At 40.0% G+C, this 258,257-nt stretch overlaps 3 long non-coding RNA genes across 8 annotated transcripts; 1 reads left to right on the top strand and 2 right to left on the bottom strand.

Annotated features, from left to right (window-relative positions):
* The first annotated feature begins 15,393 nt into the window (after positions 1-15,393).
* LOC118921548 (uncharacterized) lies at positions 15,394-47,447 on the top strand. Its single transcript, XR_005028379.2, has 9 exons — positions 15,394-16,117; positions 16,719-16,829; positions 21,652-22,237; positions 24,597-24,709; positions 33,271-33,418; positions 36,483-36,674; positions 40,183-40,443; positions 43,394-44,752; positions 47,343-47,447. It is a non-coding gene; the product is annotated as an uncharacterized LOC118921548 (long non-coding RNA).
* LOC118921549 (uncharacterized) lies at positions 47,311-112,736 on the bottom strand. Of its 6 annotated transcripts, none has more exons than XR_008997862.1 (5): positions 112,518-112,736; positions 111,607-111,713; positions 58,583-58,631; positions 49,143-49,225; positions 47,311-48,490 (listed from the first exon to the last, which is right to left on the bottom strand). It is a non-coding gene; the product is annotated as an uncharacterized LOC118921549 (long non-coding RNA). The 6 variants fall into 6 exon arrangements; XR_008997860.1 differs by lacking the exon at positions 112,518-112,736 and adding an exon at positions 112,283-112,407; XR_008997863.1 differs by lacking the exons at positions 111,607-111,713; positions 112,518-112,736 and adding exons at positions 89,585-89,692; positions 111,349-111,573.
* Positions 112,737-125,180: 12,444 nt separating this feature from the next.
* On the bottom strand, positions 125,181-136,111 carry LOC130683844 (uncharacterized). Its single transcript, XR_008997865.1, has 3 exons — positions 135,838-136,111; positions 129,158-129,353; positions 125,181-125,336 (listed from the first exon to the last, which is right to left on the bottom strand). It is a non-coding gene; the product is annotated as an uncharacterized LOC130683844 (long non-coding RNA).
* Positions 136,112-258,257: the final 122,146 nt, after the last annotated feature.

Here is a 258,257-nt window from a genome sequence, read left to right as displayed (position 1 = left end):
CTTGCACTTTAGCAACGCTTTGCCTGTCCCACTGGAAACAGGCATTTTGGAACATCTGTGCAGGTAATGTCTGAGCCACCCAGAAATGACCTTCCAGCTGGCCCCATGGGTGCAAACATGCTGAGGCATAGGCAGCTCACTGAACACATACTTGAGGTTGGTGGAGAAAGGAAGGTGACATAGCAATGAACAGGCTCATTTCAATACTTTCTTAAGAAAGAAACAGTCAAAAATAAAAAATAAGGAGCTGCAGTAGACAGAGCCAGGGAAACTATTAATAGCAGAAGAAAGGAAAACCATATTTACAAGTGCTTCTCACATGCCAGGTACTGTAGGATGCTTTATTTTCATAAATATTACTTCTTAATCACCAGGAAACCCCATATACTAAATATTTTCTTCTTTCTCCAAGAAGATACAGAATCTAAGCCCAAAAGAGAGTATGTCAACTCTTCAAGGTCACATGGCTAGGAAGTGGTAGGCTCAGCCCCAAAATATTTAATTCTTCATGACCAGCCTTTTCGATTCTCACCCACTGACACTGCCTGTTCCTGGATCTGACATAGGACATCCGGGTTGGATGGCATGGCAGAGACTACTGGTTGCCTTCCAATACTCATTCTCAGCTTCTTTTTTTAAAAGCAGAGCTGATTTTAGCTTAGTTCATGGCCTGCTCAGCTAAAAGATATGCTTCCCAGCCACCCTTGCACATGGGTCACATGACTGTATTCTGGCCTATGTAATGTAAGTAAAAATGCCAAGTGGAACTTCCTGAAGGCCATGCATGTCTTCCTCTCCTTTTTCCTTAGCGCTACCTAGAACATGGATATAATCTTGAGCCATGATGTTACTTTGAGAATAGGAGTTAAAAATGCCAGAACGAAAAGGTAGAAGCAGCCTGGGTCTCTGACATTAACCATCCACCTCTAGACTTCCCTTTTCATGAGTGAGAAATAAATTTTACTCACTATTTGGGGGTCTTTCTTACTAGCACACAAACCTAATCCTAACTGATGTAATGTAGGACCTGCCACCTTGTGTATGCACAGCACTGACTTCTTCTCTCTCTTCTACCCCAGTACACTCTGGTTCCACCTTTGTACACCTCAAGCCAATTTTATACCAGATATGCTATTGCTTTTATCTAATGCCAAGCCTCAGTTATAACCCTCTGGTCCATATTAATAGGTTTCTCTGATTTGTAATTTTAATTAAGAGATGTCAGTCCCTTCCCTAGGGAAATTCCCTAAGGATAAGTTCCTTAAACTAATCAGCAAAAAACTCTGCTTACCGAGGGGTAAAACCTGCCTTTGATAGGTTCCCCACATTTTCTCCATGTCCTTCCCCCAGAAGTGAGTAAGCATTCACCCTAACGTACATAACTAAGGGACTTCAGTCACCTGCATGCTCCCTGATGAAAGCCCATCTATTCCTAGATGACTTGTTCTTCCACCCAGTTAGATTACCAGGGGGTTACCCTTGGTTCCCAGATATGCAACATTGTGAACAAGAATGTCACATACATTTGGGTAGGTTGTGCACTGCATAAGGGCATTTGCCCTGAGGAAAGGGCACTGTCTTCAAGTAAGCACAAAAGAGCTATCTGATTGCCAGGCTATTGTCTGCAAGGCTATACCTGCTCAGATGCCATATGGGATCTCTGTGTACGTGTCTGTGACAACAAGACTTTAACCTCTGCTAGTTTTCTTACACAGAAATATAAATTCCAAAGACCTATGTTTTCTCCCCTTTAAGGTAAGGTGGAATAGATAAGTTTTACAGTTCTCCAAAAAGTCTAAGAAATTCTACCCTATTTTCTCTTTAGAAAGGCTCTTGGGATTTCTCAATCTAAAAGAATCACAGTTAAGAATCATTCTCTATTACATCATTTTGTTTTATTGTCTCTATTAACTGAAAATATTCTGTTCATTTATTTTTCACTCATCTATCTTCTTCCCATCCCCCACTGGTCTAGAATATGAGATAGCAAATCTACCAAATAACCAAGAGATTGCTGCCTTGCTCTGAACCTAGGATGGAAACACACAGGTTGATTGGTGAACCTTTATTGGCTTCGTGTGAGGAATAAGCGCATTCCTCATTTGGAAAACAGTCAGGTTTTTGCATTCCCTATAACCTCTTTTAATAGTCAGGCCAATCAGCAACTCTTCTCTCCCCACAGAGCTAGGTACTTTTCCCGGGCGTCACATCCAGGATTCATACTAGCTGGCTACTTGTGGAGCAGTCAGAGTATGGGTTTGTTTCATTTGAAAGTTATGATCATCCTTTTTTAAAAATCAGCTTTCTTTCAATTTTATATAGTTGCCCTGTGAATCAGGCTTAAGAAAAATTAAGAGGAAGAAGTAGAAAGAAAAAAAGGAAAATAAGGAGGAGAATGTCTGGTCATGACTGTTGCTGTGAAATATTAAAATGGCAATGACATTACACTACTCATAAACAGAATAGAGATATGCAAGCAGCATTTTCAGGGTGTGATAAATGTCCTTAAAAAGTAGGAAGGTGTAAAAATGAAATGGGATCAAAAACAGACCAAGAGGAAAAAACCATAGATGAAAATAAGCAGCAAAAGAGAATCCCTTATGATCACTCATAGAACTTGCTAAATAACATTCAAATAAGAAAATAGTTCAATACAACTTCATCTCTTCATATGTTGAATCTTTAGTTTAAAATGAAAGAGATGTACTAAAAATATTAAAGTTTTTTTCTTTTAATTGAAGATGCTAGAAATTTCTATTATATTAACTGTTTAGTGTATTTTTAAAAAATAATGTTTTGCCATTTAACCATTTTATGAAATGAAATGGTACAAATTATAATTTCAAGGCCAGAGAAGTAACTTTTTGATAAGATAAATAACATATAATATGTCTACAAGTGTAATATTTAAAAATATATTAAGACAGATATGTTTATATCAGAAAAAGAGAATAATATTTTCAAATAGAGAAGACAAATTAGCAAACTCAAATTAAAGTTTGGTTCATAGTTGCACCTCAGGATAACAATTTGTTTGCTGGATCTTGATTCTGGATCTTGATTAGCATGTCAGTATATAAAGATATTACTTGAGCTTGGTTTCCTGCTTTGAAAAAACCCTTATATAGCCTTTTAAAATGATATCATTCACTAATGCTTATTAATGATAGAACTGGAAGAAAGACAACTTAAAAATGGCTAGAACAATGTTTGTGAAACTGTAGTAAGGTAAAAATGAGATCAGGCTTTGAATTCAGGTAGACCTAGGTTACACCCTGACTCAAACACTTACTCCCAAGATCTTTGATGATCTATTTAATTCTAAGCTTTGGCTCACCAGCTTTAAAATAAGGAGATTATTACCCAAATTCACATTGTTCTCAAATCAACATAATATATTTGAAAGCATCTTAGTCTCTGCTGGGCACACAAGTACTCAGGAAATCTTAGTCTCTCTCTGCTTACCTGCTTAGGAAATGAGGCTATGCTGAACTCTGAATGCAAAACACTTTCATTAAAAATAGTAACAAGTTCTGGATTTACTGAAATAAACCTAAAATAAAAGGTATCCAATGGAAACATAAAAGGCATCTGACAGAAAAAATTAAGATTCAATTTCCATGGGGTGCATACTTAAAGGAAGATAGCAAGTCTAGCAGTCAACAAAAGACAGAGACTGGAATTAAATATTTCCTTTGGAAACCTAAAAAGTTTTAGAAAACATAGAGGTCATGGTATCCTGATATTATGATTATCATGATATTCTCATGATCACTATGTTGATTGTAACTTTCTTGGTTTATAAACATAGTAGAATAGACTAGGTTCAGCAGGGCTCAGATTGAGCTGTCAGACTGGCTTCTGACTCACCAAGCTCCTCTCTCTAAACTGACTGCTAGTTCATGAATTTAAATAAGTGCTACAAGTACTCATTTCCATGTGTGACATTTTTGATAAACTTCCAGGTTTCAAACTGATCAAGAGAGAAAGATTACAAGCCACATTTTGCTTAGTGTGTTCAGTGAACTAATTCTGCTATATCCCCTCTCAACATTCTCAGTTAAATACTCAAATATTAGCCAATTACTTCAATAGGAACTCAACTCGCTAATCACTTTCCAACATACAATGGAAATACAATGCATAGTAAAGAGAGCGCTTTGTGACAGAAAGATCTCTGGAGGTACCCAGGACTGAATAGAACCCTCTAGAATATCCAAGCAATAAAACAACTATGCTGTACCATCTCATATATAATTCAAAATGAAAACTATTCCAAATCATATAATAAGGAGCTCCAAAAAATATCTGACTTTAAAAATGATGATAACTCTAGAGGTCTTTTTTTTTCTTTCTTAAGGTATCATTGATATACCCTTATGAAGGTTTCACATGGAAAACATTGTGGTTACTAAATTCACCCATGTTATCAAGTCTCCCCCACAACCCATTTCAGTCACTATCCATCACTAAGATGCCACAGAGTCACTACTTGTCTTCTCTGTGCTACATGGTCTTCCCTGTCACCACCGCCACAGACCATGTGTACTAATCATAATACCCCTCAATCCACTTCTCCCTCCCTCCTCATTCGCCCTGCCCCACTCCTCCCCTTTGGTAACTGACAGCCCCTTCTTGGAGTCTGTGAGTCTGCTGCTGTTTTGCTCCTTCAGTTTTGCTTTGGTATTATACTCCACAAATGAGGGAAACCATTTGGTACATGTTTTTCTCTGCCTGAGTTATTTCACTGAACATAATCCCCTCTAGTTCCATCCATGTTGTTGCAAATGGTAGGATTTGTTTTCTTCTTTTGGCTGAGTAGTTTTCCATTGTGTATATGCACCACATCTTCTTTATTCATTCGTCTACTGATGGACACTTAAGTTGCTTCCATATCTTACCTATTCTAAATAGTGCTGCAATAAACATAGGGGTGCATATATCTTTTTGACTCTGGGATCTCGTTTTTTTTTGGGTAAATTCCTAGGAGTGGAATTCCTGGGTCAAATGGTATTTCTATTTTTAGTTTTTTGAGGAAATTCCATATTGCTTTCCACAATGGTTGAACTAATTTACATACATTCCCACCAGCAGTGTAGGAGGGTTCCTCTTTCTCCACATCCTCGCCAGCAATTGTTGTTTCTTGTCTTTTGGATGTTGGCCATCCTAACTGGTGTGTGGTGATATGTCATTGTGGTTTAAATTTGCATTTCTCTGATAATTAGCGGTGTGGAGCATCTTTTCATGTGCCTGATGACCATGTGAATTTCTTCTTTGGAGAAGTGCCTGTTCATATCCTCTGCCCATTTCTTAATTGGGTTATTTGCCTTTTTGGTGTTAAGATGTAAGAGTTTTTTATATATTTTGAATATTAACCCCTTGTCAGATATGTCATTTACAAATATATTCTCCTATACTGTAAGAGGCCTTTTTGTTCTACTGATAGTGTCCTTTGCTATACGGAAGCTTTTAAGTTAGATGTAGTCCCATTTGTTCATTTTTGCTTTTGTTTTCCATGCCCAAGGAGATGTGTTCAGGAAAATGTTGCCCATGTTTATATTCAAGAAATTTTTGCCTATGTTTTCTTCTAAGAGTTTTATGGTTTCATGACTTACCTCCAAGTCTTTGATCCATTTCAAGCTTACTTTTGTGCATGGAGTTAGACAATAATCCAGTTTCATTCTCTTACATGTAGCTGTCCAGTTTTGCTAACACCAGTTGTTGAAGAGGCTGTCATTTCCCCATTGTATGTCCATGGCTCCTTTATCATATATTAATTGACCATATATGCTTGGGTTTATATCTGGGCTTTATATTCTGTTCCATTAATGTATGGGTCTGTTCGTATGTCAGTACCAAATTGTCTTGATTAATGTGGCTTTGTAGTAGAGCTTGAAGTCAGGGAACATACTCCCCCCAGGATTGCTTTGGCTATTTGGGGTCTTTTATTGTTCCATATGAATTTTAGAACTATTTGTTCTAGTTTGTTGTAGAATGCTGTTGGTATTTTGATGGGGATTGCATTGAATCTGTAGATTGCATTAGGCAGGATGGCCATTTGACAATATTAATTCTTCCTATTCATGAGCACGGGATGTATTTCCATTTATTGGTGTCTCCATTAATTTCTCTCATGAGTGTCTTGTCATTTTCAGGGTACAGATCTTTCACTTCCTTGGTTAGGCTTATTCCTAGGTATTTTATTCTTTTTGATGCAACTGTGAATGGAATTGTTTTCTGATTTCTCTTTCTGCTAGTTCATCATTAGTATATACTAATGTGACAGATTTCTTCATATTGATTTTGTATCCTGCAACTTTGCTGAATTCAGATATTAGTTCTAGTAGTTTTGGGGTGGATTCTTTAGTGTTTTTTATGTATAATATCATGTCATCTGCAAACAGGGACAGTTTAACATCTTCCTTACCTATCTGGATGCCTATTATTTCTTTGAGTTGTCTGATTGCCATGGCTAGGACCTCTAGAACTATGTTGAATAAAAGTTGGGAGAGTGGGTATTCTTGTCTTATTACCAATCTTAAAGGAAAAGCTTTCAGCTTTTCACTGTTAAGTATGATGTTGGCTGTGGGTTTGTCATATATGGCCTTTATTATGTTGAGGTACTTGTCCTCTATACCCATTTTGTTGAGAGTTTTTATCATGAATGGATGTTGAATTTTGTCAAATCCTTTTTTGGCATCTATAGAGATGATCACGTGATTTTCATCCTTCTTTTTGTTGATGTGGTTTATGATGTTGATGGATTTTTGAATATTGTACCATCCTTGCATCCCTGGGATAAATCCTACTTGAGCAAGATGAATGATCTTTTTGATGTACTTTTTGTTTGGTTTGCTAATATTTTGTTGAACATATTTTCATCTATGTTCATCAGGAAATGTTTGGTAAATTCAGCAGTGAAGCCATCTGGTCTGGGAGTTTTGTTCTTATATAGTGTTTTGATTACCAGTTCAATTTTGTTGCTGGTAACTGGTTTGTTCATATTTTGTTTCTTCCTGGGTCAGCCTTGAAAGGTTGTATTTTTCTAGAAAGTAGTTCCATTTCTTCTAGGTTATCTAATTTGTTAGCATATAATTTTTCAAAGTATTCTCTCATAATTCTTTGTATTTCTGTGGTGTCCATTGTGATTTTTCCTTTCTTATTTCCGATTTTGTTTTATGTGTGTAGACTCTTTTCTTGATACGTCTGGCTAGGGATTTATCTATTTTGTTAATTTTCTCAAAGAACCAGCATCTGCTTTCATATTCTATTGTTTTATTCTTTTCAATTTTATTTATTTCTGCTCTGCTCTTTATTATGTCCCTCCTTCTACTGACATTGGGCCTCATTTTTTCTTTTTCTACTTTCGTTAATTGTGACTTTAGACTGTTCATATGGGATTGTTCTTCTTTCTTGAGGTAAGCCTGTATTGCAATATTTCCCTCTTAGCACAGCCTTCCCTGCATCCCACAGATTTTGCGGTGTTGAATTATTGTTGTCATTTGTCTGCATATATTGCTTGATCTCTGTTTTTATTTGGTCATTGATCCATTGATTATTTAGGAGCATGTTGTTAAGCCTCCATGTGTTTGTGAGCCTTTTTGTTTTCTTTGTGTAGTTTATTTCTAGTTTTATACCTTTGTGATCTGAGAAGTTGGTTGGTAGAACTTCAATCTTTTTGAATTTACTGAGCCTCTTTTTGTGGCCTAGTATGTGGTCTATTCTGGAAAATGTTCCATGTGCACTTGAGAAGAATGTGTATCTGGCTGCTTTTAGGTGTAGAATTCTGTAGATGTCTATTAGGTCCATCTGTTCTAGTGTGTTGTTCAGTGCCTCTGTGTCCTTATTTTCTGTCTGGTTGACTTTGGAGTGAGTGGTGTGTTGAAGTCTCCTAAAATGAATGCATTGCATTCTATTTCCCCCCTTTAAATCTGTTAGTATTTTTTTCACATATGTAGGTGCTCCTATGTTGGGTGCATAGATATTTGTAATGGTTATGTCCTCTTGTTGGACTGGCCCCTTTATCCTTTTGTAATGTCCTTCTTTGTCTCATTACTTTCTTTGTTTTGAAGTCTATTTTGTCTGATACAAGTACTGCAACTCCTGCTTTTTTTCTCCCTATTAGTTTCATGAAATATCTCTTTCTATCCCTTCACTTTTAGTCTGTGTATGTTTTTGGGTTTAAAGTGAGAGTCTTGTAGGCAACATATAGACAGGTCTTGTTTTTTTTATCCATTCAGTGACTATGTCTTTTGATTGGTGCATTCAGACCATTTACATTTAGGGTGATTATCAATAGGTATGTACTTATTACCATTGCAGGCTTTAAATTCATGGTTACCAAAGGTTCAAGGGCAGCTTCTTTACTATCTAACAGTGTAACTTAACTTACTTATTATGCTATTACAAACACAATCTAAAGGTTCCTTTTTTCCCCTCTTTTTTCTTCCTTCTCCATATTTGATATCATATTTTGTAGTCTTTGTGTATCCCTTGACTGACTTTTTGGGTAGTTGATTTAATTTTTCATTTGCTTAGTAATTAATCAGTCTACTTCCTTTACTGGGGTTTTATTTTCTCTGGTGACAGCTATTTAGCCTTAGGAACACTTCTATCTAGAGCAGTCCCTCCAAAATACACTGTAGAGATGGTTTGTGAGAGGTAGATTCTCTCAAATTTTGCTTATCTGGAAATCATTTAATCCCTGCCTCAAATTTAAATTATAATCTTGCTGGGTAGAATATTCTTGGTTCAAGGCCCTTCTGTTTCATTACATTAAAGATATCCTGCCACTCCCTTCTGGCCTGTAAGGTTTCTGTTGAGAAGTCTGATAGTCTGATGGGTTTTCCTTTGTATGTGATCTTTTTCTAGATGTCTTTTTTAAAGAAATAGCAGGTGTTAAATTTTTAAGAAAATTTCCTGTTTCTCTTGCTCTGCTGGTTAATGCACCAAGTTGTCAACTGTGAGCTCCCCAAGAAACCACCAGAATAATCTTGTCAATCACATGGATAGTTTGTTAGACCTACTGCAATGAGGGAGTGTACGACTTCAACACGGTCTTAGGAATATCTCAGAATGGGAGGTCAGAGGCAGATATTTGGGGCTATGGTATTTTAAAGTGAGGATCAGGATAAGATTAGGATAAATTCATTAAATAGTAGTTTGGGATTGATAGACATTAAAATGAGAGGGTCTTGAAGCTAGTCTTGATAAGTAAACATTGTTTGAAAAGAGAATATTTGCCTAGGTCACCAATCTGTTGTCTTGAGAAGAGGTCTATTTGCCCACATGAGCAATTTACTGTTCAAATACATTGGTTTGGGGACTCTGCTGTTGTAGGCAATGCAATTATTTATTGGTCTACCAGTTCATCTTCCTGGGAAAGAAATTCTTGGAATAAATAGTAAGTCGTGTTGTTACATGTGATCTCAGTTCTCAGTTCTGACAGTTAAGCTTTGTGGATGCAGGCGGAATCAGTTCTCCTGTCCTAATATGGGATCCAACACTGGCAGAACCTCAAAATTAAATTAAGAAATAAAGACAGGGAAGTGTTCACAGTCAACAAAGGGATGTGTAAAATAGTAACAAGAAGACTTGGATAAATTTTTGCTGCTTTCTCCTGAAGAGAAAGGGGTTTCAGAGTTCAACTTTTGCCCCAAATGGTCCAGATATTTCTGAACTCCCAGGAGCAGAGATCAGAGACAGAATATTCAGCTACAGTTTATATAAACCTGATTAACCTATTTGATCTGAGATGTTCAGACCTGACGTTGTGTTCCTTGAGGGCTGGCCATTCAGCTTTGGCTCCGTAACATGGAGTAATTAAGTGATCCATACATGACTCTGAAATAAGTGAGGCTCTCCTAAATGTTGTAGATTGGTCTCTGAATGTGGAACTAGATAAAGCATGTGTAGAAACAGGACTGCCTCTTGGTAACAAGCCCAAGTTTAAGAAACTGGGCCTTAACCACACTGAGAATCTTGGACTAAGACAAGACCATGTAGATGCTTAAAGAACAGAGAAACAAACAAGGTAAAGGAAAGAGCAGAGAAGAGGAGACACTTGGTAATTAATAATAGCTTGTGTTTACATAGCACCTTTTAATATACAAAGTGCATTTATGTTATTTCATTTGATCTTCACAACATTCTTGTAAGGAAAGTAGAACAGGCATTATTATCACCATTTTATGGATGAGAAAGTTGCAGCTCAGAGGTGATCAAACGTCTTGCCCAAGGTCACAACATTGTAAAACTGCAGATAGGGCTCTGGGGACTAGATATTCTAAAGAATTTTGCAACTGCTAAGAATTGGAGGCAGAACTAAAACTGTGAGAAGAGTATGAGAATTGTTTCTCTTTACCTCTCCTACCATAAGGACCAAGGTTTGCTGAGTTGTAAGCTCTGTCAATAGACAAGTGTATGCCGTGAACTGTGCCTGAATAGGAATCGGCAGCTGCGTTGTCAGACTCTGCACCCTGCACTGGGGACACTGAACGCAGCCTCTGAACCACCAGAAACCAACGGTGCCATCATTTAAACACAAATTGCTGTTTTTATGCCAGAGGGCTGCCTGGCCACGTGTTTCCACAGGCAGCAAAATTTCAGTATCCCTGCCTGGCTAGGCTTAAGTTTTTGGCAAGAATCTGTTCTTCTCTTGTGAACATTTTGGAAAGCTTTTAACTGAGCACAAAGATGTTTATTTTGAGAAGCAAAAGGGACCAACTAAATAAGTCCAAAAACAATCTCCACCTCTCCTACCAGATGATGCTTATTTTAAAATATAAGGTATTTTTCTACCACACTATCCAAAAGGCAGAGCCCATAGGTGACACTCCCCAGGACAACTGAAGAAACTGGCTATTCTCTCTGTGACTTCAAGCCCTAGAGAATGATTAGGAATCAGGTGGGGAAGCATTGAGGGAAGTAGAAATAGAAAAAAGTGATAGGTCTAGGAGGGGAAGAGTGGTGGTGTTACGAAGCTAGAAAACCAAGAGTTATCCAGTTGCCCCCAGCTGCCCAATTACCTCAAGCACCTTTCAGAACAGTTTTCACACTGGTTTTAGAAGGGTTCATGCCCAGCACAGAACATAATTTGTTCGGCCTTAAGATAGGCATAAATATGGTCAGTGAATTCTGAGGCATGTCGATACACAATCATGTTATTTTAGAATTATAATATATCTTAGAGTACTTGCTTCAAGTTTCTCATTTGAGAGATAAGGAAACTAAGACCCAGAAAATTAAGTGACTGTTCCAAGGTCATATATGATTTATCAGTGAATCTAGGAGTGTAAGGCAAAATGTTTGATTTTTTGTCATTATTTCATCACACTACGCAACGGTTATTCTGAAAGCTAACATTTCTTCTTATTGTTTTAAAATTTTCTCTTCTTTCCACACTGGATTTCTTACTCCTTTAAAATACTGTCAAACTTCCCTTCCAGTGTGAAGGGACCTAAGAAAGGAAAGGCTAACTTACCTGAAGTTAGCAGAGGAAAAATAGGTTTCCTGAAAGTTTTGCTCAGAAGCTCAGAATTTAAGCTTTTTCTTTGTCTCCAATAGAAATATGGTACTAGGGGCAGGAATGTGATGAAAAAGGGAGAGAACTGACGTTCTTGAAAGTGAGAGGGCAGCTCCCCAAGGGCTTGGGGACAAAGAGAAGGACATTAGTTTATATCAAATAAAAACTTCAATTTCTTCATAGTGGAAACTGCCAAAAATTCATGACTAGGTTCCTGAAGTTATTGTTTGCCTCTGATGTATATAAAACCCTTTATGAGCTGTTAATTAGTAAAGGAGAGAATCACACCACCAACATCAACAGATGGTGCAAAGTTATAAATCAGTCTGGTTTGTGGAGGTGGAAGATTGATTTGACTTGGATCTATACTATCTTTATTCTTCTAGAATAAACTCAGGTATAGAGGCCCAGTGGGAGAGGATGCTTCTGGGATCCCCTAACACTCATAAGCTCTTAAATTCTTAGCAGTCAGTTTTCTGTTGCTTGCCCTTCTACAAGTGTGCACCGAACACCACAGTGCCTTTGCTGTGAAGAGTCATGATTTACAAGTAGACATTCAGTTTCTGCCAATGCTGGATGATCTTGATTGCCTTTCAATCTTTCTAAATTCAGTTCATTCTTCCTTTTAAGTTCCCAGACACCAAATTCCTGAGCCACCCCCTCCCCCTTAATCATAGTACACAGTTTCCTTTCTCTTTAGAGAGCAATAGTCATTGGATTTTAGGTTTCTCCTTTACTCTCGAAGAAAGTAAGTGACACTGGTTTCAGGGGGTCCTTGTTAATAGTTCTGCTATTGGCCGAGTATTATTTTGCTCTTTATCTACACACGCTTGACTTCCTGCGCTTTGTTATCTAAAATTAACCCCTGATTTCAGCTCAGGTGCAAAGAAATTCTGACAAGTCAAGAATCAAACCAAGAGGCAGAAGACGAGCGTTACTTATCTCTTAGGTCTTATAGCTACGAACGCGGCAGAAAGAGCAAAGTCAAGGCTCCGGGTCTGGCTGCGGCCTCTGTGAGGATGGAAAGGGCACTGCTCTTTGCTTCTTCTCCCAGACAGTATTCCCAAAATCTTGAGCATTCTTTCTTTTTTCCACTTCAATAAATTGCAGTGGACTGAATGTTTATGCCTCCCCCACATTCATATGTTGAAATCCCAAGCCCCACAGCCACCGCCTTAGGAGGTGGGGCCTTTGGGAGGCATTTCGGTCTCCTAATCACAGCCTTCATGAATGGGATTAGTTCCCTTATAAAAGGCACCCCAGGCTTCTCTGGGGTCACCCTTTCCACCATGTGATGCTATGGAAAAAGACAGCTGTCACCGGACATAGAACCTGCTGACACTTTAATCTTAGATTTGCTGGCCTCCAGGACTAAGAGAGGTAAATGTTCATTGTTTATAAACCAGTCAGTTGATGATCTTTTGTTGTAGTGGCCCACACAGACTAAGACATAAATGTGGAAATATTTCTTGTTTTGGCTAATAATGATGTTTCAGTTTTTCAAGTAGGGTGAGCCTTTCTAGCGAGTAGCAACTTGTAATTCCTTCACGTATAGCCAGATAACAGCTCCCAGAAACTAGTCAGGGTTTTTCCCGTCCTCTGATATGGAAGCTTGAATTTCAAACATTGTCCTTTCTGCAGAAATTCAAGGAAAATAATCCCAGTGATGAAACTACTGCAGCTCAGACTTTCAAGGCTTTTTTCTTCTTTGGATTACAAAGTTATACTTCTCTCATCTGTGATGAGTCAACACATGTCAGAGCAAACCAACAAGCTAGTGTTGACCACTATCAATCCCCAGGTCACTTGCTTTTGTGAATCTGCTCAGTAAATTGGAAATTTTATTTGGAGCACAAAATACCAAAGCCTATTTTAAGTTAAAGTGTGGTGTTTTTAAACTATGTTCACAAAATCTTTAACACATGTCCTTTCAAAGGGTGGAACCTAATTCTCCTCCACTTGAATGTGGGCTGGACTTAGTGAACTGCTTCTGAAAAATAGAATGTGGTAGAAGAGATGCTACATGGTATCCAAGTGTAGGTCATGAAAAAGGATTGCTTCCACCCGGCTCTCATTCTCTTGGTCACCTGCTGGTGGGGATGAGAGAAACCAGCTCCCATATTATGAAAACATGGAAACAGGCCTGCAAGAGGTTTATGTGGGCAAGATCTGTGCCCTCCCTGTAACTCAAGTCACATGTGGAGCCATTGTGGAAGGGGATCCACCAGCCCCATCAAGCTTTCAGATGACTGCTGCCTCAGTTAGCAACTTGACTCCAGCCTCATGGGAGACCCCCAGCCAAAGCCACCACCTAAACTGCTCCAGAATTCCTGACCCACAGGAACTGCCAGAGATAATAAATGTTTATTGTTGTTTCAAGCTACTAAGTTTTAGGTAAATTTGTTATGCAATAATAGATAACTAATATAGGAAGCAATTAGCAGAGGATACTGTTCTGTTCTTAAAACCCTTGAAATGAAAATAACAATTATTGTACAATCAGAGAATTCTTTATTCCCAACTATTTACATTTTATTCTCGTTCATTTGAATCACATAAATCCCACCCAGAACGCTCTGAATCTCTACTTTGCTTTCCATCTGTTCACATTTGAAAGGTTGATACGCGTTATTTGCATGTGAATGCATGGATGTGAATGGAGCAGGAATGCCAAAAAGGGTTAAGAAAACTGAAAGCTAGATACAATTCTCCTATTACTCATTAAATATTTCACACAATTTATTGCCTTTGAAATCCTTCTCTTTCTTGGAGAAAATGCTTCAGCTTTGGACTGCTGCTTGCTCCAGGGTACTAGCTCAGTTTAGGGCCTCGTTACTTCTTGAATGAATTACTGGTGATTCCTCATTGTCCTCTGGCAAGATTCTCTTCTAAGGCACAGATCTGACTATACCATCTTTTCATTCAACTTTAGTTTTTAAGATTCCTCATCATATTCTGGATGAAGGTCAGTCATCCACTCTCCCACTCTATGCATGATCATACACTGGGCTCAAAGCAAGACAGTGTCTGGGAGAATGTTTTATAAATTGTATGGCAACAAGTGTGATATATCCTCTTCCTTAATGTTGCATAATACATCATAAGGTCTTCCATTTCCGAAGGGATCAGAATCTACTGGCAACCTGGGTGGAGTAGTACCTGTTTTCCTTGGGTGATGAAGTTTACTAGAATCTCTGAGATTTATTGTTATTTTCTGCATAACAAAACTGCCTATTCTTTCTTATCACTCTGTCAATCTTCATGAGGGCTTGGAGATCCTAACTCTTGGTTTTTCAAGAAGGGAATTACAAAGGCCAAGGCAAAGCCACATGTAGTCAGGTTGGTGTTACATAGTCTACCTGAAGTGGTCCACGGAGTTGGTGACCAGCAGCTCTCTGTAAAACAATGTAGGGAGGAACAACATATTTTTCCTTCTTGAATGGGGCTCTGTCACAAAAGACAGATTCATAAGAAAAAAGCAAATGAATGTATGTAATGTAAGTTTTACATGACACGGGAGCTACCTACGGAGATGAAGACCTGAAGAAGCTGTTCAGCTGAATGTTTTGATACTACGTTTGATGTGGAATGAAAAGTCATAGAAAATTGTAATAGGACAAAAGTATGAGGGAAGGGTAGTAAACTGGGGGACACTAAGCAAAGCCTGTTCATTCAGATTCCTCCCAGCACCCCTCTATCTTCAGAGATAAGGGTGCTCCGTTCCTCTGTGTATGGGGAGGGCGCCTCCCCATGTGAGGTTTTAATGACCTGCTTTAGGGGAGAAAGTCTGAGAGGCCTTCCAACACCTACTGTTTTTCAAGTTCCTTCAGCTTAAAATATCCAATAAGCCACGGTGCCATATATTGGGGTAGTATGTTCTGAACTCCACTATCATTAAACCATCAAATTTGTAAGTCTGGGATCATGTTGAAATCATGGGGGGCTGATAGCCAATCATTTCTCATTCCTCATTACATTAACTGGGTGTGATCTTTGGAAGTCTTCTGTATCTACGCCAGGTATTAAGTTTTCACTTTCGGTTCCCAGAGCAGCCTTTGGCGCTCTCCTCTGCACGTCTGTTTTGCCAGCAGCTCCCTGTTAGGCTCTGTCAATAGGGGGTGCTGAGTGAGACTGCAAGGACGGAAGAGGGAGTGATTTGCTTCTTCCTCCTGGTTTTCTCTTTGCTTCCTGTTGGCCTCCTGTCTGCTTGTGGCTCCTGTGATGTCACTCCAGCCACACTTCTTCATCCCAAATATGGGCGGAAGCTGCAGTTTCTTCTCAGAGAAGCGCTTGAATCCACTTTATAGTTTTCCAACACCTATAGAACCAGCTTCATCCTCTAGCACCACCTGATGGGGACCTTTTCCTTAACTGTCTGAGTCTTAGCTTCTTTAACACCTTCTCCTAAGTCTTGAAGTTTTAATAACTCCAACCTCTTACCTTTTATATTGTAGCCCTAAGAGTGTGTGGCAGCCGTGAAAATGTCCCTCACAGACCTTTGGCTACAGAGATCATAATTAGGGTTGCTAGATTTCACAAATAAAAGTACAGGATGGATGCCAATTAAACTTGAACAACAAATAACTTTTTAATGTAAGTATATCCTATGAAATATTTGGGTTATAGTTATGCTAAAATTTTATTCATTGTTTATCTGAACTTCTAAGTTAACTGGATGTCTTCTACTTCATTTTGCAAACCTAAGCTTAATTGACCGAGGGCCCCAACTACTGCTCTTTGAAATCCGTACATTGCCGTGTTTGCTCTGAGGCCAAGCCTCCATTGCCGCCTGCTCCCCACAGTGACTGAGCACGCCAGAGCACTGAGGCAGGGTCCTGGGATCCTGGGATTCCTCAGATCAGCAAGTTTGGCTCACTGACTTTCCTGTGGTTTAGCAGAAACTTCCCTAGACTTTATGGTCCCTCTCTGCTTCATCCAGTTTAGACATCTAAGTCTGACAGCTTTCCGAGCTCCCTTTAGGTTTCCCTTCACACAAGAATTTCCCCTAATGAAATCCTTGCAGGTTTAATCCTGTGTTAATATCTAACACAAGCTAGGCTAGCACAGGAGAGTAGCTGCTTCTTACAGTTAGTAAGCTGTGGTGCTTTAATATTCCTCTTCACCCTCTCAGTCACCAAATAAGCAATTTACTACCTTGCTAACAGTTCTTTGTATTAAATCTTCTCTCTTCCAGTAATTGGTGTGGTTTCCATCTCTTGACTGGACCCAGACTGGATGCCCCTAAGCTTGGTGAGAATGCTAAATTGCTCCAGGAAGTCTAAGCGACTAAGTCATGCCCTTAAAGGTATGTGGGATGTTTTTTTTTTAACTTCCCTTATTATTTAACACAGAGTTGGCAAAACAGGTTGAGCAAGATGACTTTTATAAATGTCACACCAGACATCGGTCACATCGTGTTTGATAGTTGGAGTGACACTTGGACACTGGCAAACAGAAGGCCTTTTCAGGAAGGTAATTATGAAAATGACTAATCTTGAAGCCATTCCCACTGAGGGGCATGTGCTTATTTAATCTGAGAAAAGAAGATGACAGGAGGATGGGATAACTGTTCTCAAGTATTTGAAGGTCAGACATATGGAAACTGGATTAAACTGATTTTGCATGGTTCCAGATGTTAGAACTGGAACCAATCGGCAGAGCTAGAATGAGACATGTGGGCTCATAGTTTGACAATAATGCAAACCTATATTCTTTGAGTGTTTGCTAAACATGTTATCTGGCATGAATGGGAAAAACCATTTTTTCTGCTAATAAAATGTATAGTTCTTCATGCTCAAAATTATGGCCTTACAAAGGGTTTGTGATTTAGCTAATAAAATAAACCACCCATGCCTAGTAAAACCAATGACATTATTCAGTTTTTGAATTTCAGATGACCATGTCTTCAGACTCTAGTAGGCAAGTGTTGAATTTGGGGGACTAACTCTTGGTTGCTTTGTGCTGCTTAAAAATGTACCTCCCAGGAATTCTCAACAAAAATAGCTTAGTATAGGTGAAGAATATGTTTTTTAAATTGCTCCTTGAAATCACTAACTACTTCCATGTAGCAGGACCAGTTTACATGACCTCAGTTATGTGAGGACCTTTTACAACCTTGTATGGGTATATTTTAGCACCCCTTTTTGATTACTGCTTAGGAGATGACTGGTTTGTCAACCCTTAATCCAAAATCTCCAGTGAGTAAAAATTACAGGAGAGTATGTTTCTGCCAGTACCTAAGAACTAGTTTCTAAGAGTGAATTGAGGTACTTTGCAAAGTAGGAAATTTCTCAACATTGAATGTCACTTACCATGGGCATTATAGAAAAGAATCCTGCATTGGGAGGGAACATAAACCAAAATAAACAGAAATAACTTCATAAATAAATGTAAATGTATTTTGTTATACTTTAACATATTGTTAAGAGACTGGAAAAGCAGTCTTGTTAACAAATATTCTGTGATGCTTGAAGATAAAGCAAAAGACAGGGCTGTATGTCCTTTCAGTGTCATACTGAGACATTGTTCAAGAGGCCCACTTTAGGAACTTTTAGCTTTCTAAGAGAGTGTGTCTTGTTTAGTTTTATTTATTATTGACTAGAGCCCACACACTGTTGAAGGTACATGTTAACTTGTAGGTTTTTACCTGATAGAAATACAAATGATTTCTCTTTGGTGGGAAAATGATCTCAAAAGTCATGCTTCATTGCTCTATAGGATATTAACCAGATTTTTTTCTAACTTAAAAAAACTTATTGCAATGTGCCTTTCTTCATGGACTATGTAAGTTTCAGTTCTTCAAGTGTTTTATAAACAAGCTTTATTATCTTAGTGGTGCCTTCATTAATTATATGAGTTGAATACATTTTTGACCTGTGTTCTTTCTGTGTCTTTCATGACAATCATGTTTTTACCTTTGAAAATTATATTTGATAAAGACATGAGTTAAAAGGTAAAGTGGTTGTCCAGATGGTTAATAAAATATTAATAAATCCAGACTTCAAAACACACACTGCTCTAATCAGCTGACACCCATGGCATTTGATTCTGTGTACCTCACTTTTAGCATGGCATTGTCCAAACAGAGACCTACAAGAAGAGGGCAGCTAAGATGAGATGTTTTGAAATATTTTAGATGAAATACTGATATAGCTAAGGAACAAAGACTCAAGAGAGATGTGTTGTGACAGTTTTTAAGTTTCATCTTTGATTCCATCAAATATGATAAATTACAGTGCTGCATGAATTGAGGAAAGTCATTAATCTTTCTGGGTTTCTGTTTCTTTACCTGTGCTATGAACTGGGGTAGCTCTAAAATCCTAAGATAATTGTACTCAATATTGAATTAAAAAGGAAGAATAAGATTTGTTTTGTGCATTTCCAAAGAGCATGACCCTCTGGTTAGAAGTTATAGGAAATAGATTTTTGGCTGAGTATAAGGAAAGCTTTCTGACTATGAGAAATATTGACAACTACAAGCTGTCTTCTGCAGTACTGAGTACTGAGACCATTTTGGGAGATCCACTGAGATACTCAAGTGAACTTACCTGCTGGTGTCATTAAGCTGCATGGCCTGAGAAGTGTATCTCATGGTCTGATTAAACCCAGGCATATCTTTCTGTCTCCCAGAATGAATTCCAAATGACTAACTCGACATTTCTAAAGGCTTTTTTCTTTTTTCTGATTTTGTGGTTTTGTTTTTGTTTCTGTTTCTTGGCCAACTCCGTTAAGGCTGTCTGTGTTTGGATTAACTCATGGTTAAGCACACTTGTATCCTGGAGAAGATCACAACGGTATGCGAGAACCAAATACATGCATTTCCTCCCAGTTCTGCACTGTGGCATTGTGTGGGTAGCTTGAAAACAGCCCTTATGGGAAATTCACACCACAGAAATAGGCAAATGCCACACATTAGGCCATGGTTTTGGAAGAGCTGGTGTATCTAAACCAATGTGCCTCTTTTCACATCTGGGTTCAGGCACTGGTTAAGTTCATGTCTTGCCTATAACCACTAGACTGGTCTCAACTGCATAGTCTAGAAAGCATCCTTGTGAAACGAGGTTTGGACCGTATCCCATTGTACAGCCAGACCCAGGACTGCTGAGCAGGTCTTGATTCCATGGTTAAGAGATGACCCTGTGTATAAATAATTCTAATATGCAAACAGCTGATTATTATAGGGAATTTGGCTTTATGATCTGACCACTTGATGATTTCTGTCAGGTGGATAATGGAGAACTATTTTTCTATCAGGCGAGAGATGATAGCTAATCTAGTTTGATAGTCATTTTTTTGGGTCTATTCTGTCTATTTGTGAGCTAAAATTATTTCAGAAAATATCTTGTGTCAACTAAAAAGGAAAACAGCTCTTTGAGAAATAGACTGGTGAGTTTTTTGTTTCTATGTTCATTCATGACCTGTAGCTGAGGTTATAGAGCTGAAGGCAGCCAGTTCTCTATAGTTGAGAAAAGCTTTTATCTCTCTTTGTGTGTGTAAAACATTTTCTTACCTCTGGAGGATATTAATAAATTTGATTATGAAGTCTTCTAATTTAAAGGAACTCTCTTTTAATTGACTCATAGAGTAAGTCAATTATTTATACTATTAACCTGCTTATATAAATCTAATATTTTCAGAATTCCAAAAAAATAAATTTCTAATAGTTTAAATATTCTAGTCGCTTAACAAAAATTCTTTCAGAAAGTGCTAACCAGAAGAATATGATTATCTAAATGTATACATATACTATATAAAATAACACCTAAAAATCTAAATCCACATAAGATGAATCTTTGGATAAATCAGACTGCTTATATTGGTTTAATGAAAAAATTCTGTATCTTTTTCCTCTGATTTTAGTAGAGTTAGGTATAATTGTGCAGTTTATTCTTTAAAAGATCTAAATTTGTTTTCTGAATTTCCTCAACTTCTTACACTAGTTTTTTGATGAAATAAATTAACATGACTACTTATTAATGGTAAGGATTATGAAAAATGTAAAATTATGTGCCTAACCAAATTGAATTATAATTTTGGTAATCTTTTTGATATCAACAATCATTATGTTCAATAGTATGTTAGCTGAAATATAATTTCTGATATCCTTAAGTTAGCTTTAAAGTATTGAACTAATATTAAAATCAAGTTGATTAATGGATAATTTGGGATACCAAGATTATTTCTAAGATAAAATGGTAAAACATTGATCACTGAAGTTTTTAAATATATATACATGTGTGTTTCACATTATACTATGCTAGAGAGTGCAAACCTTGGATCATGCTAATGATAATGTTTATTTTTGCTTGTATATAACACTCAATTATCAATTACCCATCTCTCAGTTTTCTGTGTGACCTATGTTTGTTTAAAAGTTATTAGTTAACATGGGTGATTAAGACTATATTAGGAGCTATGGTGACAGTAGTGCAGGCAATAATGAAGAGAAGAACAATGATCAAAGTAAAGGAATCTTTTGTTTTTTCAAAGAAAAAGTGGATAGTTTTGTTCTAAAAGAACATGTGTGCTCAGAATATGAAACGGGATAGGGAAAGACAAAACTTGAATGGATACAGAAAATTGTAGGTTTACTGAATGTAAACCCTATTTGTCATGATTGTCTGAAGAGAAGTGATAGAATATAGTAAAATTTGGAAAAGTTCTCTCAGTTTGATGGGCTTTTCCAAAAGATAATTTTTTTAAAAAGAACTTGGGATCTTTTATTGCCAAATACTGAGTTAATTAAAACTAGAATTTGGCTTTCTCTCTATTAATATTAGAGTTGGTCTTAGAGCTCTTAACAAGGGGTAATGAGCAGTGATTTTACCTTCTGTGTAATCAATTCAGGTAGTGGAGATTTATATTCACCATAATAATTTTCTGTACTTTGTGTTGATTTTATCATTTCTATTAACATTCATATCATTAAGAACAAAGAACAAAGTTTCCTCACATCTGAAAGAGCCAAGATTTCTTAAAATCATTTTACATACTTCTATGTCTATTTAAAAATATGTTGTTATTGCTTTAATGAATAGGTAACTAAACTTTTTTCCCAAGCACCTATGAACCTATCTTACTTATGGACCAAATCTCTTCTGTTAAATCTGTTGCTTTTCCTTTTTCAGATTGGACCCTACATTCTAAAAACATGAAGTTCTCAGAGTATCTTTACATCTAAAATTATCTTGGAGATTTCCAAAGAAATTCTGGAAAATCACAAAGATGTGTTCTTTTACCTTATAAAAAATGTTAGAAATAATCAGGTTTGTTGGGTAGCTCAATATTGTTAAATAAGCTCAATACTACTGCAAGGGCAGAATGGGAAGGGTTATCCAATCAGAAGGGAGGTGCAGCCTTCCCTTAGTTAAGTTTGTAGAGGTAAAATATTATTAATATAAATATTTCAGAGACTGTACACTTTGTAGGAAGGGCCTTAAGATTTGGCACTTCCAGTGCTGTCCATAATATGTTCTTATCCTCCGGCAAACATTGATCGAACCATTATGAAACAAGCATGCATCAGACAACTTTGTTCTCCACTCTGATATTGCTGTTGGCTGTAATAAATTAACCACAGCCATTCAGTCTTAGAGGTCCTTTCTGCTTTTCTCTCATGTTTGCCTGGAGGCTCTGCTATAAGTTACAAGCCGGAGATAGGATCTTCAACAAAACAGTTTTAGAGCCTTGAGCAAAGGACTCTACTGGGTACTTGTAAGTATTGATACTTCAAAGAACAGACTCCTAAACACCGGCTTCTGTGCTGACAGCCCTCGGATGACTCTCAGACTGTACCAGGGTTCTGAGTCAGGATTTTCAGGATTCATTTTTTTGGTCTGGAAACTGATAATTTTGTGAAGCCAGATTGCTGACCCAAGATTCAGTGAAGCAAGAATTAATGATACAGGACCAAAAGACTGATGAGAGAAATGTAATAATTGTGGTTGTTTGGAATACTGTTGATATTCTTTAATGTTCTATTTTATGATGTGTATATTATTATTATTTTTTTAGGTGGCAGGTTTTCTTAAGGAATTCTTTTCTCTTAGGGGTAAACACTGAAATATTTCATATGAAATGATGCAATGTCTGAGATTGGTCAAATAAACTGGGTAGGACAGTAAATGGGGTAGATGAAATGAATTTGATCTGTGTTGATAATTGTTCAGCAAGATGATGGGTACATGAGGGTTCATCATGCCAATCTCTCTACTCTTTTATCTGTGTGATATTTTTCCAGAGTAAATGCTGTTTAAAAAACCCATTATCACAAATTTTCCTGTGTTTTTAAGCTCTTCATAACCATTATTTAAGTACCTACATCTTAGTCAACATACACACAACTTTTATGTTGAGTTTAGGTTGCTTTTAATTTCTTGCTATTATAAATAATACTGGAATACATCTTCTTGTGGATACTTTTCACAATATTTGAATTATCACCAGAAGAAGACTTGGCGGGTCCAGAGGCATGACATTCTACGGCTCTTGATCATGCAGCCATTTAATGTCCCAAGTGTCTCTACCAATATACACACCCACCAGCCTCATTGCCATTGGGTATTTTATTTTGCTTTAATATTTTACAGTTTTGTGAGGAGGATAGTATCTCATTGTACTTACACTTGAGAATTATTTCCAATAGGCTATTCCTTTGCTACTATTGAAGTTTCACTCTCTTGTACTCATTTTTGTTTGGATAATCATCCTTACTGGGCAGGGACTTTGATATCTGGCTGCTGTTGGTCATGATCCCTTGCCTCTGAGCCAAGGACATTCCTGGAGGTTCTAATGCAGTGATCCTGAAAATTTCTGGCTCTTAGTATGAGAATAAAATCTGGGTTAGTGGGAGGGAACAGGTATTGATTGGCACAATTGAAGCTCTGAGCCAGCTGGATAGAACGTTGCCCCAACTGGTGTCTGTCTAGAGCCTGGAGCCTGAGAAGAGATACTAGGGTTAACATGGGAAACTTACTTGAGGGATTACATGTTACACACCAATATGGCTTTCATTAAAACAGGGAGGAAAAGAAAGTGAGCTCTCTAGACTGATAAACCATCCACTGGCCAATATTTCTATTTTACAACTGGATATAGCAAATATCAGTACAAATTAGTACATGATATGCTGAGAAACTGCCCTTAGTTTGACTGATTTTGAGACTACATTGCAGGCAACAGGGTGGAGGGATGGGGGTGAAGTAGCAACTTTCTGTAGGTGGTTTGAAAGTGTCAAGAGTCAACCACCTGCCAACAGGGATAGGATAAACAATGACTCACTTTTCTTAAGTCAAATTTTGTTGGATGCAATATTAAAGTTTTCTGCATTAGTCCAGTATCAAATCTTCCTTAATGACAGCTTGAAAGAAAGAGACAATTTACAGGAAAAGAGAGGTAAGGGCAAGAGAGTGGTAACTGGCTAACAGAGATCCTCTGTGAACATCATTACTATTTTAAGGAATCTTTTCAAGATACTACCTCACCTGGTTGCTGTACTTGATAAATAAGTTTTTATTTATGAATCTGTCAGGAAAACCTGTGAAAGATTTTTGGAATGGGAAAAAGATGACCAGGTGTCTTTTCAGTAGAAAACTAGGCATTCATTGTCTAGAAGACCTTAGGGGCTTATCTGGTTTTATAAGGATCTGTGCCTCACTGCCTTTGACTAGGCTAATTTACAGCTCCGCAAATTATGGAAAACTGACAGTAATGCCAATGATTCTTGTCCACAGAGATGCAAATGAAACTTGTCTTATAGAGATACATTTGATTTTCCCTTGCAGAAGAGAAGATTCCAACCTCTACATTTTATTGGACTATGAAGTTTTGTATCTATTAGCAATTTCATTTTCTCATTCCCAATTGTCTTTTTTTAAGTGTCTGTTCTTCAGCTTTTTCCTTTAAACTGGTTGTAACATCTTACTGGTTTTCTCATTAATGAAAGAGTTCTATCAAATCCTTGGCACTTACTCATTTCATATTTGTACAAGAGTCTTAATTTTTAATAACCCCAACCTCAATTAAATATGTATTAATTCTTTCCAGCAGCCATTAATAATTTTTTTTTCCCTAGGAGGCCCCAGATTCTTTCTGGCATCGGTAAAAGGAAACCAGGTCCCAGGATCAAACTAAAGACCCACCTCCAAAGCGGATAGGTCTCTCTCTCTCTCTCAACTCCGCTCTCAGGTAAAGCAATGTCTGAGGTTTGCCTGGAATAAGCTTGACTTTGTAGAGCTTCTAAGGACACGCATGCAGCCATTACCTACCCACAGAAGTCCATATAAGTACTCAAAATGCACAGAAAAATGGAAAGAAAAGATGGAAGAAAGAAAATGCAGTGTATGGGACAGTGATGACATTCTGAGGTGAGCTGGAGAAATAGTGCTAACCCTTATACAGTCTTGTAGCTGAAGAGTGACATCATTTCTAAATGTCTTGAACTGATATTTAGAATGGAAATAAGAAGAGAATAGTATCGAGAATGTTGGCATGGTTTTTAAAGTTTCCCTCAAGTATCTGAACAGTGAAGTGTCCACGGAAGGAAGAGACCAAATACAAAGGTGAACCGAGAGAACAAAGGGTGGGACACAGACTTCAGCCTCCCCCACCCCCGTCCAGGGGCCTTCTGCCTTAGGGCTTGGGGACAGAAGTATAGGTTGTACTCCTGAGTTGTCCATCAGGGAGCTGATTTTCCACTGAACCTTCTCATATCCATCCCAACTGGCAGAGGGGAAGTTTTTAAGGTGTTTTCTAAAGATAACTGTCCCTGTAATCCAAGGAAAAGCTCTAAAATTAAACTTCCTATGGGGTCTCTTCAGACATTCTCCAGGTACTAACTTTAGTTTTCTAGCTCTCTGAGAGTATACCACTTACAAGGAAAGCAATGTACTTTAGTGTTTAAGAGCCCAGCTTGTGGCAGGAAACCACCCGAGTTCAAATCCCAGCTCTATTATTGTCAGTGGTGTACTCACAGGGCTGGGGGTGCTGCTGCTTGAACTCTCTGTGTCGTGGTAACATGAGTCCCATGATCCTATCGGCTTCACAAGGATGCTATGAGGTTTAAATTAGTTAAAGTAAAGCACTTAGAATAGTGCCTGATACTAATAAGCACTTAGAAAAGTGCTGGATAAATGTTAGCTGTTAAAAAACAGTGTGTGATTAAGAGCTGGACTGAAATGCTTACTCACTTACAAGCTATGTGTCCTATGGCAAGTTACTAAACTTCTCTGTGAGCCAGTTTCTCGCCTACTAAATTGGGAAATAGTTCCTAACTCACAGAGTTGTTATGATGATCAAATGAGTTAATATGTGTAACGTACTTCATACAGCATGGATACAAAGTGTATGTTGTGTTGAATAATAATTATTATTATACCCATAGTTATTAGATATTATTTTTCTGTCTACCTTCTTAATGCAAACCTTTGCCTTCCTTTAAGAAAACTCTACTTCAATGGTGGACAAAAAAATGGGAGGATACTCAATAAATTAAGAGAATTGTAAGAAATACCAACCATTCACTTTGAACAAACCTTATTTGGATCCTGATTCAAACACACAAATGCTAAGAAAAAACAAAATGACAGTCATAAGACAATTGAAAATGTGGACACTGTAAACACTGAATAGATATTTGAAGGTATGAGGAATTATTAATCGTTTTAAGTAAGATAAGATACGGGTATGTAAAGAAGTTCACCATTTTTTAGTTTGAGATTAAAATCATACATGCCTAGGATTTGCTACAAAGTTTTGTGTGTGTGTGTGTGTGTGTGTGTGTGCGTGGTAGGAAAATGGGATAAGGTTAGCCAAATGTTGCAAATGGATGTTGGGAACATAGACATTTATTACTCTATTCTGCTTTCTTTGGGGCGTGCCTTGATTAAAAAACAAGAAAAAGGAGAAGGAGAAAGAAAACAACTTACAACCACAGGTTCTGGTCTTACCCTCAGATTCATCTGTCTTCACCTGGCCTCCAGACAATCAGTAAGACCCAGCAAAGTAGGAGTTATTCCACCAAGAGAGATGTCATGGCGCCTTCAGCAGGACAGTTGAAGGGCTTTGGCCTGTCAAACTGGACCACCTCAAGTTTTCCCTCCAAGGTGAGGTCTGAGGTGAAGATACATTTTCACGTCCCATTGGGTAGTCTAGTGGGTGTCTGTTGCATACTTAACACACACACACACACACACATGCAAAGTGCATGCACACACAAGATTTTCCAAGAACAGAAACTCATTTTCAGAAATAGAGGAGTCAAAATCCATTTTCCATATGCAACATAATCAGAGCTGCTTCTTCCCAGGAAGGAGATGGCTTTCAATGGCATTTTTATGCAGAGCAATGTCACTCCTCTTTGTTTATCCTCAGACTGTATCCTGAGACTTACCATTGCATAAGAAATGGGATCCTCTCCACAGCAATCTACCTCTCCATGGACACCCTCAGAACTCACAAAGACCAGGAAAAAGCTTTAGTATTTATGGGTTTGTTTTCCCCTTTACCACTTGGTCCAAATCCTCACAACTTTCTGGGGTAAATATTATAGAAATGATGAAAGATCTGCAGGTTTAAGCTCTTCTCCAAGCAAACTCCTGAGGATTGGGCAAGAGAGAACTGTGGGAGGTGAAAGGGGAAGACTGTATTTTCTTACATTCACAAAAGTGTAATAGATATCACAGATTGTTGGAGCTGAAAGGGCCTTAAAGATAATTCTAGACCAACCCCTTCAATTTACCCTGAGAATGTTGCTTCAGGGGTCAAAGCAATTGCTACAGGGCATTTATAGTACATATTTAAATGATTCTTCTCGCAAAAATTTGGCTAATAACTAAAATCTTAAGAGTTGAGAAAATAATATATTTCTGATCTTTTATTGCTGTCCCAAATCTTTAACCCAAAGTTTTATGTACACTTAATTATTTATTACAGTTAACTTCAAAATCATCTGTGGTTTGGAGCTGCAGCCTCCTTGTCGCAGAAATCTGCAAGCGCTCTTTACCAGCAGCTTGCCAAGGGCAGAGCCACGGAGTGGCCTGGCCCCAGGGCAGGCAGTTAGGGGAGCCTTGCCTAGAGAACGTTGAACTATAATAAAACTGACTAAGAGTTGGTCTGCTTTTTATTATCACCATTCTCTGCAATTTTAAACAATATCAGTGATAAAATCGTCCTTTCTGAAAAAAAGGGAGGCCTTTTTCTGGTCTAAATTCTAAATAATTGCTGCAAGTACTGTTGAATTTTAATATATTAGTAAGCTTCAAATCAGCTTCAAAAGTTTTGTTACATTTTCTTTAATAACCATTGCATTCTATATAGAAATGAATTTAGTGAGCTCCTAATTATCCAACTAACCTTGATAGACACGGACTCCGCCCCACACATTTGTTTTGTTAGTAAGTCCTCCAACCCCTGCGGTACTTTGTATGTCTGAATTTAAAATTTTGATGTGTAATAAATAATGATAACACAATGACTTTAAAGATGAAGAAATAGAACTTACGTTACTTCAATTCTGCCATTCTGTGTGACCACTTGTTTTTATTTGTGCTGCACAACTTTAAGTTGACATGTGAAATATTTTATTGACTTTGAATGCTATCTTTAAGATAGAAATTTATTTTTGGTTTCAAATGATTTAAATGATTTTTTAAGCCAAAAATAAATCAATAAAATAAAATATTATATCAGTAATATAATTTAGTAGTTTCCTAAGTAAATACCTTTTACTCAAGTTTAGGTTTTATTAAAATGGGCTCATTAGTTATTAGTAATTTTTCATGTAAAATATTATTAGACTATAATCAACAGGTGAAATTTCAAGCTGTTAGGTAGATATAAACAATTGAAATATCTAAGATGCTGCTGTTACAGTGCCAGAAGATATCAGAAGGGTGATGTTTGAATGCCTCAGTCATTTTCACCAAGGACTAGACACCCTAAAGCAATGGATCTGATAATGCTAATATTAACTACCATGTAGTCATTTTCTTTCACATTTGCCAAGAAGAAAACCTTCAGAAAGTTATACCAAATAGAAATAAAATTTATGATAATTTTCCTAGAGAAGATATTTTAGAGAGAAATATGTGACTGGGAGACATCTGAATTAATCTCAAAGAAACTTTTAAAAATTAGTTTTTAAAAGAATTATTATTGCAATTTCTGGAATTTATTGCAGAATGACATTTTCATAAATTTCTGCTAAACTTCTTATGTTTAAGACTTTCCTATTTATATACCTGTTACTTCATGTGAAATTACAATAAATCAAGTGTTCTGTGATTAACTATGAATAACAATAGATTGATAAATCTGTTAAAATGTTTGTTAAACCTAAGCATGCAAAGAAGATCAATTTTCACAGAATCATTGACACATTGGTGACTTAACAACAAATACCACCATTGGGAACCAGAGCTGGAGAGGAATAAATGAGAAAAGCTAGGAGGGATTCTTCAAGACTTCTTAGAAGAAACGTTTTAAAGACACCTGGCTAATCTAAGAATTTGAGCGAGGATGGGGTTGGGCGAGGATGGGTTTACTACAGAGTGCTAAGAACTGGGATCAAAGAAGTACTGTTTGTTAATGTTCTGATTTCTCTATTTTTATCCCAGGATGGTGTGCTTGGGTCAATTACAGATATAAAAGTCCCTTCTCCTGCTAAAAAAGAGAGAAGGTCCTTCTAGAAAGCAGAAAGCATCTTTTCCCTATGTTCCTTCAACTCCTCCCTGCTTCCCACTATCACAAAAATTTGTGGAGGGGAGTGTGCACACCTTCAGCATGTCAGCTCAACCCTTTCTGTGTGGGCAGAGAACCTGCAACAGGGCAGTTGGTTTGCTCTTCAAAGGCCAGAACTACTTAAGTCTGACTCTGGGCTCTCACAGTATATCCATCACATATATTTTGCTCGTGTCTTTGCAAACATTTTCAGCATCTCATGATTTTATGAAAGTATAACCCATATAAAGTCCATCCACCTTGTAGCCCAGTCTTAGGAAGGAAACTTTAGTCCAGTCCCCCAAAATAACTGAACATGAGTGAATATCTGTTTGTAGATTTTCTTAGGAAAATGACTCTGGAATTGGGATTTTATTAAAAATACTTGGTAAATGTCTTAAAATTTTCTTTCTATAATTATCTCTCTTAGATCTTTCTATCTTTTCTCTGCAAACTCTTCCAATTTGTTCTGAGATCCAGGGAATGCTAACTTTGGTCTTGCCTTGCCTTCCTCTGTCATATTCCAGAGCTATTCATTTCCATGTGGCTATAAATCTGGCTTTCCCAGTCAAGCAGCTATGGTTCTCTCCTTATCTAATACCTCAAATCTATACAAGATTATGGGGAATATTTGGCCACAAAAAGAATTCTGCTTTACAGACGTAAGGGAAAATGTGATGTGAGTTCCTACATGTTAACGTCTTTATCTGTTCGAGAGCATCCCCAAAGATTTTCTCTGTCAAGTGTGAACCTGTTGGTGGCCAAGTGGTTGATTCAAATTTTGGTGTTTCTGAAGAGAGGATCTTCCATATTTGAAGACAAGGAAAGCCAATAATGGTGATTTATATTTGGCACTTGAAGACTACCAAGAAGGGAGACTTTTGCTTTTCCATTTTTGGTGTGTTGCAATGTGTTCTCACTAATACTTTCTGAATATGGGGGAGAAATAAGGAAGAATGAAAAATGAAAATACGGTGTGATAGAAGTTTTCTTATTAGTTCTGTATGTCATCCTCTGGCATGCCACATAGCCTGATGAAAGAGCACAGTCTTTGGAGCTAGATATTTATTCTTAAGCTTGAATCCCTGCTCAGTCACTTTCTTTGTGAGTATTAATTATAACATGTCTATTATCAGTAAAGGAAGGGAAAAAAAGAAAGAAACCATTGTCTTCTATAAATGGAGATAACAGCTGCTTTGCAAGATTATTGTGAGGACTAAATGAAATAATTTTTGTAAAATGTATAGTATAGTACCTGTCATATAATAGATATTCAACCATAGTAATCTATAGCAATAATAATGATAATAATAATAATGATTGGTATTATTGTTATTATGATTTTTTTAATGGAATTGGAGGGCCTCTGTCTAAACTTCTGTTTCTAATGTTTTAAAGTTACTTTTACTACTGTTTGATGCCAGTTTTACTTTTTAAAAATCTAGAATAAAAGCAATGCTCAACAAATATTAGTGATATGCAAATATCTGAGTGTAACAAAACTTTCCATATTTCAACGATTGGTTGCAATAACAGAAAATTTGAATAACCCCTTTAGGTGACTGTAAGTGACCTCCTCCATTCTCCCTCTAATTTGTATATTTCCACAAGCTCCCCCCAGTCTCCTCTTCATGACCATGAAGAAGACCTAGAGGACCTTAGAGGGGGCTCAGAATAGTACTGCCTTGATTTTGGCAACATGCGTATTGTTTCTGCAGCTAACTCAGCATGCTTGAAATCATTTTAACAGCATAGTGTTATCATGTGGTTTCAGCAGAAAAAGTCCCTATGTAAAAATAGCACCTTCTTCCTCAGCAAGTCTGCTCCCTTTAATGAAAATAAGACTTTAGCTCAGACTGAGCCAATGCAACTATCAAGGAGTGAGCTAGAATCTCATCTGCTTCCAACACTGTTAGCCAGATTCACTGACAATGGCACTGATAACCACTGACAATACGAAAGACAATGGAGTAAAAGGCATGAACAATACAAGATAATTCATATCCAATACACAATAATTAAACAACAGGTTCCTAGAATGAGCCCTCAGAGAATATGGTCAATGAGAAGAGTCAAAATTGCTCTACAGAATATTTACAGCAATATAAACAAACAAAAAAGGAGGAAAAAAGAATCAGTAACACTCACAAAATCTTACCCAATCCCAAAAGAGGAGGAGATAAACTAATCTAGTTCAAGCCATATGGCAACTTAGTCTTCTTGGAGAATGATGTTTCATTCATTCTTACCATCCTGCATTCAATCACACCATGTTCCATTTTGGCACTGGGAAACTTCTAGTGCATTATTGATATGAATATAAAACAGAGCAAAGGTAGTTTTATTTTATAGTCTTAAGGAGAGACACAATTACGCTTTTAAAAATTATCCTGGAAAACACAGTTTCAGAAACTATTATTAGGCCATCAGCATCCTCTCACCTTATCTTCAGAACTTCTACATCAAGCCTCATGATTTGATTAATTATGCTTATCACAGTTCCCTCAGAAGAGCAATGCCAAAGTAGTACATATGGCTACAAACATATACAGTTGTGCAACTAGCCTATCACTAAGAGCTCCGTCAAGGACCCTGGCACAGGAAATAGCCAGAAGAATGCCCATCTTATGACCACCAGAAATTTCACTTCCATTGGGTGAAATCTACACACAGAACAGAAGAAACGTTAGGAGGAGCTAAGTTTGGTCTCTAGGGGTCTCTGAGATCTTTTATCAGGAGGAATAAAGGAGAATTGCTATTTTATTTTATTTTATAATCAATTTCCCTGAGAAACCAGACCTTTCTTATGGAAAGAATGGTTTGTTTTTTGTGTGTTTTTTTTGGCAAACTCCGAGATACCTTGAGCAGAAACCCTTTGAAAGTTGTCTGCTGGATACCTCTGATTTATTACAACAAACAGATCTCTACAGACTCATTCTCTTTGGTGTGACTGCAGTTTTCAGTGGGGCACCAGTGCTGTTTGCAATGCTACCTGTGCAGGTTCCTTATGTGCATCTGACCAGCCCCTGTAACTACTATAGGAAAGCAATCCTAGAAGGTATTCACCTCTGGCAATTAAGAGACACCACAAGGCCTTGCACACAGTAGGCATCCAGCAGATGTTAGTTAGCCCCGTGCTCCCTCCCTTTATCACCACTAGTCTCTTTCATCTAGAATCAACGATCTAGAAGCTGCAAGCATTATACAGCTCCCAGCACTATCTGCTTAGTTTGCAGCCAAAATAGATTTCAGAGGAACTACAGATAAAATATTTGGTTGCAAATATTCAATTGGCCATTTGAAAAAGGGAGACAACTTCAAGAAATAAATTTAGTCACTGGGAAAATCATCTGCCCAGAGGTTTACAATGAAGCTGTAGAAGTGAATGAGTTTACTAAGAGGACATAAGAAAAAGAAGGTAGAACACAGCTCCGAAAATTGAAAAAGCAGTCCATGGACTGGGAAGGAAATGAATACTAATTGTAATGCTACAGGAGGTGAGTTTAAAAAAGGAGATTAACTGTGTTAAAAACTATAAAACATCAAGGAAGACAGGGACTGAGAAGACATCATTGATGATTAGGAAGTAGCTGTTTAAACTTGTTACTAGAATAGTTGCTGCAGAAACTAGCTGGCAAGAATTAAGAAGTAAATCCAGGAGAAAGAAATGGAAGTGATGAGAAAAGCTATTTTTCTAAGAGGTCTGATGGTAGTAGGAAGAAGAGCACTAGCTCAGTCCATCAAAGGAGTAGCAGACCATGAGGTGCACATGCTGAGCCATGGTAAGAACTATGCATGTGGTGAACTGTAAAATAAGCACAGGATCCTTCTATCCTTGTATGCCTGCTGCTTTGTGCTGTGGCTTTGTAGCCCCTCCCATCAAGATATGGAGTCTATTTTTTCCCTGCTATCTGGATTTGGCCACATAACTTAATTTGGCCTTTGAAACATTAGCACAACATGTTTCAACATGACACAAACAGAGCTTAAAAAGTGCTTGCATAATAGATTCACTTTTTCCTGTTCCCCAGATGAACAAGACTGGGCTTGTTGGCTAGAAGATGAAGTGACTTGGAAAGAGGCCGCAACTATTTGAGCTAGGGCCCCACCCATGTGAATGGGTCTAGCTCAAGTAGAACCTGCTCAGACTAGGAAAATTTTCCAGTGAGCCACAGAATGGTAAGAGACAAGAAATGCTGTTATAAGCCCCTATTTGGGGATGGTTGTTACAAGGCAAGAGCTACCCAATACAATGAGATTCCTTCCTTTTGTGCTTATTCTCTGGACTGACTTAATTCTGAAGTAATAGTATGAAACGAGAGCATTGGGTGATGTCATCTTAGAAAACAAAGGACAATAAGACTTGCAATACCAATAATGTCCTAGCTATCTGGTGGTCAGACTCCAAAATTCAGAAGCATTCTGAATACAGCTGTGAATTTACATAAGTGCCAATGTAAAAGATGCCCAAACATCAAGGAAATTCCTGGCCACAAGTCAATATGATTTGTTTATGGAAGAAATACAGGTTATTTCCAAACCTTTATATCATAACCTATTGATAGAAAATTCTAAATAAATATGGTGACAGTTTAAAAAAGATTGGTGACTTGATTTTTACAACAGCTATCATTTCATACAAAGTTAAAGATGATATATTACGAGATTATTGCTTAAAGCAGAAGGACTAGAAACCAGTACATATGTGGAACTTGGGGATAAGAGCAGAAGCCAATAGTGGTCACAGGCAGGGAGGACTATCATCTCCTCTGGATGCCAGAAAGATTGCAGTGGGACCCTGTATATGTCACCAATCCCTGAGGACACCTTGTATCACTGCCCAGTGATACAGTTGATGTTCACAGCAAGGACTCCAAGCCATTAAGAACATGTTAAATGATGTTCCATATACTTTACTTAATGAGGCCAAGAAGAATGGAATCCACTTTATTAGAATTTCCATAAAAATAGCTAAATTTTTTTTTAAACTTGGTGTTTAAAAGGGCTAAGCTTCTGTTCATTGGAAAATTCACTTATTTGTGACATTTGATTTTCTGATATTACAGATTGGCAAGGTATTAATTTAGACATATTCATTAAATTAGACATATTTTCACATATAATAGATCCTAAGACTATAAATGGCAATTACTTCCAGAGACAGAAAGGAAGCCTTGTCCAGCAAATGGAGAGTAGAACAATGCTTTGTTCAAATTAGGAAATAGACATGAATTCAATTTCTCCATGGTTTTTTTTTTAAACATCTGTCAGCATTCTATGGCTTCCACTGTTTTTAGTTCACATTTCCCTGGGGCCAGATACTGTCATTAACCACTTTGCCCCTTTACTCAGCAAGTACTGGAGTGGCCGTTGGTCTTGGTTCAGCAATTTCAGGCTTTAGATCTGCCTCCATAAAGAGCCCTCTTTTGTAAGCCTACTTCTTGAACTTCTAATTCTCCTCTATCATTACTGTTGTTTCCTGGATGTGGCATAATTATTGTCATTTCAGCTCTCATCACTAAAACATTCATTGAGGGCCAACATGCCAGTTTCCATGTAGAACACAATTAGTGATTCCTCAGTCCTTTGTCCCACCTTGTCTATTACATTATCCAGTAGGTCTAATTTTGGAGCCAAAGTCCCACACACTAGGTTAAAGGTACCCATCCCCTTGTTTTCCCTCCAAAGGTCATTGGACAGAACTATAAGCTTATGTTTGGTGCTTTATTAAGTTCCCAAACTTTTCAATTAATTTTCTTACTTAGTCTAATATTCTCCAAATACCAGCTCTTCTGTCTGGGATTTTGCCTTGGATAAGAGCACTTCTCAAAGCAATGTGGAATATTTATTAAAAGCACAGACTTTAGTGTAAGACTTGAGCTCTACTCCTAATTCTTACCCATGCTAGTTATATGACCTTTGAAATTTGCTTTACTTCCCTGAGCCTCAGTATATTTATCTCTATAAGGAAGTCATTGCAACAGTTTCATTAGATAATTTATATATGTAAGTCACCAATATGCTTCCTGACACACAGGAGATACTTAGTAAATATTAATCCCTTTCATTTTCTCCTTTCTTCATTATAAATCTATGTTTGATTCAGGCCATTGTCCTTTGGATTTTGCTCCTTTAACTAAGGCCATGTATACTAAAATGTTTCCAATCGTTTTTATGAACTTTCAGCTTTTCACCAAGTATACAGCAATATGGGGAGGGCTGGCTTAGCAAATGCTAAAAAAATCCCTGCTCTTTAATTATGAAGAGGCTGGTATTTGAGATCACAAATCCCCAACTTCCTTTCTGTATACATGCTCCCCACCTGTCATGTTACTCTTCTCCTTTAAACACCCCCAAATTCAAGAATGGTAGAAGCACTTGTAGGAAAAACCACTTTCTCTCTCTCCCGACATTCAGAAGTTGTCTTCCAAACTGGAATTTCTGCTCTCTACAATGAATTGTACATGGTCTTTTACTCCTGCAATTTCCTCCTCCATTTTCCCCCAAGGGATAAGAGATTGATTGGTGATATTAGGAGAGTACTGAATTAGCTCAGCTCCTCTGGGCTTTCTCTTTAGAGACGCCTGCCTACAAGACAAGCTGACGTGCCACCCCCGCTTCGACGCAGCATCCTGCATAGTCTGGAGGACCACAGAGTGAGAAGCAGACCACCATCGTCCATTCAGCTGCCTGGATGTGTGCTCTGCAGATCTAATACACTCCTTCCATGGGCCCCAAGGTGGAGACTTGAGGCAAAGGAGTAGAAGGCCTGATTTCAGCCATAGTTCTTTTCTCCAGTCCAGCTTTTTTCAGCAAGAAAGGTGTTATTTAGATCTTCATGGATTCTTGTGACTATTTCTCATTTGGCATGTCAGCAATCTCTATGGCAACCTACTAGTGTGTATGGGATTCAGTCTGACCTCATGTCTTCGATTTTTTCTCACTAGTGAATAATTATTGTGGGCATATTGTCAGAGGAGACCCTTAGACCATGAACTACCTCCAGTCCCACCTGCCTCATTTTATAGACAAGGACCATGAGGCTCAGGGAGAACAAGTCACCCAAGCTCACTAGAGTAGACAGTGACAGTACTGGGGCTTGGGACCTAGGTGTTCTGACTCCTGGCTCAGTGCTTCTGCCAGAGCACCAAGTTACCTCTTCTTAGCAAAGTATTATTCAGAGCAGGTCTGTGCTAGTGGACAAAATTCTCTGGTCTGTCACATTCTGACTCTCCCCTCCTAGGCTTCCATCCTGTGTTTCAGCCTGGTTCCACTTAGGACTACGTCTGGTCCCTTTATTCACCGGAGTACAAGGGCTGCATGTACTGAAAGTCTGGATATTCTCAACACATCTCCAGGTCCCCAGAAGAACTGAAGAATCACAGGATATTATTTCTGAGTCTTCTAAATCAAAACCACCTAGTTTGGAAATAAGGTTGGTTGGCTTTTCTGTAAGGCATGTAAGGGCAGTGCTTACATTCCAGGAACTTTATAGCATCAACCCCTTTTCCACGGCTAAACTCTGCGGAATTGTCTTTTTTAAAATTTAAATTTATTTTATTTTGATATCATTAATGTACAATTACTCGAACAACATTACGTTTACTAGACTCCCCCTATTATCAAGTCCCCCACATACCCCATTACGGTCACTGTCCATCAGTGTAGTAAGATGCTATAGAATCATTACTTGTCTCCTCTGTATATACTGCCTTTCCCATGTCCCCCTCTGCTACATTATGTGTGCTAACGGTAATGCCTCTTTTTCTCCTTTACCCCTCCCTTCCCACCCAACTTCCCAGCACCTTTCCCTTTGGTAACAGTTAGTCCATTCTTGGGTTCTGTGAGTCTGCTGTTGTTTTGTTCCTTCAGTTTTTGCTTTGTTCTTATACTCCACAGATGAATGAAATCATTTGGTACTTGTCTTACTCTGCCTGGCTTATTTCACTGAGCATAATACCCTCTAGCTCCATCCATGTTGTTGTAAATGGTAGGATTTGTTTTCTTCTTATGACTGAATAATATTCCATTGTGTATATGGACAACATCTTCTTTATGCATTCATCTACTGATGGACACTTAAGTTGCTTCCATTTCTTGGCTATTGTAAATAGTGCTGCAATAAACATAGGGGTGCATATGTCTTTTTCAAACTGGGCTGCTGAATTCTTAGGGTAAATTCCTAGGAGTGGAATTCCTGGGTCAAATGGTATTTTTAATTTTTAGTTTTTTGAGGAACCTCCATACTGCTTTCCACAATGCTTGAACTAGTTTACATTCCTACCAGCAATGTAGGAGGGTTCCGTTTTCTCCACATCCTTGCCAACATTTGTTATTTGTCTTTTGGATGTTGGCCATCCTAACTGGTGTGAGGTGATGTCTCATTGTGGTTTTAATTTGCATTTCTCTGATGATTAGCAATGTGGAGCATCTTTTCATGCACCTGTTGGCCATCTGAATTTCTTCTTTGGAGAAGTGTCTGTTCAGCTCCTCTGCCCATTTTTTAATTGGCTTATTTGCTTTTTGTTTGTTGAGGTGTGTGAGCTCTTTATATAATTTGGATGTCAACCCCTTATCAGATATGTCATTTACAAATATATTCTCCCATAGGGAATTGTCTTATTCTTCCTTTTTTTCTCAACAGTAAGGTCATAAGTTTAGAGCCCCCTAGAATGATGAAAGTGCTGTTGCAATGATATTCCACATCAGTATACAATTTTGTCTAATGACAAAATGAGGCAGGAGTCTCATAAGAAATACATACAATGTATATATGCAGGGCAAGGGATGTAACTGTAGCTGACTTTCCTAGCTATACACTGCAACTATTTTCCATGATGCATGTCCATCATGTATTTTTCAACCACCCCAGCAAAGGCAGAGCATGCGGACTCTTTTGGAAGTACGCTGCCTGTGCAACATGGATAGGATGCATCTCCACTTTCAGCTCCTGACAACCTGTGTTTGGTGTCAGCTTATTGGGCAGCACTAACAGCAGCTGGGACTCTGTCTGAAGGGCAGGGAGATCTATGGACTGAGCAGGATGGATGACTGGTCTCTGGAAGACCCAGGCGATGCAAACTCTCAGAGTGTGTGTATGGGCATGTTTTTGTCTGCGTGTGGGAGGAAAGTGATTGTGGCACAGGAAAGGGTGCTTTGCACTTCCTAGATGCTCTTAACTGGCAGTGGACACCTTCCAAAGAGAAATGGCTGCTGTAGTTACAGTGCAGGGATATTCCAGGGCAGAGCCTTTGTCCACCAACCTGAATAACTCATGCTTTAAATCTTTTAATTAGAGATGAATTTCTTAGAGGGGTAATGGTATTTTTAAAAATATTCATCCATTTTATTTGTAATCTCTCTCCTTATCATCCCCAGCAGCTTAAATAGTGGACCAGACAAATGCTACCCTTTATAAAGGAGTTCTTAAGTTTTATAAAGATGTTCTGAAGCTACTAATGAGCAGCAAGGGGAAAGAGGAAAGTCTTTTTGTCCTGGAAACAATGAGAACCAAGCAGGTAGCCAGGTATGCTCCGATTCGGTCTTCTGGAACAAAATCTTAGAGGAAGGAGCAATAAGACAGGTTTCAGGAGAAATCAAAAAGCAGAGAGAATTGGTACCCCACTCCTCGGACTGGGAAATGCATCTCTTGTATAACTCACCAGCAGGCAAGCTGTACCTCCAATTCTAACTGCTAAAGCACCCTACAATGCAAGGTGTTCCACTGTGGCCAAGAAGCCTCAGAGGAGTAAAAATGGTGGCACAACACAGCTCACTGCGGAGGCCTAAGTTAGCATTGCCAAACTTCCTTCGTTAGCCTGTAGCACCAAAACACCCAGGAGCTCTCACTAGCCCTGGAGCTGCAAACTGTAGACAGTGGGGCCAACTGGAGCATTTGCCAGAAGATGACCATGTAGAAGCTCAGTGACCCTGGGACAAAGGCTGCAGGGCATACCACCCAGGTGGGTCATAAATGTACAGCCATACAATGATGACAGTGTTCCCTGACTGAGATTTAGAGCCGGACTCAGGAGTCACAGAGCCAGTGCCTCAGGCCCTGGTCAAGCTAAGAGAACAGATAATGTGGCAATTTTCCTGAAAATATAGCTGCTATCATTCCCTCTCATACCTGTATTAACGAAGACAAGGAGTCTGTTTTCCTTCCCTTTGAATCTGGCTGATGCCGCACTTTGTCTTGACCAACTGATTGTGGCTGAAGGGACACTGTGCCAGTAGGAGGCCCCAGTCCAGCAGCTTTTGCTTTTGTTCTCCTAAAAGCCAGTTGCCTTGCTGTAAAGAAACTCAGGCCACACTCCTGAATAATAAGAGGACGTGAGGAAAAAGACTGTGGAGGATAAAGGTCATCTTAGATGTTCCAATCCCGGCCAAGCTCTCAGCTGAATACAGCCACATGAGTACCTCAGATAAACCAAAAGATCAGAAAAATTGCCCAGCTGCACCCAGTCAATCCCCAGAATCAGGAGAAATAATTGTTGTTTTATGGTTAAAATATTGTTGGTTCAAGCCACTAACTTTTGAGGTGGTTTGTAATCTATCATGAGATAAATTCACAAATCACAGATTTAATTAGTGGGATCCAGCCCAGACAGAAATGAGCCTAGTCCAGCACTTTGTGGTGGAAACCAGCAAGAATCCAGAGGGAAATAACCTTTGGGTCTGAGTCCCTCTCTCCCCATCTCCAGGGATTCATGTGCCATTTTAGGAAGGAACAGTAAATAAGCGAGAGAAAACAAGTTGGAAAGAGTAGTGTGTCAGGTAGAGCAATGCCTCCTCCCCATCACACAGACAAAGATGTCCAAATTCTAATCCCTGGAACCTGTGAAAATCTATTTACATAGCAAGGGAGTATTAGGATTGCAGATGTAATTAAGGTTGCTGATCAACTGACCTTAAATCCAGGATTACCTGGATTGTCTTTGCAGGCTCACTGTGATCCTGAGCAACCTTAATGTCAAAGAAAGAGACAGAAGAGTCAGATCAGAGGGGAGAGATGTGAGAAGAACTGAACCCATTATTGCTGGCTTTAAAGATGGAAGAAAAGGGCCATACTCCAAGGTACTTCTGGAAGATGGAAAGCCAAGTGAAGAGAGTCCTCCCTAGAGCCTCCAGGAAGGAACACAGTCCTGCTGATACCTTGATTTTAGCCTACGGAGACCCACTCTGGACTTTGGAACTTTAGAATTGTAAGATAATAAATTCATGCTGTGTTAGGCCATTAAATTTGTGTTGTTTTTTATGGTAGTAACAGAAAACTGACACAGGGGTTAAATTGTAAGTGATTAAATAATTGCTCAAAATAAGACTATCTGAAATTGAGATAGACTGAGATGGCTTTAAATGGAAATTTTAACATTTTTTCCCCTATTATCATCCAGTGTGGAGAAGGCTGGAGAAGGAAAATCATTTATGGAAAACAAAAAGCTGCCTTTCAGCTTCTCATACTCCTGAGCATTAGTGAGTTAAATTTGGGACCTTGGTGCCCCTTTGTTCCGAGGCTTAATGTTCCTGTTAAAACCAGGCTCCCCTTGGAAGAGTCATACATTAAACTTTCCAGAATGAGTGAGTTTATCTGATTGCTTCTAACCTGGAGTTGGGTGCAGGGAGAATGGAGGAAACAGAACCAAAGCCTGAGCATCCAGATTCCTGGGATGGGGGAAGAGAAAGGAGGCCGGGCTGGTCCTGACCCAGGGGTGCGGCAGACACCCCATCCCCACCCCTGGAAGTACTGCTGTCCCTGAACAGGGCTGTTACCAGCCCCACCCACCACCGCTCTTGGCCAACAGTCTCGGGGGGGCCGTCGAGGGGCCATCATCTCTGCCTCACGTGGCACTGAGGGCAGGAGGAGTTCATCATGCCCAGCAGCGAGATCTGTGGTTTCCAGTTACCAAGGGCTTCTTGCTTTCACTGCTGCAAGTCACTGTATTTAGGTTCCTGAGGTTCAGCTCTGTAACTAGAATCCCCCATTTCATCACTGGTCCCTGACCCTCCAAAGTCAAGGCTTTTTTAATCAAAAGTTATTTTTAGTTTTTAAAATAGACTTTCTGCCACTATCATCATCAATTACTATCTTGGCTCTCAAAATGATTCTTAACACTATCATGTTAGAAACAACACTAAGTTAGAATGAAACACCACATTCTAAGCATGTCCCACACCACCGTAATGATTGCCAGGGACTTAGTGTTAGGCTGGAGGAAGGAAAAACAAGGACATGCAAATAGAACAGAGAGATACCATAGGGGGAGAACAGACCAGACCCCAAGGTTTGTGCCTTATATGGAAAGGGGATAGCTCTTCCTGAATTCCATCCTTCTGATGTGCCAACTAAGACCCGGCTGTCAGCCTCCTCCCTCTTGGAAGGAAAAAAAGTTTCTAGTTGTCTATTATGTCACCTTTAGCCAATCATACCTCTCCACGCCCCCTAGGATAGCTTGCCCACTCCTCCCCCTCCTAACCCCTTATAAGCCCCCACCTCCCTGACCGGGTGTGACTTCCCCGGCCTGTAATACCCAGACCATGGAACATCACCCGGGAGTTGCACTCAAATAAACTACCTGGCCCTTTGTTGCCTCTCTTCGCCTGCTTATTTCGGCTAAAATTTATCTTATACTAGGTATTTCAAAGACACACAAATACAGGGGGCACTTTAAGGGCAACTACACAGGTACCTCCAGTGCTCTGGAGTTCACCCTTAATTACCAGTACTTCCTACTCAGAACAGGGAGTGGGAAATAAGCAGCACTGGAGGAGGGAGGGAAAAAGAACAGTCTGGTGATTGCTGAAGTCACTGGGAGACAAGACAGCAGGGATCAGACATCAGACTAACTGCATTCAAAGTCCCCCTAACATCCTGTGACTTTTGGAGGTTACCTGCCCTCACTGTGCCTCTATGTCTATATGAGAAAGAAAAGTGGGAGTGGAAACAATAGTGCCTGCGTCATGGGGTCAATCTGATGATTAAGTAAGTTAATTCATATAAGACATTTTGTTCTAGATAGAAAGTAAAGGCTTGATGAAAACTTGTTATTTTTATACAAAAGCCCCAAATTGAGAAATGCAACATTTTTTGCCAGGCCACAAATATTTTCTTCACTTATTGTCCATTTTTACCGCACATGAAGATAAATGTTGAGCTGATTTTGACAGCCCTCTCAGGTGAAGTCTGTGTCCAGTGCTTATATAACTGGAGTCCCTAGAAACACCAGAGAAGACTGATGCTCTGTCCAGGTTCCCTTATCAAGGCAAGCTCCATTTGGTTCCTGGTCCCTGCCTTTCCCCATGTGGTTCCAATATCAAAATATTTAGTCCATCTCTCCCAGCGGGGTTTGGACTTTCTCTTCATTTGTGCTTCTTGAAATAATATGCTCCTGAGGTACAGACTGTGCCTTCATCACTGAAAAAGGTCAAGCATTCATTAGTCTGTGTACAAACAGGACAACAAAGGAGCCCTTGTAAAAATGGAATGTTCAGCTTGGAGAGAACACAGAGGAGTTCCTCTTCAATCTGGCAGATTCCCTTGGATTTCATCCCCTTTAAATATACCAGGCTAATGTCACTGTGTCTTTCTGGATTCTCAAGCCTTACTTACTAATCTGCATGAACTGTTTCAAGTACAAGTTTTTTCCTATATGCAGTCTGTGAGTGCAATTTCTTTTCAAATTCAAACACATTAAGAGTTTCTTCAGATACACCAACCCTAGCACTATGAATAGAAGGTGTACTTTCCAGTGTCAGCCAACCACTTATCACAAAAAGGGAAATGCCTTTTTGCCTACCAGCAGCCATTTCATGTAAACATTACCTCCATTATTTTGGGCAGCAGCCCATGGAAGCCTAGCCTCTCACTCATTTTCCTTTTTTGATGTGAGATGACCTTAACCCAACGCAGAACCTTCACCACCTGGTTTTCACATCCATCATGACGGTCAACCGCCTTGCACCTTAGCCGGCTCCCTTTCTTGAACCTTGATCCTTTCAGACACGATATATTCTCTCTCTTTGTAAAACATAGCCTCTGATTCACAGATACACGTGGTCTGGGTTTTTTAAGTTTACAGATTTCCATATTGTCTCTTTATAAGCTGTTGTTGGTACCGCTCTTTACAGAAAATTGTCTTGCTTTCCTCACCTGAGGAATGAAGAAGAGATGCATGCCACAGCGAGGCACTTTCCAGCCAGCCAGTCTCAGGTACATCCTACCCTGGAAAACATGTTCCATGTCCCTTCAAGGCCGGCAGAGTTAAAAAAAAAAAATCCACCTCTGATTGGAGAGCCCAGATTTTATTTCTGGTGAAGCTTGCAGGTGGTAAAGCTTGTTAAAGCAGTTTGATCCATCAGCCTCCCCTCTCTTGAGGCTGTCTCAGTATGAGAGAATCGTACGTGAACAATAGTTGTTGGTTTTCTCCTTCTTTTTCCTCTTCCCCTCCTTCTCCTCTTCTCTTCCTCCCCCACCACTCCTCCCTGCTTTTCCTCTCCCTCCTTTTTCTTCTTAACCTGACTTGCATTATTGTCCAGAGCTGACCAGGGAAGCAGTGAGGTTTGGAAAAGGATCTACAACACATTGGTTCACTAAATACTTATTTTGCTGCTATGAAATTCTCCAGTGTATGGCAGGAAGTCACATCATAATACTTTTTCAACTTACTGTCAACTTGTATTATTTTGTAACTACAGAAGTGAATGCCAGCCCTGAAATTTAGCCATCTACCCTTCCAACAGGAAGTACAAAGTACATTTCATTCAAGTAAATAAAACAAACATCTGCTTTCATGGGCTGGCCCCAACTTACTTTTCTAGTTTCTTCCTCTACCACATTCCTAATTTGCCAACACACACACACACACACACACACACACACACACACACACACACACACACACAATGCTATTAGCACATTCTTTTCCTCCAAGCATAGAACAATTTTGGAGCTCTAACTAGTTGAATATATGAATGAAATAAGCTGTGCAATTACACTATGTGCATTTGCTCATACTTTCCCAGTTTTGGAATACCACCCTTCCCACTATCCCAATTTTAATTTCTATTCATCCTTAAGGTCCAGCTTGCTGCTCTTTTTGAAGTCCTCATTGAGTATCACTCTTTTTCTCCTCTGTATATTCATAATGTCTTACTTGTTAATGTCACCTCACTTCGCCTTTGTGTTTGCTTGGCTTCCTCTCCCTCTGAGTGCAGGTTCTTCGTGGTAGGAAACATCTTTCTCATCTCTGTACCTACCACCTAGCATACTGGCTGCCATAAGGTAAGCACTGAAATGTTTAATGGGTTGGTTGACTCTTTGATAAGCTCTGGGAGAGTGACATTCCTGGCATGGGGGGCAGGCAGTGTCCATCAACCAAGATAAAGGAGCAGAGCAGGAGCTGAAGGTGACTGTGTACCCTGACACAGATATCTGTCAGTCACCTGAATCTACAGGTCTAGAGCTGAGGAGAGATCAAGACTAGATATACAGAGATGGGAGTTCCTGGTGTGGAGGTGAGAATTAAAAGCATGGGAGTGGGTGGGCACACTGAAGGAGAGGGTACAGAGTGAGCACTGAGGAAGCCTGAGGACAAGCTGTGAGGAAAGTCAATATTGAAGAGTGGGTAATGGTCAGGATCCAGCAGCGGACTCTGAGAAGGAATGGTTTGAGAAATAGGTGGAGAACAAGAAGGCAGTGAGTCATGGGAGCTAAGGGAGAAGTCAAGCTCAAGAAAATGGAGTGGTAACTGGGGTCAAATGCTGTAGAACTAGGGCAACAACTAGAGAGGAGTGTAAGATCAACAAAGGATTTTCAAAGGAAGAAAGTAATTCTTTCCTTTGAAAGGTTCTCATTTTCTAGGATGAACCTAGTAGTTGATCATTAAAACCTAACAGGTCTAGGGGCTATGGGAACCAACCTCTCATTAAAACAATTACAAACCTCATGAAATTTTACCAAGAACACCAATATATCCAATCTAAATTCACCTGCTCCTCCCTATAAAAGGGATTATAGGAATATGATAAAACCTTTTGTTACTACATTAGAGTAACTGAGGAACTACAATCCATATGCCTTCCCTAAGACAAAGCACAAACACATCAGTTATCCATGCTATCATGCTACTCTACCAGAATCCCCTTTGCTCTTCTTGAAAGGTTCTGGTGCCTCCAGTGTTGTAGTAGGCACTAGGGTTAATGAAGCCTTATCTTATTGTGGGGTCACTGTGGAAGGGTTCTCAAGGAAAACCTTTGAGGGCATGAAGAAAATTTTCTATCACCATGGGCCTCCAGGAGTAATAGAAGAGGAGCATTTGAAAGCAAAAGATACCTTAGGATAAGCATTCTGATTTATTACTATGATAATAATGGTTATAACAACTTAATTTATAATAATTTGTATTTATTGTATCTGTATTAAAAGCAAATATGGCCTTCTCTCAGAAATATATTATATTAACATCAACCAAGAAACAATATTTTTTTCCTTATATTATCTTTATTTATTTATAGCAGTTTAGGGGGCTGTGATCCCAGGTATCTCTTCTTCCACTCATTCTTCAATCTACCCCCCCCATCCACTTATCTCCATCCATCTGTTCACCCAAATCCTTTTCAAGACCCTCTAAATCATTTACGTTATGCAAGTTCCTGAGCCTACAAAGGTGAGTAGGACAAGACCCCAGACCTCAATCACCATCCAGTATATAGGAATTTGATCTAAAACATCATTAAAGTTGGGCCAGGGGTTGGGATATATATAAAATTCTTTTAAAACAAAACCCAAGGATATGCTTTAGGCAGCATCTCTGTACTTCTTCTGTATACTAATGCTCCCTGACATTACTGCTATCACTGATAAACATCAAAAGGAGAGCCATATTCTTGGAGCTGGTTTTTCCTACCCTATTATAAAAATAAATTATAAAAACATACACATATGTCATAGAAAGAACTTAAGGCTAATATTTCTATACAGGGACAAATGTTAGCATATTTTTAAAGTTCACAGTTACATTCCTGTTGGCAGTGATAATCATCTGTTGGTTTGGACTCCTTATTTTATGATAGCTATCAAAGTCTCTTGGTATGATGTAATCTGCTTAAATTTTACAAGAGTATGAGAATTTTCTAGGCAAAGAGTTCCTGAAGGAGGCTGTGTGATTCAATGTTTTCATATAACTGTCTTTATAAAGGCATAGCATTAACTTAAATCAACAAATAATGGGCTCCAGGAACAACAAAAAGCTATACTTGAACTCAAACTCATGAATGTTTTATGTTTTGGCAGTTGTTCCCTGAAGGACATTGGTCTAAGTCAGTATTTAGTTATGATTCACACCAGGCATATGCTTTGAAGAAGGACCATGGACACTCAGACAAAGTGTGAATGAGTTGAAGTCGCCCATGTGGTTGTAAGCAGGCCTACCAGGGGCCCCTGTGCTCCCCTTGGGAGGTTTTGATGCCTCCAGGGTTGGAACGGGCACTAGGGTTAACCCTGATGGCTGCTCAGAGAAGTGAAAGATACAATGACTTTCATGAGGGTCTCTGGAGAAAGCTAAGTTTTCTCTCGCCTTGGAGGTACAGCCTCATAGACAAGTCCCTTTCTTGATCTGTTGACAGTTGGGATGTCATATACAGCATATTATGCTTCATTTAGTTCAAGGAGACTATTGGACACGGTATCAGAACAGCAGGTACCAGGCCTGCAGGAGCTTTTATTCCTCCCATATTGGCAGTCCAAAGGTAAAGACCAGTACTGGTAGAACACTCAAGCCACAAACTTCATTTTCCTCCTTCACTCACCCAGTGCGAATTAGTCAGCTCACCGGCTAACAACCCCAATTATCTCGGCTACGACTATGAAGGCTTTTTCTGGGATTTGGAATGAAGAGAACATGTGCATCAAAACTGACTTGTGTCTTCTTCATTCCAGATCCAGGCTGAAAGAGCAGTCCACTTTTGGACATGCCATTCGCAATGTCCAAAGAGGAAATAGCAAGAGAGCTGATGGGAACATACAATGGCTGTTTACCAGGTTAGGGGGCTATAATCAAAATATCATACAGTGGTAACTTAAACTACAAACATTTATTTCTCCCAGGTCTGGAGGTTGGGAAGTCCAAGATCAAGGTACCAGCAGATACAGTGTCTGGTGAGGGTCCACTTCCTGGCTTGCAGACAGCCACCTTCTCACTGTGTCCTCACATGGCCGGAAAGAGACTGTCTCTCTTGCATCTCTTCTGAAAAGGACACTAATCCCATCCTCCTGACCTGATCAGCTCCCAAAGGCCGTACCTCCAAATACCATCACACTGACGGGGTAGGGCTTCAGTACGTGAATTCTGGGGAAAAACAACCATTCAGTCCATTGCAGACTCTTAAAGCTTTTGCTCAGATGAGACATAGTCAAGGTCTCCCACACGCCAGTGGCCAGAGTACTCACATGCCCAAGCCTGACGTCCGAGGTACAGTGTGCACTCCCCCACAGGAGACACCGCAAGCTGTGTAATCCTCTCTCAGGAAGGGCGTGAGTTGCTGGGAATGATAACACCACCACCATACCCTGCTCCTTGCTGCAGCCCTCACCTAATTCTCCAGCCCACCCTTTCAGCCCCGCCTTTTCCTGCCAGCCCAAGGAAGTTTCTGCGGACAGCTCGTCAGAGGAAGCTCGACAAGAAGTGAGGCTGCGGCAGCTGTTGTTTCTACTCTTCCCTGTTTGTTCTCATCAGCCTCTGAGTGCAGAAGGCAGAGTGCGTTGGGAAGGAGGCCTGCAGATGAGGTGGAAGACAAATGTGAGAACTGAGACCTTTCCCATCAACCAGCGGGGTCACTCGGGTGGTGCTTAGGGCAAGAGACAGGGGACCTTTCTGTGCATGGCTAGAGGGCTTGTGCCTGACAGAATGTAATTAAGCCCACTCCTCAAAACCGTCACCCTCTTCAATTAATATTTACTGAGCACCCACGGAGACACTGGACCTCTACTCAGAACTACAGACTCTCTTGGGCTGAGAAAGGCTCTAATTTGCACATTAAAAAGCACAGAGACAGAGCAAACCTACCTTTTTTTTTTTTCGCCTTCTCAGTCACCCTGGGAGAGAACCTCTTCTGTTCTTCATTCAAGTGTGGAATCCCAATTAAACTTAAGTAAACAAAGGAAACTTCTTGCATTGTGATTTTCCTCCCTCTTGCCTTGCTTTATTTGCAGTCTGGATTTATTGCACAAGAATTGCCTCCTTTAGGCAGCATCCCCTATTAACCAGAGAGATAAAAGCCATAAAGGGAAGGGAACTCCTTCAGTTCTCTTTGCCAGTTGTGAGACAGAGCAGCGCCTTTACAAGAGAGGTTGACATCTGTTGCTGGAGACTGCCTGTCCTGCACCAGGGCTGCACTCATGCTCAGAATGCAAACCGCAGCCATCAGAGACAGAACCCGTTTAATATCTGCTTGAGCCCATAGCAAATCGGCTTGGGCACTAGAAAAGAAATTACATAGTTTTAAAGCAGATCTATGTCCTTAACATAAGCAGTAAAACATGCGTTCTTCCTCCCTTAGCCTATCATAACTGTTAAATAGTGTAACTTAAGACAGGATGATTCTATCACAATTTCATGTAATATTTAGTCCATATAAAAGGATGAAACTTAAATTAGCATCACATATAGAAGGCATTTCATTTTCTCAAGCACGGTACGATATTAGGAGCAAACAACATATGTCTCCATGGTTATAAACAAAGGTGTCATGTTTGCAAAACAGATCCTATATGTAGAACAACTAAAAATGGGAGGAAATATGGGTTTTTGTTGGTTGAAATGGCATTAAATATTTCAATCTGCATGATCTTTACCATCAGAAATGTTTTCCCCTTCCCTGTGAATACCAAGAATTGTCTTTGCAATACCTTTCTTCAGACCTGAGTCCTTGGCTCAGTTCTTCCTCTGTGACCTTGAGAAAAGCAACTAATCCAGGCTTCTTTTTCTTCACCTGTAAAATAAAGATATTGAGTTGGAAGGGGGTTTTCTCTAGGTCTACTCTTCAGAACACTGTTTCTGAGGAAATTAAAGTGGGTAACATTTTTTAAAAAGGATTCCATGGTCAAATAAGTTTAGGAATTGTGACATTAAACAAAATTAAACACATTTCTTTACTAAGAACTTTTGTATGCATAATAGCATTAATTGTGATTCTGCAAGTGGGAGATCGAGTATGTGTTGTTTCCCTAATTTTTTTAACCAAAACCCTGGCCATCATTTCACAGAAGCAATCTAAAATTAGACTTTAAAAACCCTTCAATTTATGATATTCTATGATCCTACTGCCTATTTCATCTGCCTAACTTTCTAATTTATCTCCCCTATTTCAGGAAAAGAACTACCTGGGCTTTCTGATTCATTCATAAGTTGAAAGTCAGTTTGTTCTTTTTTCCCCTGCAATTTATTTTGAAAATTTTCAAACCCACAAAAATGTGGAAAGGATAGCACAGTAAAATGTGGAAAGAATAGCCCAGTAAGCATATACTCTTTACTTAGATTCAACAATTGCTAACATTTTGCTCCAATTATTTTCTCTCTCTCCACACACACACACATTGTATGTACTATATATATTATATATATCTGTACTGCTGAGCCATTTGAAAATAAGTTGCAGACATCATGAAACTTTATACCTAGATTTTTCAAGATGTATTTCTGAGACAAGAACATTCTCCTACATAACCTCAGAATCATTACTATTACTACGCTTATACTCTGTATTTAAATTCCCTAATTGACCCCAAAATGTCCTCTGTAATAATTTTTTTAAATTCAGGATCCATTCAAGATTCACACATTGGATTTGGTTATATATTCTTGGCTTCTTTAATCTAGAACCATATCCTGACTTATTTATCCTTCATGAAATTAACTGTTTTTTGAGAAGTCCAGGTCATTTATTTTGTAGCATGTCTAAGATTTTAAACTTGTGTGATTGTTTCCTCATAACTAGATTGTTTACATATTTTTGACAAAATATTAATAGGTGATGTTGTATACTTCAGACTGCAGTCACATCAGGAGGGATGTACCATCCTCTGTCCCATTATTGGTGGTGTTTTGAGTAACAGCCTGGTTAAGATATTTTTTGTTGTATTTCTCTATTATGATAAGGTATCCTTTCCCCTTGGCAATTAATACATGATCTGGTAGTTGACATTTTGAGACCTGTGAATAACTTCTTTCCCAACAACAATTCACCCAATGGCGTTAGCCTTTATTGATGATCCTTACCTGGACCAAATATTACATTGGGATTACAAAATAGTGATTTTTTAAATCCTGTCTTCCTTTCTACTTTATTAGCTGTATTCCTCTGTATAGAAGAATTTCCCCTCTTCTCTCTTTCATTTCTATCTCCATTGCTATCTCTTATCTCTCATTGAGTATTATGTTTCATAGATCCTTTTTTTACTCAGTATTTTATAATATATTATTGCAATTCATCCTTTTAATATTTATTCAGAGACTACTTTGTGCCAGGTACTAATGTGAAATTAACCTAACATTAATCTTAGTCTCCTTTCCCTTTCCCTGCAGTACTTAAGCAAGCTATCTGCGGAGCACAGACAGGTCCTTGAACCAGCCACCACTTTGCCATAGAGTTTTGTCATGTGGGAGAGGGAACTGAAGATGGAGATGAGGGTGGACAACGATCTCCAAACTGTAAATATTATTCCCTTTTTGTAAAATTTGTCCAGGGTACTCTAATTCCAGCAACCATCAGTGGCCACCTGAACCATCACATAGGAGAAAAACCTAGCTACCACCTCTGTGGAGCAACGCCAGACCTGCCGCAGAAGGCAGGCAATTCCAGCACAGAGAGCTCGGCCCCAGCACTTGGGCTCAGGATCCATGGAAGGAGAATCCTAATTTCTCTTTTAACTCTGAGCACAATATAGGTGATTTAATGGTCATCCAAGTCACTAAGAAGATGAGGAAATATTTCCATATCTTAAACAACTAACAGATTTTTTATCAAAGATCAAGGTTATCAAAGGTGCTGGGCAAGACGGGAGCCCGGGAGATCTTCCCTGGCCAAACACAGGCAGCTGGCCCCATGGGGGCAGCGTCCTCACTTCTCCAGCAGGACCCAAATGATGGATTCCAAATATTTAATCATCAAACGAATAAGAAAACAGCCTTCACTGGCAGGATAAAGGACCCTCTCTTCCTGGGAAAGAACAGACTGATCCTCTTCATTCAATTTTCCAGTGGAAGGAGGTTCTGAGCGTCATACAAGGGGAGACCATATACAGCACAACAAGCCTCGGTGCCGTAGGGCCCTGCTGACTGTCAGAGGTCAGAAAACATATCCAATCCTTTGGACTTGATTTTGTTTCTCATTTGCAATTTATTTCACTTTGAGAATAGAAGCCTCTTAGAGGTGAAATTGTGCCCCCTCTGAAGAGAAAGCAAAGGAATTCATTCAGTTTGGCCACTGAAAATTAAACTAAGAGAAGACTTGCTACAGAAATTTAGCTGGCTTTTCCTACAACTGCAGACCACATTCTCAAGTACAGCAATTGTGCATAAAGCCAATATTCCCTCCCTCCCTCCTTTCCTTTTTCTTTCCCTTTTTCTTTCCCTTTTTTTTTTTTCTTTCTCTCAGGTAGTAAATGTTTACCAAGCTGAGCATTGTGATATTGACTGAGGTACAAAGGCAGGCACTCAAGATGTTGTACACATTCACCTTTTTTACTGGGATAGCAGAGGGTCCAGGATTGGATTTCAGGAGCAAGGCTGGGCATTAGAGTAGAGAAGACTGGCCCCTGACTATAGGAAGCACATCAAGGTGACACTGGGCAAAGGCAGCCCAGGGATTGAGGAAGGGCAAAGCATGCAGACCCAGAGTGGATAGAAAACATGAATCTGGACCAAGGGGTGACAACACTGAGTGAGCAAGGCCAAGCTAGCTGGCTGAGGCAGGGACTGGAAAGACCCGGAGGCTACAGACTCCCAAGGCAGGAACTCCCGTGGGACGTGCACAGGCCTTGGCCACGGAGGGACCTCTGAAGGCACCTGGGCCTTTGGGACTTAGCAGGAACAAAAACGACTTCTCTTAAGGGAGAACTGTTTCCCACACCAAATCTTTCCCCAGTAGTTTAAGTCAGACTATACAAATCTTTTTTACTAATTGTATTTTCTGCCCTCCCTGAACACAACTTGCAATATTGTAATGAAAGAAACATATTTCTCTAAATTCACTGTTAAGACTGAAATGCTCACAGGAGGTTAGGCCAAACATCAGTTGTTATTTCCTTAAGAAACAACAATGTACATGTGATCACTTAAGCACAAATTTGTTTACATCACCACTGAGAACAAGTTTGGTCTGGGTGGTAAAATATATTAAACAAGTTTCAGGGTTTATCTAGATTAGTAATTTAAATCTGAGGCAGCATTTTATCTTCTTCTATTGGCATTTCCCCCCCACTATGTTTCTCAACCAATTGGAAACCCCTGAATCACTGGGAAATATTTAATGGGTAATAAGAATCACTTGAGTGACAAGTCCTATTTGACTAAATAGCCCAGCTATGTCTTTGCTATTGATATAAATGCTTCCATACTACATTTATATCATTTATATCCATTGTAAAAAAAAGGTATTTCAACAGTGCAAAAATAATGTGGCAGGAAGGCAACCCTGGGGTGTTATAAATATCAAGTAAGTCATAACTGTAATGATAATATTGGAATTTATCTTCAGAAGATAAAGGTTGAACTTATCAAGAGGCCACAAGTGAGCAATAAAGACTTCCATATTGAGTGCAGATAAATTTCAGATTTTTGATAATCTTGTTAAACAGCCTATAGTTCCTTGTTCTTAAGGCCATCCTTTAGTTTTACAACTGCTCACTGCTTTTATAGTTCCTGCTTTGTTGCTTTTTGTTATCTGGTGATTTCTGATAAAACACTAGCATGGTGGTATGAGATCATCTCTTTCTTTCCTCTGCCTCCAGGTCTCCTTTTCCCTAATTCCTTTCCCATCTCCCTTCTCCCCACAGTCTCTTAACCCCCTTTACCTAGTAATAGAACCAAGGATGTACACAAGGAAAATAAAATGTAATGAGAATTAGATATTTAAAAGAATAAGAGAGAGAAGCATAGCACCCATTTGCCCCCTTTTGTCTTCTTAAAATGCTTCGCTCTTCCTTCAAGGCCATTGCACTAGTCTACTTGGGCTCCATAACAAAGTGCCACAGCCTGGGTGGCTTACACAGCAGAAATTCATTTTCTCACAATTCTGGTAACTTGAAAGTCTGAGGTTACTGTGTCAGCAGGGTCGGTCTCTTGGGAGGCCTCTCTCCTGGGCTTGTAGGCGGCCGTCTTCTCCCTGTGTCCTCGCGTGCTCTTCCCTCTGTGTGTGTGTGTGTGTGTGTCCCATTCCCCTCTTCTTAGAAGGACCCCACTCATTGGATTAGGGTGCACCCTAATGACCTTATTTAAAATTAATCATCCATTTTAAGACCCTATTTACAAATACAGTCACATTTTGAGGTACCAGAGGTTAGAATTTCAACATATGAATTTGGGGGTGAACACAATTCAGCTCATACCAGCCACTCTCACCTACCTTTACTAAATACCACTTCTCTGCCACACTGTCCTACCCTGATGTCCACTGTCCGTAGTCATGGTGATCTCTGCTGTTATTTAGTGGTTGATTACATGTAATTGGGCACTTACGGACACTGTCTTGAGTGGTCTTTAGATGAAAGTCATTTCTTCTCCACCAAGACCCACGAGCACAGGTATAGTACAGCTTTTATCCCCTCTCAAAGCTTAGAACATGGTCAGCATATTACTAGATAGGCTTACAATAAAACAAAAAACACCCAAAACAAATCTCAAATGAACTGAAAGAGAAAGTGTCATTCTTCTAGTTGCTCTGTTTGTACATTTTAGCCCTTTGAGAATAGAAGCCCTTAGAGGTGAAATTGTGCCCCCTCTGAAGAGAAAGCAAAGTAATTCATTCAGTTTGGCCACTGAAACTTGGACAATTTTCAAAACTCTCTGTCTCTTTGATATGATTTTTAAGTATAGTGATGTGAAAATTTGGTAAAGGGGTCAGTTTCAGTATTTTCATATATTTGGCTGAGCAAATTTTGTTCCTAGGGACGTTAACTTTGGGCGATGATCACTAAGAGTTGCAGTAGTAACAATGTTCCCTCTTTCTGGAATAAGTTTAGGCAGCTGTTGCACAGATACTGAAAGCAAATCTTGACAATGGATACTAGTGGGGCACACCTACATTTCATTTTGCACAGTTTGATTTTTCCATTTACAGCAATTTCATATGCCCTTCTTAACTTCATAGACACAGTGGGTTAATGTTTTTGCAGCGACCATAACTTTTAGGAAGTTACTTGGCTCTTCACTTCTCCATAACTACATCTCACTTTGTTCATGCCTGAGGGGATGCCCCTCAAAAGGTTATCCAGCTATATTCTCTCATTCAGCTGAAAAATTCAGTCCCAAACAAGAGCTAAAATTTATGTTGTTTTCCTGACTCTTTAGGAATGTAAGCAAATATCTACCTTATTGAAAAAATCATAATCCTCAGCATAAGAAATACAAGCCAGATGGAGGGAATTTCCAAATGGCCAAAATAATGGTTTATGTTATCTTCCAAGACAGTTGCAAAGTGAAATTAACCCCCATTATCATGTAGTTGGTGATAAAGAGGGAAATGACAGGTAATGGAAATGCTGGCGTAATGCTTTCTGAGCATCTGGACGCTCCAGATACCTGGACGGTTGTGAGGGAGACTACAATGCTATGAGGCTGGTGCGAGGCTATGCACAGGAATGCTGCCTGCTTGCCTCCCATTGTGATGAGCATGGTTTCATTTATTACCATGGGCCAAATGCTTTGCTCACATTACCTAACATAATCCTCACAATGCCGTACTTTATGACGTGTGTACTAGTCTCATGGTTTTACAGATGAGGAAACTGGGGAGTCAGAGTTTATGTAACTTTCCCCAAATCGTGCAGCATAAGCAGTGGGGAGAGAGGAATGCCAGTAATGTATACTCCTGGAGAGTGTCAGACCCAATTTGCCCAAGACTGTACCAAGTTAAAGGCATGAAATCTGGGTGGGAGAAATGTTTGCCTAAGTGACAGCACAGGGATTTCTGTCCTCTAAATTGTATTTCCCTAATGCAACTCCTTCAAGAGCTGTCCCTGTTCTCGCTTCCATCTTCTATGGGGAAATCGAATTGGCAGAATGATTGAGGACTTCACCCAAGAGGTTCTGCACTGCATTAGATACGATAGTCTCCAAACTGCCTGAAAGACAATTATTTATGTCATAAATAATCATGGTGCATTTCAGTATAAGAAAATTGCTCCCCTCAAAATCTGTAGGAACAGCTACCACTTACAGTTGAAACCATTAGGGAGGGTGAGGGGGTGGCTTTTGCTTTCAAAAGACTGCAAGCATCTTTCCCAGCATCTCCGGTCCCCAAATTACAGTTCTCATTTGAAGTTCCTTTGGGCCTCTCCCTAAGCCTGCTTTTCCTGTGACCCTGGCTTCCGCAGGGGTTGTTCTAGGCTAGGGAGGAGCACATTACCCTCGCTGTCCCCAGCTCAGGCACGGAAGAGGGGAGGAAGAAAAGTACAGTTGCTCCCATGGTGAAAAATTCCTGGTGAGGCCCTAGCTTTCACATCCCTGGTTTCAGGAGATACCCGAGCCAGACCTGGCAGGGCCACTAGTTGTCAGAGCCTCCTGTTGGTTCCCACCCTCAGCAAAAATCCTTTACGGCAGCCAGCACAGCAGGAAACCTGTCATTAACAGCCACCATAGTGTCACATCAGCAATTCTCAAGAGTGTCGGCTCCACTATTTAATTCGGCTATTTACCTCATAGGGGAGAGCTTTGTTTGATTGTCAGAAAATAGAACGTGTACATTTGTCTGTCATAAACATGCACAGTTCTCCTGAGCACAAATAAAACAATCCTGCACATTGGTAAATGTGTTTGCATTATTTAACCAAACCAGAAGAAGCATGTGAATAACCCTGCATATCAAGTACCATCGAGTAACTGGCTTGTAATCTGTCCTATACAATACAGCCATTGCCACTCATGCCACTCACCCAATTCAGACCCTGGAAATGTACTATTTTTAGACCAGCTTTGTACACCACTATTTACAAAGCGCACTGTTAAATCCTTTGACCAGCAGCCAAGAAGTTGGGTGAGAACCTAGAAACCTGCCACGCAGATCAGCATCCTAATCAACCCCTGAACAGCCAGTGCTAAAGATCTGACTTTCTTTCCTTTACTTCTTTCCCTTTGTCTCCCTTCACAGGAATATCAATTTAAAAAGGCAAGGGGACAGAGAGGTGGGCCTTATCTGTTCCTGTCATTCAAATGGGTTGCGTTACTCACTCTCCTAGATTAACAACCCATTTGTCAACATCTTTGGGGGTTTAAACTGTTCTTTGTCAAAACCACTTTTGGAAAAGATTGGACCGTTTGTTTACTTGGTGCCAAGTGACCGCAGCAGGTGCGTCACGGAAAACCCAGGAGTGGCTTCACAGCCCCTGGGGTTGGGTCACAGGACGGCCGCTTTCCCGGCCAGCCCACTGCTGGCAAGCCCGCCAAGTGGCCACATGGGAAGGAGGGACGGAGAAGAAAAGAGTAGGCAAGGCATTGGCAAGAGGCAGGTGGTGGCTGAGGCAATCGCGAAGAGGAAGGATGACGACACCAGGGAGGAGATGAAGGGCCTCACATCATTTTGCAGCCAACAAGAAACCTGAAGGAACTAAGTTTGGCACTGTTCCTACAGCTCGAGAAAAGCTGAGAATGGAAGCAATGACTGGGCTAAGTCTGGACAAAATTTTTTTTAAATGATTTTTGAGAGGAATCCAGATTTTTGCCTCAATTCTTAGCTTCTGTGTAAATGGCTCATTTTCCAAAATTCTTTACTTTTTTTCGGGTGACTTGATTTGTATTTTGTATAATGGGTGCAATCATTTGAGACGTCCCTGGTGGCCTAAGATTTTGAAGAGTTCATTCCTTGTTTCATTTGTCCACCTTCCTCGTGGTGACATTTTGTCCCTTCACCTAGCCCGGACCTGCCAGTGACGGCAGCAGGGCCAGACTGCGGCCTGGCGATGATGGCCCGCCCCACCCCTGCTCCTCTATGGGGGTGCCCTCATGTTGCCCATGACAGGAGTCCTTTCCCTTTACAGAACCAGTCTGAGGAGTAGAAATGGGGTTTGAATACATTAGAACAAAAGTGATCTCTGAATTTAAGGCGTTTTATGCTTTTATTTATTATTTCAAATTCAATAGGGTCTTTATATTCATTATAATTTTAGAGGTATTTGATGGAAAAGAAGTGTACCAGATCATTAATAACAATAACAAAAGCAACTTCTGAGTCTCTGTGCCAGGCACTGTTTCATACATTTTGCACAGTATCTCTAACTTAGTATCATTTTCCCCTCTGTGTGGAACAATTGAGAATCAGAAGGGTACTTGACCAAGGTCAGTCAATGGCAGATCTGAAATTCAAACCTACATTTGTTTTGCCTTTTCTGCTACATCAGGCAACACCATTTGCAAATGTGAACCCATTCTAAGCATCACAGGACAACTGGCTTTACTTTGATGAATCTCAATTTCATTTACTGGGTTCAATTAAAATATGCAACTTGTTTATCTCAGAACTCTTACAGAAGAGTAATAGATTGTTATTTGGCTTTTCACTGGTAGAATTAGGTTTGTCTACTGCTACTTTTAATTTTTAGTATCTTCTAAGTATTCCATTTGACCAGATTCTTTTCTTGAATATGGAATGGAGAACATGGCCTCTAGTAATAGTGCATAAGGATGTCCTGGATTTCTTTACAGGTGCCTAAATAAATGAGGAGAGGATTTATCCTCAACCCTGAGCATTAGGCAGCACCACTAAATGGAAGGCTTGCATGCACGCCAAGTTTGGGAGAAACCAACCACTGGACAAAGCTTGGGCAAGGGTTGGTGCTAAACAGGAAAGGAAACAAAGTTCATGAAGATGTGCAAAGAAAACAGGGAGCAAGTACTGGAAAATTTAGCATGAACAATAGTATTACTGTCATAGTGAATGTCTGCTCAATAGATTATTGTCACTTTTGTCCTATATATCCATTTATTGGTTAGCTACCATTACCTGGTAAGGGTAATGAGGGGAAATAAGGAGGAATATTGGTCTTAATATAGATTCTAGATAGCAAAAACTGCCTTTTATAGCTCTAAAACTTCTGGCCTCAACATAGATTGTAGTTATTTCTATACTTATTATTACCTGGGTTTTTTTCATCTGCTTGTATCACCATGTTCTGTTTCTGTTTTGTCTGAAAAGAAAATGAAATAGAATTACCTCCTACACTTGTACTGCTATTGACATTAAATTTCATCTTCCTTTATTATGATCAGCAAAGTTACTCATAACACTGAAATTTGTTTTTTGCTTTCAAAGTTATAGCTCCTGCTATTGTTGGAATAATTAGTATTCCCTTGGCACTGTGTTCCACCTAAACTCACGGCATTTGTATACTATTTACCTTTCAGAAAAGCTGTTTTTCAAGAAGAAAAAGAAAATGGGGAGTACAGACCTCCAACAGCATACGTTTTTTCTGCTCTCTCCTTGGCTCCCGAAGAGACTGTGTGAAGCAGAATTTCTGGCTGTAATTAATGCAGCTCTTCATGAGATAAGAGGTTCTTTTATCTATAGAAAAATTGCTGCACTAATTCTCAATGAGAATCAGAATGCTCTAGTTAATGCTCTTTTTACCAACGGAATTCACCTTTTCTAGTTTCTACATATTTACAGTACAATTTTAATATTTTGTTATAGGAACCTGAAAGTGGGTAAACATGCAATGTTTTATAGGGCTGAGACTAGAAACCTGAAATATTAGCATTATGTTTAGGTAAATGCTGAATAGGGATTATATAAAGAATTTCCAAATAATATCGACTCTACAGGAATGTACTTGTAAGCACAGACCTTAACTGGACACAACTGAGACCCAGCCCTTTCTGATGGGGAGGTTGAACAAATTGGGAAATCATCCTCATTTGACATCGTGAGGAAAAAGAGCTGCAGTTTTTGGTTATGTCCTAAAGTGCTGTCCAAACAAGGACAAAACCTCTGCTATTTCTATCTTGATTTAAATATCTCCTTGTGGAATGCACATTGCAACTCCAAAACAATGCTTTCCTTATGCACGGTTCATGTGTGGGTGGAATGACTGGTAATGCACTGGCACTGGGCTCTATCTAAACCCATAGCATTTGTATACTATTTAACTTTTTCTCAAAACAGATTTTCCATGAAGAAAAGCAGAATGGGAGTACAGCAAATGACTAGAACTTAGAGCCCACGTGATTCTTCTCTGAGGTCCTGTCAAAGGAGACCCCACTGTAAGATAGTAAGGCCCCCTTCACACTGCTGATTCACTGGTCCAAGGTATGGTCCTCATTTTATGCAACTATAGCTTATAATTTTGCTTCCCAACAAAACACTTGGCAAATACTCCTTATCTTGAGTACACACTATGCAACATTCCTAGGGTGGTATCTGAATCTATTCATCTTAGGTAAGGGTGTTGATTATTCTAGATTTGAATTTCTACACTCAAAAAATTCACCTAATGCCATTCTAAGGTGCTGTGCTTCACAGAAAGACTTTTAAATCAATATAAGTATATACATACACCCAATACAGGTCCTTGCAATGTACACCAGGAGACATGTACAAAAATATTCATGGTAGCACTATTCCAAATAGACTAAACTATTTGGAAATGACATAAATGATCACTGACAGGAAAATAAAGTGTGGCATAGTCACATATGGGATGTTATAAAGCAGTAAAAACGGACCCCAGCTACATACAATAATATGAATGAATCTTAACACAATGTTGAGTGAAAAAGCAAATTCCAAAGATTACTTACAGCATAAAAGCCCCTTTAATGTAAAAAGTAGATAAACAATTTATTTAGTAGATATACGTATACATCTAAACTTTTGTTAATTCCTTAAACCAAAATGTTTTCCTCCTTCTTTTTTAACCAAAGATGCCCATTTTTCAAGGACCAACTAAAGTTTCACCTAGTTACAGCTTTCTCCAACATCTCAAAACTCTGGTGAATATACATTTCTTTTCTTTTCTTTTCGTTTATGGAGGGTATATCCTTCAGTGATCCTGGCTTGAAATTCAAGAGTCTCAGTTCTCACTCACTACTTACCTGGCACTCCAGGCCTAATTTCCTGCATACATGTGGGGTTTCATAGATCATATTAAGACCAGAAAACTTGCCTGACATTTGCTAGAATATCAGTTCATGCCTAGCTTTTTGTTTTTTCTTTCCTCTTAATTTTTAGTTCTTGGGGATTTACTTTCCATTATTGTAAGCTCAACTATGCATTTAATGCTATTTTTCAGAAGGATCTTCATGTTATCTGATCTGTTTTATGCTACAATGTGAAATTCAAGGCCACAGTTTTAGATCTGGGTGTTGTATCTCCATTAAGTCTCATGCACTTGGCATTCTAGACTGTTCTAGAAGTAACTACCCAGGACTCAGACTTGGGATCCCTTTCCTTCCTTTCCTATGCCTGTGTCCTTGCCTTCCCAGAAGGGAATATTAGCCAATAGCAGCCTCCTAGACCATTGGCTGTAGCAATAGTATCTCGCCTTCAGTCCATCCTTAACATTGCTTCTAGAATAACTTTTTCTAAAACCTAGATCTGGTTATGTCACCCCTTATATAAAATACTACTCTATTAAAAAGGTGGAGGACTATATTTATCAAAGAATATCAATGTCATAAAAGCCAAAGAAAGGCTGTAGAAATGTTCTAGACTAAAAGAGTAAAAGGACACAACTAAATCAAATACTTTATCTTAGCATTCTAAGCTTATTATTTATCTTATCTTAGCAACCTGTTCTGGAAGGAGGAAAATGCTATAAAAGATGTTCCTGCTCAGTCAACAAAATTGGCATATGAATTCCAGGTTAGACTAAAAGTACTATATCAGGGTGAAATTTAAAGTTGGTAACTGTTCTACAGTTATGAAGAGAATATCCCTATTTTTAGGAAAATACCCAGAGGTATTTTGGAGAAGAAGGTCATAATTGAACTTACTCTCAAATGGTACAGAAAAATATATTATATGTGCACACATATAGGCATGCATAATGAAAAGGAGAGTGAGAGATCAACTGAAAAAGCAAATGGGACCAAATATTAGTAAGTAAACTGGGTAAAGGATACATATACACCGGTGTTTCTTATGCTGTTTATACTTGCAACTTTTCTGTAAATTAGAAATTATTTACAAATAAAAATTTTAAAAAGAAAAGAAAACAAAAACCCTCTGCTGTTTCCCCACTGCCTGAGGATATTTGTTAGACCCTAAACAGCTCCGCTCTGGCTCCAAACAAGCAGACCAGTGCTTTCCAGGCCCATCCCAACAGACCACACCTCCCTGCCTTTGCACATGCAGGTCCCTATGATTGCAGTTTCTTCTGCCTCTTTTCTGCTCAGAAAATCCTCATTTCCTCAAAGCCCAGATGAAAATTCTCTCTTCCCTGCTCTCTGAAAAATCTTCTAGAAGGCTTTTAGATTATCTAAAATTCAGATGATCAGAAAGCTAGAAAGAAACAATATAGTTTGTTTAAGCAAGAAATGTGAAAAATAAAATATTTCGAGTTGGCTGATTTCATTTAACAATTTTTTTTTAACTTTTAAAATTTTCTGCATGATTTAGTAGTATACGTAGTTTCCAAGAGTTCATTTGACATGGAACTTGAATTTGAAGCATTCTACTATGCTATGGTATGTTGTATTATGTTACATTCTGGACATTCCATAAGACAGCATGATATATCATAATTATTTCTTTGAGTATTGGTTTCACCAATCACAATGTGGAATGGGAACTATCTTACTCATCTTTATTTCCTTTCTGAAATAAGGAAATATTGCCTAAGATGTACTGGAGTCTAAATAAATTGAATGGTCATTGTGTGAAACAACCTAATTACCAAATTTAATTTTAACATGCATATGCACACATCTCCTAAGTTTAACATCACTATTATCCTAGCAAATAAACAGCAAATACTTAGCAAAAACATTTTTACTGGACCTACTCCTTCCCATGGGCAATCTAATAAATAGACTACTTTTCTCCAGTTCTCAACAGGCAGAATGACATGTAATGGGTGGATGAGTAAATGTCTATAGGCTTATACATAGTGAAGCCTTTTAACAGTAAATTTACACAGAACCAAATCTAGTTATCGTCAGAATTTGAAAATCCCACCAGACTCAAAGCAATTTGTGAGTAACAAAATTCCATTTTAGAGCTATTTGTCTCTGGCTCTTAAACTGTGTTTTAAAAATACTTCTGTCTGTAGGTAAATCAATCTTTGAACAAACATCAACATCTGGGTAACTAGATCTGTTAGATGAATGTGTATATTCATCTGCCTCTTAATTTAGAAAGTAATTTTATACTCTTTTTTTTAATTTATGAAGACAATTATATTAGTGGTTATTTAAATAAGCACTGTGGAGGTGGAAAATTTTTCCTTCTTCCTTTGTAGGACCTTTGGCTGGTCTAATCATTAAATTGACATAAGACAGATTAACAGGAGAAAAACAAAATTACATACTCATGGGAGCCCCAAAAAGGTAGGAAGACTCAAAAGGCAGCCAGATATATAATAACATCCTGGGCTGAGGAGAGGGATACGGAGGTCTAGGGATACAAAGAGGAGGAGGGCCATTCATAGGAAGGCAGAGTAGATAGTTAGAAACAAATGCTGCTGTGGTAAGCAGATACATTCCTTAGGAAAAAGGCATCTCTGATAATACCTGTCTTCCTAACACAGGCCCCCTTTCCAATGTAAATTTAGGTACTTGAAGGAAAAGTAAAGAGCTTTTCCTGAATGTGCTGGTTTTGATTGTCTTTCACTCAAAATATTCCTCATGCCCAAGCGGTATATTTTGGGGTGACAAATTCTGCTCCCCTTCAGCATCATCCATGTACTAGGTTTTCTAGAGAATAAAGAAAATACTGCTTTCTAGGATTTAAATTAAAGTTAAAAATCAAAGTAAGTTAATTTTTTATGGCCAAAAATCCATTGAAAATGACACATGGACAGCTTTTAAATTTGAGCTAAGAATGTCCTAGCATATCAGTTTTTTCCTGGAATTTTAACTAATATTTGAAGAGGTGGGAAGAGATTCTTTTTTTAAAGAAAGAGTTAAATAACTGTTAAGAATTCTTTATTTCCTAACTTAACTGTAATATTTTGAGTATTGTTGTGTTTTAGCACATTAAGTCTACAGAATCTGATATTAACTTAGATGTCTCAGATCACAGGCCTTCCAAATAAAGTCTTGCTTCTTATTTCATTGGATCTCCCATTACAATTCATAGCATTTGACTTATTTTCAGTATAGCTAGTATTTTCACAAGTTAAAAATTGAAGATGGACCGCAACCAGAATTCTTGAATTACAAAGCTCGATGAAGATGTTTGAGATAAGATACTCTGATCTACAATTAGGGACTAATGAGGACACAGTGTTGATGTAGAAAGGTTGAAAAGCTTGTATTTGATTACCCCTAGTAAATCCTGACTCTGTGAGTTCTAATAATAAGCCACAGCACACTATTTTCTCTCTCTTTTCACCTTTGCCCCATATATGACATGTAACTGGGAACCAGCAATGTCTTTCCTAGAAAAGAAGAGAACTAGAACAAGCCTAACTGCTGCTGGCAAACATTTCCAGGTCTCGGCTCCAGAAGGAGGAACCCATAGGTGGAATTCATGGGGATAACACCAACTCAATGTAAAGACTTTCCAACATTAACAGGTAACTGCATAATAGAATGGGTTGCTCTGGGAGAATCCAACTTCCCATCAGGGGAAGTGTTCAAGATGTAGCAGATGACCATCTATCTGCAAGGCTGCTGTCAACACTGGGTTCCAACACTCGGCCAGACACTGACATAGTAATCCATAATCTAAGACTCTATAATTCCGTGATATTGGAGACTGAATGCTTACAATGTTATTGTCATTCAGTCTGGTTCCTGTTACTATAAAAGTCTTGCATGCCATTTTGTCAGGATAGGTTAAAGTTACTGGAAATGGTCACTGCACCTGGTCTAAAGGTCAGTTTCCTGATTTAGAAAGTGGAAGAAATGATGAGATAATCTCTAGAATCCTGTCTACATCTAACCCGATTCTGACCCATAAAATAGGGCCACTGTGTATTTACCTCTCTAACCCTTTTTGGATAATTTGTAAGAAATTGAACAAATGCATGACATTTTTCACCAACACTTATAACCTTTGGAATCCATTCATTTTTCACTGATTCCATTTTAGTCATTTTGATTGCTTTAGTCAGTGGGGAAAGATAATGTCACATAATTAAAATAATAAATAACCTCCCCAATAATTTGTTTGTTAATCTTGTGACAGAACCTCAAGCTATATTTTGTTAGAACTAAATTAAAAATAGCACATAACTTACAGTTTCTGCAAGTTTTTACAATTAAAAAAAATGAGGGTGTGCTGCAACCAGAATTATAAGTAGAATTATAGGATTCTGTGATTATATTTGATATCAGATGCTCCAATCTACAATCAGTGACTAATGAGGACATGTTGTTGACTCAGAAAGGTTGAGAAGCTTGTATCTGATGACCCTGAGTGAATCCTAATTAATTCCTTTAGTTCTAATAATAAACCACATACATAGCATATATAGCATATATATGGCATCTATCACTTGCAGATTGCTGGGACCAGCATACCCCAAGCTGTTTAGGTATAGACACACCTCTTCTAGAATTACTACCATCCCATTCTCTGGAACTGGAATATAGCTCAACCTCTGAAGATCCGAACACCACAAGCAGGATCCTTCAACCTCATTCTGTGGAATTCTTAACACCTCACCTGTGAGATAGCCAACACTACAGTAGGTGTTGAAGTCAAAGCCTCTGGGACCAGCAAAATGCTAAGCTGTACAGGGGTTGAAACTGGTACTTTTGACTTAGGAACATACCAAGCAGTGACATGTGCGGAACACTCCAACCTCAGGCCAGGTGACCAAGCCCTTTGACCACTAGGGCCCATGATCACTCCTATGACAGTCAACTTATTTCTTATTGTTGAATGCCAAAGTGTAAGTCCATCCCAGTCATCAGTCCTCTATCTCTATTTGCCTGCTGCTCTTTGGACGTACCCTCTGTTCCTCCTCATGTGCCCAAACTTCCACCATGCCCTCCATAGGCTCTATATTCAGCAAACTCTCCTATATCATCAACCTCTTCTCTGAACAGGTCCTTCACTTTCTTGCTCCAACTAAAACCTGGCTTTTTCCAGGAAATCCCACCTCTGTGGACCTCTCAAGTAGTGGTTGCTTATTCCCTCACACAGCAAGTGGAGGGGCAGGTGGTGTTTGCTGTTCTGCATGGTCATTCCCAGACCCTTACCACACTGCACTCTTGTTGCTAGGCAGTGTCACACCCTCTGATGGCACCCATTTTCCCTCCTAGTAGCTCTCCTCTCTGAGCCTCCGACTCACTCTGATTTCCTAGCAGTGCTCCTCTCAGCCCCAGTGATTTCAACACCCAGAGTTGACCCATGTGATAATCTGGCCTCCAGATCTCCGTCTCCCCATCTCTGATTTCTCTCCGCTCAGATAGTCACTCTTGGGCTCATACCCTGGATCTTAGCATCACCTGCAACTGCTCTATTGCCAAAGGCTGATTCAACTATCCTGCTCTCTGGCCACATCTGCCTTTCCTTCAGTTTGTCCTCCCACTATGCCTATTCTGTCTGACTTTGGACTTTCAGGCCATTGACCCCCTCCACTTGGTATGAATCCATCAGCCCTCTTCTTTCATGCCTTACTTCCTTACCCAGCTAAAACCCCACAGCCTGTCATTTCAAGAATACCCTGACCAGTACCCTGAACTCCCTAGTACTTCCCGCCCTTCTGGCAGAATCCAAGCTCTGCATTTATCTTCCTTTCTTTCTCTATTTCTGCACCCAACCTGCCTTTTTAGAGAAAGTTATACAACAAGAAGGATTGTTGTCATTATAAATTCATGAGCACCAAACTCAGAGAGCAATTCAACATTGCCTAGCAAGCATCCTACAGTTCCCTGATCTTGCTGTCTACTACTATCTGAAATTCTTCTCTCTTCAACCTGCAACACTCAGCTTTCCCCGCCCTTCATTTCTCATCACTCTCTGGAAAAAGACCAGAATCCTTAACAACGGCTCCAAGATTTTGCAAGCTTTCAGCCCTACTTACCTTTATAGCTTCATCTTGTACTGCTCTCACCTTTTCTCCATCCACAATGGTCTTCTTTCAGTTTATGAACTGTTTCCCCCACCAACAGAGCCTTTGCAGTGCATTCTCTCTACCTGTAATGGTCCTGCGCACCACTTTGCTGGTTAATTCCTACTCATCATTCAGGAATGACTAGTGCCATCAAATTGAACTCTCTGCCATGATGCAAATGCCCTATACCTGCTCTGCTCGAAAAGGCAGGCACTGGGCACATATGGCTATGGAGTGCCTGAATGTGGCTAGTGTGATGGGGAAACTGAATTTTAAATTTTATTTAATTTAAATTGATTTAAATTTATTTCACACAGAGTTAGTGGTTACCAGTTTTTTCAGTGCAGTTTTAGATCTTCCTCAAGCCAGCCTTCCTTAGGACAGCCCCCCTCTGGGTTCAGGGCCCTGTCTCCTATGGTCCTTAGCCTTTCCTACAGCACTATTTCAGTTTGTAATTATATATTCACTGTGTTGCTATTTGATTGTGTCTGTATTTACTCATGACTGTATCCCCAAAATATAGCATAGCTCCTGGCACACCATATACACTTCTCAGTGTAGGAATGAATGAATGAACATTGTGAGAGGATGCAGGTTAACACCAATAATTTTTAGTGCAAAATCCTCATGGTTCAGAGAAAGAAAACTATGCTACTGGAGTTAGTGGTGCCATTAAGAGTCAATTGGACAACCCGTCTCTTAGATCAACTGACCAGTGCTGGTGCCAATGGATGTAAGGATGGACAATACTGACTCACAGGCAAAGGCAAGCTCCTTGTCCTCAAAATGTAGGTATCATCTCATGATCCACATCCTATCAGGTTGCCACCTGCCAAATTTCAACTGTCAAAACAATATCCTCCTCCAGCAAAGGTACGAGCCTGGGAATTTATTCTGATATACTCCGACTGCTACTGATTTTCTGTAATTTTAAAAATACTGGGGTGATATATTTAAAAGTAAAACAGTATTTCAGCACCTGATTTACTCAATTTAACATATGGCTTATATCTAAATGTGTTTTAAAAGATTATATATTCTCAAATAGAATTACAATTTCCCCTCTTTAAGGGTTACATAATTAAATGTAGGCATGTAATTTTTGTGGAAACAGACATAATATCATCTAGAACATCCCAAAATAGTCCTGCTGCATCTCCTACTGATATTCCCCTTGGGAAAAAATTGAAAATAATTAACCTCAAGGAGGTCCTTCCACATCTGACACCTCAATTCTTCTAGTAACAAGTTTGAAAATTCCTTTCAAAGTCAAAAATTTTTGAGGACTCTCCCTTTAAGTGCAAATATATTTCTAGTGTTCAGTTGAGTAAGAACACATATCATAATAAAAATTTCTATAAACTCAGTGATGTTCTGAAATTAATAATTGCCACAGTACTTACATATATTTAAAAAATGAGAGCACAGATATATACATCATATTATTTATTTGCTATGCAAAAAAAGTTTGTAGTGGAAACACACACATGCTTCCCTATGCCTGTATCTCTCCCACAGTCTAGAGCCCTTAGGTGGTGAACAACTAGGAAAGTGTTTCATGCATATTTTGTTTCTGTTATATACATGATGGCTCAATATCCCAGAAACTGATCACTATTTAAAGCAGAAAGTAGAATCACTGAATGGAGAGTCTTAGGTAAAAAAAAAAATTACACCTAGTCTTATGTTGTACTTATTATATGTACTTTTGACAAGGGAATCACAGAACTTGGACATATTCCAAGAGTTTACCTGAGCTGTTTCCTACAGTGCAAAAAAATTGTATCTAAATTATTCATAATAGTAATAGCTGGATGTGAAGTTGCATTCAGCAATGGAACAATGCTACTATTTTACATTGTATTCAACATATTCAGGAAAAAAAGTGTTCTCTCTCCAGTTATGACTATTGCCATTGAAAATTCTCAACTTCCAAATTCTTTGGTTTTAGCTCCTCTTTTTGTAGGTGTGTTGAGAGGTACAAAAATCAGTGTACATTTCACAACAGACCAGTCTATCAGATCATATCGTAATAGCAGCACCTGCTTTTTATTGATTCAAATTGTATTTTAACCACTAGGCATTCACTCATGATATTTCTTCCACTCTTTTTATGATAATGCTTTATATAAATTTTGTTTTTGCATGTAAATGTCACCATTCTTAGAATAACTCCAGATCCACCTTACCTCATTATGATACGTATAACATCAGTGATTCATGAGAACAATACCCTGAAAACATTCCCACTTAAGGAGCTTTTTTGGTTTTGCAGAATGTGGTACATTATATTCCTATTCATATAAACATACTTAAATGAGAACCAAAAAGCAAACTTTCTGTAGGCAGCACTTATTAGGACCCAGCCATTCAACATTGCTCCCTTTGAAGTTAATTTTTCTCTATCTTCAAGCTCCAGGTCTGGAGCTTCTGGTTTTGCAAGGCATCTTAAATGAGTCATAGAGAAACAACTGCTCTTTTAAGACCAGGTTTATTCAGGTTGTACTGACTCTGAATTTCTGAATCATAAGCCCACTTCCTTCTTGATCAAGTAAACTCACGACACTCTGGTCCCTATCTTGTGGTCATTCCTGAGTCAGAACCTCCACAAACAAATCCATTTTTGCCTATATTCCAAAAGGAAAACACCCTAGTTCTGAAGTCTTGTACTTTGCTGACAGACTTCTTTGTCTACTCACCTTCGAGGACACACAGTGGCAATTTGACTACTGAACCTGCCCAAATATCAAGGTGCATGTCCACTTTAATTACTGCACATCCAGATTACATGGCATGACAGGGAGAGCGCCGAAGTTCTCCTGAGCTCTTCATATCCATTGGTAAGTAATTCAGATTTCTCTGTTAATTCAAAATTAATACTAATCTTCTACATATCACAACTCATAAAAGAATTATTTCATAGACTATCATAACATAATGGGTCCTCAAATATTTGTTGAGGAAATGAATGAATCAATTTATAGGCTTGGGTGGGAAAAATAAAGACCAGATCTCTTTTTTGTAACTACAGCATTTACAGGTGTGGGGATGGCTGCCTCCTCCATAATTGTGTCACCCCCTCTCCCAGCACCTATATGTGAAGTCACCATGTCCCAGGAATGGTGTTAAGTGCTTTGCACACACTACATTGTGAAATAGAGAAGTTGTCAATCGATTTTTCTGAAGCAGTGAAAACTTTTCTTTAAGATACAAACTAAAATCAAAGATAACCTTTGAGTGTCGTCCCATGAAGCAGTGGGCCACAGCAGTATTACCTGATGGCTTCTACCAATGCCACCATGTTGCCATCCTATTCTTCTCTCTTCTACCTCCTCTGACAAAAATCTAAGGTAACTCAGGAATTCTCTAGTTCTTGGTATTTTTTTCAATGCTAGCTTTAAAAAAAAAACATGGAACATATCAAGTAATTCCTTCTCACTCTATGAATAGCAATTCAAAGAATGATTTCTAAAGAATTATTAAAGTACCACAAGAATTTACATAATACTCCAGTAGGTAGTAATGGATTGAAAAGATTATCAATGCTTCATGGTGTGGGAAAAAACCTGATTTATAGCTAATAAGGTTTTATTTGTAACTAATAAGACTATAAACAAAATCTTGGGTAGTGTAAAGGAATAACCCAGGTTCTACAACTTGAATTGCTGACTTTTCTGTTTAGCTGATCAGCATTTCTTCATCTCATTTGAATTTACAAATGTATGATTTTCTTAAGCTAAATTCTGCATTCACTTGGCATAAAATGTCAACATAGCTAGGGAATAATTTTTCATTTTACATGAGAATACCTTTATCTTTGCATAAAGTATGTGTCTTTGAAAATTATTTGAATAATTTGGTACCTTATGATTAATATACCAGACTGAGATATATCTACATCTTATTATAGTCCACCAAAGGTTATACTGAGAAATATCTCAGTATAACAAACATATGTATAAGTCCCAGCTAATGATCTATTTCTAAGGAATGTTAGTTAAACCAAATTCCTTCTTAGCCAAATAACTTAGTCCCCTGAAGCTTTCTGCTACCTCTGTTATAACTGAATGTAAAATTTTCTATCTGGAATTTCAGGGGCAATTAAAACTCCTAATAACTCTTTTCCCCCTTGGCTATACAATTATTGGTTGACAATTAATAACTTGGCTTTTAACCAACATAGGAAAAAAGTACTTCTTTCTCTTGTGATGACAGATGTCATTTTCCAGCTCTCAGATCCCAGTGGGAATTGGACCTGATAGTCACAAGCAACGAAGTTTAATACAGATAAAATCCTACAGACTGTTTTACATTAGGAAATTCCTTCCAATAAGAAATAACTAGGAACAACTTACTGTTCTATTTAACAGGGAAACAGCTCTGTGACTGGCCCTCATTCCAGACCCCATCATGACCACATTACTTTAATACCAGCAACTTCTCAAGGTGGTGACGGAGCCCTGGGATGGAGCTGTGGAGGTGACTGAGCCCCAGATGTCTCCCAGGGTCCAAGGCTGCTCCACAGCCATACGGCAGCTTTAGTGAGTCTCACGGGGAGGTGTGTCTAGCCTGATCACCATGGAGTAAGACAGGGTTTTGTAGAACATTCTTTTTCAGTCTCTTTAAAGAGCATAAGTAAGGATACATGAAAACTAGTAACTGGCTTCTAGGAAATTTAACTTCTGAAAATGTAGGCATTATCTGACAATACAGTCCTTCACCAGCTGCTGCTATATAAATACAGTAATATATACAAAAGTTGAAGGACAACTTTGAGTAACACTCAGGACTGACAATATGATTATAAAGTTACACATCATCCTACACAAAGAAGTAATTTTCTTCTAAAGAATAGTTGATTAGTGCTACTGTCCAGTGAGGCATTTATTTTCAAACTGAGCCCAGTTAAGAATCTGGGCCGCTGGCTGTAACATCTACAGAAACCAACATATATTTCTTCCATGCTGCCGACAGCCCAGCCCCGTGCTGAGGGCACAGCAATAGCTGAATTGTATTTCATAGGGTTTGTACTAACATGGCACCAAGCTGCAGAACTAACTACAGGTCTGCAAAGTGGAAGTCAGACCCACCCTGCCCATGTGGCTGGGGATGTCCTTGTTTTGAGGACCTGCCCGAGGTCTCATCAGCGTCACCTCTGACTCATGCTTAGCATTCAAGAGCAAGATGGAGTCACCAACCATGAGGACCTGGCAGAAGGCCAGCCTGTTGGTACTAGAGCAATGCCTGCCGCAGAACGGCTCTCTGGGCCAGACAGTTGTGGGAAATAGCCGACAGCTAGGTAAACAAGCAGCTCCTTTTTTGGTGAGCTGCAGAGGAAGTAGGGTGGACAGCGTAAAGGCTTCAGATGCATGTTCAGATGACTCTGTGTTGCTGTGGGCTGCCAGAAAAGCGTCAGAGACCCAGTATGGCACCCTTGAAGATGGGATGGCTCTCCCTCAACAAAGGCATTGGCAGGGAGAAAGAGGCAAAATGGCAAATTGTGTCCTCCCACAGAGTGAACCAGAGGACAGGCTCCATGCAGACACATCAAGTGTGAGAAGCCACTGGTCTGGGGCCTTCAGTTCCCCACAGTCCCGCTCAGAGATTGTAGGGGGCACTGTGGTGGCTCCCACTACACTGAATTCTGAACCCAGTGGAGAAGCAGAGAGACTTGCATCAGTCAGGAACTGAAAGACTCAAGACAGAAGCTGAAGGTGGCAGTCACGTGGTAGAGCTACCCCGACAGAGCTGTACGGTTGGGTGGAAGTGTCCAGGCCCTGCAAGCCTCCAGTTGAGCCATTTGTTGGGCTTGGTTTAGGTTCTCAGGCAGTTTGGGAGTCTGAGACATATTTAGCACAGATAAGTTTAATGTAGCATCAGGAAGAATTAGCAACTCTTTCCTTTATACCTTTTCAGAACAACAAAGTGACCTGGGTATGGGCAAATAGCAGTCAGTTGAGGTAAGCGCCTGTTTTGGGCACACATGCCCTTGTGCCAGGAAAACAAGAACAAGCATGAGCAGGAAAATGAAATCCACAACACAATTCTTGATTTACAGCTGTGAGACAATGCTTCCTTTTCTTGGACCCCAGGCCCTTTAAGCTGTGACTCACAGGAGGTGGGTGTGCAGCGGCCCCACAGAGAGGGCCGTCAGCGACAGGAGTACAATTACATCCTGCTTTGCCTGCTCCTGGCACCCCTGGGTTGCTCCCAGTTCTGTCCTAACCCTGTAACATGTGGGAAACCAGTGTATTCCGATAGAATAGCATGGGATTAGACCCAAAGAGATTACTAGCAAAACACTTTCTGGAAAAAAGAAAACCTACTTTTTATACACAAAGTGGTAAAGGAAAAGTTTCTTTGTTGGTAGCTGGAAAGCTTTGCAGGTACTGACTTTTAAGGAAAATCTGGACAGTCTGGCACACAGCTTTGACTGCATGGAAGTCATCTCTGTCCCTTTCCACGAAGGCCTATCACTCTAAATTGAAGGCCCCAGGGTCCGTTCTTAAATAAAAACTCTTGTTTGGGGGTCTTGTCTGAGCAGGGCCCACATAGGATCAAGAGAGGTGAACAATGTAGGCTCAACCCCAGTTGTCAGATTATGGCTCAGAGAGAGTGAGTCCACAGAAAGCCTTTGAGTAACGGCAGATGAAAGGTTTGGTCTAAATACAGGCTTCCAAAAGTAGAAATATGATTCAGGAAGTGGAGAGTTGAAGAAAACATACTAGCCAAAATGAAAAGAGTGGAGAGTGAAGTAGAATGACTCTGGGGAAGAGGTTCTCTGAGGAAAGCCATGAGACAGGGCCCCCTGCGGCTTCTCGGCTTCATTTTAAATGAGGGCCCCACATGATTCCCTTAGCACAGGTTGGGGCAAGGCTCCCATGGGTCCCGGCCTGCTCCCCGAATTACGTGGAGAGAAGCAGACTATACCCAGACTTCTCTCACCTCAGTGTCAGATACATGTGAGATGGGGGTGGAGGTGGAGCATTTATAAAGGAGCCGTGTAATTAATTCTTGGGAACTCTAGCCAATGGAACAGACTGGCTGTAAGGGATTATGTAGTCGAGTGTGACAATCAGTACCGACTGTGTCAGACCCTGAACTAGGCACTGGGGATGCTAGATGAGTAAGACGTGGTTCCTGCAACTGAGAAGTCATCACCGAAGAAGGAGACAGATGAATGAACTGAAAATTATTATTCAGTACATCTTGGGATACAGGTAAGACCCAGGGCTGCAGGGCCAAAGAAAAGGGATACTTCAGCCAGATGAGAAGGTCCTGGCCTCAGTCCCACAGAACAGAACAGCTCACAAGATTCCTGTGCAGCTTGGGACTTGGGCTTGTTCCAAGGGTATCACCACCTCCAGCTGTCTCTGTCTTCTCCCTCTTTCTCACGGGCTCCCACGTTAGGTCTCTCCAATCCTGTACACGTTCCTTTCCAACTCTACTATGCCCTAAGGCTGCTGACCTAGATTTTTTTCTTTTCCTGCCAAAGCATAGCCTACATTTTCCTACATTTCCTCCCTACCCTCTCATTCTTTACCTACACTTGATACCAAGTTCTCACCCATACCACTTTGCAGTACCCTCTGTCCTTGAGGAGAATCGCCAGTGGTTTCCTTATCTCCAGACCCAGTGACGCTCGGTGACCCTGCAAGAGCTGACTCTGGTAGCTGCCACCCTGCCAGCTGAGACTTTCTCCTCCTTCAACTTCTTTGCTGACAGCCGCTCTGCTCATCCCATGCTTCTCCTTCTCTGCTTCACTGGCACCGAGAGCTTATTCCTGGCCTATTGCTGTCTTCCAAGAAGCAGGCAATTTAGGGTCACAGAGGGGTCCCACATAAAAGCCTGCTCATGAATCTGATGATGGTCCCTTTCCCGTGCCCCATGTGGGCATGTTCCCCAGTGAACAGTCACGGGGAGCCCACCTATGTCAAGTTCCAACTCTTCTCCATGCTGACAACACCCGTAACCTTAACTCTAGTTCTGATCCTTCAGTTTTATTTCTCGTCCAGCAGTTCCCACTGTGTTATCAGTCAGGCTCACATCTGTGTTCATCTGTGCCTCTGAGCAGCACAGCCCCATGCAGTGCACAGGCCGGACACAGTCGGATCGGCTAGACAGTGAAGGGAGCAACGAACTATCCCAGCCCTTCGCAGAGAGCCCTACCTTGTCACTTCTGCCTTTCCTTCCTGATTCTGGTTCTGGCACATTGTTCTTTTCCAAGAAGCGGATAATTTAGAGTCACAGAGAAGTCTCAAGTGCAAAGCTTGCTAAGAGATCCTTGTATCACCTCTCTAGAGAGTGGTATTGTTGTCTAATGCCCCACCCCCACCCCATTCTCTTCTCAAGGCCTCTCTGCATTCTTGGTGACATAGAACAAAAGTGATCAGCTCTCGTGGCAAGAACTATTACTCATTGTCCTGTCTTGTAGTTGAATGGCACTTGGACTGACATGCATAGTGATTTATATATACTTCAGCTTCACCATGCCCTTTCCCATGATCTTTAACCCCAAAACAATCAGTAACCGCAATAATAATAGCACTGTGATAGGCCGGGCACTCTGCTGTGCTGCCCACTATATATATGCCCACTACCTTTCTGAATCTTCTCTAAAACCCTATAAGGCAGAGAACATTCTACAGAGGATGACATGGAGGTTTAAGGAGGTTGGAGCTGGCTCAAGGCAACTGACTCTAGGACAGAAAAGTGAACATCCACCTCACTGCATTTCACCACACTGTGTCTTGTGTCCACTAGATTCAGTAAGGGGGCTGGAGTTGATTCACTTCTACAAATAACGGAGTGCCTGCTGTATACTGAGCATTCAAAGATTTAAAAAGACTAAGTCCGTGATCTCAAGGAGCTCACAGTCTGGAGGAAAGGCACCAAGATGAGACTGACTCCTGGGAAGTAAACTGAGACTTTCAGTCGAAAGGGCTGTATTTACCCAAAGTACACATGGTTCAGTCTTATAGGTCCCTGCCCTTGAAGAAGATCCCAGCTGCTGGAATTTTGCCTAAGCCATGTTCAGATTTAGCTTCCCCTCCTCTGTCTTTCTAAAGCTCATACTATACATATAATTTCCATTCAAATTCAAAATCTTTCCGATTATTGTAGTGAATGCAATGTTATTCAAGGAATTTTTTCCTGAAAGAACACCTATCTGACATGCATTTTTAATTTTATGTGCAATATGCAAATGTCATCACTGTAGTTGTTAACTGCAGTGCAGGATTGCAATTAACTATGGAGCTGTGCATTTTAGTTATATGCTAATGGTAATGAGATTTTCATAAAGCAAGTCCAATTACCAGCCCTATTTTTTAACTGCAAGAGCTAGTGCAAAGCAAAGGTGTTGACTTCCTTTGGAATAAATTACCCTTTGTCCTTGGCTCCTTCATCATATTCAATCATCCTAAAAAGTAACTCCTGCTCCTTTGAATATTTCATCCTGCCTTCCTCTACAGTATAATATTAATGGAGACCATGGGCAAGATTGTTTAGAAACCAATTTATACTGTGCAGACAGTGGGAAAATGTCCTCCCAGTATAAACTGCTCCAGCAGAGGAGCAGAGCTGTGAATAGTCAAAGTAAACAGGACCTGGAGGAGGCTGGAGGCTTAGACAGAGAGTTAGCAAAGATAAACCACCAGAGAACACATACAGTGTTACCTTGGAGTGAGGAAGCTGCACACTGCGAATGGGCATTTAAACCCAGATTCATGATCAGATGTGTTACTGGTTGAGAAGAACAACCTTGGAAGGATAGTCGTTCATTCATGCCAAACACCACTCTAAAGGTTTCTGTGTGCCAGACGCTGAACTAGGCACTGTGGGCTCAAATACAAAATAAACTGGCGGGGGTGCGGGGGTTGAGGTGGGCACGTGAAGACTTACGGGTTAGAAGTGAAGGAAGGTTTTCATGCTAATTTCTGTACTGATTGTTTTATAAAAAGAAAGTGTTTGTTAATTACTTGGACAATGAAACAATGAATAAGCACAGTGCCTGCCTTCAGTGAGCTCAGAGTCGAATAGAATGATACAAGCATGGCAAATAATTGTGTAATGAAGTGTGACACATGTTATGTACTGGTTTACAGGGGATAAAATGAAGGAAAAGGTCAGTGTGAGGGCAGTGAAGCAGCACAGGAAGTTCACAAAAGATGGGGAGGTTCTTGAGCTGAGCCTTGAAGGTGAATGGGTGTTTGTTAGAAGGATGAGGTGGAAGGTCAGTCCAGAACAGAGCAGCAGAAAGAAAGCACAAAGATGTGAAACAGCCCAGGTTACTGCAAGCTGTTCAGAGCAACTGGAGCAATATGGTGTGAGATGGAGCAGAGGTGAAGGATGAGGCTGCACAAGGGGAGCCGCTCAAAGGTGATGGCAGGAGAGCAAACAATCAGGCTTGCTTCTCAGAATTACCAGTGGGGCAGCCAAGTGGAAGTTGTTGTCAGGGTGGGTAAATCACCCGTGCGTACTTCCTTTTTGGCTGCCTTTGCAAGAAACTTTTCTCTGTTCAGCTCAGAATCTGAGACAAATGATCAGATCACATTTTCTCTCAAGAGGGTGTTTTCTGTGCCCTCGTTTCCAAGGCTATTAATTAATAAGTCCTGTTCTTATTTTTAATATTTTATTTTTTAAGAAAATATTTTCGATGAAAGTAGAAAGAGAATACAGGTGATAGGATGAAAGCTTGATGATGGGGATGTACAGTCTGAGTATCTTTCCTGCTCTGGGTCCACTTCTAGACAAGGTAATGTCCTCCCAGTATAGAGCATAGAGACAAAAGCACAAGAGGAGAGAGAGAGTGAGGAAAACAAGGGAAGAAAGGATGGCGCACATTCTGCCCCACGCCCACTATCATTATGTGTGGGCAGTGAGCCTAGCTTTCCTTCGTCTGTGCCTAACCCTACCCACAGCCCCTGTCACCTCCACCAGGGAAAGGAAAGCCAGGAGTTGGAAAAGGACAATGGGACATGGAATCTTCCAGAGTTAAGTTAATGGAAGCAGACTGTAAATATACAGCAAGGTTAGGAAGAAGATAGTTATTTCAGCATAAAAATGAAGTAAGTTTAGCATAGCAACATTTTAAGAACATCCTAAGAATGTGGGTTTTAGAATCTGAGAGAAGAGATGTACCTGTTTGGGTTAGTAATGAGAATGATTTAAAGAAGATAAATATGGTTCTATTTTACTCCTCTTCCACCCATGAGCCTCATTCTTATATTACTGTGAAAGCTCCAGTGATCACATCCTTATTCCAGGTATCTGAATACAGGAAGGGACTCAAAGAATGGGGCAAAAGGCATCTGCCCATTGTCTTTTCTTTTTTTTTTAATTAAAGTATCATTGATATACAATCTTATGAGGGTTTCACAAGAACGCCATTGTGGTTTCAACATTCACCCACATTATCAAGTCCTCCCCAGACTCCATTACAGTCACTGTCCATCAGTGTAGTGAGATGCCATAGAGGAATTACCTGTCTTCTCCATTCTGTATTACCTTCTTAGTGACCTATCTATATTGTGAGTTCTAATTATAATGCCCCTTAATCCCCTTCTCCCTCCCCACCCACCTACCCTCCCGAACCCCTTCTGCTTGATAACCACTAGTTCCTTCTTGGAGTCTGTGTGTCTGCTGCTGTTTTGTTCCTTCAGTTTTGTTTTGTTGTTATACTCCACAAATGAGTGAAATGATTTGGTACTTGTCTTTCTCCACCTGGCTTGTTTCACTGAGCATAATACTCTCTAGCTCCATCCATGTTGTTACAAATGGTAGGATTTGTTATCTTCTTATGGCTGAATAATATTCCATTGTGTAAATGTCCCACCTCTTCTTTATCCATCATCTACTAATGGACACTTAGGTTGTTTCCATATCTTTGCTATTGTAAATAGTGCTGCATATATATATATAAACATAGGGGAGCATATGTGTTTTCAAATCAGGGATTTTGTTTTCTTTGGGTAAATTCCTAGGAGTGGAATTTCTGCATCAAGTGGTATTTCTATTTTTAGATTTTTGAGGAACCTCCACATTGCTTTCCACAATGGTTGAACTAGTTTATGTTCCCACCAGCGGTGTAGGAGGGTTCCCCTTTCTCTGCATCCTCACCAGCATTTGTTGTTTCTTGTCTTTTGGATGTTGGTCATCCTAACTGGCGTGAGGTGATTTCTCATTGTGGTTTTAAAATCATTTCCCTGATGATTAGTGATGTGGAGCATCTTTTCATGTGCCTGTTGGCCATCTGAATTTCTTCTTTGGAAAAGTGTGTGTTCAGATCCTCTGCTCATTTTTTAACCAGGTTATTTGCTTTTTGGGTGTTGAGGCATGTGAGTTCTTTATATATTTTGGATGTTAACTCCTTACTGGATAAGTCATTTAAGAATATACTCTCCCATACTGTAGGATGCCTTTTTGTTCTGTTGATGGTGTCCTTTGCTGTACTGAAGATTTTTAGCTTGATGTAGTCCCATTTGTTCATTTTTGCTTTTGTTTCCCTTGCCTGAGGAGATGTGTTCAGGAAAAAGTTGCTCATGTATATATTCAAGAGTTATTTGCCTATGTTTTGTTCTAAGAGTTTTATGGTTTCATGACTTACATTCAAGTCTTTGATTCATTTCAAGTTTACTTTTTGTATGCAGCTAGACAATAATCCAGTTCCATTCTCTTACCTGTTTTGCCAATACCATTTGTTGAAGAGTCTTTTGTTCCCCATTGCGTATCCGTGACTCTTTATTGTATATTAATTGGCCATATATGTTCCATTGTCTTTTAAGTAAATTTTCTAAGTGATCCTGTACTATTATTCCACTTATATCTCTTTGACCAGAGCTTTGCCATATTTCCATAGCAGATGGACTGGTTTCTAGTAGGAGTTTCACTCCCCTATGATGAGGCTGGAAGATTAAAAAGCTCAGTACACAGACAAGTAAATGTAGTACCAGGAAGTTGGGGAGCTTCTATCAGGTATCTTCTATTTTAATTGTGCAGTATGAAGTAAAGTCATCTGCTGAGAGTGAGGGGGTGAGAAATAAAGACAGTGAAGTTTGACCAAGCAGACAGTGGGGTTAATCCAGGATTGGGGTTTTACTAGATAACATCAGTGGGAGGACCAAGGATCAGGGTAAGTTAGAATATAGGCAATATATTCTGGTTAAGAGGAATTCAAGGCAAGAATGGTTGCTGGATAGACAAAAAGGAGAGAGAAGGAGTGAAATGAGTAAGTGGGGAGGATTAGAGGACATGGTGAGAGGGGCAGTTTTCTGTGGTTGTTATTTCAGAGAAGGAGCCATATCAGGTGATGTCTAAGTCCAGGGTGAAGCTGTGGGAATGGAAGGCAGATAGAACGGGCATGAGGCTGGAAGATGAGGAGGTTGAAGAGCTGAACTGTCAGTGGTTAGATGAGTCACATAGAAAACTGAGACAAACATTAAAGTCTTCAATAACTGAGAACAGCATTATGGAAGGGTAGAGTGTTCTAATGACCTGGTGCTTAAAGGAGCAGGAATTCTGAGGCAGATTTTAATGCTTTCTAACCAACGGTCTTCCCTCACCCTCTTGTCACTTTTTGTTGTTGCTGATAGAGCCTTCCCCCACCAGAGAGGCTACACACATGACTTCACTACATAACCCCAGCCCACAGGACTGGGGGCAATGTGCTGGAGTGGCGGGAGGTTATGGACTGAACATTTGTATTCCCTTAAGGTTCGTATGTTGAAATTCTAATCCCCAATGTGGCGGTATTTGGAAGTGAAGCATTAGGGAGGGAGTTAGCTCATGAAGGTGAAACCCTCATGAATGGGATTAGTGCCCTTGTAAAAGAAGCCCAAGAGAGAGAGAAATTTTCTCTGTGCACTGTGAGGATACAAGTAGATTCACCCATCTGAAATCAGGAAGAGTGACCTCACCTGACACTAGGTCTGTGATGCTTTTGACTTTACACTTCCTAGCTTCTAGAACTGTGAGAAATAAATGTGTGTTGTTCAAGCCTCCCAGTCTATGGTAGTCTGTGATAACAGCGCAAATAGGCCAAGACAGGGGGCTTCTAGGAAAGAATTTCTTCCTGTTAATAAGTTATAGATGAGGAGAATTATCCTTTCTACTTTTGGACATTGTAGTAAGCTAATAATGGTCCTAGGTATCAGATGCTTACCTCTGAAATTTATAAAAGTCACCTTGCATGTGAAAATTGTCTTTGCAGATATGATTAAGTTTAGGACCATGAGACAGGGAGATTATCCAGGTGGTCCCCAAATGCAATCACAAGTGTCCTAAAAGTCTCTCATAGAGAGGGGCAGAGGGGAATTTATACAGACAGAAAAGAAGACACACACAGAGGAGAAGGCAATGTGAGATTGGAGTGATGCGGCCACAGGCCAAGGAGTACTGACAGCCAACAGAAGTTGCAGGAGGCAGGGAAAGATTCTCTTCTGGAGTCTTCAGGGGGATTATAGCCATGCTGACACCTTCATGTCAGCTCAGGGGTACTGATTTCAGACTTCTGACCTCCAACCAGTGAGAGAATACATTTCCAGTGATTTATCACCAAGTTTGTGATAATTCATTACAACAGCTATAGGAAACCAACACTGACACAGCTGTGAGGGATGTGATGTCTGGAGATTGCAACAGCCATCTTGCAACCATGAGGGAATAAGCCTGAGGATAAAATCCAACAGCTGAAGAAGGAAGAGTGGAAATATGGAAAGAGCTGCTGATTTAGCCAGCTATCATTCATGCTTTTGACTTCTTGTGATGTGAGATTATAAGTGCCCTCATTTATGGCTCTTTTAGTTGGATATTCTGTTAAGCACAACCAAAGGCCTACGACTTGATAGAGGCCTATCCAAAAGAGCGGGGCAGTCCTGGGTGGGAAGCAGCGGTGAGTGCCGAGGACGGGACATGCTGCACCTCCTGACCCTAAGAACAATATGTAAAACATTGGAAACGAATAGCTCCCAGCTGAGTGGGGAACAGAGCAAGTAACTCAGGGGAAAGTCAGAAGGTTGAAAAAATGTTTAGGGAAGAGGTTTAGGGACAGGGGTATTTGCTATTACACAACAGGCTTTTTAGAGGACAAAGTATTTGGGAAGAAAGCAAGGAGCAGGTTTTTTTTTTTTTAATTAAGGTGTCATTGATATATAATCTTATGAAGGTTTCACATGGACAACACTGTGGTTTCAGCATTCACCCATATTATCCAGTCCTCACCTGCCCCCTTTGCAGTCCCTGTCTATCAGCGTAGTAAGAGAGTCATTACTTGTCTTCTCTGTGCTGTACTGCCTTCCAGTGGGAGGTGTTCTTAGAAAAGGATTATGTGAAACAGTACAGAGCATTATTGTGATAAGATTATATAGAGTATAGGTAGACTGGGTAATAGGGAGACTTGCACATCAGGCAGTGACCAAAGAAAACAAGAATAAAGCTTGGTGGATTTAACCAACCCCAGGGTTATCAAAACAATATGTTTCTACCAATGCTGAGGCCAAAGTAGTTTTTAAACTTTAGTGTGTATAAGGTTCATCTGTGAAGTTTGTTGAGCATGTGAAACCTTCCCAGGCCCCAGCACCAAGATTCTTACTCAGCATATTTCCATATGGCCCAGAAATCTGGATTTATAATGAGTATTCTAAGTGACTCAACCATGCTTGATCCAGGACCACATTTGAAACACACTGTGTAGAGCAGTGGCTTTCAAATATTTTCAACTAAAGTATACATTAAGAAATACACTCACACGCAGGCACATGCACAAGGTAGGTGAAATAAGCTGGCTTAACATAGAAGAAGTTTGTTTCATTACACAAAGCCCAAAGCAGATGTCCCAGGTCTGACGACTCTGATGGGTGGCACTTCTCCCAATGATGACTCAGCGGCCTAGGCTGCTTCCACATTGTGGCTCTGACCTCTTGTGCTTCCACATTGCCCTGGTGTCATCCAGGCTGCATACAGAAGGAAGAAAGATTGGAGGGGCCCATGGGGGAGAGTTTTACTTATTGTACCTGAAAGTGGCACTTCCCTGTGGACGCACTCCTGCAGCCAGATCTCAGCCACATGGCTGGTTGTAATGAAGGCTGGGAAATGTCGAGAGGCCCCCAGATACCGGCACTATCAGACACTCCACTTCAGATAGACAGAGATGTGTGCATTTAACTAAAACTAATGTGTGTCAAATTAATACTCCTACCACATGCAATGTCCTCTAATATTTTTCTATTTTGTTCCATTCCATTCCATTCTATTTATTTTTTAAGAAGCCAGTCTTCACAACTTGAGTTTGTGCTCTACAAAACAAATCCACAGTTTGGAAAGCACTGTCCTGAGCACGCTGGCATTTGTTCAGAGGTGTGTGGCCCCGTGGTTGGAGAGGTTCTGTTTCCTTTGCACATTCAGCGCCCCTGCAGTCAGGCACACCCAGGCACTCAGTATGTGGTCACGGCAGCCGCTCTGATGATTATGGAAGGGAAGAGGAGGGAATAGAGAAAAGAAACAAGGGCTCTTCCCTAACAGCTACAGTTTTTTGCAATTAATGAAGTGTAAAATGGCCACCTTTTGATATTCAGTTCAAGCCTAGAATTGAAACTTGCCACTGAGGTAAGGTGCAGGAGAACAAAGTGCTGGAGGGAAAATGTACATAAATTAAGGACAGGACAAAATATACAGAGTTGTTCTGCTTGCTCACTGTGCAGCTGGCGTCCTCCCCACACTTACACAAGCCGTGATTCATCAGATGTGCTAACTTTACCAAGTTGTAAATGCTGGAAACCCAAAGATGTAGAGGTTTCCAAAGAGGCTTCTTACGTGTTCTGATCTAGGCTACCTGGATAATTCGTTTTGGATCAATGAGCATCAGCTGCATTTCTGGAGCTGGGCCAGGTCGGCGAGGGGCTGCCCAGACTCTGGCCTCCCCCTACCTCCTGAACTCTTTCCGCCCTTCCTGCTGTTTCAGGCTTTGGTGTGACAAAGGAAGAGAGATGAGGAGAAGGGAAAAGAGGATTTGGAAATGGCATGAAGATGGAAAAGACAAGGGAGAAGGGTAGGAGACAGAAGAAAATAAATTGGGGGAAGTATTGCAAAGCAATTTTGACCAGCTCAAGAGAAATAAAATTAAGTAATTTTACTTCTCTTTCCACCTTAACAACGTGGATTTAAAATAGAGGATGCAGAAGACTTCCAGGATTGCAGATTCCAAAAGAATTCAGAATTAACTGAGTGCCTGCCGTGACCACTTACCGAGTGCCTGGGTGTGCCCGACTGCAGGGGCACTGAATGTGCAAAGGAAACAGAACCTCTCCAACCATGGGGCCACACACCTCTGAACAAATGCCAGTGTGCTCAGGACAGCGCTTTCCAATTGAGTTACATAAATGAAAAGTACTGGAGGAAAATTCTAAATGCCATTAACGAATCACAGGATAAGGGCTGCTCATTCTAGACATGTTAATATGAGGCTCTTGGATTAAAAATTAGAAAGAAGAAATTATGGGGAAAAGCCAGTGAGAGTGCTAAACCAGCCAGAGACCTGGAATGGCTCTCAGCCCATTCTTACCCAGGGGTAACTTCAGCCCTCTGAGAGTCTGTGGAGGTGAGACTAGAGTCCAGGTTTCTATTTTTAATTCATAGTGTCAAGATAAGAGGTAAATATAAAGCATATTAAGACTTCCCTTAAATCTCCTTGTGGATAAAATGAGAGTTCCTGTGGCCAGGATTCTCACCTGGCCCTGGTTGACTAGCTCACTGCACACTGTGGGCACTACATGGTTGTTGACTCTATAAAAAGAGTTCCGCCCAGTGTGCTGGGCACTACACGGTGGCAGGACTGCAAGGCAGCAGGAGAGCAGAGCAGAGGCTGGAGTGGTGGCAGCGCCAAGGACAGAGGCCCAGAGGATGGCTGTGTGGGACGACTGTGCAGAGAGGCCCAAAGGATGGCTATGCGGACAGAGGGGCCCAGAGGCAGAGACTGGCTTGCTGCCTGCAGACTCCCTCTGAGTGAATGCATTCTAGTGACTGATCTGCCATCTGGAAATAAACTTGGTTATAAGCCTTTCAACCCAAGAACGTTTTGCTGTCATTTTCTTTGGTCACACTGAATCCATAGCAAACTTGCCTGGGGCTGAAACCCAATGGCAAGATGCTCCTCTACAAAAGAAAAACTGGAATTATTCTACAGGTGCCTCTGTGGATAACTCAATAATACCATCATTTTCTAAGAATAAAATCAGGAGCCGAAAACTGTGTCCTTATCCTTTTGACATCCAAGAATTACTGCCATCAAAGTACTATAGCCCATGAAATTACTTTCCAGGTTACACTCACTAGATTGAACATTTTCATTCTGTAGACCTGTGGTTTTAATGGAAAAGAAAAGAAAAAAAATCCCCTCACTTCATAAGACAACTGTTTCCATACACTGGCCCATTAATGGGATGCTAATGCATGTGGAAGTCATTAGAGAATCACAAATACAGAACTGAGAAGCAGATCTCAAGCGTTGATAAGCCCGGGTTTGCTGTGGAAGGCTGGACTGTGAGGATGTTGGGTCCAGGTAGCATGCTGTAGCCTGTGTTCCCCGCACACTGTGGCTAAAGAGGTACTCAATTATAGGCCGTGGGTTTTTTTTAACTTTTAATCACATTATATAGTATTACCTTTATGGATTAGACATTAAACAGGAAGGTAATCTGGCTGCTAGAGCCTTTATCACTAGACGTGTTGGTAATGTTGCCACAGCAGAGCCAAAAACTAATGAGTGCAGGCCCTGCAGAAGTTGGTCTGGGTTCAAACCCAGGCCCCGCACACCCCATTACTCCCTGTGTGACCTGGGGCAAGTTGCTTAATCTCTCTGGGTCTGAGTTTCCACTTGTGTAAAAGGAAGATACTGACAGTCCATGCCTCAAGTGAGGATCAGCTGAGAGAATTCTGCTGATCGGTTCCTGGAGCTGTGGCGAGTATCACCAGCAGCAGTGGTTCTTATAGTCTGGTGTTGGAGATGCAAGAAATGAATCTGGGATGGCAGTGCAATCGGGTGGTTTAGTCCAAACCTGCTGAAATATCCAGTCCTTAGGACACCTCAGGCCTCATCCTGCAGAGCAAGAGAACCCAGTCAGCTCTCTCTGATGGTCCTCTGTATATCTGAAGTCACCACAATGCACTGGGCCCGGAATGGCATCTAATGCCCAGCATGTGCATTTAGTGTCCCAGGAAGTCCTGATGCTCTTCTTCTGAACAATTCTCTGCAGGCACAGTGCTTTTAGGGACATAGAAGATTTATAAGATAAAGCTCTGTCTATAGCATACATGAAGACTAGTTGGAGAGATTCTGCACACCCAGAAAATTCTGCAAACTCTTTACAGGGTCTTACAGAGAAGGAACCGTACGTATGAGAGGCAGTTAGCATGCAAAGATGAGTGAGAACTGATCTCTGCTTTCAAGTTTACAATTTGCTAATTGGAAGGATAAAGTTAAGATGAGACTGAGTGAGTTATGTCTATCAAAGCAGCATAAGCCGATTGCCATGGAGTCTCTGAAGAGGAAATGCCATACAAGTCACACTTCTGTGGAATTCAGAATGTGTTCGATGTATAATCAGAGGGTAGCACAGCACTAATTGATTTCACAAATACCTAATGGGCATTTGCCAGGTACTATTCTGGGCACTGGGATAAGTCACTGCCTTATATCGCTGACATTCTTGTGGGCAAGAAGACAATAAACAAATACAAAAGCCCCAAAGTGTGTCTACACACACACACACACACACACACACACACACACACACGTATAATATGTCAAGGGGTGTTAAGTGTTATAAAGAAAAATGAGGCTTCAGGAGTGACAGAGGAAGGAGGTGCTATGTAATAAGTTGCTAATTACGAGGTAAAGGCACAAAGGGCAAAAAAAGAGCAGGTGGGAAATGAATGTGGACTGAAAGCATCATAGGAAAACTCTGGGACCTATGTGGGCGTGAGGGCAGCAGCAGGAGGAAGGGGAGCAGGCATTTCCAGACATGGGGTAAGGAGAGCAGAGGGGGCCGGACAGTCAGGCTGGAGGAGAGGCAGGGCCCTGGGGGAAGGTGGGCACCAGCTCTCAGGGTGGGGGACACACACTACCGAAGGCCCGGAAGCCAGAGGCTCTGGCTGGATGTGGAACCACACAAGCTCTCAGTGTAAATGCCGAGAGCTGCTGAACCCTGGGGAAGAACATGAGCAGTCCCAGTTCCATTTCAGCTGGTGAGCAGGAGCCAGGGCTTTAAGACCACAGTGGAGCCTGGTGACATCACAGCACCTTTTCTGTCTGACTTGCACGACTGCTTTTTGTCATAAAGAATCTCCAAATGGGCCTCTCTCCGTGTGGCTGCCAGCAGCCCACACCAGCATCCTTTCGTGCGGGTAATGTGCACAAGCCCTTGCTCCCAGGCCCAGCTCATGCCTGTCTGTGTTTTGGTGGGGTGGACACTGCGTCTATGCCCACCTGTGGTGGCTGGGGCTGGGGGACATTACACATGGAGTGGTAACACCAGGACCATACAGAGAAAGGGGAGGAGCTGGCCTGGGGGATAAGCCCTCTCCAAGCAGGTGCACAGCTCCACGTCTGGGCCTTAGTTTTACGGCCTCTTCCTTCAGTGGCCACATCTCCTGTGGCCAGTATGCCCACTGCAGCAGCCTTTACCATTCCTCTGAGCTTTGCTGCTGCAAATTTCTGTGGGTCAAGCAACCCAATAAACAGGCTTTTAAAAAATACATAACATATGAGCATAAATATGCCTGTGAATGAGAATTTAAGGAGGACTGTTCACACCTTGAACTATTTAGGGGTACCCATCAGCCTTTTCTAAAATCTGTAGCTATATTTCTGTGGGTTGAGCTGGCTGAAATTCTAACAGGTACCACAGAATATTAGGTGTGAAGTAAATGTAATTCCTTAATGTAAAATCATAAGACCAAGCCTCATGGGAGTTTGCCTGGCTTACAAACTCAAACGTAGGCAGTCTAATCCCACCCAGGTAAGTGTAAGATATGTTATTTCCTTTTTTTCTTTCTTTTTTTTGTAATCAGGTCAGCCAAAAGGTTAGTATCTCTGACATGCAGATTATCTGATGAGTAGCTCTCTTGGAAGCCTGCTAGCTCTGTTTAAACTTTACTATTTCAATAAACTGTGAATAACCAGCACATTCTATGTCCCACTGAGATAAGCCTTCTGATTGGAAGTTTGTTTATTCACTTATTCAACAAATACATTCAGCAACTAATATGTGCTAAGTATGATGCCATGTGCTAGGGAATCAGAGGAGGACAGGAGAGGTAGGCCCAGGCTCGCCAGCAGGTAGGCACACACCACACCTCTTTGGGCTTCTTAAACGGGTTTCTCTAACTCCTGCAGAAAGTCTGCCTCTGGCAATGCTGTAAGGACTCTGTTGTCATTAGTTCTCTTTTAGGTGCAGCACCCTATTTCTGCTATCAAGTCATCAGCCACAGAGCAGGGGAAGATTGTGTGGAGTCATATCTTCAAAATGTTACAAAACCCTTTTAAAAATCAGACCACAGGATGAAAATCATGAATATGTAAAACTACCTTTGAAATTCTCTGAGGGGGTTATCATGCTAGAAACCAATACACACCATGTACTCAGTTGTAGAAAACAAAGTTACATTTCTACTCGTATGAATAGTTACACATCGGCAAGTCAGCTACAGCCGCCTCCTGGGTCACACTCTCCCAAGCACACCCTCAGTAAATGAAGTGGCAGGAAGGATCATCAGCACAATTCAAATGGGTTTTTCTATGTATTGAGAAAACACATACTAAGTTTCATAACTGAAGAGGATGTAGGATCCCATCTCCTCATACTCTTTGTTTCCTCGTTTCTAAGGCTCTCCTAATGTTGGGCTCAGAGGACGCAACAGTTGACTTGGGTATGCAGCTTATGCAGTGTACCCATGAATACTCACATCCATCCAGCCAAGCTCACCAAAATCACAGGAGAAATGAGTTTAGTCTCTTAACTTTATGCATTTAAATGAGACTGAATCTTTTATCATGAGGTTGTAGACATTTCTAACCCTAAAAGCTACTCTAGAATCATATTACATTCGATCTTGTCATCCACTATTAAATAGGACACAGATGTTCAGTAAAAGCTTGTTGATGGTTGATTAATAAATTCAAAGACTATAGTTATAAGCTGGATTGGTCAGCAAGAACTGAGGCAGGTTATATAGTCATACTTTAATATGGACCAATATAGTGCACAGAAATTCAGTCAGATAATGTGACTTTGAGACCCTACTCAACCTGAAATCCTATGATTTCTAGCCCAAACCACCCAGTATAACAGCAGCTTCATCTTTAGGGATAAAAAACTATTGATTCTTTTATGGAGAAATGGCATTATCTTCTGCCATCCTCAGTCTAGTTCTCAAAAATGCTATTTTTAAGAAGTCCCAGCTCAACAGGCAAACAGCAAGATGGGTTGGACTTGGTATTCAAAAAGTGGAAATATATCTTTCTTCTGCTGTTGAAAAGAACTACTCAGTTAAGTCGGGTAGGAGAGTAGAACCATTTGTGCTGCCCAAGGCACAGCTCAGTGAGACTATTAAAATGTAGAAACTGAGAACAAATCTATTACAGAAATGCAATTAGCTGTGGAGAGCAGTGTCTCAGAGTCATCCCCACGGAGCCAAGGCAATTCTCCCAGTGACCAGGACAGACGTCGTACAGCTGCTCAGGCCTTGAGGGGCCTGAGGAGCACAAGTGAGCAGAGGTGAGCATGTTCCTGCAGATCCCCAGAATCCAGCGGGTGTGTCTCTGTGCGCACATGCTGGCAGGCCGCCCAGAAGGAGCCAGCCCAGCTGTTGGGTCTAGTGTCCATCTATTTTTTGCTCCCAATAATACTGGGAGCAAAACCTACCTCTCCAGCCAGTGAGGCATTTTCCAGACAAAAGCTCTTCTAAGAATTCTGTTCAGTGGTCATTGAGAATCAGGAAGCGCTGAAGGACCAGCAGGCAGACCATCTACCCTTTCAAGGGAGAAAGTTAATTTAGATGTTTTATGGGTAGTGACACAGAGATCCTTGCAACTAGTCATAGTTACCAACCAAGACTTTCTAAATCATATTTATTATAAAATGCTGAAGCTTTGGAGACTGTCTAGTTTTAGGAAGGAATCAGGAAAGTTTAAGAGACTTATCAAAATTACACAGCCATCTTGTGACAAAGCCAGGCTGAAAACTGGAATGGCCTGACTGCTAATCCAGGGATCTTGCCATCATACCTGTCAGCTTTTTGAGAATATACAAGACACCTGTCCCTTGTCACTGTCCAGCTATTATAACTGCCTTCCCTCAAGTGTCTGAAGGGGATGCTTCTAAGAGTAAATACCTGGAAAGCTTTCAAGTTTGATTTAGAAGATTTTTGCCTTGCTGCCAACATCCTTTCTAATATTTTGTGTCATTCTCCCAAATATATTTTCTAACTGCAATGGTAAAAAATAATAATTCAAAAGACACAGAAATAAAAGAAGAAGTTTTCAAAATCCCCAACCTCTAGATTTAGCCACAATAAAGATTTAGTGTATATCCTGCCAGATCTTTACTTATATATAATGTAAATATATTTTTGCATATCTGTTATATAAATATATGTGTAAGTATATAAAATATGATATGCTATAATACATGAGTTGTCAACAATTTTATACAGCAGGATAGAAAAACTCAACCACATGAAACTTTTGCTATTTTAGAAAATAAACATGCTGCTCATTCTTAGTAGATGAGAGATAACCTATTGACTATCTAAAGAGTGAGATTTCTTACAGAAATGATCAGCCAGGCCTTTGTTCATAAAATAGACTCTTCACCACCACCTATGGTACCCCCACTTCTCCCTACCCAACTGTTAACATATTTTTTTGTTTTTGAAGCCCAAAGATGAGAATTTAAACTGGGATTAAGGCTGTATATTTGAAGAGTGAGAAGGTAGAGGGGCCCAAACTTTGGGAGAGGGAGGAGGGACAGCTGGTTTTCAGAGACAGAAGGATGGATGGGGGTGTAGCACATTCCTAAGGCCCAGGAGCTGGTAGGAGCCCCAGTAGAGATGGATGCATGTGACAAGGTAGATTGGGAACTCAGCATCCCTTACTGATGCCTCAGTAGAGACATCAGAGCCAAAGCGTGCACATGGAGAGCTAGGCATTGCCAGAGGACATACCAACCCACAGATGGATTACAAAGGACAGGAAGACCAAGCACACTGAGATAAACTAAGATGCCTGGTAATCAAGCACTTCATCCCCATTTATCTTTGACCACTAGTCCCTAGAGTTCTTTTATGATCACATCTGGGTGAAAGGAGCTCCCTGAAAAATGACTGAGATTAGATTTTCCAACAACTTTAATGGAGGGGGCTGAGTCTCATTGAAATGGATTTAGAAAAATGAAGGCATGTGATGACTCTTTTACCTATGAGTTGAGCAGATCAAACATGTAACATATATGGGATATTATGTGATGTGATAAGATTTTATTTACACATCAGCATACCCAGTGATGCAAAAATTATTTCTTTCTACTTGTACATCTACCTCACTCTAAATACAAAAATGTATTCAAGAGATGAAACACTCAAAAGTAAGCAGACCAGACATATTTTAGAGGAAAGGCTATAGGTATAAGCTGGGCAGCAGAGAGAACTGCATGTCCTGTGTGTCAGAACAACACATTTAGATGTGATGAAAGAAAAGACAGAGGTAATTGATGCATAAAAATTTTGGTAATTTAGTTAAAGTTAAAATTAAACAAAGTTAAAATACAAATGCTAGATTAAAGAAAATCTGACACAGAAATGTCAGATAAGGGGTTAATATCAGTGAAATGCAAATAACTCCAACAAATTAATAAGAAAAAGATAAACAAGGTAATAGACATAAAAGCAAATAATATGAATAGAAAATTCACAGATGAGCAGACCTAAATAGCAATTAAACCCACAAAAAGATGTTTTATTTCACTAGATGTCAGGGAAATGTAAATTAAAAGAACAACGGTACATATATGCCTTCTCGCTCATTAGATAGATTTTTTTGAAAGGAACACTCTCATACATTGGTATTGGAAATTAAGTAAAATTTCAACACACACACACACACACACACACACACACACACACACACACACACACACACAAATATATACCCTTTAGCCCAAAAAACTCATTTCTGGAAAACCTATAACACCAGAAATACAAAAACTCTCTCTTCATAGCATCAGATAGGGAAAGATTCCTTAAGTAAGAAGAAAAAGCATGAAACATAGAGGAACATGTTGATAAACTGGCTATGGTAATATTTACCATACATGCAAAAGAATATACTCAACATATTTGAAAGGAAAGTCATAAACTGGCAGGAGATAGCTGCCTTTCATATAATGATTAAAAGATTAATATCCAGAAATATTTGCTTCATCTATATCAAATTGCCAATATTCAATAATTTTTGACCTACAAAAATTGCCGTTTCATATGATTCAATTCACTACAAAGAATTATTCCAAAACAAGAAAAAGACAACCAACCCAAGAGAAAAAAAACTGGACAACAGATATGAATTCACAGATGAGGAAAACCAAATGGCCAGTAATGTTTGAAAATATGCTTAACTCGCTAAGAAGTCTGTGAAATAAAAACGATGCTGAAATCTGTTTCATATTACAAGGTTGACAAAGATTCAAAAGAATTGGTAAAAACATGGGGAGATGGGAATTCTCACACACAATAGGAGTGCAAATTCATACAAATTTGGCAATACCAAGTGAAGTTAATGAAAAGCACACCAACTGCATAGGTGGGTATGTACACCAATGAGAACCTCAAGGAGACATGTCTGAGGATTAATGAAGCATGGTTTATGATACTGAATAATTAAACAATATGAATAGCACTGCATTTTATAAGTAAATATCAGATGAGTTAAACTAGTAGAGCCAACCTGTCAAAATTAAGGAATTGGCTCTACATGTGTCAATGTGGACCTTAAGAGATACAATGTTGAATAAAATGTTTTTGGATTGTCATTTTTTTCTGTAAATTTGAAATATTTATAACTTAAAAAAAAGAAATAAAAGGTTCTATGCGTAAGACCTGTGAACAAGAATATTTGTTGCAGGATTGTTTATAGAACTGGGACTAGTGCCAGTGCCCCTGACAGCACAGTAGTTGGGAAACTGTGGTACATCCCTACCATGTACTTTACTCATCTGTGGTTTGCAATAGACAAACTGGGCTTTTGTTTAATTTGACTATTAAAAACAATATGACATTGATTTAGTATCTCACATTGCTGAAGTAATGAAAAATGGGATCCTATGATACAGAGTGCCCTGAAACTGGCTGTGTAATATTTCATCGTATAGAAGCAGGTGACATCATAGGTGAATGTTTGCCCACTTGCCTCATCCTGCTTATTAATGACACATTTTCTTCCTTCTGCCCCTCCTATGTCTTTGAAGGTTTGATTCAGAGATTCATTTACCAACCTCCAATTCCTCTATGGTTATGGCTGGAACCTTCAGCCACATCATTTTGCAGGAGAATAAATTATGACAACAGGGTCTTTGGTTGATTTCTAATTACACAGAAAGGCCCTTACTAACTAACTCATCAATTTATGTGGGTGGATATGTAAGGAAGCACTTTGCAATTTCAGCTTTCTCCTTCCCCAACAAGGAATGTGTCACTCCACCAATTTGTATCTCTGGGTCCGCAGCACCTTTCTTCAGAAACTTAGTTAACCTCTTGTCACTGTGCCCCTGTGATGCCAGGTAGGAGATTAAATTATAGACATTCTTAAAGCATCTCTGCTGAGATAGAAAAAGTAGGTAACATGTATGGGACAATACTAATAATAGATAAATGGTTAACACAGGGTTCCACATCTCTGGACCTCTTGTGCTATCTCCATGAACTCGGTTCAGTACAAATACAGTCCATGAAGATTGTTGCTCTGTCACCAAGGTTACACCATTATTTGAAAGATTAAACATTCACACAGTTCCTTAAAGACATTCTGCTCTCTCTCAGCTCTCCCTCTGGGTGATATTTTAAGCACGACCTCTATACTTTGGATGTGTAGTCTACTGATGTTCAACAGCTGTGAAAGGATCACTCATATACCACACTATGGCCTTCCAAAGCCCTTGTCGTCTAGAAATAAAATTCCATTTCTTAGGAGGAAAATGAGAGTTGCATATTATATATATATATATATATATATATATATATATATATATAATGTTGAGAGTTTCTTCTCACCACAGCAGATGGGATCAAAATCTCCCAAAGAGGCACAGAGACAAAGGGAAATGATCTGAAGTTGCCTGGTGAAAACAGGTCACATTATTCTCCCTTCCCCCTCTTTCCCCTCCACACCTCTGCAGGAAGGGCGCGTTCAGAAAGGCAGCTGCACACACGGGCTTCCCCAACCTGGGAAACAGGACTCAAATTGATCACTACCATCAGCACACTGGCCATTTGCAAACTGCTCCCACTTGAGTGTTTAAAAGCGTTTTTTGGTCAGTTGAGGACAAAGGAAATGCCCTTTCCTGTACTGGAAGAAAACAAGTTAACAACTTCAATTGCTTCCCCCGCAGTGGCTAGCTGGCTTCCGAGATCCTCACCGTGATGGTTTGCAGTGCTATAGGGCATTCCTCCTGGGTGCTGACATGGCCAGACAGAGCGCTAGTTGTCAAGCTGGGGGTAGCTAGGGGGCATGGACTTGGCAGGGGGATCTGTAAAACTCAGAATCCATTTCTCAGAGGTCGAATAACATTAGATGTCAAATGTAGCATGTTAAAGAAGAAAGTATATTCGTTTTAAACTATGTCCAATACATAGTACTGATGCCCACCCCAGCTTTAAAATTACTCCCCAGGTGGGATGCATCGGCTGTTCTTTAAGATGCACTTTTAAACCTGAACCCTTTAATAATTCCGGCCTTCTATAGAGCCCCAATGCCCAAGGCCGCACTTTCTCCTCATCAGGATTCACTTGACAAGGCCTGTAACCTTTCTGCTGAGGAAGAACCTACTTGTTATTTTTCTCATGCTTTTAGATAACTGTCCTGAAAGGTAACCGTGATGGGCTGGTCTGGGACTGGGGAGTGTGAGCGCCCAAAGAATGGGGCAAAGGGGCCTTCCAGAACTCCACATTCCAATTTAAAATGCTGCTCTGACGGGCTGGGATGTCTCTGTGAATTAGTTCTGGCTTCAGGATCGGCTCACCCTGGGCACCAAGAGCCCTGAGGGGTTACTCTGTTTCTCCCTGAAATTCTCTTAGGGGACTAAAGCATACCAGTGCTTCCCGATAGACCTGGCCTTACATCCTCCCTGATTGTACGTGGGGATTGTGGAAAGTGCAGGGTCCTGGCTGAAGATGGAGAGGAAGGGTCCGGATGCCCTGGGAGGGGGGGTCATGCCCGTGGCTCTGTCTGCACATTGGCCACGTCACCTCTCGTTTGGGGTTGCCTCTGTTACCTAGGATCCTCATGCTTCCCCACTGTTCACACAGCTGTATAATCCAGGCACTCGGCCCTTTTTCCTAGTCTTGCTATAACTAACTCATAACTCACCTGCCCGGGTACGTATTTGTGATTTTCTTTATTCAGCATTTTTTTGGTGGGCAAGGGGGAAAAGGATTCCCTCTAGAAAGTGAGCTTTCGTTACCATCAGTGTCCCTGGCAGACCCTGGCATTCTTTGTTTAGAGATAAGTACAAACTGAATCTTCCGATTATAAAAAGTACTTAAGCAGCGTATTCAGATCTTGAATAATAAAAGTTAACTGCAGTCTTGAACTTCTTCCCAATTCCTGTCATTTATCTAAACTTTGTAGAGAAATTCGATACTATGACGCATTCTGCTAAAGAGTTTTAGTGCTCACACCTTCAGGAGTACTTCTACAAACCAAACCAAGTCAGCACGCTTCATTCCGACATCCTTAGGCTCCTCGGTTAGGGCAGTGGTGTTGAGGAGCCGGATGTCAGGCCCTTCTACCGACAGTGAGTAAGAACCAACGGGGAAATGCCTACTGCCCCCTGCTGGTGAAAACGAGCCAATATTCCTGACACCTCTTGGAGACATTGCACTGAAACCACAGTTTCAGCTTCACAAGACTTGAAATAGTTTTAAATAGCTCGCTTTTGAAAAAACAAATAAACTAAAACTGAGCAGTAAAAATCTACTACTTGGTTTTTCTTTACTTATACTCCCATATCTCTTAGTTTTTGTTTGCGATCAAGTTGATTACGATTCTGTTTTAAATTTTAGGCTTTTCTACACCAAACTGTTAACTGGTCTTAGGTACTAAAGCTCCTCTTATTTGTAACAATAGACACATGTATAAAACTATTCTTAACGTGTCCTTTTGATTCTGCATCTCCTAAGTAATTACATGGAAGGATTTTGTGGCTGTAGCAAGTGCTGAACGTGGAATCCTACGTTATAGTTGAAATCTTAGTGCTGGCATTATTTAGCTGTTAAGACTCAGGTGACTTACCCAATCTCTTAGATCTCACTTGTGAAAAATATAATGATGATAATATATAACACAGAGGGTTATTATGAGGATTAAATGAGATTATGTCAATGAAAATGTTTCTCAACAAGCTATACAATTGGAGGGCATTACAACTAAAGGAGTAGATAAGTATGGGGTTGCCCATGTAACTATTATTGGACAGGTATATGGAGCAAGCACCCTAGAGCATAATAAGAACTAAACATTAAACTTTAGATACTCTTTGAGATTAGCATTATTACCATTGTTTAATATTTAATTCTTACTGTTCTCTGGGGCACCACACTCTGTGGAGAATCTAGATTTAGGCATTCACAGACTACTTGAATCTCAAACTAAAGTGCATACATAATAAAAACTTCTCATAGATATAAATGAAGAGTCACTTCGTGAAGCATTCTTAGAAAGCACTTTCTTCAATAACATGGCTACCAGTTTTAAATTAGCCAAGTGGGGAGGCTCTCAGCCAATCTTCCTCCTCTGGGAACAATGAAAAGTTATTACACTGAAAGTTTTCATGAGGGTTGTGCTTTTTGACAGAGGTTTTTCTGCTATAAAGGGTCTATTATTGATAAGACAAACATGATCAAAAAGTTAGAATCCTGGACATTCACCAAAATTGGCTGGCTGCTGCTGTCCAAAGATTTTTATTCCTTTCAATCAATGGTCTATAATCTTTATTTGGATTTACTTCTTAGAATCCTTGGTTTGTAATCCAATTATAAGTTTTGCACTATTCAATGCATAAAGAATATTTTGTTATTTTAAAGAGTCACAAGAAGTGAGCCTCAAGATACTAATTTTTGTTTTTGTTTGTTTGTTAAGGTGGAAGGATTTTCATATCTTATTTTGCACTTAGTCTGCCCAGGAGGTTTTTCTCTGCTCAGATTTCATGCAAAGCATACTTAATTTAGTGAACTGATTTGGTTGTATAGTAAACACTGCAGAGAACCTACGAGGGAGAGTCACCAGCAGGGAAGACAGAAATGAGCATTTCAAGGATGCGCTGAAACCTGTTTCAAATACAGCTGACCCTTGAACAACACAGGTTTGAACTGCATAGGGCCACTTACATGTGGAATTTTTTCAATAAATATCTTGGAAAATATTTTGGGGATTTGTGACAATTTGAAAAAAAAACACCATTTCTTTTCTCTAGTTGACTTTACTGTAAGAGTACATACAACATACAGAGTATGTGTTAATCATATGGTTACGTTATCAGTAAGGCTTCCAGTCAACATTAAGCTAGCTATCAGTGCTCCTAACCCTGCATTGTTCAAGGGTCAACTACACTGTGGTATCTCTAACTTTCTGGAGAAAAAAACCAGTGGTTGGGAAACTAGCTTAGTACATAGCTATAAGGAATGGGGCATCTCCTTTTAAAAATAAAGCTTTGACCATTTTAAGAGGAAGCTTTAAAACACAAGTTCTTGAAATCATGCCAGCAAAAAGTGTACCCCTTTTATTTCTATGGGACAGTAATGGGAACCGGGCCTTTGAAAGGCTGCCCGCAAACTGTAGGCACTTGGCTCAGGCTGTTGCCGACTCCTCTGGGAGGGCATGTCCTCGTCTAGTGGAAATCAGGAACACGGAGGACCTCTAGGGCAGCAGACTATCCCAGGGACACACAATGGGACTCAGCCCACAAAATCCTACAAAAAATTAGCTCTGCTGTCTCCCACACTGAGTGACATTGACAGGCAAGACTCGTGAGGCAGCATGGCCACAAACACCTGGTGCACCTACGTTGCTCATGTTGTGTCAATGGGGGAACCACAGAGAGCTGCCCAAGGAATTCCTGAGTTCACAGGCTCATCGCGTCCTCTCTGATGCCCCGCCGAACCACTTCTACATGATTTGTTATTGTTCCAGCTGAACCCCACTTCTTTCCCCTCTCTTGTGGTTTTAAGAATGAAAACCCTGACCATCTCCTTTTCTTCATCATGACTACTTTCCCAAGTGACTTGCTGAGTCACATTTGCCTGATTCTACTGACTTAATGGAGCCTATTTCTACCAACAAAATCTAACTATGCATGACCACATAATTATATCTTTTTACATATGGAGCGCCTTAATTTCCCATCAGTATTAATTTATTAAGTAGGAGTTATCTCTATTTTACTGTTTTCCTAATCTGAAGTATCATCTAATAAATGCCAGCCATATAAACATCACAGTTTTAATATATATTAGGAAGTAATAATGCCCAATAGTGCTTTTTATTTACCTTTCCAATGTTATTGAATTCCTATGTAAGAGTTTCTATATAAGTTCACCGTTATTAACAAATAAATATATGGTTGGATTCCTGAATACACTTGAATTTCAGTGTATCATTTCATGCAAAAGAAATATTCAGTCCATGTTTTTTCCTATTCTTCCTATGAAGATTTTCCTTATCTTAGAAATGATTAATATAGAGTGACTATAAATAGTTGATGCATTTTCTGTGTGGTTATTTTTTTTGCTGTGGGCTTTAACCCATTAGAACTTTATAATGCTATAAAAAAAACTGTAAGAATACCCTCAGCCTGGAATTTTTGTGATCCAAATTTTCCTCCATTTTCAGGAGGAATAATTATTCAGAAGCCTTGTTGATTAGTCATTTCTTAAGAAGCTAGATCATTCAGTGCTGTGTCTCAGCCAACTTTCCAAGGTCAACAAGATGCTATGGCACGTTCCATTTGATGTTCCCCAGCACAAAACCACAGCATTCTCACTATTAATGTCTCTTGACTTTTCTACTTACAAATAGAAGCATCTTGTGACCCTTTTTTTCTCTGTACATCCCTGAGAAACCAAGGATTGAGGGCTTAAGAACTTTTTAATTTACCTAGTTGTTAGATATAATCCTAGACTCTTATATAATGTATGGACTGCTTACCCATTTTGTGAGATTCTTAAGCACCAATTATGTGCAAGTTATCAGGTAAAGCATCAGGGAGACAAAGTTTAATCAGTCAGGTATGTCCTTAAGGTGCTTATGGTCTGATGGAGAAGAACAAATACAGCAAAATGCTACGATGTAAGGTAAAAAGTAGTAAGTGCCATATAAGAACTATAGACAAGATGATCTGGGGGTTCAGGAAAGAGAGATTATTGAATTTTGTGTGCTGGTGGCAGAGGGGAGGAAACTGATGATTAATCTGAGAAGAAGGTGGCATTTAAACTTGCCCTTAGTGGGTAGAATTTAAGCATGTGCAGAGGAAATATAAATGTAGACATTATAGCTTGAGGGAAAAGCATGATTAAGGGTGTGGAGCTCAGAAAACATGGTGTAATAAAAAAAAGTTTCAGGTAGTTCAGTTTGGCCAGAGAATAGGGTGTATAAATGAAAAATCATGGAAAATAAAATTGGAAAATTACTTTGAGAGCAAATCCAAAGGGCTGTTAATGCCAGATGATGGAAGTAAGCTCTGTTTTATAGACTTGGGTGCTCACTGCAAGGGAAGCTATTCTGAGGTATGTTGGACTAAATTGGGAAGGAGAGAGTCCAGAAGTGAGAATACCAACCCATCAGGTATATTCTATAACAGTCTGATAAAAAATAGCTAGATTCTCTAGAACAGAGCCTGACAGAAGGACTAAAGTGCTGATACATTGTTTGGGAAGTGAACACCTAGGTCAGCGAGGCTGAGGAAAAGGGAAAAGGAAGGAAGCGTACGAAGCCAGGCAAAGTGCTCCCTGCCAGAACCGGCCTCTGTTTGTGATGGGCCACAGTGAGGCGCTCGCAGGTCTGTGCCTTTGGCACATAAGACGTCTTGGAATGGGGAACAAGGAGAAATCATGCCTGTGGTACGCCCTGGGAAGACAAGGAGAGGGAGTCCCACTGCCTGTTCCTGGTTGGTCAAAATTTGTCCCACCGGAAATTAACTCCCTCACATTTCCAAGTTACATCAAGTGACCTCTCCAACTACTAGGGATACCAGACCCCCACAACCTGACATAAAGCATTTCTTTCAAGTGTGAAAGGGACAGGGAGACTAGAAACTCTAGATGAATGCTGTTTGGCATGTGTGTGTGTGTGTGTGTGTGTGTGTGTACTTGAGAGATGAGGAGTCAGGGGGACTGTAAGACAAGTGGCTGGTCAGTCTCAGTCAGTGGAACTTTGTTGGGTGGGGGAGTATCGGGGAATGGTAGCTGAGTACCTGAAGGTCCTAGAGGTAGGCAGTGGCCATGATATATACATAAGCGGTATGTTGGAAATAATGATTCACGAGAAGACAGGGACATTCATCATACCACATTTAGGGGATAATTCTTTTGGTACACAATCATGTTCCTTGGGTTAAATTATTTTCTCTGCAACATTACTTAAAGAGTCACCTCCCTCTCAAAAGTGGAGACTCATTCATTAAAGGTATTTCTGTATATTACCTGAGTTAGTCAGATTTAAGTATTACATTTCTTTCATTCCAATTCTATGATTCACTGTCATAAAAGGCTTGGCATGTACGGCCCCACCTTTGGAAGAAGGGTTCAGAACTACGTACTATCTTATTCATCATCATGAAGCAACATTTATCATCTGAGGATGGGATTATAAACACCAATCTGGACATAATGGAGCACACTTAGACCCCTTGTTTATAACTGTAAAGAAAATAAGGTCACAAAAGAGCCCTCTGTCCTTAAGAAAAAATTCTCAACTGCAAGTCACTTCTGAGTGCCAGTGTAAAATACAAGAGCTCACCCTCAAGACTGAAGAGGGAAAGACCTTTTTCCTACTCTTTAAAAAAAACTACCAAAAGCTAATGTTAGCCAAATTTATCCTCATTTTTTACTTGGACTTTTTTTCCCCCTAATCTAAAACAGGCCTGGTGCACCGGAAGAGGAATTAGAATTATGATCAGACAGTCAGACCTCAAGTTGGTCTGCCTCCGTGTGAAGCAAATAACCAGTAACAACTCACTTCAAAACTCAGTCTCCTTAACGTAAAACGAAGGTAATGATACTGACGCTGCCGACCTCAGGGACTGTTCTACGAGCTGTATGAGACAGAACTCTGAAATGCTCGATGCTTTCCAAAGTGAAGTTCCTGTGCTTTCTGTAGAGTCAGAGACAGTCCTCTTTAATGGACCAAAGTCAAAGCCTGGCTAGAAGCTGGCAGCCAAGGCGGGCTTAAGGGCTGGGAAAAGGAGAAAATGCCTCAAACCTCTGCTCCACTCACAGTGTGGAAACTACCTAAACCACACTGCCTGAGACAGGGTTAAACTTATTCCAAATGTTTCAGGAATTTTAATGCCCTTCTAAGGGATTTAGCCAAGCCTTCATCTACTAAACATCATGCTGCTAACCCACTGTTTGTAGGTTTTCCCAGTGCTCTGAAGATTCTCTAGCAGCATTTGACTTGCTTTGCCTTTGATTTCAAATCTCTGCTTAGCCATTTGTTATGTGTGTGACCTGGAGCCTTAACTCATCTGAGCTCCAGCATCCCCCTCCAGCAATTGTGACTAAAAATACCTCATTTGTAGGATTGTTATAAAGTTAGAAACAATATTCCTAATACATCTGATAATGGCTGGTATTTGGTAAATAGCAGTTGTAATCATGTATTATTGTAATCGAGTAGAAAGAACAACTGCTTTGAAACCAGGCAGTCCTGCACTTAAATCAGCTCTGTCACTTCCAAGGAGTGTGACCCTGAGCAACTTAAAAATTTCTGAGTTTTGAGACCATAATGTTTTCAGAGTATAATTATGAGAATTTCAGAGGCATCTATAATGGACAGAGTGATGGCCCCCCCACAAGTTAAAGCTGTGTCCCAATCCCCAGAACCTGGGAGTGTGTCCTTATTCATAAAAAGGATCTTTGCAAATATAATTAAGGTTCCTGAAACAAGCACTTCCTGGATTTCTGGGTGGGTCCTAAATCCAATGACAAGTGTCCTTTCAAGGGACAGATGAGGAGAAGACAGAGGCAGAGATTGGAGAGATACGGCCACAAGCCAAAGAACCAGAGAGGAAGGTTCTCCCCAAGAGCCATTTGACAGAGTGCAGCCCTATCGACACCTTAATTTCAGACTTCCAGCATCCAAAACTGAGAGAACCAAATTCTATTAATTTAAGCCACCAAGTTCATGGAAATTGATTCTCACAGCCCCTGGACACTAATGTAGTATCTAATGCAGAGTCCCTGGGACGATGCTGGCATGTGACAAGTGCTCAGCAATGTTCCTCAGCAAATGGTTCCTCACCTGTCTGCCCGAACTCCTCAAGGAGTAAATAGCTATATAAATCCAGGGGGCCTCTGAGAGTCTGTCACAAGGCAGCAAGGGCACACAGTTAGCCTCAGCCCATGCAAGACAGAAGCCTGACCTGAGTTTTCTTAGCGCCAGGCTCTAACACAGGCAATGGACAGCAGGGTTCTCCCACTTTGTAATAGCACGGATCCACTCTCATCATGCATCAAAGGTATCATTCTCCTGAAACTCTCACGGCCCCAAAGATTTAGAAATTAAAAATAACAACAAACCTCTGTTCAAAGGAATGAACAATACATTTAAAAGTTCTTCTGGTAACAATAGCCTCTCTCATCCTGAAGTACCATAAAAATTCAGAGAGCAACTCTACCCAGTTGTGGAAGATAAAAGAAGAGCCGCTGAAACAGGCAGGCAGGCCACAGCCGAGGAGCCACCTGCTGTCTCTGGGCTGAAAAGGCCTGCATGCTAAGGCAGAGGTCCCTGAAGGAGGGGTGTGTGGGCACATATAGCTGACTTCTGCAGCCCATGTTGCTAAGCGTGACCTCTGGAGGAAGCAGGACCTTTGACAGACCACCCCCAGGGGCTGCTGTGGTAGGTGCGACTGTTGAAGCCAAGTGCCTGTCCGTGGTGGGGTCCAAAATTTACACAGCATGAATGAGAAGGAGTAAGTATGGAACATTTTTTTAAAGTTTCTCTAACAGATTCTTACTTCCTCGTGAATCACCATCCTTTAGGGTATTAATCAGAGAGGACCCTTACTGGTCCGGCTGCGCATGCCAGGCACTCTTTGAAGGACCTGAGATACAAAAACCATTTAATCCTCACATACCCTAGAAGTACTGCTAGTAGGATCCCCTTTTTGCAAAGGAGCAGCCAATGTCAGAGAATCAAGTTATTTGCCCAGGGCCCCATAACTCACAAACGGAGGGTCATCTGGCTCCAGAGTCCATGCTGTTTGTTCCTATGCTAAACTGTGAGAAATAAAATTTAAAAATTGCCAATTAAAATGACCTACTCATGTCAGGTTAAAACAATCTCTTTCAGATACAGTCAATCTTTTGGGTACAGGCTCAGCCACATCCTCGTGTCTATGGAAGAGGGGCCCTTGCGGCCCTGCCGGTGTCTTGGCATCTGGTGGACGTTACTACTGAGAGTGTGTAGCTGGGAAGCCCGTGGCCTGTTTTCTGTCGGCTTCTTTACCTGGCTGGTCTCCAGCCCTGGCAGTGTCTAGCAGCTGGCTCTCTCATGCTATGAGAGTGGTTTTAAGTGGCCCACAGGGCACCTCTTCTGCAGCCTGCTGGCACCGAGGAGGCTGTGGAGGTGTGTCCACTCTCCAACTCAACCATCTACTCCCCCAGCTTTGGCACTGAGTCCTTCAACCTGCTGAGCAGGCTCCTGGTCTTCTCTAGGCCCCCCAGAAACCTAGGAATCCTTGTAATGCCAACATCAGCGCTGATGAAAAGGAAAGGATTATCTTTGTACTTTCTCAACTCTCAACATGCTACCAAGCCATTTCCAAACCACCAAATGCTGCTCCAAAAGAGCTTACAGATTTCCAGTTTGCATTCAGGGAGACTGAAATGTAAACATTACAACTCAGATGTGCAAAAAATGTAGTTTTCTCTTACTTCCTATTAAGGATCTCAAGTTGCTATGAGGTCCCCTTCCCACTCAGTAGGATAGATAATTTTTTTAAATTTCAACCTCAGTCTCTTTTGCTTTTAGGGAAATCTCTTTCAGCTTAATTTACTTCCTTTAAGATAAATATTCGATCAATTCAAAGTTAAACCCCCTATCAGTGCTGATTCTTCCAAACCCTTCAAGGTGGCTCTTTTCTACCCCTTCCTTCCCAAGATGGCCTATAGGGAGGGATGGAAGGGAGAGTGGGAACGTTGGTCTTTGGCTAGGAAGTTTTTGTTGATCTGGTCTGGTCTCTGAGTGCCCTCTGCTGGTGTCCACCAAGGGGTGGTTAATCTTCGTTGGTCTTAAGGGGTTTATGCTGGAACCCAGTGCTGGACTCTGGGGTCCCCACCATTCGCCCCCAGGTATGAGTCCTCTACCCTTGCGATGTCCTTGTCTTCTCCCTACCCTAGGCCTCTGCAGATTCGCTGTTCTACTAAAACCTCTGTGCACAACTTTCAGGTTCACATGGAACCACGAATTTGGAGGTGGAAATAATTTAAGGCAGTAGCTAAACCCTCAGTGAGACAGGCTTTTCCAATAAATATGGTAGAAGCAGCCTTTGGCTTTTCCTGCATTGGCTGTGGAAGCATTTCTGCCATTGGTCCCTAACATCACAGGCACCTCTAAAAACAATCCCATGGTGTAACTGGACAATTTTAGATGTGTTGTACTTTGTTGATTTGTTCTTAGTAATGTAACTAACAAGCCTGGTTCCCTTCAGTGGGTCTATTAACTGTGTGATACTCTTTAATGTATTATTTTCTGTTTAGACTGACTCCACAGTGGAGTCTGTTGTTTACAACTCAGAACCTTGAACAATGCAGCACCCTCTCCCCCTCCCTCATTCCCCCTCCTCTCACCACATAAATGTTTGTTTATAAAATTTGTGTTTATAGAGTTCACATAAATTACTAGAAGAAATACTATAAAACTAGAGGGTCTTCATTTTAAATAAGAGACATTAACTTGAGCTATCTCTTGCCCAAAAGAAAAATTCATTAAGGGAGGATACTAGAAGATGTGCTGCACTCTGGAAATCGGAAAACCTTCAGGAGACAAGGCAGTATCTCTCTTTTCTTTCTTTCATGCTTCTCCATGCACAGTTCCTGAGTTCATATTACCTACATTTCTTCCACAAGTACAGAATATATAATTCTTGGTGCCAATCCCAAATTATTGAAAGAAAGATCAAGTCTAGACAGAGTCAAATTGTCCACCATAATCCAATGTGTTAAGGCCAGAGGACTGCACAGCATAAAAATACGGCTGTGGAGAGAAGCTGAGTACACAGAAAATTAGGATGACAGACATGCCAAATCTCACTCACAGAGATCTGTATTTAGAAAACTTACCAGAGTTCAAAATTTTCTAATGCTCAATGATTGAGTGGTAACCGGGGCTCTGTGATACAGCTCAATGTTCTGTAGCTGCTCAAAATTCGGAAGCTGCTGAAGCTTCTAACGCTTCTGTGATACTTCTGGGGAATCTCTGGGTGGGGGATTTTGCTAAACCTTTACAAACCAGCAGCTTTGCCCTAATGGCTATGGTAACCATTATCCTATCTTTCCATGAGCTTTTCCCATTCATGTCCCCTTTTCCAGTGTTGTTACCATAAAGCATCTGTGACATGAAGCTTGTCTGAGAGAAGTCCAAACTCAAGGTGAAAACACTGTAGGATGGACTGGTCTGACTTTTTCCTTTTCTAGAAATTATGTTGAAGATCCCAAATAAACCATGGCGGTCATAGTATAAATATACCTTGTAAGAGGGCACCAGAAAACTCAAGTCAAACATATAACCAGTTTTACCAACCAAAGTTCTCACCAGACACTTCAATTGATGTTAGAGTTCAGGTCCTCAGGGAGGCTGGGATTTACTGGTTTAAGTGGTATTTAAAGTTCCTGAATGACACTAAGAACTATGATCTAAAAACTCTAGGGCTCAATCATGCACTGAGTAACAGAATAAGATGTGGCATTTCCTACTGTCTCAGAATTATGGCTAAAGCTCCAAAGCTGGGGATAGTAAGTGCTAAGCACTCACACAAAATTTTTTTTTAAGTCTTAATAAAACATGGAAAAATCAGTCCAGCAATTACCATCCCATTCAGACTATAAGACTAGACATTCTTAAACAGATTCTTAGAAGGGCCCATGTACCAACAGAGAGGTCTTTGGCACCATTTCTCCAAGAGGTACACGTGTAGGGACAGGCAAGCACACAATGAAGGGAAATGGTTACCTTATTCCCTATCTGAATATTGGCAAAGCTTCCCAAATTCAAAGGTCCAACTTCTGCTTCCCCAGGCAGAACTGATACACGGAAGGACCCTACAACCACCAGATTCTGCATGAAACAATCCAATTACACAGCTAGACTCAAATCAAATAAGGGAAAGCCTCCCACTGAGGTTGGAAAGCAAAGCCAAACAGAAGCAGCACATGGGGGCACAGATGTAAAAGGCAGAGTTACTCTGCAGGCAGGTGCTGACAGTGGCCCAAGAACTGATTGTGGGCTGGAGCAATTGGACTGAAGATTACCCAGGGGACAAGGAGATGCTAGCTGTAGGTATATTGCTAGGGGTCACAGTCAGTCATTGTCAAGGACTCTGAAAAATCTCAAAGGTAGAGAGGTGAAATTATAACAACACTGATGGGTAAGAGACACTTCTACGCAGTCTCCAATCCCTCTTCCCTGGCTCTGCAGAGAGGAAGAAAAGAGAATCTGAAGCAGCAAATGAAAGAAAAAGAACAAGTGTTAGAAAAGACCAGGCTTCCTTTCCCTCCTGGGGTCACTGAAGCTGTGGGTTATGCCAAATACAGGTGCAGGAAGACTTGAGTGAACCTTAATATTGCACCTGAAAGTGGCTGGAAAGCTATGCATGGGGAAAGGAGATCGAAGAGCACGTTTACAGGCAATAACAGGAGAAGAATAAATTCCAGGGAATGCTAGCCATTCAACAAACAAGTTACTCTCACCCAGAAGGTAGGCAGCCTGACTCTGCTCCATAGTTGTTTCAAATTATTGTGCATAAACTTGGGTGAGATTCCATGTAGAAGCCTGTAAATTAGCATGGGACAAGGAACTAAAGAAATCTGGCCTCCAAACAAATTAAAAGCACATCCCATGGTTCAGGTTTTTTACATAGACTTGTAGATACCACAGCCCAAATTGTATCCATAGGAAACATACTTGAAAAGATATCTGATATAACCAGTTAGTGCAAAAGGTGCCTTCTGGGGATATTTGTCATAAAGAAAGTGGCTCTGCTATACTGTCTCTTGTTTCTTGGGGATTTCTAACTCTATTGAGAAAGTAATGCATATTTGAACTTCAATCATTTGGATACACTGGGAGAAGGGGCAATAGGTAACTGACAGGTTCAACAGAACAGCAAACTGTGAAAGCTAGTCATAGAACTCAGGGAGTGGATAATTTTGTCACTTTTGTATAACCACAATATCAAACAACTCCAGCCCATATGCAAAGGAAGGACGAAAATTAAGATGAATGTGAATGAAAGCCATCACAAATCAGCGGGCCTCCGAATGTTGCTTAGCAATGTGTCATGAACACTGTATTTTCTTTGTAGAATTAGATGCTGAACCTAGGAGATGAAGCCATTTTAATAAAATCTTTCATTTTCTGAACTACCGATCTTAGACAAAATTCTTCTTACAAGTATTTATCATTTTGAAAACAAATGGTTATTCTGAAGTTATTATTCCATAAGAATTATGTGTTGACATCTAGGTTACTACAAACTTTAAATTCTTAAGGGTTTAAGTAATGAGGCCCAAGGTATCTTGTATTTTCTCAGCTGTTTCAGAAGTAAGGCAGGTGGGGGCTAGCTGAAGGAAAGGGGTCCTCTTTACCTTGAAACTTTCATTAGAAGCAGACAAACTTTTGGTGGATTCTGCATTTTTGATAAAGGAGTGAGTGCAAAAGCGATTTCATCAGCCTTTCATAGATAGCTTACATTTACAGGGCACCTGGCAGTGTTCAGAGAGCTTCACAAAAAGTGCAGCTTAAATCAACTGAGGAAGTGTAGCTGCTAGTCTCTTACAGACTGGTGTGAGGGCTCCAACAAGCCAGTTAGTCTCTCTGAGCTTCAAGCTCCTTTTATAAAATCAGGGCATTTCATAACCCATGTCAGTGTGCCTTCCAAGTCTAAGATTCAGTGGTCTTGCCCTCTTAACAGCCAACCGATGCAGTACAGCCACTCCAGCAAATGAGCAGAGAAGTTGGTGAAGCTTGGCAAGCTGAAGAAAATGTTTATGGACTCAGAGCATTGTTAAAACTGATGTGTAAGTAGTTCAGATAAAGCAAAAAGGAAACCATTTTTCTGAATATTGTTCGTGATGAGTATGCAATTTACTTCCTGAATAAAGAGGGAGTATTTTCATGGCTGGTGTGAGTCCAAACGTGACATAGTTGTATGCAATGCATTCTGGCTGTTTTAAGGTGCTAAGAAGTTTAGTGACAAGTGCTTTTCCGTTTCTTCATTTTAAAAAATTATTAGCCTTTGGGGTTGAGGAGATGTAGGGGGAAGCTCGAGCAATCCTTTCAAGGGTTTCTTACTTTGGCACACAGATAGTTCTTGAGAGGAAAAAGAGAGTTTTTCAACCATGTAGTTTCCCAGGAACAGGAAATTCATACCAAAACATTTCCATTCGTTTTGAAGTAATCACAACACCACAAAACCCAAGGGCCCATACTGAAAAAGTCATATACAGATCTTTTGTATTTTAGCCAGTATTCCTTGCCATATTGTTTATTCAAAACATATGCATACACCTGAATTCACACATATGTAGGAAATGTAAATGCAAATATCTTTTCACATACCTATTATATGTATACTAAAAGCAAGTTTATGTAACAAGATTAATAAAAAATATGCAGTATAAAGGTTCTAATCTTGTTCAAATCACCCTAATAAAGTAGGACAGTGATTGCCAACCAGAGTCCTGTGGTACTGTGTACATCAGAGAAAGCTTCGTAAGTGTGCTCATAGATTATGAACAATGTGAATTTTGGCTAGATAGGGGTATGGAGGCTATTACTGTGATGTCCATTGGATGGCCCATGGAGCTCAGTGGGCATAAGGAACATGACGTGGAACAAATGGACAACTTGCTGGGAGTGGGACATAATGCGGTGGTACCATTAAACCAAAACAATAAAGCAGACCAAAAGGGAGAACTTTGCCTTTAGGAGCCTGAAGAGAGTAAGTCAGATCAACACACTGTTCTGTTTCACAGAAGCAAAGTGATGAAGTGGAACCAGTACCAGCTGTCGTATCATACAAGTGGTTGTTTCATAATTACTGCTGACTTGCTAATTTTCAATTTCTTCAAGTGGACTGACAAAATTCCTAATACTTGCAAGTATGTTGTAAATACAAAAAAGTGTAAGAAGCATCATAAGAGAGCATGTGGGGTTTGATCCTGACTTTCCTGTAATGCCTAAACACTGACACCCCTCATCCTCTTGTATGTCTCACGGGGGCTGCTGGGCCAATCCAGGTGCACTCATTTTGTAAAGGCCACAGAATAAGGCCCCACAGAGGTGGACATTCCTAATATACCTCATCCAAGTAAAAGGGTCCCTGGCTAGAAAAAAAGATCATGAGATGGGTGGGGAGGGAACACTCATCTCTTTCTGGGACTTGGCCTGAGGCCCCCACCAGGTGGTAGGGATTGAGGATTTCCTCTATAGCAGGGCAGGAACTGAATCCTGCAGATTGAGATACCAGATCATCTGTTTTTATATTACACTTAGATTATCTCCCTTTGATTATCCCAAAGTCTCTGCTTCCTAAAAATTGTGTTTAAAAGTTCCAGTGTGGTCACAGTTATGCTGTGTGCTTGGAAAAATTAAGGAGATAATCGGGTCTGCCCTGGGCCTGAGCCGTGTTGGAAAGGGAGTATCCCACAGGGATCAACATGGTGACAAGAGCCTAGTAACTAAGAAACCCCAGGGAAGGGGGGATCATGGGAACAGACATCGGCCAGGACACCTGGGGGTCCCTCCCAAGGTGCAGTGGTTTCCTGCACTGCTAAGTCCTGATGGATCAGCTTTGAAACCAAGAGGTCTTGCAGGTTCCTTTATGCACATGTACAGGAGGAATGGGGAAGAGCTGGCTAGTAAGTTTGGCACAGAAAAGTCATGTTCAGACCTAAAATATCACAACAATGACCAGCAAACCCTCAGCATGAGACACTGACAGAGGTTAAATTGCTGAAGGAACATTAACCCATTCATATTGTACTGTGGCAATTATTTGGAGGCTTTGAATCTAGTATTTGCATGTAGAAGTGACATTTATCCTTAATTTTTTTTAGCTCTTAAATAAAAGAGTGTGGAATAGGGGCAAATCCTAGGATTTTGTAATTCATAGTATTAAATTTCTTAGCTTAAATTATTTTATCAGAATTGTTGCAGTGTTAGTTGCAAACAAAGCTGGCTATAATTCCTAAAATCAAGCTGGAATTCGAGCCCGGTAGGATTTTTGTTTGTGGGAACAGAAAGGGAAGCCAAAGTGAAATACAGAAATGACAGGAGAATCCAGATTAAATTAACCTTCTTAAAAACCAACAAGGGTGACCCCCCAAAATCACCACAACCTTTTGTCTGTCAAGACAATGGCATTGAAGCACTTAGATATACAGGCCAGGCTAGAATTCAAACCCCTAGAAAACCACAGACTCACACATGTACCTATAAATTCTTTCCTTAACAAGCATAAAACAGTCCTCTGAATAGCAGACAGCAGTATCACAGTATTTAGGTCCTACTCAGACTCACTGATAATTATAATGTTATATGACTTAGGATAATCTCCATGTAGGGAATATATTGGTTGATTAAAAAAAATTATAAAATGCATTTCTATATATTAGCTCCAAAGTTACGACTGGTATTTATTCTAAAAAGAAGGTAGAAACTTTCCTTCTTTTCCCCAACCCCAAAGTTACCCCCAAGATATAAAGAGATTACAGTTTGAAAGGCTGAAAACTTTTAAATTATAAAGAAATAACATAATGTATAAATTACAAATTACCAATCCTCAAAATGCATCACAAAATCAAAAACATTGCAAATTCCATTATTAACACAATGCTGCTTTCTATCAAGCATATAACACTGTTTTGTGTATGTTGGGATTATTTTCCCTGTTAGTAAGAAATTGGTATTGACCCTTCTACATACTTTTTAGCGGCCCTTGATGAGTCACAGCACACATTTTAAAGTGGCTGCCAGGACAGAACAGGAGACAGGACCTTAGCCGGATGGAGCAGGAACTGAGTCGGTGGCCAAGGCCACATTAGCATGAAGCCCCATTAAGTGAACTCAGCTAAAGAGCTGTCTGTGGTGACTCAGGTAAGCAGGGGTGTGGCAAGCAGCCACATTCCGTGCCTGTCAACTCCCTCTTTCAGGCTGTATTAGAGCACTTGGCATCACTCTTACCTTAACTTGTGGTCAAATGTTGTTAGCAGATGATATTTTTCTTTCTTCTTGAAGTGTAAATGGCACGTCCATTGATAGGTTAAGTGAATGGACTAGTAAACAGAAATCTAAGGACTAAAAATCATTTGTTACAGCTGGAAGGAATCGATTCCAACATCAATACTCTACAGATGAGAAAACTGCAGTGTTAGAGGGGTTAAGTCCCTTGCCCAAGGTCATGGAGTTATTAAGTGTTGGAGTTGGGACTAGAATTACATCTTCCATCCCTGAACCGGTCTCCACGGCAAAGGCTTCTGGACTTCACATGATATGTGGAGGGAAAGAGTTGCAAGGGTAGGAAGAATGAAGTTTTCTTTCAAATGGCTTAAAACTTCTTAAAAAGTAATTTTTGTTGGTGTAACTGGGAGCATTGCCCTGGCAAGTTTTTTTGGCCACCTCCTTCATACAAATCCAAAGCTCCTGAGAGGTCTGGGCAGCCACAGGAGTGTCTCTGAGGCTTAGGCTACTGGCAATTGCACACGTATCCAGGGTCAGGATTCCCCGTGAGGACAAGTGCCCCTAGCAGTGTCCTTCACACCCCCGGAGACCCCCACTTCATGCTGGGCAGTGGGTGTCAGGCAGTGATTTACCACTGGTAGAGATTTCAGAATTTAACTTCATAGGCAAACAACTGTACCTGCACACAGAGGAGTCCTGAGGTCAGCCTTGCACAGGCCCATTTCAGAGAAATACTCCCAGTGAGGTGCTCAGCTGGTGGGCTTCCTGAGATGTAACTCAATACATGCTGCTGCCTGAAGGTTACCCAAAGTATGGGGTGTGCCCGAGGACTGCAGACCCAGATCTACCCCAATCTTTTGCTTATAGACCTTCCCACCACCACTCCGCCATCCGTTCAACACGAACATACACACCGTACGTGTGCACGTACACATGAGAAAGCAAACACCACAAGCAGTTTTGAAAAGGAAGTCAGAAAAGGGTCCTTGGCTTGCATATGAGTCTTTGTCCTCTTTCCCTCAGCTACTCCCTCCTCCCCAACAGGTCTGGGCCCTGGGAATGGCCGTGTCTCTTAGATCTTTTCATCTAGTCAGGAACAAACAATCAAGCCAAGGACATTATTGGGTAAAATGTGTTTGGGCCTGGATTTGCTAGAAGAGCTCTTTGGACTTGCCCAGAACTCACCCAATTACTGAACCTACTTTCATTTAGCGTTTGTATTCGCTGGACAGAACCCAAGAGGAAGATATTATTATAGTGAAGTTAAACAAGGTCATTTCTGGCCTGAGTCTCTGTCAAGAAAGGTAACCTGTTTTTCAGGGTGGTGTGATCAGTATTAGGCAAGAATCTTGCAAGCCATCTTGTCTGAGGAGGCCAGCAAGATCACAGAAGGCAGTACCCAGTTTGCTCAGAGACAAGCTGTTTCCTAATCAAGTTTTCTTATACTTGGAACTATGGAAATATTTTCAAAGGTATTATTCTCGGCAGGTTTCCAGTCATTCAACATTTCCAGACTTCTCCAAATGGCTTCTGAAATATTTGCTGTTTGTTGAGAGCAGCTTTCAGGATGAGGTAATTAAAAGAAACCTATCAATTTGAGATTTTTTTTCCATGAGTAAATAATGTTGACATACTGTTCAAATAAAACGCAATTTACTGCAATCTGTTTTTAGACAAACCCTCCACTTTAACCTCCAAATGGGAAAAACGAAGAGACTTTTCTCTTCTCATTTAATCAAGAACATATGTTCAAAGATAATACCGGAGGCTTATTCTGGGAAGCATTCTGCTCTTCCTCTGACAGCGGCACAGCGAGCTCACAAGGCAGCCTCGATACATAATGAAAGCAAATGCCACCATGAATCTTTCGCCTGGCGGAGGTCACTTCAGAAAAATCGCCCGCTGCTCAAATAAGCACCGCTACGCTGAGACACACCGACGGGCAGAAACGCCGACTGTGATAAACACCAGCAGGTTTGTAGCAGACAGAGGCCGACCCAGGCAACTGGGAGAGAACGGAGCTGGGATGAAGCAGGTGTGCGTGCGAGCGTGGGTTTGCAGATGACCTCGCTGCCGCGTGTGTTCTGACTGGGTGAGAACGAGCCAGCTCACCACAAGAGTAGATGCCTTCCCTCTTAGGAGAGCTTGGAGGCACCAATTTTCATTACACCTAAAAGTACACACAATGGCAGGAGGCCAAAACAGTCCTCAAAAGTGAGGCTTTTAAAAACATCTGTAAGGGGTTTTGCGATCCTTAAGAGAGTGAGAGAGAGGATTCAGAGTCCACTGCTTTTCATTTCCAGACTGTGAGTCATAAAAAAAAAGTGTATAAATCCAGATCGCCAGAATATGCTGACCTGAGTCTGGGTTTACTGACACCTGAAGTACATACATTTCATGGGAATTAGGTTTAAGGATCCACCTGATCATGGAGCTTGAATGGCTTTTCTCCCATCTCAGGAAGCCAGAAGTCCTCAGGAACCTGAAATGGGGTTTTCTGACAGCAAAGGTTTACTGTAGCGTAAAAGAAGTTATGGAGATTTCCCTACAAGGCATAATAAGGATGCGATCACTATAGGCACCCATGGGCCCAAGCAGGTTACCCACCAACATTCCTTTTAAACACCAAATTATGGACTATCAGGCCACTGCTTCAAGGCTTCCACAAATGTGACACCCTTGAAAATTCCCAAATAAAAGCCATAAAACCAATCATTTTTTAAACCTGCATGAGTGACACCAGGAAAATTAGAGCAGTGTGGCAGGTCACTGTGAAATGATGCCACCATAAAGAAGCTTATGCTGCTGTTGTGGAAAGGCAGCTAGAAGGTTACTTTCTTTCAGGTCTAAGATTGGATTTTGTTCTTCCTCCAGCCCCCTGCCTTCCACCTCCCTGCTGCAAAATGGATCAGTCTATAATAAGTAGTAGTTATATATCATAAGGCAGAAATTCCTTTCAGTTGCTCCACTATAAAAAAGCATCCAGATTTAGAACTTGACAGGAACCAGTATCGCCTGCCCCCAAAAACCGGCAGAAAGTCTGTGTGTGTCATTCAGCCAGCATGAAGTCTGGGTGTTTTAAAAGCTTTAATTTGAAGGGCATAAAAAACCTGGGCGTTAAGCAATTTGGCTGTGGATATTTAATGCATCAGCCATGCTACAGAATTGGAGCCCCCTATTTAAAATGAGAAACTGAAAATTTACATGCTCTGTAGGCAAGGTGTAAGTAAACGTAGGATGGTTAAGTAGAAATCAACTGAAAACCTGCAGAAACACCATTAGAAGGACTAATGACATGTTCAGAAGTAGCATTAAATAAATGTTATGGTGTCATCTGCAGGTGATTAGAACAGGTCTGGCATTAACTGAGTCAGAGCCATGCCTCCCAGCATTTAGGAGAAGACTCCACAATGAAGCAGTGGCCCAGAGAGGTACATAGCTCCTCAGTGGCACATAGCTCCTCAGTGGGAGCACCAAGACTGAGGCCCAGTCTCCTACTCTCTACTTTCCATGCTAGCACACCTGTGGCAGGCAGAATAGTGCACGCCAAAGACAGCCTCCAGAACTGGTAAATATGGCATCCTCCATAGCAAAGGGACTCTGCAGATAGTAGGGAGGATTTTGAGCTGGAGAGAGTACCCTGGATTATCTATGTGGTCCAGTGTAATCATAGGGGCCCTTAGCAAATGAAAGAGAGAGCAGGAGAGTGAGGGTCAGAGTCGGAGTCAGAGAGAGACTGGAAAATACCACAGCACTCGCTTTGAAGATGGAGGAAGGGGCCACAAGCTAAGGAATGCAGGTGGCCTCTAAATGCTGGAAAGGGCAAGGAAACTATTCTTCCCTCCAACATCCAGAAGGAGCACAATCCTGCTGACACCTTGATTCTAGTCCAAAGACACCTTCCCAGACTTCTGATCTCCAGAACTATACAAACACAGATTTGTGCTTAGGCTACTAAACCTGTGTAATTTGTTAACAGCAGTGACAGGAGGCTGACACAGAGGCACCTGGAGACATTCCACTTTGGCTCCAGACCACCGTGATAGAGCAGGCTTCACAATAAAGTGAGCCACGTGAGTTTTTTGGTTTCCCAGTTCATATAAAAATTATGTTTACACTATTCTGTGGTCTATTAAGTGTGCAATAGTATTATGTAAAAATAATGATGTATATTCCTCAGTTAACAAATACTTCATCTCAGGGGTGGAATTTGAGGTTCCTGGTTTGGATAGGCATTTCTCAGAGTGCCTTAAGTCCCCCTATAGACGTGTGCTCTGGAATCAAAGAGACCTGCATTTGACTCCCTGCTTCACCCTTCAGTAGTGATGTAACCTTGGGAAAATTAAAACTCATGTTCTTTATTTCTGAAATGGAGAACGTAACTGTAATCTTGCTCCATAGTGAGAAATTAATGAGCTTTGGTATTTAAAGTGTTTAGCACAGAGTGTGATCCATACAATCACTCCATGTGCGGTGGTGGTAGTGGGAGTAATGAAGGTCCTCGGTACAGCTGTACCTGTAACCTCCAATTTCAAGGCAGTGTAAGCCCATTGCAATCCTGTGAGACCAGAAGTTTCAGACTCTGAGTGTTAAAAGGAAATATCCATCCTATGTGTAACAGCAGCAAGTATTTACACATTGCCAACCATGTAGCTTCTTCTGAAATACTGGGGATTATCAGGGTCAGACAAGTCATAAGAGACAATATACAGCCCTGTCCAAAAGAAATTCATGGCTTACTATGAAGTGGATATAAATACATAATTACTGGCATTTATCACTCTGTATTGAAGAGTTATGCACAATTAAGGGTGGTAAAAGGACCCAGGAGACAGTATCTTTCTAAGGGACTCAAGACCAAGATCACAGAGAAGATGACTTTTAATTTGGGTCCTGAAGGGTGAATAGAAGTTTGCAAGCAGAAAATAAGAGAAAAAATAACCAGGCAGAGGAAACTGTATAAGAAAAATGAAGTAAAAATTTATCACAAGGGAACATCTTCTAAACATAACTACAACATTTAAACCATTGGAACAAACTAAACCCAGTTTAACAAGTTAAGTCCATGGCCAGTTGCTCTGAGTCATCAACAGCCTGACTCTCTGGGCCTGCTGCAAAGTGATTTCAGGGTCACACTAAACAATTCTTCCTTGACTAAAAATGATATCACGAGAATTCACTGATGGCCACAGTGCAATCAATACTAATCAGGTAATATGTGCTGGCCTTGAGATAACGAAGCATCCAGAATCCTGATGTATGAATTCATACCTAATCAATACTGCCTTCTATGAGTGAAAGATTTTTTTCACAATCCAAAGCATTTTAGTAAGATGTTGAAAAAAATCAATAACTTATTAAATCCCAGTTACCTTATTAAAACAAACTATTAATCACTTTTGTTGCTATTACATCCGGACCACAGACCTGACTTTATATTTTGTAGCGGTGCATGCTCACAGGTTTATTCCATTCACTAGAGGAAATGATGCACAGAATGACCACACACGGCAGCCACGATGGTGCTTTGACAGGAAATGGACTTCCAATGCATTATCAAAGAAAAAAAAAAAGCCCTGCAGTTGAAAAAATGGGAAAGCTGTGACTTCATCTGGAAAGTGGTAAAACTTAATTGCCACAAGCAGGAGAGACTTTATGTTACTGAAACAACAATAATCACTGGAAGTATTTCCTCCTGAAATATCTTGACTACCATTCTCATAACACCAAGAATTAAAGTAATACTTACCTCTAGTTTAAGATGGCCCATTTTGGGCCGTATGAGAGTAAACATTAATGTATGTATGTATTTTGTGAAATGGAAAAGTTAGAGCCACTCAACCATCTTGTTAAGTACATTCCTCAGCAAATAAAGACTATCTCATTGAATTGTTAAGGGACTTATTTCTGTAGCAATGGTTACATTTTTAATCTTTCTTAATGCAAATTTCAAGTTGCCTCTCCTTTTGCCCCGTGCCATCATTTCCTTAGGAATTTTGAGAAAAGTTTGAGCTACATGCTTATGAGTTTGTGCATACATTACTTTTGTTACTAATGGAAATGCACCTTCACTTAAAAAATAGGGTCATCATGTGAGTTAAACTTGAGAAAAACTGAGTTAAGCACTTATCTCACTAAATTACATAAGATTTAGGTATTTTCTGGTTGTCTCTGAATAGCATTTCTTAAGAAATTGTGATCATTAAACCCAAGTAATAAAAAATAGCCATTTTATTTGGAGGTGGTTACTATTTGTGTAAATATTGTTTGCCAGCAGCACTTACATGTCAGTCTTCTGTGCATGCTGCATGTTATGTTGAAAGGACACAGATGCTACATGTATGAGTCCTAAATCTGACTCCTGTCTAACCACTCTCACACTGTGTCATTAGACATACACTTCACTTCTCTAAATCAATATTCTCAGAGATTAAATGGGGATAGGTAATGTTTTACCTGCCTCACTGGATTATTGTTTATGATCAAATAAAATCATGAGTGAAAGAATCTAATAATATCTGGGACTCCAATTTGTCAGTCTTAGGTGATTTTGCAGTAAAAGAAACACAACAAAGAGAAATCCAACAACTGAAAGTTAAGATTATTCTGATATTTCCTTTACCTCTTCAAGGGCATTAAGAGAGATTTAATTTACAACTCAGCACCATTTCACTTGATTCCCTTGTCCTGCCTCTCAAATTCTCTCATTTTCTATGGTTGTTTCTGAGCCTCTTGCTTTATAAACTGCTCACTCGTAGCTATGCCCCCAACATCTCTCCAGCAGCCAGGACTCGAGGCTTGTCTGTCTGTCTGTCTTGAACCCCTTTGTACTACCCTTTTCTCCTCAAGCTCTTTGGCACATATGTCATTTTAGCCTCTGCCTTCCTGCCACCCAGTGTCCCCCAGACCCTGCACTGCAAAGCCCAGGGGAGAATCCAGGAGCAGGAATCTTCCACACAACACTCCCACCCCCAGTGAGAGGCATGGGCTGAAGAGGAGCAATAGCGAATATTCATACAGTAATATTTTTATCTTTTTTACACATTAATATTTTCATTCCACCTAATGTTCTTGATACACATTAATCACTTTATTGTTTTTTACATTTTAGCTTAAGTAATAAGGTCTTCTTTTTTAAAATAAGAAAACCAAATCATGAGGAAATAGCCAGCAATTGATCCAGGGCAGGCCCCCAGAAGTGGTCAAGAATGTAGGTAGGATATGGGCCTCAGTTTTTTCTACTTTACAAAGCAGTGGCTCCCAAAATCTGTTCCAAGGTACCTTGGAGATGCTTCTAAAAAATAAATCCAAAGATGGAATAGCAGGGAAATGCTGGATTCTCTCTCCCTTCAGAAAGGTCCACAGTGCATATTAATGACTGAGACAAGTCCTGAGGTAAAGAAATCTATTCACAAAAACAGAGATTAGAGACTTAAAAGTGAAAAGCTAAATTTTAGAATATTTAAGACAATATCTTTATTATCTCTGTGTAGAGAAATATTTCTTAAATTGGAGAAATTGGTAACATGAATCAGAAATTGGAAGAAGAAGTTTACAAACATAAACTTAAGAATTACAATGAAGAATACATAAAGAACTCCTATTAATAAGGAAAAGACAACACAAATAGCAACTGGGCAAGAACATGGACAGCACTTACAGAAGAGGAAACTCAAATGACCAATAAATAGATGAAAAATGATCAAACTCACTAATACCAAGAGAAATAAGAATCAAAATCACGAGATGGGCAAAAAATTCAATTGAGTCTGACATTACCAAGTGCTGAAGAGGGTATGGAGAGATGAATTCTTAAAACCTGTTGGAGGGAATGAAAACTACAACTGTCATTTTGGAACACAGTTTGGTTTACCTTATAAAGTTGAAGTTGTGCCTACCCTCACATCTGGTAATTCTCCCTCTTAGCTTATACCCTAGGGAGATTTTTGCACATGTGCTCTGGGAACCATATGTAAGCAAGTTCATAACCCCACTGTTTGTGATAGCAGAACACTGTAAACAACATAATATCTATCAGACAGGATAATAGCAGTGAAAAAGTACTACAGCTGTGCACATCAACATGCATGAAGGCCAGGGACATAGAGTGAAGAACAAGTCTCAGAAGAACACCTACAGTGTGTTATTGATATAAAGCAAATTCAAAAGCATGTAACATCTATAAATGTATTATTTAAGGATGTATTATTTAAGGATGTATATTACGGATATTAAGGATATATATTATCTATTAGAGTATTTATTATTTAAGGATATATAATATATAATATTATATATTAAGGATATACATATACTATTTAAGGATATATATATTGAACAATTATGCAAAGCAAAACAAACACAAAATTCAGAAAACTAGTTATCTGGGATGAGAAGAGGACAAAATCAGAAAGAAGCAACCAGGGGGATTGATGGGACTGTCACTGTATTTATTAGAGTGGGGTTTTATTGTTCTTTATACTTCATGTATGTTTTTGTATAGATTTTTTGTATGCATGAATGTTGCATGTGTGCTTTCCAGATTTTAATTTAACTCATTTAACTTAGTTCTCACAAACCTTGCCCATGTAATCCTTTTATCTCCTCACACGTACTCACACCCTGTTGAGTTCAGTTTGGGAAACACTACTCTAGGCTTTATAACCTCGCTCTTTTGGCAAAGAGACTTGAGCCAGCCAAGATTCGTGGCCATTACTCCAGCTGGGCAAGGATGCAGCCACAGGCACAGAGCTCTCCCTGGATCTAAGAGGCCCAAGGAATTTTTGTGTATTTTCTCATAAGTATATATCAGTCTCACCTCAGGTTTAAAAAGTGCTAGTCTTGGAAGTTGCAGGTGGTCTGTTGATCTATACAAAAGTAACTGATATTCGAGACTCCCATGTCCTTGGAATCCACTTTCCCTCCCCATCCTGTCCAGATACCCATGGCAGCAGGAATGACACTCCAAGCCGAGATGCAGATTCTCCCAAGAGTAAAAATTACTCTGGAGAGGTCACTGTGTTCTGGGGTTTGCCGCAGAAGTACCTACTCAGGGGTGCCATTTTCAGAGGCAATTGGTCTGTGCAGCTAATGCCTAATAATCTTCAAATATAAATAGCTCCTGCTGGGCTTTTGATGTTCACACCTTGGTCAACTCGTTGAGAGATACTTTACAACTGGTTGCACTGCTGGGAAACCAACGTATTTCTCCCCCACACCTTTGCTGATAAAGGGCTTTTGAATCGGTGATTGTAGGAATATCCAATTCCCATCCATGACCACTGAACTTTGGTCTTCCATTAGTATCAGGTGTAATGAGGTAAGGCTAAGACGGGATCATGTGGCCTTAAACTGTGTTGATATCTATTACAGTGGAGCAGCCTACCATACTTTAAACCCCTGGATCTGAGGGAATATTTCACTTTTGCCAACTCTGTCTTCCATTGCCAAGACTGATTTCAGCATAATAGTCCATCACCTGCTGAAGTTCATTCTGCTGCTTCTAAATCGGTATCTTGCAACCAGACATTTTATACTGTGCAAGTCCCGCAGTCCCCAGCAACCCAGCTCAATGTTGGTCAGGCCCATAGAGCTCCAGCTATGTGTTTCAGCCCTTGCTTTTCTGTCACTCACACGCTCCCCTTTTAGACATTGCCTGACTCAGCCCTCTCTCCTTTGAGGGGATGCCACAAACATGCTGGGGTCTCACTGTTTTTTCTCTACTTGCCCCTTCTAGAAACCTCACTTACACACAGTTTCTAGCTGAAGAGTAGGTCATGAGGAGCATGCACTAAAGTAGAGCCAACACATTAATGGCAAATTTGTTCCCATGAAATGTTAAATTGCCTGAGGTATCCTCACCACACTGGCTTCACTCATGGCATGGCATTTGAAGGGCAGGCGGCTGATATTTTCCTGAATCCAAGGGCAAGAAGACAGCTGGGCAGCAGGAAGATACTGGAATCAGGACCTGGAAAGTCATCCAGACTCTGTCTTGTGTCTCATATCACATTTTCTCTTTGCACATCTCAGTCTCTTTTCTCTTTCTCTGCTCACCAGATCTCTGATCCCCAGAGCAGAAGTCATGATTGCCCCAGTCTCCTGGGGATGTGCCATATTTCTCTCAGCCCCAATTCCAGAGCGCCAGGGTTATAATTTTGATTGGCCAGCTTGAGTCAGCTGTCCAATACACTGCAGCTGGAGGTCAGGGGCATGTTCAACCAAATGGTTCTGAGGGCTATTTCCTCTGAATTAGCCCAGTTAAGAAGGTTATTATGGGCCAAACAGATACTCCAAAAAGTGTCCACTATAGGCACCTTGCTTAAGAACATGGTATTTTTAAGAAATCATAATGATGCATTCTTTTATTTCTTTGTTAACAAATATTTAATGAACCTCTAATTTGTCAGACACTGCGCTAGACTCTGAGGACTTAGAAAATGAGGTCCAGCTCTTCAGTGGGACAGATAAAAGAACAAAAAGCTTGCAAATAAAGTAATAATTGATTGGAATAATTGCTATACAGAAATTTGACAGGGTGATGTGATAGAGTATTTGAGAGGTACATGTGGAAGTGTGCTTACTCAGGGCCTTTGTGAAGAGGTGAGGTTAAATATCTAAGGAAGGCAGGTGCAAAGTTGGCCCTGAGAGGGAAAGGACTTAGAGGCCACAAAATGAGTTTAGGGAAGTGGACAAGATGCAGCCCACACAGGCCCACATGCACCATGTTAAGTGACTGGATTTTATTCTAAGTATGGTAGAAAGATGTTAATGAAGACTAAGTAGGAGAAAGAAGACACAATCTGATTTATGTTTTTAAAAGATGGCTTTAGGGTGGGACCTTAGACAAGCAGGAGTGGAAGGAGAGAGGCCGGCTCAGAAGCTGTTAGAGCAGCTCAGGAGGCAGAAAGCAGATAAACCTTTGGACAAGGGAAGTGGTAGTTACTGGGATGGACAGAAGAGCCCAGATTAGAGATGTATTTTAAGGTAGAACTGCTGGAACTTGCTGAAGAGTAGGATTTGGGGAGGAAAAAAAAATTGCAGTTGACCCCCAGCTTAGATTTGAGTGGCTGGGTGGATGATGAGCTATTTTCTGGAATGGGGCAGACTGGAGTGACCAGCCAGGTCCTCATCACAGAAGATGCCAGAGCAAGAACTCTACACCCACAGACGTCAGGGTCCCTGGATCCTGATCTTTCCACTCTCTCTGCAGCCCAAGGGTGCCTAGACCACCATTGTAATCCCACCTCAGCTGCCCTGGTCTGCCCATCCAAGTCACCCCAACCACCTCCCCACCATCAAAATCCACCTACCTTCCAAAGCCTTTCATTCTCCCTAAAGAGCTTAGAGGAAAAAGTCTCAGGGTTGAAGCAGTATTAGGAGGCAGTAAATTAATCCAAATATCAATTCTCCACCTTCTGGCTTTCTGCATAGTTGGGGCACATAGCTCAAAGTGCCTTAACAGCCTCCCTGTTGAATATAATTTGTAGGAAGTCTCCATGACTTAAGTCATGGAGTTTTCATTTTTAAGACTGAAACAAATCTCTATATGCAGAGCACTTAGCACAGTGCCTAAATTACATTAAGTGTTTAATACACATTCGGTGTCATTATTCTTAGTGTTTCTTTTACCTATTTTCAAAGTAAATTTATTACCAGGTACCACTTGCTGCTTATACAGAGATCCTGGAATTAAGTTTTGTTTGACTCTTGATCTATAGACTAGGAATGTTTAGTAGCAGTGTAATTTACTCAGGCAAGATGTTCTACCATATTCTATTACATTTGCCCAAACTAAAAATGAAGATGGATTAAAACAGAGGACCTTTTTCTGATTTATGAAGTTATTTGTATGAAAAGTCTTATCAAGATATAAAACTATATTGCATTTAGTTATACATTTAATTCTTTGTTGAGAAGAATAAAATTATATGGGACAAGAACTATTCCAGAAATTTAGGACATATGTTCATTGTCCAGTGGAGATCAATAAGGAGTTTACATGTATTTCCTGCCAAAGACTAGCTTGTTTGGCATGTAGACATGACTTAGAGGTTGAAGACAACAAAAGAATGTTTCACTGAGGAACATTCTGGTATCTCTTTTCCTATAAATTTCTAAGTCTGGAGAAGACAGAATATGTCCTCTAAATAAAGCTAACAATAACTCTTCCAAGAGATTAGAACTTGTGTAACATGATTCCCTCTATTTCCATCTTTCCCAGCAATGTATTCTCTCTTGGAAGCCATCTCACCAAACAGGAAGATCGTAAACTCTCAGAGTTAGGAGGTACCTTAAAGGTCAGCAATCCAGCTCTCCAACTGGATAGAAAATAAATGAGAAAAAGAAATACTCCCTGCTTTTCTAGTTCTATCTAAAAACTGTCACTGCTGTTCCTACCCTCCCACATTCAGCTGCTCTTGCAGGAGAAACTAACAATCCTCTCCCATCAATGGGCATAGCTTCACCATGTTTACAGAACCCAAACAGTCAGACTCCCCTGAAGGGCCGTCTCTTAGTCTAAGTGGCTTTTCCATTTGCAGGAAGTTTCCATGAACCACAAATATCTAATAAATCCTAATGTCAAAGAAGCAGGGTATGGTAGGCTAAATAATGACCCCTTAAAGATGTCTACATCCTAACCCCCAAAACTCATGAATACATTATATTACATGACAAGGGGAAAATAAGGTTACTAAGGAGTTAACTTTGAGATGGTGAGATTATCCTATTCTGGATTATCTGAGTAAACCCAAAGTAATCACAAGGTGGGAGACAAGAAAGTGGGATCCAACTTGGAGAGAGACTGGAAGAAGCTACCCTGCTGGCTTAGAAGGTGCAGGAAGAACAGGAAGGGGCTACAAGCTAAGGGCTGTGAGCCTCCAGAAGTTGGAAAAAGTAAGGAAACACATTCCCTCCAGAGCCTCTAGAAAGAAATACAGCCCTGCTGGTATATGGATGATAACCCCAGTGGGACTCGTTTCAGACTTCTGACCTGCAGAACATAAGAGAATAAATTTGTGCCATTTTAAGCCATTAAATGTGTGGTAATTTGTTACAGCAGTAATAGAAAACTAATACACAGGTGGGTAAACAATGGAGGGTAATAAGAGACCTCATTTCCCCCCAGGTCCTCTTGGAAACCTCACAGAGCAAACACCCAGATGGAGAGCTGTTTGTCTTTGGGGGCCCCCAGGGGTCAGCCAACAACTCCTCAACTCCTGGGCTTCACTAAGACATAGAGGTGTGACAGTTCCAAAGGCTAAGTAAGTCTCGGTATGCAAAGAGGTTTAATTCAGGAAAAGTGAGGGGGCATTATATAATAGGCCAGGTCTGAGGCAATGGAGCAGGACCCGAGGAATGGCAGTGCAAGAAAAGTCATGACTATCAGGATTACCCCCACCACCACCAGGCCCTGGCCACGCTGGCTTCTTTCTGTTGCTAGAACCCAGCAAGCTCATCCAGAGCTTGGTCCTTCTGCCTGGAAAACCTTTTTCCTGGACAGTGCGTGGACTTTCAGATCTCACTTTAAATGTTACTTCCCAGTCTGCTCCACAATAACAGCCAGCCCGGCAGTATTCTGTCACTTGCTTTAATTCTCTTCTTAGCACTTTCCAGTATCTGATCATTTTCTTGTTTATATATTTACTTATGATCTCTCTTCCCCAGCCAGAATGTAAGCTCCATGAGAGCAAGGATCTTGTCCGTTTTCTTCACACATTCATCCTCAGGGCCTGTATCAGTGAGAGAAAGAACAGAAGGAAAAAGTTAGTTGGGAACATAAAGCCAGATGAGTTTGGTTTTTAGTATGTTGGGTGTGAAGTAATAGCAGGAAGACCTGTTGCTCAACAACCGGAAGGTTCTGCTGTGCATTTGATGTTCTTCTTAAACTGGCTGCCATTCTCTCCTCCATCTACCTCATTTGGTGGCACCACCGTTCACGCTGTTGTCCAAGCCGGAAAGCTCGGAATTCATCCTGGACTCCTTTCTCTCACTCATTCCAACATCCAATTAGGCCAATTTCAAATTGCCAAACTTAAATAAGAAACATATTTTTTCTTTTATAAAGAAAACAAATAGCCTACCCTTGCTGTCCTTTCCTTTGATGGTGTCTGTCTGCTATCTCACAGTTGTTTTGGAAAAAACAGAAACAAAAACACTTACTCAGTCCCTTCAAAGAAAAGTTAACATTTTAACAACAAAGTGAGAAAATAACCACTTTTCAAAAGAAACTCCTTCTGAAGAGAAATTTGAAAATAGACATTTGGAAATAGTTTCATCATTTTATGATTTTATTGCCAAAAATGATATAAGGGTATCACATGTACAAACATTTATAACAGAACACTTTAAAGACATAGGATACAGAGCTTACTAACCTACTTTAAAAATGTTTTAAATAGAGATTCAGCAAATATTGAACCTATTTGTTAATACTATAAAAAAATATGTACCCCTTCCAGTTAGCTTACAGGAATACCTGATTGATACCTGGGGCAAAAGAAACTTACTGATTTGAATTTCAACAATGTTTGTGTAATTACATATAGAACTAGAACTAGGCTCATGATTCAGGAAGTGGGTTTGCATTTGGAGCTACATTGCTTTATGAAGCCTCTTCTACCTACATCAGCCATTAAAACCAAAACCCGATATGAACTTAGAAAAAGACCTACAAATTGTAGCATCACGAGTACAAAGCAAGATGTAAAAAAAAATTATAAATATTCAATCATGAGTTTTTGTTTATTATAAGTACATAAGATAAACATTTTTCTAAAGGTTTTAATCTCATTTTTATCTTATCCTTTCATAATTTCCATTTTGGAGGATGTTTTTAAATGGATATAATATATTTGTTCAGCAATAAACACATGCCATTTATGTGAACAATAACTACATTGGGAGTGTGCGGCTGAGGTTTCCTTACCCACAGGATGCCCCATCACGGCTCTGCGAAGCCAGGGGAATTGCCATAAAATACACACAGGCCCACGGCGTGGAAACCCTTCCATGGCATTCTATCTCACACAGCCACAGTCCTCTCATGACCAACAAGAGGGGTAATATACATGTACAGAGGTGTGCTGTTCCTTGGTGTACCCAGATTTGAGGAAACACGAAAATCTTGGTAAGGAGGTAAAATGCAGAAGCAATTTGTTAACACCGCGGCCAGTTGGATGAGGTGAAAGAGAGTCATTCTCAAGCCCTGGCTCCTAGCCCTAGCCTGATTCCTTTCTTTCTCTTGCTCTCACAAAACCATATGGCATGCCAGTGGGGGAGAGTCACCACATTATAGGGATAACCTTGAATTTGTTCTAATTTGAGCTATACGGTGTAAAGCCATCACAAACTTAATACTTTATTAGTAGTAGTACATTATTTGTCTGCACCCTGGTGAGTAAAAAAAACTCTGACTTACAGAATGAAATCTCATCCTCTTAGCAGTATTCTTGACCCCACTGTCCTCTCAGGTCTCACCTGTCACCAACCTAGGCCTCTCACTTCATGTTCTTGCCTGCACATGCTGTTTCTCAGCTTGATACATAGTCCCCTTTGCCCAAATGTACTCCACTCCCCATCCCCAACTGGCTAACTTCTTTTCTTCCATTAAAACTAAGCTCAAACCACCTCTTCCAGTAAGTCTTTCCTGACAAAGGCTATGTTTGCTGGCCCTCTGTTACAGTCCTGTCATAATTTTGCATAACTTTGTCACTACACTAAAATTATTTATGAGCTGGTCATCCCCACCAGACTGTGAGCTTTCTTTTAGGATGAGGATGGAGTCTTACTGGTAAGCACAGTGTAGCAGACATTCCATAGATGTTTGCCGAATGAGTGAGAGAGTGTGAGCAAGTGAATCAGAGAGCATCTGTAAGCCGCTGGATATTTGGGATTGACAGAATCTAAGGTTAATCTAATGACAAAACATCTTCATTTCATTACTGACCCTTCAGTGCCTAAGAATTTGACTTCAATGAGAAATTGCCAAAGAATGAGAAATTACATGGGAAGTAGAACTGGGTGAAGGGAGGTCAGTGTAAAGATATAGAGGAGGAAAGGACCATGGATAGGGTCCCCTCATCCTACCCTCTCAAAAAAGGCCACTTCTCCTCCTTCAAGGTATTCCACAGAGCAAAGACCCCTGAGGTGGCTTGTGGCTAGAGAGGGCTAGGTGTCCTGGGTCTATCACACATTAACTTCTTAGTTCTGTATTGTCCAGAAGTCTGAGGGATCTCGGAGGAGCCAGGAAGTATGGATGGTGGAGACAGGCTCTCAGGGAATCCTGGACTGTAGCTATCTTCCAACAGGTATGAAGCAATTTCAATTTCTTAACAAATGATACAGCCATACCAGTGAATATCAGCCTAATATCAGCTTACCTATAGGTAAATCAGAGATAATATTGTCTATACCCCTGCATAAAAGCATAATGGCCCTTTTAGAAGCTGAGGGTTTTTTACTAGCTAAGAACCCTTTCCCTCTTGACATCTGAGAACACTTTCTTTCTCAGAACTCAGGTGGATAGAGCAAGTTTTAAGTGAGCATTGGGTGATTTTTTTTCACTCTTTTTGTTCCCCTTGAGAATCTGCTTGTAATTGTGTCAGTTAGATCTGTGTTCTTCTCCTTAGTTAGCAATGAAATGAAAACTGATTCAGGCCTTACCATGTGGGGGACTTTTAGTCACAATAAGCAATAGCTTTACAGTTATTTGCATTCTAAGCTTCCTCCTTTGTGTAATTGGAAGAGATTTGGATTCAGTCCTTAACCTAGTTTTTACAGAGGCTCCACCAAATGCCTCAGACCCAGACACACACTATCACTCTTGGCTAAATAAATGAGATGGGCTTTCATCAGAAATGATCAGTTCTCTTCCCAGAGAGAATTTCTATGTTTCTTGCACTTGATGGGGCTTTTTCCTTCCCACCTAATGGATTTATTTCTCACTTGATTGTCCTTTCCACATTGCATGTAAGCTGCAGCTATTTCCCATGTGGAGCTGGCTTGGTGTTTTCATTTTCCAGGATTGATTCACTCTCAGAAGATGAAAAGTGGGGGGTTCTGAAATCATCTCTGAAATAACCTGAAATAGCTGCAGTGTACAGTAGCTGATTAAATTATTTTGAAGAGAGGTTTATTTTGATGAAAGCTTTAAAAATCTCTGCAGCGAATGTAATCACCAATGTTTGTCAAAGTGCACCTAACCACCTTCATGACTGTAAAGTCCCAGATCCCATCAAAGGACCAAACTTCTCATGGTAAGGGCCTAGAAACCTGCACTTTTTAAAAAGTAACCTTTTAAAAGTATAATATACATACAGAAAAGTGCACACAACATAAGCAGACACCTTGCTGAAGTTTCACAACTAAACCCATCTCTCAAATCAGCACTCAGATCACAAACCAGAATATCACTAATATCCTAGAAGATCCCTTCTGCTCCTTCAGTCACAACCTATTCCTCCACCCTAAGGTTACCCATTATCTTAACTTCTAATGACAGATATTAGTTTCATCAGCTTTTTTTTGGTAGTGTTTATAAATGTAATCATACCGTATATATGCCTTTGTGTCCAGCTTCTTCCATCAATTACATTTGTGAAATTCATCCATATTGTTGCATGTAGTTACATGTTGTTCTTTCTCTTTGGCTGAATGGTAGTCCGCTGTGTGATTTGACTGATATGTATTCATCCATTCAATTTAAATCTAAATTATAATGAGATACTTCCACATAACCATCAGAATGGCTAAAATTAAAACATAAAATACCAAGTGTTGATGAGGTGGTGGGACAGCAAAACTCTTACACACTGACAGAGGAACTATAAATTGATATAACCACTTTGGGACACTTTTCAGTGGCATCTACTAATGCTGGGTATGTGGCTAACTGATGATGCAGAAATTCCACAGTTAGATTTATGCCCAACCGAAATACATACATATGTCACCACAAAGACACAAACTAGAATGTTCACAGTTGTTCATAATAGTCAAAAACTTGGTAGTACCTGAGAAGTCCATCAACAAGGTCATAATTCCATTTTTAACACATTCACCAGTTGATTCTTTTTTTTAAATTTTGGTATCTTTAATATACAATCACATGAGCAAAATTGTGGTTACTAGATTCCCCCCATTACAAAGTCCCCACCACATACCCCATTACAGTCACTTGTCTGTCAGCATAGTAAGATGCTGTAGAGTCACTACTTGTTTTCTCTGTGCTACACTGCTCACCAGTTGATTCTTACACACAAAAAATTTTTGTGAATCTTGGCATTCAATATTCTGAAGATTCGCTTTGTGAATAATCCTCAGAATTTCAATAACTATCAAAATCCATAAGGTCAGTATGTTTGAATCTGTCAAAGAAAAAAGATTTTTTCATCTTTAAACCTACAACAGGGCTTCAAGTGGGAGTTAATACTTGAGCTGCCCATTACTTTGGAAAGTGAGCACTACAGAAAAGAGTGTTTCACAAAATGTGTTACAATTTTAGTTGTGTTCTCACAGCCATGGACTTAGGGTAGCTGCTGGTATTCTTCAATCACACCATCACTGCTGTGAATGGATATTTCATATACTGCTGTTTTCCCATGAAGTTCCTGTGACTAAATAAAAGCTAGGATTTGTAAGCTCAAGAAGTAACTGAAAAAACTCCATTCTTAAAAACTTTGACAAGAATCAACTGAGCAACCTTACTCTGAATGTGAGAGTTTACTGCATGCTGAGGGCAGCTGACAGATTTGGAATAATTATTTACTTAAGGGACTACCCTTCAGATGAGTTGCCCTAAATAACATACAGATAACTCAATTATTACTCCTAAGGAAGCAGAAAATATCCAGGAAGCAAGCCACCTTAAAGATGAACAAAGAAACAGCCGTTCTTATTCCTCAGGATTTTCAGACTAAAAATGGTCTAAACAAACCCCAAATGCAAACTATTTGGAATCACCAAATGTTTAGAACTGAAAGAGATCCTAAAGGAGAGCTATGAAGAGGAAAGGAGGCTCTTACATGGATATAATCCAGGAACCAAAATTACACATGGCTGTGACTTTAAAATAATATTCTATAGCCAAATTCTTAGGCATTCAATACAGTGGCTGAATTTAGACTATGTGAATATCTCAGCGGTTAATAAAAAAGCACAACAAACTTAAGGAAAGTTTAGCATCTTTGGGTGTTAAGCCAGAAGCCTACCCTTCTGAAACCAGAGCCATCAGATATTGTTCCTTTCATTATGTTTATAATGAACTATTCAGAGGTAATCTACCAAATTACAAGGTGAAAGAGCCTACTAATTAGGCACCAATATCTCTGACCGAAGGTTCAGAAGGGCACAGTGGTATTTAGGACACCTATAGGCTTGAGGGAAGGTGAAGGTCAGCCTGAGCAAGTGAAAGGAGAGTGTGGTCCCTGGGCCTTGGGAAACAAAGCCTTCTATGTGCAAGTGTGGGTGACGTGACAAAATATGGAGGAAGAACTCTGGGTGTGGCAGCAGGCAGTTTAAAGTCTAAGAGTAAAGAGGGAAAAAATCACCCCTCCTTCCATCATGAATCTGCTCAGTCTCAAGAAAGATGGCAAATACTTAAAATATCAACAGGCTTGGTCACTTACAAGAAGCAGACCATCTGGGAATACACATCTAATCCACCCTAAATTCCAGTTCATGATTCACTGGGGCCCTTAAGATCGCACTTAACTCTCAGGCAGTGGAGTCACAAGCAGGGGGTGGGAGTGGGGCCAGAAGGTGATAATGGCTGGCCTGTGCACATGACAAGGGAGTGCTGGCAAGTCTGGGCTTTGGAATGTCCTGTCTTTGTGGCCTCTGAGGACTCCACACCCTGCCATTCACCATCACAGAACAGTGGCCTCAGAGGGCATTGTCAGGTGAATGACTCTCTTTGTTTTGGCAGTTTTTTGTAGAGAAAAGAAGTTGACTCTTTTTAGGACAATGAAATGATTCCAGCTATGGTGAATTTTTTTCCTTTTAACTGAAAGCTAACCTGGCAGTTAGCTGTTCTTGGAGGCAAAAGGTTTATCTTCATAATTTAGTTTACTTGGACTGCATGGGAGTTTTCTAATTAAAAATGGTCTTCAACAGTGTTACTAGTGAACTCACTATATAAAATACAGCTTTGCCCACAGAAGCCAAGGCAAAGCAAGAACAGCAGCTTTGGCCCACTGAGGCCCTCCCTTTCTGAGCAGGCAGTGGGTGTGGGCACATATGGGTTGTTCTGTGTTCCTGAGCTCTCATGAAGGCCCCTGGACTTCTCAATAGACCTGATGGGCTGCCAGCAGGGGAGGCCAAGCATCAGTGCCCAACAGACTGTGCTCCAGGGTTTGCACCCCATTCTTAATGCCATCCTGGTACTACCCTGGCCCAGGCTCGAACTCACTTTCCCCTTTGTGGGTCAACCAGAAAATCCAGTTGGGGAACCCCTTACATTTCCAGCAAATAGAGGAAACTTGCAGATGGTCTGGACTAATTGCCATCAGGGCCATCCTGGTGCAGAGCCAATTCCTGCACGATTGAGTGGTACTGGGAGCTGGGCAACAGTACACAGGGACCAGATACACAGAATACAAGCCCCGTGAAAGCAGGTGTTTATGTGCTTCATTCAGTTGTGCCTCCCCAGAGCCAAGAACAGCACCTGGCATATAATAGGATCTGGATCAGTGTTTGGTGGGTGTGGAGCTGATGCAGAGACAAGAGCATGAATCAGAGCAACCAGAGCTCAGCCGTGTGGGAGTGGCTTGCACAAGCTGGAAGCAATACGAGAGCCGTAGCTACACCTGGTAGAATTCAACACCTACTGCAGGCTCCTTAAGAACTAGATAATCAAGGTAAATCCTCCATTATTAGTGTTTTTTCATTAATTTGGTAAACATTTTTTGAGCACCTACATTGTACTAAGCACTGTCTGTGTGCTAGGCACACCACAACGAGAAGACAAAGTTCATGTTCTTATGAAGTTTACATACTAGTAGGGAAAACAGATTAGAAACACACTGGTATTTTGGAGAGTTTTAAATGCTAAGAAGAAAATAAAATATCATTGAAACAGCACAAAGTGATGAGGGAGGAGCAGCGCTACTGCTTCCGCTGGGAGGGTCCAAGAAGGCCATTAGGAGGCTGTCGCCGTGTTGGTTGGGCTGTAGAGGTGGTGCACTGAGCAATGGTCAGCTTTAGATACAGCGAGCAGCTGCAGGGCTGTGGACGGATGGCAGGTAAGCTAGGAAATAAAGTGAGGGATGAAAGTGACTGCTAGGGTTTTGACTAAGCAATGCAGTTGATGGTGGTGCCATTTACTGACATTGGGAGGTTGAAAGAGAAGCAGGTGCATGGGGTGGGGGTAGAATCAAGAGTATCTCTTAGCCACGTTGAGTTTGAGGGTGATGGTTAGATACCCCAGGGTCTCATGATGTCAAACAATAGCTGGATATATCAATCTAAAGATATGAGCAAAAACAAGGCTGGAGATAGTGACAAAGAAGTCACGAGCAAATCCATGGTATGTGAAGCTCTGGGCCTGGACGAGACCACCTGGGGCAGAGTAGCTTAGCATCACTAGCAGCCGCTACAGAGGTGACCAGCTCTGGGGTTATTGGAGAGCCCCCCAGAATCCTGCAAGCTCATAGCTGGGCTTCCTTCAGACCTATTCCTGTTTCTCTTGCTGACGTAATATGAACAAATTAGGGGAAATTACAGGGACAAAACATCTGATCAACATGAAACTTCAGGGATAATGAAAGTTCCTTTTTAAACTAGATAATCTAGAGGGAAAAGCAACAAATAAAATATAAAACAAAGCACAAATAATCATTCTTCCCTAATTTGGTTTCAAGTCTGTTTTCCCGCTGGAGCTAATGCCATGTGAAATGCTGGGGGTGGAGGTGGAAAGGAGCCTCCGAACATTCCTTTTTAATGACATGATTTTTTAGCCAAAGAATCTAGGAATCTTGGACAGAAGGACTTAGAAGATAAGGAAAAAGGGCAAACCATTAACATTTAGGTAACATAAACACAGAGCCTTACTGCTTTTTACACTTTAAAAATATTCCATCCTAAAACTATGATGCTTCAAAACATATATATTTTATTTTCATTTTAAATTGTAAGGTCTCATTGTATTTACTGCAATAAGCTTCAACAGCACATCTGTAATTATGAGAAGAAAACTAAAGCTTAAGGTTCTATAACAAATGGATCTAGTTTTCTATTTTGGGTAAGTAGGCAGACTGTACATTATATTTCATGACCCGAATCTCCCAGAGTCCTTACATGAAACCTAAGCCATTTACATGACCCTACTTTGAAACAGGGGAATCTTGGGGTGCAACCAACTTTCATGAAGCAGGTCAAGGAATCTCCGTGATGCTGTGGGACTCTAGTCAAAGTCTGCCGTACACGAGGCTCCATTTATCCCTCTTATCCAGTTCAAATATAAAAAGAAATAAAGTAGGAGAGAGAGAGGGAAAGAGGGAAGAGGGAAGGAGGGAGGTATTCACCCCTAGGGGGGAAAGCTTTTTCCTGTAATAGTTAAATCTCGATAAAAAGGCAAAGGAAGAATGGTTCCTCTCACTTTATACCAGAAAATGACAGATTTCTTGATCCTTTACTCTAAAACCACTGCAACATGAAACTGGATCTAAAATTCCTACTTTCACCTTTTTTTTTCTACTTTCACCTTTAATCGGGAATTGATTTGAGTGTTCCTCACCATGCTCTCCTTTTACTGAAGAGGGAGGAGAGCGGTCCGCTGACCCGTGCATCCTGAGGGCAGCGCCACACTACTGCTAACGAGCCGACACAAGCACCCCATTTTCTCTCACTCTCAACTGTCTGCTCTTTGAACTTGACCTTGTCCATTGCATCCAATATATTGCCAAGTTTTATCAAGTCTACTCTGAAATCTGCTTGCTTTTCTCCACTCTCCGCTACATGCATTATAAGAACTAGAATCATCTTACTAAAGAGAGTTCTAAGAAAACCAAAGTACATTGTTATCATCTCCAAAACTTAAAAAAGAGCAAGTTCTTTCACACCTCTACTCTGTGCACACTCTTCCCTCTTATCACACTTGTTTCACGTGCCTGTGTCCCCCATTTACATGTTCCATGTTCATACCTCTGTCTAGCATCATACCTAATGGAAGAGGCCACAAGTAGAATATTTTTTAAATTCCTCCCAATTTAAGTACTTTGGTAGATTGATGGCATTAATGGCCGCAGTACTCCACTTTTGCTATGTAACTTGGCAGTGCCCTCATGCTCTGGGCAGAGCGTTCTGCCCCACCCTTGACTCCGGGTTCAGAAGGTGAATTGCTTTGGCCAGTGGAATGTTAGCAAACATAATTCAGCAGAGTCTTCTAAAAGTGCTTGCACATTTTCACTTGCACTGCTGTGCCTCTGCCATTGCTATGAGAACACGTTCAAGCTTACCTGCTGGGTACCATGTAGCTGAGCCAAGTTGCCATGGTCACCCAGCCGAGGCCATCCTCGAGCAGCCCACCAAACTCCAGACATGTGAACGAGCCCAACCAAATTGGCAGAGCCACTGAGCCAACTCACAGCTCACTGCGGATTCATGAGTAAGTGCGACCCAGAGCAGAGTCATGAGCTAAATTAGGGATCAGCCAACTATGACCCACTGGCCAAACCTGGCCCACCACCTGTTTCTATACAACGCATGGGAAAAACACACAGGCCATTAAATTTCATGGTTAAAAAATATCAAACTAACATTTCATAGCATATGAAATATTATTTCCTAACATGAAAATTATATGAAATTCAAATTCCAGTGTTCTTAAATAAAGTTTTATTGGAACATAGGCACATGCACTCACTTATGTATTTTCTGTGGCTGCTTTTGCACTACAAGGGCAGAGTTGGTTAGTTGTGACAGTTTGCATGGCCTGAGAAACCCAAAATATTTACTGTCTGGCCCTTTAAAGAAAAAGACTGCCAACCTCTGAACTAAAATGTTTACTGCTCTATGACCCTGGGCTCAGTGGTATTTCGTTACACAGCATCACTATGGCAAAAGTTCACTGATGCATCCCCTCTGAAAGCTAATTCCTTTTTCTAGTCCCACAGCAGATGCAGCAGTGAAGGCCCATGGTCGGAAAGAAATCAGCCCCATGCCCCTCAGTACCACAGGCATGGAGCTCATGACTAGGGCTCTACAGATGAATGCCAGTATGTCAAATAATGTCACCTTCTTCAGTGGGTCCCGTGCAGAGAGCAGACAACAACCCTCCTGCCACAGTGACCAGTGAGGATTCAAAAGGCCCCTTATCCTGCTGACAGTGCCACAAAACTGATGAGCCACAGATTCTGTCCATTGCCAAATCCCCAGAGGCCAAGTTGCATAGGAGCAGAAGTAGGGAGAAGAAATCTGAAAAATGAAAGGAATTGAGTATTTACCTAAATTATTACATTGTACTAAGTTTACCAAATTGGACCAAAACTTAATTCCCACCCTGGGATGCAATGGTGGATACATGGGAGGAACATTATTTCAATTAATAAGGAAAAATTAAGACACTACATTTTCTTATCCTCTCTTGGTATAATATGAGTGAATTTTGCTAACCTGATATGAATTTTTGTGGAATGAATAAACAGATGAATGAATGATTAGTAAATTCCCCACCACATTGCCGTGTACTGTTCCCACCACCTTCTGGCATTTCTATTTAGTCAAGGTATTAGTCCAGAAATAACCCATTCCTTCTCTTGAACTGCCTTTCTAACTTCAAGGAACAAGCAGCAACTTCTAGGTCCAGCTCCACTCATTCAGAAATGTCTAATCACCCTCCCCTTCCTCTGGTCTCTTGGCTCAGGTATCTAAGGGGGTCTCAAAGCTTAGATAAAAGTACGTGAAACAGACTGGCATTCTCCAGGTTAGAGGGACTTGGATCTTTCAGTAGATTTTGGCCTTAAACCTATACTGAATATCTTCTGAGATTATAACAAGGCAGTTTTCCCAATAGGGGAAAAAAGTCAGATTCCCACATCTGGAGTTTGACCTTTGTGCATGCTGTCATTTCACCCACCATAGGAAACTTTTCTGGGCTGGGCTGAAACATGTAACTTCTCAACAGTGTGGCTGGTAGCAATCCCACCCAGCTGTGTGGAACGGGAAATGACAGGGCAATTAATATTCTGTTAAAACTTCAGGGGGCTCCAGAGCTAGCCAGATTTCAGAGTGACTCATCATGTTAGAATCAAGCATGGTATTGTCTGTTCACTTTTGCTGATTCACTTGTTAGCCCTAACAAATGCTTACCTGGGTACAGTGGCAAGGTCTCAGGTCAGCCTTTCAAAGGTATTACCCTTTAGCACCAGCCATGTCAGTTCACTCTGCGGAGAAGCTTCTATAACAAGCCATGGATGGTTTCCAAATGTGTGAAGGACTATTTTATGGAGGGAAATGACCAGACTCTTTCCTGCATTGTTTTATATGAAAACAGCATGGACCACAACACAACTGACATTTGAGAAGAACCATAGCATTTCTGAGCTGGAAGGGAGCCTTAGAGATCAAGCTAAAAGTACTTTTCTAAGACAGAGTGAGAGGGTACATAGCATACTGGGAAGAGTCTGTGTCAGACATCCTGAATTCATGTCCCATGTATGCCATTCATAGTGGAATTATAAGTAGGAGGTTAATGTGCCTATTAAATACCTTTGAGCAAATTGCTCAGACTCTGTGAGCTTCAATTTCCTTACCTGTGAAATGAGGAATGATTACAGCACCCACCTCACTGGGCTATTGTAAGGATTAAAGGAGATAAAGTATGAAAAGAACACAGTGCTTGGCAAAAAGCACTCAATAAATAGTAGCTATTATTAAGGCTGCTAAGGCAATCCATGGAAACCTCTTTTCTGGAAACAGAACCCCCATGTGTTTGGAATTAGATGGGTAAAAGGTAGAGAAACATGACTGCAAGATGGGCATCAGTGGAAGTGGGGAGGGAAGAGAAGGAATAGTTGCCCAGGGTCAGGATGGGTCCTCAGTAACTTGAGGGGTTGTACCTTGGGGCCCCAGGTAGGGAAGGACCCACCTTTCTGTCCTGGCTTTAGGTCTGCTGAAGACAGTCATTCATTAAAAAAAAAAAAAGACCTGTCTTTCAGAGCTCTGCTCAGATTTCCCTTTAAGGGCCTTATTTAAGTATACATATAAGGCAGCACAGACCAGTTTTTAAGACTTTTTTTAAAAAGTCTGGCCAGTAATGTCATGCAGGAACTGATACTTAAGTGTTACTGTTAAGTGCACTCTTTTAAACCACTAATTCTTATTCCACAGAAAGTGGTCTTTATGTCAGAGTCCTTAAGAGGTCTAACAGCTTGTATAACCAGCAAACCTCATGGTTAGTTAGCAGCTTTCAGGACTTGGATTCCTGGTGATAAACAAAAGAATTCCAAAGGCCACAATCCATAAACTCTCCATAGAAACATATGGAACTACTTAAGTAGGTTGGCTCAGGGTTGTTGTTTTGAAAACAGGTATCCTCAGCCAGAATCTCCACTGAGTGCTATTTATTGAATGATTTGAGAAGGGCAAGACCCCATGGGCCCTATAGGGCTTGCACTTCAGCAATTTCAAAGGTTTTGTAGATATCGCTCTAAACCCATACTTGGGAAAGGATACCAGAAGACTGTACATTTGTATCCATCCCACCAAAGGCATGGAGTTCATTTATTGAGGAGACTGCACTCCTTAAATAGCCACCTAAAATCTCTGATTGCCTAATTTTATACCTTCAATTCTGTCATTTCTTACTGTAGAACTTTTTTGATTATAGCTTCCCACCCAATCAGGATTCAACTGGCCACAGACTGTCTTTTGTACCTTGATAATAATGCATCCAAATTTCTATTATATGACAGATGATTGCAAAGCCAGTCTCCTATGAATGAACTGTAAGTTCCTTGAGAACAGCAACTTTTGTCTACTTCTTTTCCATATCTCTAGGATTTGTCTTCATAGGCGTTTGAAAATTCTTGTTGTATTTTTAAAAAATTTTTAATTGAAGTATAGTTGATACACAATATTATATTACTTGCAAGTATAAAACACAGTAGTTAAACAGTTATACACCTTATTCAATGCTTATCCCAAATAGTGCATTTATGATCTATCAACAGAGAAAGATGTTAAAGAACCATTGACTATATTCTCCATGATACACTTCCATTCCCATGACCAATGTATATTATGATTGAGATTTTGTGCCTCTTTATCCCCTTCCCCCACCCCACCCACTCACCCCAACCCCTGGTATTTATCTTTCTCCACCTGGCTTATTTCACTTAGCATAATACTTTCTAGGTCCATCTATACTGCCACAAATGGCAATATTTCTTTCTTTTTTATGGCTGAATAATATTCCATTGTGTATATGTACCACATCTTTATCCATTCCTCTATTGATGGACACTTATGTTGCTTCCACACCTTGGCTATTATAAATAATGTGGCAATAAACAAAGGGGTTGCATATATCTTTTCAAATCAGATATTTTGTTTTTGTCTGGTAAATTCCTAGAAGTGCAATTACAGGGTCATATGGTATTCCTATTTTTAGTTTTTTAAGGAACCTCCATCCTGCTTTCCATAGTGGCTGCAGCAATTTGTGTTCCCACCAACAGTGTAGGAGGGTTTCCTTTTCTTCACATCCTCACCAACACTTGTTATTCTTGTCTTTTGGGTAGAGGCCATTCTAAGTGGTGTGATGTGATATCTCATTGTGGTTTTGATTTACATTTCCCTGATGATTAGTGGTGTGAAGCATGTTTTCATGTGCCTGTTGGATTATTGTTGTATTAATAAAATGTAATTAATTAGTTAAAATTACAAGTTACTTACTGACTTAATTAGGCTCAAGCCATCCTGACCTTTTCAGTCAGTGGTATGATTATGACTAGAACTCAAAAGTTCTGATACTCACTCAGATGAGCTGCTTCACAAGTAAACCCATCATGTAATTGCTCTTGCTCTCTAATGGCAGATTATGTGGCCATCAAGATGAAGATACAGGATAGCTTTGGGATCCGTTGGGCATAGTAATTCAAAACACAGACAGACAGCCAACGTTTCTGGCTTGCACTGTTTGAGTGATTTCTCTTGGTCCCAGAATAACACAGATTGTCTTTCTCATTTTAAAACTAGTAAGGATGTTTTTTTTTCTCATTATTAAAGTATTACTCATGATATTCTCTTTGAGAAAAATGCAGGCTATGATAAATCACACTATAAAAACCTAGAAACACAGGATAAAATATAAATTTTAAAATGTTTTATATTCATAGCTAAGCTCTCAAGAAAGAAAGAGAAATCCCCAGGCACCAGAAACAAAGAGGTAATTGAAAACAGAACAAAGTTTTTTTTTGTTTTTTGTTTTTTTTTATTGATCAAATGGTTGTTAACAGTTAACAACAATAAAATTCTGTACAGGGGACTCAATGCAGAATCATTAATCCACCCCAAGCCTAATTCTCATCAGTCTCCAATCTTCTGAAGCACAACTAACAAGTTCTTACATGGTGAACAAATTCTTACATAGTGAGTAAGTTCTTACATAGTGAACAGTACAAGGGCAGATATCACAGAAACTTTCAGTTTTGATCACGCATTATGAACTACAAACCATCAGGTCAGATATGAATATTCGTTTGATTTTTATACTTGATTTATATGTGAATCCCACATTTCTGCCTTATTATTATTATTATTATTTTTTTAATAAAATGCTGAAGTGGTAGGTAGATGCAAAATAAAGGTAGAAAACATAGTTTAGTGCTGTAAGAGAGCAAATGTAGATGATCAGGTGTGTGCCTATAGGCTAAGTATTAATCCAAGCTAGACAAGGGCAACAAAACATCCACGGATGCAGAAGATTTCTCTCAAAACAGGGGGGGTGAGGTTCTAAGCCTCACCTCTGTTGATCCCCAATTTCTCACCTGATGGCCCCCCTGCAACTGTACCTATCTTAGGTTGTTCCTCCCTTGAGGAATCTTACCCGTCTCTGGCTAATCAGTCATCTTCTGGGGCCATACAGGGAAATGTAAAGTTGGTAAGTGAGAGAGAGGCAATATTGTTTGAAAAGGTTAGCTTTTTACTTCTTTTCAGATTTATGCCCTGTGGGTTTTATGCCCAGCATTTGTCTTGAGGTATCTTTACCACTTGGAAGAATTATGATACTCGGTAAATTCGATATGAGGCACGAATTCTATTTAAGGGTTGTAATTAGGAAGGAAGAAGAAAAGCTATAGAAGTAGCAGACAGAAGGAAACATGGGAAGATTGGTTATTTCTTTGACATATCTTCTTGTAGAGTCACATAAGCATGTATAGGTTTTAATCTACTAATTAAATTGCACACACACATTAACGTAATAGGAATACAGCTACATAACAAAAGCAGACCTACAATTACCAGCCATCTCCAGTGAAACCAAGAAAACCAGTTAGGCACCCTAAGCATTTGTGAAAACTTATCTATGACATGATGGATATTGTCTAACTGAATTTGAATAGTTTGAGAAAAATCAGACAATTTAAAACAACACATTGCTGGGAACTGTTGACATCCCATATGTTCTTTTAACAGTAGATAGTCTATAGTCTCAAGATTTTGGAGCGCTGCAACTTGCACTTCTCCTAATTCTTGGTTGAGTTCCAACAGTATATAGATCCAGTCAAATTTGTTATTTTACTGTATGCACAGGCCAGCTTAGATATCTCCCCCTTCATTCCAATGGCAATTCCAGGAACCAGTGGGATGAATGCAGCTACAACTGCAACAGCGCCAGGATCTTTGTTGACATTTTTTGATGATCATCTTCTGGAATGACACTTCCAGAGTATGTTGATGTTGGAACTTCTTCTTCATATCATATCTTATTTCATTTTCTGGGTAGCCAAATTGGGCTTTGATCCTCTGTATAAACACAAACAGACCCTTTGCCCACACTTTGATATGCCCTTTATACCATTGTGAAGAACTTATTGGAGGTCACCACACAGGAACTGCTTTTTTTTTTTTTAAGAGAAAGGAATATTATCAGAAAAATGTACTTCCATAGCTGATCATCTGACACCCTTTAAATGATCAAAATTAAGGATATTTAAAGCATGCATTAATCGTTGATTTACAGTTAGTTTTATCCTATCAGGGAGTAATCCCCCTTTCTTTTTTTTTTTTTTGTTATCATTAATCTACAATTACATGAAGAATATTATGTTTACTAGGCTCTCCCCTATATCAGATCCCCCCTATAAACCCCTTTACAGTCACTGTCCATCAGCATAGCAAAATGCTATAGAATCACTACTTGTCTTCTCTGTGTTGTACAGACCTCCCCTTTCTCCCACCCCCCCTTTATGCATGCTAATCTTAATACCCCCCTTTGTCTTCCCCCTCTTATCCGTCCCTACCCACCCATCCTCCCCAGTCCCTTTCCCTTTGATACCTGTTAGTCCATTCTTGGGTTCTGTGATTCTGCTGCTGTTTTCTTCTTTCAGTTTTTCCTTTGTTCTTATACTCCACAGATGAGTGAAATCATTTGGTATTTCTCTTTCCCCGCTTGGCTTATTTCACTGAGCATAATACCCTCCAGCTCCATCCATGTTGCTGCAAATGGCAGGATTTGTTTTCTTCTTATGGCTGAGTAATATTCCATTGTGTATATGTACCACATCTTCTTGATCCAATCATCTACTGATGGACACTTCGGTTGCTGCCAGTTCTTGGCTATTGTAAATAGTGCTGCGATTAACACAGGGGTGCATCTGTCTTTTTCAAACTTGAGTGCTGCGTTCTTAGGGTAAATTCCTAGGAGTGGAATTCCTGGGTCAAATGGTAAGTTTATTTTGAGCATTTTGAGGAATCTCCATAATGCTTTCCACAATGGTTGAACTAATTTACATTCCCACCAGCAGTGTAGGAGGGTTCCCCTTTCTCCACAGCCTCGCCAACATTTGTTGTTGTTTGTCTTTTGGATGGTAGCCATCCTTACTGGTGTGAGGTGATATCTCATTGTAGTTTTAATTTGCATTTCTCTGATAATTAGCAATGTGGAACATCTTTTCATGTGTCTGTTGGCCATCTGTATTTCTTTTTTGGAGAACTGTCTGTTCAGTTCCTCCGCCCATTTTTTAAGTGGATTGTTTGTTTTTTGTATGTTGAGGTGGGTGAGCTCTTTATATATTTTGGACACCAAGCCTTTATCGGATCTGTCATTTTCAAATATATTCTCCCATACTGTAGGGTTCCTTTTTGTTCTATTGATGGTGTCTTTTGCTGTACAGAAGAAGCTTTTCAGCTTAATATAGTCCCACTTGTTCATTTTTGCTCTTGTTTTCCTTGCCCGGGGAGATACTTTCAAGAAGAGGTCACTCATGTTTATGTCTAAAAGGTTTTTGCCTATGTTTTTTTCTAAGAGTTTTATGGTTTCATGACTTACATTCAGGTCTTTGATCCATTTTGAATTTATTTTTGTGTATGGGGTTAGATAATTGTCCAGTTTCATTCTTCTACATGTAACTGTCCAGTTTTGCCAGCACCACCTGTTGAAGAGACTGTCATTTTGCCATTGTATGTCCATGGCTCCTTTATCAAATATTAATTGACCATATATGTTTGGGTTAATGTCTGGAGTCTCTAGTCTGTTCCACTGGCCTGTGACTCTGTTCTTTTGCCAGTACCAAATTGTCTTGATTACTATGGCTTTGTAGTAGAGCTTGAAATTGGGGAGTGATATCCCCCCTACTTTATTCTTCTTTCTCAGGATTGCTTTGGCTATTCGGGGTCTTTGGTGTTTCCATATGAATTTTTGAATTATTTGTTCCAGTTCATTGAAGAATGTTGCTGGTAGTTTCATAGGGATTGCATCAAATCTGTATTTGCTTTGGGCAGGATGGCCATTTTGATTATATTAATTCTTCCTAGCCACGAGCATGGGATGAGTTTCCATCTGTTAGTGTCCCCTTTAATTTCTCTTAAGAGTGACTTGTAGTTTTCAGAGTATAAGTCTTTCACTTCCTTGGTTAGGTTTATTCCTAGGTATTTTATTCTTTTTGATGCAACTGTGAATGGAATTGTTTTTCTGATTTCTCTTTCTATTGGCTCATTGTTAGTGTATAGGAAAGCCACTGATTTCTGTGTGTTGATTTTGTATCCTGCAACTTTGCTGTATTCCGATATCAGTTCTAGTAGTTTTGGAGTGGAGTCTTTAGAGTTTTTTATGTACAATATCATATCATCTGCAAATAGTGACAGTTTAACTTCTTCTTTACCAATCTGGATTCCTTGTATTTTTTTGTTTTGTCTGATTGCCATGGCTAGGACCTCCAGTACTATGTTAAATAGCAGTGGGGAGAGTGGGCATCCCTGTCTAGTTCCCAATCTCAGAGGAAAAGCTTTCAGCTTCTCGCTGTTCAGTATAATGTTGGCTGTGGGTTTATCATATATGGCCTTTATTATGTTGAGGTACTTGCCCTCTATTCCCATTTTGCTGAGAGTTTTTATCCTGAATGGATGTTGAACTTTGTCAAATGCTTTTTCAGCATCTGTGGAGATGATCATGTGGTTTTTGTCTTTCTTTCTGTTGATATGGTGGATGATGTTGATGGATTTTCGAATGTTGTACCATCCTTGCATCCCTGGGATGAATCCCACTTGGTCATGGTGTATGATCCTTTTGATATACTGTTGAATTCGGTTTGCTAATATTTTATTGAGTATTTTTGCATCTACATTCATCAGGGATATTGGTCTGTAATTTTCTTTTTTGGTGGGGTCTTTACCTGGTTTTGGTATTAGGGTGATGTTGGCTTCATAGAATGAGTTTGGGAGTATTCCCTCATCTTCTATTTTTTGGAAAACTTTAAGGAGAGTGGGTATTATGTCTTCTCTGTGTGTCTGATAAAATTCCGAGGGAAATCCCTCCGGCCCGGGGTTTTTTTTCGAGGTTAGGTTTTTGATTAACATTTCAATTTCTTTCCTCGTAATTGGTTTGTTTAACTTTTGTGTTTCTTCCTTGGTCAGTCTTGGAAGCTTGTATTTTTCTAGGAAGTTGTCCATTTCTTCTAGGTTTTCCAGCTTGTTGGCATATAGGTTTTCATAGTAGTCTTTAATAATTCTTTGTATTTCTGTGGAGTCTGTCATGATTTTTCCGTTCTCATTTCTGATTCTGTTGATTTGTGTTGATTCTCTTTTTCTGTTAATAAGTTTGGCTAGAGGCTTATCTATTTTGTTTATTTTCTCAAAGAACCAGCTCTTGGTTTCGTTGATTTTTGCTATTGTTTTATTCTTCTCAATTTTGTTTATTTTTTCTCTGATCTTTATTATGTCCCTCCTTCTGCTGACTTTAGGCCTCATTTGTTCTTCTTTTTCCAGTTTCGATAATTGTGACGTTAGACTATTCATTTGGGATTGTTCTTCCTTCTTCAAGTGTGCCTGCATCGTTATATACTTTCCTCTTAAGACTGCTTTCGCTGCATCCCACAGAAGTTGGGGCTTTATGTTGTTGTTGTCATTTGGTTCTATATATTCCTTTATCTCTATTTTGATTTGTTCATTGATCCATTGATTGTTTAGAAGCATGTTGTTAAGCCTCCATGTGTTTGTGAGCCTTTTTGTTTTCTTTGTCGAATTTATTTCTAATTTTATACCTTTGTGGTCTGAAAAATTGGTTGGTAGGATTTCAATATTTTGGAGTTTACTGAGGCTCTTTTTGTGGGCTAGTATGTGGTCTATTCTGGAGAATGTTCCATGTGCACTTGAGAAGAATGTATATCCTGTTGCTTTTGGATGTAGAGTTCTATAGATGTCTATTAGGTCCATCTGTTCTACTGTGTTGTTCAGTGCCTCTGTGTCCTTACTTATTTTCTGCCCAGTGGATCTATCCTTTGGGGTGAGTGGTGTGTTGAAGTCTCCTAAAACGAATGCATTGCAGTCTATTTCCTCCTTTAGTTCTGTTAGTATTTGTTTCACATATGCTGGTGCTCCTGTGTTGGGTGCATATATATTTAGAATGGTTATATCCTCTTGTTGGACTGAGCCCTTTATCATTATGTAGTGTCCTTCTTTGTCTCTTGTTACTTTCTTTGTTTTGAAGTCTATTTTGTCTGATATTAGTACTGCAACCCCTGCTTTCTTCTCGCTGTTGTTTGCCTGAAATATGTTTTTCCATCCCTTGACTTTTAGTCTGTGCATGTCTTTGGGTTTGAGGTGAGTCTCTTGCAAGCAGCATATAGATGGGTCTTGCTTTTTTATCCATTCTATTACTCTGTGTCTTTTGATTGGTGCATTAAGTCCATTTACATTTAGGGTGACTATTGAGAGATATGTACTTATTGCCATTGCAGGCTTTAAATTCGTGGTTACCAAAGGTTCAAGTTAGCCTCTTTAGTATCTTACTGCCTAACTTAGCTTGCTTATTGAGCTGTTATATACACTGTCTGGAGATTCTGTTCTTCTCTCCCTTCTTATTCTTCCTCCTCCTTTCTTCATATGTTTGGTGTTTTGTTTTGTGCTCTTTTTAGGAGTGCTCCCATCTAGAGCAGTCTCTATAAGATGTTCTGTAGAGGTGGTTTGTGGGAAGCAAATTCCCTCAGCTTTTGCTTGTCTGGGAATTGTTTAATCCCACCATCATATTTAAATGATAGTCATGCTGGATATAGTATCTTTGGTTCAAGGTCCTTCTGTTTCATTGTATTAAATATATCATGCCATTCTCTTCTGGCCTGTAGGGTTTCTGTCGAGAAGTCTGATGATAGCCTGATGGGTTTTCCTTTATAGGTGACCTTTTTCTCTCTAGCTGCCTTTAAAACTCTTTCCTTTTCCTTGATCTTTGCCATTTTAATTATTATGTGTCTTGGTGTTATCCTCCTTGGTTCTTTTCTGTTGGGGGTTCTGTGTATTTCCTTGGTCTGTTTGATTATTTCCTCCCCCAGTTTGGGGAAGTTTCAGCAATTATTTCTTCAAAGACACTTTCTATCCCTTTTCCTCTCTCTTCTTCTTCTGGTACCCCTATAATATGGATATTGTTCCTTTTGGATTGGTCACACAGTTCTCTTAACATTGTTTCATTTCTGGAGATCCTTTTATCTCTCTCTATGTCAGCTTCTATGCGTTCCTGTTCTCTGGTTTCTATTCCTTCAATGGCCTCTTGCATCTTATCCATTCTGCTTATAAATCCTTCCATGGTTTGTTTCACTTCTGTAATCTCTTTCCTGGCATCTGTGATCTCCCTCCGGACTTCATCCCATTGCTCTTGCATTTTTCTCTGTGTCTCCGTCAGCATGTTCATGTTTTTTATTTTGAATTCTTTTTCAGGAAGACTTGTTAGGTCTGTCTCCTTCTCAGGTGTTGACTCTGTGATCTTTGTCTGCCTGTAGTTTTGCCTTTTCATGGTGATAGGAATAGTTTGCAGAGCTGGGATGAGTGACGGCTGGAAGAACTTCCCTTCTTGTTGGTTTGTGGCCCTCCTCTCCTGGGAGAACAGCGACCTCTAGTGGCTTGTGCTGGGCAGCTGCGTGCAGACAGGGCTTCTGCTTCCTGCCCGGCTGCTATGGAGTTTATCTCCACTGTTGCTGTGGGCGTGGCCTGGCTCGAGCAGCTACTCCAAAATGGTGGAGCCCCATTGGTGGGGGAGCGGCTGGGAGGCTATTTATTTCCGTAAGGGGCCTCCCTCCTCTCTGCAGCCCAGGGGTTAGGGTGCCCAGAGATCCCCAGATTCCCTGCCTTTGGACAAAGTGTCCCGCCCTGCCCCTTTAAGACTTCCAAAAAGCACTCACCAAACCAAAACAACAACAAAAACAAATTAAATAAATAATGAGAAAAAAAAAAACCCACTTGATTTTCTTTGTCCTCAGGCGCCGGCGTCAGGCACCCACTCACCGGTCCTGCTGCCCTGTTTCCCTAGTATCCAGCACCCCACGCATGCACTGTGTCTGCACTCTGGTCCGGATGGCTGGGGCCGGGTGTTCAGCAGTCCTGGGCTCCTTCTCCCTCCCTGTTCCGACTCCTCTCCTCCCACCTGGAGTTGGGGGGAGGGTCGCTCCGGTCCCGCGGGGCTGGGGCTTGTATCTTACCCCCTTCGTGAGGCGCTGGGTTCTCTCAGGTGTGGATGTGGTCTGGATGTTGTCCTGTGTCCTCTGGTCTCTATTTTAGGAAGAGTTGTCTTTGTTACATTTTCATAGATATATGTGGTTTTGGGAGGAGATTTCTGCTACTCTACTCACGCCGCCATCTTGGCTCCCTCAGAACGAAGTTTTAAAGTGTCAGCTCATGAAGCAGCTGCATTATAGTGATGGAGGGTTTATTATTGATCTATTCACTAAGGTCTTAGAATTTTACATTCCTGTGGGAAATACAGTGGGCTTTAGACCCAGCTAATTGAACTGCATAAAAGCTACAAACCTTAAAGACCTGTACCCTATGTGAAAGGGTAGCCTAAGGAAAAATCCATAGGGAGATACCAAGGAAACTAAAATTTAATTAGATAGGTTAAACAGTAATTAGATACAGCAAGAGAATTCAAAAACTGGAAGACAGATTTGAGGAAATTATCCAGAAGGCACAAAGATATAAAGAGCTGTAAAATAGTGAATGATTAAGAGATATAGAAGATGGATGAGGAGACCCAATACATATATATATTTTTTAGGCAATCGCAGTAAACTTTAGTTTAAAAAATAATGCAACTTAAATCTGCATGTTAATACACATTTGTTCTTATAACCAAACATGATGCAACATCCCATTTTAATTTGTCTAAAAGCATGCTTTTTCTTCTCATTAAATCTAGATAGTGTCTTGTCACCTTTTTTCATTTTATTTTATTTTTTTATTTTGGTATTATTAATCTACAATTACATGAGGAACATTATGTTTACTAGGCTACCCCCTTCACCAAGTCCCCCCCACAAACCCCATTATAGTCACTGTCCATCAGCATAGTAAGATGCTATAGAATCACTACTTGTCTTCTCTGTGTTGCACAGCCCTCCCTGGGCCTCCCCCTACATTATACATGCTAATCTTAATGCCCCCTTTCTTTCCCCACCCCCTTATCCCTCCCTTCCCACCCCTCCTCCCCAGTCCCTTTCCCTTTGGTAACTGTTAGTCCTTTCTTAGACTCTGTAATTCTGCTGCTGTTTTGTTCCTTCAGTTTTTTCTTTGTTCTTATACTTCACATATGAGTGAAATCATTTGGTACTTGTCTTTCTCCGCCTGGCTTATTTCACTGAGCATTATACCCTCTAGCTCCATCCATGTTGTTGCGAATGGTAGGATTTGTTTTCTTCTTATGGCTGAATAATATCCCATTGTGTATATGGACCACATCTTCTTTATCCATTCATCTACTGATGAACACTTAGGTTGCTTCCATTTCTTGGCTATTGTAAATAGTGCTGTGATAAACATAGGGGTGCATCTGTCTTTTTCAAACTGGGATGCTGTATTCTTAGGGTAAATTCCTAGGAGTGGAATTCCTGGGTCAAATGGTATTTCTATTTTGAGCTTTTTGAGGAACCTCCATACTGCTTTCCACAATGGTTGAACTAATTTACATTCCCACCAGCAGTGTAGGAGGATTCCCCTTTCTCCACAACCTAGCCAACATTTGTTGTTGTTTGTCTTTTGGATGGTGGTGATCCTTATTGGTGTGAGGTGATATCTCATTGTGGTTTTAATTTGCATTTCTCTGATGACAAGCGATGTGGAGCATCTTTTCATGTGTCTGTTGGCCATCTGAATTTCTTCTTTAGAGAACTGTCTGTTCAGCTCCTCTGCCCATTTTTTAATTGGATTATTTGCTTTTTGTTTGAACCCAATACATATTTAATTTCAAAAATGGAAAATAGAGAAAAGGAGACAGAGGCAACCTATGAAAAGATAATGGCTGAAATTTTTCCATAAATGAGTAAAAGACTTGAATCCTGAAGTTCAAGAATCATAAGTTCTGAGAAGAATAAATTAATCTAAACCCAAAGCTAGTCATACATAATAAAACTTCACAAATTCAAAGGCAAAGAAGAGATCTCAAAATGCTGTCCAAAAAAAATCATTAACCTAGAATTCAAAACCCAGCTAAACTCTCATTCAAAAGCAAAGGTGAATAAGTATGTATTTTTTAAAAGACCAGGAAAGTTTACTGCTCACAGATAATGATGAAATTGTCACCTCCATAATTAACTAAACTTTATGCTATGATTTCTAAAAGTTAAAAATTGACCTGAAAAAAATTTCCTGATGTTCTACTCCCTTGAACAACTATTGTGACCCCTATATGGACCTTTAATGACATATTTCTCTATTTCTTCAGAATAAAAAATTCCCCTCTTTCAAAATATATGTTTGAATCTATGTATGTGTGTATATTTGAACTCTTTCAGCTTTCTTGCATTGAAAATGATTAGTATACTCTCTTCCAAAGTATGTTTAAAGTACTTTGTGACTACTAGGCCCTTCCTTCCTTGTGGGTCCTAAAGTATTTCTTGGAAGGGGTACATACATGCATGGGAGTGGAGAGGTAAGTAGTTCTGGTCTCCGTTTGTTCCTCTTTTCACTTCTTCCTGCATAAAGATCTTAAATAAATGGCAAAGAAGGCATACTTTAAAATTCTAAATCCATATGTTTTCCAAAACAAGGACCCTGACAGAAAGGATACTAAGGAAATACAAAGAAGAAAACTAACCAAAAGTAAAGAAGTGGAATACAAAAAGCAAAGTTTCTCAGAGTAACTAATAAACATGTCTGTAAATTTGAACAAGCATTAGTCAGAGTTCTCCAGAGAAACAGAACCTAACAGGATGCATATATCCAGAGAGAAAGAGAGATAAGAGGAAACTTATTATAGAAGTCCTTTCACCTATCATTGCAAGCTGGAGAACCAGGAAAGCCAGTAGTATGATTCAGTCTAAGATCAAGGGCCTCAGAGAGTGGGGGACCAATGGTCAGTTCCAGTCAGAGTCCCAAGGCCCAAGAACTAGGAGCACGGAAGCCTGAGGGCGGAAGTCAGCTACGTTAGCTCCAGCATAGAAAGAGAACTCACCCTTCCTCTCTTTTTGGTCCATTCAGGCTCTCAGGGGATTAGATAGTGCCCACTCACACTGGTGAGAGCCATCTTCTTTATTCAGTCTAGTGATTTAAACACTGATTCCTTACAGAGACACCCTCCCAGAGACCCCTGGAAATAATCTTTCACTAGCTATCTGGACATCACTTAGCCCAGTCAAACTGGACACATAAAATTAATCATCACAAGCATTTAAAGTATTAAAACAATAAGAACAAGAGTAATAATAATAATTTTAATAGTGATAAAAGCTGTTATAAGTCAGCTTCCAGCCATGGAATAGGAACAATCCTAAGTCTTTTTTTTTTTAGGCTTTATTGAGATATAATTGACAAATCAAACTGTATATATTTAAAGTATACAATATAATGAATTGATATATGTATATTTTGTGAAATGATTACCATAATCTGATTAACATATCCGTCACCTCACACAGTTACCTTTGTATGTGTCTGGTGAGAATACTTAAGATCTACTCTCAGTAAATTTCAAGTATATGATATAATATTATTAACTATAGTCACCATGTTGTACATTATATCCCTAAAACTTATTCATTTCATAACTGAAGGCTTTTACCCTTTGACCAGCATCTCCCCATTTCTTCTACCTCTCAGCCCTTGGTAACCAGCAACCATAATTCAACGTTCTGTTTCTATGAGTTAGACCTTTTTAAAGATTCCACATATAAATGAGATCATACAATATCTTTCTCAGTTTGACTTAGTTCACTTGGCATAATGTCCTCTAGGTTCATCTGAGTAGTTGCAAATGGCAGGATTTCCTTCCTTATCATGGCTGAATAATATGTGTGTGTGCGTGTGTGTGTGTGTGTGTGCAAACTGCACATCTTCTTTATCCATTCATTCCTTGACAGGCACTTACATGCTGGCCTGGCTGAGTGCTGACAGCCTCTGTTTGCTTTCTCTAGGGCAGTAATGATCCTCAGGTTTGTGGGCTTTCTCCCAACCTTGCAGAGCCAGGCTGGCCTTCTGCCTGTGCTCATTAGCTGTGTGTAGAGGTTCACACCTAGGAGTATGCACAGGGAGCCAGCCATAAAGTTGGCAGGGTAGGGCCTGGGGAGCAAAGTGTGCCTGTGGACCGAATGGGGGAATATAGAGACAAGGTGTCCTCAAGAGCTCATGGTGGGCTTTCTGGTGGATTTTGTGAAGCAGTTAGTATGATAACATCCCTTTGATATATTCTGATCCCTCTGTGCTATGTTCCCAGCCTCTTCTCACCCTTCAGTTGTGCAGATCACCTCAGTATTCTGGATGGGGCAAGGAAGAATCAGGCATCTCTGGCAGTGTCCAAACAGCTGGGTATACCAGGCACTCAGTCATATGCTCTTGGTCTCTTGGTACTTAGCTGTGCTACCTTGGCAGGTGAGTGATGCAAGACAACTGAAAATTTTCCTCCTACCCTCTTCAGTGAGTCCAATCTCAAATTTTTTCCTTCGACAGTATACTAGCACTCCTTCCCTGGACTCCCAGACTCCCACAAAGGTACTCTTGTCTGTGGGTGATTGTCAAAATTGGTGTTCTTTGGGGAGAATATGATACCATGCTGCCATTTTGCTGATAGTACTCTCCATCCTGTCTTTTTTGGAGGGAATTTAACTGCTTACATAGATGATAAATGCATGAAGAAGTCAAACATAGAAAAGAGGCAACCCAGAGATTAGCAACAGCAGGTAGCTGGGCTAGAGAAGCAGGGTTCAGAAGCCATGCACTAAAATCAAGACAAGTTTTCTCAGCTCTAACTGGGACCATGCAGCAAGTAGGAGCTTACTTCCAGTGAGAGCTGGAGTCATGGAGGGTCCTCAGCCACAGTCAGAGATGCTACAGGAGGCACCCCATCTTCTGTCAGGGTCACCCACCAACTAAATTTACTCAGATATCAGAGGGCAAAGGGAGTCTGCAAATGGAATTGCCTGTAATACTAAGCAGAATAGAAGAAAGGCAGGAAACGGATCTGAGAGAAACAGGCAGCTGATTAACACACTAAGAGTGACTAAGTTAAGGTTTCAAAGAAGGATAAAATTAAATAAGTAATAAGAGAATAAGATAGGAAATAAGTACAGAAGAAAATAAAAAATTAGTAAGAATTCAGAAAATTTGAGCAATGCACTTAGAAGCTTCATATAATTCAGAGTTGCTAATAGATGTGCCAGGTACCCTGGAATGTCAAGAATCAGTCAGTAATTAATCCCCCAGTCCTCAGGGTAGTCTAGCTCGGCCTGGCTGCCTAGAGCCTCATTCAAGGCTCCTTGGAGGGAGACTGGAGCAGGACATTTGACAGGGCATCCCACAGTTCTTGGAGGAACTGAGCACAAGGGGCATTAGGGAGCACTCACTAGTCTGCCACATGCACTTTTCGTGGCCCAGTTGCTCTTCCACCTGGAGGTGTACTGTGCTGAACAGGCACAGCAGGACCAACCCTTGCCCACTGAGTATAAGGGCCAGTGGAGCTACAGAGAAGTCAGTGTTCCAGGTATCAAAGGAGCAAGGAATGTAGCCCAAACTGAAGCCAGAGGGTGGCGATAGGAGGACAGGACTCCTGGTAGGTGCTATTCCAGGCAGTGGACCCAAATACCTGTCTTCATATATATTACTCCATTGCTGTATAACAAGCAACCTCAAAACATGATGACTTAAAACAACCACCACTTCATTATATCTCATTATCTTTTGGGTTAGGACATTGGGCAGGGCTTGGCTGGGGAGTTCTGTTCTCCACAGGAGGTATTTTGGGCTCCTTTGGTAGTATTCAGCTGGTGGCTGGGCTGGATTGGGCTTAGGGGAGGGCCCAAGACAGCTTAACTCACATCTGTTATCTTGGAATGGCTGGATGACTGGACTAAGAGGGACCCCTGCCTCTCCGTATAGTGTCGGGTCTTCTCTGCATGGTCTCTCCAGCAAGGTTATCAGATTTCTTACAAGGCAACTCAGATGCCAGGAGGCCAAAGCTGAAGCTGCCAAATCCTTTTAAAGAACAGGCCTGAAAGTACTATATCATCTTCCCTACTGATTTGGTCAAAGAATTCACAGGCCAGCCCAGATTCAAAGAGTAAATAGACCCCCACCTCACAATGGGAGGGTCAAAGAATTTGTATCCATCTTTAATCCATGACTGGTGCCTTTGTGTGTTTGTGACTAATGTGCACTTGAATGATCTCTAAGCTATGGGCAAGTGACTGCTCTACCAGGACAGTTGCACAGTAAAACTTCACTAGAATTTTTAACCACTCACTATGTGAAATTCTGTCTGGATTTGAAATCTGTTTGTCCTAGATATAAGTCAGGGTTCAATTCCAGAAGCAGAGACACTAGATCAGAGTGGGATGGATGGATAGTTAGATGATAGATAAGTTGATAGATAAATTGTTACAGGGATTTGACCTTACACACCTGCCCAACTTTCCCAGCATACAAAATGGCTTCTGCTTCACTTTTACTCTCCAAATCTCAAGTAAAAATGCCTCTTCTAGGCCATCCTAACAGGAAACTCACAGGAAGGGACTTGTGGAAAATGCAGTCCACCTAGCCAGCTTGACACATGACAGAGCCTTCATGACCCGTCACAAGAAATTCAACATTACATTTGTCAGTGAAATGAAGGAAGAGCTTTAGATGCTTTCAAAATAATTTCAACTGACTTGTTTTTGAAATATTTTAATATTTTTTGCCATTTATTTGTGCAAAGTTTTTCTTTTTCTTTTTCTTTCTTTCTTTTTTATAAACCACAAAGAATTTGTAGAGATTAGAAAAGATCATTATTAAAAAGTCTTGATCAAGAATGATAGATATATGGACACCTCTAATATAAAGCCTGATATAAAAAGGTTGTTTATGGAAGCAAACTAGAGTTTCTCATGTAAAATTTTGAAACTGTTTTATCAAGGTATAAAAAATTTAATAGTATCTTATTTAATGTTTTATACTTTTTCTTATAATTATATAAAATAAAGACTGTAATAAATATTTTATTAAACCCTACACAACATTTTTGCAAATCAAGCCCAGTTTATGCTATTGTGCTGTACAAATGCTACAGTTTTCTATATGTGCAATGGCATGAAAAGGATTGGAATAACTGATATAAATTGACATATATAAATTTGTGTACCTAACAAAAAAAATTCACATTCTGTTCAAGTGCACACTGTATGTTTGTAGAGACTGACCACATTTTAGGGGACAAAGCATATATCAACATAAAGCAAAGAACTGATACCATATATACCAAGTTCTTTGACCATAATTCAATTAAGTTATAAATCAATTATATAAATCAAAGAAAGCAAAAAGAGCTCCACATATTTGAGGATTTTAAAACATGCTTTTCCTCTAGGCAAAAATCTTAATCAACTTCTGGTTTTAATCTACTATCCAGAAGAAAAAGTTTGAATACACACATTTATGACAGGAAGTTTTTGAAAATGCCTTTAAGTAAATAATTGACCAAAGAATAAATAAATAAATAACAATGGGAATTACAAAATTATTAGTACTGAGTTACAAGGAAAACTCTACAAAGTGTGATGTACACCTAAAGCTACACTTGGAGAGAAAGTCATTGCTTTAAATACATGTATTTGACATAAAAGATTAAAAATTAATTAAATTTAACTAAACAAACAACTTTAGGGGAAAAAAAATACCAGCAAAGGCAAATTGAATAGAGGAAGGAAAATTATAAAAATAAGACTGAAAAGTAATGAAATAAAAGCAATGAAACAATAGAATCACAAAACCCAAAGCTGTTCTGAAAACAAACTTCTGAAAAAATTTTCAATAAAAGAGAGAATAAAATATACTATGTATAAAAGGAAACCTATTTACAAATATGGTTGATATTTAATAGTCATAAAAGAATGCTTTGAACAGCTATATTATAAATTAATTAGAAAATAAGTGAAAAGGACAATTATCTTGAAACAAATGTAGAACCAAAGTGAGCCCAAAAAAACGAAAATCATAGAAAAAATAAACCATTTAACTGGAGAAACTGAATTAGTAATTAAAATGTGCCCATTAAAACCACAAGGCCCAGTTTTTTAAGGGCATTCTACCATACCTTCAAGGAATAGACAAAATCATTCAAAGAATAGAAAAAAAAGGAAAGGAAGTTACACACAAATGTATTTATTTCATGAGGCAGATAAATATTGATCCCACAGAACAGAAATCAATCACACCCTTGAGCAAAGACCCAAAATTTCTAAGTAAAATATTACCAAATGGACTCCAGCAATGTATTTAAATATATATTTTTATATATATTAATACTGTATTATTTTTAAGTCTTCACAAACCTATATTAAAGAGAAAAATATATAAACATTTCAATATATGCACAAAAAATATTTTATAGAACTCAGTCAACTTCTTGTGATTAAACTGATAGCTATTAAAAAAACAAAAGAGAATTTCCTTAACCTGATAAAAAGTACTTACCAAAAACATAGTGAGTATTATATTTAATGATGAAATTCAGAAACATTCCTGTTTAAATTCCAAAAAAAGAATACCCATTATCCTCACTTCTAGTTAATTTTGTTCTGGGGGATATAAACAGTACAGTAAGACAAGAAGTAAAAGTAGTAAGGGATTGTGAAGGAAGAAGCAGAATTATAATTATTTAGAGCTGATGGAGTTCTGCAAGTCTGATGGTACTGATTGAAATATCAACATGTATCTATAAATAGCATTCTTACACATCAGCCGCACATAATTAGAAAATGTAATTTAAAAACATATTCCATTTACAATAGTATTAACAAAAAGAAAAACAAATAAGGACCTAGGTATAAATTAAACAATAGATGTGCAAGACTCTATGAAGAAAAATTATTAAAATGTTTGAAAGATTGAAAGAAAAGCTAAATAAATGGAGATACATATTTATTCCTGGATTGAAAAATACAGAATCATAAATATCTCAGTTATCCTCAAATGTTTCTATAAATTATTGCAATTCTAATCAAGAAGGTTTTTAAGAGAACTTGATAAGTAAGTTCCAATACAGATAGAAGAATAAAGTATGACAAATAGACAAGAAACAGTTCTGAAAGACACAGGAGTAGACTTGAATAAACAGAAAGACATCTTCTGCTCTTGGGTAGGACAACTCAATATTGTGGACATGTTAGTTCTATGTTGATTTATATGTATTTGGGCAATCAATAAAAATACCAAACATCTTCATGAAGTTAGACAAGTTGATATTAAAGTTCATACAAAAAAAACATAAAAGTCAGAAAAACAGCAAAAAAGAAAACCAATGGAAGTGAGAGGAGAATAGTCCTATCACAAAAAGCCTCTATAATGAAACAGTGTTATGCTAGCACAAGAATAGACAAACAGACCAGTGGACTAGAACAGAAAGCCCAGAAGTAGATGCAAATTTTTATGGAATTTTAATATGTGATAAAGGTGGCACCTCAAATCACTGGTACAAAGACGTATTTTATTAAGAAATGGTTCTTGAACAACTGGGCATTCATTTGGAAAAAGATCAGTTAGACCTGTAATGTACACCAGATACAAAAAAAACCCCAAATGGAAAAAAAATGAAACCATACAGGTACTGGAAGGAAGTGTTGGTGAGCTCCTCCTCAGCCTCAGTGTGGAAAAGACTTCCTGACTATGACACAAAATCCAGGAGCACCATAAGAAAAGGTTGATAAATCTGACTGCATAAAAAATGTTTTAAATTGCATGACAAAAAAATAAAGCCAAAAGGTGACTGACAAACTGAGAGAAAATATTTCCAACATATATTACATGCTAATATACCTAAAAATGACAAAATCCTAAAAATGGAGGGACAAAGGATTAAAACCTCACAGAAAAATGGGAAAAAGATATAAACAGGCAATTCACAAAAATAGATATAAAAATCTTCGAACTCACTCATAATAGAGAAATAATATTAAAACAATATTGTGGTACCATGTCATACCTCTCATATTAGAAAAAATTAAAAAGCTTGAGGACACAATATGTTAAGCCCATGGGGAAAAGGAACTTTCACACAGTGTTGGTAGTAATGTAAACTGGAACAGCCTTCTGGAGGGGAGTTTGGCAATACCTAACAGAACTACATATGTACTTACTTTTTGACTCAGTAATCTCACTTCAAGGAATCTACTGCAGATACACCCCGAACAACACACAATTGGAAAAAAATGGATGACCAAGGTAGGTCATTGCAGCATTGTTTATAATTACATAAAGTTGGAAACCACCAAAATACATAGGAAAACGATTGAATAAACTACAATACATTCATACAATGGAGCACTGTGCAACAGTAAAAAAGAATATGGAAGAGTTCTGTGACTTCCAGGATATATTAATACATTTTCTTAAAAAGCAAAGTGCAAAAGAGTATCTATAGGTCTCCTGTCCATGTAAAAAGGAAGTATAAGACAATACACATGTATCTGCACATTTGTGAAAATGTAAAAGAAATATAGGAAAGATAAACCTTATCTTTAAGGGGGTAGGCAAGAACAGAGTGGGAAGAAGGGGAGAATAGGAACAGGAGTGAAAGAAGCAGCAATATTTCTCTGAGCATAACGTTTTGCATAATTCTGATTCTTAGAACAATGGTGTGATGGTTAATTTTATGTGTCAACAAGACTGGCCATCAGGTTTCTAAGATAAAAGATTGTTTCTGGGTGAGGATGTTTTCAGATGACGTTAACATTTGAATTGGTAGACTCAGTGAAGTAGATTGCCCTCCCCAAGACAGCTGGACATCATCCAATCCTTTGAGGGCCTGAACAGAACAAAAGGCAGAGGAAGACGCTCACCCCTTTTTCTTACTTCACTGCTGAGCTGGGACATCTCACCTCATCTTCTGCTGCCCTCCAACTGGGACTTAAACCATAAGCTCTCCTGGTTCTCAGGCCTTCATATATGGACTGAAATACAACAATGGGTTTTCTGGGTCTCCAGCTTGCAGATGGCAGTTCATGGGAGTGCTCAGTCTCCATAACTGTGTAAGCCAATTCTTCATAATAAACATATATATCCTCTACTGGTTCTGTTTCCCTGGGGAACCCTAATATACATGGTAATATTACACATACCAAAATAAATAAATAAATAAATAAATAAAAATCAGCCAGAATGTGATGGAAACCACAAATGGAATATAAATAGTAACTAATGAACTGAACTGTATTACAAATGAACTACCGTAACCAAAATGAGGGGGATGGTGAAGAAAAAACTGAACTAAGTATCTTTGGAGAAGAGTACTTTGACTAGATACTATAAGGCTAAAGACCAAAGAAAACTTACATAAATTCTGTCCTCTAGGTCAGTATGGGTTGATAATTCTGAAACTACTTTATGTGTGTATTAGGATAAAAAGATTAAGTAAACATACTGCAGATAGTACAGCTAGGTTTCTCACGATCATCACACAAATAAAGCTACAAAAAAGAAGAGGGAAAAGGCTAGAATGAAACTTGTAGTGTTAAGTGAGGTAAGAATGCATGCACATAGATAGATGCAGAAATAAATGTGACTATATGTATTTCCTGGCTCTGTTGACTGAGAAGTACTAGAAACAATGACATACTGTCGCAGTGAGTGTACCTGGTGCCCACATCCTGGTTCACAGTACCATTCTCCAATAAAAAGAATCAGGGCTACAAAATGAACCCCAGAGAAATGGTAGACTCCAGGAGTAGGGTAAAGAAAATAGAAAATGGTCTGGAACAGACTATGCCGACAAGTAAGAATGTACTAAAAGAAAAAGAAAAATAATTGGGGCATGTTGAAAGATCAGAGAAGCAATATGAAGGAGTTCCCAAAGACCAAAGCTGGTTCAATTTGAGCAAGAAAATGAAAAATGAAGGTATCAGTTTATGACCCATAAGTCCATACTAATATAAATTTAAAATTAAGAAAGAAAATGGGAGAGAAGGGATAGCTCTTTCTTACAATGGATTTCAATTGACAAATCTAGAGGAAATTATGGGAAATAGAAAAATCACCATTAGACAAAGACCACAGCAATACATGTTAAATGCAAGAAGCATCCAATGGATGTTAAGATTAGTGAGCAAAAAGATGGCAAGAAATACATATTTACATAGTCTCCAAGTATCTCCCCAGACGATACATGTTGATTGCAAAGAAAAAAATAGTGGTTTCACAGTTGAGAAACTTGGCACATATCACCTTAACCAAGTGATAAAGGCTAACACCAACTGACATCATATGAAAGGCTGACATATTGACATCCTGATATGATGTACTAAGATGGGTGTATCACTGGCAAGTGGTGTCCTTCCCAGAAAGACAATACCTCAAAGTAATAATGAAAAAACAAAAGACCATTTCAAATTAAGGAACATCTATAAACTGACCAGTCCTCATCAAAAGTGTGGAGACCATGAAAGACAAAAGAAGATTAAAGATATGTCACAGTTTAGAGAAGACTAGGGAGACATGACAACTCAATGTAATGGAGGATCCTGGAGTGCATGATGGGCCAGAAAAAAAGGAGCTAGTGGGGAATCTGGTGAAGCCTGATGAAGATGTATTAATAAGATGGCAATATTATATCAGTGTTAGCTGCCTGGTTTCCATATTCTTATTATGGTTATGTAAGATGTTAACATTAGGGGAAATCGAGTGAAGGATTCACAGGAACTCTCTGTCCTGCTTTTGCAACTTTATTTAAATTTAAAATTATTTCTAAATAAAAAGCTTCTTTAAAAAATAGACCTTAAGAAAAGTAAGACAATGAAGTTTTTCTCTGCACAAAGCTTGCCTTTCGAGATGATTGCTTCACTAAAGAGGTCAAGAGAGTCAACTATGATTCAGATCCAATCAATTCTTTTTGTTTCAGGTTAATTCCCATTTTCTGCTTCCTAGTACCTAAGTTCTCATGGCAGAGACTAGGAAATGGACAACTGCAATGAAATATGATTTATATGGGGGAAAGTGAAAGACATTGGTTTAATATTTGCAAAAAGTTCCCATTTACAAAAAGAAATGATCATCTTAATGTTAATGTGTGTTTTTATGATCCTTTTCTAAGGTACAAATGCCATCAAGTCCAAGAGTCAAAATCACATAGAGTGTGATTTAGAGATAAATAAATACAGTGACAGAAGGGGAAACTGGAGACTCAGGTAAGGCATTCAAAAAAATCAGCCAGTGTCTGCGTGATGAGCAGTCAAATGGCATCTTTGGTCAGAAGAAGCAGCTTAAGCCACTTTCTTACTTTCATTTAGTCTAGCATTATTTTTTAGATGTCAAATATATTGCTGTAATTATTTTTCATGTTTCTAAAAATACACCCATTTACCTTGATTTTTAATCACATTTGTCAAAATAATGAAGAACACAAGAACATACCTAGTGTTCTTCAGTACCCTGCAGACAAAAATAAACACACCTTGGTCCTTCTGTATCTGTGACGTCCTAAAATTCACGGTCAGTTTCAACTCCTTCTGTCTAGTGTCATTTATTTTTAACTGTGTCTTATTTCCCTAGTGCTATAATCTTTGGGGTAAACATCAGGTCTGGCCATGATGGTGTCCCTAAGGCACCAATGCCTTGTGTACACACAGTAGATGTTAACTAGAATAATGATGGCTTATGCGCTGGGGCTGATGAGATGTAAGAAATTTTGGGTGATGATTAGGGCTGCATAACTAAGTATCAACATTCATTCATTTTGTGGCTAATTATTTACTGCATATGATAGGTACTAAGTGGTATGTTAAGTGGTAGATAAAGTGCTAGGTGTGGGAATACGAAGATGAATACAAAGAATACTATATGCTTATATAGTACATACAATGTCCTAGGCACTATTTTCAGTGATTTACTTATATTAACTTATTTAGTCCTCAAAATAACACTGTCAGGCTATTTTAGAGGTGAGGAGATGAGAGGTTAACTAACTTGCCCAAAGCTAACAGAGGCAGAGCCAGGATTTACACTGGATGGAGGTACCTAGTAGACTATTGGAGATATTTGCCCAGAGAGATTATGTAGCATGTAGAGTAAGAAGAATGTCTGTAACTACAGCCTGATGCCAACTCACAGAGAAATATGTTCTTTAACACAATTTGAGTACTTACATACAAGGCGATCTACAAGGATTGTACTTTAGCCCATGCTTTACACTACAATCAAGCTCAACTTAAAGAATCTGGCATCTCACTAATAAAGTAAAGGCTTCCAGTTTATAGATAAAATCAAGAAGAGTAAACTTTGGAAACACACAGGAGCCCACACCAAAAATAGAAAGTTAAACTTTCAGTAGTGATGAATCCTTTTTCTTCAAGAGATATATAAATCATAGAAGTTAAACCATGAATAGTATAGAAGTTTCAGCTATCCAACCCAATGTGATGGGGTTTTTCCATTTTATAATAACAATGTAGATGTTAATTATGTTCCAGTTCCATATCTGGCTCATAACTGCTAGGACTGTCCACCCCACTTCATGGGTAAGATAGGTTTATTATCAGCCATAGTAAAATTAGTGGGTAAAATAGATATTCAGATAAACAGAAAAGAGAATGGCTTCCCACCAAAATCTATCAGCAGAGAGAAAACAAACAAACCAGAAGTTTGGGGAAAGGAAAGTAAGTCTACGGTCTGTTCACAGTTCCAAGTTCTGCAGGCCTTCTGAGAGAACATTTTTTCACTTTCCATGTATTCACGCTGCTTAGAGACCCTTGAATTCCTGATTTGAGGATTTTTAAAAAATGAAATTACAGATATTTCAGCAAGAATCCTGGGACATAAGAGCTTCTGTTAATAGAAGATCTTTTATAATATTATGACATATTTTACTACTACCTCCTTCAAAAACATAAAATAATGATACACGTAATTATAGAACCAAAGAAGTAATGGTGAATCAGAAGATAAAAAGAAGCTGCAGCGCTTTCTAGTCCTATCCATAAAATTTGATCAACTGGAACGGAATGACTGAGAATTATGTAGGAAGAAGGAGTATTTTGGAAATAAGGGAACAAAGGCTAAAAGGTAACAAAATCTCAGGGTTTTATATCCACTATATCTCAATAAAGGAGGAAAATACTAGGGATTACAAAAGCAAACTAAAAATACCTTTCATAATAGATGTAATAAACACAGCTGTCCTATAACTCTCATTTCCTACTCTTCCTACAGCTTCTGCTAAGTGGGCATAACCACAGAGGACATCTACTGCAAAGACAGCCAATCCACAGGCTTAACAGCAGTCAGTGACCTGGGATCTGAATAGAATAGATGAGTTGGGCCAATCAAATTCCTCCCTCAGGAATCTGAACCAGAAGACTCTAGGGAAGTTTTCAGTTAGCAGTAGGCACAAAAGCCAAATGGACATATCAGGAAGTGCTGTAATGTACAGAAGTCTGGAGTCCCTATTATAGGCCACATGCAAGCTGTGGTTATGAGGAAGCCAGGCAATAGAGCAAAGATGGCACAGGCAACATACAAAAGAATGTTTTGACTATGTGGCCAGAGAGAGGAATAGGAGGGAGGCAAGACTGGCCTTGATTCATGACAGCTTCCCTTTAGACCCAACTATAATCCAATTACTGTCTTTGGATTTAGAAACTTAAAGTTCCTTATAAGTAAAAGAGCCCTAAACAAAACAATGCAGTCGAAGGTTAGTACACTTCAGGTCAATCTTTTATACTTTATCTGCACTAACTGATACTCGAATAAAGGCCTTCGATTAATCAAGGAAGCAATTTGCTATAAAGGAAACTGGTTTCACTGCTATTTATGTAATCTTGGGCAATTGACTTTTCTCCTAAACCTCATTTCTCTCATCTATTAAAAAAGGGGATACATTTTAGGCTTGTTGCAGAAATAATAACAATGTGGATAGAACATCTGGTCCTCGGGCACTCAAAACTTGGTAACTGTCATCTTCATCAAAATAAAACCTAAGACTTGTTCAAAGCATTTCTACTCTCTATCTAATTTGATATGCTTTACAGCCTTGATGAGGTGGGTAGAGCAAGTGTTCCATGTCCATGTGACAGATGGCTTAGGACCAGAGAGCTAGCAAGTGAAATAATGTAGACTTGAACACAGGGTTTATGATTGCTGGTCCATTTGTTTTTTCACCAGACATCCTCTTATTTCATCTAAGTCCAGAGAGTACACTCATGGATTAGGAAAAAAATTGCAATTAGAAAGTTGAAAATTTGTGGAGAGAAGGGTCCTGATTACCCTCAGTTCTACAGAAAAATCCATTCCAATAACATTCCCTTCCCCTAGGCATTCTTTTTTTGAGATTTTACAGTTCTTTGCAATACCACAAGATCAACAAAATGCACACACTTACAGTTCCAGGAGACGCTGGAAAGAGTGGTACTTTCTAGGGTAGAAGAAGAGAAATTCATTACGTTAGACAATCCCAGAAGAATGGCACGAGAGACTGAAACCAACACAAGTAGGTGGGGAAAGGGAGAGAGGGGGATGGGGAAGGAGGGAGGAAATTATTTCTGGCATACCTAATTACTACAGAAACTCACCTCCTAATCCCCAGGGTAATTCACATTTTTATAGATCAGTATGTCAAATTACTTTTTCAGAATGTAGTAAAATTCTGAAAGTTTCAGATTTAGATAGTGAAGCAAACTTCACATGAGATGATATGGCAGTTCTAACAAAAGTTAGATGATAAATCTGTTTTCAAAGTTTCCCTTTCATATAAAATATGAAAGATTTTAATTATTGTACATAGTTACCTTCTAATGATTTTAATAACTGAAACTATTAAAACCACAGCCATGTCCTAGTATAGAAATCCCCTGAGGGGCAAAACTTCCACTTCATGAGGATTCTGTTTGGCACCTGGAGCATCATGAATACACAGTACAAAGAGCACACGGCTCCCTGCTCACTCTTGCCATCACCCCTGACAGGAAGATCCGGGTCAGAGGAGATGACACACACGGGGCTCTCATCTAACTGGTCCAGGGCCTCAGGCTCCTTGATGAGATGACCTCTGAGGTCTCACCTAGAGCTAAATTTCTAAACTCTATGAATTTTCTGAGTCACTCCTTCCAATCAAGTTTAATGAGAATATTAGATGACTGAACTGCCTCATGAGTCCAGTCAATGTTCATTACCTTGCATGTCTTGTATGACCCCAACACCTACAGTGATCAGAGGTTCAGGGTTAAGAGCTTGAGCTTTGCCATTTACCAGCTGTGTAGCTCTAAGCAAGTAGCCTAATCTCTCTGTGCTTTAATTTCCTAAGCCTTAAAATCTGGTAATACCTACCTCATAATATAGTTATGAGGAGTAAATGAGTTAATGAGTTTAATACACATTAAATAAATACTTAGAAGAATGCTTATGACATTATAAGGTTTCAATAATTGTTAGCTGCTCTTGTCATTGTTCAACTATGCAACATTCCTTAATATATGCAGATACAAATTCTACGGAAACATCTGCCACCAGGAAGAAAAGATGAAATTCAAATGTGCATAAAGATCAAGGACAGGAACATATGAAACAATACATTGCTTGCTGCAGGCTGCATCTGTTCAACTGAGCTGAGACCAGCTTCACATTGTTCCATGGTTGGCCTGCACTACCAGCCTCTGCTTGCAAATGGAAAGTGCTTATTATAAGACAGAGTGTGGGTAAACCAGGACAAATCCATGCCTACCACTGGTCAAAGAGCCTGGCTCTGAATTCCTAGTGTCTCTGCATTAGAGTATATTAGACATGATACACTTCTAACAGGTGCTAAGAGTCTGGAGAAAGAATTAAGGGCATAATGGAGAGCTGGCTTCAGGGTATCTCTGTGAAGTGGTCTTGGGCCACTTTTTGAAGGCAGGTGGGAACTGAGCAGAGCTTTCCAGATGGGAGTAGTGGGATGTGTGTGCCCCTGGGCATGAAGTTTGGGGAAGTCCACATGGAAAAAGGCCAAATAGTGTTGCCAGGAAAAGGGACCATGAAATAGGGTGTAGCAGCAGATATCAGGAAGATTTTTAGCTTATTTTGCCAATTTCCAGGGAAATAATCTCTGCAACCCGGTGTGCTTTGTTGTCAGGTTAGCTGCCTTTTAGGATTATATTTAGAATCTTTTTCTTTTCTTAGAAAACCTCAAATGATTGGAACTTCCACAGAATGTTTAAATAGGTCACAAAAACCAATGCTTTTTTCCTTTCAAATAGACCCCTGAAACTCTAGATTCCAGAGAACTAGATGTTAATTCCCTCATTCTCCTGGGAAGACAGAATGGCAAATTCAACCTGCCCCACTTCTGCCTCTCTCCTCTCAATTTAAAGGCTCTGAGTCCACTATTCAGTAAAAGTAAGTAGCATTTTCTCAGAAAGAAAACCAATTCTCCAGGTAAAAGAAAGCTGGGTGAGGATTTTTAAAGGTTAGAGACTTCTCATAGAACACAGGGCATTTTATATCATTCTAGAGAGATAACCAAGGGGACTGAGGGATATTACTATAGAGAAAAACAATAACATTTAAAACTGCAAACCCCATTAACTTCCTTATATAGTAGCCAGTAGTGGTGTTCAATATCTGTTGCCACAGCCCAACAGTTAGATGTGAACCTTGATTGAATCATAGAACTCTTTCATCCATGCTGCTCATATAGAAAAGAGAAAACAAAAATGGAAATCTAGGAAGGATTTTTTTTCCCTTTCAAAGTTCATCCTGGGGTTCAGGGAGAACTTTAAAGCAAGATTTTAATTAGAAAGAAATTACCCTCACTGGGTTCAGCACTTCCTAGCATCCTCCTTTCACGAACTATGGGCATGTTTTCCACATTGTGAAGTCATGACTTCCCAGCATCTTCATTTGATTCTTGTTTCCTTTTCCAATCAAGAGCAATGTTGCCAGAGATTTTCACTTAATGTCACTTTACCAAAAATATCCTGATTGAGAATTTCAGAACTTTTAACAGGAAAGCTTTCCAGGTTATTGTAATCCAGGCTTCAAAGGAGTAGAAATTGAAAGTAAGAGAAACAATTATAGTAATCTATAAGATAGCTGCTGTTAATCACCTCCTCCCTGACTCTGGGTTCACTCTTTTCCTGTTAGCTTACTGATGAGATTCTGTTAGGCATTCCAGCCAAGACCATGGGATTTATAACAACATGATATAGAGAATAAAAAAGAAAAGAAGATAACTTCTGGGTTCCAAGCCAGGAGAAAAAGAGAATGGAGTAGAGAATATAGGTAAGGGATTGATTTTTTAACAGGAGAGGATTGGTCTATGGCCAGAGCACCCTGAACACACCCAATCTCATCTGAAAGGGAGAATGGAAGTAAGCTGAGAGGCAGTTAGAAATACGAAACTGGAGAGACGACGTGAAACGCAGTTTCAAAGATAGGGAAACAGTTAAAGCCATGAGACAAGCGCTCCTAGAGAGCGAGTAGCTAGCAACACATACAAGTTAGTATGCATATCCACGTATGCAGGCACATATGCCTACAGATTCAAGGCCTGGCTTTTGGGGGTACTCAGGAGCAGGGGGAGAAAAATAAAAAGAAGGACATGGTGAAGATAGGTTGGAAGGCAGGAAGAGAAACTCCAAGATGTTCCCAAAACAAAGAAGAGTATTTTACTCTGGGGCAAACACTAACCAAAAGAAAACTGGTGTTCCACTATTACAATATCATACAAAGTAGACTTAAAGGCAAAATTCATTGTTTCAGGTAAGACAGTCATTATATGATAAAATTCATCTTACAAGGAAAATATAATAATTTTCAAGTTGTACATGATGAATAACAGTTTCAAAATAAAGTAATAACAGAAAATATCAAGGAAAATAAATACTCTACCATCATAGTGGGAGATTTTCACATGCTTAAGTCAGTAAATGACAACCTTAAAAAATCCAAAATATCATTAAAATATCTCCATTTTTAACTATCAGATTCCAAGTTCTTTAGTAATGGTCTTTAATATTGTTACCCCACTCATCTTCTTCTACTTGAAACTTTCCAACTTGAAACACAAGCTCTGGTCAAGCCAGTTCACCAAACACACCTTCTTGGTCTCACTTGTATTCCTCTCCTCACGCTATGTCCTTAGCTCATGTTCTCTCCCCTCCATAGATTTTTTTTTTCTTTGTAATTGTGTGGGAAGCTGAAGTAGGATGGGGCAGAAGTAGATTTCTAGATATCAAGGACAGAGGAGGCTCAGAAAGGTCGGTTGTCTCCAACCCCAGAGCTGCTCCCTGGGTTCCACTGGGAGGTCAAGTTTGTTTCTAGACCTACCTTCTGGTCGGGGTCCCCTCCTTCCAAATGTCTAAGGACTCAGTGTGGACAGAGTTTAGGCATAACAATCTGTAAGGAATATGGAGAAAAAAAGGATCAGAGGCAAGGGTCACCTCTTTCAGGAGAAAGTTGGTGGTCCAAGAAGGTGAGGCAGAGGAGCAATACAGTGTCTGGGATGTCAAGCTAAAATGTGACAAAAAAGGGAGGAGCCAGAGAATAAGGTGAAGGCCCCAGGGCTTGTATGAGGAAGAGGACGTTAAGTTGAGTCTGAAGGGGATAAAGTAAAATCAGTTATATTGTGAAGTTTTAGGACTGATCTCTTAAGTCCACCACTTCTGGCACTTACAGGGGCCATGAAATGACTCAATATCTTGGGACAGACCCTTGGCATTCTGTCTCTTCTGACAGGTAAGCCTTTACCAGAACTTAGGCACAGTTTGAACACAAGACCTGAGGAAAAAGGTGTACTGCTTTTCTCTTTCCTTCTTGCAATTGTAAGGCACCTGTAAATAGTCAATGCTTACAAAGGGACAAGTCATGATAAAGATAATTCTCTGTCCAAAACGTCTCCTAAGGGCAAGAAAAGCAGACTAGTCAATCACCTTCCTGTACCAGCTTGTGGCCCTGGTCCCATTATCATTGTCAACAGTTTACGAAAAAATACAAATAATTCAAAGCTAAGTATCAGTTGATAGTTTTAATAAACTCATAATTTTACATCATGAAACCCATGTTCTTTGCTCGTGTTATTTGTTATCTAAAACAACAACAACAATAATAACTTACCCTGTAAGATATACCCTTAAAGAGAAATTGCAAAACCCACATAATGTCAAAAGAGGCTATTTTCCAGAGTCAAAAAGCCATGCAATGAACCTCAGGGTATCTCTATATTCGGAACACCGTCTAAGAATCAGAAGATGTTTAGTAAATCATAATTATTTATACAAATCATAGATGGCCCTGCCTCGTCCATAGCCTCAGAACAGGTGGAAGATTCCAGAAAGACAAATTTTCTCAGGTGTAGGCTGAGACTGCCATCAGCACCAGCAACTGGAAGAGGGATATTAAAAAAGGGATTTAATTCCTTGACATTGGTCTTGGTGATGATTTTTTGGATTTGATGCCAAAGTCAAGACAACAAAAGCAAAAGTAAGCAAGTTGGGCTTTCTCAAACTACAAAATTTCCTCACAGCAAAGAAACTTGTCTATTATTATTTATAATAGGCAAGGTATGGTGCCTTGCCAGTGGGTTTCAGCTCTGGGCAAGTTTGCTATGAATTCAGTGTGACCAAAGAAATTGACAGCAAAACGTTCTCGGGGTGAAAGGGTTATACCCAACGTTATTTCCAGGTGGCAGGTCAGTCACTAAAATCCCATTCACTCAGAGAGAGTCTGCATGCAGCAAGCTGGTCTCTGCCTCTGGGCCTCTCTGTCTGCACAGCCATCCTCTGGGCCCCTCTGCCTGCACAGCTATCCTCTGGGCCTCTCTGCCTGCACAGCCATCCCACACAGCTGTCCTCTAGGCCTATTTGCACAGCCGTCCCATGCAGCCATCCTCTGGGCCTCTCTGCACAGTCGTCCCACACAGCCATCCTCTGGGCCTCTCTGCCTGCATAGCCATCCCACACAGCTGTCCTCTAGGCTTATTTGCACAGCCGTCCCACACAGCCATCCTCTGGGCCTCTGTCCTTGGCGCTGCCACCACTCCAGCCTCTGTTCTGCTCTCCTGCAGCCTTGCAGCCCTGCCACCATGTTGCACACAGAGCACTGGGTGGAGCTCTTTATAGAGAGTCAACAGCAATGTATTGCCCACAGGTGTGCAGTGAGCTAATCAAACCGGGCCAGGTGTGAATCCTGGTCACAGGAACTCTCATTTTATCCATGTATGGAAATACCCTTAGTATCCAGCAAAGGATGAATGGATAAAATGGATAAAGAAGATGTGAGATATATGTGTGCACATGTATGTATACACACACATATACATACACAATAGAATATACATACCATTCCGTATACAACGGAACATTATTCAGCCATGAGAAACGAAATCCTACCACTTGGGACGTGGATGGCCTTAGATGGTATTATGCTAAGTGAAGTAAATCAGACAAAGAAAGACAAATAATGTGGGGAATCACTTATATGTGGAATCCTAAGAAAAAAGAGTCTAACTCATAGAAACAAAGAACAGAAAATACCTGCCAGAGGCTGGGGCTGAGGGTGGCAGACATTGGTGAAAGGGCACAAGCCTTGAGCTATAGAACAAGAAAGTTCTGAGCATCTAATGTAAAACATGATGACTATAGTTCCTGACAGCATAACATTTAATTTAAACCTGCTAAGAGAGTAGAACTTAAATAATCTCACCAAAAATAAAAAGATAAACAAGTGAGGTGATGGATGTGTTAATTAACTAGACAGGGTGACGCCTTTCACAATGTATACATATATCAAATCACCACAATTTACACTTTGAGTAGCTTACAATTTTATTTGTCAATTATATTTCAATAAAGCTGAAAAAAAAGGTGTTAAACTCCCTAAGGAAACTTCTAATGCTGAATCTCTAGTTTTTAGAGTACTATGAAAACTCTGCTGAAAAGAAACACAGTGACAGAAAGTATGAGTACCATTGGAGATAACAGCAGAGGCTGAAGAGGATTTTTCCCACACTGTGGCTGATCAAGGTGGACATAAATGGTATTAAGGAAACGGGATAAGGCCCAACAGAGAGAAGAATGGTCTTCAGTTGGGTTCCACCTGACAGGAAGATTTAGCACCAAACTCCACATTATACAAGATTCCTCAATCCATCAGGATTCCCATGCAACTCAAAAATTGATTCTGTTGCAACACTTAGATGGCTCCTGAGGCATAGGACTAATAAATGTCCAGATTCTTTCTTGGTTTAATACCAGTTTTCTGTCTTCTTTATACCAGGTTCTGTGTTGTTTTTGTAATTTACACAATAAAATGTCGTCTGTTCAAAGGGGAAGATCATTGGTGGGTTTGCAGGAGTCTCTCAAATACTCCATTCATTTTTAATGGAGTACTTGACATCCTGCAAAGTTCACACTCATGGGGAAGAGATTGCACAGCATGAACTGGAAAAAAATCCATTGCCTATTCCTCCAGGAAGATGCTGTTAACATGAGGCGACTCGTACATGACATGTTTCATAGGACAGCTCGGGAGATGGTCATGCCTTTCAGCACAAAACAAATTGAAACATAATCATAACCCCAGTACCACTGTTACCACTGGGTGACATTCTTTGTGATTAAATATATATCACATTGTTTTCAGGCCTGCCAGGGTAAAAACTGCCATATTCAGAATGGCCATTAACTTCAAGTTTTGAAAATAAAAGTGACGTACAAAAAATAATGTTTTTCAATTAACACTTTATTTGTAGTTTATGAAAGTCAAATCATTATGATGGATGAACATTGTGGGAGTGTCCAAATATCTTCCCAACACTGTAATGGCATGGCGTTGAATATTGTTCAAATAAATAGGCCATATTGGTAAATATTTTGAAACCTATTCTTTAAGGTTTCAATTTATTGTCAAAAAAGTGAAGATATGAAAAGTCAGGTTTACAAAATAGATACATTGGAGAGAGGATGTTATTTACATTTTCTTCAAGAGTTCCTCACAGAACTACTTCATAGCAAAGCCCTGTGATGACATGGAGAACTCACAGCCCTCAGATAGGTTCCTGCTATTAAGTGCTTTTGGTAATTTTCTTCTGTCAACATTTGGGGAGATCAAAAAGACAGGTTTTATTTCTCTTTCAAAGAGTGAATCTGTGAGAGATTCTCAAGATGGAGGCATGAGTAGGGTGGCGGAAATCTCCTCCCAAAACCATATATATTTTGACAATACAGAAAATACAACTACTCCTGAAAGAGTGACCAGAAAATACAGTACAACAGCCAGGCTACATCTACATCTGCGAGAACTCAACATCTCATGAAAAGGATAACATACAAAGCTGTGACCTGGTGGGACTGGAACACTCCCCCTACCCCAGCTCACCAGTGGGAGGAAAAGAATCAGAGTGGGGAGGGAGTGGAAGCACAGAATTGCTAAATAACTAGTCCTAGTGATCTGCACCGGGAGCATAGACACACATTGCATTGGTGTACTGGATATTAGAGGAATGGAAAAGTAAAATCCAAGACTAAGACTGCAAATAGGTCCCCACAGCTGGCTGCCCTGGGACAAAAGAAAAGCGGGTGCTTTAGAAGTCTTAAAGGGACAAAGGTTTAACAGGTGGACAAAATTGTCCCTGGCATGCACAGCCCAGCAGGCTGGGAATCTTAAGGAACTTCAGGGGCCCTAACCCCCTGGGTGGCCACGCAGTTCTGAAGCCCTTCATGGAGATAAGCAGCCTGCTGTTCATTCCTTCCTGCTGGCACTGCAAGCAAACCAGCTGACCTGCCATTACTGCAGAGCAGCCAGGGAGCAGCCCCGCCCACAGCAACCACACAGAGGCTTCTCCCAGTGCGCAGCTAACCGGGCCAGACTCAGAGGCTGCCCCCTGTGCACAGCTGCCTAGCACATACAGCAGAAGGATGGTGGAGAGCCAGGAAGGCACAAAGGGATTTTATTCTTGGGGCAAACACTTGCTAATCACCTGCAACCACTTCCAGTGCTATCAGCCATCCTGAGGGCCACCCTGCCCACAACAGCTCAGGGGATTAACTCAGCAGCTGCCCCCTGCACCCAGTTCACTGGCATAGGCAGAAGAAGCTGGTGCAGAGTCTGGAAGTCAGGTGAGGGCTCTGCTCTTGTGGAGAACATGTGCCGATCACCTGCAACCCCTGCTAGTGCCCTAGGTGATCCAGAGGATCACCCTCCCCATGGCAGCTCAGAAGATTAACCCAGAGGCTGCCTGCTGTGAGCAATTGTCCAACACAGGCAGCAGAGACCAGCACAGAGCCCAGAAAGCACAAAGTGGCACCGTTCTCAGGGGAGAACATACGCCACTCACCTGTGACCCCTGCTAATGCCCTAGGCCATCCCAAGGGCCACCCCGCCCACAGGCTCTCAGGGTATTAACCCAGAGACTACTCCCTATGTGTGGTTAACTGGCACAAGCAGAGGAGACAAGCAAGGCAACTGGCAAGCGGGAAGGGACTTTGTTCTCCCAGCTGACACACGCACCACTCGCCAGCGATCACTTCTATTGTCATGAAAAGGCAGATGATCTGGTTCAGTACAAAATCACTCTAATGCCAGAGAAAAGGCCAATCTAATGAGACCGGAATAACCAGTCTTCCTGAAAAAGAATTCAAAATAAAAGTCATAACAATGCTTATGGACCTGCAGAGAAATATGCAAGAACTAAGGGATGAAGTCTGGAGGGAGATAACAGAAATGAAACAAACAATGGAAGGATTTAAGAGCACACTGGATGAGGTGCAAGGGACTGTTAATGGAATAGAAATCAGAGAACAGGAAGACAGAGAAGCTGAGGTAGAGGGAGATAAAAGGGTCTCTAGGAATGAAAGAATATTCAGAGAACTGTGTGACCAATTCAAATGGAACAATATTTGCATTATACCAGTACCAGAAGAAGAAGAGTGAGAAAAAGAGACAGAATAGGTTTTTGAAGAAATAATTGCTTAAAACTTCCCCAATCTGGGGAAGGAAATAGTCTCTCAGATGATGGAAGTCCACAGATCTCCCAACACAAGGGACCCAAGGAGGACAACACAAAGACATGTAATAATTAAAATGGCAAAGATCAAAGACAAGTAGAGGGTATTAAAAGCAGCCAGGAAAAAAAGTTCACCTACAAAGGAAAACCCATCAGGCTATCATCAGACTTCTCAACAGAAACCTTACAGGCCAGAAGAGAATGGCATGATATATTCAATGCAATGAAACAGAAGGGCCTAGAACCAAGAATACTGTATCCAGCAAAATTATCATTTAAATTTGAAGGAGGAATTAAACAATTCCCAGACAAGCAAAAGTTGAGGGAATTTACGTCCCACAATCCACCTCTACAGTGTATTTTAAAGGGATTACTCTAGATGGAAGTTCTCCTAAGGCTAAATAGATGTCACCAGAGAAAATAAAACCACAGCAAAGAAAGCAGACCAGCCAAATACTAACTAAAGGCAAAATAAAATCAGCTATCCACAAAATCAGTCAGCGGAAACACAAAAGAGTATAGAATAAAACACCTAACATACAAAGAGTGGAGGAGGAAGATAAAGAAGGAAGAGAAATAAAGAATCATCAGACTGTGTTTATACTAGTGTAATAAGTGAGTTAAAGTTAGACGGTTAGATAGTAAAGAAGCTACGTTTGAGCCTTTGGTAAACACGAACCCAAAGCCTGCAATGGCAATAAGTACATATCTATCAATAATCACCCTAAATGTAAATGAACTGAATGCACCAATCAAAAGACACAGAGTAATAGAATGGATAAAAAAGCAAGACCCATCTGCATGCTGTCTACAAGAGACTCACCTCAAACCCAAACACATACACAGACTGAAAGTGAAGGGATGGAAAAAGATATTTCATGCAAACAATAGGGAGAAAAAAGCAGGTGTCACAGTACTTGTATCAGAAAAAATAGACTTCAAAACAAAGAAAGTCACAAGAGACAAAGAAGGACATTACATAATGATAAAGGGGTCAGTCCCACAAGAGGATATAACCATTATAAACATCTATGCACTCAACACAGGAGCACCTACATATGTGAAACAAATACTAACAGAATTAAAGAGGGAAATAGAATGCATTGAATTCATTTTAGAAGACTTCAACACTCCACTCACTCCAAGGCAAAGATCAACCAGACAGAAAATAAATAAGGACACAGAGGCACTGAACAACACACTAGAACTGATGGATCTAACAGACATCTACAGAACTCTACACACAAAAGCAGCTGGATACACATTCTTCTCAAGTGCAAATCGAACATTTTCAAGAATAGTCCACATACTAGGCCACAAAAAGAACCTCAGTAAATTCAAAAAGATTGAAATTCTACCAACCAACTTCTCAGATCACAAAACTATAAAACTAGAAATAAACTGTACAAAGAAAGCAAGAAGGTTCACAAACACATGAAGGTTTAACAACATACTCCAAATAATCAATGGATCAATGACCAAATTAAAACAGAGATCAAGCAATATATAGAGACAAATGATAACAACAGCACAAAGCCCCAACTTCTGTGGGATTCAGAGAAGGCAGTTCTAAGAAGAAAGTATATAGCAATACAGGCCTATTGAAAAAAGGAAGTACAATCCCAAATGAATAGTCTAAATTCACAATTATTGAAACTGGAAAAAAAACAACAAATGAGGCCCAAAGTCAGCAGAAGGAGGAACATAATAAAGATCAGAGAAGAAATAAATAAAATTGACAAGAATAAAACAATAGAAAAAATCAGTGAAACTAAGAGCTGGTTCTTTGAGAAAATAAACAAAATAGATAAACCCCTAGCCAGACTATTAAGAGAAAAAGAGACTCTACACACATAAACAGAATCAGAAATAAGAAAGGAAAAATCATGATGGACACCACAGACATACAAAGAATTATTAGAGAATACTATGAAAATCTATATGCTAACAAACTGGGTAACCTAGAAAAAATGGACAACTTTCTAGAAAAAATACCACCTTCCAAGACTGACCATGGAAGAAACAGAAAATCTAAACAGACCAATTACCAGCAATGAAATCGAATTGGTCATTTTAAAAACCACCCAAGAACAAACCCCCGTGACAGATAAATACAACACTCAATTTTATCACACATTTAGGGAAGACATAATACCATTCTCCTTCAAGTTTTCCAAAAAATAGATGAGGGAATACTTCTATTCCATTCTCATTCTATGAAGCCAGCATCACTCTAATACCAAAACCAGACAAAGACACCATAAAAAAAGAAAATTACAGACCAATATCCCTGATGAACATAGATGCAAAAATACTCAACAAAATATTAGCAAACCGAATTCAAAAATACATCAAGAAGATCATACATCACGATCAAGGGGGATTCATCCCAGGGATGCAAGGATGGTACAACATTCAAAAATCCATCAACATCATCCACCACATCAACAAAAAGAAGGACAAAAACCACATGATCATCTCCATAGATGCTGAAAAAGCATTCAACAAAATTCAACATCCATGCATGATAAAAACTCTCAACAAAATGGGTATAGAGGGCAAGTATCTCAACATAATAAAGGGCCATATATGACAAACCCACAGCAAACACCATACTTAACAGCAAGAAGCTGAAAGCTTTTCCCCTAAGATTGGGAACAAGACAAGGATGCCCACTATCTCCACTTTTATTCACCATAGTACTGGAGGTCCTAGACATGGCAATCAGACAACACAAAGAAATAAAAGGCATCCACATTGGTAAGGAAGAAGTCCCAATTGTCACTGTTTGCAGATAACAAGACATTGTACATAAAAAACCCTAAAGAATCCATTCCAACACTACTACAACTAATATCTGAATTCAGCAAAGTTTCGGGATACAAAATTAATACACAGAAATCTGTTCCTTTCTATACACTAACGAAGAACTAGCAGAAAGAGAAATCAGGAAAACAATTCCATTCACAATTGCATCAAAAAGAATAAAATGCCTCGGAACAAACCTAACCAAGGAAGTGAAAGACCTATACTTTGAGAACTACAAGACACTCTTAAGAGAAATTAAAGAGGACACTAATAAATGGAAATTCATCCCATGCTCTTGGGTAGGAAGAATTAATATTGTCAAAATGGCCACCCTGCCTAAAGCAACCTACAGATTCAATGCAATACTTATCAAAATACCGACAGCATTCTTCAACAAACTGGAACAAATAGTTCTAAAATTCACATGGAACCAAAAAAGACCCTGAATAGCCAAAGCAATCCTGAGACAGAAGAATAACACAGGGGGGAATCTCACTTCCCAACTTCAAGCTATACTACAAAGCCACAGGAATCAAGACAATTTGGTACTGGCACAAGAACAGACCCATAGACCAGTGGAACAGATTAGAGAGTCCAGATATTAATCCAAACATATATGGTCAATTAATATATGATAAAGGGGCCATGGATATATATAACGGGGAGATGACAGCCTCTTCAATAGCTAGTGTTGGCAAAACTGGACAGCTACATGTAAGAGAATGAAACTGGATCATTGTCTAACAACATACACAAAAGTAAATTCAAAATGGATCAAAGACATGAACGTAAGTCATGAAACCACAAAACTCTTAGAAACAAACATAGGCAAAAATCTCTTGGACATAAACATGAGAAACTTCTTCATGAATATATCTCCCCAGGCAAGGGAAACAAAAGCAAAAATGAACAAGTGGGAGTATATCAAGCTGAAAAGCTTCTGTACAGCAAAGGACACCATCAATAGAACAAAAAGGCATCCTACAGTATGACAGAATATATTCATAAATGACAGATCTGATAAAGGGTTGACATCCAAAATATATAGAGCTCACACACCTCAACAAACAACAAGCAAATAATCCAATTAAAAAATGGGCAGAGGATCTGAACAGACACTTCTCCAAAGAAGAAATTCAGATGGTCAACAGGCACATGAAAAGATGCTCTACATAGCTAATCATTGGAGAAATGCAAAATAAAACCACAATGAGATATCACCTCATACCAGTTAGGATGGCCAACATCCAAAAGGCATACAACAACAAATGTTGGTGAGGATGTGGAGAAAGGGGAACCCTCCTACACTGCTGGTGGCAATGTAAATTAGTTCAACCAGTGGAAAGCAGTATAGAAGTCCCTCAAAAAACTAAAAATAGAAATACCATTTGATCCAGGAATTCCACTCCTAGGAATTTACCCTAAGAATGCAGCAGCCCAGTTTGAAAAAGACAGATGCACTCCTGTGTTTATCGCAGCAGTATTTACAATAGCCAAGAAATGGAAGCAACCTAAGTGTCCATCAGTAGATGAATGGATAAAGAAGATGTGGTACATATACACAATGGATTATTATTCAGCTATAAGAAGAAAACAAATCCTACCATTTGCAATAACATGGATGGAGCTAGAGGGTATTATGCTCAGTGAAATAAGCCAGGCAGAGAAAGACAAGTATCAAATGATTCCACTCATCTGTGGAGTTTAAGAACAAACCAAAACTGAAGGAACAAAACAGCAGCAGACTCTTAGAACCCAAGAATGGACTAACAGTTACCCATGGGAAAGGGACTGGGGAGGATGGGTGGGAAGGAAGGGATAAGGGGGGAAAAAGGGGCATTACAATTAGCACACATAATGTAGAGGGGGTCATGGGGATGGCAGTATAACACAGAGAAGACAAGTAGTGATCCTAAAGCACCTTACGACACTGATGGACAGTGACTGTAATGGGGTATGTGGTGGGGACTTGATAATGGGGGGAGTCTAGTATCCATAATGTTGCTCATGTAGTTGTACATTAATGATACCAAAAAAATAAAAGAGGGAATCTCTCTCAGCCTCCTCCCTCTGCAAAGCTCCACATCTGAGAGCACATCCATGAACCTGAGGCAAGTGGACCAGCTGTCTTTGTACCCTGTGCAAGAAAGGGTGCCCATTGTTAGTTCACAATCTTACGTCTTCTGTCAGTTTTATGTCAAAACCACTCACCAGCATTTCAGGGGCCCTGTGGCAAGATTTTCTCATTATCCTGGGCACTCACTCTCTTCTCAATTAAGTCTATGCCTCATGCAAAGAATATGGGTGTTGGATTCTGAATTTCATTCCTGACTCTATCACTTAGCAGCCAAGGGACTGCAGTATCCTTGAGTTTCAGTTTTCTCATCAGTAATGGGGGTGATGATATCCAATTCACTGGAGAGTTGGAAGATAAGTTAAATGTTGATAAAGCATCCAGCCCTGGGTCTGTCGCATAATAGGTGCTTAATAAATGGGAGCTTTAATGAATGGGAGCTCTTATACTGTGTGTTTCCCAGGTGTCTAATTTCATTCTTCCGTATGTATTTTTTTTCTTTCTGTTAATTATTTCCAGTAGGTTCTTAGTTGATCGAGAGCTCCTTTCTCTTAACCTTCCTTTCCCCCCATAAACCCCTCAGCTCTTCTCCTTTCTCCGCACTCACAAGCTCAGTGGATCAGCATTCCCATCCCTCTCAGGAAGAACCATCACATCACTCTCTTTAACCCCACATGGAGCCAACACTATTCCCATAGAACAGTAGTACATCTCCATGTTATTATCTGACCCTGGGCAGGTTGAACAGGGTACCAAACCTACAGTGACTTTTAGGGAACAGAGAATGTCAAAAAATTTCTCAGTGCATTTAAAATGACTTGATTTATAAAAAGTTCAGGTAACTTTCAGGATCAAGTCTGCAGTTCTTGAGAAGTGGTTCATAGGTCTAAAAGAAGTTCTAAGCAATGTTTGTCTTTTTGCAATGTACTAAGCCTTCTCTTGAATCAGAAAGGAGACAAATAAAGGTACCTAAAATTTCTTGAGTGTCTATTTTGTTCAAGGCATTGTGCAAAGTGTTTCAGACCCAATATGCTATTTAATCTTCATAACTACCCTCATAAAATGATAACTTGTTATCCTTACTTTGTGATGGAAAACTGAGATTCCAAGAGATCAAGTGGCTTACCTCAGGCACAAAGCTACAAAGTGGCAGAGCCAATAAAAGTCTAAGACTGACTCACTATTTATGGTACAGAAAGCTTCATAACATGTAAAACACAATAAAACATGTTTTTCTATTTGACTTAAAGATTTTTTTTTCCGGGGTATACTGAGTGTAGTAGAAAGGAAAGCCTCAATAAGCGGCTTGTGTGAGTGAAAGAGACTAACGAGGGATATGATAAAGTCATGGCTGAGGAGCCCTCAATTGTGTTCTGAGGAGGTGAAGTCAGGAGGACTATAGGGCTCATTTCATTGGGTGGGGTTTGCATATTTGGATCCAGAGCTGGATTGCCTAGGAGAAGCTAAGCCCAGCCACCCAGCATTCCTACATTCATTCAACACATACATAATGAATTATTACTATATGCTGTGTTCTGTTTGAGTGCTGGAGATAATGGGTTTGTTCAAACAAACCATTTTGTTTGAACAAAATGACAAACAAAAAGATCTCAGCCTTTCTGCTAAGTAAGTATTTAAAAATACTTAAAGGTATGTCATGTCAGTATGTAGCCAAAGAAGCTAATGCAGAACGCTCTTCATCTTATAGACTAAAAATGACTGACCTAACCAACAATGTTTTAACATAGCTGAGATTAAAAGAAAAGATATCCCAGGTTATCAGAAATAAAAAGGAAATAGAAAACTGAAGTAGTAACAGCTGCCCAGGGAGGAGACTAGTAACTAGGGTTTTAATAGTGATGGGCCGTCAACAGGTAGCTAGAACTGAAACCCCTACATAAAGCAGTACCACAAAGTTAAACACCCACAGGGAAAGTGACTGAGAATAACCATTCATCAGCCCAGGGAAATGACAAAGAAGCAAGGGGGGGTGCCTTTTCCCAGAGTATTTGGATGAAAAATAAAAACCACTGGTTTTCTAGTTTGGGAGTTCACATTTGCACTGAGAGATGCTAAAAATGAACATAAAAACTGGTCCCAGAGTGGCCTGTGACAGAGGCAATCTAAACCATTTCCTAAGACACACGGACATCACAGAAAAGCATTCTCACTGAAGATGAGTTCACAAAACATATGCAGAAATAGTCTACCTTACGAGAGAGTGAACAGACACAAAATTTGTGAGGATTAATACCCCTAAAGAGTTGAGATAGTAAAATAATCTGTTATTTTAAAAAGTTATTTTATTTTAAAAAGAATGTCTAAAATTATTTTTAAAAGGAATGAATTGAATATATAAGAAAAGAACTAGATACTACGGGGAAAATTTAAGATTATCAGTTTGTCGATGTGTCAAATGACTAACCTGCTGTGAATATCAAAATGCTCACCAAAGTATTAACCTAACTTGAGTGTCATATGTCTAATTCTAACTCTGCTTCCATCTTAACATTCTTTAATTCCTTATCACATTCAGATAACAAGTAATCACCAATTCGATAGCCAAAATTGGGAGTATTATTAGTGTTTCAAGAACTTCTCAATTCAATGTTTTCTTCTTTCTTTGAATAACTGGGGACACTGAGGAACAAAGACATCCACTGAGTTTGCCTATTATATTAGTCAGGATGAAGGCTAAACTTTTGTAACAAAGAGCTACCTAAATAAAGAGGCTTAAAGAAGGTAGACATTTACTCCTCTCCCAAGTAATAGTCAGGCAAGTCTGTTCTGGCAAGGCAGCTCTGCTCGACCAGATCATTTAAGGACCCAGGTTCCTCTCATCTTATTTCTCCACTATCCTTAGGGCATTTTACCTAATCTGCACAAAGCTGGATCACAAAAGAGTCCTGTTTCACTTCAAGGGCAAGAAGCCAGACCAAAGGGGAACAAAGGCCAAGGTCTGGAAATGGCACACATCACTTTCACTCTCATCACCCAGCCTGACCTCAGTGACAGGGGCCTCATCCAACTGCAAGGGTACCTGGGAAATTAGTTTCTAGCTGAGTGACTGTGTAGCCAGCTAAAACTCCATTTCTCTGGAAGAAAAGGAACATGTATTTGGGGATCTGGTAGCAATATGTCACAGCTATAATTTAGAAAATATTGGGGCAAAGGTAAAAAACAGATACAAATGCCCTCAAGTAGCCTGCATTTTAGCAGAGGGAGACAAAGAATAAATGAGGCAAAAAATACAAAATAATGAGTACATTGTAAAGTATGTTAGAAGGTGATAAATACAAAGGAAAAAAAGAAAAAGTAGAGGAAGGGAGCTCAAGAGTGTTGAAGGTGGGAAGCTGGCCAGGACTCAAGCTTATTGAGAAGGATGTTCATTAAATGAGAGGGCAACATTTGAGCCAAGGCCAAAGAAGATGAGAGTTAGCTGGAAAGATCTGAGCAGAGAAGTTAAAGAAGAGGGATGGCTGCATTATAAAAGCATATGGTGGGAGCCCTCCTAGCATGCCCAAGGAAGAGAAAGGAGGCCAGTGAGGCTGGAAAAATTCACAGAGATGGGATCAGAGAGGATTGTAAGGACTTTGGTGTTCCCTTTGAATCATATTAGAAGAAGTATTCACTTTGAATCAAAACTGGAGAGTTTTGAGTAATAGAGTGACATGATCTGACTTTAAATGTTATAAAGGCCCACACTGATTGTTGTTCTGAGAGTAGATTGTTGGGGGAGGGATGGGGGGGAAGGGTGGAAGCAGGTAGGACAGTTACAAAGCTATTGCAATATTGCAAGGTGAGAGATGATGGAGGTTTCTATAAGAATAATAATGGTGAAGGGCTATGGATATATGTATAGAAAGCAGAGCCCAGGATATGATGTAAGATGTGAAACCAAGGGAGAAGTCAAGGATAACAACATGACACTTGGGGCTAGGCAAATGGGAAAATGGAGATGCTCTTAGCTGAGATGAAGAAGACTAAGGGAAGGGTTGTGTGCGGCTTGGGGAGTGATCAAAGATTCGGTTTTGGAATAATCCACTTGTGATGTCTATTTGACATCGAAGTGAGGATGCCAAGTAATCGGCTGGATATATAAGCCTGGAGTTCAGGCAAGAAGTCTGGTCTGGAGTTACAATAATAAAGCCAACAGTTGTATATGTGCAGGCAATATTCTAAGCATTTGACATATGTTAATTCATTTAATCCTCACAACAGTACCAAGAGGTAGTAGAAAATAGTATGATCCCTTATTTCACAGACTGGGTATCTGAGACACACAGAGATTAAGTAACTTGTCTGAGGTCACAAAGGTATGGACCAGCCATGATTTGAATCCAGGCAAATCCATGCTTTGAGCCATATGCTAGAGTGCAGGTAATAAATTTGAGAGTCTTCAGCATATGAAGAATATTTAAAGCTATGAGTCCAGGTGAGATCAACAAGAGAAAATGATACCAAAATGATGGTCTGAGGAATTTGTTTAAAAATAAACTGGAGTGAGATGGAGCTAAGTGCGTAGGAGCATAGATGAAATGAGCAGCCATGAGTAGATGAGTGTTGAAGCTGGACAAAAGGCACATGGAGGTTCATTATACTTTGCTACTAAAATTTTCCATAATAAAAAAAGTGAAAACAAAGACAGGAAAATAAGGAGGAATTATCAAAGGAGACAAAGAAAAAGTGACAGTGAAGCAGGAACAAAACCGGGAACATGGTACCCTGGAAAACAAACGTTGCCATTGTCTATTAGTGCATAACAAACCACCCCAAAACTTAATGGCTTAACTAAATAACAATCATTTCTTTTTCTCAGGAATCCGCGATTTGGGCAGGGCTCAGCGAGGAACCGTCACCTCTGCTCCTGCAGCTTCAGCCGCCAGCCAGGGTGACTCTTGGGTCTGAGAGCCCCTTTCTACGTGGAAATGGAAAACCGCTGGAGGCAGTGGAGAGCAAACTCTACTTTATGAACATCTCTTCGCTAAGAGCAAAGCATGGGAAAGGGGCACAGGACTTCAGAGCTCTCTGAGCACATCACCCTCCCGGTGTCTCCAGGTGCTCACCAACCCAGAAGCTCTCTGAATCATGTCCTTTTCAGGTTTCTATGGAGGCTCATCACAGAGGCATGATCGATTTGATCATTGGCTATTGGTGACTGAACTCAATCTTCACCCCCTCTCCCCTTCCCAGAGGTAGGGGTTTTAGGACTGAAGATTCCAACATTCTAATCACATGGTTGATTCTCCTTGCAATCAGCCCTCATATTCGGGTCAACCAGGAGCTTTCCAAAAGTCATTCATTAACATAACAAGACACCTTTATTGCTCTCATCACTTAAGAAATCTCAAGAGTTATAGGAGCTCTGTGCCAGAAACTAAAGCAAAGACCAAATATATATTTATTATAAATCACACTTTTCTCACAGACTCTTCTTCAGTTTCTCACACCTTCTCCTCATCATCAGTCCACTTCTGTCTCCATCTTATGCACTCTCAGTGGCTTCCTCCTCATTTATGGTCTTAGACGATGCGGCTGCGTCCTTACTGGTGATGGTAAAAGCAGCAGTAGGTAGAGGAACAGTGCCAATGTCAGTGACAGTAGCAAGAGCAGTAAGCAACAGAATGGCAGGATTGTTTTTAACCTTGGCTATTGTAGTAGCCTTCTAAAACTTTTTCTTACCTTTGGTCTTGCCTGTTATTATATCCTTCACATTGCTGCCAATGTAATTCTTCCAAAGTAGAAATCAGATCATGTCATTCCCTTTCACTCTCCTAATTCCCAGTGGCCTTGGAAATAAAATCTAAATTCTTAGTATGGTGTAAAAGGCCTGTCACCACCCAGTCCCATCGATCTCAGCCCCCTACTTGCCCTTTACCATTCCTATCCCAAACAACTTCCATTTTGTGAAATACAGCATGTTATTTCTCCCCTCTATTCCTAGAATGCCCTTCTCCTTACCTCCTGCTAGACTCACAACCAAACTGACTCCCATGTATCCTTCTAGAAACAGCTGCAGTGACCTCAAGTCCCCAGGCTATGTTAGGTGCCCTGCCAATGTGCTTCTTATCTCACAGCACATAATAATAATTATTATTATTATTTATTCTTTGTTGATTTATGTCCCTCTTTCCTGTGTTAGAGATACTCAACATGTTAGAGATACTCAAGAAAATCTTGAATAAATAAACAGGGGAAATATAGCTCAATCATGTACTAATACATACATTGCTTATCTTTTTCTGGTTCCAACTTGTTTCACTCCTGTTAAAGAAAAAAAAAAAAAAGACAACAGGCCCAAAATGGAGTCACTTGTGCTAAGCCCCATGTTAGCAAACCAAGATTTAATACCTAATCTAATCGCAGTTTCAGCTTCTCTGAGGATGTGACCTTTAACCAATCTGGAATGACTTGATCAGGATTAGTGAGGTAATCTGCATGATAGGCCCCCACCCTTCCCCCAAAGGAAGGTGATCTTGCCTGAAACAATCCATTCTTAGTAAGAAACTTCCTTTTTCCACCCCCTTCTGCCTATAAAACCTTCCATTTTGTACAACTTCTCAGAGCTCCTTTCTATTTGCTAAATGGGATGCTGTCCAAATCATGAATTGTTGAATAAAGCCTATTTGGTCTTGAAACTTACTCCATTAAATTTTGTTTAATACCCCTCAGGTTGCTCATAATCTAGAAAGGGAGACAGAATAGACAGAATGTAAGTAGATCATCCTAGTATAATAACTTCAGAGGATTCAAGGACTCCCTGAGGCTCATCCAGGAATCCCAGGTTAACAATCAATTAAATAATGAGGAAATGGACACAGGATAAATGAGAGAACATCATTACTTGGCATATAATGACATATAATGTCAGAGCCTTGTCAGAGCATTTGCTTTATAAAATAAGGTTTGAAGAGTACTGGGCCATGCATGTCCTCCAGGTGGACAGTAACCCACTAGGCAGCACCTTTGGAGAAAGGTCACTCAACCAGTTTTGAATTCACCTCATCAAGGGCTTGAGGCACCTGGTAAAATGCTTTGTCATAAATCTTTGCTTTTCTGGGATCTACCACCCTTTTAAAACTTTATCTTGAAAATTACATGTTAGCTTTTTATTCCTCTGGATTTTATCCACATAAAGCCTCAAGAGCCTTCCTGGGTCCATGGTGCTCTGGCCATTTTTCATGGGAAGTTTCCATTCAGGCTCTCTGATCTTGCTTCCCTCAACTGGTTTCTTTTATACTTACCTGGCCCTACTTTCAGCGATCTAATTGACAGGGTGTGATTCTTCATGTCCTCAGCTTTGTTCACCACTTCCCTTAGTCACAAGCCTTTTCTTCTACACCAAGTATTATTTGTTTATTTAATCTCACCACCTTCCTCTAGCCTAGACCAGGCGCATAGAACTGGGTGGCGTTTTCCACCTTCCATATCATCAGCTCTCCATCTAGTCTCACTATTTTATGATCTCACCCAGGCAGCAGCTTCTACTCTAGTTCATCCTTTAATGCAATCTCCAAAATTCACAAGTATTGCACATCTATGACTTTGTCTGTGATAAGAAAGAGTATTAGAGCATCATACAGCATTGGAATCTGGGTTTCTATGTCCCATTTCCTTTTGTAATTGGTACAATCCTTGTGTGAGCTAACTGGCTCAATTGTTTAGAGTGTAATTTCAAGCTTGTGAGCTGTAGAACCTCTTAAATAAATCTTAATGGTGGCAAGTAACACTTAAAATGCTGACTTGTTCTGGCTGATGTGGGTATAAAGTCCCATGCCCCCTTTGCCTCTAATTCCCATCATCCCTAGAAATTCTACAGTCTCAAGGTTGCAGACCTACTGGGTTAGAGCAAATTCTAATAAAACCCAAGTGGTAAACTCCACACCATTAGGCCAGGTTTTGCCACGGGCTGTACAATATTCCAGAAAGCAGTATGACAATGGCTGTGTGGGCTGACTCTGGAGACATCACTGCCGGGGTTCAGATCCCCAATCCCCCCAACTCACTATGTGAGGCTCATTGAGCCATTAACCTCTCTGTGTCTGAGCTTTCTCATCTGTAAGATAGGGATCATAGTGGTTCCTGTTTCTTTGTTAAAAGGATTAAATGAGTTCATAGGCAGGCAGAGTTTAGAAGAATGCCTGGCTGACCCAGAGAGATGGTAAATAAATATTTGCTACTATAATCTTCCAAAATCATACCCTTCTCCAAATAAGACCTAGGGGCAAAGTATGAGTGACTCAGCATAGTCCTTCTGGTATCACAGAACACAGCCTGTGCCATCTGTCAGTACTGATGAACTTGTACATTGGGTACAACAGACTGTCCCTTTGTAGACTATGTTTTGCAGTACCTGATATGGTAACTCAGGGCACTAAAAGGGATTATTGGCTTCGTCCAACAGAGTGACTGATTCCACAAAGGAGTATACTTTCCAAGGTTTACTATAGATTTAGGTCAAGTGAAAGATTATACATAGTGCACAGCTTTTCAATGGAAACAGACTGGGCCATTTGATTAGACTTGTAAATCTAAGGTTAACAGAGAGTTGAGCATTGCACTTCTAAGCAATAGGGTACTTGGCATGTTTGTATATTTCTGAATCTGTCCTTTGTTTATAGCTACAAACATATACCATTAATTTATGATTTCCCCCTTCTATAGGCTTCACCAGGGTAGCACAAATAGAGGTTAATCATTAAACCCAGAGGATTTGAAAGCAGGACATAAAATTTAAAGGTTATACACTGAGGAGAAAAAAATGATGTAAGAAGTAAAGGCAATAGAAAATTAGCTGCTAAATCTTCAGGATAATGCATTTTTACAGGTTGCTTTTAGTAATACTTGCTATACTGTAGTTTAATCTGTGGTCCTCCAAGCTAAGCAAAGTAACTCCCAAGGGAAGAAGGGGAAAGCCTCTTTAAGTAGTGTAAATAGGTCTTCTAAATGAAAAAAACAAATCTGAATCTTGTCTTTCTTGAGTTTGAATTTTCTTTATTACTTTTCGCTCAGCAAACCCACAGGGAATATAGAGAGAGGAGATATGGACTCTACTTCCTGAGTGCCTACTTTCCCAAAGAAAACCTGGAATGAAAAGATTGGACCTGAGGTTCTTCAGGCTCAGCCCTAATCAGACACCAACCAACCAGTACAGGAAATGTAGGAAGAGCGCTGTGGGCATCCTCATGCCCATGCCCCTGATTAGAATGAGCAGAATTGAAGGTGATCCTGTCCACATTCCCTTAATCTCAATTCCAAAATCCAGAAAGCCCTGCAACTGAAAGTTTTTCCCCAATATGACACAAAAATTCGCTTGGTGGCAAAATCTGACCTTGTTGACATGTAGCCAAGTATAGTCATTATCTGTCTCACTTTGGGAGACGATGCACACATTTTGTGGTGAAATATGATTGTATTTGTTTAGGGGGTGCTGACCCAGACCCAGGAGAAATTATACTGGATATATACCATTTCACCTTTCTAAAATCTGAAAAAGTTTGAATTCGAAAACATATCTGACCCCATGGGTTTAGATGAAGAGTGGTGGGCCTATCCTAAGTGTTCTGAGGTGGGAAGATGACAGAGAAGAAAGGGCACATTCTGATACTGCAGAGAGAAACATGAACTGCAGATCTAGAAGGGTGGTGTGCTCAGATGGATGGGAAGTCAGAGGGAGCTGTCAGTGTCATCCATCTCAGCACAAGGAGCAGGAAACCAGCACTGAGTGACAGAATCAGTCACCAGCCACACTCCTTGACCAACTGCCCATCACTGCCCACCAGTACCGGCTGCAGCACAGGTGAGTACAGAACCAAGGATATTGCCACACCCACCCTCCTGAAACCCTCATCTCAGGACCACTGCAGTGCTTTCACCCACATCTTCCTTTATTTTCACTCTTTCACCATCTCTCTAAACAGTTCCTCTTCTAGTTTTACCAAGTCTATACTAATTGCCACTCAGAATTCACTGGTAGTGACAGTAAATTTAGGAAATCTGAAAAGAATAAAATTGGTTTCATTCTGGTTATACTTGTCTTTTTTTTTTATTCTGGATTCAGACTTCCTGGGTTCAAATTATGGCTCCACCACTTCCTAGCTATATGACTACAGATGAATTATTTAATCTCCTTATGCCTCAGTTTCCTCATTCATAAAACTGGGATAGTATTATCTATCTCTGTTTTGAGAGGATTAAATGAACTAATATCTGTGAATCACTGAGGACAGTGCTTGGGATATTGTGAGTACTCCCTAAATGTAAGCTACTACTATTTTTGCAGGTGTCTACAACTGTCTCCTAAATAAGCTCCATACACTGATAAGCTTTTTTTTCTTTACAGAATTCTTTATATCCAGTTTTCTGAGATGGTATCATAAAGAAGATTTAGTGGTCAATAATTATTTGCTAGATATGAAGATAAAGGAGAGGACAACAATAAAAAAAAATAGATGCACAATCAAAACTTCAGTATGAGGTTACAATCTGCTTCATTAAATTGCCGACTGTAATATTCTGGTCATATGCAGTTTCTGCCCCTCCTCTTTCCTCCTCTTACTAATTTGTTTTGTAATCTGAGCAATGATATAAAAAGAGGATAATGAAACATTTGATATACAAATTTCAAAATTAAACCATCAGGCAGGAACAAATCTTTGAGAAAGTCTTTCAAATTACATACTCATTTTTATTTTCAGATTACCCATCTCTTAAACATAAATGCAAATATTAGTCACATTGTCCAGCTAAGAATGCACTAAGAACAATGAACTCTGTATTAAATTCAACCCCAATTACTTAAACACTGTAACTAGAAATCTTTCCAATGACATAACCTTCCCCAGTATCCTACAAGGCTGTTCCATTCAGAGTTAGACCTTGTAGTACACACTCCTTCTTGACCTTCCCCAAAACATCAAAAGCAAAGCCTGCCCAGACACAGAGGTCATCTCCTCCAATAGATTCCCAGTTTCCAGGTACACTTCCAGTGCCCTCCACCCTGAGCCCATTGTTGTACTGGAGAGGCTGGGAGCCCACATACTCACCCACTCCTCTCTCACCTTCTGCTCTGATAATGGAAATAATGTTGGGGCTGCTGTGACATTTTTTTCCCTAGAGTCAGCCTTGCTGGGCCAATCACATTTGTCTCAGTTGAATTTACCTCCACCCTATTTTATTTATCAAAAAAGTATTCACCCAAAAAAATGCCCAACTTAAGGAAGAAAAAAAAAATCACAGCTAAATGTGGTTTTAAAGCTGAAGAGACTTGAGATTGAAAAACTGCCAGTTCTTACTGCTCACTTACTCACATGAGGGTTTGCAGCTCCTGAAATCATGCCAGGACTTTGAAAATGAAAGCTTGCAGTTAGAAAACGATGGTTCATGACAGCAAAGATCAGTCATGTGATAGGCCAAGCGTTTTCCGTCATTGCCTTCCTCAATTAGACAGGGCTCAGAAACAGAGGTTAATCGGTCAGATAGCATCCACAGGGGCTGAGGGCAGCAGAATCTGGCTGCAGCAATTAATCATATAATTGCTTTCTGATTCATTTTAAATGTCTTTTAAAAAGATATTAAAGAAAAACATTATTGAAAGGATATTTTAGACTATTTAATAAAGATCCAATATATCCTTTGTGAACTAGAAAAGAAATGGATCTGTAGCCCAACTCTGTTCAATGTTTTCTTGGGCAACATTCACTTATATAGAGAAAAGAGTGACAGTCTCTGCTTCAGACAGAAGAAACAGTATCTATAAAACACTTAGGAAAGGAAGATGGGTGTAAATAAAAACAGGTTTTTTGTTTGGCTGCTTGCTTTTTTGACTAAAGAGTAGGATGTATGACAGGGGTTGATGGGAAAGCCTAGAAACATAGTAAACTAGATTTTAGAGGGCCTTGAATATCAAGATAAATAAGCCTGGACTAAATGTATTAGGCAATGAGAGTCACTGATGATTTTTTCTAATTGAAATATAGTTAATACACAATATTATATTGGTTTCAGGTGTACAACATAGTGATTCAACAACAGTTACATACATTACAAAATGCTCACCATGATAGCTTCTGTAATTAACTTCTGTTTCCATACAAAGATATTACAGTATTATTGACTATGCTATACTTTTCATCCCTGTGACTTAATTATTTTATAATTGGAAGTTTGTGCCTCTTTATCCCCTTCACCTATTTTGCCTGCCCCCTATGGCAACCACCAGTTTGTTCTTTGTATTTATGAGTCTATTTCTGTTTTGTTTGTTAATTTATTTTTTTAAATTCCCTATGTAAGTGAAATCATATAGTATTTGTCTTTGACTTATTTCACACAGCATAATACCCTCTAGATCCAAGCATGTTATCACAAATGTTAAGATTTCATTCTTCTTCATGGCTGAGTAATACTCCATTGTATACATGTGCTGCATCTTTTTTATCCATTCATTGTCTATTAATGGACACAGGCTGTATCCATACCTTGGCTATTATACATAATGCCCCAATAAACATAGCAGTGCATATATCTTTTCAAATTATTTTGTTTTCTTTGGATAAATACCCAGAAGCCACTGAACATTTTTGAGTAGAGAAAATAGCATGAGTAGGGAATAGTGTGAAATATGGGGTCCAGCAGCCCTGGGTTACAATTCTAGCTTTGGCCCACATTAGCTGGTATGAGCACATTATGACCTTTCTGGAGCTTCCAAATTACAAAATTGTAATATTATTATAATGGAAGTAATATTACCACTTCCAGGGATATGGCAACATTAGAAATAATATATGTAACCACTCAACCCAGAGTTTGGCCCAGAAAAGTACCTATTAAATGGTGTTAGCTGTTACTACTACTGTGCTCTGAGTAGGAAGGTTGAAGGGGAAGAGATAGGAGGAGGGAGACCAGAGAGGTCCAGGTAAGAGGCAGAAAGGCTGGACTGCAGAGAATACAGGCAAGGAGAGTGGCAAAGAAAAAACAAGACACAACAAAGATAGAATTCAAGGAAACAGAGACTAAGAAAGATTAACTTGCCCCAAACCCAAAGACTGGTCACGACCGAGGGAGGAGGAGTGGCCACAGAGACACCCAGAAGTAAGCTGAGAGAAGCAGCACACAAGTCTGAGAGGTGCAAACTTCTATGGGGAGCCAAAACAAACAATACACATAAATAAATGCCAAACACTGAGCTTGGATTTTTAGAATGACTATGGAAATAACCAAAACCATATTCCTCTCTGTAATGATCCCACCTGAATTCCTAATAATAAGAGCTGCTCCGAGACCAGTTTTCAAATCCACAGGGCCAGATGATTTGGGCCATGACATTACTCTGCACCATTCACAAGGCACTGCCCATGTTCACTGTCCATGCACACCTTCACCATGGCTCACCTCTTCACGCCCCTCCACCACAGACATCCCATCATTCCCACAGGCACTTTCTACGAGCTTCATCGCCATCACTCACTTTATGATCCTCTCAGCACAGGTAACTGCTGATGCTCTCCCCAGCTGGAACTGCTTTCTCCACAGACTCGCCTGCTTAGATAACAGGTAGAGAAATACCTGGCCCTTCAGAGCAGCAGGGCAGCACCTAATATCTCACTGCACCTGGCATTTTCATTACGCACATGTTAGAAGTTTCCTCAGGAAGCAGCCTTATTAATTTTGTGCCACTTCGCTTGGCAGGGATTAATATTATGAACATATACATACAGGCCACAGCACAAGCTTCTGTCCTCATCTGGGCTGTTGAGGTTTTCAGCTATGTCAGCGCCACATAATTCACAAAGGAATCAACCCACAGACGCTTCCTAGCCATGCATGTGCCTGCCAGGACACACAGGGGAAACTTTATAGCCTATATAAATGGAGTTTAATATTGCAGTATACCTTTTGGGATGTATGTCTAATTTGTTAGAACGTGCAGGAAAGCTGACAAGCCACTTTGCACCTTTTTGGAGGCCTCTGTTCTGCACCAGCTGTTGCACTGCCTTTGCACTCACCGCACTCCCTACAGGCGTGCTTGCTCTCCCTACAGGAGTGCTTCCACCTAGTTCCATCTAGACTCGCTCTTGAGCATATAGTTCTAGTTAGAAGGCTATGGTGCATTTTTGTTCCTGCATCCCTTTCTTCTTCCACTAAAGTTGTTTCTCTTGAACATCTCTGAGAAAACATTGAATATGACTTAACTTTATCATTAATTTGGGGACAAATGTCATGGTTAGCTTATCTCCAGTTAATGATGTAGTATTTCCTGTGCAACCTAACCAACTCCAGAATAACAAAATTCAAAATACAGTGGTTTGTAGGTAAAAAGGTATTATGCTTTACAAAGAGAGGTAGGACTTGGGGAGGGGATTAAGGACAATGTGAGGTCAAATGTTTAGAAGTCAACTCATAGACAGGAAAGTGTTCCTTTTGGATTCTTCACAATATCTTCAATTTCAGGGGCACATGGCACAGCACACCCAAGGACTCCTGGCATAGCTGATTCTCCAGTGGTGCAAATATTTCTCTTAATCCAAGTGCCTCTTGGCTTAGAGGAGTGGAGACTGATATCTACGTTAAGGTTTCTACTTTTTTATTTCTGTGTACCAGAGTATTATTAATGATAAACATCTACTATTCATTTAGTGCTATTTCTATTTTACTCCTCTATCACCACTCTGTGTGATAATGTATTATTATTAATCCATTTTCCCAAAGAAGAGACTGAGCCTTAGAGAGCTTAGATAATTTAACAAAGGCCAGATAGCTGGTAACTAGGAAAACTAGAACTCGAAGCCAGGTCTCTTTTATACCAGATTCAGAGTTTAGTTGTTATAACTTACAGGTACAATGGTAACCACAAATGACATCCCAGGAGCACTTACTGGAAAATTCTACCTTGATATCCATGATAAAGAAAAAAAAAGCCTCAGTATTTATTTCTTTGCATTTGACTCCATACACTCTTATAAGAGTATAATAACTTCAACCATTTCAGGAAAATGCTCATCAACTCTGTGGTACTTACTGATTTCTTAGTCTATAAAAGGTACATAGCTAATTAATCACTAAATGGGGGAGATTGGGTGTTAAAAGAAAGATGTGGTCCATTTCTCAGCTGGGTAGATAAGCCCTAAATATGTGCTATGTATATATTTAGATGATATCAGAGAAGTCATAGCAAAGCTGGATGAGATTTATTACCCAACTAACAATACAGGGTAACAGTGCTAAAGGCTGAGACAGAGAAGGGAGACTTCTCTCCAAGTGGCAGGAGTTAGAGAAGATTTGACTCCTACTGGTTGGAAAGATGGGACTTGAGGTGGGAACTGACAGATGCGGTAACACTTGGTGAAGTTAGAGATTGCTGGTAAGTGGAAAAAGCAGGAGAACTGAGAAGGAATCTCTGGATAGGTGCTGGGCCCCCTTGGCTCCAGAGCCCTGTGTCAAGTACTCCAAGGTTCTTGATTGGAATACAGTGTGAGCTCAGTTAAAGTGACACATTGTTTTAGGCTGAATTGTGTCTCCTTAAAATTCATGTCCTGAAGCTCTAACTCCCAATATGGCTGCATTTGGAGACAGGGCCTTTAAAGAGGTCATTCAACTTAATAAAGTCATAAAGGTAGGCCCCTAATCCAATAGGACTGGTATCCTTACAAGAAGAGGAATAGGCACCAGAGATGCTTGAACACAAAGGAAAAACTATGACAGTACATAGCAAGAAGGCTGCCACCTGCAAGCAGAAGAGAGAGACCTCAGGAGAAAGCAAACCTGCTGATCCCTTGATCTTGAATTTCCAGCCTCCAGACCTGTGAGGGAATACATTTCTGTTGTTCAAACCACCCATCCTGTGCTATTCTGTTATGGCAGCCCTACTGGACCAATGCATACACCTTCAGCTATTTCACATCATAACTTTCCTTCCCTGGCTGGACCTGACATCCCTCCCCTATGCTACCCTTGATTCTAACTGTCTTAGCTTAAAACCTGCAGTAGCAGGTTTATACTGCTATTCCATTTGGTTATCATGCAGGCCTCGGATGGAATGCTTGAGTCTCAGAAATAAGCTGAAGGTGATTTAAAGCAGTGCACTTCAAATTCCCTATAGTGAAGGACCAATCATCCTCTCTTCTTTTGCCCACAGATACATGATCCTACTGCACATGTCAGGCAGGCAGCAGCAGCCTCACGCGACTCGTCATGCAAATTTAACACCACCTTATTCAATAGTGTCCCCTGAATAGGTGCCTGGATGTCACAGCCAAGCAGTGGTGTACCAGTAAATGCTTAGCACCTGATTCCTACAGGTGGGAGGAGCCCTGGTTTACAGCATTTGCTCATTTTCATGATAAAAATATGTTCTGCCGTGGCTGATTTCAAGCTACCAACATGAAGTCACTGAGCCACAGTGACAGGGACAAATGGCAGTCAGCTGTCCAACTAGTACCACCCACCTCCAGTACATCATGTGGCAAACCCAGTTACCATAAAGCTTCGAAATACTGTCATTTCTGTACTTTTGCAGAAGGCAGATCACACTTCACATTAACACTGACTTAAATTCCTCAAGTGTAGGACTCCCTAAAGAGGTGCCCTCAAGTCCATTATCTCGTTATTGTATTAGGATAAATCCTAGAGCCACTAAAGTTTTAAGAAAATACTTCCAGAAAGGGCATGTTATCCATAATTAGCTATGAAAAAAAGGTCAGGAGTTCAGCTCTTGTCTTCTTTCCCTCTTTTTTTACCCCTCCATCCAGAAATGCTATCTCAAAGACCTTCTCCCTATCTCCGCTTTTACTTTTTCCCGTCTCTTATCTCCCTCTCCTAAAGGATTGTTCTTTCCCTTTCTTTGCCTCTCTTTAACATCATAGTCAAGTGCACTGGTCCACTCTTTCTCCGACAACTTGGCTTTATTGTGGGGAAGGGATCCTAGTCTTTGTTATAAGGAGCAATGAGGGGATAAACCCAGTCAGGCAACTCAAGAGTGATCCAAAGCAGTCAACAGGGCTGCAGGATTAAAGACAGATAATGGAGAGTTACACTAGCCCTCTTTATCCTTGCTTTTTCAGAACCAAGTCAGCTGTGTCCCTTTTTTTCAAACACAGAACTAGACATTAGCAGAATAGACAAAGCCTGCGACATACAGAAAAGGGATAAACGGCGATTAGAATGGGAGTGGCCAGTGTGACATCCATACAAAAGGTAATACACCTGCCCCTGGGAGGTGGCTGCAAGAACAGAAACAAAAACATGGGCACAAGCCGTAACACCAGATTTTGAAGTAAAATCAACAAGATTGGACCACTGATTAGAGATGGAACAGCAATGGCAAGGGAGAAAGATAGGGTAAGGTTTTGAACACTGACTGCAGCCACGTGAGTCATACTGTTGCTCATCTCCAGCTGAGTTACTCAAATGAGAAAAGGCCTTCAAATGCTAGGAGCCTACTGTGCACAAAGTCTAAATTCCTCTACAAAGACTGCCCTGTTTTGCATGTTTTGCACCAAGCTATCAGCATGCTTGGACTCTTCATCATCCAACAATTTATTGAACAGCTACTATATATTATGTTGGATCAAGGAATCAAAAATGGGGAAAAGGCACAGTTCCTGACTTTGAGGAGTTCAGAATCTGAAGGCAGTCACCCTCAAGGAAATCAATACAGATACGCTCAAACTCCATGTTCTCTTCATCTGAAACCCTTTTTGTTTATTGATTGCTCATGACATGCCAGACACTGCTCCTGGCCCTGGGGCCCAGTCTAATTTTTCTATTAATTTCCCAGTCAGATCTGTAGATATGGATTTGGGACTGCCTGCATAGACAGCTGGGACCACAGGGAACCTCAAAGAAGAAAGACCAAAGAGCAAAAAGAGAACCAACATTAGACTCTTGGAGCGATGCCTGTATTTCAAAGACTAGGAAGAGAGAGAAGAGCCAGATGTGGCCAGAGGAATAACCAAACAGGGAAGAGAAAAAGAGTGAGTCACAGAAGCTGGGAGTGGGGAGTTTCAAGAATAAGGCAAATCTGAACCATGTTCAGTGCCGCACAGAGGCCAAGGGAGAGAAGACTGAGAGAGGCATCAGAGGGCCACTCATCTCAGGTGATACATGGCAAAGATTAATGACAGGCTGAGGGAAGGAATCTCAGGGAGAGGGACTTTAAAAGATGCACAGCAGAGCAAGGTGGTGCTTTACAAAGACTCTGAAGCAGGAATCAGGAGGGTACAAAATTCATGGGCACGACTGGAAGTGTTGGCCATGGAGAAAAGAAAGATGCTTCTTCCCACAGGACTAGAAAGAAGGAAGGACAGACCAATACGCAGACACAGGATAAAGGGAGGTAATCAAGGCTCCAGGGGGGTTTGGAGTCAGAGAGTCCTGTGTTTGAATCCCAGCTCTCCACTTAATTTCTGTATTATAACAGGTAAGTTGCCCAAGCTCTCTAATCCTTAGTTTCTTCATGTTTAAGATGGATATAATAGTGTCTTTCTTATAGAGTTGTAAAGATACACTGAGAAAACATATATGCCACAAGTTCCCCCCTTGCCTTATCAGTCTAAGGTACATACAGGATATCATAAATAAATTTTACTGGCCCTTGCCCCTATCTGTCCACACAGGACTATCACTTTCTGCAAAGGATTCTTGAAAAAGTGCTCACATGTGAGTACACCTCACTGAGCTCCAATGGGTCAGCCAAGCCTCTGTTGTCTCCAGACTATTGCAGCTGAGGTCCTGGAACAAAGATACCAAATCCAAACACTCTGCCTTGTACTGCAGAGTTTTGCTGAAGCAGCCTTTTCAATTATCACTTAAGGTCTTCCCCCGACCAACCCTCCACCAGCCTCAGCCAGGGCCTGGAATGAAACAGGGTCAACAAGAGCTATGCATGCCTATCATTATCCCTCCTCTCCCATAACAGCTTTGAGTCAGGTCGGGGCGCCTCTCTGTCCTTCATAAAAACCACACTTTTGCTAGACACCTCATGATATGTATCCATTCCCATCTGGGTTAGGATAGGCCCTGGCACACATTAGGGTCTCACTAAAAGTTAGTTCCCTTTCTCCCTTAATTTAGAACAATAGTTTTATTTATACTCCTGATTTGGGATGTCCCTTCTGCCATCCTCAGTATCTCTGGGTTTGACTCAGGTGCACAAAGACCTTATGATAATGTATAGTGGTGAGCTGGCAAATGTTTAGCAACCAGCTTTCTGGGAGAATAAGCCTGATTTTGTAGTGTTTGCCAATTTCCATGGTGTAAACATTCCCACAATGGCTGCTTTCAGTCTATCAACATGACATGAACCTTCTTGCAAAATTCCTGAAAAATCTAACAATCAGTTCTCCCACCTGCTATGAGTTGCCTCCAACATGACACTAGATAGGTTACCTGGAAGTGTTGGCTAGCAGCACATTAAAACAGTGTTGAAGTTTATGTCCATTTAATAAACCCCAGGTGTATCCAGCTACCGCTTTGTAAAGACAATATCCCAACCCAATTACACTGCAATTCACGGGGATGAATTGCAAAAGGCACCAAGTCTCATCTAGAGATCTTCACTATATTCATGTGGCTTGGGAAGGGATTGTACTTAAATGACATTTTGGCATTTTGAGGGGAACAGGCACACCCTGATGGGTGAAATCTCAGGGATGATCAGTGAACAAAAACACTGTCACCAAGTAAGTAAACAGTGACAAGTTTATAAGATGCTGTTGGCAGTAGCTGGATTTCTCAGTGCTGAACACTTGAGTTGGGTATGGTGGGAGCGGCTGGTTAGCCATTTGTCAGGCAAAGTCAAAACAGCCCTCCAGCTACAGCACAGACGGCAGACTGCAGCTCGTCAGCATTTTATTTATGACTCTTAATTAGCAAGCAAAAAAGGAGGGAAGAAGTTCCCAGCTTGTGATATACAGACTTATACATATAGATTTTGCCCAGTAATTGTCTTTGTCAACATAATTTAAGTCCTCACAACCCCAAGACATAGATATTATAATTTACATTTTATAGACAGGAAACTCCATCCTGAAAGGCAAATGTAATTATCCTAATTTTACCAAATAAAATTCAGAAAGTCCAAGTGATTTTTCTAAGACAACACAGCTAGGACATGGTAGAGCTGGGACTAGCAATCTCAGACTCTAAAGCAAAGACTCTTTAAATTACACCATGGTTGGCTCTTTCCCAGCAAGTTAGTAATAGTTCATTGACTTGGATTAAAAGAGTTGACTACCAAATTCATTACACTTTTGAATAAACTTCTCGTTGTTATTACTAGAATTAATTCTTTGCAGGGAGGAGAATCATTGAGTGAATGAGGAGCATAAGACGACTGAGTGAATAAGTGAGGTCAATGCCCTGTCCACTTTTGAGAACCTGGGGTCTTACTTTGTGACTGACAGTCTAATCAGGCACAGGAGAGGAAACAGAGAGCAGATGGCCACAGCCTATGAGTCTGAAGGGACTCTGCTCTATGGAGGAGTCTTTGAGCTGCTGGGCCTTTAAGTTATTGTGAGGTATAGGACATCAGAAGCATGAGCCAGCCTGCCAGCTATAAACACGGCAGATAGCTTACATCAACCATCCATCTACAGTCCAAGCCTCACTAAAGAATGAACTGGAAGGCAGCAGTTTCCAAGCTTGCAGAGGAGGTGTGGTCAGCATTATGGAAGTCACCAGTATTTCTGGCTCTCCTCTCTCGCAAGACAGGAAGACTTTCTCCATCCCTGAGAAGTTAAGCATGGCCGTGTGACTTACACTGGCCAATGAAATACGATCACACGTAATGGGTGTCACTCTGGGTGCGAGAGTTACTCAAGAGTTAGCACACAGTTCCACGCTCGCTTCCCTGACGCGGTGAGCCTGGCAGCACACCCTGAGATGACAGCCTGCCAGCTGGATCCCAGAGTCCCTGTCAGGCAGGGTCTCCACTGAGTTTTACAGCTGTTGTTACCACAGCATAACTTCACGATCCTGATAGGACAGGAGAATAGTTTGGTGTGGTTAACTGAGAAGAAAAGTAAGAAGAAGTCATAGGGTGAAGATGCCTGGAGACTCTGAATTCCACTAGAAATCTGGGCCTATGAGTTCTGGACAACCCAGGATCTAAGGTGTTGGCCTTCCTGAAGTGGGCAAGAGCAGGTCAAAGTTAGAAATCAGTGAAGGTCGAAGTGAATCTGCACCTTAAGGTTTCCAAACATGACTGGAAAGGATCTAGACTCCTTGAAACCTAATAAGAAATCTTCTGAGCTGTGTGTACATGGAATAAAGGCTGAGTCAAATCAGCAGATACCACTCAATAGCAACTCCTTGTATAATGCTGTGTTTGACATTGCAGGAGCTGCTGAGGAGTACAGAAGCCCTTTCTTTCTTTCAAGGAACTTAGAATCTAATTGGTGAGCTCAAACTTAACATCAGTTAACATCAAATAATAAAAGTTTTAAGTAAAAGCTTCAGTTAATAATAAATGTGATGTCACAAAGCAGCGCGATCAGTGACCAAATTCACCAAATATAGAAATCCCTATCGATGAGCTGAAGGGATTCAATCACCAATGAAAACCCAATCCCAGTTTGTACCCGCTTCATCCCCACGCCCACAGTTAATATATTTCTGTCAGCACCTTGTGGCTGAAAATGGAAGAGATGGAAGGGACATTCAGGACCTCAAGGCAAATAGTTGAAGAGGAAAGAGTTCCTCAAGTTCTTGGTGGCTCAAGCAAAAGTAACCAAAAGCAGGCACACTGACTGGTGAGGCGAGGCCTGCTTTGCTTTGTCACACGCCCTCGTTCTAACAGGGAAAGGACTAGGGGAAGGTCAAGGCCAGAAGGCAGCAGCTATGTGACTGTCACATCTATGTGCCTCCAGCCCCTGCCCCCACCCCTGCTCCAGATGGCTTGGCTGAAACAACCAGGGGTGCTGCCAACTCACTGGGCAACAGGTGAGGAGCTTATTGCTGTATAGTTATGGCACATGGACATAGCACTTGAGAATTTATCTTTGAATTAAAATGTAAGTTTGAGATCTTATTAAGGAAAACTTGCTAAGAAGGAGACTGGTGTCTGATCCAATCACTTCCCTCCCCCAGCTTGGCCCAAACAAACTTGTGCACTGCAAAATTCTATGACATCATGGTTCAAATGAAGGTTCTGTTCCCTTTCTTCAAGTCTCTGGAATCATAGAAGACTGAGTGTAAATTGCCACCCTTAAGTTCATTCTCCAAGGTGCATGACTGAATTCCTGCAAAGAAGACAAGAGGTGAAGAGCTCCTCACTAAGGTTTGAGCAACCTAACAGGGCAGCAGTATTCAGACACCAGGACATCCAGCATCATCGAGTCTGAGAAATACTGCTGCTCCTTCCTCTGCATGGAGAAAGGGGCAGAATGGCAAAATCAGTGCCTTCCACATCCACAGCCCTCCTGAAGGAAATAGCCGTGCCCACTGGGGAGCACCCTGGGTGGGTCTTTAATAAAGGTGACTCAGGACTGCCAATCATAGTCTAGCTCATCCCCTGGGAGGTGGTCTGGCTTCCAAAGCTCTGTTCAACCAGGGACTATGTGTTTATTTTATTAACTGAGCCAATGAGACATTCTTTCTCTCCCTCCCACCCCTTTCTCCTTCTCTTTCTGGAAATTGAATGGGAAACAGAGGGAAGATAGTCACTGAGTTGTTAGTGGGAACAGACGCTGAAAAAAATGTATACAGAGAGCACATGCCATGTTGGAAAGCAATGGGACAGAGGGTTTGAGAGTGCCAAAGTCAAGACTAAGCTGAAGGAAAGAGCTAATGAAAAGGTGCACGGAACTGAAAGCTAAGGGAAACAGTGGCAACAGTTCAGGTGGACACAGAGGCCATGTCCCTGCGATGGGTTGGCTGGGGGTAGGTACTCCCATGGCTGAGCTGTGTCGATCCCCCAAGCCCAGATGCCTTGTGGCCTCCTAAAGACTAGTCTCCCATGAGACTCTCGTCTCCTGTACCTTGCCAATAAACTCCATCACCAAAATCGTCTTGGTGTGTCCCAGCTGTTGCCATCAAACAGCCTAACACACATGCAGAGTGCCAGGTTCCACAGATACCTAGATGCTGGCCAGTCTAGACCAGTGCTGATACTCCCTCATCCATGTTGCCAGATGCTTTTCATTCCAGGTATCTGACACATAACACGTCGGTTGTATTGTTACTTATTTGTGTAGGTTTTGCTGCTCTCTCAACAGCTATTTGTGCTGTGGAATATTTTTAGCATGAGATGGGGGAGGGGCCTGGGAGAATGACTGGAGAAGAAGAGAATCGTTCTAGGTGGGGATGGTGTCACGTTCTCAATGCTGTGTTAAGTGCTTTGCACACATGCATGCTCAAAAAAATGACTGTCGACAGTGCAGTCTTAATCCCACCTTCCTGTGTTTATAAAAGACAAGTACAGGCAATTGAAAATGAGCTCTCCAGGGGGATCTCTGGCAACTGAAACTCTTCCTCCCTCAGGAACGAACCGGGGAAGCCGGAAGGGTACTCATGTGGTCTTCATAGAAAGATATCACCATAGGGCAGAAGATTTCGGGGTAAAAGAAAAGAAAAACCTTAACAAATCCATTTAAAACAATCCATGCAGCTGTTTCCTGAACTGTCTGGAAGAACTGAGATGCAGAATGCTCTAGCTCCCCTCCCCCCAGCCACACAACTGGCTTTCAGGTGACGCCATGAGGAGCCCTCGGCAGGGAGCGGTCTGAGGGCTGCAGTCGGCCAGCACAGCGTGGCGTGCTGCCACCTCTTGGCTGTTCAAGGCCAAAGCAAGTCTCTGTCCTACAAGGGATGTATTTCAGTGATATTATGAAATGTTAACGGGCAATCTGTTCTGAAATAATTGCTCAGTGTGTTGGCCTCCTTTTCTGTTTCAGAATTTCAAAGGCATTGCAGGCTGAAAGCAGTGCCAGCCTGTTAGTGGTACCTATGCTGATTAAATCCTGCCCATCACAACCACAGCCACACAAAAGCTTTTTTTCTCAATTAATAAAATGCAATTAATGGTATCACTGAAAAATCCCTGCCACTTCAATTTAGAGCTATTTAGAGCTTCAATTTAGAGCTGTGTGCAGATTTTAGGATATGTATTTTTTTTTTCAGCTGACACGATGGTCAGCATCTAATTTCTGGGATACTCTCAAGTTTCTGTTAAGGAAAACAGAATGCTTGCCAGAAACATACACAATAATGACAACTCCTTTTCCCTTCCTTCCTTTACTACACACACACACACACACACACACAGGCTCACACACATGCAGCCCAGTTCAGTTCCAGCTATTCAGTGGCCACACTGTCTCCCTGCCCTGTGGGAAACCTAATATGTCCACATTAGAAATATCAATAGGGTGCTTTGAAGTAGGATACAAATTCTAAGGCCTTATTGCACACGATGGCCCTTTTGAAATACTTATATTGATTGGCCCAGTTCCTGAGAGGAAATAGGTTGTTTCTCTTATTCTCCCAGGTATAGGTCACTTAAGCAGTTGGGTTGCCAATTTTTTATTCTCACATTTCCCTAAGGACAGTGAGAGAATGATTTAAATGGCAACATTAGCTGCTTTAGGGTAGATTTTCAAAGCTACACCAGGGGACTTAAAAGCGCAAATCCTGTTATTGTTACAGGATTAATGCAAAAAGTCCCAGAATACCACTTTGGAAATGCAGCCAAGGAATATTATTTTAATGTACTGTATGTTATTTTTAGACTCAGCTATAGCCCAATTATCAGCTGGTGTATCAGAAATGAGACAAGACAGATAGCTGCCTTTAATTCAAAATCCTAATGAGGTTTGTGGTGTTTGTGTTTTCTCACCATTTAGATTTTGGATATTTAGAGGAAAAAAGTAAGACAGAAACTACAGCAGCTACTTTCTACCTGCTCTGTTGCTATAGAAGCTGCTACTTAAAAGTACTGGTTCTGTAAACTATTTCAGCATCTTTCTTTCCCTAGGAGAGGCAGGTGGCAGGAGAAGGAGGTATTGAATCCTGGGGACCTCTTGACCACACTATAAAAAGCTGCAAATCAGCCACAGCATACTAATGATTCAGTCTGGGTTCCTGCCATCAGTCGTTTCTATTTCTGCTTTTACACATCTTAGATTGTTGTTCAAAAATAGCTATCTGCAAAAAGGTCTTCCAGCTGGAGTAACTTTGCTTCCAAGTTGCCCTGTGGACATCAGCCAGCATTTATTGATTCTCTAGATGCTGCTGTTAGGTTTTATCAACCTGGGCTTGCCTTTCCTTTTGGCCTCCAAGTAACTGGGTACATCAGAAATGACCACTTTACTGTCTCTAGGCTGTTTCTAGGCTGCTAGATGATGGCCCCCTAGAAGAACTCCTGATTTTCAATTAGTCAAGAAATATTCTACACCAGTAGTTCCTCTTAGTGACCTTCAAATCCCAGAGTATCTTCCATGATCTCAAAAGTACCTTTCTGAAAAGGACAAGCATGCTTGCACAGACCTGTTTCTGTGTGGGGCATATTCCCACTTCAATAAACTTGGGTTGAACTATGTCAGAAAGGAGGGTTTACCTAGGAACTCTCCCCACTATTGGCAGCCAAAGACTTGCAGACTCCAGAGCCATCTCAGGAAACAGAGCTGAACCTCTTTTGCACCATGAGTGCCCACCAAAATTGACCTTGCTTTTTGGAGCAATTGTGAGGAAGAATGAAATGAGTAACATTCTAAGAAGTACTTAGCAAAGTGCTTGGCACATTGTAGGCTCCCCTGAGCTAAGGAAGCAGCAGTATCAACAATTCTAAAAAAATTGTCTTTTATAGTTCTGTGCATTTTTCAATTTACAAAATCATTTTTGTATATTATCTCACCAGCAATATAGTGATAAAGCTTGCTAATTCTTGTGGTAGGTACCTGTGTATTTAATGTGGAGCTAACTCAAGTCACATGTTGGCTTTTCCCTGTAGTTTGTACATAGAAGTTGGGCTATAAGTAAGACTGGAATGAAATTCTCCATTTCATTTTCTAGGGCACTGTTCATATCATAACCATTATTATCTATGTTTCTTCATCTCTGTAACAGAAGTGATTGGATTCTAGACACTGAAAAAACAGAAGTGTGCTCCCAGTTACGTAGTTGAATACTTACTATTGGTACACCACAATAAATTAGGCACTATGATATAGTTTATGAACAGTTCCTTCCCTCAAGGAATACCCATTTAATAACTATGAGGATGCTTGAATACACCTATATTTTGTGAAGAATATAAACTTACCAGCACCTAGCACAGTAGCATACCCAATATCCTGCAATTCCACATACATACATGAGTGAACACTTTGGATCACTAAAGATGAGTTTTATTGTCAGTGGAAGAGTCTGAGAACTCACTGCCCCATCTATAAAATGAAAGGACTAGCTCTGTGTTAGAGTTAGTGTAAGGATGAAATGAGGCAGTGTGTGGGAAGGACTGTGGTAGGCAGCCTTCTAAAATAGCTTCCAGTAATCCTTGCCTTCTGGTTTTCATGCCCTGGGTAAGCCCCTGTCCTTAAGTGTGAATTGGTGATGTGCTTCTAACTAAGAGAATCTGGCGAAGGTGATGGGATGTCACTTCTGTGATTAGGTTACAGAAGACTGACTACCACCTTGTGAGCACTCTCTCTTGCTGGCTATTCTCCCTTGCCCTCTTGCCCGTGAGATGTTCATGTGGCAAGGGACTGAGCGAGAACTGTGACTAACAGCTTCTGAGGAATCAGGGCCTTAGTCCAACAGCCCATGAGGAACTGAATCCTGCCAAAAACCATATGAGTGAAAGCAAGTTCTCCTTTAGTCAAGCCTTGACATGACCACGGCCCTGGGTAACACCTTGACTGCAGCCTGGTGAGAGACTCTGAAACTGAGTCAAGCCATACCCAGACTCCTGACCCTTAGAAACTGAAAGATTATAATTGTTACTTTAAGACAGTCTGTTGTGGGTAATTTGTTATTCTGTAGCAATAAGTAACTAATACAAAGTCCAATTGTATTGCACCATGGCCGAATTAAAGTATGCAGTATATAAAAGCTGTTTTATTTTATAGTGGGATTGTCAATTATAGTTGGCTTATATACAAGACTAGTTTTTAAAGGTAGCAAAAATAATCATAGACTTCCCCTTACTAAGGAGAAGAGCTAACTAGTTAGTCAGTGGAATGACTGAAATCCCTTCTGCTGGTAATCTCAGCAAACACCTGGAGGTAGTCCTGTATGGCAGGCAACTAGCACCAAACAGCAGTGATAAAGGAAGGTCTTCAGTTACACAACTGGTGGGCACAGATACAGTTAAATTCATCACCGCCAAGCAGGGGTTGAAATGGCAGTGGTCTCCTGGAGCCACTTTAGTAAAACATAGGAAAACGTGGTTGTTTAGTGTGAACCCTGGCCTTGCAGAAATTAAATGATTCCCTCAGCAGTCCTATTCTGAACTGTTCTCGTTGCCTGCTGTAGACAGTTGGCTCTTAATCCATTTTATAGAAGCACTTTCTGTTCCTTGGATAAAAGGGAGTACATAAATTTCAAGTGCCATATTACCATACATGCATGGTTCTGTTTGGGCACAAGCATGTTGTTCTTGTCATAAATTCTGACTCAGTATGGGAGCTCAGGATTTACCATCTCACTCTTTATAGTTACAAGATAGACTAAACTGATTACAAGAAGAAATATGTAAGCTTTGAAACTGTTCACACCAGTGATGTGGTTCAGTAGCTTGTAAAAGTGGCAAAAAACAACAAGCCAAAAGAAGGGAATTTCAGGAAATAAAATGCTCTTAAAAACACAGGGTTGGTCATATTCAGAACCCAGGAGTAGTTGGCTATCTTTGAAGCCTGGGATACTCACTCCACTGCCTATTGTTGTGCTGTGGTCCTTGGAAACGTGAGTATACTACCCGGTAGCCTCCCTCCATTACACCAGAATTTCCAGTGTCTGCCATCCTGCCTACCAGTGGTACACGCCTCCAGTAAGAAAGGGGGATTGCTCTGGGGAATGAGATTTCCTCCAATCCTCTGTATATCTTCATCTACAGAGAGTGGGGGGAGGTGGGAGAGGGAGAGAGAGAGAGACAGCAGGAGAGAGACAGGGTGAGAGGGACAGCAGGAGGGAGAGACAGAGAGAAAACGTGTGTGTGTGTGTGTGTGTGTGTGTGAGAGAGTGATTATGCTGGTTTGGTTTGGTTTTAGCCAGTCAAGAGCAATCTTGAGCCCCATTTCTGGGTTCCTTTTGCCCTCCTCCAAGACTTGGGGCAGGATAGTGTAGCCAGTAAAATGAAAGGCTATGTAGGTAAGCCACAAGGGTACAAATTCTAGCCTCAGTGTGTACTAGCTGTGGAGCCTTGAACAAATTATTTAAATCATCTAAGCCTCAGTTTCCTCATATGAAAAACAGATATATTTACCTCCCTCATAAGATTGAGGTGAAGATTAAATGTGATGATACATATAAAACACTTAGCATTGCGACTGACATAAAGTAGATACCATATAAATGTTATTATTTATAATATTCTTGTTTTACATGTTATTAATCCTCTTTTTATGTGTCAATCAGCTCTTTGAGGACAAAGTATGTTGGAATTTTAGGCTTGGATATTTACATAGTTGGGTATTTTTGAGTAATTTCTCAGCGAGTTTACCTACGCTGAAAAAAAATCCCTGCCAGGCAGTCCAGAGAATGTCCTCTTTTCTATTCAGCCTACATACCTTCCCTTGGTGATCTCATCTGCTTGAGATAACTAAATACCATCTGCTGGCCAACAACTCCTGAATTTCTATCTCCAGCCCAAATCTCTTCTTGAACTCCAGAATCTGAAATCTAACTGTCTCCTTGATATTCTCATTAGGATGGCTAGTTGGTAATCTCAAACCCAACACATCTAAAGAGAACCTCTGATGTGCCCAGAAAGCTCTGCCCCACCCACAGTATGTCAGTGGTAATCCTATTAATGTGTGTGTTCAAGCCAAAAACCTTGTAATTCTGTTTTTCTTTCATAACCGGTGTCAGGAAGTCTCATTGGTTATACCTTCAAAATATATCTGGATTCAGGCCATTTCCAGCAAGGTCCCTGTCAACTGTCTGTCACCATCTGTCAACTTCAATAGCCTTCTTTAGATATAAAACTATTTCGAAATAATTTAACTACATACACTGAATCTTTTCAGAGTAAGTCTTACCACCCCAAGGACTCTCTACGGTGTGTTTTCCAAAATCAACAACAATGTCTTATATATCTAGCATATAACTATTAGAATTAGGAAATCAGGAAAATTACAGACAAATATCCCTGAAAAACATAGATGCAAAACTACTCAACAAAATATTAGAAAATAGAATTAAAAAATACATCAAAAAGATCATTGATCATGATCAAGTAGGATTTATTCCAGGGATTCAAGGATGGTACAATATTAGAAAATCCATCAACATCATACACCACATCAACAAAAAGGACAAAAACCACACAATCATCTTCATAGATGCTGAAAAAGCATTTGACAAAATTCAATATCCATTCATGATAAACACTCTCAACAAAATGGGTATAGAGGGTAAGCACCTCAACATAATAAAGACCATATATGACAAACCCACAGCAAACATCATACTTAACAGCAAGGAGCTTAAAGCTTTTCCTTTAGAATCAGGAACAAGACAAGGATGCCCACTCTCCCCATTTTTATTGAACACAGTACTGGAGGTCTTAGCCACAGCAATCAGACAACACAAAGAAATAAAAGGCATCCAGATGGGTAAGGAAGAAGTCAAACTGTCATTGTGTGCAGATGACATGATATTGTACATAAAATCCCTAAAAAATCCATTCCAAAACTACTAGAACTAATAAAACTGAATTCAGCAAAGTTGCAGGATACAAAATTAATACACAGAAATCTGTTGCATTCCTATGTACTAATGATAAACTAGCAGAAAGAGAAATCAGGAACACAATTCCATTCACAATTGCATCAAAAAGAATAAAATACCTAGGAATAAACCTAACCAAGGAAGTGAAAGACCTATACCCTGAAAACTACAAGACACTCATGAGAGAAATTAAAGAAGATACCAATAAATGGTATAAATAAATAAATAGATAGACAGATAGATAGGTAGATAGATAGATCCTCTGCTCATGATAGGAAGAATTAATATTGTCAAAATGGCCATCCTAACTAAAGTAATCTACAGATTCAGCGCAATCCCTATCGAAATATCTAAAGCATTCTTCAATGAATTAGAGCAAATAGTTCTAAAATTCATATGGAACCATAAAAGACCCTGAATAGCCAAAAGAATCTTGAGAAGGAAGAATAAAGCTGGGGGAATTATGCTCCCTGACTTGAAGCTCTAGTACAAACCCACAGTAATCAAGACAATTTGGTACTGGCACAAGAACAGACCCATAGATCAATGGAACAGCATAGAGAGCCCAGATATAAACCAAAGCATACATGGTCAATTAATATATGATAAAAGAGCCATGGATATACACTGGGGAAATGACAGCCTCTTTGACAATTGGTGTTGGCAAAATTGGACAACTACATGTAAGAAAATGAAACTGGATTATTGTCTAACTCCATACACAAAAGTAAACTCGAAATGAATCAAAGACCTGAATGTCATGAAACCATAATACTCTAAGAAGAAAACACAGGCAAAAATCTCTTGAATATAAATATGAGCAACTTTATCCTGAACACATCTCCTTGGGCAAGGGAAACAAAAGCAAAAATGAACAAATGGGACTACATCAAACTAAAAAGCTTCTGTACAGCAAAGGACACCATCAGCAGAACAAAAAGGCATCCTACAGTATGGGAGAACATATTTGTAAATGACATATCTGATAAGGGGTTAACATGCAAAATATATAAAGAGCACACACATCAACACCCAAAAGCAAATAAGCTGGTTAAAAATGGGTGGAGGATATGAACAGACAAATCTCCAAAGAAGAAATTCAGATGGCCAACAGGCACACAAAAAGGTGCTCCACATTGTTAATTATCAGGAAAATGCAAATTAAAACCACAATGAGATATTACCTCACACCAGCTAGGATGGCCAGCATCGAAAAGTCTAAGAACAACAAATGCTGGTAAGGATGCTGAGAAAGGAGAACCCTCCTACACTGCTCATGGGAATGTAAACTAGTTTAACCATTGTGGAAAGCAATATGGAGGTTCCTCAAGAAACTAAAAATAGAAATATCATTTGACTCAGGAATTCCACTCCTAGGAATTTACCCAAAGAAAGCAAGTTCTCAGATTCAAAAAGACATATGCACCTCTATGTTTATTGCAGCACTATTTACAATAGTCAAGATATGGAAGCAACCTAAGAGTCCATCAGTAGATGAATGGATAAAGAAGAGGTGGTACATATACACAATGGAATACTATTCAGCCATGAGAAAAAACAAATCCTACTATTTGCAACAACATGGATGGAGCTAGAGGGTATTATGCTCTGTGAAATAAGCCAGATGGAGAAAGACAAATACCAAATGATTTTCTTCATTTGTGGAGTATAACAATGAAGCAAAACTGAAGGAACAAAACAGCAGCAGACCCACAGATTCCAAGAACAGACTGCCAGTACCAAAGGTTTGGGGTGGGGGAGGTGTGTGGGAAGGGAGGGAGAAGGAGATTAGGGGGCATTATGATTGGCACACATAATGTAGGAGGGGGCATGGGGAAGGCAGTATAGCACAGAGAAGACAAGTAGTGACTCTGGGGCATCTTACTAAACTGATGGACAGTGACTTCCATGGGGTATTGGAGGGACTTGATAATATGGGTGAATGTAGTAACAACAATGTTTTTCATGTGAAACCTTCATAAAGTGTATATCAATGATACCTTAAGGAAAAAGAAGAAAGAAAAGAAAACAGAATTAGGAAATCAATATTGATACAACAATACTTTATGTGCTTGTAAATTTCCCCTCTCATGTGCAAGACACTCTGTAGGATGACTTCTGTTTTAGTCCATCCAGGCTGCTATAACAAAATATGACATACTGGGTAGCTTAAAAACAACCAACATTTATTTCTCATAGTTCTGAGGATAGGATGTTCAGGATCAAGGTGCCACCATGGTCATGTTTTTGTGAAGGCCTCTTCCTGGTTCATAGTCAGCACCTTCTAGCTGTGCCCTCATGTGGTGGAAGGGGGTTAGGGAATCTCTCTGGGGCCTCTTTTAGAAGGCACTAATCCCACACCTTCATGACTTAAGCACCTCCCAAAAGTCCTAACTTCTAACATTATCACATTGGGTGTTAGGATTCCAGCATGTGAATTTTGATGGGACACAAACATTCAGGCCACAGCAACCTCTAACATGGAACATCGGATGTTTCCTCATGATCAGGCTCAGGCAATTCATTTTAGCAAGAATTCCGCATAAACAATGGTGCGCCCTTATCAGGGTATCATCTCAAAACATGTACATCAATCTACATCACAATGGATCACTTGGTCATACTGATGTCTGTCTGTCAGGTTTCTCTAATTAAATTCACCATTTTTTTCCTTTTGTAAATTGATTAATATTTAATGGGGAGCTATTCCTAAATTATGTCAAAATATACTGAACCTTGTGAAATCATCATCCATCAGCATTAGCTGATTGACCACTTCAGTCAAAATCAACCACATCTGATAAGGTTGCCAAATGGAGATCCCCTATTTACACTAGTCCTTCTACATTTGTTAGTTGGCATTCTACAGTAAGGACAAGCTTTCCCTTTTCATTTACTTATTTATAGATATGGATTCATGAATTCTTACTTCATTTAGTAGGTTGTAATCCATTATTATCATTCTTTTATGCTAAGATTGTCTCTGATTTGGCTAGTAGGAGGCCGTACATCTTTTTGAAATGTCCCCATTATTCACTGAGCATTTCTTTATTTTCCAGGACAAAGTGTCTGAGGCTCATTTTAAACTTTCTATGCTCCCACCTGGAATAAGCTACTGGCCATTTCTCCAAGGAGCCCTGGCTTTTTTTTAGTGCAGGATGGTATTTAAAAACCAGTATCTGGGTGCTCATTGTACTCACTGTTACTGTTACTAGGGTGTCATTGCTTCTAAGCCCTCTCAGTGGACAGAACCAGGAGATATGTATACGTATATTCATGGACACACAAAACATATATCTATAATGAGAGAGAGATCAAGAGAGACCAGGAGTTCATTCTGATACCTGCAATTATAATCACTTATTTATTTATTTATTTGTAAAATAATTTGCTTAATCTTTATTTCTATTGACATACAGTTGATATGCAATCTTATATTAGTTTCAAGTATACAACAGTGGTTCACCAGTTGCCCATATTATTAAATCATCACCCCAACTAGTGTGGTTACTATCTGACAACATAGAAAAATTATAGAATCATTGGCTATATTCTCAATGCTGTACACCATGCCCATGACCAACCTATATTGTGATTCATAATTTTTGCCCCCATTTATCATCCTTCTTCCCCATCCCCAACCACCCATCCCAACCCCAACCCCACTGTAACCACCAGTCACTTCTCAGTGTCTATGAGTCTACTGCTAATTTACTCATTTTGTTTTGTTTTGTTTTTAGATTCCAAAAAAAGGTGAGACCATATGGTATTTGTCTTTCTCCACCTGGTTTATTTCACTTAGCATAAAACCTTCTAGGTCCATCCCTATTGTTGCAAATGGCAGGATTTCTTTCTTTTTTATGGCTGAATAATATTCCATTCTGTCTATGTACCACCTTTTCTTTATCCATTTATCTACTGATGGACACTTTGGTTGCCTCCATATCTTGACTATTGTAAATAATACAGCAATAAACATAAGGGTGCATATATCTTTTTGAATCAGGGATTTGGGTTTTTTTTGATAAGTTCTAGAAGAGAGATGACTGGGTCATGTGGTATTTTTATTTACAGTTTTCTGAGGAACCTCCATACTTCTTTATACAATGGCCGCATCAATTTACATTCCTACCAACAGTGTAGGAAGGTACTCTTTTCTCCACATCCTCACCAACACTTGTTTTTTCTTGTTTTTTGTGTAGTGGCCATTCTAACTGGTGTGAGGTGATATCTCATTTCGGTTTTATTTTTCATTTCCTGATGATTAATGATGTGGAGCACCTTTTTATATGCCTGCTGGCCATCTGTGCTTTTCTTTGGAAAAATGTCTGTTCGGGTCCTCCACACATTTTTTAGTTGGGTTATTTGTTTTTTGGTTGTTCAGGCATATGAGTTCTTTATGTATTTTCGATGCTAACCCCTTAACAGATAAATTGTTTACAAATATTTTCTCCCACACTGTAGGTTGCTTTTGTTTTGCTGATGGTGTCCTTTGCTGTTCAGAACTTTTTAGTTTGATATAGTCCCACTTGTTCATTTTTTATTTTGTTTTCCTTACCCAGGGAGATATGTCCAGGAAAAAATTGCTTGTGCTTATGTTCAAGAGATACTTAAATCATCACCCCCAATAAGAAAGGGTATTAGCTCTTCTTTAAATGTTTGGTAGAATTCAGCTGTGAAGTCATCTTGCCTGGACTTTTGTTTGTTGGAAGTTTTTTGATTACCAATACAATACAACAATTTAGAGTTGCTTCTAGTCTTTCTCTTTTCTATGCTCCAATATTATACTTTATTGTATATTAATTGACCATATATGCAAGGGTTTATACCTGGGCCCTCTATTCTGTTCCATTGATCTATGGGTCTGTTCTTGTGCCAATACCATACTGTTTTGATTACTGTAGTTTTGTACTATAACTTGAAGTCAGGTAGCATAATATTCCCAGATTTGGTCTTTCTCAAGATTGCATTGGCTACTTAGGGTCTTTTGTGGTTCCATATGAAGTTTAAAATTATTTGTTCTAGTTTATTGAAAAATGCTGTTGGTACTTTGATAGGGATTACATTGAATGTGTAAATTGCTTTGGATATGATGGCTATTTTAACAATATTAATTCTTCCTATCCATGAGTATGGGATAGATTTCCACTTATTTGTGTCTTCTTTAATTTCTCTCATGAGCATCTTTTAGTTTTCAGAGTACAAGTTTTTCACCTACTTAGGTTTATTTCTGGTATTTTATTCTTTTTGATACAATTGTAAATGGAATTATTTTCCTGATTTTTGTCTCTGCTAGTTCATTGTTAGTATATAGGAATACAACAGATTCCTGTATAATAATTTTGTATCCTCCAACTTTGTTGAATCCAGTTAATAGGTCTAATAGTTTTTTGGTCGAGTCTTTAGGGTTTTCTAGATATACTATGCCAGCTGCAGATAGTGACAGTTTTACTTCTTCCTTACCAATTTAGATGTCTTTTATCTCTTTGTGTTGTCTGATTGTCATGGCTAGGACCTACAATACTATGCTAATAAAAGTGGTGAGAGTGGACATCCTTGTCTTGTTCCTGATCTTAAAGGAAAAACTTACAGCTTTTTGCCATTGAGTATGATGTTAGCTGTGGGTTTGTTGTATGTGGACTTTACTATGCTGAGGTACATTCCCTCTATACCCATTTTGTTGAGAGTTTTTATCATGAATGGATGCCAAACGCTTTTTCAGCAGCTGTTGAAATGATCATGTGGTTTTTACCCTTCTTTTTGTTAATGTAGTATATCACATTGATAGACTTATGACTTGTATCACCCTTGCATCCCTGGCATAAATCCCACTTGGTTGTGATGGATGATCCTTTTGATGTATTTTCAAATTTGGTTTGCTAATATTTTGTTGAGCATTTTTGCATCTCTGTTCATTAGGGATATTGGTCTAAATTTTTTTGTGTGGTGTCTTTGTCTGGTTTTGGTATTAGAGTGATGCTGCTTCATAGAATGAGTTTGAAAGTGTTCCCATTTCTTCTACTTTTTGGAATACTTTAATAAGGATGGGTATTAGTTCTTCTTTAAATGTTTGATAGACTTCAGCTGTGAAGCCATCTGGTCTGGACTTTTGTTTGTTGGGAGTTTTTTGATTACCAATACAATCCAACACTTCAGAGTTGTTTCTAGTCTTTCCCTTTTCTATGCTCACAAATTTCTTCTCAAGCAGTGAAAAACTTGGCTTCCATTATCCTTGTTATGTTTACTTATTTGTGTAATTGATTCAATAATTTGCTCAATTTGCCCCCACCATGCTGGCCATCCCTTCTGTGTTCCACTGCCACATCACCCCCTCTCTGCAGTATTCTCAGGTGCTGGCCCACCAGCTTGTACCTCCTCAACTCTAGTCCAAACACCTACATGGTTCTCGAAGCCCCATCACTGCCCCATGTTTTCAGCTGCCTTGCTGTCTCCTCCATGTAGAAGGGAAGGAAGGAGATAGGGTTATAATAGCACCCACAACCCCAAAATTTATCCTCATTCAAGAGCCAGAGTGATTCTGATAAAATCTAAGTCCAATCATTTCTATCCTCTGCACAAAACCCTCCATGACTATCCATTTCACTCAGTAAAAACCAAAGCTCTGACAGTGACCTCGAAGGTCCAACATGACCTTGGATTTGTTATGTCTCTGACTTCATCTCCTACCATTTTACCTCTCACTCACTCTGCTTCAGCTGCAGTGCCCTTGCTATTGTTCAAACATGCCTAACATGCTCCCACCTTAGGGCCTTTGTACTTGCTCTCCTCCCTACCTACAATACTTCTCCCCATAGAGCTACATAGCTAACTACCTTATCTCTTTCAAGTTTTTGCTCAGATGTTACCTCAGTGAAGACTACCCTAACTATCCTTTTAAAAAGCTGATCCTTCTAAGCCCATTTGACCTTCCTTTTTCTTTATTTTCCAACTCTATGTTTTTCATTGCATTTACCAACTTCCAACATGTTACATAATGTACTTAAACTTTATGTTTATCATTTGTTATCTGGCCCCCTCCTTCTGATTACCCCCACTATAATGTAACATCCTTTGGGGCAGGAAATTTGTTTTTCACTGATGAACCCCAAGCACCTAGAAGAGTATCTGACACATAGAAGGAACTCAACAGATAACCATTGAATGTTAATTAATTAATTAATTAATTAACATGAGCATTATTATCTCCATCTTACTTATAAGGAAACTGAATTTCAAAAAATCCAAAATAATTGTTCTAAGACTCACAGAGGTTAAAATAAATTGCTCAAGGTCACATAAGTTATTCCTGAAATTCTATCTTAAAATTGTTTAATTTCTAAACCAGATGACATTTTGATAAATACTGATTAATATGATTGACTAACTCAGAATGAGCACCTCCAAGGCACCTAACTGAGAACCAAAAGCATTCTAAGGGCTATGACAAGATGACTTACTGTGTATTAGATATTGGTATTTCTTCAAGGAGAAAATTTATTTTTTGCCACATGTTAAGAAGCAAAGTAAGATAGAGGTTCTTGAGAACCTGGCAAAAATCTGAGTCACTGTGATCCTCAAAGTGATCTACTCTACATTTTTTAATTCTACTTCCCTTATGGATCAGGCCTAACTCCTGCTAATGAAGCACATTCCTAAGGATAAATGACTTTCCATCTCTTTCCCATAAAGAAAGAAAATCCCAGAGTAAAGGGGCTTTATACACAATGATGTTCATCATGGCATTGTTTATTACAACAGAATAGTAAAGGCCACCAAATGTCTACCATATGGGAATGGTTAAGTAAACTGTGGAATATGTTCTTGTCAGGAATTGGACTTGTACCTGTGGACCTCCAACTAAGCTCAATGCTAGATCTATACAAATTAAACTATAAAGACAATAGAGTACTTACTATGTGCCAGGCAATGTTTCAAATCATTTACATGTATTATTTCTTTTAACCATCACAAGAACTCTATGAGAAAAGTATATTATTAACACTATTTTACAAATTAGGAATCTGGTGCTCAGAAAAGCTAAGAGTCAGAGAATAGACTACTGAAGGAAATGGCCTTTCCATTATGCTAGAAAGGTAAAAACACTTGGGCTCTCACTCCACTTTCTTCCTTTTATCCATCTGGATCCAACAAGACAAAGAAGACACATAGTGATTTGAAAAGGAATGGTTAACATAAAGAAATATTAACTAGATCAGGAGATTGAAATAAAAAGAAATTGGCCACTAAGAAATTAAGAAAACTCTAAAACTCTAAAAGATAATAAGGAGCATCCACTACTCCACAGCCCTAAGATGCAGTGACAAGGAAGGACCCAAGCCTTTCCCCAACCAGGGCTGAAATCCAGATCTCCCAGGAGAAGGCAGAGTCAAAGCTCAATGAATGGTAGAGAAATCAATATGGTCTCACGTTAACCAAACTTGCTGGAAATCTGCTCTCTGGAACTTGCTAGAATCCCATTCTCTAGGGTGTCAGGAAAACTGCCCACAGGGAGATGTCTACATAACCACCCAAGATGAGGTGTATGGGTAAGCTGCTGGCCACTGAATGCTGCTGATTATCATGCACAGCAGGAGCCAGATGCTGGAGAAGCCACATACTCTCCAGGAGCCTGTCTAAGGAATAGGCCAGACTATGAAGCAAAATTCATTTCTCCTGCAAGGTCTCTCAATCATTCTCTACTGATAAAGCTCAACATGGTACCATCTGGCAAAGAAAAAATATTTAAAGGGCATATAAATTTTCTCACAGCAGGCAATGAAGAGTGAATTAGCAACAGCAAGGCTATAAACTGAAGAACTGTGGAAAATGACATCCTCCAAGGCAAGAACAGCACCTATTCTCACTGAGTCTGGCTCCAGGAAGGTTCAGCATTGTAATAATTATCTTCAACAAAAGTGTAGAGTTTGTTGGTATAAATGCTTCCAAGGATACAAGAAGGTGGTAAAGGGGCTGTGGAGTCTTCCAGATCAAGACTACTATGGAGAGTGTCAGCTGAAGCCACACACCTCACCTGGACCAGTGCAGGGCAGGAGAAGCTATGCTGAGATGTGCTACATCTGCTCCCACCCTCTATGGATACCTGGTTGTTCATAAGATTTTGTTCATTTGTTTCACACTTTTTTTTTAAGGTTTTAAATTTTTTTATTTATTTATCTTACTGACTCTTTTAAAATTGAAGAACAGTTGACACACACACATAAGATTTTATATTGCTGCCTAACTAGTTTGGGAACATAATCAAATCTGACTCTATGTGTATTTTGTAGTCTCCTCTACCAAGCTGTGTCTTTCCTAAAATGCTACAGCATTCTATGGAATGTTATGTAACCATTAAACAGGCTATTAAAAAGAGTTTATGGTCAAATGGAAAATGCTTATGTAATAATTCAAGTGAAAAAAGTAGGGTAATCTGTGAAACAAGCAAAATATTGTAATTACAAATATTGTAATCTGTGAAATGAGCAAAACTGCATGAGAAAGAAAGAACAGAAGGAATCATTCCCCAAACAGGTCATTGTTTCTAGGTAAAATCAGAGTTAATTTTTCTGTCCTTATTTTATAAATTTTACTATAATGAGCATGTATGAGTTATAACTTTGGGGCAAAACTATCTAACAACAAGTATATATTTTTTGAAGTCTTTAAATGAGCCAGGAATCCAGAATCTGACAAATAGAGTTCTCTATTACAGTATCTGAACCATTTCTTTATAGTTTGCTCAGGCTAAGGTGGCTGGGACCTGATAGTGGTTTGGCCAACTGTGATTAGATAAATCATCTACTAGAAATGAGATAGAAAAGGGCAGTATATTTACAAAACAAAATGAATCCCATTTCCTAAACATTAAAAGTTATTGAGACCCATATAGATATCAAAGTAGTATATGAGAGAAAACCAAATATAAAGAACTTACCAGCCAAAGATTGAAATTCAGCCATATTTAAGCAAAACCACCAGAATTTGAAATGTCGGCAATTTTCTTGTTTAAGAACTAGATAAGCCAATCTCCTTATAGTTCTAATAGCAGTTTGGAGGAACTCCCTAAACACTAAACTCTCAGTTTAGGTCCCTATTCCCTGGAAATTTTTATTTAAATGTCCCAATACAAAGCAATAATTACCTCCAAACCATGGCTCCTGCTAAATATTAAGAGTTCTGCAACTCTAAACTCTAGGACACACTCATAATCCCTTTGCAAAATCTTGGCAGCCACACCTCTCGTCCAATCCCATAGTAACTTGCAAGATAAAACAAAAAACTGGATAAGAGGGAAGAAATTCAATATCAAATAGTAAGGATTATAAAATGATAGAATGAGCATCAGACTGCTCATTATCTGTGGATGTTCCTGCCCAGTCCACCACTAGAAACAGATAATCTGAAAGGACCAGCCAAATGAAACCTGCTGGGAGCAGCGAGTGACCTCATGACACGTGAGGATCTCTTTCAGCCCTGGGACTCCAGTATTTGGCAGAGGTCTGTTGTACAAGGAATATGACAGAAAGAAGTACTCAGCCTACAATAGAATGAAAAGAAGAAAAGTTGAGGCTATAAAGGAGGAAAAATACTAGGTAGGGTGATCTCAGTTTGCCAAGAAATGTCCCAGTTTTAGCACTGGAAGTTTCACATCCCTTCACATCCCTGGCAATCCTACAATCATGGACAAACCAGAATGTCTGGTCACCCTACTACTTGGATCTGACAAAAGATTAGTTTCCATGCAAATTAAAAGCTTTAATTGACTCAGCTTCATGAACCCTTGCCAGGGATATAACTAATTACTTCATTTTCAACTAATGACACTGATCTCTGCCCCTTCCACTCAGTTCCATTTAAGTATATTTTCACTATCACCCACCCACAAAATATCTGGACTCTATAGGTCCTTCTAATTGGAGATCAGGAGCAACTGTGTGTGGTTAAATCTTTGGTCCTGCTTAGAAATATTTGAGGAAAAAGCTTATTTTTCCCATTACTAACTATAAAATGGCAAGCTCTGCAGGAGAAAGAATCCCTCTCTTTGGTGGGTTCTCTAACTATAATAAGAAATGTATTCCTGAAATCCTAATAAACTCAAAGGCCCACATGATTCTGTTTTTGATTAGCCTCCCTTCAGGAAGCATAATTCAATAACCAAATTATTTAATAATCATCTTATTATTTGCTTGCTTCTTTTTTAAAGGCAATAAATGGTATCCAAATGCATGACCTACACAATACTTTCCTATTTTCCCTGCTTCCTTTCATCCATTTCCTTCTGATGTTTTCATCTCTCTCTCCACCACCCTCTGTATCCCCAGAAAATATCCTTCTCCATACCCAGCCTTCTTCTCTCCCTACACTTCAACATATTAGCCTAGCTCCCATACAGATAGAGCATTCGTAAAGACGTGGGAGGAGGGGAGACATTCTCTCTGGCAGGCTAGGGAAGACATGAAGTTTGAAAACATTCCCATGTCAGCTATTTTTGTTCCACAGCACACCTAATATTGATAAGTTTCTGACGCAGACACCTATAGCATGTTGGTGCAGAAAAGGATGACAGAATTCATGAGTCCAATGTCCTAATTTTAACAAATGAGGAAACTAACATTAAGACATTAAATAATTTGTCCAAGGTCCTCAAGCATCCTCTCTATTGTTCTACGCTATATGTGCTTGAATTCTGTGGTTATCAAAAGGAAGGATGATTGTCAGTGCTCCAGGCAAAGGCCACCAGAAACATACCTGTCACTAAATAACTTAGGATTATGTGTGCTACAGAAAGGGAGAACACACAGCACTTGGACCACAGCGTGTCTGCTGAGAAGGTGTTAAAGAGGATTTATTACCTAATTTGGGTTCTGCTGGACATTTGAGGGAAGGATTTCAGGAAGCAGGCTTTGCTCTGTATTGGATGCTAGCAGTTAGTGGGAGTACTTCTATACTGAGTGTCTAAATAAATATTATCTAGAAAGAGGGAAAACCAGATCCAGGCTAATGCTGTAACTGGTAAAGAATCAGCTCACTCACATTAGCCAGGATAAAGAAATGTTTGGTCATGTTTGAGGATGGACAATGCCTACACATTGTCTGTGTTCAAACATGGTTACATAGTGGTTTTTATTTTCTTAACCTCGATGATCACAGAGTGGCCTTGCTTGATGTTGATGTTTTGCGAAATTGTTTATGTGCAAGAGGAGAGCACCAAAACCTCTCTGAATTAGACCAGCTCCCAGACATTGGGGACTGCTTTTCTCTTTCTCCTAAGAATAAAACTACCATCTACTTAGAAATTTTTATGTCCCAGGAAAGTTTTAATCTTTATCACCAACCCAGGAGGTAGGTACTATTATAATTCTAATTTTCATATGAAGAAATGAAGACTTCATGAGGTTGTTTATTTGCCCAAGGTCACACACAGCTAGGAAATGGCAGAGCAGGGCCTCAAAACTTGGCAGTCTTTCTCCAGGGTCTGTACTCTGACTGGTCTGTGGTACTATCAATGTAAACTGGAATATTGGGGAGAAGGGCAGTTAATTTGTGGAGATGTGGTAGATTTTTGCAGTAAATACAAGGGAGAGAATAAAGTGTTAGGAATTGCATGACTAGATGAGGAGACATTCAGGATGGAAGAAGAGAAAATATCGAAAAAAACACCTGTGTCATTTTGACCACAAAGTCTTCCTTGGGAATAGTCTAATAAAAGAAAAGCTGATTTCTTGTTCCCTAACTAAAGAATGACTTTTATGACTTAGAGTATTACTTTAAACTTCACTCTCTGTTTTCAGTATGAATTTAAATCAACTGCCAGAGAAAAGGAAAACTGGCAGCAAGTCCTCTGGCATCACTCAGAGCATCTCAGGTAGTTAAATGGTAAAGCAACATTGTTCAGGGCTTTGCGATGGAAGTTGCAGGCACCTGGCAGTACCAACGACTTAATCATCATGATTAGGGGAGAACTACAGTTATTAATAGCACTATAAACGCATTTATTTTTCAGAATCACCTTACAGAGTGAAATGACAAAATGAAACTCAGATTAACAGACAAAGGCCCCCATTCCTCTGTTCCCACCCACACTCCCAGCTCCTCCTGACTTCAGTGGGTGTTTTGAGCACATAGAAAGAATAGGAGCAGGATATTGAGCTATTTCTAGTATTCAAAAGAATTCTCTCTGTAAATTCCAATGCGGCTGAGATCCTAACATTACAGCAGCACTACATTCTGTGCCCACCTCAATAGATCCAAGGAACAGCACTGAGAGAATATAAACTCCTTTCCTAAACCAAAGAAAAACAGAGTTCTTTCAGGTGCAGGCTGGGAGGTACTGGGGAGGTAGTTTGATAAAGAGGAAGAAAAATGGGAAGGTAAAGGCTGCTCCTCAGTTGCTCTTTCACCAGTCTGTTCTTTTTTTTGAAATACAGTTGATATATAGTATTATATGGGTTTTAAGACTCACTACTCTGTTCTTACTAAATATCCCTCTTTTCAGGTATCGTTCAACAACCTATTGTGCCTCTATTGTGTGACAAGCAGTACGCTAGGCTCTACAAATAAAAAGTCAATTAAGACTTCATGTCTGCCCTCAAAAATTCTTAGACTATGCCTCTAATTTGTCTTTGCACCACATCTTGCACAGTGCTTGGCAGACGGCTTCTGCTGACGGCAGTGATGATGTTGACCACGATGACAATGGAAGGCACAGCTGTCTACAAGTGTAAGTGGCAAATATGGAAAGAGCCCATCCCAAAGAAACTTTTTTCACCCAAAAAGTATTTACTGGGCAACTATTTTCTGGTTAAGATGTTGCCCTGGACTGTGTGAGAGGAAGAGAAAAGGTTTCCACCCCCAAAGGCCAGATCCTACAGGCTCACTCTGGAATGGATAGAGACTCTCAGGTCAGCCTTTTGTTCTTTCAGACCTCAGAAATGACTGATGCACGGTTGGTTTGGCCTTGCTTTCTTGCTTACAATCATACCTCTAGGGTGGGTTGAAAATTGGCCCAGGAAAGCAGCAAGGTATAGGTCAAATAACAACAAAGTTAAGTAAAATTGGCCCAGGGAAAGCACCATACATCCCACATTTCAAGGCCATGTACTCGTGGCAAGGTTACTCCTGTGCCCACAGCAGGTCAGCAGCATGTGAAATACCCAGGAGCGCATGCCTGTAACTTAGCTTCAAGCAGCACAAGGCCTTAAAAAAAATATGTATGTAAGGGAAGTCACTTGACTATGTCATTAATCAAGTAACCTATTTCATTCCTAAGTGTCAGCAAGCATTGTGTGGGCAAAGTACTGCAGGGTTAAGTGACAAGAACATGAATAATTTCTCAGATATTTTCCAGGAGCAAGTAAAATCACTGACTATGGGATGTATTCTTTGCAGATGCCTCTGCCCAATAAGGATCATACCCCTGCCCACCTACCTGCCCTGGTTCCCCCCAACTCCCCAAAGCGCACTGTCTCCTCTGCTTTTCTAGACTCCCAGACAGTCCACCTCATGCAAACTTCCCCATACCCTTCATCAAGCCCTGGATTCTGCATCTGCTCACTTGTCTCCATTCCAGGCGAGCCACTATCTTCACATTTGCTACTGTAATCACTATTGAACCACAAAGGTGAGAATGGCACAGCATACAGAAGGGATGGTCCTGGATTAAATCGGGGGTTCTTAACCTCAGTAATAAAGAAAAGCAGATGAATCTGTGCTGACTGGGATTAGAAACTCAAGAATCTCCTTATTAAGCCTCTTTTATCAATCAAAAGCAGCCCAGGAAAGAAATGAACATTTATTGAGTATTTACTATTTGCCTGGCCCTCTGTTAGCTGCTTAATATCATCTATTTATCTTCACATCATTCTGTTAAGTTTGGTATTATTATTCTCAATAAATCCTACAAAACCTTTCAGAGACTAAAAGAAAGAAAAGAACTGGCCCAAGGTCACCCAACTAGTAAGCAAAATATCTGGGCTTAGAGCCTAAGTCTGTCTGATGCCACAACTTTCACTACATCCCTTAGTCGTTTATTCTGAAAATGTGCAAAGGGTGACTCGAGATTTACAGACCCTCCCTCAGGATCACAGTCCATAGAGTCAACAAGGCACAGTTACCTCTCCTATGAACCTGACACAGTAGCAAATGGATTCTAAACTCTTAGATTATATAAATACATTTGTGATTTTCATAAAGCAAAATAGCAATTATGTACTTGAAATATTTATAAAATAAGTCAACTACATTTGAGAGAAAATGTAAAAGCATTGCAATTAAACAGATCACACACACTGCAGGGTGTTTTTCTAACAAAAGAAGCAAGAAATAATGCTGCTAATAAAAACAATGATGATCTTGTTTAAATGTTCTAATAACTCAGCACTGTTCTGAGTGGAACTGTATATTAGTAATTTCAAATAAAGTCTTTGATGAAAGATTAAATATATCTTCTGCTTATTCTCCTCTGCAAAGCTAGTGATTCAAGTGGGCTAATTTGTTTCCTTTCTTCTAGTAAAATGTTTTAAGAGATCTATAAATGTTTTTCTTCTTCTATTCATATTGTAAGAGGAACCAAGTGAATAATAATGAGTAAGGATAAGGAGTTACACTGATGCATTGGGAAGCAATGGGTACCGCCCCCACACACATGCATGCAAACACACACATACATATGAACATGCTTTGAATTCTCATTTGGCCTTCTAATAAGAAATGGACAGATCTGACATCTTAAATATTCATTCAGGAAAGTACATTAAATAGGAACCAGCCTAGAACAATTTCCTGCTCACCTTTGAAAAAATTATCATACAAATTAATAAAGAGAAGGGCTTGGTTTGGTTTGGTTTTCAGAAAAGAGGGAATCTAACAGTGTACAATACATATTTAGCTCTTCCTGCAGAAATAAAGATAGGCTGATTAAATTCTAAACTGAAAATTTTCTCTTTGACACTTCAAACTTAATATATAGTATCTATAGTGCTTCTAAGTTCTTGTGAGAAACACAGACCAATCCATTTTAGTCTCTTTGGGGATGTACGACACACAGTGATAGATCAGAATAATCACATGCTGTGAAATGTTTCACCTAAATGAACAAACCTACACTTAGGCAACATATCAGAATGGTCATTAAAAAAAAAAACCCTCCTTTTAGAGGACAATATTGGATATAAAGACCTTTGGCTGCACAGCTGTGCTAATGCACAGCAAAATGACCATAGCACTCCTCACACTTCTTGTAGGTAATTCGCTGCCTCCACAGCATCTATGGACATCCTGAAGAAAGAGATAACACCTTATTCCTTCTTATGACCACTGGCCCTAGTATTAGGCATTTAATATCTGTTGAATATAATGAATGAATCCATCAATCAGCATGTGGTCTGAAGTAATTTCTTAATTAGTATTCATATTTCTAATTTTTTCTTCATCAGATATTATCTGAAAAACATCCTAATTTCAAAAAAACAGGTCAAGTATTGTTTCTGGAACTCACAAAGCCAATTACTACCTAAAACATGTTGATCCAGGCCATCCCTGCTCCAAAAATGAGTATCAAAGCAGATCATATTTTCTCTGCAGGGAAGATTCAAGGATGGCAAAGCCACATCTCAGAGCCCCAAGCCCATTTCCTGAGGAGGAGAACTACAGTGAAGAGAAGCACAAGGATCCCAGGTAGTCTACTTGCTCCAAATTAAAGTGAAATGAAAACCTGAACTCCTCAAAGAGATGCAAACCCACTTGGAGGCACAACATTACCCATAGCCAAGGCAAATCTATATGGAAAAGCTCTCTCCCTAGATAACCAAACCAACTAAACATCCCAGTCCTTTAGAATAAAAAGAGTCTCCTTTAGGGGTGACATTAGAGCCATAAATTCAGGCTCTCTCATTATAAAAGGGACTGACTGACTTCAGTCAGTTTTTGGAATTACTAGATCAGGACTTATCACCTACCTCCAAGTTGAGGGCCTCCCTGCCTCCTAAGCCTATCTGTTCTAGGACTTGCCTTAGCCTCTTTCCACCTGTCAGCCATTTCCCCTGTAACTGCTTAGGCTGAGTCCTGACCATAACTCTGATACTGACTCCTGCAGCATCATCTACATCAGGCCAGAGTCCCAGCCCATTTTAGATCCATAGATCTGGTCTCAGTGTTTTGATACTTCCTCCAGAAACTCATGATACTGTGAACACCTAGATTTGCAATTGTACATTCTGCACTGTAGTTTTATACTTTAGGTTGAAAGGATTTCAGCATGTTGGATAGAAATGGAAGAAGGGACAATCAGGGGGCTATCATCAGCCACACACACACACACACACACACACACACACACACACACTTCCTTGTTAATGAGAAACGATCATGTGATTTAAGCCTCATCTGAAACTTGTCAGTCTCTTTCAGTGTTTTCTCCTTAGATCCCTAGGACCTTAATACAGCATAAGATAAACCTACCATTTTGGAATAGCCCTTTAGTAATAGGGTGATTGAGTATTCTTTTTTTAAAAAAAAATTCACTGCAAATCGAACAAAAATAAATCAGTTCTTCAGAGAAACATAGAGTAGAGTGGTGGTTATCAGGGGCTGGGTGTGGGCAAAATAGGAGACATTGGTCAAAGGAAGTGTATAGCATGATGATTATAACTAAGAAAACTGTATTATATACTAGAAAGTTGCTAGGAGAGTAGTTCTTAAATGTTCTCACCACAAAAAAGAAACAGTAATTATGTGACGGGATGGAGGTGTTAGCTATGGGATAACCATTTTGCAATATATAAGTTTCATACCAACCCACTGTATTCCTTAAATGTACACAATGTTATATAGCAATTATATCTCAATAAAGCAGAGTGGAGGGGGGCGGAGAAAAAGAAACCAGCTCATATTATAGCAAGAGGAATTTAGGTTACTTACAAGAATTACCCAATGGTGAGAACTTGTTATCAGCATCATGGTAGAGTGTAAGGGAGGAGGGTTCCTGATTTGAGGAGCTAGGTTGGCTTTATCACATATTAGCTATGACCTTAATCAAGCTATTCTACCTCTCCAAGTTCAAGTTGTTGTGACGTTTAAATGAGGTAATATAGGCAAAGTACTTTGTATATCAAAAAAAATTTTTTTAATATTATTATTGTCATGGTGTGAACCCAGCAAGATAAATAACCCAAACCCAAATTTCTCATTATTGACACACAATTTACCTGAGCCTTCACTTTCACCAGAGAAGAACTGCAGACTGGGATGAGGGATGTTTAAAGTTCTGTTTTGACAAAAAGAATAAGGAAGGGAAGGGGTAGTTCCAGGAACGTGGCATAGTGTCAGGAGACGGTATAAGATAGTAATAGGAGGTGGTTGCACTCTCCTCCACCAATGATGATCTCAAGTGTGGAAGGCCAAACAAAAACACCAGGATAAAAATGAGGCCTAAGAAAAGATATTAAATGATCATAGGACAACTTTAAATTAGCTCAAAACTCAAAGCCAGTTAGATGGTAATGCAAGGCACTAAAAGGACTTCTAGTTTTGAGTTCAGAACCATTATCAATAACCTTTGAGGAACAACAGCCTGTAGGAGGGAAGTCAGAATACTGAACAGAATAGTGCCTGAATTTTCAAAGAGGGGCTTCTTCCAGAAATGATAATCCACTGAACTTGACATAAGTCCTCAGAATATTCTACAATGGATCACTTCAAATGACTTTTGGGAATAATTATGATTCAGAACAAAAAATATTATCAACCTACACATGTGAAAGTAAATTAAAGCTGAGAGGAGCTAGGTGTATATATATAAAGAAGGCAAGAAGGGAGGGAGGGATATCAATATCCTCTTCTTACACAGTGAATAGTCAAGAGATTACATCAATAGTTGATTGACCAAGAGAGAGGTTTAAGTCCATATTTTGAGTAAACAAAAGTAACCCTTAAAGAAATAGTGATATAATTACATTGCAAAGAGAAAGAAGGATGGGGGTGAAAGAGCTAAATCTTCACCCACTATTGCAGGATGTCAATATAAAATAGGATCTACAGTGGATGAATCAAGAATTCATAGTAAATATGTTTTTAGTGATATGGGGGTTATGGCCAAAAGAACTAAACACAGAAATGGTTAAAGGTAGGTTTTCTAAGAAGTGAGGAGTAGGATAGACTAATACTTCCCAGTATAGGCCCTTCCACACTACTTACTTTTTCAACCATGTTCATGGATTACTTACATTTTTAAAAATTGGTTTTGAAATTATATATGAACAGTTTAGAAAAAGCTGCTATTAATCTCTATGGCTTCCTATAAGCTTACCAAGAACAATTCATCCCTTAGTAGCCTGGATAAAATAGGAGGTTGGTGGAAATATATAGCATTTATTTCTCTCCACCTCACACAGTATCCAGAATATAATATGCATTCAACAATTATCCCCTGAATGAATGAATAAATGAATGATGACACTTAGTTTCAGCCTTTAAGTTTCAAATAAAGTCTTTGTGTGTACAATAAAGGAATGTGGGAGGAAGATGATTAATTTGAGTACATGTGGCTAAATCTTTCCAATCCAAGAGCCCTGAAGTCAGGCATTGGCCATAATTCTAGATCTTTCCCAGAGACCACCAGCAGCTATGAATCACTGTTACCCAAATCTGCCAACAATCATGCTCATCCCTGGCCATAGAGACTTCATCCTTCATGGACCCAGATGTGACTCCAGCACCACAAAAGCATACACAAGTACCAAGGGGGAATTTCTCTCTGCACCTGTTAGGTGCATTTAGCAATCACCCAACCTCCGCTTAGAATGAGTCTTTTAAGCAGCATGAAAATACTACTTTGTATTGAGCTTGCTTTTAAATACTGTGGCTCACTGTTTGTAATTTAGTATATAATCTGGCTTTGAGTTTCTTTGCTGCCAAAACATCTCCAAGGTAGGTCTCCCAGGCTGAAATGGACCATTCTGACAGTTAAATTGAGAGGTAAAACACTTCATCCAAATTCAGAGTAGAGTGAATTAATTTTCCAGGTCTAGCTGGCTCTTGAATGCCTAATTTTGCTGAAGAAAATTCTCCAACATCTGGCTCTTTTTTTCCTGTGTAAGGACAAGCATAGGGGGAGGAAAGTAAGCCATCTGTCCTGAAAGTAACTAATTCATTCCTCTTAATGCTAGGTGGAAACCATAACTCTACAAGCTTCAGAAGAAAGCTTTAGAAATAGCCAATAAAATAATTTAAATATACCTTTGATACAAAAAATGTGTTCACTTTTGTGATTGAAAGGAAATATAAGACCTGAGTATCCACAGAGGAAGTCACTTTTGAACTGGATTTTGAAAGATGTACAAGATTTCACCGTGTAGTGTGTGGATTGGAAAATCGTACCAGGAAAAGAATAATATGAAATCTTAAAAATAAATAAATAAAAGGTAATTTCTGACAGCTATTCAGAATGTCCGTTATGAAGCAAAATTAAATTACCATAAATGATTCTACCCAATTAGCTATGCCCTCTCCTATAGCCTCCCTTACCATCCCACCCACTGCTATTCCCACCCACTGATCCCCCGCTCCTCCCCTGAAACAAACTTACCACATCAAAGTCAAAAACTGTGGCTCCAAGATACCAAGTCCAGGTTGACAGGAGCACAGCTGAATAGCTTTCTAAAGCCAGACTCAAAAGCTCTGCCATTTGAGTCTTAATGTCATTTAGTGATAAATGATCCTTTCCCCACAGTTTGCCACTGTTGTTAAACAAGGGTCTTAACAGGGCCCTCCCTACTGCACTTTACCTTTGTAATTAGTACATCTGGTCCCTGTGCATATATTTCATGGGTGACTCACATATAAGCTAAGTGATAGGTAACCAAATCACAAGGCTATAAATATATCAAGTAGTTGCCTAGAAAAAAAAAAAAAACCTGAGTAGTTTATGAAGTCAGCAATATTCTGACACCCGATCCTTACAGCAGAGCTTGGTTTTATGTCCCTCCCTCCTCCTCCCCTCTTAGGTAATTTGATATTATACATGTCTCTGAGTATAAATCACAAATGAATTATTAGAAAAAGGTAACTTGGGCCTGAAAGACTTTAATCATAGCAACAACATTTTTATTCACAAGAAGTCTTATCTGGATAATCTCCAAATAGTCTACATCTCTCCAGAGCATTTGGAAACAGGCACAAATTACTGATATGTAAAGTAAATCTGGCCATGTGCTAATTGACTTCTCTTGGTGTTACCATTTTATTTTTTCTGTCCAAGTAGGTTTAGCTACTAAATCTTAGGAAGATATACACTGGATAGCATTTCCCAAAGTGTGCAATCAAAAGGACCAAAATTAAAAGGAAACATTATTAACAGTAAAGACAACCAACACTGAATGGAAGTGTACAGTTAACACTGCCAATTTCTACCTTCTAGTTTACTCTCCTCACCAACAGCAGAACTACTTTAATTTAAATTTTAAAAATTGTCCTTCTTCTGCCTAAGAACTTCTGTTAGCATGAAGACTAACCATTTAATCTGAACTCCTCCTGTATTATTATTTTTCATGATGCAGTTTGACACCTCATTGAAAACAAGAACTACCACTGCAGAAACTAACTAAACCTTAATAAACAAGATGCCTGAATGTGTGTGTGTGTGTGTGTGTGTGTGTGTGTGTGTCCATATAAAGCTTCTGTGAGATTCCTGATATTTATAGCTTAAATTCTAACCTCCTTGATGTGACATAGGGCGCTTTTCTCAATCTGACTCCAATATTCCCTTATGGCATCATCCCCTGCCTCTCCCCCTCAGCACCATACTTGGGCTTAGCTTCTCTGACCTTCTGTCAGGGCAAAGATTTGCTCTCCTCCTAGGCACACTGCCTAGACATTTCTGGAATGATGACCTCACGTGACAGAAGATAAGTCTTGAGACATTCCAATGAAGGTCAGAAGCGGAGACAAGAGTGAGTTGTGGAATGCAAGGAACAATAATCAGAAAACAACGACATTGTAAAAGAATGGGAGAAAAAAAATTAGGCTTAAATGTTTTTTTTAAACACTAGGACATGATTGTGGGTAATATTTATTTATTCATGGGAATAAAGGAAAAGGGATGGATTTTGCTCTGGTAGATAAAGAATTAGAGAGTTGGTCCCAAGTATACTGTGACATTTAGAACAGAAGTAGTTACATAAATCTACACATATCCCCTAACCAGTATCTCATGAAGTAGGCTGTTTTCCTGGTGATGATGAGTCAGCACACAGCCAACACCACTGTCCCATCCTCCATGTTTGCTACTGCCCTTGTCACAAAGAGCCGGCTCTCAGTTGAGCCCATCATTAGATAGGACAAGAACCATGGGGAATCTGTGTTGCTCCAGTCAAAGCAGACTTCCTATTCGGAGCTGGCTCTCTGCACACCCAGATCCCCACACTATTGGGATTAGGTCAGATCCCCATGTGGATCAGAAAGTACTACTCAGTGAGGAGGGGCCCATGTCTGCAGGACCCCCAGCAGACTTTCAGACAGATGAGATGCTGAGAAACCTCACTTCTTAAGGTTGAATGAGCTCATCAGAAGTCAATATTCACAGAGTTTTACAGAGACTTACAGGAAAGGCCTTACCATAGCAACCTCACCAAAGAGATAGAAGCCCCAACTGGTCAAACGACTTGCATAGAGCATGTGGCAAGTCCACAGGAAAAAGGTGTTTTCCTGGGCCAATGTAGTGCTTCAGCCTCAGAACTGTATCATCTCTCCTTTTAAACATGTCCCTGCTCTGTGGATTAAAACATGTTCTCAGAAACATGGAATGGTTAAAGAATGTTTCCATTTCTCTGTACTGCCCTCTCTTACTTGGTCTTTTCTTGTGAAAGTTATAATGAATACCTCTTTATCAGTAAGTAGGGTTGGCCTAATGAGATCAGCTGCCCCAAGAGAATTGTCTCCACTTATAACAGAAACCCTGATGTAGAACAGCAAATCTCTCCTGCAGAAAAAGTGGAATCAAGACCAAAAGGAGAGCTAAGATGCAATGCCTGGTCTGGCACTTCTCTCTCTAGCCACAGCCAGGAGTTACCAGAGTGGGGAGGGGAATGGCATAAACATATCTATAGGATCACAGGATATTTTTTTAGCTAAATAAAGAAACTGAGGCCTAGAAAGGTGACATGACTGCCTGAGATAACACATGAAATTATTAGCAGAGCTTTGACTGGAATTCAGAGTCCTATTACCTGGTTTATTACAAAAATAAGCACAGCAGAGAGGTTTCTGAAGTCAGGCTCCTGGTCTGAATGCTGGCCTGAGGCTAACCAGCTATGTGACCTTGGGTAGGTTTTTTAATGTCTATACTGTTTCCAATGTAAAATAGGGGTGACTGATTTCCCCATGGGGTTTTGTAAGGTTTAAGTGAGTGACTGTTGGTAAGTGTTTAGAATGGCAATTATTGAAACTTGGAAAACAATTATTGTTAGCCTCATTTTAGCTTAGGATTCTTCCTAAATTTTTCAAATACCAAATGAAAAAACTGACTGGAAAAGAGGAGGAAAACACCATGGAGCTGGAAAACAAGTTCTTCATATAAAGCCCTTGCCATCCCAGTCTCCTTCATACCTCATGATGCTTTAAGGCAGGCTATAGTATCTTTCTCTGTGTCTAGTTCTTTGCCAACTAGAGCTAAGCATTCTTTTTTTAACTTTTTAAAATTATTATCCCAGGATGCATCCTCTCAGTGACAGCATTACTGGTCATGCCAATCTGTACAAAATTATCTCTTACCCAGGATGGTAAGGAATTATCCAATGAAGTTGTACAGTTCCTCTCCTCATCTCACCAAGCCTGTCTACCTCAGGGGGTGACAGTTGCATTCCCTGAACTTACTTTGGGCTAGTAAAGAAAATGGCCATTACATGAGTGACTGTGAACAAATGAGAGTGAGTAAAACACCCTCCCCTGAGGACTCCTCATCACAGTGCAGGAGTCCTGAGAAGGCACACACAGGAACAAACAAGGTCTTAGAAGAAGACAGTGAATTCTTGCAGTGACTTTAGGAAGCAACGGTCTGGAAATTTCTAACACTGTGCATTAGGGAGTTGGGTTGGTACTGGTATAAATTTGAGAAATGCTAAAGAGTAACTGGAAGAAATAGAAGGAAAGAAGGCAAAATGAACAAAATGCCAGATATGTCCATGTGCCAACGAGGAAGGCGTGAGGAGGTGAGGTGTGAGAAGAAGTCTGTCACAGTGGCCAATAAACCACGAGGGCCAAATGTTTGGCTTGAATAACTCAGAATCTGCTCCGCCTGCAGCAGGGCTTGGCAGTGAGTCAGCAAATCCAGCAATAAAATTTCTTTTTCAGGAGCCAGAGACAGTCCATTTACATACATGTGCACATGCACACACATGTGCATGCATACATACACATGCACTTGCATGCACATACACTATCTTGTAGATATGTCCTTTATCAGCAAGGAGAGAAATATGGCATTTCTTATGAGGTTTCCGAAACCAAAAATAACTTAAAAAAATATCAGGACCCATTTGCCAAGAAATGAAAAGATGTACTTAAGCACCATTTGAATATTCTACTAAGAATGTCTTACAGCAATTTCTTCTATCCCTTCCCTTTGTAAAAAGCAAAACAAAAACATGAAAATGTAATGTTTTCAACTGTTTCAAAATGTTAACAGTAGCTTTATCTGAGCTGTGAGATTACAAGGTAACCTGTCTTTCCCTTTTATTCGCTGTTTATTTGTATTTTATAACTTGCTTTGTGTTTATTGTAATACTTAAAAGATATGTTAAAGATAACAACAGAGTGAACAAGAGCAAAACATCTCCCATGAGCAGCCTTGCTGTTTTATCATGTTCCCTCAAGTGACACCTCACTGAAGCAGCAAGCATCAACTACAGTATCCTCTAGAAAGGGCAGGACAACCAGCGAAAGGCAAAGGGATTCAGAACACAAAGGAATCACAGGGATGATTTCAACAGTCTTGCAAGAAAGCTGAGGTGACTATTAAAGATACACATTAACATCCTGAGCAGGCTCCATGGGGCATCAGTACCTGCCAGTCCTGTGAGTGGCAGGAGTCCCTGAACTATCGCTGGCCCCGGGTGGGCCCTGTGCAACTCAGTTGCGATTGTCCCTCTTGCAGAAGTACACACAGTTCCCACTCTGCACATGAGTTTAAGGGATAATTTATCAAGTGTGGATAAAGGATAAGTCCCTGTGCTGTCTGATAGTATCATTTTCAAAGCAAAGGCTATTTGGTTGCAGGCATCAGGCAGACTGTAAAACAACGGTGCCCTCCAAAATCCTTCCTGCCCCATTAATGGGAAGATATGCTAAAGGACCCACTGCAGAGTCTCACTGTGGTTTCAGGTGACATCTTCCTTACCTCCACTTGGTGCTCCTGATATTAAGGAAACCACAGTATCAGCAGCCCTGACTCTTCCTTTAAGAAGTGCCTTTGTTGCCAAACAAACCTTCCCAGGACTGGCTGTATTGCCATTCAAGTCAGAGTCATCAGTTCCCACTAACTACTAGTATTTCACATATACTGGAGATCACACCAGCTTCAGTTGTCATGTTACAGGATCTTAAATGTACCAGAGATGACCAGCAACCTCATGCTGTCCAGTCATTTCAATACACATGGCCCCAAACCCAAGGCCACCAGGGTAAGTGGAAAAAGCAAGGATTGAGGCAGGAGAATGGCTGCTCTGAGGAAGGAATGGAGGTTGGAGTTGGGGACCACAGTCCAGTGGACAGTTGGAATTAAAAAGGCACATTTGGGCTCACATCAGGTATCATATCTCAGAGATCAGGTGTCAGGAACAAATAGGAGACAACAACTGTGCACAGACAGATGTTTATCAGTGACCAAACCCTGAACATGCATCTCATTTTCAGAGCTTGACCTCTAGCTGAATCAGCTACCTGGTAGTAATTATTTATACAACACTTACAGTTATACTCCTGAATCCCAGCCCTACTTCCAGCTGGCAGCCCCCTTATGCTCAGCTTTCCTCACAGACGCCTGTATTCTAGCTCCATTACATACGGCAACAGGGTGAGGAAGAGGCACCTACACTTGTGCTGGAGCCCCAGAAACCAGCTACGTGACCTTGGGCAAGTTACTTGATAAATTACAGTTTTATAGTCTATAAAATGGGAACAATAAGATTTCTTCATCCTAGGATTGTTGTGTGGATTGAATCAGATAATGAATGCAAAATAGAGTACCTGCCACATGGTAAATGCTTAGTAGATTTTATCAATAATGATGATGAAAAAGGATGAGGAAAACATGTTGGAGGATGGCCCTGTGTAACACTGGCCACATGCCCCACCTCAGTCAGACTGCCACGGTTCTCAGCCAGGGGTGACTGTCTTGAGACTTGTTGGGAAGCCATGGGGAGACGTAGGGGTGCTACTGACATAGAGTGGGCAGGAGCCACAGATGCTGCCGCCCACCCTACATGCACAGTACAGCCCCACCCACAGCGAGGAACTATCTGGTCCTAGGTGTCACTAATACCACGACTGAGAAGCCCTGTCTGCCAGGACTGGCATCTCCCAACTCCCTTGAGCCCCTGCTTTCCATGTGCCCCTGCCTGGGGCTGGTCTCTAAGACCAGATGCCTCCAGGACTAGCCCATCCCAGCTGTCACCTGAGCCTCCCACTCTATGGGATTCTTGGTCAAATGACCACCTGACTTCACTGGCCTGACCTGAAGCCATAACAGCAGGGATAGGGAGAACAAGAAGGCCTTCCCTCTGACCAGCAACAGGCAAGAAACTGCTTCACACAGGGCCGCAGCAGAGCCACGTGGGACAAGCACAGCAGCCAGTCGAGTGTCCCCCCAGCACTGGCCCCACACTAGCCCGGACCATGAGTCACCGCCACATGCTGCTGCCTCCCGCCGTGACCTTGCTTTATCCCTTCACTAGCCATAAATCTTCAGGAACAAAACAGCAGAGAACAGACTGGGAAGACCCTGGCAGAACATACCTGGCAAATGCCCAAATCAAAATTCAGAGTTAAGTACCCAGACCCTGAATGAAGGACAATCACAGCCAACCCAAGGCTCCCCCGAGCCATCTCTGTGAACCAGAGAAGGGGACAAATGGGCCCCCTCCCTTGGCATAATTTAAATTGTGTGGCAGCAGTGAGCAGCCACTCCAGGAGAAGGAGCAGATGTGTTTTAGCAATACCCAGATGGCTGGGGACAAACTGAAGGACCTGTGTAATGTTTGCCCATAATTCATGCTTGCACCAAACCACATTACACCCCACAAGAAATCTCCCTTGTGTGTCTGATTCCTCCTGTGTCAAATGGAATTAAAACTGTCTTCTGTGCAGTGCTATGAGGAACAATTAACATAGGTTTATTAGATAGCACTTTGGCTCAAAACAAAGCAAAACTGGCTTTTTTGTTCTTGCCTTTGCTGCAGCAAACCATCATGCTGGGGAAAAGGCCAGTGGACAGGGCTGTTGCCTTCTGCAGGGGAATTTACTCAACCCAGTCTCACTCCTGTCTTCCTCATCTGCATCAGCAGTTGCTAGAGAGCCAGAGAAAAGCAGATTCCCAGGCCACAGCAACAGCCTGCTGAAGTAGAATTTCCATGGGCGCAGCTTTGGAAGATACTGCTCAAACAAGTTACCCACTTGAGTCTTTTACCCACTGAGGCTTGAGAACCTTGTAACAGTGAATAAGCCCCAGAACAGCATAGCCACTGTCACTATATCCAGCACTGAGAAGAAACCCTGCGTCCTTCCTCTTCTTTTCTCTACCGATGTAACCCAGTCTTACGCAAGTGGAATTTCTGGACAAGACGGGACACATCCAGAATGACTCACCCGAACTAAGCTATCCACCCCCACACTTATGTTTATAATACTGAGAACAACAAATTGCTATTTTCTTTTTTTAAGTTTTGCAATTTCTTTCAATATTCTTGAAGTTTAAAAGGACTGAGTGTTTCCCCTTTGCTGTTGGATTCATACTGCCCTCAGCAAATTCCTATCTCCATCACTTGTTACAGGAAACTAATAATAAACAAACCTGACTTGAAGTCAATCAATCTCTCCTCTCCTCCCCTTCTACAATTGTTTTGAGTATTTGTTATATGTTCCAAACATTCATATTTGTTGGCCTTACAATTATCTTGTGAGGAATTATCTCCATTTTATAGACGAGGACATCAAACCACTGAGACGCTACGGAAGTAATAGAATTGGTGTTTGACTAGGCTCTTTGACCCCAAACCCAGTGCTTTTAACAGCTCAAACTGAATAAACCCCATGCTCTAAGCTACTCTACTTCCTACTCTCTCTAAGAAATTATAACTCTAAGTAGCTACTAATTAAGTATAATTGTCTAGAGTTTAAATAGTCTAATCATAGCATACAGACCAACCCAAATAGAATTATTGGGTGACGACTAGACTCTTCCATTTTATCATTTAAATAACTTCACAAACTTCTAAGCTAATAACAATAGCTAATGTTTGTTAAGCACTTGCCACTGCAGAGGACTGTTCTAAGTATTTTAAATATTTGAACTCGAATCTTTCAACCATCCTTTGAGGTTGGTACTACCACTGTTCTCTCTTTGTAGCTCAGAAAATTGAAGCACAGAAGTGTTTAATAAGGCACACAGCTAGTAAATGAGTAGGCTGAGAAATGTACCCAGATAATTAGGCTCCAGAACCCATATCTTAACTAATCCACTTTCTGGTGTATTCCAGTATTAACACAATGAAAGCCACAACAATGCAGACAATCTTTCTAGCACCCTAGAGAATTCATATTGTTTCATACCATGGTTTCTGAAATGCTATGGGAAATGGAGACCCTAAAATGCTAAACAATATGGAAGATGAAAGCTCTAAAATAGTATGGGATTCTGTCATAAATAAAGTCCCTGGAAGATTCCAGGTCTGCAGTGTGCTTTCAACTAAGGGCAGGGAGGAGCTTTGTGATGATTATTGCAATCTAATTTAAAGCTGAAGTCAGGCTGGAAGGAAAAAAAAAAATTGAAAATAAACTCTCTACTAAAGCTGTCAGCCTGGCTGTAGCCTCCAACTGTTTGAGTCACTAAAACATCATATTTAATGGTTACTTTTATAACAAACACTAAGAAAGAAATACAAAGCTCTAAATCAGAGTTTATTTCCAAAGAATGAATGGCGAGAAATGTGTTAGAGTGCTAAGGAAGGCTAGAGGGATGGTGCCACCCTGCTGCCCTTCCTGGTGGTGATTCGGATGCAAGCATCAAGGAAAACCTCCTGTTTCAAGCTGCAAACGAGTAACCTTGGTGCCTGCTTGAAGGGAGTCCCCAGTGTGTGTGTGGAGCCCCATTCCCCACACCTACAGCAACAGCAACTTCTGTTCATTCGGCCCAGATCTAGAGCTTCTACATTCATGATTCACAGATCATCTTTCCCAGTCAGTAAATATTTTACATGGTGTTATTGCCACAGGAAGTAAATACCGGGCAGCCCGAGTGAAAGTCTCCCATAAACCTCATTAACAAAGTACTAGAGCATTTACCTGCTAAGCCTCAATGATGTGGTTTGTCTCTGACTCTATGTAAGGCATCTTTTAAATTCTTCAGCACAGAGCATTCCGGAGATGCAACTATGGTTTGCCACTAATTGCAGAACCAAAAGATCAAATGCTAAGACCACATTTGGCCAGAAGATATTTTCAAGTATATTTATTAGGTAGTGTGATCAAACTAAAATCTGGTAAATAAAACCCCAGCAAACAAAAAACACCTCCTTTATCCTTAATCTCAGCTCCAGAGTTTCCTCCACCCCAGTTCTCCCAGATCAAGTTAATCTCTCCCTCTTCTGAATTCCCATGACATTCTGTTTATACCTCAATTGTGGCCTCAAACCTGTTGTGTTCTAATTATTCTTTTTACATCTGTCTCCCTACTATTTATCCTACAGCTCCTGGAGGGCAGGAGCCAGTGCCTTATCATCTTAATGTCCATGATACTTAGCAGAATTGGCAAGCAGGTACTCAATAAATACTTACTGAAGAAAAGAAAGTGATTCAAAATGAAGGGGGAAACCTACCAGTTCAATTCAAAATGATTATATTTATTAATAAACCCCCATGGTACTGGGTCAATATTTCTGTGGCTCAATTTTCTGACTTGGCCTAGCTCTAATTCTGGTTCTCTTAAACTGCATGTGATCTTTACATCAGAGACTGGATCAGGTACCCAAAAGATAATGTAACAGACACATAAGCATATAGGCTTGCAATAAATCAACATACCATTTACTAGAATTCTCAGAGCAAAAAAATAACAAGTGTATGCGTGCCTCTGTTTTCCATTAGCAAATTAGGTATAATGAATCTGAGACTGTGACCTTTCTCCTAACTCTACCTTAGAGGGAGGACAGCCTTGGGTGGCCATTCCCACAGTTCACAGGAAACCAAGAGAGGATGGATCATTTGTTCTCCATCATTATCCCAACTCTGCATTGATAACTTCAACCCCATTTGACACAAGGGCATTGCAACTCCATTCCCAGGTTACAGATGCCATAAGGTCCCTTATCCTTGGGCAAGGGAAGCTTGGATAGAGGCAGGATCAGAAGAATGAAGCTCTGGCCTTTGCTCAAACATGCCTGACTGTATTCCTGAGGTAGAGCCACATTCCAGAGTCCTTTCCTCTTCCACCACACAGTATTAATCACCCTTTATTCCTAGATGACAGAGAAAATTTATTAACATGTGAGAATTCCCCAACCCAGCTATAAGCAGAATAACTGTCTTTTTCAGACTAGTTCATAAATCTTTTCTGATACAGAAACAGAATGCATAGCACAAAACAAGTCCAAAGAGGTGTGAGAAAATAGGACCTCTAAACAGAAAAGCTTGGTCAGCTGGGAGGTGGGGGGCAAAAAAGATTAAATCTAGCTGTCAGTGGTGGTTGTGTTGGGGTGAGTGTATGATAGAGAATCGGAAAGAAAAAGAAGCAAGATTTTATGATAAGTGGCTGGCAAATAGCAAGTTCCCTTTTAATGTGCTTTGAGAGGCTCAAATGAAGATTGAAATCACTTCTAAATTATTTTTGGTCAAGACTGGGTTTATGTATACAGAATTCATGCAGAGATTGGATGACATGGGCTCTCAGCTTGTTTTAGAGTTATACTTACTACCACCTAATACGGTAACAACTTTCCAGTTTTGGAAACTTGTCTATGGTGAGAATCACTTTACTACACCCTTTTTAATTTAATCCATGAGGAACCAACTTGGATCCACAAAGAATAATTGGGCTCGTTTAAAAGGAAGATATAAAACTAACTTTTATGTTACATACCTACTATTGGTCGGGCACTGTGAAAACTGCTTAAATGTAGTTGCTGCTTTATTTAGTAATGCATTTTTTAAAATCTTGTCTCATCTCAGAAAGGCTGATAAGCAGCTTAAAGGAGTACTTAAAACACACTAACACAAATGAAAAGTGAGAGCAAATTTTTAAAAAACAAAAACAATGGTGAGTGTGTAAATGAAGTCATACATGAGACCAAAAATGTATACCATAATGCATGCACACTTGGTACTGATGAACCAGACATTTGGCTCTAGGCTTTCTAGCAGCAAGTTCAAAGAAGGAAAACCGGTGAGGCATACAAATCACTAAGTCCATGAGATTAAAGCACAGCAAGAGAAGTGAAACTGTTCTTGGTATTGAGACCAAATATGACTTTCTCCAATGGAGAGAAACAATGGGCAAGAAAACTTCCTCTACAACACCCTTAAAATAGAATTCCAAATACAAGTTTCCAGCACTATTTCTTATATTGACGTTGAGTATAAGCTGGTGACTTTATAGCTAACTAAAGGCATGTCTACGCAGATAAGTTATATCATAATACTGCGAAGACTCAAAGAGGTAAACTTATTGGCCCACAGGCATACCCAATGAGGTACACACTCAGGTTTGGGGGTTTTGCATAGGGCCATCTGATTCCAAGGCCCAAGTTTTTTGTACCACCTATGCTACACTAGCAATGCCAAACCACATAACAAAAGGATTTCTCTTTATCAAGTTTTCTCCCCTCAAGTTGTCATGATATACATATATTTCCTGTTCAAAAACATGGAGAACAGATTTCTCAGTAGGCAGTACTGTAAACCTCTATTGCAAGAGAAAGGCCCTTGTCAACTTTGAGGTGGTCTCTATTCAGGATCAGTGTTTATTTAAGTATCCCTTTAAGTGTAACTTTAAGTGTAAGTAGGCAGCACCCATCATCGACATCCCTGAACCGCAGCCTGCAGAGGAGGCTGTCCCCTGTGGGTGGTAACCAAAGCCTTGTGATGCCACAGGTGTCTTCCCAGGTCCCCTCCCAGGACTGGTAGGTGAAGGCATCTCTGGAAACAGTTGTATCTCCTATAGGATGAAATAACAGTAAGAGCTATTCAACATGAAGGAGGCTGAGTCAAACGGAAGGGCTCTCAGTGACAGGCTCAGAAAGCAGGAATATGTTGCACAGACTCAAGCAGCAAGGACCCACAGGCCCAAAAGGCCAGAGGAGCAAGAAAAAAACAGCTGTGTGTAAGGTAGGACAAGCTGGACAGCAGTCTTCAAACAGGAATAACACAAGAGCTTTGCAGAATCACATTCCCAGCCCTGCTCCACCCTACTGAAAAGGAATCCTCGGCCAGCTGACCTCTGGGGATTCTGACGGGCAAAAATGTTGAAAACCTTTGAGCCAGAACTTGAAGTGAACATCAGTTTTTAAACTCAAAAATATTTATTAAAGCCTTTGTATATATCCAGATTTTAAGCCAGTCCCAGGAAAGAGAGATGAGCAAAAAGCCAAGACCTGGTCCTCAGAGCTTACAGTTCAGTGAGGAAACAGACACTAGAGAAAGAAACATAAACTAATAGACCTACACTTTTCTTTCCCCTACAATCAAGTCCGTGGGCCCACAGCTCAATATACTGAATTTCCCAGGGCCCCAGAAAATCAGTGCTAAGTATGAGAAGCTACATTTTTAAAAAGGCATAACCTGAAAGGAGAAAAGCACCCTCTTGTGGCCCTCTGGGTGGTGGCACCTGAAAGAACCCCCAGTTCTAAGAGGCAGGAGCATGTCCTGGGCAGGTGACGCAAATAGGCAGCCAGGAGTGTCAGCAGCCCTGTTTTGCTTCAGTCATAAATTTCTCTTCCGTGTCAAATCAGCCATTTAATGAGAAAACATTTTTCCTTGTGTCCATTGCTGCATACCTGGGTTCTTCAGCGTGGAGTCACGTGACACATTCTATAGTCAAGGCATCACTCTGAGTCCATTTCCACTCTCCCCACAAGTCTAACATGCAGCAGGGCCTGGAACAGGGAGGGAGGCATTCAATAAATATACAATGAATAAATAAATAACTGCACTCTGCCACCCAGCCCTACATTGCTTGCTTTGTGGGAGCTTGGGAAGACTGGAAAATCATTATAGTGGTTGAGCCCCTGAATTCCCTGAAAATAAATGACTTCTTAAGATGTAAAATGCAGTCTATGTCCCTCCTAAGAGTATCTATGGAAAGGATAATATTCACAAGGGATACACTTCGTGCTTGGAGCTAAGCCTGATATGGCTTAATTTGTGGTAGAGTAACATGTAAATTTATGATAATAAATTATATTATTTAAATGAAAATTTAAAAATAAGAGTCGCTCACTCATAACCAACTTTCACGAACGCTGACAATTCTTGAAGAATATGGAGGTCTGATTTGTATTCAAGCCTGAATACCAGTGTTAACCACAAGAGCCCAAGGACTTCTGGTTTCAAGTATGTAGATCAGAAGCCCAGTCAAACATCGATATGGTATAGTTAGCATTTCTCACACGTCTCTACTCAAGAAGCCATGAGGAAATCAGCTCAGAACAGGGCTCTGAGTTACAAGATGGCGCTGACAAAATCACTCAACACCATGTCCCAGAGGTCACCAGGAAAGAAGGGAAGAACACAGAGGAGGAGAAAAGGAGTAGATTAGAGGGCATGAAAGGAGAATTAGAGGGGCAGAGAAAGAAAGCATGGAATCAAAAAGAAAATTCAAGGAACTATTTGCTGAAGTACTTAATCCACAGAAAGTAAAAGTAAACAACCCAGTCAGTAACCTTGGAAGAAGGGAATTGATTTTGAGAGATGCTGATTATACCTCTAATTCTGAAGCTTATGAACTACTCTACTGAATTAAGAAATACGAGAGGCTGAGAAGTACTTGGGGCTAAAGATTTACTCTCAGTTGAAAAGACCACAGCACTCCAGAGGAGAGATGGCTGTCTAGATACCATCACAGCATCACCATAGTCTCTTACTGGGTTCCACTTCTGGAGCTGAATCTCCTCTGTCCAGCACATCTGACTAAACTCAAGGCATCATTTTAACACCTGCCCCTGTGGGGTATTTGCAAGGGAGCTAACACTGACCAAAGAAACAGCTTTAGTACCTCCAGATAAATCACATCAAATCCTCATTATTCATAATTTTGGAATCCTGTCTCTGAGGTTTGCTGCATGCAATAATCCTACATAACTCCCAACCACCATCATCTTTCAATATAAGTGAGCAGTGATTATAATTATTAGCTTTGGAGTAAAAGACTCAAGGGTCTGAACTCTGGGTTTTTTAATCAGTAGCTGTGCAAAGTTGGGCAACTTTATTTACCTCTCTGAGCTTTCATTTCCTCAGGATTAAGAAGCAGATTATAATAGCATCTACCTCATAGGATTATAGTAAGAAACATATAATATTACATAGGTCAATCTCTTAGCAAATGCCTGGAAAATAATAAGCTTCCAATAACTTTTTTGAAAATTTCTTACTTCAGTCCAAAGATATCAAATGACTTCCCTGAGGTGACACAGAAGCAACCCAGGACCATTTGCTCTTCATTAGCATGAGCAGGTTTCAATTACTACTTGTGTTAACTTATATTTATCCCTTCATCTAGTCTATTAGTAAATGTGCTAAATTTAAAAAGAGCCTTGTTTCATCTTTCCTAAACATTTCAACCTCTTTGGAGAAATAATTATTAATCATCATTCTCTGTTCATAAACACTCAGTCAGGCTCACATCCAAATGTCAAGCGTTCAAACTTGTAAATGTTGAAGTAATTTTGCCAGTAAAATTTCATGAGTTCCCTCATAAAGTGTTTCAATTAACTCCATTTTGCTAGATGTGATCTTAATCCTTAAAATAGCAATTAATCTTAGCTGGTGTTGTTTTGGTTTTCTCTTTAATCAAAATTAAAATATCCTTGAGGACAGAATTGAGGTTTCATTTCCTTCACACACTACCCAATATTTGGCAGGGTATTAAACCTAAGTAATGTTTAATATTTAATAATAAAGATTATTTAATAATAAAAAATATATATAATTTAGTAACAAAAGTTTATTTAGTAATACAGATGTTTAATATCGATCTAACCAGGTTCATTCTTGGTATCATTGAATACAACTATGATAACCTCTGGTTCAGGATAAGGAAACACAGTCTCTTTCTTAAACTAAAGGTTAGGATTACAAAAGCAAAAGAAAATTTTAAGAAAGTTGTTTCAATCAAAGCAACTGCTTTGAGGCCACTGTGATAAAATTCAGACTACACAGATAAAACAGTGAACCAGCCATCTTAGGTTCCCATAACCACCATTCTCGGCAGTCCATATAGTGAGAAAAGGAGAACTTTAATATTGTTGAACACAAAGTAATAAAAGTTATATATTCTAAATATCATCAGTCCATGAGTACACATGAGATATAGTTATCTCCCCTTTCACTCATTGGATTCGAACAGTGAACACCTCAACACCTTTCTGATTACATGGCAGCCACCACTGTGCCATCATGGACAATCATAGGACCTTTACTCTGCCCACCCTTCACACTACACTTTAAAGTCACAGAATTCAGCCCTTACCAGTCTATGGACATCCTAATTCCTTGTTTAGGGTTCTGTGCCTAATGTTCATAAATCTATAAACCCACAATATCCAGAATGGTATCCTGTTCCCTTCAGTGCTCACTTGGCTGCAGCCCACAGCAGTCCTCACAGTTTTGGGTGTGTTCACTTACCAAATCCACATGTCATAATATTGTGATTACAGATACATGCTCTAGGATCAGGCCACCTAGGAGGGAATCCTAGCTCTAAAACTGGGATGAACTTGGGTAAATTACTGAACCTGTCTGAGCCTCAGTTTCCTTATCTGTAAAACAGGGTTAACACTATTATCTCAAAGGCTTACTATAAGGAGTAAATGAGATGTGTAAAGTAGCCAGTATGGCATCTGGCACGTAACAAACACTCAATAAATGTTCATTATTGTTATACCCTGAGAACAACGCACTGGGGAATTATTTAATGACTAGCTGCCATATCTAGCAGGAGAACTCAAAAAGTAATCTTTCCATTGGTATGCATTTTCTGGGCTATATCACCTAATTTAATATTCACAACGACTACTGAAGTAAACATTGTTCTGTTTTTATGGGCTCAGAGAAGTTATTTACCCAAAGCTAATCTGTCTACACAGCCAGTAGCTGTCCAAAGCCCCTATTTCCTCCAGTAAGCATAGTGCCCCTCAAGCTTCAGATTCGAGACCTTTTCATTGGTGCCGCAGTTACACTGAAATCAGCAATATACTCGTATGTTTGAGGTCCAGAAAGTTGCCTGGCTCGGGTCTGTTTTAGCTTCTGTCCACAGTTCATAAGGGCACAACCATCTACACAACTGCCGGCTTGTCACCTTTGAAGTTATATTTATTTTGAAGAGAAGGATGTTTTTACAAAAGTAACAAGACGTGACCCTCTGGCACTGATGACCTCCCAGCAGGAGCCCAGCAGCTGGTTTATCTCAAAGACTTTGGACCCGTGGCTCTTCCAAGCCTCCCTGCAGGGAAAGGCTCTAAACAGTTAATCCTTTCTGAAACACTGACTTCCTGAATTGAGGTTAGGGGGTCCCCTTGTTTGGAGGAGAAAGGGAAAGGCCTGGGATGAGGTCTGAGTTGCTTCTTTCAGCCTCTGGCATGGAACACTCACCAGGGCTGCATATGTGGAGAAGTCAGGCCCATCACTCAAGGCTCCACCTAGCCTCAGCTCTGCTGAATTAGTGCCCTCCTCTGCACCACCTTTTGTGCCCTCACCCACCAGGAAGTGCCATCTTTTATACCTTGGAAGGCTAAATCCCAGCAAGACATTTCCTAAATCTTCACATACCTCTCAATAGAAAACCACACTGGAAGGAGTCTGAAAGGATCCTTTAGAATCTTGTCTTCTAGTTTCTGTATTCTCTTAAGGGTTAGGTACAAAGTTTTCACCCATTCTCATTTCTGAAGTCAGAATGTATCACATAATAGATGTGTACATTTGATGCGGAAGTATCTCTTTTTCTCAAAAATTGTTATTACTACATGATGCATCAACATCTGCAAACTGCTTAGAATTCAGTAAAAGCCAAATAAAGACAGTATCTTCCTCTGGGTTCCCTTGATAATTTGTATGTTCCTCTGGCATTATTTTTTAAACTACTTGTTTTCATATTATTCTCCCCTACTAGTTTGTAAATGCCTTAAGAGATGGAACTTGGTTTTATTCATCTTTGTAGCTTCAGCAAAATGTTCAGTTTCTGAAATATAGTATGACCAGCAAATGTTTCAATGGCTGGGTAGGAAGATGGAGAGACAGCCAGACAGATGGAATCCTCACAGATTTTGTAAAGAAGCAGGTGCTTGAACAAATCTAATCTCTCCTTTATGGTGTCATCTTTTCACTGGATTACAAATTTAGGGATTAGATAGATGATAATACCATGAACCAACCTCTCCCATTCCTTTTACCCTCTGTGGTACTCCTAGCTGTTCAAAGGGCAAAAACAGAGACCAAGACTCCTCAATCCAGCCATTTTCTTTACAGATAAGCAAGTTTCTTTAAAAGAATATGTTTAGTCAATTTAAAGTTGAGGGATATTTTAAATGCCATCTCATTTCCCTCTTGGACAGTCCCACCTTGCAAACAATTGTAATACTGATATTAACTATGATAAAAATAGCTGGTATTTGGCTGACTTCTTCCAGAGCAGGGGAGAGAGATGGCACTGGACTGCAGTTTGTTGTGGGTCTGTCTTGAACGTAAATGGTGAAGTTGAAATGGATGCTAGTATCATGAATGGAAAAGACCTGCCTGCAGGAGGATGTCTGCAGTCTGATGTACAGCAAATCCCATTAAACGTGCATGGCTTGTTATGGAACAGACATCTCATTGCTTTCTGACTGCCCAAGGGGCAGCAAAATTTGCAGCAGCCATGGGGGGTTCCAACAGTTCCTGGACAGTAGCTGGCCACAGAGAGAAACATAATGTGCCTAGAAAAAGAGAAGCATGAGAAAGGAGCTCAGAAAACAGGCTGTCAGAACAAAGGCCACCTGAATCTAAAGGTTTGTGGATTGTGCCACCGCTAACATCAGAAACAGACACTGCTTCGGAATATGGGGAAGAAGTGAACAGCAGAAGGACTTAGATTATTGAAAATGAGTGTAAATCAAGAAAATGAATACTGAAGTGGCACGCACAAAAGAAAAAAAGCTGACAGGAAAAAAAGTAAAAAAATCTTCAAAGAAGTGGTCTGTTTGCATTTAAAAAAATGAACCAGTAAAAGTCATCAGTCTTCTTCCAGCTCAGCCTACCTATAGTTCACCAAATGGGATATCATAGTCTTTGTTCAGTAAATTTAGTTACTACTTACCAAAACAATGAAAATGAGAAAGAATATTATTCTCACCAAATCTACAACTGGAACAGTCTTGAAATCCCTGCAGCTTCATGTTCTTTACTAAAGGAAGATTTAATTGCCAATCACACACCAAATGATACATACAGTTACTAGAATTGGGAGAGAGAGGTCAAACAAACAACAGACAGCTGATTAATACCATAAAAAGATGGCATGGAACATCCCTGTAATGTTGAAAGAGTAATGTAATGTGTCCAATATTTAGCCAAGCCTACTGATGCTTGGCACCATCAACACGATGTTTACAATGCAATGGAAAATTTCTAACTTTAGTAAAAATTATTTCAAATTTTGAGAAGATATCAAATGTGTAATTAGGACAAAAAATAATGAAACTAGTGGTTACTATGTGGGATAGAGAATTCAAACAGATTTATTTAATGGGTAATAAGAGATATAATCATATATAAAATTTCTTAACTAGATAGTTCAACTAGCATGTACCATAGTCAGAAGATAATAACTAACATTTATGTGTGTCATTGCACAACTCAGAGAAGAAAAACAAGTCTAAATAATGAGTGTTTCATTGGATTTACACCTTTTTAAAGTACATGTTTTGAATTAAGAGAATTGGAAAAAACTTTTTATCTTAGACATTGACTTAAAAGACTATTGAAGGCAAGCCTGTGATGATGGAGCTAATATGCTTAGTAAATAAAAGGCATATAAGCATGAAGTTTGGACAAGAATCCAGAAGTATTCTATGTGCAGTGTATAGCTCACAGTTTGAATTTGTCTCCAGAAGACATGCCCTCAGCTGTGCCAATATAATGATGATGTAGGACAGTACCGATTCCAGTGCAAGATTTTCTAGATATGCCCAAAGATGGACCAGTGAGAGTAAATTCAAATTATCTGATCTTGTAACAACTCTGAGACACACAGTGGGAACACCAGCTAAATGCCGTTGAAGAAATTAAATTGAATTTCGATAAGAAGAGTTCAGCAAAGCCACAGAAGATCCTGAAAGAACGAATCATGGACTTTAACAGGAAGTGAAATCAATTTTGAGTTTACAGTCTCTACAGTTATTTAGTATGAACTGTTAATTTCTATTCAATCTTAACAAAAGCTTTTTAAAAATATGAGTATGGCCATTTCACTGTTAAAAGGACTAAAATACTTTTCAAGTATAGAGAAACAAAACCAAAACTGCATGCAAAATATGCAAGACAACCACATTCCAATAAAATATAAGGAAATTGAAGTGAAACAAAAATAATTTGCCTGACTTGAAGGAGATTTATATGTAAATAATCCTAAAACCAGTTTCTAAAAGGCTGTGTTTCTGTTTATTTGTATATCAGCATATAATATCATTTGAAGAGAGATGTGAACAAAATCAAACAACATAGTGCTATTTGCAGTTTGCTTTTTAATATACCAGCATTGCAATTTGAAAGAAGATATTCTGCAAGGATCTAATATTGTTTAAGAGATGATAAAAATGATGATGATAAGTGATTGTGATTTATATGATCAAATTAAAATATTTGTCAGTGTCTTCTGTGGTAAGTGTATCATGTAACCCCATATAGCATTTGAATGTGGTAATGTCAAAATCAGGATTCATTTCCAAATCTGAGTATTGCTCTAAGAATTGTATTGATTATTTCAGTTGCAACTGCCTCAGCAGAGCAAAGCTTCTCCAAATGAAAATTAAAAACTTGCTAAGATCTAAAAAAAAAAAAAAAATAGCTGATATTTATTGAGATGTACTCCATGCCAAGTACTGTGTTATGGCTTTACTTATATTGTCTCATTTAATCCTCATGATCATCCTATGAGTCTCAAACAGGTTAAGCAGTCTGCCTAAGAAGATACAGCTAATTAAGTGGCAGAGCCAGAATCTGAACTCAGACAGTTTAAGTTCAGAGCTCTACTATTTTATCTCTTTGATAAAAGCACCCACACATTTTTCTTAGGTAGCTATTTTGAGGATTTCATTCTTAATGATCAACTGCTTTCATTCTGTCACACATGTGCAATATTTCAAACATGCTGATGCAAATTATTAAGCAGAACATATTTAGGAAATAATTTTACTCCTAAATTAGTCCCATGAAGTGGGACAGACGTCTATTATAGAGAATCTTTGAAATGAGAGTCCATATGGGAAGCAGAACAGGAAAGCATATGGTAATCCAAGGTGCCAATTGGTGTTGCTGGTGGTACTCCCCAGCAGTTGTCCCTCAGAGGGAGCAGTGAAGTCATAGGGATCATCTACTCTGTGTAAGGTAACACATCTTGATTAAATTTTTAAAGTAAGAAAAGGAAAGTGTAGCTTTCTATACTACTTATTTGAAGGTTACAGCATATGCAAGAGGCTGATGTTTTCTCTGACTGTTGAAACATATCATAAATTTGGAAAGGGAATTCCTATTCATGAATTCCCGGTAGCTGGCTTTATTAACATCTTGGGACACTAATGTTGCCTCTAACCTAATTATTCATGCTATTTTCAACCACAGATTGGGTCACCACCAACTCAGTCCAAAGACTAAATTAAAACAATCCTTGGAAAATTCCAGTGGCATACTCAGAAGAGGGATATGACCTTTGAAAGGCTCACTGAAATGTTTGCTCATAGTCCCACATTCTCTGCTCCTCACATGCAAAACCAAGCATTCCCAACTTGGACTATATTTGCAATCTCAAATTCTTTACTTACCTCTAACCTGCTTGGCAAATGATTTTCCCTACTGGGACATGCCACAATTTGCCTAAAGAACTCCATCTCATTAGAAACACTGCATTGACAGTGGTCATGAATAAGTTGTGCCAGGTGTTCACATATCCTGAATGCCAGCCATGTTTGGTTATTTATAACACAAAGCCAGGGCAATGGAATACCAACTCTCAGACAGCTTCTCTGGTTGCTACATTTTAACTCATACCACAGACTAATTAAAAATACTAAAAGTATAAAGTTTAGCTTAAATTTTCAAAAGGGAGAGGAAGGAATGCAAAATGTATTGAACACTTACTAACAGCCAAGTCTTGTGCTGGGAGCTCTACCTCTTTAATTCCTACCACAATCATGAAGGAGGTATTGTTGTCCCCATCTTACAGGGAAGGAAACAGAACCTCTGAATTGTTAAATATCCTGCCCAGGTAAATGGTAAAGCCAGGATGGGAACCAAGACTGTGAACCCAAATTCCATATTTGTTTTCAGTACCAGATCATAATTTCCCACACTGCCTAGTCCAAGACCAGAAGCATAACAATGGTTTGAAAGTACATATTCTGTAGTCAAGTAGCCTAGGTGTTTAATCTACTCCATCACTTTCTAGGTGTGTGACCTCCTCAAGTTACTTCACCTCTATAAATCTGTTTCGTCATCTTTAAGAAGTAGAGATCATTACAATGCTGCCTCATAAGTTTTAAATATTTAACAATAATCATGACTCTGGCCATTTTTGTTTTCACAAAGCCTCCTCACCTGTTAAATAGAATAGTAATAACAATAGCTAATACTTACTACAAGCCAGGTACTATGCTGAGGGTTTTACATGAATTATCTCATTTAATTCTAACAATAATCCACTGAAATAATAATAGCTAACACTTCTTGAGCACTTACTATATACCAAGATCTGTTCTAAACCCTTACTCATATTAACTAGCGAGCAACTGAGGCAGGTAATACTATTTCCCCAATTTTGCAAATAAGAAAACAGAAGTTCAAGAGGATAAGTGATCACCCATGGTCACACAGCTAGACAAAGATGAAGCCATGTCGAGGATTCAAGCAGCCAGATTTAGCAGTTCATAGTCTTAACCATGACTCTCATGTTCCTGCACCTGGGCTGGGCCATAAAAGAAGTATCTGACACAGTGCCTGTACTTACAGAGTTTCCAAATGTATTGAAGCTGTAAGACCTACACTTTCACCAAATGAGGATACTATAATACACTGTAGCTAAATGTCCAAGATATGTAAAATACACCTTAGAGGCCTTGGAAGACAAATGAGGGGGTGAGGATGGTGGGCTGTGGGTTCTAGGGAAGCCTTCCTAGAGAATATATGGCTTTCACTGAGCCTTGTCAGATTGGGTTAGTCAGGAGGTGAGGTGGGGGAAAGTATCTTCGGAGGGAGACTCAGCAAGTGCAGGAATATATATATATATATATATATATATATATATATATATAGGTTGTGTTTTGGGGAAAATGAGGAGACTAGCCTAACAAAAGATGGATCTCATGTTGGAAAAATAGATAAAATTAGACATGAAATAAGGACCAATCACAGAAGACCCTTGGCAACAATTTAAAAAATGGGACATCATTTATAAGACGTAAAAGGAAACATTAGATTCTTGAGGAGGAGAGTAACCTGACAAGAGGACACTGTAGCATGACATAGTGTGGGGAGATTAGAGACAGAGAGGAGGCTCCAGCAGGCACTTCAGCACAAGGTGGTAAAAGCCCTTCTTGACTACAGCAGTAGCAGCAGGAGACAGAAGGGCCCAAGCAGAGACACTGTGAGGACAGAATGAGTGGGGCTTAGTGAGAGATGATGCAGGAGACGATTAGAGAATAGGTCTGTGATGTCAGGATCTGTGCCTGGCTCAGTCAACACCTTATCTCCACACCAGGCTCTGTTAATGACTGACTGACAGACACATCATAGATGCTAAAATCATGTTTTGTTACATAAATGAGTGAGTTATATAGCTTCCAGTACAGACCCTTTAATGTGTACTTGAGGAAACAAATCCTGAAGGTTATATGAACTAAGCAAAATTATGTAAGTGTGAGCAGCAAAATATAAACTGAACCCCCAAATCCTGGTAATTCCAGAATTTTTTCTGCTATAACTTGTTCTCAATTTAGAAAATCATGGGGATTAAAACATCTGTGATATTGGTAACTGAAATTGCTATCAGTGGAGACATTACTGGGGTTCTTGGATAAATATTAATTTGGCTTTGGACATGTAAACACTGATACGATGACAGAATTTCTTATTAGATATGTCTTGTAAAAGACTTTTTAATAAGGGACTAGAATAAAGTGAAAGTTAACTAGAAATAGATATATTTGATAATCATAAACATAGAACTATTAGTCAAAGGTATGAAAAACATGTTTTTGGAATATCAAGAGTAAGAAAAAACACTTTGTTTTCTATTACTTTAATTAAATATTTTTTAGTCTACAAAAGAATTGTTGAGCAAACAGCACACTTAACTGCAATCAATATGTTAATGCTGTTGGAATCACTTCATTTGCTCATGTTCATTTTTATCTGCCTGCACATACAACGTCTCAAAGACTGCTGCCTTGGCCAGGGTATACTGGTGACCTCTAAAAGCACTGCTGGGGCTCCAGATCTGTCTCTGTGGGTCTTATTGCCATCTTTTTGCTGTATTTTAATTAGATCTTGTCAACTACTCATTCCAAAGGCAAAACAAAAATTCAACTTTCCTGAGATTTATAGAATATGCCTGTGCCATAAAGGAAGCAGAGGCCTTGAATGTTTTTGCTGCCTCATCCTTCATGAGTCAGCCCACATATCCCCTTCACTGAGAAGTCTGGCCTCAATCTAACTGTGATCCTCATACCTGCCCCCATTAAGTACTGGGTTATTCCCTTCCCTCCACTTCTTCAGTACTCTATACATACTTCAGTTAGAGTATATGGCACGCTGCTTTGTAAGGGCTTCTGTATATACCTCTTCAATTAGTCAATTCCTTCAACTAGTATGTCTGTGAAACTAAGTCTTTTAATCTTCCTCATCTTCATGACATCGATGCTGGTACATGGCAGAAATTCAATTCACCTTGATTTGAGATGACTTTTAAAGCCTGGCCATCTGAAGAGTCAGTGCAACTGAGGCTGATCTGTTAGTTCATGGCAAGAAGAAACCATGTCCCAACAGATTCTCCAGCAAGAGGAAGAAATTCTTTCCCAATCATAAAAACCCAAATAAGGCGAGCAGCTAGGGAGTGAAAGTGAGTATAGTATACATGGAGGGAGGGAACTGAGCCCCCTGGAGCAGAAGAGCAGAAGCTGGATAGGAAAGGGAGAAGAGGTTGGATAGATTGAGTGGGATCAGATTGTGGATGGTCTTAGAAGGCATGAATGAAACACAGTATTTTATTTTCCTATGGCTACTATAACAAATTATAACAAACTTGGTGGCTTAAAACAACACAAATCTATTATCTTACAGTCCTGGAAGCCAAACAGGATTTTAGTGACTGACCTGTCACCTGGAAGTAAATCAGAAATCTGTCTCACTTGGTGGAAACCAAGGTAGTATTACTTCCTGGTGGTTCTAGGGGAGAATCCATTTTCTTGCCTTCTCCAGCTTCTACAGGCTACCCACATTCTTTGGTTCAAGACCCTCTTCCAACTTCTAAGCCAGCAGTGGTCAGTCTTTGAAATATCCCTACAGTCTGACATATTCTTCTGTTACACTTTCACTTGTAAGGACCCTGTGATTACCTTGGGCCCACCCAGATAATCCAAAATAACCTCCCCATTTTAAGGTCATCTGATTATCAATATTAACTTAAATATGAAACTTAATTCCCCTTTGCCATGTAACTAGCATATTCACAGGTTCCAAGGATTATGATATGACACGATTGGGGACCATTAGTCTGCCTACCATGTTCAGTATGGAATGGAAAGCTTCCATCCAGCTCTTAAAGTGTAAATGCCATAATGAAAGCATAGAGCTCTAGACTGACTCACAACTGAGTCACGATGAGGATTTTTTATTTTTTCCTTTGGGCACAAAGAATGTTTTTTAAAAATAGATAAACACTAGGTGCTTCATTCACATCCATATAGACAGATAACAAGAACACTTGAATCCTTCTGTGTCTAGATGATGCTGGGCCTAAGATATGGCCCCCTGCCTTGTCATACTGTGGGGGTGGCCACATGCGTAATATTTTTAATAATTTTAATTCACTAAATGGAATCTGAATTCCTGTTAAACTGGTAGACACTGTGATTCCCATGACACTGATAGGGTTGTGCTTTTGCATAACACTAATTAATAATGACAATACAGCTACCTTGACTGTCATTTATCATCTTTCTTAGAGCTCAAAGAGTTTCAGAAAATGTATCCATTATGCCTACAGGGTTCTCAGCTGCAGTATCACTGTTTGAATGTGGATAAAATGAGAGTTACTGTGGCCAGAAATCTCACCTGGCTGTGGTTGACTAGCTCACTGCACACCTGTGGGCAATACATGGCTGTTGACTCCATAAAAAGAGCTCTGCTGAGTGCTCTGGGCACAACACAGTGGCAGGGCTGCAAGGGTGCAGGAGAGCAGAGCAGAGGCTGGAGTGATGGCAACTCCGAGGACAGAGGCCCAGAAGATGGCTGTGCAGGACAACTGTGCAGAGAGGCCCTGAGGACGGCTGTGCGGGACGACTGTGTAGACAGAGGGGCCCAGAGGCAGAGAATGGCTTGCTGAATGCAGACTCACTCTGAGTGAACAGGATTTTAGTGACTGACCTGCCACCTGGAAGTAAAGTTGAGTATAACCCTTTCACCCCAAGAACGTCTTGCTGTCGATTTCTTTGGTCACACTGAATCCATAGCAAACTTGGATTTTTAATAATTTTAATTCATTAAATGGAATCTGAATTCCTGTTAAACTGGTAGACACTGTGATTCTACCAGTTTAACAGGAATTCAGGGGCTGAAACCTATTGGCAAGACATTGAGATTAAAATAAAAAATAATTTTCCGACATCAGTGAAAGGCATAAGGAAATTTATAAATACAATGATCTGATTGAAAAAATAGTAAAAAAATTTTTATATATGCAAATTATAAATTCAAAGATGCATAAGTGAAACTTTCTGAAGCTGAAATTTGTGTCTTCAAATCACAGGTGACCACGTGTACATTCATTCACTCTTTTAACAAGCGTTTCATGTAAATCCGCAAGTACCAGATACCATTCTAGGTATAAGGATTCAACAAAATAAGACAGTCATTGTCCTCAAGGAGCTTACTGTAAGTAGGAGACAGACCATATACTTTTAACAAACATATTAACCAACAAATCATCTTTCGGGTAGTGAAAAGTACTCTGAATAAAAAGAAAAAAAAGTACAGGGTAAAGAGAGAGGAAGAATGTTATTCTAGTTACAGTGGTCAAAGGAAGGCCTGAGAAGATATCTGAATAAGGAGCAAGCCAAGTGAGGAAATGAGAAAAGGGTGAACATGACAATTTAATTCAATGAGCAAATATTAATTAAGCATTGACTATGGGCCAGGAATTGTTTAAGGTGCTGGGTAAAAGCAAGTCTGAAGCCCCTGCCTGAGGCAGGACAAGCCTGAAGAGATCAAGAAATAACAACAGGAAGTGTACATACCACTGAGGTCTATTAATAAATGTCTTTACCAAACATATTTACCTACTAATTATTTGACAAGTACAAATAATTACCAAAAGCACAAAATCCTAGTAGTAGAGGTCAGTCTAACTACTATTCCCACATTAAGGTTTTAAAATGTTTTGTAGTAGGACCTTTTGTTTAAGCAGTCTCATGTGGAATTCCAAAATATCAAACAAATAAAAGTGACCTGTTTTACTGAAGGATTTGTGGATGTCTATAACCCTATCTTCTGGCTCTCCTTCAAAGTTCCTGCTCACATTCTGTACTGATGTTCTTTTCTTAGTTTTGATAATTGTGCTATAGTTGTATAAAATGTTAACATTAGGACAAGGTGGATAAAGGATATATGGGAACTCTATTTACTAGTTTTGCAACTCTTCTATAAGTCTAAAATTATTTCAAACTAAAAAGTTGAAAGAAAAAAAAAATCCCACCCCTGTTACTACCAGGTAGCCCACTTGGGATAATGGGGACACCATCTGAAGTCATTAACCCTGCTAATTAGGCAGGTCTTGTTGATTTAGCCTCGTCTCGTTGTAAGAGACCTTCAGAAAAGGGTAGTTCCTTCCTGTGTAGCCTATTCTGGTCTTTAACCATCCTCAACAGCAAAAAAAATTTTTCTTATGATTCTTTAAACCTTTTATGCTCTGGGATAAACTAACTTTTTCAAGTTTTGCAATAAATTGAGAGGCAAGGCACAACTGCCAAAAATTCTCTCTTGCCAGGAGACATATTCCCTGAACTACATAAAGTACATTTTTTTCTGAAATCATTCACCTAATATAATCAAACAATATGAAAAGTAAACCAACTAAGTCTATGACCCTGTCATTTGGACCTCTCCATGCTTTAGATCCCTGCCTGAAAAATAATAATAGGAGTGTTTACCAACTTTGCACAGGTGTTGCAAGAGTTGATTAATACTTATCAGACACCATCTGATGAGGGGCTCTGCAGCTGTACCACTCACTACCACCACAGGCTGTGGAATGCCAGAGTCCCTCAGGACTAGTTCCTTGGCTCTTGGTACCATGACCATAGGTGATTCGCTGGGACCCATCACTAGTTTGTGGCCCAACTGTACTTTCAGACATGCACACCAAGCGCCAGTAAGGCTATCACCCAAAGCTGAAAAGCAGTTTTTCTAATGCTGCAGGCTCATGCACAAGGCACCAAAATAGCACTAGAAATACTATACACATATTGCTTTATCCTAGACATCTGACACTTGTAAAGCTCATGCCAAATTTCTTGTCACATATGTGTCTGGAAGCCTTCGTGCTGAGAGGCATTTCTTATCCTCTGACATTTCAGAGGCTCATGGAGCTAGACAAGCGCAAATCGCCTTCAAACAGGCATAAGGTAAATGCAAACGTCCTTTTCGGGTGACCTCTGAAGCCCTCACTGGAGGGGATCCAAGACACCCTTCAGCACATCTGTAATCCTTACTAGGTCCTAAATGTTTGAGCGCGCTTCTTTCAGTAAGTACGAGTTCAACTGCCCTGGCTCTCCAAGGTCATCTGGAAATGATATGCCCATTAGCTAAATGAGGAAATGCAACTGCAGGCAAATCAACCATAAGATCAAACAATCCTCAGGGGTCTAAGGGCGCAGATACTGTTTCTGGTGACACAAGCCACCTCCAGCTATTAAAATCAGGCTTCAGTCCACTCTAATTACTGTTGCAACTGACCTCCCCAAACAGAAACTAAGCTAGAATTTTTCCACATGATAACAATAGATAATTTCTAGTGATTCCCTTCTCTTCTTATCTTGCCTATATAATCATCCTGACAAAGTAGGTGCCATGGAGACCCCAAGTCCAGTAACCAAAGAGCAGAGTTTTCTAGTAGGAGAGTTCCCAAAGCAACATATGTCAGGATAATCTGGTTTTAAATGCAAATTCCTGGGCCCTATTGAAGACCTTGGAATTAGAACCTCCAGCAAATGAGACCTAAGAATCTGCATTTTTAACAAATTCCCCAGATGATCTTTTTTTTAACTTTTCATTTTCTCAGATAATCTTTACACACACAAAACATTTTTAAAAAGTGACAGAATTTTCAATAAATTAAAACTCGCACAAACCCTCAGCTAGTCAAGAGAGTTTCTGGCTACATGTCTATATTTATTAGTCATTGAATCAACTACTCTGAACTTACCCTCAAGTAAATAACTGCACTGAAGAGGAGGGACGTGTTTCAAGATTTCTTCATTCTCTGAGCCTCATTTTTCATGCCCCCCTTTTGGAATAATAAGCATTGCCATAGGATGCTTCTGGCATCAGCTGTCCTGTATTATTTAACTTTTTGTATTTTCTATTGCCACTATAATGGATTACGACAAATTTACTATCTTATAATTGCGTGGGTTAGAAGTCTGACACAGATCTTGCTAGGCTAAAATCAAGATGTCATCAGGGCTGGTTCCTTTCTGGAAGTTCTAAAAGAGAATCAATTTCCTTGCCTTTTCCTGCTTCTAGAAGGCATCCACAATTCTTGGCTCCTGGCCCTCATCCCTCATCTTCAATCCTGTAGTCCTGCATCTCTTTGACTGTTCTTCACATTTCCTTCTGACTCTCCTCTTCTGCTTTCTTGTTTCACTTTTAAGGATGTGATTACACTGGGGATACTCAGATAAT

This window comes from Manis pentadactyla, chromosome 5, assembly GCF_030020395.1.
Source record: "Manis pentadactyla isolate mManPen7 chromosome 5, mManPen7.hap1, whole genome shotgun sequence".
Lineage (NCBI taxonomy): Eukaryota > Metazoa > Chordata > Mammalia > Pholidota > Manidae > Manis > Manis pentadactyla.
The sequence above is the reverse complement of the archived record's forward strand: the minus strand, read 5'-3'. Positions and strand labels throughout refer to the sequence as shown.